Source organism: Capricornis sumatraensis, chromosome 14 (assembly GCF_032405125.1).
Source record: "Capricornis sumatraensis isolate serow.1 chromosome 14, serow.2, whole genome shotgun sequence".
NCBI classification, from domain to species: Eukaryota; Metazoa; Chordata; class Mammalia; order Artiodactyla; family Bovidae; genus Capricornis; species Capricornis sumatraensis.
The window spans coordinates 75,078,264-75,366,621 of NC_091082.1; the positions used below are offsets into that span (position 1 = coordinate 75,078,264).

Below are 288,358 nucleotides of genomic sequence, written 5' to 3' on the forward strand. Positions count from 1 at the left end.
ATTTCTTGTATGAAACTAAGGATAATATCTGAAATACACTTCTAAAAGGGTCGTCAGTTGCCAAATGCAAATCTTGGCAGACAATTTAGTGGAAGAAAGCAAATGGTCCCTCCACTAGGGACTGAACGCAAACCCTCACAGTGGAGGTGCAAAGTCCTCACCAGTGGACTGCCAGGGAATTCCCAGAAGGAATATAAACCTTGACTGTTGTAATAAGCTTTTAAGAAACATAAAAAACAACAATAAAAGAAAAATGGATTGTAAATAAATCGTATGCCAGTTTTTATAAAAAGAAAAAAAAATGGAGCATGGTTTACAGGCAACATCAGCTGGTGGTAACAATTCTGAGGCTAAAACCAGACTGGTTAATTAATTTATAAAAATGGCTATAATAATAGTACCTACTTCAGAGTTTCACAGTTTGTTAAGAGGATTAAATTAGGTAATGGATGAACAGTATTTGGTAATGTGTTTAAGTTCACAGTAAACGCACTGGAAAGGCTGAATGGGTACTGGTATAGAGCCCAGCTCTGCACAGTAAACACTTACGCCCACCGGAAAGGCTGAATGGTATAGAGCTCAGCTCTGGACCCATAACACTAGAGTTCAAATCCCAGCTCTGCCTTTTACCATCTATGCCACCTTCGGCAACTTCCTTAAATTCTCTGTGCTTGAGTTTTCTCATCTATTAGGGATCACAATAGTATCTACCTCATAGAAGTGTTGTATAGAATAAATGAATTAATGCCTGTAAAATGCTTGGTAAAGTTATTATAACTGAAAATTGCTTCTTGTTTGGGGAGATGCTCAAGATATTTTCCAGGGTTGAGTACTCATTACAGGTAAGCCTGACCAGTTTTATTGCTCTTTTCTTTGCAGTTGGCAAGTTGCTATGTGTGTATTTAAATAAACTCCAATGTTTTCAAATAAATTTATCATTTTTATTGTTGACATTTATTAAACTCCAATTAAAGTTATTATTGACCTTACTCTAAGCAAAAAGAAGCTACAGAAAGGAAGCATCAATGACTAAACTAGCATTCCATATAGAGCTACTCACCTACCTACTCAGTAGGAGTGGCTTTTGTTACTAGAAACCAACATTTTCCTATTCTTGAAACTAATATTTTGGTCTGGGGTATCAGACAGGTGCAGGTTGCTGCACCCCAGATTCACTCAAACCACTCCAGACCTGGTGTTTATCTCCTTTTATCACCTTTTATCAGTGTGCTAGGTAGGTGGACAGATGTTTGTTGCCCTGGGGGATTAAATATAAATAGATGGATGGACAGATTTTCAGCTCTGCTATTTTATTTTAATTTTTGCACATGCCGGTTCTTCTCTGCGGTGTGCAGTCTTTCTCTAGTTGCGGTGAGTGGGGCCTACTCCCTTGCTGTGGTGCGTGAGTTTTTCATTGCAACGGCTCCTCTTGCTGCAGAGCACCAGCCCTAGGTGAACAAGGCTGCAGTAGTTGCAGCTCAGGGGGTCTAGAGCCAGGCTCAGTAGTTGTGGCACATGGACTTACCAGCCATGCAGCACGTGCAGTCTTCCTGGACAAAGGATAGAACCTGTGTCTCCTGTATCGCCATGCAGATTCTTATCCACTGTACCACCAGAGAAGTCCTTCAGCTCTGTTACCGAACAAAGTTACTTATGCCAGTTAAATGCATGTCCTCCTTTCCCAAATAGTTTTCCAATCGAAAATATAAATGCAAAATTTTCATTTGAATCTATGTTACACATTTATCTGGAGTACTGAAATATTGTAGTACAGGTCCATTTACAAACAAGTGCTGCTTTGGGGGAAGTAATCCTTCCAGAGATTCAGGTTAATGTAAATTAAGTTTGCAGTTACATAAATCATTTTTGAGATAAGGTCTTCCCTTCTATTGTTCTTCCTCTCTTTCCCCCTTTCTTTTTCCCTGTTTCCTTCCTTCAATCTCCACTCAAGTCACAATAACCTCTTTCCTCTTCCTGGAGCACACTAGACATGCCCACTTAGTTATCTATTTGGTTAACTCCCTCACAACTAAGACCCGGCACATCCAAAGAAATAAACAAAATAAATAAATGTTTTTCAAAATGTATTCTTTTCTTTTCTATCTTTGCATAATCAAAAATAAGGCAGAGACTAGGCAATAAAATTCCCTTTAATGAAAAAGGAGTCCTTGCTAACACATGCAGTTCCTGACTTGGAAAGATAGTGGGAAGTTGGTTGTTTCTTGCTGCTTATGTAAGACTTAAAACTCAGCATTCAAAAAACTGAGATCGTGGCATCTGGTCTCATCACTTCATGGCAAGTAGATGGGGAAAAACTGGAAGCAGTGATAGATTTTATTTTCTTGGGCTCCAAAATCACTGTGGAATGTGACTACAGCCATGAAATTAAAAGACACTCTTTCTTAGAAGGAAAGCTATGACAAAGCTAGACAGCATATTAAAAGGCAGAGACATCACTTTGCTGACACAGGTCTGTATGGTTAAAGGTATGGTTAAAGATATGGTTTTTCCAGTTGTGATGTATGGATGTGAGGGTTGGACCATAAAAAAGGCTAAACACTGAAGAATTGATCCTTTTGAACTGTGGTGCTGGATAAAAGCCTCTTGAGAGTCCTTGGAGTGTAAGGAGATCAAACCAGTCAATCCCAAAGGAAATCAGTCTTGAATATTCATTGGAAGGACTGAAGCTGAAGCTGAAGTTCCAATACTGTGGCCACCTGATGTGAAGAGTCAACTCACTGCAAAAGACCCCAATGCTGGGAATAAGTGAAGGCAGGAGGAAGAGTTGGACATGACTTAGCAACTGAACAACAACAACAGTAGGCTGATCGCAGCCAGACTCTGAGCTGAAGGACTGTATCTTTTCCTATCTTGCTCTCTGGGCTCAGTAGGCAAGCCATCTATCCTGCGGGATCTTAAGAACCACATAAAATAATGAAAACCAGTCAGGACTTTCAGCACAGAGCAAGTACTGTGAGATCTTGCACTCTGAAGCTTGAAAGGAATCTTAGAGTAATTTAGTGAAAGTCTCCATTTTTCTGATAAGGAAACTGAGATCCAGAGAAGGTAATGAGTTGCCCTCGGCCACATGGAAAGTATGTGGGCTGACATGAGCCTAGAGGCCAGTTTTCTTCTCTGGAAGTTAGTCTTCTCCTTGTTTGCCATTTTCGTTTACTCATCTTCTGTAAGAATCTATTGGCTGGTTCCATAATTGTGGAAGACTGAGCTCTGAGATCAGCAATCATCCTTGTATCTATTGGAAATTCAGATCTTTAGCCAGGCTGGCAGAGTGGAAACTATGGATTCTAGAATGAAATTCTAGTGCTTCTGCTTGCTAGCAGTGTGAGTTAGGGTAAATAACTTTATCTCTTTAGGTGCAGTTTCATCATATGTAAAATATAAGCATCAGAGTTATCGTTTCCACCAATCCTGAATATTCAGTGTGATTTGCTTCCTTCCCTTGCTTTGTTCAGAAAAGGCAATGGCACCCCGCTCCAGTACTCTTGCCTGGAAAATCCCCTGGACAGAGGAACCTGGTGGGCTGCAGTCCATGGGGTCGCTGAGAGTTGGACATGACTGAGTGACTGACTTCTCTTTCACTTTTCACTCTCATGCATTGGAGAAGGAAATGGCAACCCACTCCAGTGTTCTTGCTTGGAGAATCCCAGGGATGGGGGAGCCTGGTGGGCTGCTGTCTATGGGGTCGCACAGAGTCGGACACGACTGAAGTGACTTAGCAGCAGCAGCAGCAGAAGCGACTTAGCAGCAGCAGCAGCAGAAGCGACTTAGCAGCAGCAGCAGCAGCTTGCTTTGTTTCCCTCCATGAAGTTCCATGTCTTTTGTCACAACTTCTTGAAACAAAACAAGTTAATGTTATGAATATACTACTTTAAATGGCTGCCCTTGGGTGTAAATCTAAGGGGAACTATACTTATAAATAATCATTTAATAATTAATGCACATTTTCCTTTTAGACAAGGCAGAAAGAAAACATCCTTGCTCTATTTTTCATTTGAGTCTGTAGTATTAGTGACCCCAAGTCTAGTTATAAAAGGCCACTGGAATGGTTTAATAACTCAGGTATAAATGCAAGACATTGTCTGCTGCTGCTGCTGCTAAGTTGCTTCAGTCGTGTCTGACTCTGTGCGACCCCAGAGATGGCAGCCCACCAGGCTCCCCTGTCCCTGGGGTTATCCAGGCAAGAACACTGGAGTGGGTTGCCATTTCCTTTTCCAATGCATGAAAGTGAAAAGTGAAAGTGAAGTCACTTAGTCATGTCCAACCCTTAGTGACCTCATGGACTGCAGCCCCACCAGGCTCCTCAGTCCACGGGATTTGCCAGGCAAGAGTACTGGAGTGGGGTGCCATTGCCTTCTCCAAGACGTAGTCTAGATTTTTCTAATTCCTTTAATAGGCTGCTATGTGTCAGGAATTTGTGTTATTTTTTTCAGAAAAAAATGCCAACATTAAGCAAGTTGAAACTTTAGGCATACCTTTTTTTTTATTACACTTCCCTTTATTGCATTAAAAAAAAAATAAATCAAAGGTTTCTAGCAACCCAGAGTTCAGGATGTCTATCACTACCATTTTTCCCACAGCATTTATTCATTTCATGTCTCTGTCATATTATCGTAATTTTCAAACTATTTCAAACTTTTAAATTATTGCTATATTTGTTATGGTGATTTATGGTTAGTGATATTTGATGTTAATATCATCAAAGGGACATCACATACTACACCCAATTAACTATTCCCCCATCTCTCTCCCTCTCCTCAGGCCTCCCTAGTCTCTGAGACACAACAATATTGAAATTAGGCCCGTTAATAACCCTATGATAGCGTCTAAGTGTTTAAGTGAAGGCAGAAGTCGTATGTCTTCCACTTTAAATCAAAAGCTAGAAATACGATTAAGCTTAGTGAAGAAGCTGTGTCAAAAGCCTAGCTGGCTGAAAGCCAGGCCTCTTGGGCCAAACAGGTAGCCAGGTTTTAAATGCAAAGGAAAAGTTCTTTAAAGGAGATTGAATATGCTGCTCTAGTGAACTCATGCATGATAAGAAAACGAAATCATCTTATTGCTGATATGGAGAAAGTTTCAGTGGTCTGGATGGAAGATCAAACCAGTCACAACATTCCCTTAAGACAAAGCTTAATTCCAAGCAAGGCCTTAAATTTCTTCAATTCTGCAAAGACAGAGAGAGGTGGGAAAGCTGCAGAAGGAAAGTTTGAAGGTGGCAGAGACTGGTTTATGAGGTTTCAAGGAAGAAGCCAATTTCATGACATAAAAGTATGAGGTGAAGCAGCAAGTCCTATTGCAGAAGCTGCAACAAATTATCCAGAAGAGCTGACAAAGATCCTTAATGAAGAGGGTACACTGAACGGATTTTTCCATGTAGATAGAACAGCTTTACTTGGAAGAACATGTTGTCTAGGACTTTCATAGCTAGAGAAGAGAAGTCAGTGCTTGGCTTCAAAAAGTTTCAAAAAATAGGCTGACTGTTGGTTGGGGTAAATCCACCTGGTGACTTGAAGTCAGTCCTCATTTACCATTCTGAAAACCCTAGGGCCCTTAAGAATTATGCTAAATCTACTCTCCTATGCTCTATAAATGTAACAACAAAGCCTGGATGACAGCATACATGTTTACAACATGACTTACTATTTGAAGCTCACTGTTGAGACCTACTACTCAGAAAAAAAGAGGTTCTTATCAAAATACTTCTCATTGACAAGGCACCTGATCACCCAAGAACTCTGACAGAGATGTACAATGAGATTAACATTGTTTTCATGTCTGCTGACACAAAGTCCATTCTGTAACCCAAGACCAAAGAGTTATTTCAATATTCAGGTCTTTTGATTAAAGAAATACACTTTACTAGGCTATCGCTGCCATAGATGGTGATTTCTCTGATGGATCTGGGCAAGTTCAGGGGAAAACCTTCTGGAAAGGATCCACCACTTTAGATGCCATGAAGATTATTTGTGATTCATGGGAAAAGGTCACAATATCAACACTGACAGACATTTATAAGAAGCTGATTCCAACCCTCTTGGATTGGGCTCAAGATTTGAAAGGTTTAAGTTTTCAGTGGAGGAAGTAACTGTAAATGCAGTAGAAATGACAGGAGATCTGGTGGGCTGCAGTCCATGGGGTCACTAAGAGTTGGACACAACTGAGCGACTTCCCTTTCACTTTTCACTTTCATGCGTTGGAGAAGGAAATGGCAACCCACTCCAGTGTTCTTGCCTGGAGAATCCCAGGGACGGGGGAGCCTGGTGGGCTGCCGTCTCTGGGGTCGCACAGAGTCGGACACGACTGAAGTGACTTAGCAGCAGCAGCAGACTTAGAAGTACAGCCTGAGGATGTGACTGAATTGCTGCAATCTCATGATAAAATTTGAATGGATGAGAAGCTCCTCCTTATGGATGAGCAAAGAAAGCAGTTTCTTGAGGTAGAATTTACTCCTGGCAAAGGTGCTATGAAGATTTTTGAAATGATAACAAAAGATTTAGAACATTACATACACTTAAAGCAGAAGCAGTAGTTTGAGAGGCTTGACTCCTATTTTGAAAGTTCTACTGCGGGTAAAATGATCTCAAACAGCCTTGCGTGCTAAAGAGGAATTGCTCATGAAAGAGTCAATCAATGTGGCAAACTTCATTGTTGTCTAATTTTAAGAAACTGTAACAGCCACCCCAACCTTTAGCAAACACCACCCTGATCAGTCAGCAGCTGCCAACATTAAGGCAACACCTTCTACTAGGCAAAAGATTATGACTTGCTAAAAGCTCAGATGATGGTTAGCTTTTTTTTTAATAAAATATGTTGTAATTAGGTATGTACACTGTTTTTTAGATGTAATGCTATTGCATACTTAATAGAATACAATGCAGTTAAACATAAACTTTTACGTGCACGGGAACACTGAAGAGTTCACGTGATTCGCTTCATTGCAGTAACCATTTTAGTGCTCTGACACTGAACCCACAATATCCCCAAGGGATGCCTGAAGGTCTTGCATGCCTCTTTGATTGTAAACATTGGGTACTGATTTATTGTTTCTTGATTTGAAAGGAATGTACAGAATGCAATCCTTGCAGGTTTCCACTCAGTTTCTGTTTCTTAAAAGATACTGTCACTTATGTCTTAAGGCTTTCCTCTGTCTGGCTCCATCAGCTGGCCTTTATGTTTTCATCTTCTTTCTTCCCCTTTGCCAAGGAACAGGTTAACGTTTCTTTTAATCTAAGCAAAAATAAAATTAAGCCTTCTTTTTTCTTTCAGACACCATTCATTCTTTTCATGTCCTTCCCTTGTTTTTCCTACTCTGAAGTCCATTAATACTCTAACCTCAGCCTCAGACCCTCCACTAAACTCTGCTTGTCAGGTATTGAAGACATTGTTATTGGCAATGAGTCTCTCCAGTCCAGTTACAGGTTGGTTTCTCCTTGTTCATTTGACACTCTTCCCTTTCTCTTAATTCTTTTTTTAGAAAGGTTTTCTTTACAACAAAACCCCAAATCTCATTTTAGAAAATATAAAGAAGCAAAAAGAAACAAAGATCACCAACATTCCATTACCTAGGACAAACTACCCAAAGCAGTTCACTATGAGCAAACACACACAGACACACACACCCCACCTCGTACATTCTCCTCCTCCGCCTGTGAGAATATGCTATTTATTATGTTTGGTATTGTTTTTTTCATTAAGGTATCGCAAACTTTGTTCCCTGTCAAAAGACCTAATTATAATGTTATCAAAGGCTTAGAAGTTATTTTAAACTTTTGTTTATTTGTTTAGTTTTGGCTGTGCTGAGTCTTCATTGCTGCTTGAAGGCTTTCTCTAGCTGCGGCAATCAATCAGGTGCTCGGGCTTTTAGTGAACTTTCTGTAAATACTTTATGTAGTTGCGGTATGTGGGCTCGGTTATTACAGCTCTGGGCTATGGAGCACAGGCTCAGTAGTTGTGACGCACACACAGGCTTAGTTGCCCTGTGGTATGTGGGATCCTCCCAGATTCGTGATTGAACCCATGTCTCCTGCATTGGCAGGTGGATTCTTTACCACTGAACCATCAGGGAAGCCTCTAGAAGTTATTTTAAAATGAACCAAATAAATCTAATGAGTAGTTTCTTACACATTTTTTAGCTGATTGCATACAACGATATGCAAACAACCACACAATAAAACAAATATAGCTATATTAATATTACATCAGATAAAATTCTGTGATAAAATAATACTAGAGATTAAAGTTCATTTTATGATTAGAATTAATTTCTTGATTTAATCCATCAGAAAAATGTATTAATATTTAATTTTCATGCTAAGCAAACTGTAACCTCAACAACAGAAAAAGCAAAGTCAAAACGACAAAGAGACAGAAAAATCCACAACCACAGTAAGACATTTTAACACATTTCTCATAGCATTTTGTAAAACAAACAGGCACATACAAAAAATCAGTATGGAGATATAAGATTTGAATAATAAAAGTTTAAAATTACCTACTGAACAAATATGGAACACTGCACACAAGTGCAGAATAATGTATGTTTTGTCAGTATACATAAAGTACAAAAAGTTCACTATATTCTAGGTCATAAAAGAATCTCAAAATTTCAAATACTAAAATATATCCTCTGACCTCATATTAAGCTATTGATATAGTTAATAATAACTATTTTGTAATCCCCACATGTTTGGAAATTAACTTATAAATCAAGCATGAGTCAAAGGCAACTGCAAAATAATCACAGTAAGCCTGCTGCTGCAGCTGCTGCAATGTCGCTTCAGTCCTGTCCGACTCTGTGCAACCCCATATATAGCAGCCCACCAGGCTCCCCCATCCCTGGGATTCTCCAGGCAAGAGTACTGGAGTGGGTTGCCATTTCCTTCTCCAATGCATGAAAGTGAAAAGTGAAAGTGAAGTCACTCAGTCGTGTCCGACTCTTAGCGACCCCATGGACTGCGGCCCACCAGCCTCCTCCTTTATCACTAGACTTCCCAGGTGGCGCTAGTGGTAATGCAGGGGCCCAAGAGATACGGGTTCCATCCCTGGGTCAGGAAGATCCCCTGGAGGAGATCATGGCAACAAGCTCCAGTATTCTTTCCTGGACAGAGGAACCTGGTGGGCTACAGTCCGTAGGGTCGGGTCGCAAAGAGTCGGAGAATTGAAGAAACTTGGCATGCGCAAACACTCATCATCAAGTGAGAGTGAGTGCTAGTCACTCAGTCGTGTCTGACTCTTTGAGACCCTGTGGACTATAGTCCTCCAGGTTCCTCTGTCCGTGGAATTCTCCAGGCAAGGATATGGTTACAATTTTTCTTTTCTCTTGTGATAAAGACTTTTAAGATTTATTCTTCTAGCAACTTTCAAATATGCTGAACAGTATTATTAACTCTGGCCACCATCCCCCTCACCATAAAAATGGGAAGAGGAAGAGGAGGAGGGGGGGCGGAAGAAGGGGTAGGGGAGGAGAAAAGCGGAACTGACAAGATGATTTGATTTCCTACAGTTTCCCAGGCTGGCTCTCCTATTGGACTTCTCAGCTCTATAACTCAGTAAATCCCCTTTTAAAATGAATCCAGTATTTCTTTTCTTTTCATTTTCATTCATTTCTATGCATATTTTGATTTCTTGTAAAGTAATTAGCCTCCAATTAAAATAAATAAATTTAAATTAAAAAAATAAAATGAAGCCAGTTGAGCCAGGTTTCTGTCACTTGCAAACAAAAAGAGCCTTGACCCACTCAAGCGTTAAAGGCACAAAGCAGGAAGTGAATAAGAACTCTCTGCTTTCCAGCCTCATGTTTTATGTCTCTCTTCTGTTTCCTGCATTGGCAGGTGGATTCCCACCACTAGAGCCACCTGGGAAGCTGTATTATTTTTATAGTGATTATTGCAAAAATAAACAAACCTTGGTATACATAGATATGGCAGTGTACTGCCACAAAAGATCCAGTGTCTCAAAGCAACAAAAAGAGCATAGATTCTCTCTTGTCTTTCCAGTCTGATAGAGGGAGGGAAAATGATTCCACACCCATGACATTTATTTTAGAATCACATGATAACTTAATCTTTTTGAAGAACTTATCTATCTTATGAAAAAAATTCCTGTTAATACCTTTTACCCATAGTTTTATTGAGTGCTTGTCTTTATTATTAAATGAATTCTTTATATATTCAGTATTAAAGATAACAATCTTTTATATTGCATGTTGTAAATATTTTAATTGTCATTGATACTTTTGATGTATAATGTTAATTACTCATTTGTTTGTGGGGATTTCTGCAGCGTGTGACAATGCAGCATTTTAGAAGTAGGTTAAAAATATTAAGCAAATATGCCAAAGTTTAGATTGAGATTGGGTATGAAAAGACAGAATATGTAATAGGTAAAGTGCTCTGCCAGTTGAGTGCTTTAGGCATTCCATCAATGATTCTAAAGGAGATACTGCGTGTGTAAGAGCATTGAATTTAGAGTCAGAACTGAGTCTCAGGTCTGCAATATGCTTGCTGTGTAACTTGGCTTGGTCAGTGCCTCTGCCCACTGCCTTGAAAATTGCTACTTACATACAGTTTAGGGGCGTCCCTGGGGCTCCAGTGGTTAAGACTTTGCCTTCCATCCTTGGTGGGGAATCTAACATCCCACATGCCTCCTGGCCTAAAACAGACAAAAAAATCAGAAGCAATATTGTTACAAATTGAATAAAAGACTTTAGAAACGGTCCACTTTTTTAAAAAAACCTTAAAAAAATATAGCTAAAGTCTCTAGTTTATGTGGTCTTTTACCTCTTTAGAAAATAATTTCACTTGAGATCCAATCTGTAGAAAACTTAGAAATGTCAATATTACCAGTTGCAATGCAATCTTAATTTCTCACCTGTGTAAACAATAACTGTCTGGAGCATTCCTTTCCCTAGATGGCAAATTTTTCCTGTATAACTTATCTTTTCCTCAGTATCTACACAACTTACTTTTCAAGAAGATAGCTAAAGCTAAAACAATAACTATTATACCAGCAGAAGTAAGGCATTTCAAAAATTATGGTCTTAATCTATTAATATCTGTCTGCATGTATGTGTGTTCTGGTGCACACACACGTGTGCATTGTTGCTTTTATTTTTTAGATAAAATTAACTTTGTTTCTTTCTTTACTTTTGGCAACTAGACAGGAACCTGAAGCCTGGGCCCTCAAATTAAAAGGCTGGTGCACTACCTGCTGGAGCTAGCCAGGCTATCCTACTCATTTTAGATGTGTGGAAGGATTTAGAATTTCACCTAAATTCGAAACACAGACACACACACACATCTGTCAAATAATAGAGGTTTAAAGAGTTTAAAGAGTCTTTTAAAAAAATGTATACATGCAAGACGTGTTTTCTCTTACAACTCAAAGACCTAACTGCCATAAACCAGAGCTAGAGCTAGAGTTCTTAGGTGCAAAGTTTGAGGGTTTTTTGTAAAGTACTAACTAAAAACAGGAAAGGAGAAAAATACAGAGAAAATAAGAAAAAATATTACTAATATTACACGAACTCTTTCAGATAATAAAAGATAATAGGGTAGTATTTCCTAGCTAATTTTGTGAACTCTGTGTAATTCTGATACCAAAAGTGTTGAAGACATTACAAGAAAAGAAAAATTATGAACATTTCTTATAAATATACAAACAATTCTTAACAGAATATAAGCAAATCAAATATAGCGACAGAGAAAATGCAAAATACATTGTTGGTTTAACATAAAATTTCAACAATGTTATTTTAAATATTAATTACAAAGAAAAGTTATATAATACAACAGATGAAGAAAAAACATTTGTCAAATTTCAGCTCTAAATTACGATAAAAACTCTCTGCAAAATAAGAATAGATAAAAAAATTCTCAGAAAGGCATATATAAAAATTTCTAACATCATTCTTACTGATTAGATACTGGATGCTCTTCCTCAAACATAGGGAAAAGGCATGGGTAGCCACATTTTTAAAAAATAAGGTAGTTTTAGGCTTACAGAAAAATTGAGGAAGATACAGAGACACATACCCCTGGTGCTGACTTATGCACAGCCTCCCCTATTATCAATACCTCCCTCCAGAAAGGTACATCTGTTACAATCCACAGACCTACAAGGACACTCGATATCACCCAAAGCCCATGCTGTACATCAGAGTTCACTCTTGGTGTTGCACATTCTATAGATTTTGATAAAAGTATAATCACATGTATCTGTCACTGTAGCATTGTACAGAATAGTTTCATTGCTAAATATCCTCTGTACTCTGTCTATGCATCCTTCCTCCTTTCCTAAACTCCTGGCAACCACTGGTCCTTTTAATGTTTTGATAGTCTTCCTCTTTCCAGAATGTAATATAGTCTGAAGCATATACTATGTAGCCCTTTCAGATTGTCTTCTTTCATTTACCAATATGCATTTTAGATTCCTCTATGTCTTTTCATAGCTTGAGCATATTTCTTTTTTGCACTGAATAATATTCAATTGCACAATAATATTCAACTGTGATTCAATGTATCACAGTTTATTTATACACTCATCTACTGAAGGACAAGGGCATCTTGGTTTCTTCCAAGTTTGGGCAATTATGAATTAAACTGCTATAAACATTCTTGTGCAGGTTTTCATGTGGACATAATTCTCAGCTCATTTTGGTGAATGCCTCGGAGTGCAATTACTGGATCATATTAGTTTTGTAAGAAACTGCCAAACTGTCTTCCAAAGTGACTGTACCACTTTGTATTCCCACCAGCAGTGAATGTGAGTTTCCATGGCTGCACATCCTCAGCAGTATTTGGATTGTCAGTATTTTGGGTTCTAGTAGGTATAATAGATTATAATAGCTATAATATATATAGGCATATTATTTTAATTTGCAATTCCCTAACGCCATTTGATGTTACATTCATATGCTTATTTTTCATCCATATATCTTCTTTGGTGAGGTGTCAGTTGAGGTTTTCTGTTTATTTTTAAGTGAGGTTTTCTTTTCTTTATTGTTGAGTTTCATGATTTCTTTGTATATTTTGAATAATAGTCCTTTATCATATACATCTTTTTCAAAATTTTCTCCCAGTCTGTAATCTCTCTTCTTAGTCTCTTGCAGGATGTCCACTTTTACGACTTTTATTTAAAGTTATAATAGAGGTCCTATCTAGTACAAGAAAAAGAGATAAAAGACATACAGATACAAAAGGAAACAATAAAGCTGTCTCTCTGGGTGACATGATTGAACTTGTAGAAATTCCTATGTAATCTATACAAAGTCTACTAGAACTTATAGGTAAATTTAGCAATATTTTAGTATCAAAGCCAATATGCAAAACTAAATTCTATTTTTATGTTTCTAACACTGGAGAGTAAAATTTAAGATAACATTTATAATAACTCAAAATTATAAATACTTAGGAATAATGAATTGTAAGACTCAACATGATTAAACATACCTCTGAGCCACCAGGGAAGGTGATTAAATGTACAGTTATCCTCAAATTGTTCTATCGATTTTTTTTTTGCTGTACCAATTTATTTTTAAATATAAATTTATTTAATTGGAGGCTAATTCCTTTATAATATTGTGTTGGTTTTGCCACACATCAGCATGAGTTTTTTTTTTGACAAGCACACACTGCGTTATTTCTCTGTGGTTGCACCGGGTCTTTGTTGCTGCAGTGGGGTTTCTCCAGCGGTGAGAAGGGGTTGCTCTCTAGTTGCAGTGCACGGGCCTCTCATTGTGGTGGCTCCTTTGGTTGTGGTGCATGGGCTCTAGAGCACGGGCTCTGAGGTTGTGGCACACAGGCTCAGCTGCTCTGCGGCATGCAGAATCTTCCAGACCAGAAATCGAACCCGTGTCCCCTGCATTGGCAGGCAGATTCTTATGCACTGTACCACTGGGAAAATCTGGTCTATTGATCTTTGTAATCACATTCTTAGCAGACTTTTTTAAAGTAGCAGTTGAGAAGATAATTGTAAAAATTTGTATAAGTAATTCAAAGAACCTAACAGAAGCAAAAATTATTTTTAAAATAAATGGTGCGAAAACCAGTGGATATCCATGTGGGGGGAAAAAAAAGAACTTGACCTTTACCTCAAGTCATATGCAAACATTAATTTGAAATGAATGATAGTCCTAAATGCAAAAGCCAAAACTATGACGCTCCAAGAAGAAAAAAGGGGAGTATATTTGCAAGTTTGTACTGAGTAAGTATTTTCAGAAATGACACAGAAATAAAGCTAAATTTAAAAGAAATAATGATAAATTGAATGTTAATATTCAAAATTTCTGTTCAGCAGGAGACATCACTAAGAAAATGAATACACACACCATAGACTTCCCTGGTGGTTCAGAGGTTAAAGCATCTGCCTCCAATGCGGGAGACCCGGGTTCGATCCCTGGGTTGGGAAGATCCCCTGGAGAAGGAAATGGCAACCCACTCCAGTATTCTTGCCTGGAGAATCCCATGGACGGAGAAGCCTAGTAGGTTGCAGTTCACGGGGTCGCAAAGAGTTGGACACGACTGAGTGACTTCACCTTAGGCAAGGAGAAAAATACTTGCAACATATATTTGAGAAAAGGACTGGTATTCAGAATATAGAAAGTTAGCTACATTTCAATAATACAAAAATAACCAGCTCAGTATAAAAATGACTAGCAGACTTGCAGATACTTCACAAAGAAGGTATACAAATGATTAATAGGCACATGAAAATATGTTCAGCATCTTTAATCATTAGAAAAATGCCAATTAAAACTATCATGTGAAATAATTACATGTAGCCACTAGAAAGGCTGGGCTTCCCTGGTGGTCCAGACAGTAAAGAATGTGCCTGCAATGCAGTAGACCCAGGTTCAATCCTTGGGTCGGGAAGGTCCCCTGGAGAAGGGAATGACCACCCATTCCAGTATTCTTGCCTGGAGAATTCCATGCACAGAGAAGCCTGGTGGGCTACAGTCCATGGGGTCGCAAAGAGTCAGACTAATACTCACTCACTCAGTCACTAGAAAAGCTAAAATGAAAAGACATAATCAAATGTTGGTGAATGTGTAAAGCAAATAATAGAATATTGTTGGTGGAAGTGTAAAATGAGGTATCTATTTTGGAAAACTGGTAGTTTTTGAAACACTTAAACAAACTTCTGCCCTATAATCCAGCAAGTCCAGTTTTATTCAAGAGAAAGAATAATACGTCTAAGAAAACTTGTACAACAATATTCACAGTAGTTTTATTTCTAATACGTCAAACCAGGAAACAGACTAGATTTCCATTAATGGAAGAATGGATAGACAAATATACAATGGGACACCACTCAGCTATAAAAAGGAATAAATTACAGAGGCACACAGCAGTATTATACAGAATGAAAGAATCCTGACATAAAGAAATATATATTTGCATAAACTGGTAGTACAAAAATATTTTTTGATGGTGATGAAAAATCTGACCAAAGCTATTCCTGCCAAGAAGCGATTGACTAGAAAGAGGCATAAGCAGAATTTTCCAGACCCATAAAAACGTTCTATATCTTGATAGGGTGTAGATTACATGAGCTTATCCATTTGTCAAAACTGTATCTTTGAAGTCTATCTACTTCGCTACAGTAAAATAAATCTCAATAAAAAATGTTTAATAGCACAAACTGAATACTAGTGGCAAACTAACATTCACAATACAAGATAAGTTTTTCTGTAGATATTCTACTAGGCAGGCAAGCTGTCATAAAGAACTTTCCTTGACCTTCCCTAGGTGGCTCAGTGGTAAAGAATCCGCCTGCCTATGCAGGAGATGCCAGTTCAATCCCTGGTTTGGGAATATCCCCTGGAGGAGGAAATGGCAGCCGACTCCAGTATTCTTGCCTGGAGAATCCCATGGACAGAAGAGCCTGGCAGGCTACAGTCCATGGGTTCGAAAAGAGTTGGATACGACTGAGCACCCTGCAAAAATGCTTGACTTTCCCCATTCCAAACTTTTCAGGATTTGTTTTCCTCTCTTCTTGTCCAGTATGAGACCTATGCAGAACAGAGTACAGCTGACATCCCCACTGGGTCAAGGTATAGTCAACTTTAGTGAGTCAGTGGAAATGTGAGGATTACATCATTTGTTCATATTGTTTTCTGATTCTACTAGTCTATCATTACAGGCTAACTTCAACTCTGACTCAGCACACTTCTATTCTATTACAAAGTATAGTTTCCCAATATGAGCCAGGGATTGGTCACTGACTCTGCTAAGACACATTTCTTCCTGGTCCATAGATTCCTATTCTTTCATGATCACAGTGGTCTTTTGACATGACATTTCTTTTGCCGGAAACTTTAAGGTCACAAAACATATAATTTGTGATGCAGGTTTTTGTTAATAGAACAACTTGTTCTTGTTACTTTGATTCAGCGGTATGCAAGGAGAAATGAATGGCAAGCTTTTCATTTCCTGGATTACAATAAAAATTCGACTTTAGTACACTTTCACATTTTTGTATTACATTTTTCATGTTATTATTTACTCATTGTGTGAGATTGATGGAACAGTACTAACAAGTAGCCAATAGCACCTAAAAACTGTGCCCTAGGTTAATGGTATATATGAACTCTGGCTTGGACAGTCTAAAAGGTTTTTGTTTTTTTTCCATTTTGCACAGATTTAGTCTATAGAGAGAAGATTAGGGATTTGATTGCTGTAATTTCTGAGCATATGCATTGATAAAAGAGACCACATTTCCTACTGGATAAGTTTGACTATGGTACCAAAATACTCAGTATTACAGCAGTTTCCAGGAGGCATTTCTTGTCTTTAGCGCGCTACTTAATATTGTTTACGTTTTCAGTATGTGAGCAAACATTTGGAGGCCTGAATTGTTTTGGTTACACAGTTAACAACCAGATAAATGAAGTGAGTTTTAAAGACTACTTGCTCAACTTCCTGTGGGAATGAAATGTTTGAGAGGTTCTTGTCTCCTAGAAATTCTTGTATTTATGAGTCTTTGAGGAGAGAGAGAGAGAGAAAAAAAAAAATCACTGAATAAACTCAGGTGTAGCTGACCTGCTGTGATGACCTCTATTAGAGATCTAGCTGGGGATATTAGATTTGCCCGAAGCTTAACCTCCTGGGAATTATATGCTTGAAAGTTCTGGAACATATTTTCCATTCGACACTAAACACTATGGTTATTATTTTTTTTTAATATATTTATGTGTCTGGGCAGCCAAAGCCTGATGAAACTGACTCCCAAGGTGTCAACAGATAAGGCTGGGTGAAAGACAAGTAATTCAAACTTCACATCATCTATCCCATGAACTCTGTTCCATGCCTTTCCTCAGTCCATGCACCCCTACATTTTGTACATATTATTAGATTTCCACTAGCTAATATGTTGTATTTATTTTTATAACAGTTTTTAGATATAATTCATATACCATAAAATTCACTCCTTTAATGTGCACGCATGGTGGTTTTTCATACATTCTGAGAGATGTGCAACAATTACTAGCACCTAACTTTCAAATGTTTTAAGCATCCCCCCAAGAAACCCCATTACCCATTAAGCAGTCACTCTCCATGTTCCTCTTCCCCTCCGGCCTCTAGAACTACTAATCTAATTTTCGTCTCTATGTATTTGTCTATTCTGGACATTTCATCTAAATGGAATCATATAGTATTTGGTCCTTTGTAATCGATTTCTTTCACTTCATATATTTCTAAGACACATCCATGTTGTAGCATGTATCACTTCATTCACGGTCACTGTTGAATAATATTTCATTGTATACCACATTCTGTTTATCCATTTATCAGGTTGATGGGCATTTGGGCTGTTTCCATGTTCTGACTGTAATGAATAAAACTAAATATGTATGAATTTTATGAATGAATACGTATGGATATTCATGTACAAGTCTTTTGTGAACATCTTAAAAAATTTCTGTTGGTATATAGCTATGAATGAAATTGCTAGGTAATATGAGAACTCCGTGTTTAACATTTTCAGAAACTACCAAATTGTTCTAAAAAGGGACTGCTTCATTTTACATTTTAGCCAGCATTATATGACAGTTCTGATTTCTCCACACCCTTGTCAACACATGCTGTCATATTCAGAATTGGAAAGAAGCCGTAAGTTTGAATGAGGACTGTGAGGAAGAAAATAGCAGTTAAGAAGGCTAGAGCTGAGATGATCTGGACTTAGGTCATTCAGAACTTCCTAGAACATGTCAAGGAGTCTTCTCTTTATTTGAAAAGAAATGTATTACTTTTGACGAGTTTGCCAGAGTGAGATAATGTGATGAGATTTAGATTTTAATGAGCCCCTACAGATGGCTGGATCGACGGGAAGAGACATCTTACCACTCCCCCTCTCCATCTTACCATCTCCCCGCAGATGAGGGGATCAATGGTAAGAAACAGAAACTATATGGAAAACCAGATTAGGCGGCTACTTTGGGAGACCTTGCTTGAGTTACAGGTGGTGACAACAGAAAGCAAGAGAGGTGTACATGGATTTAAGGGATATTTTTGAAGTTCTATCAACAGACCTGATGATGGAGGATCAATGGTGACAACTGTCAAGGATGACAATCGAATGCGTATGTCATTCACTGAGAAAGCCATCACTAATCAGGTATGAGACAAAAGTTGTGGTTTAAAGCGTTGTCACCCTGAGTTCGAGGTGCCTTTGAGAGATCTAAGAGATGTCAACTAAAGTAGGGTGCATAGGTCCAACTATGTATCTAAAATTCCAACTTGGACTTTTAGGTAGCTTGAAAGGTAACCTGGGGGAAAGAATTTTAGTCTATAAAATCTTTTAAAGAGGAAAAAAAAACACCCTGCTTATTACAAAGAGTATCTTATAAAAATTAAGTACAAGACTATAGTCATTGACAAAGTTATAACACGTTTTCTAGGCTTTCATGTGAGGATGTAAGAATAAAAGAAGACTATTACAAATTAATACCTAACTCCTTCAGAGAGCTTGGTCAAACTTTTTGACCAAGTTTGGCTCACTTTCTTTTTTTTTTAACTTTTAAATTTGTATTGGAGTATAGCTGATTAACTATGTTGTGATAGCTTCAGGTGGGCAACAAAGGGACTCAGCCTCATATATACGTGTATCTATTCTCCCCCAAACTCCCCTCTATCCAGGTTTTGGCTTCATCACTTTAATCACCCCTGTAGACAGTTCCTGCAACTTCTCTTCCCAACCTGCTAATCTTTTCCTTGTCTGATGGTCAAGGATTTTTGTGATGCATTCCAGAGCTGTGGGTATTTATGAGTTTGTCCCTGGGTCATGTGTGTTTCTGTTTGTGTTTTTCACACTTTTTCCTTCTATTATAAACTGGAGTTTAGAGTAGCAAAAGTTGTTATTTACTAAAGAAATTATGTAATCATAAATAAGCAAAAGACCCCTGAGCAAAAAAATTAGAATTTCTTGAAGTAAAAGAGGTAAACAGAAAATCCAACAGGTTGTGTATCTCAAGAATCTTTACAGTCATATTACTATTGTACTTAGACTATCTGCTCACCACTGAACTCAGTTACCTTTCTGGTTTCCAAAACATCAGTAAACCCTTACTTACCTTATTCTTTGTTAGGTTCTAAATTCCTTGGGAGGAACAATCCCTTTCAAAAGATTCCTTATCAGCTCAGAGCCTCTGTGGGAGTTTGAATAGGAAGTCATAACTCATTTTAAATTATGTCATTTGGATTTATGAATGGAACTCTTGACAGGGTTCAAGAGTAGGAAATTTCACAGGAAGCCAGCATTTTAATTCAGCCACGAGATGCGAATAGAGTGTTCTGTTAAACTTCAATATTTGCTAATATTGCTGCACACAATAACTCAATTTCTATACTTTAAAAATAAAACAGCTAAAAGGAAGTTGCTGTGGAAATGAAGTAACAAGTAAGTCCATCTGAATCATTCAGATAGGGTGAGAAAATCTAGAACTATATGTCAGATCTTCATTCTTGATCTAAAGCTCTTTCCATAATGCCAGACAGTTTCAATAATTAGTAAGACTGTGGTATAAAGACTAGGGGCTGTGTATAAATGTGTTAGATACATCCCTACACAGTGCATCAGAAGCTACCATTTTGTATTTTTGTCACTGCTTCTACCAGTCCCCAAGCCCTTTCACCCAAACTACGTTTGAAATGTCATTCTATTTCATTTCTTTATACTCAAGTTTGTATTTTTTAAAGGAACCTTCCTACACTGTTGATAAGAATGTCAGCTGACACAGCCACTATGGAGAACAGTGTGGAGGTTCCTTAAAAAACTAAAAATCGAACTATGATATGATCATAGTTCACCTGATTCCACTCCTGGGCATATATCCAGAAAATAATTATTATTTAAAAAGATATATGCACCCCAATGTTCACTGCAGCGCTATTTACAATAGCCAAGACATGGAAGCAACCTAAATGTCCATCAACAGATGAATGGATAAAAAAAAATATGATATATTTGTATGATGTAGTATTACACAGCCATGAAAAGAATGAAATAATGCAATTTACAACAACATGGATGGATCTAGAGGTTATTATACTAAGTGAAGGAAACCAGACAGAGAATCATACAATGTCACTCCTAGGTGGAATCTTATATATGTGTATATGTGTGTATATACATATATGCACACAAATGAACTCATTTACAAAAGAGAAATAGACCCACAGATGGTTACCAAAAGGAAAAGATAGTGGGGAGGAATAAATTAGGAGGTTAGAAGTGACATATATACAACATTACTATATATAAAATAGATAACCAGCAAGAACTTACTGTATCGCACAGGGAGCTATACTCAGTATTCTGTAATAACCTATAATGGAAAATAATCTGGAAAAAAATGAGCATATATCTATATCTATCTATCTATCTATCTATCTATCTATCTATCTATCTATCTATCTATCTATCTATATATATTGTGGAGGGGACTGCAATGGGTCTTCGTTTGTGCTCTAATTGATGTGTATGGGCTTTGTTGCCCTGGTGGATGTGGGATCTTAGTTCCCCAATCAGGGCTCAAACCCACAGTCCCTGCATTGCAAAGCAGATTCTTAACCACTAGTCAACAGGGAAGTCCCCAAAAGTATTTATTTCTTGATGCAAATACTTTCAGGAATGGTAATCATGGCTTGGTAGTCAAAAATCCACCTGCAGTGCAGGAGATACAGGAGACACGGGTACAGTCTCTGGGTTGGGAAGTTCCCTGAAGGAGAAAATGGCCTGAAAAATCCCATGGAAAGAGGAGCCTGGCGGCTACAATCCAAAGAGTCTCAAAGAGTCAGACACGACTGAGCGACTGAGCACACGCAATCCTCCAAATACTTTTATGTGACTCTATGCGCGCCGGAGAACTGATGCGTGTGAACTGTGGGGCTGGAGAAGGCTCCTGAGAGTCCCTTGGACTGCAAGGAGATCCAGCCAGTCCATTCTGAAGGAGATCAGCCTTGGGATTTCTTTGGAAGGAATGATGCTAAAGCTGAAACTCCAGTACTTTGGCCACCTCATGCGAAGAGTTGACTCATTGGAAAAGACTCTGATGCTGGGAGGGATTGGGGGCAGGAGGAGAAGGGGACGACAGAAGTTGTGATGGCTGGATGGCATCACTGACTTGATGGACATGAGTCTGAGTGAACTCCGGGAGTTGGTGATGGACAGGGAGGCCTGGCGTGCTGCGATCCATGAGGTCGCAAAGGATCGGACTCGACTGAGTGACTGAACTGAACCTGAACCTGAATAAATGAGATAATATCCTCATGGAGTTGTTTGGCCACTAGATGGTAAAAGAAAAAAGTGTCTACTGGGGTGGTGAGGAAGCTAGATCAGAGAAAGAGGCACCATGAATGAGGAAAAGTGTAGAGGGGATCAGGCGACTGGAGACAGGCTTCCTAGTAATCTTGCCTGAAACCAAGGCTTTACTTTTCTTATACAGCACATTCCTCACAAATCTTTTAATCTTTTATGGATTTCCATATTCCAGGACCTCCAGTTAAGAGCTGTCTCACAGACAACTCAATTCATAAAAAAAATACAGATAAGCTCTATGCAAATATCTCTCACTATGATCTCATATATCATGTCAGATGAAACATCCTTCCATTTAAGAAATATAGGACATTTTTAGCAGATATTATGAGAGGAAATTGCAGAGAACCAGAGGTCTTACCCTTTGTTTCTGTTCCCATAACAGATTTGGTAATGATGGAAATGTCTTTTAAGCAAATGAGATTTTATACATTCAGACTAATTCTCCAAGCCAGGCTTCAACAGTACATGAACCATGAACTTCCAGGCATTCAAGCTGGATTTAGCAAAGGCAGAGGAATCAGAGATGAAATTGCCAACATTCGTTGGATCACTGAAAAAACAAGAGAGTTCCAGAAAAACATCTACCTCTGCTTTATTGACTATGCCAAAGCCTTTGACCATGTTGACCACAACAAACTATGGAAAATTCTTCAAGAGATGGGAATACCAGACCACCTGACTTGCCTCTTGAGAAATTTGCATGCAGGTCAGGAAGCAACAGTTAGAACTGGACATGGAACAACAAACTGGTTCCAAATTGGGAAAGGAGTATGTCAAGGCTATATATTGTCACCCTGCTTGTTTAACTTATATGCAGAGTACATCATGAGAACTGCTGGGCTGGATGAAGCGTAAGCTGGAAACAAGATTGCCAGGAGAACTATCAATAACCTCAGATATGCAGATGATACCACTCTTATGCAGAAAGCAAAGGAGAACTAAAGGGCCTCTTGATGAAAGTGAAAGAGGAGAGTGAAAAAGTTGTCTTAAAACTCAATATTCAGAAAACTAAGATCATGGCATCTGGTCCCATCACTTCATGGCAAATAGACAACAGTGAGAGACTATTTTTGGGGCTCCAAAATCACTACAGATGGTGATTGCAGCCATGAAATTAAAAGACACTTGCTCCTTGGAAGAAAAGTCATGACCAACCTAGACAGCATATTAAAAAGTAGAGACATTACTTTGCCAACAAAGGTCTGTCTAGTCAAAGCTATGGTTTTTCCAGTAGTCACGTATGGACGTGAGAGTTGGATTATGAAGAAATCTGGGCACTGAAGAATTGATGCTTTTGAACTGTGGTGTTGGAGAAGACTGTTGAGAGTCCCTTGGACTGCAAGGAGATCCAACCAGTCCATCCTAAAGGAAATCAGTCCTGAATATTCATTGGAAGGACTGATACTAAAGCTGAAACTCCAATACTTTGGCCACCTGATATGAAGAACCGACTCATTTAAAAAGACCCTGATGCTGGGAAAGATTGAAGGCAAGAGGAGAAGGGGATGACAGAGGATAAGATGGTTACATGACATCACTGACTCAAGGGACATGAGTTTGAGTAAACTTCGGAAGTTGGTGATGGACAGGGAGGCCTGGCATGCTGCCGTCCATAGGGTCACAAAAAGTCAGACACGACTGAGCGACTGAACTGTGCTGAACTGATCTGATGATTTAACTCTGCATCACTGACGTGTGAAACATGTTCAACTATTAGAAGGATGAAATTAAAGAGAAAGCGGAGTAGATAAAAAATATTCATCTCTCTAAAAAGAAATAATACAAATTAACTTACAAAACAGAAACAGACTCACAGACTTAGAGAAGGAGCTTATGACTGCCAGGGGGAAGGATGGAGGGAAGGGATAGTTAGGGAGTTTGGGATGGACATGTACACACTGCAATATTTAAAATGGATAACCAACCAGGACCTATGGTATAGCACATGTAATTCTACTCAGCGTTATGTGGCAGTCTGGATGGGAGGGGAGTTTGGGAGAGAATGGATACATGCATATGTACGGCTGAGTCCCTTTGCTGTTCACCTAGAACTATCACAACATTGTTAATTTGCTATATCTCAACACAAAATAAAAAGAAAAAAATTTATTCATCTGGAGTCACTGATGGCATTATTGTTAAATAATTTTTTATTTGTTTATTTTTAAATTTTTATTGGAGTACAGTTGATTTACAATGTTGTGTTAATTTCATGGTACAGCAAGTGAATCAGTTATACCCATAGCATATCCTCTCTTTTTCAGATTTGTTTCCCATATAGGCCATTCCAGAGTACTGAGTAGAGTTCCCTGTGCTAAATGGTAAGTTCTAATTAGTTATCTATTTCATATATAGCAGTGTGTATGTGTCAGTCGCAATCTCCCAATTTATCCCTCTCCTCTTCTCCCCACAGTAACCACAAGTTTACTGTTAAATAATTTGAAAATAATTCCAAATGATCAGTAATTACTGAGCTGGAATATTCAGGAGTTGCCTAGTGTCTTTTCACATCTCAAAGTTGACCATAGCCATTGAGTAAATAATACATTAATAATACATTTTTACTTATTCATAGTATTATAAGGTCAATAATACCATATAGTGTTATGAAGTTTCTGCCTTATTTTTTAAAAAGATTCCTGTTGATTGTTTCTGAATTGTCTTATTGCTCTTTTCCTTCCTCCTCTTCCCTTTCTTCTCCTTCCAATTTACTCCCTCTCCATTTCTCCTCCTCTTTTATCTTGAACTGATTTACTCTTACCATCACACTACGTCAAGTTGTCTATTCATAGATACTTGTTTATTTTTTCCCCTTCTTGTGTGTAGAAAATATTCTATGTGAAAGATAGTAACATAAGAAAACATCTTTTATTTTTATTACAGCTTTATAAAAAATCATGAATATTCTTATTTCGTGAGTCTTCATGTTACAGTGCAAGCAAGGGTATTAGTGTCTAATGAGTTTGTAATACTTTAGCACAATCCATAGATATATATTCTATAAGTAGTACATGATAGATCGACAATTTTAATTGCAATGTTATATAATTATTGCATGATATTCAAAGCATAGAAATGTAGATCATAATGCTGGACTTTGGTCAAAGTGAAAGTGAAAGTGAAGTCGCTCAGTCGCTCAGTGACTCTTTGCGACCCGTGGACTGTAGCCCACCAAGCTCCGCCGTCCATGGGATTCTCCAGGCAAGAATACTGGAGTGGGTTGCCATTTCCTTCTCCAGAGGATCTTCCTGACCCAGGGATCGAACCCAGGTCTCCCACATTGCAGGCAGATGCTTTAACCTCTGCACCACCAGGGAAGCCCAACACACCTGCAAATATTGTTGAGTATCAAAGAGTGACAAAGACTAGTTCATTCCAGTCAATTTAACTTGTTACCAGGTTATTGTTTTAAGGACAGTTAGACTGAAGGAAATGTGTAGAGATTTATCATGCATATAAGATGTTATTGCTCTGCTCATTTTTATTCATATTCTCCAGCTCTTCTCCACATTATCTTTAGGACTGTAGATATCCATATCCCCAGATTCACACCAAAGACTCCAAGCTGGCCAGAGTAACTAACGATGCTATCACGTTTACTGAGTTCGATTAAAAAATATTTTAAGACAATATCTTTCATGCTGTTTCTGTGCTTGCCAGGTAAGATTTTATCTGCTTGATGACATTCAATTTGTACAATTTGAACTGATTATATTTTTGGGAAATCTCTAGACACAGCTATAATGTGATAAAATTCCAAGAATTCTCAACTTCCTCTGCATTTCAAATCCCTTTTCTCCTTAACCTTGGCTTATAGCAGACACCATTTCAAGAATATTAGAAACTCTTGAGTCTGTACTCCTAAGAGTCCTATTACGTTGAGTATTATCTTTTAGAGACTTAGAAGGATATTTGATTCTTGAATAGTTACCTAATACTCCAGACCTTGAAGATTATCAACTCAATGTTATTTAATTAGTCTTTTCAAGTATATTAGTTTTGTAAAATGTAGGTGATTTCACTAAACTATACAAAATTACAAATATTTAAATATTACAGTGTATAATAGCCTTTCAGCCTCCTCTGTCCATGGAATTCTCCAGGCAAGAATACTGGAGTGGGTGGCTACTCCATTCTCCAGGGAATCTTCCTGACTCAGGGATTGAACCCTGGTCTCCTGCATTGCAGGTAAATTTTTTACTGTCTGAGCCACCAGGGAAGGCCACATAAATATAAGCATATATATTATGTATGTATTTTACAAATGTATATAATAAATATATACATAATAAATGTATACATATTTCCAGTTTTATTGAGATATCCTCAAAGATGATGCTGTTAAAGTGCTGAACTCAATATGCCAGCAAATTTGGAAAACTCAGCAGTGGCCACAGGATTAGAAAAGGTCAGTTTTCATTCCAATCCCAAAGAAAGGCAATGCCAAAGAAAGTTCAAAGTACTGCACAATGGCACTTTTCTCACATGCTAGCAAAGTAATGCTCAAAATTCTCCCAAGCTAGGTTTCAATACTGTGTAAATCGAGAACTTCCAGATGTTCAAGCTGGATTTAGAAAAGGCAGAGGAACCAGAGATCAAATTGTCAATATTCGTTGGATCATAGAAAAAGCAAGAGAATTCCAGAAAAACATCTATTTCTGCTTCGTTGACTACACTAAAGCCTTTGACTGTGTGGATCACAACAAACTGTGGAAAATTGTTCAAGAGATAGAATACCAGACCACCTGACCCACCTCCTGAGAAATCTGTATGCAGGTCAAGAAACAAGAGTGAGAACTCTACATGGCACAACAGTCTGATTCCAAGTAGTGAAAGGAGTACGTCAAGGCTATATATTGTCACCCTACTTATTTAACTTATATGCAGAGTACTTCATGCAAAATGCCAGGCTGGATGAAGCACAGGCTGGAATCAGGAATGCAGGGAGAAATATCAATAACCTCAGATATGCAGATGACACCATCTTTATGACAGAAAGCAAACAAGAAACTAAAGAACCTCTTGATGAAAGTGAAAGAGGAGAGTGAAAAAGTTGGCTTAAAACTCAGCATTTAGAAAACTAAGATCATGGCATCTGGTCCCATCACTTCATGCCAAATAGATGGGGAAACAATGGAAACACTGAGAGACTTTATTTTTTGGGGGCTTCAAAATCACTACAGATGCTGACTGCAGCCATGAAATTAAAAGATGCTTGCTCCTTGGAAAAAAATCTATGACCAACCTAGAGAGCATATTAAAAAGCTGAGACATTACTTTGCCAACAAAGGTACGTCTAGTCAAAGCTATGGTTTTTCCAGTAGTCCTGTACAGATGTGAGAGTTGGACTATAAAGAATGCTGAGTGCCAAAGAATTGATGCTTTTGAACTGTGGTGTTGAAGACTCTTGAGAGTCCCTTGGACTGCAAGGAGATCCAACCAGTCCATCCTAAAGGAAATCAGTCCTGAATATTCATTGGAAGGACTGATGCTGAAACTGAAACTCCAATATTTTGGCCACTTGATGCGCAGCACTGACTCATTTGAAAAGACCCTGATGCTGGGAAAGATTGAAGGCAGGAGGAGAAGGGGACGACAGAGGATGAGATGGTTGGATGGCATCACCGACTCGATGGATGTGAGTTTGAGTAGGATCCGGGAGTTGATCGTGGACAGGGAAGCCTGGCATGATGCAGTCTATGGGGTCACAAATATTAGGACACGACTGAGCCACTGAAGTGAACTGCACTGAACTGAAATCACTACAGGTGGTGACTGCAGCCATGAAATTAAAAGATGCTTGCTTCTTGGAAGACACACAATGACAAACTTAGACAGCATATTAAAAAGCAGAGACATTACTTTGCTAATAAAGATCCAGATAGTCAAAGCTGTGTTTTTTCCCAGTACTTCTGTATGGATGTGAGAGTTGGACCATAAAGAAAGCTGAGTGTTGAAGAATTGCTGCTTTTGAACTGTATTTTTGGAGAAGATTCCTGGGAATCCCTTGGACTGCAAGGAGATCAAACCAGTCAATCCTAAAGGAAATCACTTCTCAATAGTCATTAGAAGGACTGATTCTGGAGCTAAATCTCCAATACTTTGGTGACCTGATGTGAAGAACTGACTCACTTGAAAAGACCCTGATGCTGGGTAAGATTGAAGGCAGGAGGAGAAGGGGATGGCAAAGGATGAAATGGTTGGATGGCATCACCCACTTGATGGACATGAGTTTGAGTAAGCTCTGGGAGTTGGTGATGGACAGGGAAACCTGGCGTACTTCAGTCCCTGGGGTCACAAAGAGTCGAACACGACTAAACGACTGAACTGAACTAATCGCTTTAAGCTGTACAACATGGTAATTTGGCTACATACATCATGAAATGATTACCACAGTAGGTTTAGTGAGCACTCATCATCTCACATAGAAACAACATCAAAGAAATAGGAAAAAAAATTTTCCCTATGATGAAAATTTTTAGGATTTATTATGTTTTAATATAAAATAAATGTACCATGCAACATTAAAATTATTTATTAAAAATTGTTCTTTGATCGCCTTCTGGAGTCTAAACAAGCCCACCCAGTTGAACAGTGGAATAAAATAAAAAGGAATATAAATAAATGAGAAGAAATTATGAAACATGGCTGGTACATCAAAAGAAGAAGAATTAAATTTAGTTAGTTAAAAACATATTGGAACTTCCCTGATGGTCTAGTGGTTCAGTTCAGTTCAGTTCAGTCGCTCAGTCGTGTCCAACTCTTTGCGACCCCATGAATCACAGCACGCCAGGCCTCCCTGTCCATCACCAACTCCTGGAGTTCACTCAAAATCACGTCCATCGAGTTGGTGATGCCATCCAGCCATCTCATCCTCTGTCATCCCCTTTTCCTCCTGCTCCCAATCCCTCCCAGCATCAGAGTCTTTTCCAATGAGTCAACTCTTCGCATAAGGTGGCCAAAGTACTGGAGTTTCAGCTTTAGCATCATTCCTTCCAATGAACACCCAGGGCTGATCTCCTTTAGGATGGACTGGTTGGATCTCCTTGCAGTCCAAGGGACTCTCAAGAGTCTTCTCCAACACCACAGTTCAAAAGCATCAATTCTTCTGCGCTCAGCTTTCTTCACAGTCCAACTCTCACATCCATACATGACCACAGGAAAAACCATAGCTTTGACTAGAAGGACCTTTGTTGGCAAAGTAATGTCTCTGCTTTTGATTATGCTATCTAGGTTGGTCATAACTTTTCTTCCAAGGAGTAAGCATATTTTGATTTCATGGCTGCAATCACCATCTGCAGTGATTTTGAGTCTAGTGGTTAAGATTCCAAATTTCCTCTGTACCTGGCATGGTTTTGATCCCTGGTCAGAGAACTGAGTTATCCCTCATGCCTCATGGCATGGCTTTAAGAAAAAAAAGAAAGAAAGAACAAAAATCAGTGATCACTGACTAATTAGGTTGGAGTCACCACATAGTCCATCAATTTGTTTCCTTCACTTTATTACACTATTAATATAACAACAAAACTTGAATGGAGAGGAAGTTATTACGGGCAAAACATAGAAACACATACACAAGAAATGCCCCAATAAAGTGCCTACCTGACCTAGATTGCAAAATGCTGGAAGATACTGATGATGTAGTCTCTTTATATTCCTCACTTGCCCTGCAGACCAAAAGAATACTTCACCTGGGATATATCCTTAATCTCCTTTTTGATGGCATATTTGAGGAATGTCAGGAGAGACTCTCTTATCTTTATTGAACTCAAAGGGAACACATTTTGCGTTTTTTTTAAGATATCAAAATATTAAGAATGCTAAGAAAAAGGTATCAGGCAAAAATAGTTTTTACCATTGTTTCTGGTATATTTTATTCAAGATAAAATTAAGAACAATTGTCAAACATCACTCCTACTTCTTCCTTAGCTCTCTGACTATGAGGTTGCTTTCCTTATTGGAAAGATTTTTTGTTTTTTTACCAACCAGTTATAACTTTTCTTTCTCATTTGGGATTCTGAGAGGCAGGCCTCTTCTTTTCTCCCATAGAAATATTAGATCAACCAGTGACATCTTGCTGCTCTCCTCTTCTTCCATGTGAAAGAAGAAACTTGTATAGAAAATGGCCAAGACCATTGCTATAGATGCACTCGATGGAATTTTCTAAGGGTCTTCTGGAATTTCTCCCAATGCAGAGATGTGGAGACCAGATATTCCTGAGTAGCAATGTTGTGAAATAACTTGTTCACTTCCAGCCACTGCTCACATTGCCTTGATCTGTCCTCCATGAGGGAAGTTTTATTCATTCATCCACTCATTTATTTATTTATTTTTAATTTTCACTGAAGCATAGTTGATTTACAATGTTGGGTTAGTTTCTGCTGTATAGCAAAGTGAATTTGTTATGTGTATACATATATCTACTCTTTTCAATGTTTTATATTTTTATTTTTATTCTTTTTCAAATTCTTTTTCCCATTTGGGTTGTTACACAATATTGAGCAGAGTTCCTTATGTTCTACAGTAGATCCTTGTGGGTTATCCATTTTAAATATAGCAGTATGTACGTGACAATCCCAAACTTCCATCCCCCATCCCTTCCCCCAATAACCATAAGTTTGTTCTCTAAATCTGTGTATCCACTCTTTTTTATTATTTTCCCATGTAGATCATTACAGAGTATTGAGAGTTCCCTGTGCTATACAGTAGATACTTATTCAGTGTCTGTTTTATGTATTATTATAGTGTGAATATGTCAGTCTTAATTGAAGTTTTGAAAGTAACATTTCTGTCCCTTTGTACTAACCCTTTGGGACAAGATGCTCTTCTGAGTGTCTGACATACATCAGTTGGGCACCTGCAACATTTTTTCAGTCTTGGGATCATACTGTTAAAGGCAGGTATCTAGTGTGGCTGTGTCTTTATTCCTACTGTTACCACCTGGTCCAGCCCCTTATTTCTCAGATGGAATACTTTAACATTCTATAAATGAAAAAGCATGAGTATTCAAGGACATATAGATCAGGGAGTGCTTTGAAATGAGAGCAGATTTTGGATTCCTTCAGCCTAAAGTCCTTAGGGCAGAAGAAATAGCAGGGTTGAATGGAGAAGAGGGAGGCACTGGCATAGATGAAACTTCAAAAATAAAATTACCTATTTGGCTGCGCCAGATCAAAATCTTTAGTCGTGGCTTTGGAATTCTTAGTTGCAGCATGTGGGATCTAGTCCTCTGACCAGGGATCAAATCTTGGCCCCTTGCAGTGGGAGCTCAGAGTCTTAGCTACTGGAAAACTAGGGAAGTTTCAGCCCAGGTGAAACTTGTGTGTAGTCATTAACATCTTGCATTCTAATTCCTTTGCATTCTACTTTTTATTGCCTACAATGACTTTTCAAAGAAGGGGCCATCTGTGGATTACATTGGTTACTCGTAAAAGTGAAGAGATTGATGAGAATGAATGCATGTTCTTCTTTACTTATCGTCAGGTTTACTCCTCTTTCCTTAATGAGAGATGAGATTAAACTGTGTGGTCCTAGTGGGTATCTGAAAGAATAAATGCTGCTTAAGTTGAAGGGGATAATAATGAATAGGAGTTTGGAGAGCCTTGAAAACAAACATCTAAGCTTTTCATTTGAAAATTTTGCTCATTGCTGTTTGTTGTTAACTTTTGGAGGTAAAAATAATTTTGTCTGGCTCTTCTGAGACAATATCGTTGAAACCATGGTGTGAACTACGAGTATCCGAACTCACTGATGTGAGTATCATAAAATGTGCTGGAAATGAATAAGCCACATTTTTTCCAAAATAGTCTATAAATTAAAGTATTTACGAAAGCGCTCTAGAGACCCCATTCAGAACAAGGGAGCCGCCTGCACAATTATTCTGAGTGAGGTTTTCCTACTCAGTATGTTGTCAGAGGCCTGGGTCCTCATAACAGGATTTTGCAATTTGGTAATTCCCTTGGGAAAAAGGAAATAATAATGTTGTTACTCTTTAACCATGGACAAGTTTTGAAATGACTGAATAGAGCATTCAGAAACATAATCAACTATGCTGTTTCAAGGCTGGACACGGTTATTACGCAGTATTTTTCTGAAGGGCATACAAGGTTATTCACACCATTGCCTCTTGATTACCTACTCTCCCTAGCCCCTGGTTGTTGTATTTTAACCAATATCCACATTGGACACAAATAAGAGTGGAAATTTTTAGTGCGATATCAGTGCTTTGAAATAACTAGTTTCCAGCAACGTGAACATAAATCAGCCAGGATGTGAACTTTCTTTCAAACATATAATGAATCAATTTGTCATTATAATATCACCAGGCTTAAAACAATTTTGTGCCATACTTATAGATTCCTTTTCTTTGGAAATATTCACCTTTGTTCTGTAGAGAAGCAAATTTGCCACCCCAAAATATCCTTTCAGTATGGATAACTTTTGACCTGAAAATAATCAAGGCCAAAAAACAGAAAGAAACTTTGATCTCCCCCCTAACTGCTTAGAAGAATTTAGAAAGAAGGCCTATGCCTCAAATAGAGCTACCACCAGATATATTTGCAAAGAGTTGGGTTAAATGGGTTTCCCTGGGGGCTCAGTGGTAAAGAATCTGTCTGCCAATGCAGGAGATGCAGGTTCCATCCCTGGGTCGGGAAGATCTCCTGCAGAAAGAAATAGCAACTCATTCCAGTATTCTTGCCAGGGAAATCCCATGGACAGAGGAGCATGGTGGGCTGGAGTCTATGGGGTTGCAAAAGAGTTGGATGTGACTTAGTGAACAAGCGCCACCACCACCCACACGGACTAAATACGATGGGGGGAACTTTAGGCAGGGCCTGGAGATCAGAGGCCACTCTGTGTCTCATTGTCTCCCATGGCTCAGCAAGCATTTGTTTACCAAACATTTGTTTGTCCACCTCCATGTAAATTGCCTTCCTCCTACTTGAGGTTCCAAACCACTACTCTCAACCTCCTTTTTTGTATTTAGCTGAAGGTAGTATTTAAGTGACTTGCTTAGCCGTTTTAGTAACTTGCAGTCTTGGGGTATCTTTCCCATAAATACATCTTATTAAACTTCTGTTAGTTAATCTGTCTCATGTCTTTAAAAAAAATTTTTATAGATTGATTGATTTTATTTTTGGCTGTGCTGGGTCTTCATTGCTTTGTGCCGGCTTTTTCTGGTTGTGGTGTGAGGGCTTCTCATTGTGGTGACTTCTCTTGTTGCAGAGCACGGGCCAAGTTGCTCCAAGGCATGTGGGATATGTCTTGGACCAGGGATCAAACCCATGTTCCCTGCATTGGTAGGCAGATTCTTACCCACTGTACCACCAGGGAAGTCCCTATTTCATGTCATTTTAATTTTTAGACCTGTCAAAAGAACCTAGAAAGAAGAATTTCTCCCTTCCTGATTATTTAAAAGTTCATGAATTATACCTATCCACCCCTGGATCCAGATTGCCTGGCCCACTTGAGGAAGAAAATAACCAAGCTGACGAAAACTGCTTCCACAAAGTACATCATGAGAGGGTCAGAGCTGTGTTTATCTACTAACACAAAAGACATTAAGTAATTAACTTACTTTCTACATTCTCTTAAACGCATGAGTTGCTAAAGTTGATTGAGTTGCAGTCATCTGGGGGAATCAGTAGTTAGTGAGGACAATTGTCCAGATCCTAGCTGTGACAACAGAGAAAGCACAGCCCAATGTCCTGGTTTCCATTGATGCACAAAGTGAATAGGAAGCTGCTGCTGCTGCTGCTAAGTCGCTTCAGTCATGTGGAACTCTGTGCGACCCCAGAGACGGCAGCCCACCAGGCTCCCCCGTCCCTGAGATTTTCCAGGCAAGAACGCTGGAGTGGGTCGCCATTTCCTTCTCCAAAGCGTGAAAGTGAAAAGTGAAAGTGAAGTCGCTCAGTCGTGTCCGACTCTTAGGACCCCATGGACTGCAGCCTACCAGGTTCCTCTGTCCATGGGATTTTCCAGGCAAGAGTACCGGAGTGGGATGCCATTGCCTTCTCCCGTGAATAGGAAGAGAGTACGCTTTTCCCTTACTAGCTCCTTCAAATAGCTTTTCCCCCCATGAATTTTTTTAAGACTTAAAAATATTGCAGGGTTTGGAAGAAAGCTGAGTGCTGAAGAATTGATGCTTTTGAACTGTGATGTTGGAGAAGACTCTTGAGTGTCCCTTGGACTATAAGGAGATCCAACCAGTCCATTCTAAAGGAGATCAACCCTGGGATTTCTTTGGAAGGAATGATGCTAAAGCTGAAGCTCCAGAACTTTGGCCACCTCATGCGAAGAGTTGACTCATTGGAAAAGACTCTGATGCTGGGAGGGATTGGGGGCAGGAGGAAAAGGGGAGGACAGAGGACGAGATGGCTGGATAGCATCACTGTCTCGATGGACATGAGTCTGAGTGAACTCCAGGAGTTGGTGATGGACAGGGAGGCCCGGAGTGTTGCAATGTGGATAACTGAATCACTTTGCTGTACAGCAGAAATGAATACCACACTATATATCAACTATACTTTAATAATATTTTAAAAATAAATTTTAAAATAAAGTTAAAAAGAAAAAAATTGTAAGCTGTTTTATATTTGCCTCTAAATAAGCATTTAAAATTTCTTCTTTTTTTAAACAATTAAAGATGGCAAAATCTCCTAAATCCATCTGTTCCTCACTCACTCCTTACCAGACATGATACCCTTGCCCTGACTGTGAATCTTTACCAGCTTCCCATATGATATGTTGTGCCAAGATGCAACTCTATAGCATGAATTGTGTCTCTTAATACTTGACTTAAATTTTATTGAGGAAAACTTTGCTTATTTGTCCAACAACCACTATTCTAAAGTTCTTCTATAGTTACAGTCTGTAATGCTCCATATCACTTGAGGAATTCTATAGTTTTTCCTGGGCTGACTCTGATTTTTTTCTGCTTTTCAAAAAATTTATTTTAAAGAATGAGAAATTTGCTTTAATTCTGTTTTAAAATGAGTTGATTTTTGTGACCGTGATTAAAAAATAAGGACATGTTTGTAAAATATAAGCTGAGAATTTTAAATAATTTTGTTGCAATATTGTGATTTATAAGAAATATTTATATTTGGTTATATATGTGTGTGACTGCTGTGTACTCAGTCACTTCAGTCATGTCTGACTCTGTGATCCCATGGACTGTAGCTTGCCAGGGTCCTCTGTCCATGGGATTCTCCAGGCAAGAATATTGGAATAGATTGCCATTCCCTTCTCCAGGGGCTCTTCCTGACACAGGGATCGAACTCTGGTCATATATATATATATATATTTGGTTAAATATATTTCTCATATATATTTTGTTTTCATCTATAGTTTCTGACTCATAGTTCTCAAAACCTTTGAAATTTCCTGAAAAATAAGAGTATCTTTGGGAGTATCTTTGTTATAATAATTGCTGTCTTATGCTCAGTTTCTGAAAATGCTTCTTTGATGCAAAGGTGAAATGGGTGACATGGGTGTCTGGCTATTCGCAACAGGCTCTAAAGAAGCATTTTAAATTTGTGGGGGTTTTTAACAATTAAAATTAAAAAAAATCTCTGAAAGCCATCTCTTCCTCACTCATTCCTTCTCCAGTCATAACAAGTTCTTATAAGGACACTTCCGTGTGCCACTGTGTCAGGGCCCATGCTCCGCAAGGACAATGCCTCCTTGTGAGGGACCCCCTCCCCACCTCCTTACCGCTCTATGTTTCCCTTTGTCTGGCTGGCTCATATCCTTTGTAATAAATCAGTGATTGAGTGAGTGAACGGACTTTCTTGAATCCTGTGAGCCATTCTAACAAGCTAATGAAACCCAAGGATGGGGTCATAGGAACCTTTGATTATTACCAACTGGTCAGAAGCACAGGTAACCAGTTGGACCTGAGACTGACATCTGAAGTGGAGTGGGGTACGGTGGAACTGAGCTCTTTTCCAGTGGAATCTGACTTAATCTCCAATTAGATAGGGCCAGAAATGAATTGAGTTCTTGGACACCTTGCTGGCATCTGAGAATTGCTCATTAGTTTGGGAGAGCCCCCCATACCCCACCCTGCCCACACACAGGAACTGAGTCCAGGAACAAAATTTATTTATGCAGCAATATAATTTTTGATTTATTTTATTTTAAATTTATTTATGCTGCAATATAATTTTTAATGCAGCAATATAATATATTAATTTTCTACAGAAGTCTAGAAAGATAGTTCTGAAAACCATAAGGAAACAAGAGATCAGTGCTGCTGCTTGCTGCTGCTGCTAAGTCGCTTCAGCCGTGTCCGACCCTGTGCGACCCCATAGATGGCAGCCCACCAGGCTTCTCTGTCCCTGAGAGTCTCCAGGCAAGAACACTGGAGTGGGTTGCCATGTCCTTCTCCTATGTATGCACGCATGCTAAGTCGCTTCAGTTGTGTTCGACTCTGTGCGACCCCATGGACCACAAAGCGTTCCAATGAAATTCATCCAGGACAGCTGTGACTCTTCTCAATTTATTCCCTTCTAAAATGACAACCCACTCCAGTATTCTTGCCTAGAGAATCCCGTGGACAGAGGCAAGAATCCCGTGCCAAGAATACTGGAGTGGGTTGTCATTTTAGAAGGGAATAAATTGAGAAGAGTCACAGCTGTCCTGGATGAATTTCATTGGAACGCTTTGTTCATTCAAAGATCTCTTCTCCAACTGCAGGAGCTTACAGGACGACAAGAAGGCTGGTGAAGTGACACCCCCTGCTGACCTGTGAGAGAATGCTATGTCATTTCCCTATGTTTCGTCTGACAGGCCTTTTTCCTGAATATGATGATGATGGAGGACACATTATGTTCCATCCTCCCAGGTGAGAATGAAACTCAGTAATTGCAGGAAAGTTTAGAGGTTGATTTGGGACTTTTGATCCTTTATTCTGATATTTAGAGTCTATGACACCAAAACTGTCCTATAATTTGACTCGTTATAGCCAGGAATGTGCTGTCTTGGAATTCTACTATACTGACAGCTCTCAGTTCAGTTCAGTTCAGTTCAGTTGCTCAGTCGTGTCCGACTCTTTGCGACCCCATGAATCGCAGCACGCCAGGCCTCCCTGTCCATCACCAACTCCCGGAGTTCACTCAAACTCACGTCCATTGACAGTGATGCCATTCAGCCATCTCATCCTGTGTCGTCCCCTTCTCCTCCTGCCCCCAACCCCTCCCAGCATCAGAATCCTTTCCAATGAGTCAACTCTTTGCACGAGGTGGCCAAAGTACTAGAGTTTCAGCTTTAGCATCATTCCTTCCAAAGAACATCCAGGGCTGATCTCCTTTAGGATGGACTGGTTGGATCTCCTTGCAGTCCAAGGGACTCTCAAGAGTCTTCTCCAACACCACAGTTCAAAAGCATCAATTCTTCTGCACTCAGCTTTCTTCACAGTCCAACTTTCACATCCATACATGACTACTGGAAAAACCATAGCCTTGGCTAGATGGACCTTTGTTGGCAAAGTAATGTCTCTGCTTTTGAATATGCTATCTAGGTTGGTCATAACTTTTCTTCCAAGGAGTAAGCGTCTTTTAATTTCATGGCTGCAGTCACCATCTGCAGTGATTCTGAAGCCCAAAACATAAAGGCAGCCACTGTTTCCACTGTTTGCCCATCTATTTCCCATGAAGTGATGGGACCAGATGCCATGATCTTCGTTTTCTGAATGTTGAGCTTTAAGCCAACTTTTTCACTCTCCTCTTTCACTTTCATCAAGAGGCTTTTTAGTTTCTCTTCACTTTCTGCCATAAGGGTGGTGTGATCTCCATATCTGAGGTTATTGAGATTTCTCCCGGCAATCTTGATTCCAGCTTGTGCTTCTTTCACCCCAGCGTTTCTCATGATGTACTCTGCATATAAGTTAAATAAGCAGGGTGACAATATACAGCCTTGACATACTCCTTTTCCTATTTGGAACCAGTCTGTTGTTCCATGTCCAGTTCTAACTGTTGCTTCCTGACCTGCATATAGGTTTCTTAAGAGGCAGGTCAGGTGGTCTGGTATTCCCATCTCTTTCAGAATTTTCCACAGTTTATTGTGATCCACACAGTCAAAGGCTTTGGCATAGTCAATAAAGCAGAAATAGATGTGTTTCTGGAACTCTCTTGCTTTTTCCATGATCCAGCGGATGTTGGCAATTTGATCTCTGGCTCCTCTGCCTTTGCTAAAACCAGCTTGAACATCAGGAGGTTCACGGTTCACGTATTGCTGAAGCCTGGCTTGGAGAATTTTGAGCATGACTTTACTAGCATGTGAGATGAGTGCAATTGTGTGGTAGTTTGAGCATTCTTTGGCATTGCCTTTCTTTAGGATTGGAATGAAAACTGACCTTTTCCAGTCCTGTGGCCACTGCTGAGTTGTCCAAATTTGCTGGCATATTGAATGCAGCACTTTCACAGTATCATCTTTCAGGATTTGATATAGCTCAACTGGAATTCCATCACTTCCACTAGCTTTGTTCATAGTGATGCTTTCTAAGGCCCACTTAACTTCACATTACAAGATGTCTGGTTCTAGGTGAGTGATCATACCATCGTGATTATCTTGGTCATGAAGATCTTTTTTTAACAGTTCTTCTGTGTATTCTTGCCACTTCTTAATATCTTCTGCTTCTGTTAGGTCCATACAATTTCTGTCCCTTATCGAGCCCATCTTTGCATGAAATGTTCCCTTGGTATCTCTAATTTTCTTGAAGAGATCTCTAGTCTTTCCCATTCTGTTGTTTTCCTCTATTTCTTTGCATTGATCACTGAGGATGGTTTTCTTATCTCTCCTTGCTATTTTTTGGAACTCTGCATTCAGGTGCTTATATCTTTCCTTTCCTCCTTTGCTTTTCACTTCTCTTCTTTTCACAGCTATTTGTAAGGCCTCCCCAGACAGCCATTTTGCTTTTTTGCATTTCTTTTCCGTGGGGATGGTCTTGATCCCTGTCTCCTGTACAATGTCACGAACCTCATTTCATAGTTCATCAGGCATTCTGTCTATCAGATCTAGTCCCTTAAATCTATTTCTCACTTCCACTGTATAATCATAAGGGATTTGATTTAGGTCATACCTGAATGGTCTAGTGGTTTTCCCTACTTTCTTCAATTTCAGTCTGAATTTGGCAATAGGGAGTTCATGATCTGAGCCACAGTCAGCTCCTGGTCTTGTTTTTGTTGACTGTATAGAGTTTCTCCATCTTTGGCTGCAAAGAATATAATCAATCTGATTTCGGTGTTGACCATCTGGTGATATCCATATGTAGAGCCTTCTCTTGTGTTGTTGGAAGAGGGTGTTTGCTATGACCAGTGCGTTCTCTTGGCAGAACTCTATTAGCCTTTGCCCTGCTTCATTCTGCATTCCAAGGCCAAATTTGCCTGTTACTCCAGGTGTTTCTTGACTTCCTACTTTTGCATTCCAGTCCCCTATAATGAAAAGGACATCTTTTTGGGGTGTTAGTTTAAAAGGTCTTGTAGTTCTTCATAGAACCATTCAACTTTAGCTTCTTCAGCATTACTCGTTGGGGCATAGACTTGGATTACCGTGATATCCAATAGTTTGCCTTGGAAACGAACAGAGATCATTCTGTTGTTTTTGAGATTGCATCCAAGTATGCATTGCAGACTTTTTTGTTGACCCATGATGGCTACTCCATTTCTTCTGAGGGATTCCTGCCTGTAGTAGTAGATATAATGGTCATCTGAGTTAAATTCACCCATTCCAGTCCATTTTAGTTCATTGATTCCTAGAATGTGGACGTTCACTCTTGCCATCTCCTGTTTGACCATTTCCAATTTGCCTTGATTCATGGCCCTGACATTCCAGGTTCCTATGCAATATTGCTCTTTACAGCAGCGGACCTTGCTTTTATCACCAGTCAAATCCACAACAGGGTATTGTTTTTGCTTTGGCTCCATCCCTTCATTCTTCCTGGAGTTATTTCTCCACTGATCTCCAGTAGCATACTGGGCACCTACTGACCTGGGGAGTTCCTCTTTTGGTATCCTATCATTTTGCCTTTTCATACTGTTCATGGGGTTCTCAAGGCAAGAATACTGAAGTGGCTTGCTGTTCCTTTCTCCAGTGGACCACATTCTGTCAGACCTCTCCACCATGACCTGCCCGTCTTGGGTGGCCCCATAGGGCATGGCTTGGTTTCATTGAGTTAGAAAAGACTGTGGTCTGTGTGATCAGATTGACTAGTTTTCTGTCATTATGGTTTCAGTGTGTCTGCCCTTTGATGCCCTCTTGCAACACCTACTGTCTTACTTGGGTTTCTCTTACCTTGGACGTGGGGTATCTCTTCACGGCTGCTCCAGCAAAGCACAGCTGCTGCTCCTTAACTTGGATGAGGGGTATCTCCTCACAGCCGCCCCTGCTGACCTTGAATGTGGAGTAGCTCCTCTAGGCCCTCCTGCGCCTGAGCAGCCACCGCTGCTTGGAAGTAGGGTTGCTCCTCTCGGCCACCTCCTAAATCATTTAGGCCAGTATTATTAGATCAGTTTTACAGAACAAGAAACTAACTTTTAGCAAACAAGATAGATAAAATGGTATAGTGCCAAGTCTAAAGAAATGAGTTTTCCATTTGTTGTTTTTTTCTTTGTTACTTAGACTATCTAGATTAGTGTGGTTGTTATTCACTGATGTCTCCATAAGACCTAAAAATCTTCTATTTTCCAATGGCTAAATGCCTATTTTCCAAATGCTCTCTTACTAGCCACTTCCATAGGAGAATGTCTGCTGAACAATCCTTCTTAATAACTCTTGCCTTAGAATTTGAGCAGGTTTGGGGTTTTCTTTTAATGGTTTTACATACTTTAAAATTTTTCCTTTAATACTCCAGCACCCCAAAAGTTAGTGATTTGTATTATGCACCACAAAATAGTACACCTTGGACTAGAGTCTAATTCTGAGCTTAAATAAATTTCTTAAGGATAGGAACTGGGTCTTCCTAAAATTGCTGTAACACCAAGTAGGCATAACTCTCTTTAAAATCCTCTGTTAATTGTTTTGCCAATGGGAGAAATTGGTGCTAAGAACTGGGGAAATTTCATTCTACTTACAGTCCCACAAAAATGTTGATTTATTACAGTTTACCAGTGTGTATCATTTAAAAGTATATACTTTAGATCTCAAGTTACTGAGAGCAATATGACAAAGCTATAGTAATCAAAATAGCATGGTACTGGCACAGAAACAGACATACAGATTAATGGAACAGAATGGAGAGGCAGAAATAAACCCACACAGACCAAGCCAGTTAATCCCCAAAAAAGGAAGCAAGAATATACAGTGGAGAAAAGAAAACCTCTTCAGCAATCAGTTTTGAGAAAATTGTAGAGCAAAATGCAAAAGAATCAAACAAGATCGCTTTCTTATTCCATGCATAAAAATAAACTCAAACTGGACCTAAATGTAAGATCTAAAACCATAAAGCTCCTGGAAGAAAACATAGGCAGCACATTATTTGGTGTTGATCTTAGCAATAGTATTTTGGATATATATTCTCAGGCAAGGGAGATAAAAGCAAAAATTTTAAAAAAACTAAAAAGCTTTCATATAGTGAAGGAAACTATCAACAAAACAAAAAGGCTGCTTATTGAATGAGAGATTTTTGCAAGTGATACATGCAATAAGGGGTTCATATCCAAAATATACAGGAAACTCATATAATTCAACATCAAAATAACAAATAACCTGATTAAATAATGGGTAAAAGGAATGAGTAGACATTTTTCCAAAGAAGACACACAGATGGCCAACAGGTACATGAAAAGATGGTCAGCATCACTAATCATCAAGGAAATGCAAATCAAAACCACAATGAGATATCACCTTACACCTGTCATAATGATTATTATCAAAAAGATAACAAATCACAAGTATTGACGAAGATGTGGAGAAAAGAAAACTCTGGTATGCTGTTGGTGGGAATATTGGTGCAGCCACTATGGAAAACAGTAGGAAAGTTCCTAAAAAAATTAGTTTGCTGTAGTCCCATTTGTTTATTTTTGCTTTTGTTTCCCTTGCCTGGGGAGATATATCCAAAAAAGTATTGCTAAGACTAATGCCAGAGAATCAGTCCAGCCAGTTGATTCCTGGATATTTATACAAAGGGGAAAAAGTTCATTCTAAATGATACATGCCCTGCTAGGTTCACTGCAGCTTTATTTACAGTAGCCAAGATATGGAAAGTAACTAAGTGGCCATCAATAGACAGATGGATGAAGAAGATACAGACTGTATAGTTTCAGCCAGGAAAAAGAGAGTCTTGCCATTTGTGAAAACATGATAGGTAGATCTAGAAGGTATTCTCCTAAGTGAAATAAGTTTAACAGAGAAAGACAAATACTGCATGATCTCACACGTGGAATCTAAAAAACAAGCTAAATGAACAAACATAACTAAACAGAAACAGAATCATAGGTACCAAGACCAAGCCAGTGGTTGCCAGATGGGAGAGGGTTGGGAGACGAGAGAAATAGGTAAGGGAGATTAAGAGGTACAAACTTCCAGTTACAAAATGAATGATGAGACAGCAGAAGAGACACAGATGTATAGAACAGACTTTTGGACTCTGAGAGAGAGGGAGAGGGTGGGATGATTTAGAAGAATGGCATTGAAACATGTATACTATCATGTAAGAAACGAAGTGCCAGTCTATGTTTGATACAGGATACAGGATGCTTGGGGCTGGTGCATGGGGATGATCCAGAGAGATGATATGGGGTGGGAGGTGGGAGGGGGATTCAGGATTGGGAGCTTGTATACACCCGTGGTGGATTCATGTCAATGTATGGCAAAACCAATACAGTATTGTAAAGTAAAATAAAGTAAAAAAAAAAAAAAAACCAACAATGTACATTATGGGAAATATAGCCAATACTTATACAATATCTTTGTATAGTGACAGATGCTAACTAGACTTAACATGGTGACCATTTTGAAATGTACAGAAATATTGAATCACTATGTTGCATACTAGGATCAAATATAGTGTTGTAGGTCAATTGTAAGGCAAAAACAAACAAAACTCATAGATAAATAGATCAGATATATGCCTGTTGATGCAGCAGATACAGAAGGCATGGGCTTAATCCCTGGGTCAGGAAGAACCCTTGGAGGAGGAAATGGAAACCCACTCTAATATTCTTGTCTGGGAAATCCTGTGGATAGAGGAGCCTGGTGGGCTGCAGTCCATGGGGTTGCAAAGAGTTGGACACAACTAAAGATGGACACACATAGTTACCAAAGGTTGGGGGTAGGAGGTGGGAGAATTGGGTGAAGGTGGTCAAAATGTATAAACTTCCAGTTATAAGATAAACAAGTACTATGGGTGTAATGTACAACATGATAAATATTATTAACACTACTGTATGTTATATGATAATTAAGGGAGCAAATCCTAAGAATTCTCATCACAAGGGGAAAAAAATCTGTATTTTTTCTATTTCCTTAATTTTGTAACCACATGAGATGATGAATATTCTCTACGCTTTTCGTGATAATCATTTTAGGATGTGTGTGAGTCAAAACACTATGCCATACACTTCAAACTTACACAGGGCTGTATGTCCATTTTCTCAATGAAACTGTATGGGAAAAAGAGTTACTGAGAGCATTTACTGGATGTGTTTTGTTAAAAAGTATTATATTCTTCCACTTCGACACATTTACAATTCTCATTGAAGTAAAAAATGACGTCACATCCAGATTTAAAATAACTCAGTGCTTAGAATAGGTCCTGGCAAATAGGAAAAGTCCATAAACATCAGCTATTATCAGATGTTCTAAAGCAACAGTATTTAGGGGTCACCCAAATCCCATTAAGAAGTCTATAAGGAGAAACATTTTCATAACAATGCTAGGGGAGTAATTGCCCATTATTCATTTAACCGTTGTGTTTAGTCACTAAGTTGGGCCTGACTCTTTTGCAGCCCCCTGGACTGAAACCTGCCAGGCTCCTCTGTCCATGGGATTTCTCGGGCAAGAAGCCTGAAGTGGGTTGCCATTTCCGTCTCCAGGGGATCATCCTGACCTAGGGATCTAACCAGCATCTAGTGCATGGCTGGTGGATTCTTTACTGCTGAGCCACCAAGGAAGCCCTGTTTAACCATTTTTAGAAGTCACTGTACTCTTCACTGCTAGTACTGCTGCTGCTGCTGAGTCGCTTCAGTCGTGTCCGACTCTGTGCGACCCCATAGACGGCAGCCCACCAGGCTCCCCCGTCCCTGGGATTCTCCAGGCAAGAACACTGGAGTGGGTTGCCATTTCCTTCTCCAATGCATGAAAGTGAAAAGTGAAAGTGAAGTCGCTCAGTCGTGTCCGACTCTTCATGACCCCAATGGACTGCAGCCTACCAGGTTCCTCCGTCCATGGAATTTTCCAGGCAAGACTACTGGAGTGGGGTGCCATTTCCTTCTCCAATGCATGAAAAGGAAAAGTGAAAGTGAAGTCGCTCAGTCGTGTCTGACTCTTAGCGACCCCATGGACTGCAGCCTACCAGGCTCCTCCGTCCATGGGATTTTCCAGGCGAGAGTACTGGAGTGGGGCACCGCTGCTAGTACTAGTACTCATTACAGTCACAGAATCCTTGACTACCATACAATCTCAGTAAAAAAAAAAAGCCAGCATTACTTAAAAATGCCCTTTAAGAAGTAGTAAAATATAGTAATTTTGTTATTAATAAACCTCAACTTTTGAGTATATTCCTTTTTAATATTATGTGTGATACAAACAGAATACATAAAACCATTCTATTTCCTGAATATGATGGTGTCTCAAGGAAAAAGCTTGCATACAGTTGTCTGAGCTTTGAGCTAAAATAGTCACATTTTTAAGGAACTACCATTTTTAATTGAAAGGCCCACTGGTTGACAGATTATGGTTATTTCGGCTTTAATTTTTGGCATTCACTCTCTCAAAAATGAATGAAGTGAGGCTGTCACTTCAAGGAAAACAGCTCACAGTGTTTGTTGACAATAACATTTGAAGTTTCATATGAAAATCAGAATTTTGGAAAGCTTACATCCAGCACTGTGAGCTTGACAGTTTCCAAATACCTAAACACTTTTCTGATGAGATAGGTAGTAATATTAACAAATGTGACCTTTCGTTTTCTATAATGAAGTATGCCAATGTTTTAAAGAGTGTGTGACTCAATCAACCAACATTTTCCAAAGACAAACACATTTGCCACAAAATCATGCATGAGTAAAAAAATCTATTCAAGCCTAAGACAAGCCAATGAATTTGAACATAAAAAAAAGTACAAAAAGTTTATTGATATTTGGTTTCAGAGTCCGCATTTCAACTCACATTTAAGAATATTATAGTGGGGTGCGGTAGCAAAGGTAATTGTTTAATTTCATTGATTTACGTGGTTTTGGCTGTGCTGGGTCTTTGCTGCTGCACATGACATTTCTCTAGTTAAACTGAGCAGGGCTATTCTCTAGTCGCAGTGCGCGGGCTTCTCATTGTGGTGGATTCTCTTCTTGCAAGAGCATGTGCCCTCGAGAGTGGGTTCCGTAGTTGTAGCAGAAGGGCTTAGATTCCATGGCCTGTGGAATCTTTCCAGAGCAGGGATCGACCCATATCCCCTGCATTGGCAAGTGGATTCTTAATCACTGCACCACAAGTGAAAAGTGAAAGTGAAGTCGCTCAGTCGTGTCCAACCCTCAGCGACCCCATGGACTGCAGCCTTCCAGGCTCCTCCGTCCATGGGATTCTCCAGGCAGGAGTACTGGAGTGGGGTGCCATTGCCTTCCCCGATCTTAATCTTACTGCCACTTTATTCTTCAGTTTCACCTTAGAGACAGTTGACTACATCCTGAATTAATCCTTTCAGCACAGGATTTTTCAATAGTCTCAAATGTGTGAGGGATTTACAAATGTGATTAGTAGTAATAGTAGCCAGAATCATAGTGCCCATCACTAAACCATCGCTGTTTTAATAAAAGCCATATATATAAAATACGTCCTTGTCAAGAACACATATCTGTGATTTTATATTATTTGTAACACCCTGTAGGACAGGCTTTTTTTAGCACATAAGCAAAGAACTAGGTTTATACTGTTCTGTAACCTAAACCGGGTCTTCTTCTTGCCAACCCGGCCCAGAGATGGAGAGATTTGCTTCAGGAAAAGGAAACAAACAGCAACTAACATTCATGTGATTACTAACAAAACTAAAAGAAAGGTCTCTTCACAATGATGCACACAAGATATGCACAAGGAAAAGTGAAGTTCAGTGTCATTTAAGCTAATCTCTATTCAAACCTCAGAGATAAAACCATTTGAGCAGTAATTTAGGACTGAATTAACTTGTTTTTTCCCTCCCTATCTTTGAAGCTTTAAGTATTTCTGCAAGAAGCAAAGTCCTCTTCTATTCAGAAGCTGATGGTGTGTAGTAACCTCTGCACAGCTCAGCTTATCCCAAGCTGATAATCAACAAACAGCCAAATACATACCACATCTGACATACAAACTTTTCTCCCAAGACTGTCCCCAAATACTCCATGATAATCAAGTGTTCGTATCACTGAATTCTGTGCTACAAAGCCTTCCAGTAGCAAAAACTGAACTCTGCAGAGGCAGTATACCAGTCGAGGGAAAAAAAATAAGAGAAGAACCGTGGCAGATATTCATATCAGATAAAAGCTTTGCAAAGAATCCTTCAGATAACAAGTTTAGCAGTTAGACTGAGAAAGATTTCATTTTTTTTCTTAAGCCAGTAACAATTCAACCTGGATGTAATCAGTTAAAATGCGATCAGCCTTGATAGAGGGAGAAGCCTGTGTTTAGAAAGGCAGTGCTGCTCCCAAAGTCAACGCTAATGTTAGCTAATACAGACCTGGGCTTCCCTGGTAGCTCAGCTGGTAAAGAATCCGCCTGCAATGCAGGAGACCCCGGTTCAATTTCTGAGTTGGGAAGATCCCTTGGAGAAGGGGTAGGCTACCCACTCCAGTATTTTTGGGTTTCTCTGGTGACTCAGCTGGTAAAGAATTTGCCTGTAATGAGGGGCACCTGGGTTCAATCCCTGGCTTGGGAAGATCCCCTGGAGAAAGTAACTGCTACCCACTCCAGTATTGTGGCCTGGAGAATTCCATGGACTGTATAGTCCATGAGGCTGCAAAGACTTGGTTTTCAGTGCACTTCCTTCTGGCTCCCTGGGGTAGGAACTTCTTATTAATTGACACAGAACCAAAAGCATGAGCACCAGTTGCTCCTCTAAGGCTGCATCTTTTGGAATCTTCAGAGAGGCTGATCTCATGTGGGCCAAGTCAGCAGTTCCAGACGAAGCCCCCTGACTCTGACCCTTCCAAAGTCTTCAACTCCTCAAGGCTTAACATTTTGCCCAAAAACCTTAACTTAGCCAGCTTGTAATTTGTTAATTCAGTTATACTGTTTTCAAGCTATAGTAAATGTCCGTATTCCAACACGCACTGCCAAACAGGCATAATATGCTTTCAGCATTCTAAGGTTTAAATTTTTCATTAAAATATTGGTGATAATATCTACACACTGTGGCTTACTGAAACGAAATAGAGTCATGTCTACACCTGTAAAGCAGAAAAACAAACGTCTGTGTCGGCATACATTTTAGATAAGCACATATTAGTTAAACTGGAAGGTGCAAAGGAAAGAGATTTATTCTCAAGGTGGGCAAGGGGATTCAGCCGTCCTACAATTATAATCCAAAAGAGTTAAGAGAAAAACTGAACAGAGAGCAGATTTATACAAAGGCAACCAGCTGAAGGCTAATCAGTGGAACCACTTTCTTTCTCAGTTTCACTGGAGAATCACCAGTCTTCCAGTCTCATCAGGACTGGGCTGAAAAGTGATAAAAAAACAAGGGCAGTTAGAGAAGGAGTGAAAGAGCAATTGAGGAAGGAACAACCTAAAGACAAAACAGTGTGGATTCTGAATCTGGTGCGAGGAGCAAGAATGTGAGATTAGGCTTGCTGCTAGTGCAGTGTCATGATCCTGTCCAGGAAAAAATTACAGCTGCGGTTGCTGTTGTTTAGTCGCTAAGTCGTGTACAACTCTTTTGCAATCCTGTGGACTGTAGCCCGCCAGGCTCCTCTGTCCATGCGATTTCCCAGGCAAGAATCCTGGAGTAGATTGCCATTTCCTTCTCCAGGGATCTTCCCGACCCAGGGGTTGAAACCATGCCTCCTGATTCTTAACCACTGAGCCACCAGGGAACCCCACAGCTGCGGAAGGTGGACTTAAATTCTGACTCACAGAGGCTGGGAGTAGGGAAATCAGTAGGGAGCTTCTGCTAGTAAAACATGGTTTGGAGAGGACGTCGAGGCGTCCCGAAAATATGGTAGAGAAATAATCAGCCCCGTTTTATCCCATATTGTTTCTGTCCAAGGGTGAAAGCTAAGGAAGAGAAAAAGAAGACTCCAAATTTCAGGGACTTGGAGACCAGGATGACCAAAGGTAATTGTTAAAGAGCTAATAAATATTTCTCTTTTCCCAGTGGCATATCTGAGTGAAGCTGGATTTTCTTTGTACACTTTAACTGAAGCAATATGTTGCAGTGGACAGACCAGGGACAGTATATAGACATCCTCTCTTCAGCGAGACAGTACAAAAATTTGCAAAAATGTCCAATAATGCTACTCTTCCCACTAATTTTTTTTTTTTGCTGGAGAATCTTATTTATCCCTAAAATATATTTATGTTCTTATTAATGAAGCTATTATTCTTATTTTTAGATGAATATATAGATAATTGTCTTAAATGTTTCTGTTTTAGTGGCAAAGGCTTTGGTTTCCTCATATGTAAAATAGGCAGGGTAATATCCATTTCACAGGATTATTGTAGGATCAAATAAGAGAATGTTCCCTAACAATGGTAAATCTCCATAAGAATGTTATTGCTATTGTTATTATTATTCTCATAACTATTATTGTCATTACTTTTTTTAATGCATATATGTATTTTTATAGCCCCAATTAGATTACAAGCTTTTGGAAGGAAAGTATTGAGTCATTCTTTACTTCAATATTCCTCCTTGGTTACTGGTATGTAATAAAGGTTTGAATAAGGCGTATTGAATGCATGAATAAATTTTTACAAAAAGGGAATTAAGAGGGCTGTGGCAATCCCCAAATACATTTTTGTTTTGTTAAGAGAGAAAATACAGGGTGGCAGCCTAGCAAAGTGAAGATTACACTGCTTTCACTGAGAGATTGCCTCATAGTGATGAAAATAGTCTTACTACTGAAATCTTTTGAGCCACAAGAATTTTTAAAAGATTCCAGGATAAATAATTTATAGCTCCTCAAGGGAGACTGAGGTCAAAATTCTACAGGGAAAGAATGAACCCAAAAAGAAGAGATTTGAGCATGAATCAATATGAAAAATAGAAGTATAACAGAAAATGGTGGTTCTGGATTACTTGCTAAGTCATCTTTGACTCTTGCGATCCCATGGACTATAGCCTGCTAGTCTCTGCTGTCATGGGATCTCCAGGCAAGAATACTGGAGTCCTGGAGCCAGGAATCAAACCCGAGTCTCCTGCGTTGCAGGCAGATCCTTTACCGAGTGAACTATGAGATAAGCCCATGATACAAAATAAGTTTAGCTAAATTCCGGGCCAGTAGTTTACCTCTTACACAAAATAATGGAAAAGAGATGAAAGTCATCTATATCAGTGGTGCCCAGCCCTCTAGGCACCAGGGATTGGTTTCACAGAAGACAATTTTTCTACCGACTGGAGAAGGAGGGCAGTGCTCTTGGGATGATTTTCATGTGGAGCACGCATTCTAGATCCCTCACAGGCGCAGTTCACAGCAGGTTCAAGCTCCTGTGGGTAGTCTCTTCTGCACTGGCTGTTGGATTCTTTCCCACTAGTGCCACCTGGGAAGCCTGGTCTATATAGTTAAGCTCTTAATAGTCAATCAACTGAATGATTGGCAGGTTATATGAAGAAAATCTATGACCAACCTAGACAGCATATTAAACAGCAGAAACATTACTTTGCCAACAAAGGTCTGTCTAGTCAAAGCTATGGTTTTTCTGGTAGTCATGTATGGATGTGAGAGTTGGACCATAAAGAAAGCTGAGCGCTGAAGAACTGATGCTTTTGAAATAAGCTGTTGGAGAAGACTCCTGAGAGTCCCTTGGACTGCAAGGAGAGCAAACCAGTTCATCCTGGAGGAAATCATCTCTGAATATTTATTGGAAGGACTGTTGCTGAAGCTGAGGCTCCAATACTTTGGCCATCTGATGCAATGAACCAACTCATTAGAAAAGACCCTGATGCTGGGAAAGACTGAAGGCAGAAGGAGAAGGGGACGGCAGAGGATGAAATGGTTGGATGGCATGAGTTTGAGCAAGCTCTGGGAGATGGTGAAGGATAGGGAAGCCTGGCATGCTGCAGTCCATGGGGTTGCAGAGAGTTGGACACAACTGAGCAGCTGAACAACAGCAACAACAATGAAGGATTATGGTTCTATAAGGAAACCGATGTTAGATGAATAAACTTTCAGTGCTTTCAGAATTACAAGAAATTCTCTTAAATTCCTAATAAGAAAATACCATCTTGAGTTAATATAACTAAAATTAAATTCTGATCCAATGAGGATATTCAAGGTTAATATCAGGCTTATAAGAAAAAGAGTACAGCATCATACATGTGTATGTAAGTGGGAATAGAGAAGGGCAAATGGACCTCATAAACACAGGGATCAAATGAGTATGATCCAACCAGAGGATGCACCCAAGAGGATAATATCTTGCCTGTCTCCTTCTCATTTCCTTTTTCCAAACTTTATAGCTGGGCTTTTTTGACACCTTCGGGCACTTCTTGGCTCTGCTTCAGACTCTGGAACCAAATCAAGGAAAACATAATAAGCACTAAAATAATAGTTTGTTAGCGCAGCCTCCAGCAAAAAATGTTGCTAATCTCTCTCTAACTTTGAGACCTACCTAGTTCTCATCTTCTGCCTCTTACTATGGTTGAAGTGACCCCTCCTTTGTTTTCTCTATAGCTAAGCCCTGGCTGAGTTGGGGTCTTATACAGTAACATGTTACTCTTCACCACTTATCTGTCACAAACATAGCACTGATTCTTCTAAATCTGGGGTCTTTTTGCCTTCTACACAATATGGGAAAATAAATTACAGAACTGTAAACAAGATACATTGAAAAAGCACCTAAAATGTTACAAATTTGCTTTTCTGCCTGTTGAGGAAAGAATGGAGTTTCTGTAATAACAAGTAAGAGAAAGCTAAGAACAGTAGGCCTTTGATATTTTGGGGCTAAAGCAATGAGACCCACAAGCACAGCCATCTGGGTCAATTCCACTGAGCAAGCACAGTCCAACTCTGTGACAATTCCATGGACGCCAAAGCAGTGGATCCAGCACTCCAGTGTCACAGCCTAAGCTGTTGGTAGAGTGAAAGAGCTAAGCTGTGCTCCACAACAACCTTTGGAAACATGATTAATTTATTTTGGTCTTCAGTGACATTGAAAATAAATTCAAATTCTAAAGGTAAGATAGTGACTTGTGTTAAGGGACAAGGATAAACATTAGTAAGTTTGGCTGAATGATGACAACTAAATGTTGTTGGCTAAAGTAGAGGGGTCAACTTGCTGATTTAATAAAGTATGAGTTAAGGATTGAGATGGGTAAAATAATGGATGATCTTCATTATCCATTATGTGGATCTAGGGACTTGTATGGCAACCAGTGGCGTAGATCGTAAGAGAAAACCAGAAGTTAACTGAAAGCAAAGGAATCTTACCGGCCTTGAGAATCTGGAGAGCAGGAATTTATGGTCAGCTGATAGAGATATTCATTCATCCATTCATTAATCTTATATTTACTGATAATTTACTATGTTCCAAAAAATTGTCTGGGCAGTAAGGGTAGGAGGAGAAGGGGACGACAGAGGATGAAATAGCTGGATGGCATCACCAACTCAATGGACATGGGTTTGGGTAGACTCTGGCAGCTGGTGATGGACAGGGAGGCCTGGTGTGCTGTGGTTCATGGGGTCGCAAAGAGTCAGATGTGACTGAGTGACTGAACTGAACTGAACTGTGGATGCAACAGGGAGTAAAACAGACGTGGCTTTAAACCTCATGGAACCTACATCTTAGTGGAAGGAGTCAGAAACACATAGTAAACACATGGGAAAAAATACCAGATAACAATTGCAATGCAGAAATTAAAGTGAATACTATGAAAGAGACTGAGTTTGAGGTTTTCTTTTAAATCTGGAAATGGGGAAGGGAGGTGAATAGGGGAGGGCCCTTTGAAGATGTGATATTTAAGCAAAGACCTGATGTCAAGAAGGATCCACACACATACACTGAGGGATGTGTGGCTGAAATGAACTCAGTCTGGTGGAAAAATTTCAGCAGACAGACTAATTCCAAAACCCTGGGAGGCCAACGTGGCCAAGAAGGAACAGACAAGAAACAAATGGCTAGGCAAGCACGGTAAAGGACCCTGTGAGGAAGGATCTCAGGAACTTAAACCACGATTCTGAATTATACAGAAGCAGAGAAGCGGTTCAGAGAGAACGTGTCCAGAGTTGGGTACGGGGGTAGGTGTGGGATTCAGTCACAGACAAACAGGGCAAAGTTAGAATTCAGTACAGTTTGCTGTAAGTAAGGAGGCAGAAGTTAACTTGGATCTGAGGCAGTGCTTTCTGGTGGAGATCTTTATAATAATAATAACCACACTGACAACCACATTGTCACAGTAATTGACCCATATACCTCTGACAGCATTTTGTTCTCTCTTTGCCTTCATAACATTAACTCATTTTTGCCTATTGATTGAAATCAGGTGTCCCATTCTCTTGACCCAAATTTCAAAATTTTAAGCATGTATTTATTTATTCATTTGGCTGCATTGTGTCTTAGTCATGGCACACAGGATCTTTTGTTGCGATGCGCGGGCGCTAATTGTGTCTCATGGGCTTCAGAGCACACAGGCTCAGTAGTACTGGCATTTGGGCTTAGTTGCTCTGGGTATGTGTGATACGAGTGATCTTAGTTCCCTGACCTAAGGGATCAAGCCTGAGTCCCTGAATTGCAAGGTGAATTCTTAACCACTGCACCACCAGGAAAGACCCTCAACTTTCACATTTTAGCTGAGCTTAAGGTTCTACCCTCAGGGATCCACCAATGCACAGTGTACTGCTATCCTCACACAGGCGCATTGCTTTATATTTATATTTTTACATTTTGATACTATGTGAGTTTTTCCAGGGTGACGGATTACATTTTATTCTTTATATTACAAATAACTGACATAATGTCTGACACAAGGAACTGTTCAATATATTTGGTTAAATACATGAATTTCAAAATGAGTAGATGATGGCTTATCTAAATCCTTTGTGAAATCAGGCAGGGCAGATATATAAGACAGTAGCTATTAAAAGCGGAGAAGGCAATGGCACCCCACTCCAGTACTCTTGCCTGGAAAATCCCATGGACGGAGGAGCCTGGTAGGCTGCAGTCCATGGAGTCGCTAAGAGTCGGACACGACTGAGCGACTTCACTTTCACTTTTTACTTTCATGCGCTGGAGAAGGAAATGGCAACCCACTCCAGTGTTCTTGCCTGGAGAATCCCAGGGATGGGGGAGCCTGGTGGGCTGCCGTCTATGGGGTTGCACAGAGTCGGACACGACTGAAGCTATTTAGCAGCAGCAGCAGCAGCTTTTAAAAGTGTGAGTGTGTTTAATACATGCCACGTGCTATACCTGCGTTGTTGTTGTTCACATGCGACTCTTTGTGACCCCATGGGCTGCAGGTTTCCCCGTCCTTCACTATCTCCTAATGTTTGCTAGAACTAATGTCCATTGATTCAGTGATGCCATCCAAAAATCTCATACTTTCATTATGTCTGTTAATTCTCACAGCAAGTCAATGTGGTGGAGAGTGAAATCATTTACAAACTGCAGCTCAGAGCAAATAAAAAGCAGCAGCAAGGTCATACACCTGATGATGGGCAAGGCTGGGAAATGATGTCTGGGTTCTTTCCACTGCTGCGCTTATCTTATCCAGTTAGCCCAAGATCCCAGCAAGGATGGTGTTGAACTCACAGACATGTGTGCAAGAAGGGGAATTTTCTGTCCAGGTGCAGATAGTTCCTGATTGCTATGAATGTTTTCATTTTACTAGGCAGTGGAGAACTATTTAAGATTTTAAGTGATACAATAACATGTAATATGCTATGATGGAAATGATCTTTGAGATAATCATTTTCATTGCCCTGGCTACTTTGTACAGGCTGACTCAACAGAGAGATCAGTTGGTGCTTATCACAGATCTTCCACATGAGGAATTATGGAGAATTAGAATTGAAGCTGTAGAACTAGAAAAGAAAAGAATAATATAGGAGATATTGAGTAGGGAAAAAAAATGACAGAATCTCATTAAATGTAGGATAACATGGAGAGAGTTCTTACAAATTTAACTCTAGGAATATGAGTCTATGGCTCTTAAGAGCACTAGGGAATTTGGAATAGAATCCAATTTTAGGAATGTGCTAAGGGCTGCTTAAAATTCATTACATTTTTAAGGTATCCTAAGGGTTCACTTGGGCTTCCCCAGTGGCTCAGTGGTAAAGAATTTACCTGCAATGCAGGAGATGCAGGTTTGATCCCTGAGTCAGGAAGATTTCCTGGAGAAGGAAATGGCAACCAGCTCCAATATTCTTGCCTGGAAAATCCCATGGACAGAAGAGCCTGGGTGGGGGTGGGGAAGCTATAGTCCACAGGGTCACATAAGTGCTGGATATGACTTAATGACTAAACAACAAAATGATCTCTTTAAATATCATGGACTGGGTGAATGTAAATTAGAGCAATTCATATCTCAGTTCCTCATATTTGAATTGACGAGAATTTTCTTAGGTGGTTTTGAAGGTCATTGTCCCCTAAATTTGTAAGTTTCTTGTGAATTGAGGCAGTTTCCTTCTTTTACATTCCCCTCCCCTTCCTTCCCTCTTTTTATTTCAAAATGATGGTCCCGAAAGTGACCATTATCTGAATGAACAAATATGTTTAAAAACAAGTATATAATCCGAAATCTTTCCCAGGTTCTACATGCAATAGTGAATTTTTTCAGTTTGCAAGGCCTGGAAATGTTTACGATTGCTTCTTCTCTTCAGTGAGCATTGTTTCACACAACTGCCTACCATTTTTTCTTTTTTAAAATTTAAACAACATTTAAAATTTTTAAATTTATTAATATTTAAATTTAAATGACAACTTAACCATAGTTATGAGATGGTCTTCTATTGTTTCCTTTTCCTCCACAGTAATTATTTGACAAAATGCTTTTTCTGTTTACTTTCAACCATTTCACCATATCACACCCTCAGAAATGACAAAGAAGCCCTACTGCCGTCAATCATCCAGTTGAGGTATGTTGCAGAGTCTTAAGACTTCACTCTAGAACATTAATATGAGAAATAGAAGCATACTAGCTTGTGTTATTACTGGTTGTGTATTCATTGCAGCTTATCTTAAAAAAATTAAACCAGAATTTGGGAAGCATAACACAGAATTTGGTAACACAAAGAAGAAATGTTACAGGAAAACATGTTATTATCATATATTAAATGCAGAGCAAATGAAGATCATAGCATCTGGTCCCATCACTTCATGGGAAATAGATGGGGAAACAGTGGAAACAGTGGCTGTGTTTATTTTTTTTGGCTCCAGAATCACTGCAGATGGTGATGGCAGCCATGAAATTAAAAGACGCTTACTCCTTGGAAGAAAAGTTATGACCAACCTAGACAGCATATTGAAAAGCAGAGACATTACTTTGCCAACAAAGGTCCATCTAGCCAAGGCTATGGTTTTTCCAGTGGTCATGTATGGATGTGAGAGTTGGACTGTGAAGAAAGCTGAGCGCCAAAGAATTGATGCTTTTGAACTGTGGTGCTGGAGAAGACTCTTGAGAGTCCCTTGGATTGCAAGGGGATTCAACCAGTCCATTCTGAAGGAGATCAGCCCTGGGTGTTCTTTGGAAGGAATGATGCTAAAGCTGAAACTCTAGTACTTTGGCCAACTCGAAGAGTTGACTCATTGGAAAAGACTCTGATGCTGGGAGGGATTAGGGGCAGGAGGAGAAGGGGACGACAGAGGATGAGATGGCTGGATGGCATCACGGACTCGATGGACGTGAGTCTGAGTGAACTCCAGGAGTTGGTGATACCTACTAGAAAAACCATAGCCTTGACTAGACAGACATTTGTTGGCAAAGTAATGTCTCTGCTTTTTAATATTGCTATCTAGGTTGGTCATAACTTTTCTTCCAAGGAGTAAGTATCTTTTAATTTCATGGCTGCAGTCACCGTCTGCAGTGATTTTGGAGCCTCCCAAAATAAAGTCTGACACAACACTGTTTCCACTGTTTCCCCATCTATTTGCTGTGAGGTTATGGGACCAGACGCCATGATCTTAGTTTTCTGAATGTTGAGCTTTAAGCCAATTTTTTCACTCTGTTCTTTCACTTTCATCAAGAGGCTCTTTAGTTCTTCTTCACTTTCTGCAATAATGGTGGTGTCATCTGCAAAGCTGAGGTTATTGATATTTCTTCTGGCAATCTTGATTACAGCTTGTGCTTCATCCACCGAGCGCTTCTCATGATGTACTCTGCATAACATACTCCTTTCCCTGTTTGGAACCATTCTAACTGTTGCTTCCTGACCTGCATACAGATTTCTCAAGAGGCAGGTCAGGTGGTCTGGTATACCCATCTCTTGAAGAATTTTCCACAGTTTGTTGTGATCCACACAGTCAAAGACTTTGTCATAGTCAAGAAAGCAAAAGTAGATGTTTTTCTGAAACTCTTGCTTTTCGATGATCTAACAGATGATGTCAATTTGATCTCTGGTTCCTCTGCCTTTTCTAAATCCAGCTTGAATATCTGGAAGTTCACGGTTCACATACCGCTGAAGCCTGGCTTGGAGAATTTTGAGCATTACTTTACTAGTGTGTGAGATGAGTGCAATTGTGTGGTAGTTTGAACATTCTTTGGCGTTGCCTTTCTTTGGGATTGGAATGAAAGTTGACCTTTTCATTGGTTTTACAGCAGAGCACAAAATAGACAGTTCCTTTGCTCCACAAGAGTATAGTCCAGAGCATGAAACTATAGGGAATGTAGGCATTGTGCAATAACGTGACATTTTAAGATGGAGACACCCTGGGGAAATAGAAGGAAAAGGGGAGAAGCCTGGTTTGTCTGGGCAGAAGAAGGGAAGTGTTGACCTGGTTAAATCTTTTTGGAAAAAGTAATGTTTAAATTGAACATTGAAGTTAACTAGATGCCAGCATGGCAGAGATGATGAAAAAGACATGGAATACATGGGATGATAATTAGACAGTCAAGAGTATGAGATATTCTTTGAACTGAAAGAAGTCTACATAGCCATGGGACAAACAAACAAAAGAACCTACAAATAGAACTACCGTGATGACTCAGAAATCCCATTACTGGGCATACACCCTGAGAAAACCACAATTCAGAAAGGCACATGCACCCCAGTGTCCACAGTAGCACTACTTACGATACTCAGGACATAGGAGCAATCTAAGGGCCCGTTGACAGATGCATGGGTAAAGAAGAGGTGGTACATATATACAATGGAATACTACTCAGCCACAAAAAGGAATGAACTTGACTGATTTGTAGAGACAGGGTGAAGGCAGAAAGAGGAGAATAAATATCATATATTCATGCAAATATGAGAAACAGATGATGATTACTGGGTCAAGATATTCTGAGATGGTGTCAAAGAGAATGGGTAGCATCTCAAAGGAAGTGGGGAGCCATTGAAGGAAAGTGACCTTCAATGTTGTGTACCACAGTGATCATGATCTTATTGGATCCTATTGGAGAAAGCTTTGGAAGGAAAAGGAACGCAAGTGGGGAACATATGTGTGTATAGCTATATGTGCCTCCGGGAAAATACATCTACCAGATAATAAGGTAGATTGTGTTAACTGCACAAAAAGCAAGAAGAAGTTTGGTGTGATGATTTATCACATTTATGCAGCCTGGGAAGTCTTCTTTCTTGATGACAACACTCATCATGAGATTGTAAATGTTTGTACTGCTGGAAGCATTTTAAGAAAGCAAGATTTTCTAGTCTTTCTGGAAAGGGTTCAAAAGTTTGGTTCTCAGACCTTTGGATATCAGGGATCAAAAATTACTTCCTTCTCCCCTCCAAAAAAACAAAACAAAGCAATAGCTCCAATAAAAATTTGGATTGCTATTTTTAATGCTGAAATTTTTTAAAATGTATTTTATTAATCATTTTTATATTGAATTATTTTTTGCCACACCCCACAGCATGCAGGATTTCAGTTCCCTAACCAGGGACTGAACCCACACCCCATGCAGCGCAAGCGTGGAGTTCTACACACTGGGTGGCCAGGAAAGTCCTTAACACCAAAATTCAAAGAGCATATAATCCCACAGTAGATGGTAAGGCTTTTCATTCCTGTGAAAGGACAGTTAATAACATTTTTGTGTATATGATTTTTCTAGTTATATAGTTCACAAAGCTATAACATTATGTCTTATTCACAATGGCCCCAAAACTGAATTTGTGTATGCCTCAGCCCTGGGATTTCTTTGGAAGGAATGATGCTAAAGCTGAAACTCCAGTACTTTGGCCACCTCATGCGAAGAGCTGACTCATTGGAAAAGACTGATGCTGGGAGGGATTGGGGGCAGGAGGAGAAGGGGATGACAGAGGATGAGATGGCTGGATGGCATCACGGACTCGATGGACGTGAGTCTGAGTGAACTCTGGGAGCTGGTGATGGACAGGGAGGCCTGGCGTGCTGCGATTCATGGGATTGCAAAGAATCGGACACGACTGAGCGACTGAAATGAACTGAACTGCTCTACCTACCAGAGAGACAGGATAAAAACCAGTGTTGCCTTTAATTGTGAATCAAACATACCCTAAGTCACTTAAGGGTTTGACATATACCTTAGGTCCACAGCTGTGTCTTTGGCTTGGGGTTTCCCTGGTGGCTCAGTGATAGAAAAATCTGCCTGCCAATGCAGGGAATGCAGGTCCGGAAGATCCCCTGCAGAAGGAAAAGACAACGCACTCCAGTATTCTTGTCTGGGAAATCCTATGGACAGAGGGGCCTGGTGGACTACGGGGTCCCAGGCCATGGGGTTGCGAAGAATCAAATATGATTGAGCCACTAACAACATCAACCAGGGGATTAACCTCTCTTACCCAGAAAGCAACACTGGTTGCTTATTCATTGGAAGAGAACAGATGTTTCTGAGTTTTCCTTTGTTTGATAGCCACTAGATTTGTAAATATTCCCCTGGAAGACACAACACAATTCTGATGAGTCATCATGCTTTCATTCAAGAGTGCTGAAAAGTTACCCCAGAATAGGAACAGAAACTTAAAACCTCTTAAGACTTCCGTGACTTGTGGCATTTTTCTAAGGAACAGACACCTAAAATAGCTGCATATATATTAATTTATATTGAAAATATTTAGAAAATAAAGATCCAGTGAGTGAGCATCTCTAAAAATGTTTATCGACATTATATTTTCACTTTCCTTTTATTCTTAACTAAAATAGTTCATCTGGGGGAAAAGAGCTTTGGAAACATAAACATGTAATTTTCGTCTCTATATAAAGCAGGCTTAAAAAGGCCTGTGTGTTTAGTCTTCACCTGGAGAGGAACATGCAAGCATGCCTCTACTAGCCCACCAAGAAGAGTATCTGCAGAAATTTGAACTTCCTGCTTCCTTCATCATTTTTTACATATTTTAGAGCAGAATAAATGCTATTATTATTAGCTAAAATCTTGCCTATGTACAGTGTTGGTCAAACTTGTTTTAAAAGAAAGGGAAAAAAAGCAATTAAAAAAGCCATGGGCTTTGAAATCAGGAAGACTTGAATCTGGATCTCTGCTCTAACACTTACTAAGTTAACCTTGGGCAATTTAGGTAAACTGTGCCATAGTCTTTCATTTATATGGGAATATTATTAATTATTAATTAATGTGGATAATACCTTGTCACAGTGCAGCTGAACATGAATGAAAGAGCATCAGTATGTTTTCTGGACCCTCAATAAATGACTTCCCTGGTGGCTCAGACGCTAAAGCCTCTGTCTACAATGCGGGAGATCCGGGTTCGAGCCCTGGGTTGGGAAGATCCCCTGGGGAAGGAAACGGCAATCCACTCCAGTACTATTGCCTGGAAAATTCCATGGACAGAGGAACCTGGCAGGCTGCAGTCTATGGGGTTAGCAAAGAGTCGGACACGACTGAGAGACTTCACTTCACTTCATTCTCTTCTCAAGTTCATTCTTCCAGTTCTGGTGTACAGCGCTTCCTTTCCACTTAGATCCCTTTGAATATATAGGATGGTGGACATCCATCTGCCTGGTCTAGAGTGTTCTCCACAAGGGAACATGCAAATGTTGAATTTCCCATTGCTTCTTAAATCAAAGCTTGTCTCTTTGATTAATTCTTTATTTCAATTGAGTTTTAGTTACAAAAAATTTATCAAAGCATTGTTTATAACAGTGAAAATTTGGAAACAGCATATCCTAAAATACTTATCCTTTAAAAAAAATTCTAGTGTACCATATATTGTAATACTACACAACTGTTAAAAATTGGCATGTTAAATATTTCCAACACGCTATGAATAGGGAGAAATAGAAATAAAACAATGTATACAGTGTAATGTTATGGAAAATCACATGCATATGCATAGAATAAAAACCCAGAATGATAATACAACAAATGTTAACCATTGTTAACTCTGGGTGTTAGGGTGTATGATTTCTATTTTTTTTCTCCTATATAACTAGGCTATGACTTCTATAAGCCAGGATGTAAGAAATACCATGTTTCTTCTATTTTTCTAGTCAAAGTTAAGCTGTTCCCAGTTGCCATCTGGCTAGGACATTTAATTTCAGATACTGTTGAAACTTATTTCCTCTTAAAATTCTCCAAGTTTGTGCAAATGTCCTGTGGATACTGTAAAGTTCCAAACTTTTAAATAGAATCTTCAGCTTTTGGCATATTCTCATCATCCATGATAAGCCCAGCATGCCTTCAAATCTAAGAATTGTTCTCATGCCTCCGTGCCAAGCTTGAGTCCTGTGAACTCCTGCAGATATGGTCCAATGTTTACCCCGTCATTGTGCATTTTGTAATCCCAAATCTCTTCATGCTTCCTCAAATTGTTTTTCTCATTTCTGTTTTTGGTGGTGCCACATGGCATCTGACATCTTAGTTCCCAGACCAGGGATCGAACCCATGCCCCCTGCGACGGAAGCCCTGGGAGGGTGGAGTCTTAATTACTGGGCCGCCAGGGAAGTCCTGTTTTTCTCTTTTTCACATGGTAAAAGTGGTTCCCACTAAGAATAAACTGGCTTTTTTGTTTAAGAATTAATTCATGATGTGTGTAAATTTAAAGATGAAATCTAAAAATACATGATCAAATGCATGCTATTGTGTATCACTGTGTACTACTTATGTACTACCATGTAATAATATCTATTACTGTGTGTAAGGCGCTAAAGTCCTTAATTCTAAATGGAGTCTCTGAACCAGCAATCCTACACAAATTATCTTCTATCATGTGGCCAGTTAGCCATTCTGCAGAAGTCTTGTTCCCTGCTCCTTATCTGAGGCATGGGGTTACCAATTCTCTGTAAATACACAAATCACCTGGATCCCTTCTACCTTGTCTTCATGTTTGTTCCCTTTCATAATTCCCTACAAGAATTTGTGCATTTCATACATAATTGGGAAAAGACATGGAGGAAAGTGGGGAGTCCACAGTAGTAAAGTCTATGCTTTATGGTGGTTGCTTTTACTTCTTAAAAGATACTTTATTAAGGGAACACAAAATCATGACTTGGAATAAAAAGAAAAAAATACCCACAATCATGAGGGATAAACAAAAAAGGATGACACATACATTTTTCTAAATGTTCAACAGTGGAATTGTTACCTTTCTAATGTGAATTAAAAAAAAAAAGTTATCAGGGAACAAAGCAAGCAGCTGTAGACAAAAACTCAGAAACGTTCCCATTTCCTATTTATTTGGGAGCTTTTCCTTTGACTTCTAAGGCTCAATTAATTTATCTGGGAATTTCTTTTGGTCAGTCTCTAAGTTGTGTCTGACTCTTTTGTGACCCCATGGACTGCAGCATGCCAGGCTCCTCTGTCCTCCACCGTCTCCCAGAGTTTGCTCAACTTCATATCCACTGAGTCAGTGATGGGCTATTTAATCAAATGTGAACAAGCAATGGGAAATGGCTATAGATATGTAATTTGAGGTCAAAGGTTTGGTTAAACTTTGATGTTCAATTTTGGGTAAACTTTGATGTTCAATTTTGGGTAAATCTTCTACTTTACAAGGTTGGGGTAATGCTGCAAAGACCTCCCATAATCTCAGAGTTTACACTCCATCAGAAGACCTCAGGACACTGGGGTATTAAAGAAGAGTTTCTTCTTTAAGCAATCATGTCTGCCCCTCTGAGGACTTAAAAGCAGAGGATACATTTTATAATCCTAAATCTCCCTTTCCTCTAAATTGTTTTTCACAGCTTTCAGATGGCAAAACTGATCCCAACTAAGGATAAACTGACTTAACTTGTTCAGACATAAATATATGAAGTAAGAGGCAATTTGGAGATTATATCTTCAGTCGCTCAGTTGTGTCTGACTCATTGCTTAATTCTTAATAAAACACTATTAAATACATACCACATATAAGTCATTAAGTCTCTAGATTGAGTGTCTGAATCATGCATCTGATACAGATTATCTTCTCATATCAAATGGCCTGGTTTATTCCTGTAGCTGAGTTTTGTCAAATTGCTTCAACCTAGTCTTTCCCATTTTAATAATTCTCCCTTGGGAGTTGACCATTCCTTTTTGACACAGTAATAATTCTGGGTTTCCCTTCCCCACATTACAGTCTCCATTCTTCAATCTCTGCCAGGTTAATAATGTCATTCCCTTACTAGGCCAAGAAACCAACACCCATCTTGGACAATCAACTACCAAATTCAAAACAAAATAGTGTAACTAACTACTTCCATCATTTTTTCTTTTTTCTTTTTTTTGAATTTGCCACATTCATTTATTCTCTTTGTAAAAAATATTTTTTTTGTTGAAGTATAGTTGATTGACAGCTTCTTGGCTAGTTTCAAGGGTACAGGAAAGTGATTTGGTTATACATGTATATATACTCTTTTTCATATTCTTTTCCCTTATAGATTATTGCAAAATATTAAGGATAGTTCCCTGTGCTATATAGTAGGTGCTTGTTGGTTACCTATTTGTATGTGGTAGTATGTACATGTTAATCCCAAACTCCTAAATTATCCCCCTTCTTCCACTTCGGTGATACCAGGGAAGGTTTCTTTCTTACTCTTTTTTTTTTTAAATTAATTCATTTTTGACTGTGCTAGGTCTTCATTGCTTTCATGAGGGCTTTCTCTAGTTGTGGCAAGCAGTGGGGTTGGGGGGAGGCTATTCTTCCTTATGGTGCATGGGCTTCTTACTGAGGTGGCTTCTCTTTTGCCGAGCACAAGCTCTAGGGCGCTTGGACTCAGTGGTCATGGATCGCAGGCCCTCAAGTTGGGGCTTAGTTACTCCTCAGCATGTGGAATTTTCCTGGACCAAGGATCAAAACTTGGTCCCCTGTGTTCCCTGCATTGGCAGGTGGATTCTTATCCACTGCGCCACCTGAGAAGTCCAGGAAGTTTCTTCTTCATCACAGGAAATAGTCTAAATTCCTCCATCTGTTTTTCATGAATTTTTAAAGTCTGACCCTCAGTGTGCATTTCTGAACTGCTCTCTTCACAAGCTCTCCTCCTTTCTTAGAATTGCCTTTATACCTCCTCTCAATTGTTAATTCCTCCCTTTACCTTCGCTGCTTAAATTGATCACAGCTACCCACCAAAATCCAATCCTAGTTTTGGATTTCAGATTTGATTTGGTGCTTTCTTGTCTTTTCCTTACTGTCCTATTTCCTGTTCGAGACACTTGTAATTGCTTTGGTCATATATGTCTTTCATGGTTCATGTGATGATAACAGGTTTCTATGCTTGTACTTGTTGGTTCTGTCTGAAACTTTCCTCTCACACGGTTTCATGGTTGGTTGGCATATTCTCATCTTTCAAGTCAAAATGTACCCTCAGAACAGCCTTTTATGGACATGTTTTTATTTTTTGGTCATTATCATGTTTATCTTGCTCCTTGTCTCCTGCCTGTGGTAGGATGTAACCTCCATGAAAATATGGACATTGTTCGCTCTCTCCAGTGCCTAACCATATGCTAGGCACAGGGTAAGTAGGAAAGACCTCTGGGGACTGGCTGTATGGAGCCCTTGGTAAAGTTGGGTTATGTTTCCAGGAATTCTCAGGCCCAATCTTGGCATAGAGGTAGGGTAAACGAGTCTTATTTTCAAGGGATTAAGTGACTTGGCCACTTCAGTAATAATTCTGTGCTTACTGAGTTTAATTTTTGCTTCCCCAAGTATATTACAAAATTTGTAAAGGATTTCCTCGCACGGACATTTAAAAACTGTTGTGAATGAGGGACCAAATGAATGAATCATATTAATTGGGTGAACTGATGTTGTTTACTAAACACACATTAAATCCAAAGAGAATGATGTATGAGAGTTGGTGGAACATTCCAAAATAATGACGATATATAACGTAAGTCGTGGGTTTATTACAAATAGCAGAATGGCTGTTAAGGAAAGTAAATAGAACCATCTAGAGAGCCAAATGAAAAGAAGAATGTTTTTCTAGAACTATTATTTATAGCGAAATAGTGGTACCTTCTTCTTTCTTCCTATTTTAGTGATAAAGGAAAACATTATCTGATATTTCAATGCTTTCTTTAAATTTAGCAATGTGTAAGTGACAATGGACATACAACTGTTGAGGATATTAGCCTAAAATTTTATTTTTAATTCAATTACTGGACCACTGCTATTTTCAGGAAAGCAAAAATACTTCAGTAGGGTATTAATTAGGGAATTAAATTTAAATTAAGTTTAAATTTGTTGAATCAGCACTGTTTTCTTTAACAGTCCTGTCTATATGTAGAAAACAGTTGGATCATTTTGTTAATTTGGAATGAGTTAGATTAGCGGAAATTTTTTTTTATAACTTCTGGATTTTTGTTACTGTGGTTATAAATGATCAAATTTTACTCTATCTGAAAAAATAAACTTGGGACTAACTGGACTTTAAGGCTAAATCATAAATGTAATGAAATTAAAATTTGTTATGTGACTATTTTTGTTATTTGGGTGAAGATCAAGAGTTGTCTTTGTTGTATTTCCAATCAGAGAAAGACTATATATATATATATATATATTCATTCTTTATATATATGTAAAGAATGGATGAAAACATATTTTTCCAAAGAGAAAATGTTGGTCTTGACAATATATTTAAAAAGTCAAATAGCAAAAGTGCTTTTGAGATGCTTAGTCACTGGTTTTATAAACATAAATATAGAGATGCTATTACCATTCTCTAATGGAAACCCTCTACTGACATCATCAGAGCTCAGTTAATTGAGGAACTCTGGACATTTGCTTAGCAGTAATTCTTCCTAATCAAGATTCCCTTCAAAGCAAAAGACACGGATTCAGCCTCTTGCATGACTGCCAGTACATTTAAATTCCAAAGGCACAAGAATTTTTAAATCCCTATAAAGTGTCTGCGAGTCAGTTTCTGAGCTGTGTGACTGGGTTTGTGCCCATTCTGACAGAAAGGCTGAAATTAGACATAAGTTTACTTTACCAAATTTAGTGGGATCTTGAAGAGAAGAAAATAGTTTGTACATTATTGCCACAAGAAAGTCAAATGAATTAGGACGACTTGGTTTTGTCAAAAGTTCCTGAACATGTTCTACTGTGTATTAAGTCATATTAATCACTGAAAATATGACTCCATTTGTACAACATAAATTTGTAAGTCAGGGGTTTCGCTGACTTGGAATAGGCTGAAAGCATGGTCAAACAATACTTGCTCTAAGAGATGGCATGATACACTGAAATAATAGTCAGACAGACTTGGATTGAAATCCTGGCTTCACTACTGATTAAATAATGCCTAATTTAATACAGTGGTTAATGATACTGCAAGTGTAGTGATGAAACAAAGTACGTGGCCCAGCACCGGCTCTAGATAAGGAGCAACAAGGATATGACTGCTGCTTTATCTGGTGGTGCTGTCATTCAGTTGTTAAGTCGTGCCCGACTCTGCAACCACATGGACTGTAGCATGTCAAGCTTCCCTGTCCTCCCCCAGCTCCCAGAGTTTGCTCAAACTCATGTCTATTGTGTCGGTAATGCAATACTATTATCTGGTATAGTCCTCCGAATATATTTTAAAAAACCATTGAGGAGGACAAGTTTCATAAAGTAGTAATAATCTCCCTAACGTGTTCAATTAAAAAAATAGTAATTGAGAGAAAAATATCACTTCCATTTTTTAGGTCAAAATATTGATGCAAACATGGGTACAGTGAATGTCCATTGAAAATATAGATGATAACCTCTAGTAGGTATTTAGCTATTAAAATAGAGTTCTTATTGTTCATAAATATACTCTCCCTAGATCTGTGCTTTCATCATGACCTTTAATTTTTATGTATTTTTAAAAATACTGATTTATTTTGGCTGCACCATGCAAAGTCTCGGTTCCCTGACCAGGGACTGAACCCAGACCACGGTGGTGAAAGCTCAGAATTCTAACCGCTAGGCAACCAGAGAACTCCCATGATATCTAATTTTTAAATTAATTGTAAATATATTTTAAGTTGGGTTCATTTCATCCTTGTCTCTGATTATCTTCATATTTCCAGGAATTTTATTAGTGTGTGTGTGTGTGTGTGTGTGTGTGTGTGTGTGTGTGGTGGGTGGCGGGAGGGACATAGGGTTTCCCTGGTGGATCAGCAGTAAAGAATCTGCCTGCCAATATAGGAGACACAGGTTTGATCTCTGGATCAGGAAGATCCCCTGGAGAAGGAAATGGCAACCCACTCCAGTACTCTTGCCTGGAAAGTCCCATGGGCAGAGGAGCCTGGCCAGTTACAGTCTGTGGGGTCACAAAGAATCAGACATGGCTTAGCAACTAAACAACAACAACGTAGGGGCATTAAAAAAATTAACATTTTCTTCTTTCATAATGATGAAAATGGCAGTGACAAGTAGGGTGCTAACTGGGTGTTAGGTTTAAGACGTCTTTGAACCTAATACCATCAATAACAAATTCAACAAATATCCTTTGAGCTCCTAATATGTTATAGATTTTGTGTGGAAAAAGGGTTTACTAAAATAAAGGTCTATTTCTTACCATCATGGAGCATAAAATATTTTTTGTTAGACAGCCAAGTGTGATACAAATTTATAGTGCTTTAGTAAGTGTTCATATTGAAATTGAAAGAATAATTCTGCTGGAAAGGGGAGTGGGGAGAGAAACTTTTCAGACGAGGTATAATTGAGGTAAGCCTGGCAGAATAAGTAGGATTATTTTAGTAGAGAAAGTTGTGCTAGGAGATTAGTTTCTGTGGCAGTCTGAATGAAAGATGAGAGTTAATTAGCTGGATGCCAAAAAAATTCACAAGTGAGACTTACTTTCATTTTATTTGATTGGGGTGTCTTATTAACTTGATTTTGTTAATATATAAAGAGAGGAATGACTCATTAATTATATTCATGATCATTTTCATGTGCTTAGAATATAGGAAAGGTGAAGTAGAAGTCGTGAAAAAGAGAATAGAAAGCGACTGCACGTAAAGGAAGAAAAATCAGTCATGAAAACATCAGTCTTCTTTTTGCTTTTAAGCCATGGATTTTGACAAGTAACTACTTTCTTGTAGTTAATTCAGCAAGTTCTTAGGCTGTTCTTTTTGCTTACTTATCTAGTAAATAAATTACCTTATTATCTTCTGTCTAAATTTTTCAAAATTTTCATAACTAATGGTAAAGGATCTGAAACTTAATGACTAGTAATAATGCATAAGGTGGGATTGGACTTAAAGAGGCTGCTACATACAATATTGCTCAGTTTCAGATGGGCCCACCTATATTCCTTCTAACAAATCTTGATGGGCAGGCCCAGTGCATAGGATGAATAACAGTCTTCACACCTAATTCATCCTCTGTATCGAGACAGGCTATGAAAGCAGGGACTGTATTACCTAAGGTGGAGATTCTTGGAACTAGTAGGCTAGCGTTGGAAATATTTTTGGAGGAACTAGGACAAAGCGAGGATAGCCAATTTGAATAGGCATCATTCAGCAAAGAGTCTATGTAAACAATGAGATCATAGGTAGGGAGCCAAACTGAATAGAATGTGGGCAATGGGAAGTGACCTGACATCCATTCCAGAGAGGAAGAGACATACCTGCAGTAGATTGTTCACTATAAGGATGGAGTTAAGTCAGCCTGATTTAGCAAGGGTGGAAAGAGGCAAACATCTGCCCATACATTAAAAAAAATTAATTTGTGTATTTTAATTGGAGGCTAATTACTCTATAATATTGTAGTGGTTTTTGCCCGTTGACATGAATCAGCCATGGTTGTACATGTGTTCCCCATCCTGAAACCCCCTCCCATGTCCCTCCCCATCCCATCCCTCAGGGTCATCTCAGGGCACCAGCCCTGAGCACCCTGTCTCATGCATTGAACCTGGACTGGTGATCTATTTCACATATGGTAATATACATGTTTCAGTGCTATTCTCTCAAATCATCCCACCCTCGCCTTCTCCCACAGAGTCCAAAAGTCTGTTCTTTACATCTGTGTCTCTTTTGCTGTCTCACATATAGGGTCATCATTACCATCTTTCTAAATTCCATATATATGTGTTAATATACTGTATTGGTGTTTTTCTTTCTGACTTACTTCACTCTGTATAATAGGCTCCAGTTTCATCCACCTCATTAGAACTGATTCAAATGCATTCTTTTTAGTAGCTGAGTAATATTCCATTGTGTATATGTACCATAGCTTTCTTATCCATTCGTCTGCCACTGGACATCTAGGTTGCTTCCATGTTCTGGCTATTGTAAACAGTGCTGCAATGAACATTGGGGTACATGTGTCTCTTTCAATTCTGGTTCCTTGGTGTGTATGCCCAGCAGTGGGATTGCTGGGTCATATGGCAGTTCTATTTCCAGTTTTTTAAGGAATCTCCACACTGTTCTCCATAGTGACTGTACTAGTTTGCATTCCCACCAACAATGTAAGAGGGTTCCCTTTTCTCCACACCCTCTCCAGCATTTATTGTTTGTAGACTTTTCGATGGCAGCCATTCTGACTGGTGTGAAATGGTACCTCATTGTGGTTTTGATTTGCATTTCTCTGATAATGAGTGATGTTGAGCATCTTTTCATGTGTTTGTTAGCCATCTATATGTCTTTGGAGAAATGTCTGTTTAGCTCTTTGATTTTTTGATTGGGTTGTTTATTTTTCTGGAATTGAGCTGCATGAGTGCTTGTTTATTTTTGAGATTAATTCTTTGTCAGTTGCTTCACTTGCCATACATTTTGTTTGCTGTTTTGCCATACTGTGTAGTATGTGGAAGCTCCCCAAGAAGGGATCAAAACCATGCTCTCTGCAGTGGAAGCGCAGCATTTCGACCACTGGACCACCAAGGAAGCCCTCCCCATATGTTTTACCCCTAATCATAACATACCCTGAAATTCTCTTTAAAAGCATTTAATCAAAACTTTTTTTGATTAAATGTTTTTAAAGATGTATGGATGTGAGAACTGGACCAGAAAGAAGGCTGAGTGCCAAAGAATTGATGCTTTTGAACTGTGGTGTTGGAGAAGATTCTTGAGAGTCCCTTGGACTGCAAGGAGATCAAAACAGTCCATCCTAAAGGAAACCAGTCCTGAATATTCATTGGAAGGACTGATGCTGAAGCTGAAGCTCTAAAATTTCGGCCACTTGATGCGAAGAGCTGGCTCATTAGAAAAGACCCTGATGCTGGGAAAGATTGAAGGCAGGACGAGAAGGGGAAGACAGAAGACAGGATGGTTGGATGGCATCACCGACTCAGTGGACATGAGTTTGGGTGAACTCCGGGAGATGATGAAGGACAGGGAGGCCTGGCGCACTGGAGTCCGTGGGTCGCAAAGAGCCGGCCACGACTGAGCGACTGAACGACTGAACGACAGAATCAAAACTTTTATCTCTAACAGGTTACACACTGTTGGCTATCCCCTCCAAATACTGAGGTACAATTTTTTATTATCAAACTGATCTGAGCATGGTGAAGCTGTTTTTCAAAGGAGTCTTTCTTCACAAGAGTCTTAGGATGTATGCCATGAAAAACATAGTCTTTTTTTTTTTTTTACCTTGGGCAAAAGGTAAAAAAGAAAAAATAGTAGTGTGCTCTCTGTTCCTCTACTTAGCATACTTAACCTTCAGAAATTCAGAATCTTCTTTGGAAAGAAAAAGCTCTTGACTTTCTGAGACACCACGGACCTTTTTTTTTAGGAAGGATAGATTGATGATATAGCGGTTTGAATTTATGGGAGAAAATCAAGACAAAAAGAAGTTGGATCTTGGGCTACAGAAAGCAAATAATTTTCCAGAATATTTAATGATGGCATCTACAGAAGTTATATTCTTTGAAAATGTTTTAAAAGAGTGTGCTCAATATGAAAGATAAAACCTAGAGCTTGTTATACCGAGTGAAGTTAAGTCAGAGAGAAAAACAAAATTCATATACTAACGCATATATGGAATCTAGAGAAATGATACTGATGAACCTATCTGCGGGGAAGCAGTAGAGACGCAGACATAGAGAACAAGCTTATGGACACAGTGGGGAAGCACAACGTGCGATGAACTGAGAGAATAGCACTGAAACATATATACTACCATACGTAAAATAGATAGCTAATGGCAAATTGCTGTATAACAGAGGGAGCGGGAGAGCAACGTGGTATTCTGTGACAGCCTCCAGGGGTGGGATGCAATAGCCGGTGGGAGCAACTTTCAAGAGGGAGGGGACGTATGTATACTTATGGCTGATTCACACTATTGTACGGCAGAAACCAACACAACATTGTAAAGCAATTATCCTCCAATTAAAAATAAATTTAAAAAAGACCAAATTAGAAGATCCTGTGTTTGAAAAGCAAGATAGACTAAGTGAATAGGTCAGTCTTTAAAGACACTAATTGATTCTTATGGAATTTGGATAAATTTAATCTCTATACCTTCTTTGTGACAGTGACATCAGGTATTTGAATTTACTTTGCATATTTTTGATTTAACCTGATTTGATTTTTTTCCCCCTAAATCTCAACATATGTAGTACATTCTTTGGTATGTCTTTAATCTTAAAGTTACAAACACGTGGTTATAAACTGGCCTTTGGTGTTTGGGGAGGAAATATTTAAATTGATTTCATTTTTAAAGTGGTCTAATAGTTCATCTCCAAAATGTGTAGCCTATACTTTAGGTTCGTTATAAACTTTGCTGTTGTAAAGAGGAAAAAAAATGCTCTGGGTTATTCATCTTTTCAGTTGAGTTCTTGTTGAGAAAAAAAAAGGAGGAAGCAGTAGCTACTTAAGGACAAGAAGTATTTTCAAACACACACATGCATACACAGCATCCATGAAATTTAGAACTGGTTAACTTACATTATACTTGTGCATGTTGGCTGACTTCAGCCTCCTAGTTCTAAACAGTAAACGTTTACATTTAAGATGTTAACTCCTCCAAGAACAGCGCTTTCCCTCCCTTCCTTTTTAATTCCACCTTAACGCATCTGCAAAGACGAAAGGAAACCAGCCCACATTTTAGCCCCTCCTACCAAGGATAAGACTTGAACTTCTCTGTGGTCCCGGGCTAAGAAAGGATCCCGACTGAAAACTAGAGGCGTAAAGGAGCCCGAAGGATCTCACTGTAACTCTGGGAACTGTAAGCAATCTATTTACTCTCCCCGCACCCCCATCCCCGCTCGCTCCAGGTCTCTCTCCCACTCTCGCTAACTTTTAGTTTCTACCTTTCTTGGTAGGAAGAAGGGACGGAGGGAAGGCTAGGAGTCATCGCTCTCTCGAAAGTCTGCATGCCCTCTGTATTTTGCAATAAGACACAGATCAGGGGACCTTAATTTGCTTCTAACAAATGCCAGTTTGCTTTCCGGGGGCTAGAGGCACTGTGGAGTCCGAGATAAGGCGTTTCCTTCTTTTACAGCCCGGAAAGAAAGCTAACGTTCAGAACCGCAGCGAGGTGACTCTAGCTAGAGCTCCACGTGAGGTTGTGGCCAATGCCCATACTCGAGCAACCTGCTGTTTGACAGCCCTGAGGATCTTTAGGGAAGGAATTTATCCACTCATTTAAGGTTTAATTGAAAAATGGTCATTTCGGTTACTTATGCAAAGCATACCTGGGTATTTAATGTGTAGCAGTGTTACGCGAAAAGACGGACAACATTGAAAAACTAATTGTACAGTGACTGGCCTTCTGATTCGTCCTTCTAAGTTATTGGACATGCCAAGAGGGCAGAGCTTGAAACTAGGTGTGGAAAAGATTTGCTCAAATAAGAAAGTTAAGTTTTGAGTGGGAAACTATTTTAGTAATTTCGTATTGAAAGCATTCGTTAAAAAAAATAAAAAAGTCACTTGGATTTGAAATGATAGTGGTTTAATTTATTTAAGTCTGCTATATTGTACTCATAGAAATGACCTCAAAACGTGAAACAAGAAATGGTCTTCAGGTTGGTTGATGACGTAAGCACTTATTCATCTAAGGGAGATGGAGCATACAGGAGGCAGACCATTTGGATGTATGTCAATTTCAATCTATGATATTTGCATGTATAACCTTTTGGATTCAAGGGGAATTTCTGTTTTGTTTTATTTCTGTTTGCTGCACAAATTTGAAATTGTGGCCTAAGAGAGGTTTGCAGGGAAGAATAATGAAACAAATCTTGCTTAAGAGTTTTAAAATTATATTCCAGATATCTCTAAACCTTGCTGATCAAGTTGAATATTGGGATTAAACAACAGGTATTTGGTTCTTTCATTGTGCAAAGAAAGAGTTAAATTTTCATTTAAGCAATAACTGTGAAATGCACAGAGAAGTGTTTAATCTGCATTTGCTCAAAACTGCTTCACAAACTTCCTGTAGGGGAAGCACATTTCATGGGACAAGAAACTAAGAAATGTATTTAATAATTTTCCTTTTCTCAATTAAACATGAATGAAAAATATCTCAAAAGTGACTTGCAATGTTAATTTTTTCTTTTTTTTACATTTTACATTTATCAGCTTCTTGCTAACAGTACCTGATAAAGCTCATCCCACAGAGGTAATTTGCCTGTGGTTTTAACCTATCAGTATCATTCCTAGTGTCTGCTTAGAAAGCAAAGTCATAAAAACCAAATTGTTTACATATTAAAAAAATATGTTCCAGGAATAAAAAAGAGGAAGACAGAATTAGCTGTGGTTCCTTTTCCTCTCTTGTGCTTTTTATTTACCATTAGTTTTTTTCTTCCTCTTGCTTGTAGAGTTAAGCTTTAGTCATTCTCAACTTCTTTTTTATTTTCACAGACCCTTTTACAAATCTTATGAAAGCTGTAGACCCCTTCCCTGAATAATGACATACACTCCTCAAAAATGCACAAATTTTTAAACACCTTTAGGAATTTCAAATTCTCCAAATGATTCATGTCATGTGAAAACATAGTATTTCTTAGAATTTTGGAGTTTTCTGACAGTATAAAATAATTAGCAAATTATTTCCCTTATAAGTAAAGAACTGCCTTATAGTGAATATTGCATTTATTCAGTTAGTGTTTCAGAACTCTAAATAATTGGTGTAATGGAAAAACTACTTGCCTGGAAATCAAATGACCTACATTCTAGACTCCACCCCAATAGTAATTAGCTGTACAATCTTAAGCTTGCCATTTTTCTGTAACATCTGATATTTCTTATCGCCAAATGCAATCAGTAAAACGTAATAGGGAAGTAAGATACATATTATTCTTTTTATTAGATTGTAGGATGTCTATATTTGCTACTTTTGCTCCAAAATTCTTAATGACATTTCCCAGCATAAGTATGTTTTATCTTATTCTTATTTATTACAAAGATAATTCACGCTTATTGGTTAAATCTTGTCAAATATAGAAATTGCAAAGAAGAAAAGGAAAACTGTACATATAGTCCCCCTAAGGGGTAACTACTTTTAAAATGTCATTTATTCAATCAGAAATATTTATTGAGTAACTAGCATGCATCAGCATAGAGACAAGGAATTCAAGTATATACATCTCTTTATATTTTTAGACATTTTTCTATAATACATTTATCTATATGTAGATTTCACAAAATTGTAATTGCACTTGTTAAAAGATAAACTGAGGCATATTAAAAATATTTGAGTTTATTTGGCATGAGGCAGTGCCCAACCAGAAGTGGTTAGGAGTGCTTCACTGACATTATATGGGGAGAGAGATTTTATAGAGGAAAAGCAGAAGCAGAGTAAGGAATTTATTGACTGGCTACAGCTTAAAGCTTAGTTGGCTGTTTCTGAATGACTGTCCTTAGTTTTCGATTTTGTAACTTTGAGGCATTTACTGGCTTAAATTTTGGTTTGCTGATGCAGGTTGTGGTGGCATTAGGGTCACCTTAGTCTAATGACCTCCATGTTTAATTAATTTAATGCACTGTTCTTGCTGTTTTGTAACATGCTTCTCCTCAATCATGAAATTTTCTCACAAGACATTTTTATAGTCTTTAGTTTTTCTTTAATATTCATTCAGATAGTAAACAAATATTAGTGAGCCCTCCTATGGGTCAGGCACTATGCAAGTGATGGCAGTCTAGCCATGAGCCAGAGAGTATGGTTCTAAGATCTAATTTTTTGTCGGTGGAAATTCTGTATTAGCTGATTATAAATTGCTAGATCTTTACATGGATGAAATTTTCCTGCTGTTATTAATAGTGTTTCACTTAGGACCTCTTAAAACAAATGTTTGTTTGTTACATTTGGATAGATTTTTACAACTTTATTTATTTATTTATTTTCGGTTGTGCTGGGTCTTCATTGCTGTGCGCCAGCTTTCTCCAGTTGCAGCGAGCAGGGGCTACTCTTCGTTGCAGGGTTTGGGCTTCTCATTGGCGTGGCTGCTCTTGTGGAGCACAGGCTCTGCAGCACGAGGGCTCAGCAGTCGCTGCACTGGGGCTTCAGCAGTCATGGCGCACCGGCTTAGTTGCTCCGTGGCGTGTGGAATCTCCTGGACAGGGATCAAACCAGTCTCCCCTGCGTTGGTAGGTGGATTCTTATCTCCTGTGCCAACAGGGAAGTCCTGGATAGATTCTTAAAATGTATTTTTTCAAGTTCTATTAAAAGTTCTCCTAAGTATAGGTGAGATTGTTAAGTCAAATGCTTAATCAAAATGTTCTTTTGTCAACTGTAAAAGGTTAATAATAATATGTATTGAGTATCTAGAGGATTTAAAAAATATTCAGCAAAATATTGTGGAGTGCTAGTTATTATTTTTGCCATTTTTCTGTTGATAAATACTGTATCCATGTATAAATAGAATAAGAGTATAATTTCCCTAAGCCAACATGATGTTAATATTCAAACAGAACAAATAACAGCAAATCAAAAAACTGAGACAGTTGTCATATGAAAATGGTATCTTCTTTAAATTTGCATTTCTTTCAGAAATTAAGGTTGAACAGTTTTCATGACAGCCCCTTCTGTCTCTGTGTTTATGAATTGCCTCTTTTAATGTGATTTTTAAATCTTTTTTCAGTTTTAATTTTGAACATGGTAAATATCAGTGGATATAAATTGTATAGTCAAAAGCCCTTGCAGGTCCTTAATAATATTGACAAGTGTTAGGGGTCTTAACATTAAAGGCCAAATTTTGAAATAGAAATTGAAATTCTGTAAACATTGCTTTTTTTGAGTTTAGAGGATTTATTAATATTGTTTCCTGATAACTTTTCTTAAAAAGTGGGTGAGATGCATAGAAAAATGAAAGCAAGTTATTTTTATTCTCATAGACTGTCATTTTCTACAAAATCAGGGAAGTAGAAGAGGTTTCCGAGAAGAGGGCCAAAACTTTTGTAGAATCTCCCACAGCTTTAGAAACGTCCAGACTTGCTTAATGCAGAGAAGATGGAGACAGGACTAAGGGTTACAGATAATTCTTGCTAAAGGCTTTGTAAGAAAAATGGTGTCCATGTTTGTCAAGAACTAACTTAGAGACAATGAATTTAAGCTTTAGCTATTCATCTTCTGCTCCTTGGCCACTAGGGCAATGACAGTTGGGAGAACCAAAGAGTTGGTTCTGGAGTTCTTTCCAAAGAAACCAGTGCAACAGAGCTGACTTTGTTGCTGTCTTTTGATGCTGCTATACACCTGAGAAAAAGAGATGCACCCAATTCCTGGTCCACCCTTAGAACAGTCTTTGAAAATATAATTTATTTATATAATTTATTTCTCCATCATACAAATATAAAATAAGCTTAAATAATTCAGTGCCCTCCATAAGCTGCACCACCAGTTTGATTGCTTATTGAATGAGTTGAAATAGCTTTAGTGAAACTCAGCAATCGTCTATAAGTGATCCCTGTCAGAGTTTAATAACCACTGAGTCAAAGATGAAGGACTGGGACCATGTTGCACTCATTTCCCTTGCTTTCCCTTTTTATAGGGAGGAGAGTGCACTTGTAAATCAACTGCGCCTTTTTCCTTAATATTCCCCATTTGCTTGACTACTGAAGTCTGCAGGGAAGTTTATGCATTTTAGGTAATAGTCTGTTTTGAGTTAGAAAACAAATATCCATAATATGTGTGATTTCAGTCTTCCATAATATGAAAAACTCATTTTTGTAACACTGAGCTTTGTTTTTCATTTTATTTAATTTACAGTCTGTTTTCTGATTACCTAGTTTGAAACAAAATATCAGAGGGACAATAATACCTTTTGTTTACATAGCATTTTGTGGTTTATAAAGAGACTGCTTAAGAACTTTGTTCACATAATAACCATGTAAGTTAGCAGAGCAGATATTCACATTTTACACATGTGAAAGAGGTGTGGTTGGACAGTTAAATACCATAAGTCCCTTATATACAAACCTTCAAGTTGTAAACTTTCAAAGATGTGGACATATGTCGCAGCCCCTGTATGCCAGCGTTATACCATACTACTGTACATTTCAAAGTACTATACTGTAAGATTTAAAATGTTTTCTCTTTTTTGTGTGTTGGCTTTTTATGTGACAAATATTATTAATATAAACCCGTTACAGTACAGTACTATATAGTCGCTTGTGTTAATTGGGTACCTCGGCTAACTTTGTTGGACTTATGAATACGCTCTTGGAATAGAACTGGTTCATATGTTGGGGACTTGCTCTAGCTTATTTAGTGTCCAAGTCTTATGATTTTCATTTTGATGTATTTTGTATGCTTCAATTGACTCATTGATTGGTTTATATTTCCAGTTTTGATGCATGTTATTTAAGACTGTCCACCTCTTCCTGTTTGTGTTAACATCAGAAAAATTATAGGGGAAGAACTAGAAAGTACACATCCCAACAGTTCCCCTATTAACTATTCTGTTCTTATAATGGGATTACTGACTGACATATAGAGGAAGTTGCATAAACATTTAAGAATGATTGAAGAAGTAGTATATGATTTATTTATTTGTTGAATTAGCTCCTTTTTAATGAAAAAAATTTTTTTCTTTTTTTTCCCATTTAATTAATTAATTTGTTTTTGCCTGAGGCACCGCAGGGCGTGTGGAATCTTATTTTCCTTACTAGGGATTGGACTTGCACCACTGGAAGCACAGAGTCTTAACCACTGGGCTGCCAGGGAAGTCTCAAGAAGTATTCTATAGTTTAGAATTTCTTACTTTGTAACTATTCGGCATTGTATAGAGATATATGCTACTTTAAGAAAACAAGGTATATGAAGTTTAATCCAAAAATACAAAATAGACATATTATGAGTTGTACAAAAAACAATAATGCTACTGAAGATTTTACTTTTATTTAGTAGTAGAGCATTCTGTTAGGATATTCTGAGTATAACCTGCAGAGCCTATGGTTCCTTTGGCCTCATTAATATTGGTGGTTAGCTTAAAGCATTTGTATCGAAATAGTTACTCTGACTTTGGATTTATCAGTTGTATGAAATCCTCATCATTATTTAACCTTTCCAAGCAATTCAGTAGCTTACCTAAACTAGATATTGTTTTTTTCTGGAGTAAAATCAACTTTAGTTATAGAATGGCTTATTACACACACATATGTAAAACTCCATCATAAATAACACACAGTAGGTCATGTTTGACTGCTAGATGAAACTTTGCCCCTTGACACATTAGGTCAGCAGGTAGCTTCTGAATTTCGGTCAGTAAACTGACACACTTCCTATTTGCCCCATACTTTGATGTCCACAGCTTCGACAAGATGAGTGCCTTACCTCAGCAGTAAATTGAGATGTTAGACTCTTTATGTATTCTTGCGAGATTCTTGCATCTGTAATTGTAGAAGAGACAGTGTCTGCCTGGGATTGTTTAAGGGGAGATAACTGGTGTCTGTAAGTTTTCTTCAGCCTCTTCTTGGCATGCTGGATCCTAATTCCCCAATCAGGAATCGAACTGATGTCTCCAGCAGTAGAAGCATGGAGTCTTAACCACTGGAATGCCAGAATTGTCCCCAGGCTCTCATTTTTTATTTCTTGAAACAAAAAGGTCGTCCATTTTGTGATCTTTTTATATGTAGTTGATGCAATATGTGAGTAGTAAGAAAAGTGCATGTGTGTACACGTTTTCAGTTGTGTCCAACTCTGCAACCCCATGGACTGTAGCCTTCCAGGCTCCTCTATCCATGGCATTTTCCAGGCAAGAATACTGGAGGGAGTTGCCATTTCCTTCTCCAGGGGTTCTTCCCAACCCAGGGATCAAACTCATGTCTCTTGTGTCTCCTGCATTGGTGGGCAGATTCTTTACCACTAGCGCCATCTGTCCAGTAAGGAAAGTAATTTAGAGCAATTAAGTAAGAATTTCTAGAACAGCATCCTGGGAGAAAGTATCTAAAGATGCATATGGCTTTGAGGACATACTAGATTCCTGCATTTGTAATTAAGATTTCTTAGTATCCATCAATCCCTGTTATTATCTACCTCAAACAGGTATCAACTTCCTTTCCATGCAACTGTCATGAGGAAGTGGCAGACGAGTTTAAAGCTGGTTGAGGTTGTATGAACTTAGATCTCAAAGAGACGATGCTAGGGCATTTCTGTAGTTCATGGAATAGTTTTCAAAATCATTGCTTTCAGTGTGCAATGGGAATTCATGTTCAAATATGACTTCAGATTATCATTATATCATTGATAAGTGTGCCCTTAACATATTTTAGGATGATTTCTCACAGCAAAAATTCTCATTTATAAAGATTGCTTAATTAAAAATTTAGTTGCAAAATATTAAGATGTGTGGTATTTATTTTTTGAGGCAGTGGCAATCAGGGGTTTATATTTAAAATATATAAATGTTCACAATGTTTATATGAGATTTTTTTCTTATTTTTATCACTAATGACCCATCTGTTGTCCGTGAAAAGCAATAAAAGAACCAGTTTTTTGAGACTCATTCTGTGTTTGCAGAAAATTTTACTGTCTGCTTAAATTATGTGTTAAATGGATAAATTGGCTTGGTTGATTAATACCTTATGAGCTATTGTCATAATGAAAAGTGCACTCTTGTAGAAATTATAATTTTCTGTGAAGAAAAGAATTTCTAGATACTGTTCATGAGTATGATTTGATCCCTGGCTTGGGAAAATCCCCTGGGCATTGCAACCCACTCCAGTATTCTTCCCTGGAGAAAGCTGGAGCCTGGTGGGCTACAGCCCATGGGGTGGCAAAGAGTCGGACAGGACTGAAGTGACTTAGCACACACACACATTCATTAATATATGCAACATGCCTAAGAAAAGAGTAGGAAACATATACCTTTTTAAAATTCTTCAAAGAAGAAGAGGTATTAGAGAAAGCATATTAGATAGTCTGTACTCACTTTTTCACTTAAGAATTTTACCTGCTGGGTCAAGGAAATAAAAAGGCAGATGCTAGTATTATCCAGGAATGTTTGATCTCTGGGCTATGCACATTTTTTCCTTCACGAATTCAGTATGTTTTAATTAATACTAACTACATGCTAGGCACGGTGCTACATTTACGACTTACCTGAATAAAGAGTTAATTCCTTCTTGGAGGAGAGAGATAATAATTAAGCAAATAATAAACAAATAATAAGAGGAACAAATGGACTTTATTACTACAGGCTAACCTGGGGAGGTGAAGGAAAGGTTTCCTGGGGAGGTAAAATTTAAACTGGGATGTGAAGGTTGAGAAGCCAGGCATGAAAGGGGAAGGGATTGAGGGTGGTGAAGCTCAGATGGGAGCTTCAGACAGAGAACAGCATTTGCAAATAAGCCTGCAAAGGAACAACCAAGAAATCTGATGGAAAACCAGTAGTTAGGATGATGTCGTGGAACCAAAAAAGCAAAGTGGTTCCAGAGAAACAGGAAAGTTGACAACCACGTTTGAAAACTTGGAAGTCATTAGTGGTGTTAATAAGAGCAGTTCCAGTGGAGTGGTGGGGATTCGATAACATGGCGGAGGGGATGGGAGGTGGGGACTCTGAGGACATGAATAGATACACTGGGAGCAAATGGCCCTTTCAAGAAATGTGTCCAGGAAACACAACATAAAAATGGAGACATACTCTTGGCAGAACTTTGAGGAGTTCAGTTCAGTTCAGTTCAGTCGCTCAGTCGTGTCCGACTCTTTGCGACCCCATGAATCGCAGCACGCCAGGCCTCCCTGTCCATCACCAACTCCCGGGATTCACTCAAACTCATGTCCATCAAGTTGGTGATGCCATCCAGCCATCTCATCCTCTGTTGTCCCCTTCTCCTTCTGCCCCCAATCCCTCCCAGCATCAGGGTCTTTTCCAGTGAGTCAACTCTTCACATGAGGTGGCCGAAGTACTGGAGTTTCAGCTTTAGCATCATTCCTTCCAAAGAAATCCCAAGGCTGATCTCCTTCAGAATGGACCGGTTGGATCTCCTTGCAGTCCAAGGGACTCTCAAGAGTCTTCTCCAACACCACAGTTCAAAAGCATCAATTCTTCAGCACTCAGCTTTCTTTATAGTCCAACTTTCACATCCATACATGACCACAGGAAAAACCATAGCCTTGACTAGACGGACTTTGTTGGCAAAGTAATGTCTCTGCTTTTGAATATGCTCTCTAGGTTGGTCATAACTTTCCTTCCAAGGAGTAAGCGTCTTTTAATGCTGGGCATCTTTGGTACTGATGTGTGAGTGTAGAAGTGGGAGTTTGTCTTTTGAGAGACCCCAGACATGTTCATTGATGGAAGAAGGGGGTGGAAAAACACCCCGGGAGAAGGCAGTCTTCAACACCGGAAAACAGGTTGGAAGGGATTTTTTTTTCAGCTTTATTTGGTATTTACTGATATTTTAATAGTAACCATAATTGTTTTTCTAGTCGTTAAAGCAAGTGGTGTATTCCTACTATTTTTTAAAAAATGGAAACATGAAGGGAAAAGAAATGTGAAGTCAGGGGGAGACTAACACAGTTTGCCAATCAGATGATCTAGTAGAAAGTAAAGTTTGATAACTTAGAAAAGAAAGGCATGGCCGTTAGAGGGAAGTACCTGAGGAAGATAGAGGGATTTTGTGTCTAGAAGCCACCCATGGGTCGCAACAGGAGGGAGAACTCTGCTTCCTTCACGACAGGGAGAAGGAGAACCCGAGTGCCTGGGCAGAGGAGTTTACAGAGTCGCTGGTGGGAAGATGGGGAACTTCTGTCCACTGCCTTCTGTGTTTTCAGTGAAGGGAAATGAGGTCACAGCCAAGAGTGAGGGTGGGGTCAGGTGAGAGACTTGAAGGGGAGAAGAAAGTCTTTCTAGTGTTGGCATACAAGGGCACCAGAACAATTTAGCAAGATGCTGTGTAGTCGTGAGAGCCTCTCTGAGATTTGAGAAAGTGAACCTAAGATTAAAAACCAGTTTTCCAGGTTAGGTGGTTTTTCTCCAGCTATGTTTAAATGCTAGGAGCAAACCTAGAGAAGCCAGAATGGCTTAAGTTTTTCTGGATAGCTTTGTTTTGTTTTGTTTCAGCGGGAGTGAAAGAAATCTAGAGAGAGTGAAATCTTTAAAGAGTGAAAGAAAATCTAGAAATCCTTAAAATAAACCACCGAATACACAAAGCAAACAAAACAAAACAGCTAAAACAAAAATACATGGAAATTCATGAGCATGTAGAATACACATCCTTTTTTCTAGGGTAATTATTAACTAGTAGGGAGTAGTCACAAATTAGCTTGATTTCCAGCATCTGATTGGCAAGGATTGAGTCTTTGTTCTTTTACACTCTTGGCCTCTGGGCTTAGCCAACTGGTAGGCCTGGTTCTATACTTCAGTGGCCCTCAGTGCCTTTACCTATTTCCAGGAGCCATTCTGCTGGGCTCCTTTTCCTTCCTAGTTGATAGATTGTTAAGTTCTAAAAGTTTTAACTGTTGCCATGCCTACCTTTCTTGGCTGTCTAGCTGGGTTCTAGTGTATGGTTTATATCTTACTCCTCAACTCCTGCTAGCTCCTAAGGCCACCTCAGTGCTCCCTAGAAGACAGTGGTTATAGACTTGGAACCATTACAACTGTGCAATGTAAAGAGAGCTGAAACATTGAGTGATTGTAACCCACCACTGCAAAGAAGGGTCTTCTCATGTACACACTGCCATATTTAGAATGGATAACCAACAAGTATCCGCTGGACAGTACAGGGAACTCTGCTCAATGTTATGAGGCAGGGTGGGATGGGAGTTGGAGGGAGAATGGATACAGGTATATATATGGCTGAGTCCCTCCACTGTTCACTGTGAACTATCACAACGTTGTTCATCAGCTATACCCCAAGATGAAATAAAAAGTTTTATAAAGGTTATTTAAAAAAAGAAATACTGACTCTTGTATTTCCTCAAAGTTAAAAAAAATCTTGTTTTAATAAATTTTTGATTCAATAGCCGTTTTTCATAAATACTTTTATTGAAGCACTCTGGTTTTATACTGTTGATGGCCAGGTGCTTCCGTGAATGGAAGCAGTGAATCTGTGTGTGTCAGGCTGGGCAGGGAGGTATGGAGAGGAAGCTCTTTGTGATCAGATGAATTTGAGTGTGCTTCTGGCTCGGATGTTTCTTAGATGCATGGCCTGGCACTCAGGAGATGCCTCTTTGTCCTCCTTTCCTCCCTGTTTCAACGACACATGTCTAACATGTGTTGGAAAGTCATCCTGGACTTTATTCCTGGTGCTGCCCAAATTTCCTTAGGCTGTGGTTTAGTTATCAAACTTCTTCCTGTCCAAAATGAAGAGAAGAGTATAACTTTGCTTTTGGTAATTTTGCATTTTCTCAAACCCATTGAGGCATAATATTTCATGGGTAGAAGCTCAACTGAAACATTCTTATAGGTTTTATTAATGTTCTTGTCTCTGTTCTCTGCTGTTGATCAAAGGTTGAGGAAATGTAAATTTCATAATTTGGAGCAAATGAGTATTTCTAGTTCATTCTAACCTGTGCTTATTATGTGTGTGTGTGTGTTAGTTGCTCAGTCATGTCTGACTCTTCGTGATCCCATGGACAGCAGCCCTCCAGTCTCCTCTGTCCATGGGCTTTTTCAAGCAATAATATTGGAGGGGGTTGCCATTTCTTTCTCCATATGCTTATTATATGTAACCCCTAAATATTCAGGTTGGGTTTACATGTTTATTACAGTGCTAGCAGAGGAAACAAAAGCCATTTAGTTTTCTATTGTTTCACCCCCTACAGTTCTGTAAGTTCTTCTGTCTTCAAAAATTTTACATTGAACTTTAGAATTATCTGGGTGTATTCCACAGAGGTAGCGAGAGAAAATGCAAGCCTTCAAAGCATACATAAATACCATTTAAGAGGTCTACTACACTGCATAGATTCCATGTATTTCAATATAATTGGTTTCCTTTGTAACCCAGTGTTCTCATTTTAAGAATTTTTCAGACCATATCATGGGGTCTGCAGGCTTCGCCAGACTGCCAAAGAGATCCAAGACACAAAACATATTAAGGGTTCCTGAGAATTCCTCCTCAGATGCACACTTCCTATGAACAGAGTTCTTAATCCTGCAAACGACTAAATTTCTGGATTATTTCAAAAGTGAATTGTCATTCACAGTGTCTAGAAGCCCCTTCTAAAACTTCTTATGACCTGAAAACAGAATGGTGAACTTGAACCCATATTAAATGTTACACAATCCAGGATTTGTAGAACGCTCATGTCATGCTTTGTGGTTTAGCTTCCCAGTAACCCATGAGATGGGTGAGTATACTGAGCCTCTGATCTTCCACAGCTCCTGCTATTTTTTCTTTCATTTTTTTTCCACTTCAAGATCATAGTCAGCATCCCACTTTTAATTATGAGATCAACCTCAGTGGCTGCTTTAAATAGTTACAGTGTGAGTTGAAAAGTAAAACTTCTCCAGAATGTTATAACTCATCCAGTAATAAAATGGCTTTCATGAAACACTGAAGCCATCATGACGGTTTTCCTGGGGGGTTTCCCTGGACTGTTTTCTTTAGAAAAAGATATGTCTTTCCCTGCTGTGGCAATCTTGAGTATGTCATAAAAACAGGCAGCAATTAAAGAGGGAGTGGAGCCCTCAACAAAACACAGATACACTCTAGGGGGACATATTTGCAAACCGTCTCGTCTGGAGAGAGAAAATTGTAGAAATAAATGCACTTTTCAAAACCCATTCCTTTTCCTGGCATTTTGTACCACGTTGTTAGGCATAGTTAAGAAGCGTTAATACTGATTCCTCTCCATGATCGGTTTCTTTTAAATAAAAGGTGGAACATTTTCTGAAAATGAGCGTAATATAGTTTGTTCAGTGTCAGTGAGACATCAGTGTCTGTGTGGGGAAGAAAATTTTTAAAAACTTTTTTTTTCATATTTTATTTTTGGAATATAACTGGCTTACAATATGATACTAGTTTCTGTTGTAGATCAAAGTGAATCAGCTGTAGGTACACAGGTGTTTCTTCCCTCTTAAGCTTCCTTCTCACCCTCCACCTCCCCTCATCCCATAACTTAAGATCATTACAGAGCACCGAGTTGAGCTCTCTGTGCTACACAGCAGGTTCCCATCAGCTGTCTGTTTTACCCGCGGTAGTGTATATATATGTCAGTGCTACCCTCAATTCATCCCATCCTCCCCTCCCCTCTCTGTGTCCACACATCCGCTGTCTACCGATCTCTAGGGTTTGCAAATATGTCCCCCTAGAGTGTATCTGTGTTTTGTTGAGGGCTCCACTGCCTCTTTAATTGCTGCCTCTTTTTATGATGTACTCAAGATTGCCACAGCAGGGAAATCTTGAGTCTCTATTCCTCGCCTGCAAATAGATTGATCTGTACAATTTTTCTAGATTCCATATATGTATATATTAATATATGATGTTTTTCTCTTTCTGACTTACTTCACTCTGTATGATAGACTCTAGGTCCATTGTGAGAAGAGGAATTTTTAAAAAACCATCCATGTAGGATTTGTAAGCCAGCGTCTAATAACTATGATTCAAATCTAAAAAAGTATAAAAGGTGAAAATGGCTCTTTTCCAGCTTTATTTAACCAATCACAGAGAGAAACTCAGTTATTCCTTTCCTTCAGATTCATATCTTAAGCCTGCTTCACACCACCAAAAAATAGCTTAGCAACTTAAAATAGTGGTCAAACTAAGTTGTATACAAATGCTCTTCTAATGTTGGCTCTATTATCTTTTTAGCCTGAGTGTTTCAGGGGAGTGGAGGGAAAGGAGAGGAAGGGATGCTGAAGGCGTGTAAAGAAAGGGCCCCAGCTTGAGAGTGCAAGATGAGTTCAGCTGTTTCTGAAACTGGGTGAACTCTAGGTTTGTTTATATCTTTAGACCTCAGCTTACAAATGTGCACAAGGTCTGTCTAGGTGGCGATTATGACTGCTTCTCTTTTGTGATCTTAAAATAGAGCCTGAGTGGCTCCTTATTTTTTGCCACCAAAGTGGTGAAACAATGGAAAAATAACAGCAGACTGTGAGGACACATTATTGCTTTTTTGTAATGCAGCGTGTGAAACTGGGCTAGCCAGTTTTCTGGTCCTTAAAATAGTTTCGTACTTCCCAATCATGAAGGGGTAAAATAAACGACATTATGCATTGTGTCTCACTTAAGTACACTGTGTGTGTGTGTGTGTGTGTGTGTGTGTGTGTGTGTGTGCGCGCACATATGCACATGTGCACGTATGGGGTGTGCTTTTAAAATAACCAGATGAGGGAGGCTGGTCTATCTAAACAGTTCTGTGCTCTCTCTTCTTTATCCCCTCCAGGTCCTAGTTGAGGTGCCCATTTTATGACTTTGGACCTCTCTGCTGGTTACTCCTCCCTTCTCAAATGCCACCCTTTTCCATTAACAGTTGTATGCTTATTTGTTTATCTGTTGCATTTATATTACTGAACTGTGATGTAGACTAATTTGTGCCCCTCCCTGTTCATATGTTAAAGTCCTAACCACCCCCACCCCCACCCAGGCCCTGAGAATGTGACTGCTTTTGGAGATTAGGTCTCTAAAGAGACGACAGAGTTAAACGAGGCCCTCAGGATGGGCCCTCATCAAACTGACTGGTGTTATTATGAGAAGGGTCTTCCCTGGTGGCTGAGACGGTAAAGAATCTGCATGCAATGCAAGAGAGCTGGATTTGACCCCTGCATCAGGAAGATCCCCTGGAGAAGGGTATGGCAACCCACTCCGGTATTCTTGCCTGGAGAATTCCATGGACAGAGGAGCCTGGTGGACTATGGTTCATGGGGTTGCAAAGATTTGGACGCTCAAAGAAACACCAGGGGAACATGGGTACAGAGGAAAGACCATGTGTGGATTCAGGGAGAAGACGGTATCTTCAAACCAAGAAGAAAGGCATCAGAAGAAGCCAAACCTGGGACCTCCCTGGTGGTCCAGTGGCTAAGAATTCACCTTCCATGCAGGGGTCATGGGTTCAATCCGTGGTTAGCGAGCTAAGACCCCACATGCTGTGGGGCAAGTAAATCTGTGTACTGCAAGTATTGATCCCCTGCGGTCTAGAGCCCCTGCGCCACAAGAGAAACCAGAGCTACAACTAGAAACTCTCAGGTACTGCAACTAAGACACAGCAAAGCCATAAAACCCCACACCTGCTGGGCATTTTGATCTCAGTCTTCTGGCCTCTAAAACTGTCAGAACATAAATTTCTGTTGTTTAAGCCATGTAGGTTGTGGTGTTTTATCCCAGTAGCCCTAGCAAGTGAATATAAAGTATCACTTCCACTGTGTCCGCTTTCTCTGCCTGTGCTGTGGGTTCTTCTGTAGAATGGCAGAATGACGTGGAAAGAGAATTTGGTATGAGTTAGAGGGTCAGGATTCTAGGACCAGCTCAACATTTGAAGCCAGACGAGCTGGGAAACATTTCTTAGTCTTTCTGGAAGTCAGTATTCTCTTGTAGAGTATATGAGGGCCCATCTGCCTCAGTTTGAGTTGTCAGTGATTTTTAAACTGATTTGAAACACTCACCCTTTATTTCTAAAATGGCAATAGCAATCCCTCTCTTATTATGAAGGCAAAACAGGATGATATATAAAAATCACTTAGCACAGCATCACTGGCATCTAGCAAATGTTTAATGTGAACTTTGAAGATTAAGTATTTAAATTAGTAATTGCTGAGATATTTTCCAGCTTGTCATTCCAGGTTCTATAATTAGGTTCTACTTCTCCTTAACTGTTACTCAATACAGAACCTCATCTGTGGTTTAATCAGTTTTCCCCTATACTCCGTACAAATCCCCAACTTTGTTCATTTATCCTTTAATAAATATTAGTTGAGTGATCACTTGAGGTCCAACAAGAATACAGGGAGAAGGAGACAGAATTTCCCTCTTGTTGCTCAATACCCTCTAAATCATGGCAGTAGTGTACGTAATGCTGTGGTAAGAGGTATCTAGGAGAAATACAGGGTCCTAACCACATAGATAAAAGAGCCGGTTTACTTCAGAGAGTGAGTTTATGCAGAATCCTGAAGGACAGGCAGAGACTCTGCTGTGCTGAAGGCATGTGGGGGAGGGAGTCCCTGGTAGTCCAGTGGTTAAAACTCTGTGCTTACACTGCCAAGGGCCCCAGGTTTGAGTCCTTGATCCAGGAACTAAGATCGCACAGACCATGCATGGCAAGGCCAAGAAGGTATGTGGGGGGTAGGGTAGGAAGATTTTGGGTGGCATTTTGGGGTGACTGGGTAGCACCGATGAGAGCCTGAGATGGTAAGGGCATCTCCACTGTGGCTGTAGCTTGCTATTCATGACCTTTTCCCACAGCACATGTTTTCATCCTCCCCTTTCTAGACATTTGGGCCCTTTCCTGGTTTCAAATATCAGCTCAGTTTTTTGCCTTCTCCAGCAAGCCTTGTCTGTTTTAAACCACAGAAATCTTTCTCTGTTCTGAAACTCTAGGAGATTTTCTGTATAAACTTGTCCGAATAAATAATGAACTCTCAATAATGAAATTTTGAGAGACAAAGAAGCAGAGTCAGTGGTCTAGGAATAAAAATAAAGAGTGGAAAAAGTCAATTCAAAAGGAATATTGTGGACGAACATCTGTGAGGGAGCAGGTATCTCACTGCAGGCCCCAACAGGCACAAACCATACTCTTGGTTTCCTGGCTTGAGAAATAGACCCAGTTCATTAATCTGTGCCTTTGTATCTGGTGGCATGCTTTTCCATTTCCTTGGAAATGGGAGAGTTATTTTAACAGATTTTGTGTGTGTGTGTGTGTGTGTGTGTGTGTTTATTTATGTAATTTTGGGCTGCATGGTGTCTTTGTTGCTGCACAGGCTTTCTCTTGTGGAGGGGTGCAAGGGACACTCTCTGCTTGTGGTGCGGGGGCTTCTTGCAGTGGCTTCTCTCATTGCAGAGCACAGGCTCTAGGCGTATGGACTTCAGTAGCTGTGGTGCATGGGCTTAGCTGTTCCAGCGCATGTGGAATCTCCCTGGACCAGGAATTGAACCAGTGTTCCCTGCATTGGCAGGCAGACCGTTATCCAACGTACCATCAGGGAAGTCCTTGTATTAAAATTAGGGTTCAGCCTAAGAGACAGGCTTCTCAGGTGGCTCAGTGGTGAGGAATCTGCCTGCCAGTGCAAGCAATATGGGAGACACAGGTTTGATCCCTGGATTGGGAAGACCACTGGAGAGGGAAATGGTAACCCTCTCCAGTATTCTTGTCTGGAAAATCCCACAGACAGAGAAGTCTGGTGGGCTACACTCCATAGGGTTGCAAAGAATTGGACATGACTTAGTGACTTAGCACACACACACAGCCTGAGAGACAGTTCTAATTTAAAGCAGCTCATTTACTTAATTCTTATTGTTTCTTCATTCTTCTGTGCTTGTTGGTGATGTCTAACTCTTTTCTTAGACTAGGTTTTAGGAAAGCAACAGCAAAATAATTTAAGGATTTAAAACTTTACTGATGTCTTAGTAACTGTGTGTGTGTGTGTGTATTTATATTTATGGATGATGATGGAAACAGTAATGAACTACCCTTAGTGCTTTTAGAACATGTTTCTATATCCAGAATAATGGAGAAAGCTTTGAATTTGGAAGCAGATAAATCAGAGTTTTATATATATATATATATATACACACACACACACGTATATGTATGCATACGTTGCTGCTGCTGCTGCTAAGCCGCTTCAGTCGTGTCCGACTCTGTGCGACCCCGCAGATGGCGGCCCACCAGGCTCCCCCGTCCCTGGGATTCTCCAGGCAAGAACACTGGAGTGGGTTGCCATTTCCTTCTCCAGTGAAAGTGCAGTCGCATACACATACATATAATTTGATGGATCAGAAATAGCAGTACTTTTTAATCTCCATAAAAACTCATTGTTGAGTATGACAAATACACAGTCTATAGAAGAGATGTTCATCAAACTTGCCTACTTGAATTTCTTAGAAATCTTCATAGAGCCAAATCAATCTCAGGAATTTGGGAGAAAGCATCAGTTTCATAACTAATAATAACAAATGATACGTTTGTATACTTATGAGCTCCTAGGTTCAGTTCAGTTCAGTTCAGTTCAGTCGCTCAGTCATGTCCGATTCTTTGCGACCCCATGAATCACAGCACGCCAGGCCTCCCTGTCCATCACCATCTCCCAGAGTTCACTCAGACTCACGTCCATCGAGTCAGTGATGCCATCCAGCCATCTCAACTTCTGTCATCCCCTTCTCTTTCTGCCCCCAATCCCTCCCAGCATCAGAGTCGTTTCCAATGAGTCAACTCTTTGCATGAGGTGGCCAAAGTACTGGAGTTTCAGCTTTAGCATCATTCCTTCCAAAGAAATCCCAGGGCTGATCTCCTTCAGAATGGACTGGTTGGATCACCTTGCAGTCCAAGGGACTCTCAAGAGTCTTCTCCAACACCACAGTTCAAACGCATCAATTCTTTGGTGCTTAGCCTTCTTCACAGTCCAACTCTCACATCCATACATGACCACTGGAAAAACCATAGCCTTGACTAGACAGACCTTAGTCAGCAAAGTAATGTCTCTGCTTTTGAATATACTATCTAGGTTGGTCATAACCTCCTAGGTACTGTGCATAATTGTTGACATACATACCTTCAATTCATCCTCCCATTGCCTCTGTGAGGTGTGGGAACCATTTCTCCCATGTTACAGATAAAGAAACTACTATAATTGTGTGGAGGTTCCACAAACTGCACCCATATAGGACAGTAAACTTAGTATTGTGTGTGTTCTGAAGACTCTATCCGCTGTCTGCTCCCCACCTCTGTCCCTCTCATCAGGTCTCTTTAGTCCCTAAGACACAACAATCTTGAAATCATACCAGTTAATAGGCCCTACTATGGTCTTTAAGCGTTCATATGAAAGCAAAAGTCACATGTCTCTCACTTTTAAATAAAACACTAGAAATAAGGTTAAGCTTAGTGAAAAAGGCATGTTGAAAGTTGAGATGGGCCGGAAGCTAGGCCTCTTGTGCCAGAGTTAGCTTAAGTTGTGAAATGCACAGGAAAAGTTCTTGAGGAAATTAAAAATGCTATTCTAGTGAGGACATGAATGTTAAGAAAGCAAAACAGCCAACAGCCTTCCTGCTGATATGGAGAAAGTTTCAGTGGTCTGTATGAAAGATCCAATTAACTACAAAATTTAATTCAGCCAAAGCCTAATGGTGAGCAGGGCTCTAACTCTCTTCTGTTTTATGAGGATTGAGAGAGGTGAGGATACTGCAGAAGAAACATTTGAATCTAACAGAGCTTGGTTCTTGAGGTTTCAGTAAAGAAGACACGTGCAAGGTGAGGCAGCAAGTACTCATGTAGAAGCTACAGTGAATTATCCAAAGGCTCTAGCTAAGGTAATCACTGAAGGTGGCTAAACAATGGATTTTCAATGGAGATGAAACGACCTTCTATTGGAAGAAGATGCTATTTAGGACTTCAATAGCTAGAGAGGAGAAGTCATTGACTGGCTTTAAAGTTTCAAAGGACAGGCTGATTTCACAGTTGCATCTTGTGATTTTAAGTTGAAGCCAGTGCTCATTTACCATTCCAAAAATCCTAGGGCCCTTCAGAATCTACTCTGCTGTGATCTATAAATGGAACAACAAACTTGGATGAAAGCATATCTGTTTACAACATGATTTATTGAATATTTTAAGCCTACAATTGAGACCTACTTCTCGAAACAAAGGCCTTTCAAAGTACTACTACTGTTCATTGACAATGCAATTATTACCCAAGAGGTCAGACAGAGATGAAATTAATGTTGCTTTCATGCCTCTTGACACAACATCCGTTTATTTGACTCAAGTCTTGTTCTTTAAGAAGTAAATTTTATATGGCAATTGCTGACTCGGATTGGTCTGGGCAAAGTCAACTGAAAACCTTATAAAGGATTCTCATTTCTGGGTGCCATGAAGAACATTTGTGATTCATGGAAAGAGGTCACAATATCAACATTCATAGAAGTTTATAAGAAGTTGATTCCAACCCTCAAGGATGACTTTGAGGGGTTCAAGATTTTGGTTGAGTAAATAACTGTGGTGGAAATGCTGAGAAAACTGGAATTAGAAGGGAGCCTGAAGATGTGACTGAATTGCTACAGTCTGATTGATGAAACTTGAAAGGATGAGGAGGTGCTTCTTATGGATGAGCAAACTGCTTCCTTAAGGTTGTATCTACTCCTGGTGAGGATGCTGGGAAGACTGTTGAAATGACAGTGAAACAATTAAGATATTACATAAACTTAGTTGGTAAAGCACTAGCAAGGTTTGAGAGGATTGACTCAAATTTTGAAAGAATTTTACTCTGGGTAAAATGCTCTCAAATAACATTGCATGCTACAGAGAAATTGTGCTTGTGAGGAAGAATTAATTGATGTGGCAACCTCCATTGTTGTCTCATTCTAAGTAATTGCTACACACACACAAAAGAAATTGCCATAGTCAGCCCAGCCTTCAGAAACCACCATCCTGGTCAGTCAGCAGCCATCAACATTGAGGCAGGACTCGCCACCAGCAAAAGATTATGACTCGCAAAGGCAAACTATTCAATATTACAGTAATCAAAATATGTGCCCCCCACTAGTGCTGAAGAAGCTGAAGTTGAATGATTCTGTGATGACCTACAAGACCTTCTAGAGCTAACACCAGAAAAAAATGTCCTTCTAGCTCAGTTGGTAAACATTCCACCTGCAATGCAGGAGACCCTGGTTTGATTCCTGGTTCAGGAGTATCCACTGGAGAAGGGATAGGCTACTCACTCCAGTATTCTTGGACTTCCCTTGTGGCTTAGCTGGGAAAGAATCCACCTGCAATGTGGGAGACCTGGGTTCGATCCCTGGATTGGGAAGATACCCTGGAGTAGGGAAAGACTACACACTCCAGTATTTTGGCCTGGAGAATTCCATGAACTGTATAGTCCACAGGGTCACAAAGAGTTGGACACGACTGAGTGACTTTCACTCTTATCATAGGGGACTGGAATGCAAAAGTAGGAAGTCAAGAGATACCTGGAGTAACAGGCAAGTTTGGCCTTGGAGTACAAAATGAAGCAGGGCAAAGGCTAACAGAGTTCTGCCAAGAGAATGCACTGGCCATAGCAAACACCCTTTTCCAACAATACAAGAGACAACTCTACACATGGACATCACCAGCTGGCCAATACCAAAATCACATTTATTATATTCTTTTCAGACAAAGATGGAGAAGCTCTATACCATCAGCAAAAAAAGACCGGGAGCTGACTGTGGCTCAGATTATGAACTCCTTATTGCCAAATTCAGACTTAAACTGAAGAAAGTAGGGAAAACCACTAGACCATTCAAGTATGATCTAAATCATATCCCTTATCAAAATTCTCCAAGCCAGGCTCCAGCAATATGTGAACCGTGAACTCCCTGATGTTCAAGCTGGTTTTAGAAAAGGCAGAGGAACCAGAGATCAAATTGCCAACATCTGCTGGATCGTGGAAAAAGCAAGAGAGTTCCAGAAACACATCTATTTCTGCTTTATTGACTATGCCAAAGCCTTTGACTGTGTGGATCACAATCAACTGTGGAAAATTCTGAAAGAGATGGGGATACCAGACCACCTGACCTGCCTCTTGAGAAATCTGTATGCAGGTCAGGAAGCAACAGTTAGAACTGGACATGGACCAACAGACTGGTTCCAAATAGGAAAAGGAGTACGTCAAGGCTGTATATTGTCATCCTGCTTATTTAACTTATATGCAAAGTACATCATGAGAAATGCTGGACTGGAAGAAACACAAGCTGGAATCAAGATTTCCGGGAGAAATATCAATAACCTCAGATATGCAGATGACACCACCCTTATGGCAGAAAGTGAAGAGGAGCTAAAAAGCCTCTTGATGAAAGTGAAAGAGGAGAGTGAAAAAGTTGGCTTAAAGATCATGGCATCCAGTCCCATCACTTCATGGGAAATAGATGGAGAAACAGTGGAAATAGTGTCAAACTTTATTTTTTTGGGCTCCAAAATCACTGCAGATGGTGACTGCAGCCATGAAATTAAAAGATGCTTACTCCTTGGGAGAAAAGTTATGACCAACCTAGAGAGCATATTCAAAAGCAGAGACATTACTTTGCCGACTAAGGTCCGTCTGGTCAAGGCTATGGTTTTTCCTGTGGTCATGTTTGGATATGAGAGTTGGACTGTGAAGAAGGTTGAGCACCAAAGAATTGATGCTTTTGAACTGTGGTGTTGGAGAAGACTCTTGAGAGTCCCTTGGATTGCAAGGAGATCCAACCAGTCCATTCTGAAGGAGATCAACCCTGGGATTTCTTTGGAAGGAATAATGCTGAAGCTGAAACTCCAGTACTTTGGCCACCTCATGCGAAGAGTTGACTCATTGGAAAAGACCCTGATGCTGGGAGGAATTGGGGGCAGGAGGAGAAGGGGACGACAGAGGATGAGATGGCTGGATGGCATCACGGACTTGATGGACGTGAGTCTGAGTGAACTCCAGGAGATGGTGATGAACAGGGAGGACTGGCGTGCTGTGATTCATGGGGTCGCAAAGAGTTGTAGACGACTGAGCGACTGAACTGAACTGATGATTATACAGTGGAAGTGACAAATAGATTCAAGGGATTATATCTGATAGAGTGCCTGAAGAACTATGGACAAAGGTTCGTGACATTGTACAGGTGGCAGGGATCAAGACCATCCCCAAGAAAAAGTAATGCAAAAAGGCAAAATGGTTGTCTAAGGAGGCCTTACAAACAGCTGAGAAAAGGAGAGAAGCTGAAGACAAAGGAGAAAAGGAAAGATATATCCATCTGAATGCAGAGTTTCAGAATAGCCAGGAGAGATAAGAAAGCCTTCCTCAGCGATCAATGTAAAGAAATAGAGGAAAACAACAGAATGGGAAAGACTGGAGATCTCTTAAAGAAAATTACAGATACCAAAGGAACATTTCGTGCAAAGACGGGAACAATAAAGGACAGAAATGTTATAGACCTAACAGAAGCAGAAGAAATTAAGAAGAGGTGACCAGAATACACAGAAGAAGTATACAAAAAAACCTTGATGACAAAGATAGCCATGATGGTGTGATCACTCACCTAGAAGCAGACATCCTGGAATGCAGAGTCAAGTGGGCCTTAGGAAGCATCACTACGAACAAAGCTAGTGGAGATGATGGAATTCCAGCTGAGCTATTTCAAATCCTCAGTGATGATGTTGTAAAAGTGCCACACTCAATATGCCAGCAAATTGGGAAAACTCAGCAATGGCCACAGGGCTGGGAAAGGTCAGTTTTTATTCCAATCCCAAAGAAAGGCAATGCCAAAGAATGTTCACCCTACTGCACATTGCACTCGTCTCACACGCTAGCAAAATAATTCTCAAAATTCTCCAAGCCGGGAATCAATAGTACATGAAGAGAGAACTTCCAGATGTTCAAGCTGATTTTAGAAAAGCTAGAGGAACCAAAGATCAAATTGCCAACATCAACTGGATCATAGAAAATGCAAGAGAATTCCAGAAAAAATTCTACCTCTGCTTCACTGACTATGCTAAAGCTTTTGAGTGTGTGGATCACAACAAACTGGAAAATTCTTCAAGAGATGGAAATACCAGGCCACTTTACCTGCCTCCTGAGAAACTTGTATGCAGGTCAAGAAGCAACTGTTAGAACCAGACACAGAACAACAGACTGGTTCCAAATTGGGAAAGGAGTATGTCAAGGCTGTATATTGTCACCCTGTTTATTTAACTTACATGCAGAGTACCTCATGTGAAATGCTGGGCTGGTTATCCAGCACTAGTTGGAATCTAGATTGCCAGGAGAAATATCAATAAACTCAAATATGCAGATGATAAGACCCTAATGGCAGAAATAGAAGAGAAACTGAAGAGCTTGTTGGTGAAGGGGAAACAGGAAAGTAAGAAAGCTGGCTTAAAACTCAACATTCAAAAAACTAAGATCTTGGCATCTGGTCCCATCACTTCATGGCAAACAGACGGGGAAACAATGGAAACAGTGAGACTTTATTTTTTGGGCTCTAAAATCACTGCAGATGGTGACTGAAGCCATGAAATTAAAAGATGTTAGTTCCTTGAAAGAAAAGCTATGACCAACCTAGACAGCATATTAAAAAGCAGATACATTACTTTGCCAACAAAAGTCCATCTAGTCAAAGCTATGGTTTTTCCAGTAGTCATGTATGGATGTGAGAGCTGGACCATAAAGAAGGCTGAGTGCCAAATAATTGATGCTTTTGAACTGTGGTGTTGGAGAAGACTCTTGAGAGTCCCTTGGACTGCAAGGAGATCAAACCGGTCAATCCTAAAGGAAATCAGTCCTGAATATTCACCGGAAGGGCTGATGCTGAAGGTGAACCTCCAATACTTTGGCCCCCTAATGCAAAGATCTGGCTTGTTAGAAAATACCCTGATGCTGGGACTGATTGAAGGCAGAAGGAGAAGGGGATGACACAGGATGAGATGGTTGGATGTCATCATCTACTCGGTAGACATGAATTTGAGCAATTTCCGGAGTTGGTGAAAGACAGGGAAGCCTTGTGTGCTGCAGTCCATGGTGTTGCAAAGAGTCTGACATGACTGAGCAACTGAACTGAATTGAAAGGCTGAGATGCTAGTTAGCAATAAAGTGTTTTAAATTAAGGTTTGTATATTGTTCTTTGGACACAATGCTACTGCACACATAATAGACTACATTACAGTTTAAATATAACTTTACTATGCACTCGGAAACCAAAGCATTTTTTGTGCTTAGTTTTATTGAAATACTGCCTTTGTTGCAGTGGTCTGGAACCAAACCTGCAATATCTCTGAAGTATGTCCATGATTGGGCTTCCCTGGTGCTAAGACAGTAAAGAATCCACCTGCAACGCAGGAGACATGGGTTTGATCCCTGGGTCAGGAAGTTTCCCTGGAGAAGTAAATGGCTACTCACTCCAGTATTCTTGCCTGAAGGATTCCATGGACAGGGGAGCCTGGAGGGCTACAGTCCGTGGGGTCCCAAAGAGTCGGACACGACTGAGTGACTAACACCTTCAGTTCACCTTCACATGTCCATGATAACCCCTTGTTTTCCTGTTTCCCATAATTCTAGGCAGGGAAAAGTGTTAGTCAGTCCTGTGTCTGACTCTTTGCGATCCCATGAACTGTGGCTGGCCGTACTTGTCTGTCCATGAAATCCTCAGGCAATAATACTGGAGTGGGTTGCCATTTCCTTCTCCAGGGGATCTTCCCCACCCAGGGATTGAACCTGGGTCTCCTGCATGGTGCAGATTCTTTTAACCACCAGAGAAGCAGAGAATGACAAAACCTTCTAGTCTGTGGGTTGGTTTTTTTTTTTTCTTTTTCACCTTCCCAAGAGAAGTCCATCTCTCCTGCAAACATGACTAACAGGGCTTTGGACAGACCACACACTATGAAGCATTTGCTGAAAGCCAACAGTTACATCGCACAGGCAAGTGTGTGTTGAAAAGTGTATCTGCATTTCCCCCTCATTAGTGTTCAGGAAGTATCTAATTATGGGGGGAAGGATGGTAAAGAATAAAAGAAACTATGAGCTTCATATTTGTTGCTTCAGACTTAAAAGACTGTACACTCACCAAGATTGGTTATTCAGCATAATTAGTAAAAACAACCCTCCCCTCCACCCTGCTCCCCCATCCCGCTCCAAACTGCTGTTTTATGAGCATTCATGATAGTGGTTATGCAAACTAGTTGCAATAATGTTTCCAGGCTATGCTAGTTGCAAGGGGTGCGGTGGGGGAGGGAATGGGGGGTGGCATTTTCTCAGTGTTTAATGTGGCTGGGTGGACAGAAATGTCATAATTCCACAGAAACTGAAGATATCTATTGCTACTATTAACAGTGTAGGGAAGTAAAATGATGACAGGGTGCCTATTTGTAACTGGAACGGAAAATGTCATCACTGTCTGGCAATAATAACCAATGTTTTTTTTTTCGGAAGAAAGTGAACCTTACCCAACAGTTTTCCCATATGACTGATGTTGCTTCTCTAAGTTTGGAATGAAAATTGTATGTATAAATTGCACCTATTCACATATAGTGGACTTTTAAGATATATTTTTTATTTTGAAATAATCTAAGTTAAGAAACAGCAAAAATTGCCATTGCCATACATTCATTACCCAGATTTCCCCAATATAATATCTTGTATTGTTCAGTTGCTAAGTCGTATCCGACTCTTTATGACCCTGTAGACTGTAGCACACCTGGCTTCTCTGTCCTTCACTGTCTCCCACAGTTTGCTCAAACTTATGTCCATTGAGTCAGTGATGCCATCCAACCATCTCATTCTCTGTCCTCTGTTGTCCCCTTCTCCTCCTGCTTTCAATCTTTCGCAGCATCAGGGTCTTTTCCAATGAGTCAGCTCTTCACATCAGGTGGCCAAAGTATTGAAGCTTCAGCTTCAGCATCGATCCTTCCAGTGAATATTCAGGGTTTATTTTCTTTAGGATTGACTGGTTTGATCTTCTTGCTGATCAATGGACTCTAAAGAGTCTTCTCCAGCACCATAGTTTGAAAGCATCAATTCTTCGGCACTGTCTTCTTTATGGTTGAATTCTACATCTGTACACGACTGCTGGAAAAACCATAGACCTGGCCAGTTAGCTATTGTATGCATGTTGCCTACTTTTGGCTTTCATGTGGAGAGAGCCTCTATCTAGGTCCTGATGCAGGATACAGTATTGACAGAAGTGGTAAAGAGTTAGGTGGTAAGCACAGGGGTTATGAATGGAGTTGCTAGAAATGGAAAGAGGAAATAAAGTTACTGAAACCAAACTTTGGGCACCAGCAACAAATTTCCTCTAAACATTTGGAGTCCTAGCCTCACTCCTTCTCGGATTTCACTGGTTCTGATTTTTTTTCTTTTAAAATTAGAGATGGATATTTAACATCCTTCTACATTAAGAATAGTTAGGAATGAAAAAGAGGGACATCAAAAGAGAGTAGCCAGTACTATTCTGTGAATTTCCTTCATACATAAACCTGAAATTATGTAATATTTATCCATCCATCCACCCATCTATCCAACAAATATTTATCCTCAACCTACTATATTTTAGGCACAGCACCAGGCAATAAAGATGGATAACTCTATGAACAAGATAAATATGGTCACTGACTTTATGCGTTGTTAGTTCTCTCAGGGAAGGCAGACATTGTATAAGTGGAATGAAAGACTTGAAAAAGAAGTACAAGGTACAAGTGAAACCGGGAACAGGCAAACCAAACATACTCTGAACATTGTGAAAGTCTTCTCAGAGGAGGTGACATTTACGCTGAGTCTTGGAGAGTGGCTGAGCTATATTTAGGTGAATAGTTGTTGCTTCCATAGCCTTGCATGATCTGCTCCTCCCCATATTTCCAAACTCATCATGGGCCACTTTTGCTCACCATTCACCAGCCAGTGTTTTCTCTCAGTTCCTCAAACGCCTGCCTGGAACTCTAAATTCTAAATTCACTCCTCCTCACTCTCTATACTTGCTCCTCTCCTGAGATCAAGTTCCCAGTTATTCCCTAGTTTCACTTGCTTGTTTCCATCATTTTGTACAGCACTATTTCTAATCACTTAAACTTTCATTTAATTGCTTTCAAATTAAGCTGGAACTTCAGAATGAACAAATCGTTTATTTTAAATAATCAGCATTAAAAGTTGAAATTTAACATGAATATGTTTTTAAAACTCTTAACGCATAGCTAAAATGAAAAACATTCCTTTTTTAAAATTGTGAATGTGTGTAGTACTGATCCAATTGAGAAAACAAACGGTAGCAGGTGGCGTTTTGATTATAAATAGTACAAAAATAATTTTAATTTTACATAATTGCAATAAATTTCTCATGAAGTACTTGGGAAATGCAAAAAAAAAAATCCTGGAATTTCCTAATAATTACTCACAGAATGAATTTGAACAAATATGGAAAGTAAGCAGTAATAGCAGAATATGTTTATCCTTTTCTAAGTGATGTGTGTATACCCACACGTATAAACAATTAGGGAGCTCAATCTGCACAAGTCCCCTTGGGTAGAATCTTACTTCCTAAGAGTCATATCCATCATCATTTAAATCTTGTAAATGCATCCAAGAAAAGGCTTAACAATAAGGACTGTTTATTTTGTAGGTTTTAAAGAAGCTAGAGTGCCAAAGAAGACTTTTGAAGTGTGAAGAGATTTCTCGTAATTGAAACCAACATGTCATTTATAGATCCTTATCAACACATTATAGTAAGTCATTTACTGCTTATATATTCTTCTGGGAGGGGGTCAGACATATTTTTGTGCGTGAGTATCGCTGATGTTTCTTGTTAAGTGTCAGTTACAAATTGGCACTTGACATCTACCTACCTCTACAAGTATTAAATCATGTGCTTCTGCTGAGACCTTCAACCACCCCCTGAAAGGAGTTCAGGGTAGAGAGTATAAATGAACCAGGTAATGGCACCCCACTCCAGTACTCTTGCCTGGGAAATCCCATGGGTGGAGGAGCCTGGTGGGCTGCAGTCCATGGGGTCGCGAAGAGTTGGACACAACTGAGCAACTTCCTTTTCAATTTTCACTTTCCACTTTCATGCATTGGAGAAGGAAATGGCAACCCACTCCAGTGTTCTTGCCTGGAGAATCCCAGGGACAGGGGAGCCTGGTGGGATACCGTCTATGGGGTCGCACAGAGTTGGACACGACTGAAGTGACTTAGCAGCAGAGAGTCTAAATGTGCTGGAGGTGGGGCGGGGGGAACTGGCAGAATAGGTCTTTAGATAGATATTTTCAGGAGCCCATTTTATGAGCCTGATTCTTATATCTTCCATGTCTAGAAAAGCATTAAAATCCTTCCTGGTGACAACTGCTCCTTGTGACTAACAACACCTTCACAAGACTAGTAGAAACCTTCTGGAAAATATGTGCTAGATTCCATGTATTCACCCTTCACCAAAATCGCATATACACTGACCTCTTTGGAGCAGATTCTTAGAGCTATCTGAGGTTCTGTTTCCTGGGTTGCAATCCTCATTTTGCCCCAAATAAAACTTAACTTGCAGCTTTCTTTTAAGTGGACAAAAATATAAAAATCTATGAAAAGTCTTATTTTTTTAATGAAAATTATGTGAACTTACTGTGGTTCAAATAAGGTAGAATCTGTAATAAAACTAACTCATCTCTTCTTTTTATCACTGTAAGTTTCTGAAAAGAGGGATGCGGAGGGGAAAATGCCAAAATATCTGAAATAGTATTGAATGTTTATGAAACAATAAAAAGTGTAGTTCAGTTCAGTTCAGTTCAGTCTCTCAGTTGTGTCTGACTCTTTGCAACCCCATGAACCACAGCACACCAGGCCTCCCTGTCCATCACCAACTCCCGGAGTCCACCCAAACCCATATCCATCGAGTTGGTGATGCCATCCAACCATCTCATCCTCTGTCATCCCCTTCTTCTCCTGCCCTCAATCCTTCCGAGCATCAGGGTCTTCTCCAATGAGTCAGCTCTTCGCATCAGGTGGCCAAAGTACTGGAGTTTCAGCTTTAGCATCAGTCCATCCAGTGAACACCCAGGACTGATCTCTTTTAGGATGGACTGGTTGGATCTCCTTGCAGTCCAAGGGACTCTCAAGAGTCTTCTCCAACACCACAGTTCAAACGCATCAATTCTTTGCTGCTCAGCTTTCTTTATAGTCCAACTCTCACATCCATACATGACCACTGGAAAAACCATAGCCTTGACTAGATAGACATTTGTTGGCAAAGTAATGTCTCTGCTTTTCAATATGCTGTCTAGGTTGGTCATAACTTTTTTTCCAAGGAGTAAGCGTCTTTTAATTTCATGGCTGCAGTCACCATATGGAGTGATTTTGGAGCCCCCAAAATAAAGTCTGATACTGTGTAGTTCTCACTTATCAATTGTCAACCTGCACTCTTCATATGAAATGACAGAGGGAGAAAGTAATTATTGCATTAAGGACTATACTTTGGTATGCATTTTCAAGGTAATTAATTTTGTAAACTATCCTTTAGTTAGATGATATATTTTGTGTGCTCAATCTCTCAGTCATGTCTGACTCTTTGTGACCTTATGCACTGTAGCCCACCAGGCTCCTCTGTCCATAGGATTTTCCAGGCAAGAGTAATGAAGTGAGTTGCCATTTCCTATTCCAGAAGATCTTCCCAACCCAGGGATTGAGCCTACACCTCCTGTATCTCCTACATTGGCAGGCAGATTTTTTACCACCAGCACCACCTGGGAAGCCCAAGATATATTTAAACAAACTCTTTTATGCTTGGGTAATTTTTAGTAAAATGTTGAGTATTTCAGATTTTAGTATGGAACTTTCCAAATTCCATTAGAATTGTACTTTCTCTTCTGATCATAGAAGCAGAGGAGAAAAAATTTCTTTGCTAAGTTTAACACTTGAGATCCAGTTAGATTTATATGGACTAGAAATAGTTTTTATGGATATTAAGGAATAATACAAAACCTCATTTCTATTTAAATTGAACCATTCTTCTCTTACCCACAGCCTCACAAGCTGCCATCCTCTCTCTCCTGCTTGGATAGCAAGGATTAATGTACTGTAACTTTTTATAGTTCTTTCTTCCATTCACAACTTGAATCATTGAAAACTGTATTCAGCTTTCCTGCTTCCCATAAAGGTCTCATCACCAAGGACCTCTTTGCTGCTGAATTAAATAGATTCTTCAGGTACCCCTCACCCCATCTCTGCTGGTCATTCTCTCTTCTTAAAACTCCTGAAAAAGTTGTTTTTTTTGCAAGCTTGTTTTAATGTTTGATTTTTTTTTAAAAGAACTAAAACATAAGATATATAAAGTGCACAAATTTTAATTGTTCAGCTTGATGGATTTTTGCACATGTATTTCACCCATGAAACCATCATCCAGATAAAGGTGTGCATTAAAAGTACCGTGAAAGAGTTGCTCATGTCCCTTCCAGTCTATAAGCTCCACAAAACTAACCAGCTATTTGTCTTTTATTACCAAAGATCAGTTTTCCTGTTCTTGACCTTCATTAGATGCCTGCATTCCACTCTTTGTCTGTGAGATTCATTCATGCTGTTGTGAGTAGCAGAATTCCACACTTTTACATTGCCGTGTAGTATCTCATTATTTGAATACTGTGCTCATGCGTGCCAAGTCTGACGCTTTCATATCTGACTCTTTGCCACCTTGTGAATGGTAACTCACTAGGCTCATCAGTCCATGGGGATTCTCCAGGCAAGAATACTGGAGTGGGTTGCCATGCCCTCCTCCAGGGGATCTTCCTGACCCAGGGATCGAACTTATGTCTCTTAAGTCTCCTGCGTTGGCAGATCGGTTCTTTACCACTAGCGCCACCTGGAAGCCCTGAATACAGCAAACTTATCTAGTCCACTGATAACCCTCATGCCCTCACTAAATGGCAGTGGTACCTTTGCTAATCAGGCAGTGTATGATTTGGCTTCTTTTCAGTTCTGTTGGTCTTTGTTTGCCCCAATACCAATCCACTTTAATGTCTATGGCTTTGAAATAGTAGTGTAAATCCTCCAACTTTTTCTTCTTTGAGATTTCTTGTCTTTTTTTAGGGTTCTGCATTTCCATATAAGTTTTGAAATCACTTTGTCAACTCACACACACACACACACATACATATGCTTGGATTTTTATTAGAACTTAAATTATTTTTAAGTAATTTAGGGGAGAGATGACATGATAATAATATTGACTCTTCCAATCCATTTCCAATGCATGAAGCGTCAGTCTCTCAGTCATGTCAAACTCTGTGTGACATTATGGACTGTAGCCCACCAGACTCCTCTGTCTGTGGGATTTTCCAGGCAAGAATATTGGAGTGGGTTGCCATTCTCTTTTCTAGGGGGTCTTCCAGATCCAGGGATCGAACCTGGGTCTCCTGCATTGCAGGCAGATTCTTTACTGTCTGAGCCACTAGGGGAGTCTTCAATGCATGAAACTAACGTTAAACTAATGTTCAACTAGAAACTAAAATACTAATGTTGCATTTATATGGAAATTACTTTTGCAGATGCAGTGAACTTACTAAATTTCTTTATTAATTCTAATAGTTTGTAGGTTCTTTTAGATTTTTAACTTGCACATCCCTGCTATTGGTGAATAACTCATTTTATTTCTTCCTTTTTAATTTTTAATGTTCATTTATTTCTCTACTTTACTGATTGCAGACCATCTATTTTAGGTATAGCTTACAAGTTTGAAAATATTTTATTTTCATGATTGTTCATTTAAAAGAATTTTCTAAATTTTATTATGATTTATTTTTTGACATATAGGTTAAACATTTATTTCTTAATTTTCAAACATTTGGTAATTTTTTTGTTTCTCTTTGTCATTAATTTCTAATCTCATTCCTTTCTGTTCAGAGAATATACTCTATAATTTTTGCTGTTTCAGATTTTACATGAGATGCCACTGCACATTGTCTATTCTGGTAAAGGTTCCATATACAACAATGTGTTTCATATTCAACTTTTGCTTTATGAATTTTTAAGATATATTATTAATGCATATAAGTTTTGAATTGTATATCTCTCTGTTTAATTGATATTTTATCATTATAATAGGTCTTTTTTACCTCATTATTAGAGGCTGAATTTTTACTTTGTCTTTTATTAAAATAATCCCTTTTAGTTTCTTTGATAAGTGCATCCTTTCACTTTCAGTTTATATTTTCCTTTTATTTAATGTGTGGTTCTTATAAAAAGCATATAATCAAGGTTTAATTTGAGATAATCTTTGTTTTCTGAAACAATATCCTACATTCCTTCTAGCATTATGGTTTTTTGTAGATGAATTTAAACAATGAAGGTAGGTTCTTTTTAACTGGTTTTTCATAATGATGACATTTCTATATTTTTTGTGGAAATTAGTTTTTTTCCTCACTCTACCATCTCAAGATATATGGATAGTTTCTGTAACTCAGAGAATACAATCAAAGTGTTGACATAAACACTTTGGCACTTGAATCTGAGAAGAAAAATAAGGTTAAAGTATATAACCCTGAGCTTGAGACAAAGACCAATGATAATTCTAAATCTTAACATTTGGACTTTGAATTCACTCTGACTCCAAATCTATTTTAATATATATTTTTTCTGAGTACTTATCATCATTTATTTTATTTTTTAATTTTTATTTTTTTGGTTGCAGCTTGTAGGATCTTAGTTCCCAGACCAGGAATTGAACCTAAGCCCTTGGGAATGAGAGTGTGGGGTTCTAACCGCTGAGCTGCCAGGGAATTTCCTTTATCATAATTTATTGAATGCCCATTGTGTTCTAGTCCTGGTCAGTAGGCACTGGGAATCAAAATAATCCCTGAGTTGAGCTTATAGTGCATATTGGTGCTCAGTCACTTAATCGTGTCCAGATTGAGCTTATATCTGGCAGACAAACAGTCTATAATAATCGCAACGACTCTGATAGGAGATGATGAAGATTACTCTGGAGATATACAACGTGAATAACTAATAACAGGAATCCTTCTGGAATTCCCTGAGAAAGTGACACGTAAGCACAGATCTGGAGGTTAGGAAAAGAGCGAGAAAATGACTGGATTGGAAAGGGCATGTGTGACATAAGTAGTCTGGAGGTAAGAAAGTACATGCCGTTAGGAAATGAAAGAAGTTAGGTATGGTTGGATGTTTTGGAAAATCATTATTACAAATGACCTTCGCTTTTCTACCTCATTTGACCAGGACTTGCTATTAACGCCTGTGCAGTCCCACAGGTCTCATGGCAGTTGACCATATTAACTGGCCATTTAGTTTCTCTCTTTTTTTTTTTAACAAGGGATAACGTATTTAAAATCAAACTGTATCTGGATAGTTTAAGGCTCATTTCTGTCATCTTTCCTTGCAGATTTTGTTAACTATAGCCAAATATGTAGGTCATAATAATTCTTTCTCTCTCTCTCTCACTTAGTTGTGTCTAACTTTGCGACTCTGTGGACTGTAGCCCACCAGGCTCCTCTGTCCATGGAATTCTCCAGGCAAGCATACTGGAGTGGGTTGCCATTTCCTTCTCCAGGGGATCTTCCTGACCTAGGGATCAAACCCAGGTCTCCCATATTGCAGGTGTATTTTTTGCTCTTGGAGCCACCAGGGAAGCCCAATAATTACCTATATGGCACCTTAATGTGATGAAATGTGCCAAAGCCACATATTTGTATCACATTTTTCTTGACCTTCCCCAGCATCAGAATTGGACGCCCCATCAACATTCCAGTGTATAGCCCTTTTCTTTTTAAAAAACTTTTTATTGTATATTGAAATATAGCCAGTTAACAATATTATGATAGTTTCAGGTGGATAGCAAAGGGACTCAGCCATACATATACATGCATCCATTCTCCCCTTAAACTCCCCTCCCATCCAGGCTGCCACATAACATTGAGCAGAGTTCCCTGTGATTGTATAGCCCTTTCAAAACAGAGGATCCTAAGAGCTTTCTGGTATTATTCATGCTTGTTTTTGTTACATGTTTTTAAAAAACAAACAAACAACTATGTACGTTTGTGCCTGTGTGTAAATTGCTTTTGTGACAAAATTTCCTGCTTTAGTTTTCGCAGAAAGATACTTTTCACAATATACAGGTAAGTGCACTCAACACAGAACAATTTTACTAAAAAGGAAAGATGTGGAAAGCCAAGCCAACTTACTTGTAGTGAAGGGTGCCAGATGGGCCAACGCAGTTTCAGCTGCCTCAGGGCAGTGAAGATTGGACTCATCTTCACCATACCTGTGATGCAGGGACATTTTGGAGAATCCTGTGGGCTGATACAGCAAGTTCTCATTTTCAGTGGTGCCAGCTTTTAAGAATGGAGGAGAAAGTGGAGTAACACATCTATGACAGAATGCAATGTCCACAGGTCTAGAGTTGTTCTGAGGTTCTGTCCAACCTGAAGGGTCTTTATGTCTCCACAGTCTATTGAAGTTGTGCTGGATCAGGAAGATATCAGTGTTACAAAGATAGATCAAATATAAAATATTTATTAAAAAATTTCTATCTTTTTACTCTGAAGGGATGAGTCACTTCCCTGGAGTGAAAAAAATCCAGAGCTCTTCCCACCATCTATTAGCAATGGAGGGCCAGGGCCCCACATCCACGGAAAACTGAGGTTGTGTCCACACTGAGGTCAACCACCTGGGTATGCGAGCATGACTGCCTGCTAAAATACAGGGACCTTTGAAAAAGGTCATTGTAGGATGACTGGAAATGTTACCAAAAAAGTACAAAGCTATTATTCTAGATTATTATGGTAACATGGGGGGTGGGGGAAACCACTGAGTAGGTCATCAAAGAACTAGTGTTTTAGAGCCAATTTCAGACTTCAGTTACGTGCTCTTGAGCACTTAAACTTTTAGCTGCTTCACATGTAGTATGAATAGTACCTGTATGTCTGTTCCACAGGGCTTTGTAAATAATAAATTGTACATAAGTGTTCTTTAGAAACTTAATGAGGTAAGATATTTCCAGAGAGCAGCAGGAGGTGAGATACTGCTGCTGGGAAATCATAAATATAAAGGTGACAAAACTATTACAGAAATACAAGTACAGTGCACAGAGGGATAATGAGGTTTATGGCAATAGCATATTTTTAGTGAGCACTAGCCAATTCTAGCAAAGTGAGAAAGAAGACGGTTAATGATAAGCTTCTGCTGTTTTTCTGATACCAGCCGTTCCCTGCCGCAAGCCTTTCATTTGAGGCAAAAGTATGTGCATTTAAAGTAATGTCCCTATTTCTGCTTCTTCACCACAGAGCACAGGCTGGGAATCCCTAGAAAGTCACCAGGCTTACTTCTTAGTTCTTGAATTTTGATTTGGTTCCTTTTCAAAACTTCTGAGCCTTTTATATATATATATATAGTTTAATATAATCCTACTGAAGTTTGACTTCAATTTCCTTAAACATGGTAAGTGTAGTTTCACTGTTTCATGGAGAGGACTATTTCTGTGTCTCTTGATTAACTGTGCTGGTTTGTAGTCTTGGTGTGATACTTCCTCGTGTTCCTAATTACCTTTGATTTTGTTGAACATCATTATAATGAAAAATCATCTCTAGAAATAATTCTTCAGAATTTCATTGGTTTGCATCAGGCTCCTCAGGAAACTAGCCATCTGGGATAAAGGTAATCCCAGTTTCAGGTTACTTGTTCTCTGGGTTTCCTGAAGGACACTAAATCTGGCTGACAGTACGGGGTAGGGGGCATTGTACAAAGTTATTCCTGTGGCGCAGTCTGTGGAGTTTTAGGCTTGAAACAAAGGAGTTGTTTACTAGGTTCTTTATCTCTAGATAAAGGGCTTCCCTGCTGGCTCAGATGGTAAAGCGTCTGCCTGCAATGTTGGAGACCCAAGTTCAATCCCTGGGTCAGGAAGATCCTCTGGAGAAGGAAATGGCAACCCACTCTAGTACTCTTGCCTGGAAAATTCCATGGATGGAGGAGCCTGGTGGGCTACAGTCCATGGGGTCGCAAAGAGCTGGACACGACTGAGCGACTTCACTTCACTTATCACTTATCCCTAGAAGGCTCCTAATCCCTCAGCTTCTCAGCCTCCTCCTCTTTGGATCAGCAAATGTCCTGTGGTCAAACTGCTCATCCCTGTGTTTCTCTGCACTTCTTGATCTCTCTCATGGGAATTAAGGATTCCTATCTTGTTAGTTCTTTGTTACTGTAATAGTCAGGATCTCTGATTAGAAACAGAACCAAAAGGAGATGGATAGTGTCTTAATTTGTTTGGGCTGCTTCCCTGGTGACTCTGATGGTAAAGAATCCGCCTGCAATGCGGGAGACCTGGGTTCGGTCCTAGTGTTCAGAAGATCTCTTGGAGAAGGAAATGGCAACCCACTCCAGTATTCCACTTTAGTCTTCCACTCCAACCCACTCTAGAATTCTAATATTCTTACCTGGAGACTCCCCATGGACAGAGAAGCCTGGCAGGCTACAGTCCATGGGATCGCAAAGAGTTGGACACGACTGAGCAACTAATAACAGGCACTGCACAACGCTACAGACTGGTTGGCTTATAAACAATAGAAACTTATTGCTCACATTTATGGAATCTGAGACGTCCAAGATTGAGACATGAGCATGGTTGTATTTGATGAGGGCCTGGTTTGTAGCTGCAGTGTCCACTTTGTGGACGGGGCAAAGCATCTCTCTCAGTTCTTTCATAAAGGCACTTATCCATTCATTTTTTTTTTTTCCTTCCCAAATGTCCCATCTTCTAATACCATCATCTTTGAGGGTTTAAATGTCAACATGTATTTTGGGGGGGCACAAACATTCAGACTATAACAGATTGATCTACCCATGGAGATATATTGTGAAGAATTGCCTTATGAGGTTATGGAGACTGAAAAGTTCTATATCTACCATCAGCAAACTGGAGATCCAGGACAGACAGCAGTGTAATTCAGTTCAAGACAGGAGATAAAATGAGATGTCTCAGCTCAAGCAGTGAGATAGGAAAAAAAAAAGGCAAATTCTTCCTTTTCTTCTTTTCAGGCTCTCAACAGATTGGATGATGCCAACCCACTGGAGATGGCAATTTCCTTTCCCAGCTCCAGTGATTCAAGTACTCATCTTATCCGCAGACACCCTCAGAGACACACACAGAAATGATGTTTAATCTGGGCACTTTGTGGCCAAGTTGACAAATGAAATTAAACATCACAGTTACTTTTAGGAAAATGCTTACTTACCTCGTAAAACCTCATTCAGTTTTTATTTATTTTCTGTGGGAAGTGGTAACTCAGATTATTTAGTCTCCCACCATCACAAGTGAAATTTAACGTCTTCCTTTTACTCTCAATCCGTGTGCTTCTAGATAATTCCAAGAAGATAATCATCTCGTCTTAAAAGATTTCCACAGATGGTAAAATTATCCCCCAAACTTGACATTCCATATTGCCGTGTGTGAAATTCTAATGTTGGAATCTGGGTTTGTAACAGGGGACCCTTGAGAAATCCCATGTAGTTGGTAATATTATAGTTGCCATTTTACAGATGAGGAAACCGAGGCTGCAAGGGGTTCCTGGACCTAGTTCCAAGATGTGTGTGAAGGCTTCTTCACATCAACAAACAATTCTTGGACACTAGCAGAGTGACCAAGAATTCAACTCAATTCTATGATTATAAAATGCATAATTATATAATTATAAAATTGTTATGATGATATATGTATATTTGATTATCTGCATAACCAAATATATATATATTTCTTATAAATCATAGCACTGCAGGGGTAGCAAATAAAGATGGAAAGGGCAAAACACTATATTGTAAATACCTTTCTGACTTTTGCCTGTGTCTTTTAGCTATTAATCACTTTACAATTAATGCTTAAGGGAAAGAACAAATAAGACAAAGAGGTTTTTAACAAGTCCCTTAAAATAAGGGTATATTGTCCAAAATAGTATCTGTAAATATATTCATAGTTTCAAGTCTGTTGCGTCTACTAGACTTAAAGTTCACCTCTGAAAATCATCAGTGCAAAGACATCTTAGATTTGAATGGACATGACACATCACCTAGGTCAATAATTCTAAACCGAATTAGTATCTGACACCCAAGTTCTTTGAGGACTTATGGGGAGAACTTTTCAAGGGCACATGCTGCTTTCTGTGCTCTAGTGAGGCCCCCCAGGAAGGCAAAGGTATGTCTACACTTCACAGGCCTTAAGTTTGCCGTAATTACTCCTTGGAGAGTGTAGATTTTTTCCAGGATTATTGTTACCTGAAAACTGGGTGAATGTTGAACCAAAAGACACAATCACGCAAAAGATCAAGAGAAGGAAGGATTTACTATTTGCGGCAAGTAAGGAGAATACCAGGCTTCTTTCCCAAAATAGTGTTTCCCAAACTGCAAAATTGGGGAAGTTTTAAACTAAGGGTACATGCATCTTCATGAAGGGGCTTGAGCCTTTAGTTTGGCATAATTGCAGCAAAGATTGACAGAGTCCAAGCTTTTGCTGACTTAAGTCACAAAGGCTAGAAACAATGCTGCTGCTTCTGCTGCTAAGTCGCTTCAGTCGTGTCTGACTCTGTGCATAAGTCATATTTCTGATTATAATTTTCCTTAATGATGTCTGCTAAAGTTAAATTTTGTTGCCAACTTTGGTGTTTTGGACATTAGGGTAATTTGTACATACAGCCAATCCATGACTAGTAATTCTTAAAGCAAGTTTAGATAGAACTGTTGATTTTAAATAAACTGATTGCTCTTTTCTTTAAAAAATGTGGGAGAATAGTGTACAAGGTCTGTGTCTCTTAAATGTATTAGAATGAAATCACACTAGAATGTGACATTGAAAATAAGTATTTTTTCTAAATAACCATCTTGACTCTTGGATGACATCAATGCAGCGATTCTTTTCAAAATTGCTGAGATCTGTTTGAAGTTGCCTGTGGCTGATTATGGTGATCACAATCTCTGTGTTCAATATTGAGATTCTGTAGTCCTGATCATCCTAATAGTCTTTAGTTTTAATTTCAGTTAAAATTAGGCAATGGCAGTTGAACAGGAAAAAAAAAAATGTGTGTGTGCAGAATCTACCTTCTCTTCCATCAGGTTTCTTTCATGATTGTTCTTTGTTTCTTCTTTGTGACTGTAGAACTTTCAAAGATTAGGATAATCATCAAATTGATTTTGTATAAATTGATTAGTTCTTTTTTCCCAATCATCTTAGTTACAGATGTCAATATAATTCTCCAGGATGAATTTAATGCAGTAGCAGTTTTCATGATGACTTGGGAATTGTAGTTGTGGAAAAAAAAAAAGGAGGGCGGCATGATTTTCACTATGAAAAAGATTTTGGATAACAAAAGACACTCAGAGTAAGGTAATCCAAGACCTGAAGGCAAGGCTTAATCTTGGTGACTGAGTCAGGGCATTGAGCTTATATTTGACGTCTCACTTGAAATATGGCCTCTTTTGTCAACTACCAAGTAGCACAGTGCTGAGTCATTAGGTTCCCCACCGCACCGCAGGGAACACTGGTTTTGTATTCAATAACATTATTTCCTCTGTCATTATTCCTGAGACATAACCAAAAGTCTCTTATCCAAGTTAGAAGCTAGCCTAGTCCATACTAGTTTGAAATTATATGTGATACTGGCCCCAGGAAACATGCACTTAAAAAGAGCATAATTTTGACACTCTTGTTTTGAAGGTGATGTACTGGTCATCTGAAGATTTGTGATGCCTCCAAAATTAACTTATAAAAACCAAGAAAGTGGTTGCTCCTTATCTTCTGCGAGCAGTGTGCAAGTTCATATATATAAGTTCTGATTGCAGTTAGTAAGATAGAATTGAGGCTAATGGAAATAAAAACAGATTAAAATGGAGAGTTGAATGATAGAGAAAATTACCCAGTTACTAGAGAGACTTTAGATTAACTTCAGATATAATAGACTAGATTGTAACTATCTGTAAAACTTTAATAAATGGAAGTAACCCTTTTTTACTATCAGGAATCAGTGTTGGTATTATTATTCTCTATAAGTAAAGGAATATAGAAAGAATAAAGACACTGGGGACAGGAAGACTGGTTTCTAATTCAATTTTAGCTTTTATTGTCTGTGAGATACTGGGAATTACTTAATATCTCAGAATCTCACTTACTCATCTGTAAATATATATAGTAGCATCTATTTTGTAGGATTATTGGGAAACAGAATTTGCATCTATTAGAATATTTGACATGGTTCATTCTCAATGAATCCTTATAATAACAATATCATCTCTTTGCACATGTTATTAATAAACATTTGACATGAGTAAATATGTAGCAATTTCAAAAATTGTGTTAAATAATAGGTGAGTATTGATAATCATTTTTATCTTACAGGAAAGGTTTTAGACATTTGAAAAATCTTGTAGTCATTAAAAGTTCTAGGATATGCAGTCTAAGCACAGAGTCCTCACCCATGGACCACCAGGGATTTCCTTTGATTATCTTTCTCTCTCTCTCTCTCTTGTTTTTTGGTGGGAGGAGTGTGTGTGATTTTTGGTAGTAGTAAAAGACAATATGCCTATTTTTAGGCATTCATTTTTTAAGAATGATAATTTCATTTATGTGGAATAACTTTGGCTCTTCAGAGCTCTTCTGAATATGGAAGGTATTTCTCTTTGACAATAATCCTGAATAAGAATTATCTTGAAAGATTTTATATGCTTCTGTCTTTTTAAACAAGATATGCTTATTCATGACTTCATCTCATCTGCCTCCTTGCTTTTAGACTCACTTCTCAGTATTGTCAGTTTCTTAGCTTCTTTTAATTAGTTATGGACTTTTCAACCAGTTTAGCAAGTCTATTAAAATTATGAAAAGTAGGAGTAACTTGGGTTTCCCAGGTGGGTCAGTGGTAAAGAATCTGCCTGCCAATACAGGAGACACGGGTTCAATCCCTGGGTCGGGAATGGCAACCCACTCCAGGATTCTTGTCTGAGAAATCCCATGGACAAAGAAGCCTGGTGAGCTACAGTACATGGAGTCACAAAGAGTTGGCTATACCGAGCATGCATGCATGCACACACGCGCGTGCACACACACACACACACACACACACACAGTTCAGTTCAGTTCCCTCACTCAGTTGTGTCCGACTCTTTGCGACCCCATGAATCGCAGCACGCCAGGCCTCCCTGTCCATCACCAACTCCTGGAGTTCACTCAGACTCATGTCCATCGAGTCAGTGATGCCATCCAGCCATCTCAACTTCTGTCGTCCCCTTCTCCTCCTGCCCTCAATCCCTCCCAGCATCAAAGTCTTTTCCAATGAGTCAACTCTTCACATGAGGTGGCCAAAGTACTGGAGTTTCAGCTTTAGCATCATTCCTTCCAAAGAACACCCAGGACCAATCTCCTTCAGAATGGACTGGTTGGATCGCCTTGCAGTCCAAGGGACTCTCAACAGTCTTCTCCAACACCACAGTTCAAAAGCATCAATTCTTCGGCACTCAGCCTTCTTCACAGTCCGACTCTCACATCCATACATGACCACAGGAAAAACCATAGCCTTGACTAGAAGAACGTTAGTCGGCAAAGTATTGTCTCTGCTTTTGAATATGCTATCTAGGTTGGTCATAACTTTTCTTCCAAGGAGTAAGCATCTTTTAATTTCATGGCTGCAGTCACCATCTGCAGTAATTTTGGAGCCCCCAAAAATAAAGTCTGACACTGTTTCCACTGTTTCCCCATCTATTTCCCATGAAGTGATGGGACCAGATGCCATGATCGTTGTTTTCTGAATGTTGAGCTTTAAGCCAACCTTTTTCACTCTCCACTTTCACTTTCATCAAGAGGCTTTTTAGTTCCTCTTCACTTTCTGCACTAAGGGTGGTGTCATCTGCATATCTGAGGTTATTGATATTTCTCCTGGTAGTAACTTATAAATGTGAGTCTCTCCTAAAACAAAAATGCTTGAACTTTAGATAAAGACTGTAATCTTTTCAGTTGCTCAGAGAATTTTGTGAATTCCTGCTTTCCCATTCTGCTTTGGTGAGTAGAGTTATTTGAGAACTAATTTCCAGTTAGGTATTTAATAAAGTGTTTAATTAAGTCTTCTACCTCTTAATATTTCCTATGTGCATACAAGCTATTAGGCTAATAAAAACTTTTGACATTGTCATGTATGGTTTTAACAGATATGTTAAAATTAAGTAGTTTGCTGGTTATTGTTTTACATCCAGAGAATTCTGAAAACTGCTCTGGAAATGTTATACCAGAAAAAAGAGTTTTATTGAACAGTAACAATAAAAACAAGCAAATTTAGATAATGCAAACATCTTCCTCTGCACTTCACCTTTCCAAGGCAGGTCTTACTTATCACCCAGTACAAAGCCTGATTGTACACCGAGAGAAAGCCTGCAGTCCTTATTTACATTTTTCCTCAGGGCTTGATAAACCCTGTAAAGTAGGGACTGCAAAGCTGTTCTAGCAGTCAAGCTGTAGGGACATTTCAAGCATGATCTAAACATCTCAGTTGTCTGTGCTACAGAGAGGAGAGGATCAAAAAAGGAAGAATCTCAAGATCAGAGAATCAAAGAATGTTTCTGGTATGCATGTTGCTTCCTTTCAACTGGAATATTTTTGATTTGTATCAAGGAAGCATTGAGAACAATCTGCTTGAATCCTATATTTCAGGCTTGTTTGAAATTCATTATTGTTTATTTTCTTCCAGGTGGAGCACCATTATTCCCACAAGTTCACAGTAGTGGTGCTACGTGCCACAAAAGTGACAAAGGGAACCTTTGGTGACATGCGTAAGTTCTCTTATTTGCTCTTCTGTTGAAAATACGTAAATATGATTCACTCTTCAGTGGCTTGAGTTCCTTGACAAGCCAGGGGCTGTCCCTTCTTCAGATGTGATTATCTTTGTCTACAGCTTTGAATGGTAACATTTCGAATGGTTCTCTGATGCTCTTTTATCTGTTGGAGTAGTGTTCCATGTTGACTTTACATCAGTTGCGAGTTCAGTTCAGTTCAGTTCAGTCACTCAGTCATGTCTGACTCTTTGCGACCGCATGAACTGCATCACTAATTCCCTGTCCATCACCAACTCCTGGAGTCCACCCAAACCCATGTCCATTGAGTCGGTGATGCCATCCAACCATCTCATCCTCTGTCGTCCCCTTCTCCTCCTGCCCTCAATCTTTCCCAGCATCAGGGTCTTTTCCAAGGAGTCAGCTCTTCACATCAGGTGGCCAAAGTTGTGAGTACTTGGAGTCAGATAAAATGACTGTCCTATGACATACAGAGTTTCAGATTTCAAAGACATTTGTATTCTCCTTTGGAAAGAGGATTGAGTCGAGAATTTAAGTTACCTGCGTCTGTGAGATATTGTGCCTATAGGATTTTTTTTACAATGCAGTTTATCTAATTCTTACTCCTTTAAGTTGTGTTTTTTATGTGTGAAAATAGCTATAGAAACTGGTGTGGGACAGTTTGAAATGATGTGAACAAAAGTCTCAGGATAATTTTGAATTAACTTGTTGGCAGTATCCTTCTCTATGTTTTAAAATGTAGTTTTCCTGGTTAATCTTACCATTCAAATGACTGGGAGTCATGGATGTGGGAATACAAAGAAAAATGAATAAGTACTGTGATGCTGAATTGGGTAAAGTTAGTTGTAGATTATTGCTAAAATATGGAAATGGCAATCTACCTCTCCGAATGGGTTCTGAGGAAAGATGGAGATTGCCATTAATCAGTCTGGGAAACAGGGAAGTCTTTCCTGCTGAAATGGCATTTGAACTGGTACTCGAAGGAGGAGGATCTAGTGTTGAGAGCAGGGAGAGTCTCAGGCAGAGAAAATAGCATATTCAAGGGTGAGAGAAGGGCAGAGTGCTTGTGAGGTCGTGAGCTGCCGGACACACAGCAAAGGTGAAGGTGAGCGAGATTAATTCAACAAGGCTGCAATTTTATCAGAAATGCAGCAGGAAGAACTTGATGGCATTTGAGTCACAAATCACATGATTCGCCCTTTATTTTAAAAAATATTTGTTCTGCTTATGGTTGCTGAGGGAGGGGGGAAGGATGGCGGGAAAAGATAGTTAAGGAATTTGGGAGGGACATGGGCACACTGCTATATTTAAAATGGATAACAAACAAGGTCCTGCTGCATAACACAGGGAACTCTGCTTAATGTTATGTGGCAGCCAGGATGGGAGAGGGGTTTGAGGGAGAATCGATACATGTATAAGTGTGGCTACCTGAAAGTATCACAACACTGTTGGTCGGCTATACTCCAACAAGCCTTCAGTGATTGAAGAAGAGTGTCCAGGAAGTTAGTAAAAGTTGGAAATAAGGGAATGACCAGGAGGTGGGATCCGATGAACAATGCTTCTCAGGAGACATGATGGAGCAAGGACAATGTCTTTACATTGTCCCTAAACTGGTCAGGGATTTATTTTCTAAATTTTATCTCATACACTGATACACTTCAATTAATCATGCCTCTGCCAATGTTTTGGTTGTTATTCTTCTTTTGCTTTTTATACTACTTTGAATTTTCATCAATTCAATGAGAGTTCACTAGAAGAAAGGTATCTGTGAAAAAGAAGCCAAATCAGATGCCATATTTAAAATCTGGTAACCCTGTGACCTTGGGAAAAGCACATGCCTTACAACTCTAGATGTACTATTAGTTAGAAAAGTCATTTATAATTCGACTAAAGGCTATGTCAGTGACTCATCAGCCATACAAGTTACTGACCTAATTTGACTTTAAAAATTTTAGTTATCTCTTATACAAAGTAGTGTGGGCTTCCCAGGTGGCTCAGTGGTAAAGAGTTCACCTGCCAAAGAAGGAGACGCAAGAGACGTGGGTTTAATCCCTGGGTCGTAGTTCCGTAGGAACTACTTACTTTGGAGTAGGAACTGGCAACCCACTCCCATATTCTTGCCTGGAAAATGCCATGGACAGAGGATCCTGGAGGGCTACAGTCCTTGAGTTTGCAAGAGTCAGACGCAACTGAGCACAGACATATAAAGTAGCAGCATCCTTTTCTGTTATATCAGTTGCAGAACTCTGTCCTAGAGAGACAAGGATCTTTATTATGCTTGAGGTGAGGTCACCGGCAGTTTAAATTCTACTTTGAATCTCTTCAACTGGTATGGATCTGATTTTTTAGCAGTCAGTACTTTCTCCATAATCCTCAGGCACTTTGGCAGTGCTTATTTATTGTAGTTCTGGAGAAGGAAATGGCAACCCACTCCAGTATTCTTGCCTGGAGAATCCCATGGACAGAGGAGCCTGGCAGGCTATGGCCTATGGGGTTGCAAGAGTTGGACCGACTAAGCACACACACACACATTTATTGTAATTAGGACTGGAAAGAGAGTAATGTCACAAATGTCTTTTTAAACCTACTTGAGTTGATATTGCTAACATTATTCAAAAATAAACATGAGACGTTAATTCATCTCACAAAATAGCCAACAGGTATGTTTTGGATCCCCATAGTGTATACAGTACAGGTTGCGTTCCTGAATTCCAGAAAGCTTGTTATTGATTTATTTACTTATTTATTTGCTGGCCATGCCAGGTGCCTTGTGAGATCTTAGTTCCCTGACCAGGGGTTGAACCCAGGCCCACAGCAGTGAAAGCATCGAGTCCTAACCTCTGGACCACCAGGGAATTCCCCAAAGCTTCTTTTTTAAAGTGAAGGACCCATGAAAAGAATAGTCTCCTGACATTAATCACTACTGGAGAAAGGATTGTGTTGTGAGATTCTCTCAACATTTTTAAACAGCATTTGTCATTTGACTTTATCTTACTTGAGTTATCATCTTTTTTTGAGGGGGAGGAATTGTTGCCACCCCTTGATGTCACCTTGATAAGTTTACAGAAAGAGAGTCTTAGGGAGATAAATTCAATAATAAGGTTGGTAAGAAAAAGTAGAGGGACAATACACAGTGCCAAACTATTTTCGAGAAATTGTAGGTGATTATTGTGAGAAAAGGCATGGGCCAGCCTGAGCTGTCACTTAAGAGTTTTGATGGCGTTGATTGGTGAGCTTGATCCATACAATTACCTAGCAAACAGAGTTTGGCATGTTTGTACATAGAAGTTCTTTAAAGATAGCTGAAGATAGAACTATAAAAAATGTCCTAAGATCTGCAAAGGATGACAGGAAACTATGTCCACTTCTGTTGTTGATAGTGTCTACATTTATTTAAAAAGGCAGATTTCCATATAGTTTTGCATGTTGGTAGAGAAGCATGACGGAGAAGGCAATTGCACCCCATTCCAGTACTCTTGCCTGGAAAATCCCACGGACGGAGGAACCTGGCGGGCTGCAGTCCATGGGGTCGCTGAGAGTTGGACACGATTCAGTGACTTCACTTTCACTTTTCACTTTCATGCATTGGAGAAGGAAATGGCAACCCACTCCAGTGTTCTTGCCTGGAGAATCCCAGGGACGGGGGAGCCTGGTGGGCTGCCGTCTATGGGGTCCAGTGTTGGACATGACTGAAGCGGCTTAGCAGCCGAGAAGCATGGCCGATTGCTACTGGGTTTTCCAGTTTTTCCTGTGCATGTGGCAGCTGCACAAATAGCTGACACCTGGCAAAATACCTGTATCTGACTTTTAAAAAAATCTAATACTAAGATTGTATCTATTTTTCATTTTGTCCCTTGTAAAGCCCTCCTATTCTAACTAGCTTCATTTCAGAATACCATCTCGTGTTGCTAAAACATCATCATAGCATCAGGAACACCCCCACGGTCTCTTTTGAGGGAGTAAGAGCTGACGTTTGAATCATAACATCTCACTCATTTCCTTTTTTTAATTTTTTTTTTTAACCTCAGAACACTGGGCCAGCCCCTTCCCAGACATCACTGTTAATCTCGGTTTGTTCAAATGTATCATTAATACCCAGGGCTTCAGGGCCAGCCTTTCCCTGCCTTCTTATGCTCACGCCATATGAAGAAGTAGTTTGAAGTTCAGATACACACCTGACTCACCATGTGTTGCTCAGTTGCTAAGTCGTGTTCGACTCTTTGTGACCATATGGACTGCAGCACGCCAGACTCCTCTGTGCTCCACTGTCTTCTGGAATTTGCTCAAATTCATGTCCATTGAGCCTTTTAAAAAGTAGTTTGCATTAATTTGACCTGACCAGGAGCCAGTCAGTTGTGCCAGTGCCAAGCGTTGATTGGATTAGTTAACATTATATTAAATATTATATTAAACTCTGTATTTTGCATTGCTCCTTTCCTCTTCTAACAGAAGGTATGTATTTGTAGAATGAGCACAGCGACAGTACAGTTTCAGTTGGTTATTTAGTTTCCTTTGTGCATATATGAAACAAAGCACACAGCCCTGGCCACAAATCTCATTTTATAACCAAATAAGACAGCTGGCACAAAGGCTGTAGCTCCTTCAGTGAATTTCTGTTCCTTTAAAGAAGTTGGGGAAAACAGATCATGTACGATAACAGGTGATAATGGAGGCTTGTCTCAGAATTCAGAACTAGGTCGATGAAATCATTGACTAAGATGAAATCCCTAAGGATAATATCAGATAATAAATATCATAGTGTTCTTGAAACAATAAAATGCCTTATCAATGCTCAGTGTTTTTAATATCCTAATTATGCACATGTACTGAGAATTCTTGTCTCCTTGGATGCTGAACTCTTTACAAAATTAGCACCATAAACACTAGGGCTTCTAAGAACAGTTATAGAAATGCAGATAGATCTTCTTTCAGCATTCGGGAGACAACAAAGCTTGATGCCAACATTTAAACTCTATGAAGAAAATAAAAATATTGGGGTGAATTGTGAACTCATTGTATTTAAACCAATTTTTACAAATTCTTCCCGGTTATTTTAAGGAATCTTTTCAAGGTTTTTTTTTTTTTTTAAGTATCCCACACTTTAATTTTTCATAATGTCTTTGTCTATGGGTAAAGTGTATTTTATTTCAGATAAACGCAACAAGATCTGCATAAAATTCTTCATTTTAAAATAGCAGATCTGAGGCTGACCTAATCTCTCCAGATAGTGCTTCTCAAACTTTAATGTGGCTATGAATCAGCACAGGATATTGTCCAAAATGCAGATTCTGATTCAGAAGGTCTGAGGAGTAGATTCTAGCACACAAATGATGCAGACGTTGCCCATCTATAGACTGCATTTGGGGAGGCAAGGTCTAGGCAATTTCTTTTATGTTTGCTTATTCTGAGTCTGGGGCTTCTCAGTGGTTCAGTAGGTAAAGAATATACTTGCAGTGCAGGAGATGTAGGAGACGGGGGTTTGATCCCTGAATCAGGAAGATCCCCTGAAGAGGGGCATGGCAAACCATTCCAGTATTCTTGCCTGGAGAATCCCCACGGTTCATGGGGTTGCAAAGAATCAAACACAACTGAGTGACTAACACACACACATCCCGAGTCCACAGTGCTTATTAAAAGCTCAGAGAAAAGAAAAAAACATCGAAACTTTAAGTATTCTAAAATGGGCAAAGATTCTAATGTTTTGGGGTTTCTGCTGATTTGCCTTTTCTTAAACGAAATAACCATGAACACTTTAATACATTTTATTTTTAAAATTCCTATAAAGGATTAATTACATGGCTCAATATATTATCCTTGAGAAAAATGATAGAAATAAACACAAACATCTTAAACGTCCACCACAATTATATTATGAAATTCTGAAATTTATAATATAATTGCATGATCATTCTAGATGAAAGCAATGAAGAGAGTAAGGCATCTATTTTTACCATTTCAAAGGTCAGTTCAGTTGCTGAGTTGTGTCTGACTCTATGCGACCCCATGAACTGCAGTATGCCAGGCCTCCCTGTCTATCACCAACTCCCGGAGTCCACCCAAACCCGTGTCCATTGTGTCAGGGATGCCATCCAACCATCTCATCCTCTGTTGTCCCCTTCTCCTCCTGCCCTCAATCTTTCTAAGCATCAGGATCTTTTCAAATGAGTCAGCTCTCTACATTAGGTGGCCAAAGTACTAGAGTTTCAGCTTCAACATCAGTCCTTCCAATGAACACCCAGGACTGATCTCCTTTAGAATGGACTGGTTGGATCTCCTTGCAGTCCAAGGGACTCTCAAGAGTCTTCTGCAACACCACACTTCAAAAGCATCAATTCTTCAGCACTCAGCTTTCTTCACAGTCCAACTCTCACATCCATACATGACTACTGGAAAAGCCATAGCCTTGACTAGACAAACTTTTGTTGGCAAAGTAACATCTCTGCTTTTTAATATGCTGTCTAGGTTGGTTATAACTTTCCTTCCAAGGAGCAAGAGTCTTTTAATTTCATGACTGCAATCACCATCTGCAGTGATTTTGGACCCAAAAATATAAAGTTAGACACTGTTTCCACTGTTTCCCCATCTATTTGCCAAGAAGTGATGGGACCAGATGCCATGATCTTAGTTTTCTGAATGTTGAGCTTTAAGCCAACTTTTTCACTCTCTGCTTTCACTTTCATCAAGAGGCTCTTTAGTTCTTCTTCACTTTCTGTCATAAGGGTGATGTCATCTGCATATCTGAGGTTACTGATATTTCTCCTGGCAATCTTGATTCCAGCTTGTGCTTCCACCAGCCCAGCGTTTCTCATGATGTACTCTGCATATAAGTTAAATAAGCAGGGTGACAATATACAGCCTTGACATACTCCTTTTCCTATTTGGAACCAGCCTGTTATCCCATGTCCAGTTCTAACTGTTGCTTCCTGACCTGCATACAGGTTTCTCAAGAAGCAGGTCAGGTGGTCTGGTATTCCCATCTCTCTCAGAATTTTCCACAGTTGATTGTGATCCACACAGTCAAAGGCTTTGGCATAGTCAATAAAGCAGAAATAAAGGTCAGAGTACACACTTTAAGTGAAATGACCAGACGTATGGAAGGTACTGTATACCTGTACAAATATAGTGCACTCTTTCTCTCATGTACATCAATATAGTCTCCCTGTCATATACACAAATATACTTTTCCTCTTATATACACAAATATATTCTCTATAAATATTTTAATATGTTTTAATGCTCCCTCAACTTAGTAATCTGTGATTTTATTTAGGACATTTCTAAGAACTCAGGCAGGGTAAATTTAGGTAGTCTGCTTTTCATTGCTGTAACATTGTGAAATACTATTTCTCTCTCTGCAAAGAGCTTTGATTGAGATGTGTACTCGAAGGGTGTTGACTGCAAAAAGTTTGGATAAAAGCTTATCATTACTGAGAACTTGGCTGTTCTTCACAGAAGAAGTTTCAATTGTCATCTTTCACTTATTGTCAAAGAATATATAAAAACATGGTGATTCAAAAGGAATGGAAGACTTTTAAAGTATTCTGGACCACCTGACTTCTTGTGGGGATTCAGGAAGAGTGCTGGGTTTGTACCCCTTGGTCATCTTGTGGACAGAGGAAGCACACACACTTGGGGCTTTACTTCTACTTTCTGGGTTGGCGTGGAGTTGAGGATCAGCATCAGTACTGATGCAGGGCTTGTGACCTGGGGCGTGCAAGTGGAGCATCTTTAGATGGTTTGAACTAAAGGCAGACGTTTGTTTACACTTATTCATATATAAAATAGGCATCAAGTACAGACGCTTACTCCTTGGAAGAAAAGTTATGAGCAATCTAGATAGTATATTCAAAAGCAGAGACATTACTTTGCCGACTAAGGTCCGTCTAGTCAAGGCTATGGTTTTTTCAGTAGTCATGTACGGATGTGAGAGTTGGACTGTGAAGAAGGCTGAGCGCCGAAGAACTGATGCTTTTGAACTGTGGTGTTGGAGAAGACTCTTGAGAGTCCCTTGGACTGCAAGGAGATCCAGCCTGTCCATTCTGAAGGAGATCAACCCTGGGATTTCTTTGGAAGGAATGATGCTGAAGCTGAAACTCCAGTACTCTGGCCATCTCATGCAAAGAGTTGACTCATTGGAAAAGACTTTGATGCTGGGAGGGATTGAGGGCAGGAGGAGAAGGGGACAACAGAGGATGAGATGGTTGAATGGCATCACTGACTCGATGGACACGAGTCTGAGTGAACTCCGGAAGTTGGTGATGGGACAGGGAGGCCTGGTGTGCTGCGATTCATGGGGTCGCAAAGAGTCGGACACGACTGAGCGACTGAACTGACTAACTGAGCTGACTAATTGTTTGCAAATGTTCAATTCTTTTTGAATCATTCTGTGCTGCTTTTTATGTTTTTCAGTCCTATGGAGTAATTCCTCTGAGAGTTCACACATCTCTGTGTAGTGAAATGACTATTCTCCACGCTAGTGAAGTCCATAAAATTTCATCTTTTATGATTTTTCTAAATCACATTAACTTTGGCTCTGAGCCCCTGGCTTACAGATTAGGTGGGGGATTAAGGGTGATCTTCCCTTCCTCAGGGTCCTTCAGGTATTTTAGTCACTTAGTGCCTAGTTTCTCAGTCGTGTCCGACTCTTTGTGACCCCATGGACTGTAGCTCACCAGGTTCCTCTACTCATGGGATTCTCCAGGCAAGAATCCTGGAGTGGGTAGTCATGCCCTTCTCCAGGGGATCTTCTTGACTCAGAGTTCCGATCCGGTCTCTTGCATTGTAGGTGGATTCTTTACCCTCTGATTCACCAGGGAAGCCCTCAGGCACTTGGAGTTGCCTGTAAATTAGGAGTGGGGACTGCCATAGGCCTTGGTGGCTGCTGTCGTTGGTATCAAACCTTCAGCTAAATGTTGTTTGCATGGATCCGCGCTTTCCCCTAGGACAGGCGCTAGGACGTCTCAGAGTAGTCTTCCTGGTGATCACATGCCACACCAGAGAGAGACTCCACTCCTGTGCTCAGAGCTACAGTGCTTACAGACCAGACTCTGTGACCATCCCATAGTCATCACGCTGTGCTCAGAACAGCAGAAGCATGACTTTTCAACTCTTGTAGAAACTGCAGAAAATCGAAACTCTTTTGAGCTTTAGGACAGGTAGCCCTCTTGTCTCTCCAAAGCAGCGGTCTGAATTCTGTCACCTCTAGACCATCCAGAGGATTAAATTTCTTCAAAGGATATGACTCCCAACACAAAGTGTTAATAATTCCCTGAGAAAGGCAGTCAGAACTCATCCTTCCTATTTGTAAATGTTGGGCCGAGAGGCATGGTGTTGGGTCTGTATGTAAAGAAACATCACCTATTCAGTCTTTTGAGAATCTTCATTAGAAGCGAAGGCAATGTAGAAATTACTATGAAAATACATTATCCTCTCCTATAGCCTTTTTTTTTTTTTTTTTTGCCACACCATAGGGGATCTTAGGTGAGATAAAGTCGCTCAGTCGTGTCCGACTCTTTGCGACCCCGTGGACTGTAACCTACTAGGCTTCTCCGTCCATGGGATTCTCCAGGCAAGAATATTGGAGTGGATTGCCATTTCCTTCTCCAGGGGATCTTCCCGACCCAGGGATCGAACCCAGGTCTCCCGCATTGGAGGCAGACGCTTTAACCTCTGAGCCACCAGGGAAGCCCATAAGGGATCTTAGCTCATGACTATAAGGGATCTTGGTTCCCAAACCAGGGCTTGACCTCAGACCTCCGATAGTGGAAGAATGGATTCTTAACCACTGGACCATCAGGAAAGTCCCTTCCTCTAGCTGTCCTTGAGTTCCACAGTGGTCAGAATCTCCAGGGAGGAGGCAGGATGTATTTATGAAAGAAAATGGTCTTCAGGGGCAAAACGCTACGCAGCAGTCTTGTGTCTTCAGGCAAGTTTCCTGTCTTTTTATTTTTTCCTCATCTTAGAGATGTTGAGAGAATTCAGTGAGCTGATACATGTGATGCACTTACATGCCTCATGCATAGTAATTACTCAATGACTATTATATATTATTGTTAAAATGATTTTGGGTATGAATGTAAGAAGACATTAATTTCTTATATATAATCTTTATATGAATCAAAGAATTTTCTATTTAGGTAGATTGTTCACTTGACATAATTTTCAGTTTTTCATCTTGGAAACAGGAAATTTTCATTCTGAATTTCTGTGTTGAGCAGATGATTGGATCCTTGCCACACAACCACCTACCCCGCCCCCGCCAACACTCTGGTCTTTTTTTTAATTAAATATTTTTTGATTGAAGGAAAATTGCTTTACAGAATTTTTTCTGCTTTTTGTTTCTTTTTCAGCTCAAGGGAAATGGTGGAATGGTGCTTTCACTGTCTTATTGATACTCTTGGGCACAGTTCACTCGTTTGCTGCCTTGACAGCTGTCCAGGCCTCTGTTTAGCACCTATCACATGCAGAAATTCCCTGGTGGTCCAGTGGTTAGGACTCTGTGTTTCCACTGCAGGGGACCAGGGTTCAATCCCTGGTCCAGATTTACAAGTCACATGGCATGGCCCCCCAATGAAACAAAAACAATCCCTTCCCACAAAATACTTGTCACATGTACTTGTAAGGCAGGGGCCTATTTCTTACTTTTTAGAAAATAAGCACTTGAGTCTGGAAGATCTCAGAGAATTTTGGGTGAATGAATAAAATGCATAAATATATATAACTATACCTTTCTTCTTGGATATTGTTTCCTTTTTTGCCTCACTAGAGAGAATTTAAAAAACAATTTCATACTGCATTTTTGTAGATTATAAACACTTCTGCTATTTTTATCCATAGCTATCCAAAATTTTCATAGGTTTCAAACTTGTAATACCTTGGATTGATTTATAACATAATTAATCTTTTCTTGGATTAATTATGGAATTACAAATACTTCTTTTTATAAATGGCACTGCTGTTGTCATCTCTTCTGAATCAAACTTTTCCCTAACATCAGTGGTGATTGAACATGAATTTTGATTTACTAAATATTTTTGTAATATTTTTGAGTATCCACCCATGACTCTAAAAATTCTGAAATATTTCCCAGTGGGCTTTTTATGGAAAATAATTTCAAGATGAGCAAAGTATTCTGGAACACACACATCTGTCTCTTATCTCTTATCTAGTATTTTCTATGTGGTAGGAAAATAGAAATGTATTAGAGAGGATTTGTTGTTTAGAACTTAATTAGAATGTCATGCAATTTATTAAGTTGTCAAATGGTTTTGTGAGTATGGTTAGTCTTTTTCCTCTCTATCTAAATTTCAATGGATTTTTTTGTTTGTTTACAGGTATATATTTGGGTGTTTTAGGTAAATGTAGTGAATGACACTATTTTATGATATTTTGTTAACATCAATGGACCCTTGGTGGATTTCACCACGTTTATTCAATAAGATAAATAGAGCTCTATTCCAGTGGTATATTTGGCAGCCATGCTTCTGTGAGATAATCTATTAGCAGGTTCCTGTCCAGGTGAAGAGTACATTACCAGTAGTAGTAGGGACACAGCCCATGTGTTCTCTTTTTATTTTTTTAAGACCTATCAGTAGTGGATCCTGCTCACCTGGTTTTCCGGGGAATTCCCTCATTTAGTTCTTTATCGTCTATATATCTTATACTTGAGCTTCTTCGTCTTAAAAAAACTTTTTATGTTTTTCATACATGTTATTTAACATCTCAGTGTTCTACAAAGTATCTTTAATTTTCTAAAGTTAAAGGAAAAAAACCCTAATTTTTAAAACCATTTTTACATCTGAGTAATAATAACCTTCTTGTTATGTGCTAAGTAGACACTCTTTGTCCAAAATCATATACCACTTCTATTAATATATTGAACTGCTGTGATTAGTATGTAGTGGAATTAAATTAGAAAACAGGTTAAATGTTTCTTGAATTTCCAAAGAAAAGCATACTGTTAAAGTTTTCATTTCAAAGAGAGTGGCTCTGCTGGTCTAAAATTTATGGGAAGACACTTATCATATATATTATTTTAGTATATTTTATATTTTAACTTTTTTCTTAAGAAGAAAATTGTATGATGCAGAAATTGAAATGACTAGTTAAAGTTCACTGAGATCTGGTATGAGGGGTTTTGTAGATTTTGCTACTTTTTGGAAGCACTTTTACCTTCTCACTCCTCATTTGATGTATCAGTACGTTTTTCATAAAATGTTTTAGATAAAATCCTAGACAAAATTATTTTAAGTTGGTGTTCAAAGCATAATCTAAACTTCCAGATGCAAAATGAAATAACAGTTCTGAAATTTCATCTTTGGAAAAGAAATGCTACACATAACCCAGTGCTTATCCCAGCATTATTAATGTCATCAATGCATGCTGAATCAATTATGTGTGTACACACACACACATATATTATTTTTTCAGATTCTTTTCCCTTATAGGTTATTACAAAGTGTTCCCTGTGCTATATAGGGGGTCCTTGTTGGTTATTTATTTTATATATGTTAATGGTAGTGAGTTTATGTTAACCTTAAACTAATTTATCCTTCCTCCCTCCTAGACTTTTTTTTAATGAGGATTAAGTGAGATTGTGAAATGCTTAGAAAAGTGCTTGATGCATAATGTACACAATGTGTTTGTTAAATGAATAAACAAAAATGCTAAGCAGAGTTCTTAGGATTTTATATTTCATATACCCATTTCTGTAGCACTGTGAGATATGTGATGTTGTTAATTTTACCAATGTAGGGGTTTGTTTAAAGACATTAAATGAATAGCCCCAAATCACACAGCTGTTCTGTTTTGGGGCGAGAGCTCAAGCCTGTCTCGTGCTGATGTCTGTTCGTGCAGCAGCTTTGCCTTTGAGCTATTTATAACCTAGTTGGGAAGATGAAACGAGTGTAAATAGCTCAGAGATTGTGTGTTTAGATTACACAGTATTACTAATTTTGAAAAGTGTTGACATTAAGCTTCTGAGAAGACTTTACAGCTTGAATAGAGGTATAGATGGGTTTTATAACTTAAGTACAGTTTTAATGTCTGGAATGGATATGGATGTGGGATATTTCAATTTGGAAAAAATATAAGAAAATATTTTAAAAATGGGATTGACATAGCCCATTGAATTACACTACTTAGGGAATTTGGCTAATTTCTAAAGATTTATCCCAAGAATAAATATCAGATAGCAAGGATAATGCCCTCTAGAGCAGTGATTAGTTTTGGCCCCAGCCACATGGGGAAATGTCTGGAGATACTTTTATCCTGATTTATTTTTTATTTTATTTTTTAATTTATTTGGCCACCCTGTGAGGCATGTAGGATACTAGTTCCCTGACCAGGGATCAAACCTGCACCCCTTGCATTGGAAGCATGAGGTCTTCACCATCAGACCATCAGGGAAGTCCCTGGAGACGTTTTTACTTGTCACAATTGGGAGATCCTGCTGGCTTCTAGTGGTTAAAGGTCACAGACAGTGCCCCAGAGCAAAGGATTATCTATCCTCAAATGTCAATAATGTCAAAATTAAGAACTCCTGTGCCGTCTATGGGGTCGCACAGAGTCGGACACGACTGAAGCGACTGAGTAGTAGTAGTAGTAGTTTTAATGAAAAAGAATTATTCTTGTGTAGAGTAGAATTATATATACATATAATATATTGATAAATCCACATGGCTAAAATTAATGATATAAATATATTAATATGATTTATAATTCTACAGAAGAATTTCTAGAGATTTACTCTCTCCAACCTAAAGGGATTCCAAGAAACATCCCCAGTTTATGAATCTTTAAAACATTCCGAGCAGAAATACTGATAACAGAAATATTTTTGTTTTCTTCCAAAAAGGCATCATAGAGATTTAATTAAGAGGGCAATGCAGGTAACAACAAAACTTGCTGTTCTGTTTTAGATCTATGTTTAGCTTTCTTTGGGTCATTTTCCATGTATCTTTGTTCTTTCATCAACACCAGCATTCTTCACAATAAGTTGTTTTTGCTATATGCCAGGTGGTAACTTGCTTCCTTACTCTAGTAAGTCAGTTAGTACAAAATGTACCAAGTCAATTGTGAGCAGATATTATTGGGCTTTCTTTCTGACATCCATTTGGCTGATGGTACATTCTGATAGTTTCATGTTCATTTCAAAAGGAAACATGTGACGCTGAGAAGACACCATGCAAGATCAGAGGCTGTGAGAAAAAAGGAAACTGAAAAATAGGAGGTGTTCAAACTGGAGACTCTGCCTGATAAAGGGATCCCTAAACAGTGTTAATTAAATGGCTTCATAATTTCAAATGAAGAAAAAGCATTCTATAATTATTTGAGTTCCAGACAATGCTGCCTTAATTATAAGGGTTTTGCACATCTTTCCCCAATTTATGTAGAATCACTATCAAAGATCTGTTTTACTAAACCACATCAAATTCTTCACTAACTTTTCCAGCTTCTGCATTTCCAGCAATTTACAGGGGTTACCCTTCAGCACCTATAGCCGTAACAATTCTAATTTTGAGCCCATTCTGGAGGGAGTAGGGGCTGCTACTCATAAACCCTTAGCACTTTGCCCTATTTTTTGAGTTATTAAGGAAGGGACTCTGGGATTTGAAGATATGCTTATTTATTCATTTATATTTGGTGTTTACTACTTGGAAATAAAAGTTAAATTCAAATGCACTTGGAAAAAAATAACTGACATTGATATTTGTGTATTAAAATACAAATAAATGGGGTAGGACAAAGTACTAGGAAGTATGAAACATACTAACAAAGAGTAGAAAGAAGTTAGAGAGGAGAGATGGTTGTGCCTATAATAAAGGTCACCACTTCTACAGTATTGCTGAGAGCTAGTTAAAGATTATGTGGAATTATTTTAATTTTATGAAGATGAGGCCACTAGGAGACATGATTGGCAGTGACCAATGTAACCCGAGAGGAAAATAGAAGTTGACTTATGAACTAGATAAGGGCAGCATAGAGAGAACATCTCATTCCATGCATCTTTTAAGTGACCCTTATCTTGGATAGTCGTAGGACAAGGATAAAGACATGAATAACATTTAGTTATGAATGACTAGTGTTTAGTTATCAGCTAAACTGTCCAATGAAAACACAATGATATGCTTAAGTAAAAGAGAAGCAATGTTCTCTTAGATAGAACAGATGCTTCTGCCATCAATGTGACTGTGCAGCGTGTTTGAAATATGTGGATTCCAGATTTGCTCCACGGCCTGAATGTTCTAGTGCCTGTTGGAGGAGGGTCACTGACCAGAAAGAAACCTGAGGTCCAGTTTGGGAGGCCTTGTAGGCCTGTTATCACAATGATTAGGCTTGCACTGAAGGTCAAAAGTGTTTCACAAAGACAAGTATGGCAGCATTATGGAGAGTGGCTTGAATGTGGGAAGATAAACAACAAACAAAATTATGTGACTAGTCCAGGTGACTTAGTTGAACTGGGTAGGTGACTTTTCGAGAGGAACTGAGGAGCCAGCATATTAAACGTTAAATAGGTAAAAGCTGGAAACAGGAGCTATGAGGAAAAGAGAATGACTCTCATGTTTCTGCCTCAAACAGCTAGAAATGATGGTACTATTCAATAAAATAAGAAATTCGGGAAAAATAACACATTTTTATTTCAGTTTTTTTTGGTTTTGTTTTGCTTTGTTTTTTCTTTCCTTTTGCATTTAGGGAAAAAAATTCAAAATGGACTACTTAGCAATAGATGATATATGGGTGTATAATGAAGAATCTTGTATTTGTCATTTCCTTAAGGCTGCAAGGAGGAATGTATGATGACTGCCATTTAAACCTGAAGATGATTGGCTTTAGAGGATCTGAGAATAGTTATCCTATAGGATTAATATGTGCTGTGTGACTTGAAGGGTGCACACTGAGTATTCTTAAGACTGTATAGGCCTTCCCTGGTGGTCCAGTGGTGAGAACTCTGTCCACCCACTGCAGGGGACATGGGTTTGCTTCCTGGTCAGGGAACTAAGACCCCACATGCTGTGTGACAGGGCCACAAAAAAACCCTGAAATTGTATAAGTAGCTGTGACAATTCCTTTTCAAATGTTTTTGACTACGTTAGCACTAAATTTTTTAGAGTTCACTTTCTTCTAAAACATTCTAATGGAGATTTGTAAGACCAATGAAGAGAAAGTCCATAGTTTAGTGGTAAGCTGGGGATAAAAGATTTCAGATACAATGAGGAAACAGAGATGTAGTTAGGGAATCAGGAAAAAAAAATGTTTTGAACACAAAAGAAGATAATTGTGTAAAGGGCATTGCATATATGCCAAATCAAATGAAAATTGAGAAGAAAAACTTACTGAATTTGACATTGAAGTTATGATAGGGGCATGGTGACTGTCAGGAGTTAATGAGAGGAGGTTGATATAGAGAAATGTTTGTTAAAAAGTACACACTTCCAGTTATAAGAAGAATAAGTTCTGGGGCTGTAATGTACAGCATGCTGAGTGTAGCTAATAACATTGTACTTTGTTTCTGGGACTTCCCTGGTAGTCCAGTGGCTAAGACTCTGCACCCCCAGTGCTGGGGACCTGAGTTCCTTCCCTGGTCAGGGAACTAGATCCCACGTGCCACAACTAAGACCTGGCACAGTCAAATAAATAAATAAATCTAAAATTAAAAAAAAAAAAAAACTTGTATTATGTTCCTAAAATTAGGTAGGAAAGTAGATCTTAAACGTTCTTACCATAAAAAAGAAAAGGCAATTATGTTAGGAAATGGAGGTGTTAACTAGCTCAACTGTGGTAATCATTTGGCAGTAGGTATGTGTAGCAAATAATCATACTGTATGCCTCAAACTTACACAGTGTCATTTGTCAATTACATCTCAATAAAATTGTGAAATAAGAGAGAATAGACTGATTATGGTAATAAAATAAGGCAGAGCATAATAGGTTAGGAGTTTATGGGTAATGGGACTTAGAAGCAGTACATATAAGCTATATTATTTTTCCAAAAACTTTGATGGAAGAGAGGAAAGATCTTGAGGAATTGGCAGAATCAATTAAAGTTGTATTTGTTTTTTAGAATAATCAATGTTTGTTTATATTTATAGGTTGAAAGGAAGTAGCCATGCCCACATAAATATATACAAATTATGTTTGGGGTTGGGGATAAATAAATGAGAAATCTCTGAAAGGAGGTGGAATAGTCTGAAATTGAGAAAAGAGTACATGGAAACTTATTCTTCTAAGACATCAGGGAAGAATTTAAGTATGAATAAATACAATTTCATATTATAAATATATTTTTTAAATTGTGAGGGATGCGGAAGAGAAACTAGAAGAGAACATTTAATCCTCTCCTTCTTGTTTTCCTAGTGAAGTGTGAACCTGAGTTGTTTTCTTAAATGATAAATAGTGAGTAGGGTAGGTGACTCGAGAAAAGCAGTAAATGTTTGAACAACCACATGGAGGATGGAAATAAAAAAGAATAGGCATTAGTTATATGTTTGTTCAAGTTAATAGTTAAATGATCATTGGACTATGCTGAAGCAACTAACAGTGGAGCATTCCTTTCTCCTAAGAGCAATTTAGAAAATACAGATTAAATTAATTTTTTAAATGTCTGAAAGATTTAAAAGCCGCTGAGTCAACTAGGATTTGAGGAACTAAGATCTCAGTAGGAAGAGAAGTCATTGAATTAGGTCCAGAATTCTGCTAGCCACTTCCTGCTCAATCCACTGTGCAATCTCAGTGGGTATAGGGGTGATGAGGATGTGAGATGTGGCCAGGTAGTGAAGAATCCACTAGAACTTTGGCAATCTCAAAGGACTTGGGGATATAAAAGCTGGATTTCAGAACCAAGTCAGTGAGAATTTGAGGGGCAAGATCCCTGAGAGAAGAGAAGCATAGAGAAGCCCGGAAGTCAGCACCTGAACCATGTGTAGGAGCCAAATTTGTAATTTATGCAAGACAGCAGGCTAAGAGGCCAACACAAACTATGAGAAAAGAAAAGCAGTGTTGTTGGCAGTGTCATAGTGCCAAGAGGACAAGACAAATGGGTACTAGAGCTGCCAGATAAAAGGGGCCAAGGAAATGCCCCAGGCTCTCAGTTGAGAGTGGATAAGAAGTAGACTGAACTTTAAAAATGCTGGGTTGTAGGCTATACACATCCCCAAATGTTCAAGATAATGCCTTCCTAATGATTGCCAACAAAGGTCCATGTAGTCAAGGCTATGGTTTTTCCAGTGGTCATGTATGGATATGAAAGTTGGACTGTGAAGAAAGCTGAGCACCGAAGAATTGATGCTTTTGAAGTGTGGTGCTGGAGAAGACTCTCTTGAGAGTCCCTTGGACTGCAAGGAGATCCAACCAGTCCACCCTAAAGGAGATCAGTCCTCGGTGTTCTTTGGAATGACTGATGCTAAAGCTGAAACTCCAGTACTTTGGCCACCTCATGTGAAGAGCTGACTCATTGGAAAGGACTCTGATGCTGGGAGGGATTGGGGGCAGGAGGAGAAGGGGACAACATAGGACAAGATGGCTAGATGGCATCACCGACTCGATGGACATGAGTTTGGGTGAACTCCAGGAATTGGTGATGGACAGGGAGGCCTGGTGTGCTGCGATTCATGGGGTCGCAAAGAGTCAGACATGACTGAGCGACTGAACTGAACTGAACTGAACTGAACTCAAGGAATTTGGAGAGAGAGAATTAGTAAACTGAATAGGCTAGTAGAAAGTATCCAGATTAAAATACAGAGAACAAAATGTGAAATAAAATATAGATTAAAGTATAATGAATATCTGGGGTATGATTTAAAAATCTCTGGGGAAGAGAAAGAGAATGGGGCAGAAATAATATTTGAAGATATAATGGCTGAGAATTTTCTGTAACTGATAAAAATGCTGTTATGAACTCAAGGGTAAATACAAAAAAATCAGATATTATGCATATTGCATTAAAACTGTTGAAAACTAAAGGCAAAGAAAAAACATCCTAAAAGCTTATCCAGAGGGGAAAAGACATATTCAGAACAGCAAGAGCTGACTCACTGGAAAAGACCCTGATGCTGGAAAAGACTGACAGCAGGAGAAAGGGGCTACAGAGGATAAGATGGTTAGATGGTATCACGACTCAACAGACATGAGTTTGAACAAATTCTGGGAGATGGTGAAGGACAAGGAAGCCTGGTGTGCTGCAGTCCATGGGGTCGCAAACAGTCACACGCTACTGAGCAACTGAACAAGAGAAAAGCAAAAAACTGAAAGTAAATTCCTCAACAGACCAGATCGAAGCCATGAGGTAACAGAATGACATTTTTTAAGTGCTGAAATAAAATAAGAATAATAATTTACAGTATAATCATTTACTATAAAATGCAATAATAATTATCATAATAATTTATTATAAAACCATTATTTATTATAAACTGTAATAATACTAATTGGAGTTGCTACAAGCTTAAATGAATACAGTAGACAGTCTGTAAGTCCATAAACACTTATACAACCACTTGATTAATGAAATGTTTATACTGTAGTATTAAATGGTTAAAGACAGCATTTCTAATAAATAATGCCAAGTTTATTGGACAAGATTTTGAGTATGTCTTATACTCAACAACATATCCAACAGACCAATAGAAACACATAAAGAATTATTCAACCTCAGATAGTCATGCAAGATGTGTGAATTTAATCTATAATGAGATATTGTTACATATCCACCAGATGTTTAAAATTACAAAACTGACAATATTAAATATTGAGAATGATTTCTTCCATGTGAGTATTAACATCCGGATGTACAAAGGCCTAATAATTTCACATCCAAGTAATTGCATTCTTAGGAATTTCACATCAGAAACATAAAAATGCGTGCACCCAATGTCACGTCTAAGAATGTTCATAGCAGCACCATTAGTAATAGCCCAAAGTAGAAACAATCCAATGTCCACTAACGGTGGAATGGATAAACATTTTAGGAAATACTCAAACAGTAAAACAGTTTACATTAATAATGAATGAATGTGTTATTCTACACATGTCAATATGGATGAGTCTCACAAACTTAATGGTGAGCAGAGTAAGCCAGACTGATACGTACAGGAGTACATACTGTTCTTGATTCTATTTATATAAGGGTAAAAATAAAAGTAAAAATATTCTCTAGTGACAATGTAATGGTCACCCTCCTGGAGGAGATGGGGAAGGCTTTTGGAGTGCTGATATTGTTCTGTATCTCGATCTGGGTGGTGGTATCATGGATGAATTCATTTTATGAAAATTCACCAAACTGTATGATTAAAATAATCTATTAATAATTTTTCTGCATCTATCTTATCCTTCAATAAAAATATTACATTAAGAAAGGGACTAAACTGTTACTGAAATTCATGTGTTTATAGTGGAGCTAACCATCGCTTTCCCAGGGTTTATATTAGTAAATGAGCTGGCATAGTGCAGGGAGCGCTGAAGAAGCCTGAGCCCCAAATTGATGCATTCAAACTGTGGTGTTGGAGAAGACTCTTGAGAGTCCCTTGGACAGCAAGGAGATCAAACCAGTCAATCCTAAAGGAAATCAACCCTGGATATCCATTGAAAGGGTTGTTGCTGAAGCTCCAATACTTTGGCCACTTGATGTGAAGAGCTGACTCTTTGGAAAAGATCCTGGTGTTGGGAAAGATTGAGGGCAGGAGGAGAGGGGTCGGCAGAGGATGAGAAGGTTAGATAGCATCACCGACTCAACGGACATTAATTTGAACAACCTCTGGGAGGTAGTGAAGTACAGAGGAGCCTGGTGTGGTGCAGTCCATGGGGTTGCAAAGAGCCAGACGTGACTTAGCAATTGAACAACAAAAAGTGTGGAAATAGTGAAAAGGTTGGCATCATAAAACATTTATGTTTTTAAACCTTTAAGTTTAAAAGCTTTAAGTTCTTCATCTAATTATTATTCCTAAATCATAAATGTTTAAAGGAGTGACCCCACTGGAGAATAGTATTCAGAGGCATTTTTTCAACAAATTATTATTTAATTTTTGGTCTTACTATGGCATTCATGCTTTGGTGGCAACTGAAGCAGAACACTTGGATATTAGTCCAACACCTTAAATAGATTGCCAGCTCACACACCCTCATGTCTTTATTCTTGGATTTGTTTCCATTTGGTCACTTGAAAATGTATTTAATGGCTAAAAAGAAACAGACATGAATTAATTTATTGTGCTTAATATAGTCTACAGGCAGTATAACTCCATGATGAAGTCTGGTGCGTGTTGACTTCTCAATGCCAAAATGTTTCTACTTTTTTGTGGGTGTTATTAAACCATTGTTCTTTATTTGATTGTCATGTGTGTGCTATCTGCGCAGTCATGTTCGACTCTTTGCAACCCCATAGACTATAGCCCACCAGGCTCCTCTGTCCATGGGATTCTCCAGGCAAGAATACTGGAGTGGGTTGCCATTTCCTTCTCCAGGGGATCTTCCCGACCCAGGAGCCGAACCCGGGTCTCCTGCATTGCAGGTGGATTCTTTACCGTCTGAGCCACCAGGGAAGCTGGTGATACATGATTGTCATGAGGTACTTTAAACCCCACTTTTCAAACTTGTGTGCCTAAGTATCATCTGATAAAGTTGTTGAGATGCAGATTTCCAGGTCCATGCTGAAGACTCTGAAAATGTAAAGTGTCTGCATTTTAACACTCCAGGTGATTCTGTGAAGATACTTTAGTAGACTGTGTTTTGGGAAACACTACTTTAAGCTCATTGTCGGTGGACTGCAGCTATTCAGAATGGGATTTTAATTTTTTAATATATTTGGCTGCCTTGGGTCTTACTTAGATGTAGCACTTGGCCCTTTTGCTGCATCATGCAGGATCTTTCTTTGTGGTATACAGACTCCCAGATGTAACATGTAGGCTCAGTAATTGCAGCTCACGGGCTTAGTTGTTCAGAGGCATGTAGGATCTTAGTTCCTTGGCCAGATATCCAACCTGAGTCCTCTGCACTGAAAAGTGAATTCTTAACCACTGGACCACCAGGGAAGTCGCCAGAATGGGATATTTTACTGTAGATTTGGGGAGGGGGGGCGCTTTTCCTTTGGTTTTTTGTTTGTTTTGCTGCATATATCACATGAATTGTAACATTATGGGGCATCTTTGGGCTTCACCAGTGGCGCAGCAGTAAAGAATCCAGCTACAATGCAGGAGACTCTGGACACATGGGTTTGATCCCTAGATCAGGAAGATCCCCTGGAAGAGGGCCTGGCAGTCAAATCCAGTATTCTTGCCTGGGAAATCCCATGGACAGGGGAGCCTGGCGGACTACAGTCCACGGGATTGCAAAGAGTCGGACACGACTGAAGCAACCATGCACAGCACATGGGGCATCTTTATTTGAAGCAAAGGGTTTAAGGTGCTACTGAGCAAAGTGGATATGAGAAAGCAAATGGAGCATATTTAAAATCAAACTTGGAGTTTGGAAGCTGCCACCAGCTCCTGTGATGAATCATATAATATATGACTCAGACAAAGCTGAAATGACAGATGGCCTTGTTATGACTTTAGGCGGGCACTCCTTCAACTACTGAAGTTTATGAGAAGTTTTACAACCCAGGAATTCTGAAGTTATTTCTGATGCGTGTAGTTTCATGTCATCTTTATGGGAGCAAAAAAGATCTATATCTCACATCCCCAACATTTTTGTTAGTCACGATTCAAACAAAAGGATACGATGTAAGAAAGTCTGTGCCCACACATTGCATCTTTACCACCCGTTTCATTGGAGCTAATCAAGGTGAAGCTGAATCAGTGACTCAACAACACCCTGTTAATCCGATAGGCATTAATTCACAAAGGCATGAAATAAAGTTTTTTTCATGTGTTTGACTTTTTCTCCCCTTAATGCATTTCTAGGAATTACTCTAAAGTATGGGCTAAGTTTTGCTGTCAAAAATGGACTGATGTCCCCTTTCAAAGCTTCCTGCCAATGAAGATTATAGATTATGTTTTTTTTTTTAAGTGAGCTGAGATATGTAATTCTCTTAATCCAATTTTAAAATAGCTTCTTAAAACTTCCTTTCATCCTGTGTTGTCCACCACTGTTACAGCTGTTTCTTAACTTGCAAAGATAAGCAGTGATGCAGATTGCAATATCACGGTTTGCAGCTGTCCGTGGTTTTCCACTGTCTAGCAACCTTTGATGTCTCCTCTTTGATGTGTCTTATTAATGAAGCACAACTAGAAAAAACCACCAGTCTTGACAAAAACTTTTAGAGTATTGACTGTATTAAGAAGTAAAAAGAAGAATCTAAAATAACAGCTTTGCACCAGATTTCAATTTTTCTTTTTCAAAAAATGTCTGTTGGACTTTCCCGGTTGTCTAGTGGTTAAAACTGGACTGCCAATGCAAGGGGCATGGGTCACTTCCTGACTGGGGACTAAATTCCTCATGCCATGTGGCATGGCCAAAAGATTAAAAAAAAAATCTATTGATGTTCTGACATATAAACACAGGGCTGGCATCATGTTGTATGGTATTTTCTTAATTATTTTGCAAGAGTTAGAATCTGGAAAAGCATATGACCCAATGTGAGTCCAAAATGAGAAGATGGTAATATCGCTGGTTGATTCATGCCACTTCAATTTGCTGCTTCCTGCCTCTATCTAGTTCCTCACAAAGAACTTCACTTTCTACTTTCTCTTTCTTGTTTGACTGGAGAAAATCTGCCCCTCCTCTTTTTCAAAGATTCAAATAAAGATCAAACCTCATAAGGCCATTTCTCCACCTATGATTTAACATTATGTATGTGTAACAACCTGGGTGACTGAGTTGCTAGTCACTAGTTTAGCGTATCTGCTTGTCTTCCTTGCCTCTAAAATTAGGCTATTAGCATTTGACTCACTTCCACATTTCAAATTTGGACTTTTGTGTTTGGCTCCCTCAAACTGCTTCTTGATGGGCAGTCCCTGGCATTTAGGAGGCACCCAAATATTTGTTGAATGAGTGAATGATATTTACCATGTTTACTTCCCCTTCCTGGCATACTTTTTGTTTTCCAAGATTAGCTTTTGCTTGGTTTTTTGTTTTCCAATATTTTCTTGTTGTTGTTAAGTCTCTAAGTGGGTCTGATCTTTATGACCCCAGGGACTGTAGCCCGCCAGACTCCTCTGTCCTTGAGATTTCCCAGGCAAGAATACTGGAGTGGGTTGCCATTTCCTTCTTCATTTCTGATATTTCAGGGGGGTGGGGAAAGAGCATTAGTCCCATAAAAAACTAAACTTATGGGATGAGGAAGGGCTATGTTTTTATACATTTAATGTGAAGTGCCATTGCATTTTCTCCCTAAGAGTAGGTATTTACTTCTACTCAGAAAAGGAAAGGTATTTTTCTTTATAATCTTCCACCTCATGCTATTCTAATAATTTTATTTCGTTATTTTTGGCTGCTCTGGGTCTTCTTTGCTGCATGTGGCCTTTCTCTAGTTGCGGCCAGTAGGGACTACCGTCTAATTGCAGTGCCTGGAATTCTCATTGCAGATGCTTCTCTTGTTGTGGGGCACAGGCTCTAGGATCAGGGGCTTCAGTAGTCGTGGCTCTTGGACTCATTGGTTGTGACACCTGGGCTCTAGCACACAGGCTCAGTAGTTGCGGTTCCTGGGCTTATTTGCCCCACGGCATGTGGAATCTTCACAGACCAGTGATCAAACCTGTATTCCCTGCATTGGTAGGTGGATTTTCAACCACTGGACCACTAGGGAAGTCCTCTGCTTGCTATTCTAAATATGTAGTTTTATTTGTGGTTTGCAGCCCTGAGCACTGGTGACATGGCAGAAACATGGTTAAAGAAAAGGAACAGTCATCTCTTGGTCGAGGAGTGAGTTGAATCCCCTTGTAGCGTGTCCTTCTCTTCTTTGGCCCATTTTCTTTTCCATCCTTCCTGCCTAGTCTTCTATTTTCTAATTTGTCTACCATTGACCTGTCGAGAGAGAAAAGCATCAAGTTAGAAATTGCTATGTATAAATGTTCTAAACCAATACATTGTGTACCTTACACAATGTTACACATCAATTATATCTCAATATGAAGACATATATAAATTCAATGAAAATAACTAGCTATTTCCTTCTGTCTAAAAGAAAGATATCAAAAGTGTGAACAGACATGACCTCCTCAGATCAACTGAATAACTGTTTAAAAATGCAGATCCCCAATCTCTCTATAGATCTGATTATGGGTCTTATGGAATGAGGGTCAAAGTTTTGTGTATTTAATCAAAACCCTAGGCATTTATTTTATACTCTCTGTTTTAAGACTCAGCTGCCCTTGACCAATGATATATAAACTTCAAGTGGAAAAATTAACTAAATGACAATCCCAAATGCTTATTCTTTTGTAGATCTTCTAACTTAACAGTAAAAAAAAAAAAAAGCCCACTTAAAAAGTATGATAACCACAGAGAACTGTGATGGGCATCAATTACATTATTTGACCATAACTATTGTAAAAGGACAAAGTATATTTTAAAAAATTATTCATAAAATTATTCTTTGAAAGCCAGTCATTTAAGAACTATTGTTTTTGCTTTTGCTTTTTTTCAATGTTTGCATCTTTTTCTGTGTGAACTTTTGCACCTCTCTCTCTCTTTCCACCCTTACCCTCTCTCCGTTTCCACTTTCCCTCTCTTCCCTTCCTCCTGTCTCCCTTCTTCTTCCCCAAAACTCCTTTCCAGCCCCTCTTGCCTTGGCAAGCCACCCATTATGATCACATCTTTAGCACTCAGGAGCATGATGTCATTGAGAGAATGACCGTCACAGTCGTATCTTGCTCTGATACTTATTAGGTGTATGATATTAACATTTCTCATTTCTTGTTGCCTCAACACTAAAAGTACTTTATAGTGCTGTTTTGTGAGATTAGAATGAGACTCCCGCGTGTGAAGTGCTCAGCAGAAATCCTGTCAGTCATCACTCAATGGCTGGTTTTCGTGGTTATGAGTTATAATGGCCACACAGGAAAGGATGTGTTAAAGAGAAAAGTTGAGTCCTTAAGTTCAGTTCAGTTCAGTCTCTCAGTCGTGTCTGACTCTTTGCGACCCCATGAATCGCAGCACACCAGGCCTCCCTGTCCATCACCATCTCCCGGAGTTTACTCAGACTCACATCCATTGAGTCCGTGATGCCATCTCATCCTCGGTCGTCCCCTTCTCCTCCTGCCCCCAATCCCTCCCAGCATCAGAGTCTTTTCCAATGAGTCAACTCTTCGCATGAGGTGGCCAAAGTACTGGAGCTTCAGCTTTAGCATCATTCCTTCCAAAGAAATCCCAAGGCTGATCTCCTTCAGAATGGACTGGTTGGATCTCCTTGCAGTCCAAGGGACCTTCAAGAGTCTTCTCCAACACCACAGTTCAAACGTATCAATTCTTCGGCGCTCAGCCTTCTTCACAGTCCAACTCTCACATCCATACATGACCACTGGAAAAACCATAGCCTTGACTAGGCGGACCTTAGTCGGCAAAGTAATGTCTCTGCTTTTGAATATGCTATCTAGGTTGGTCATAACTTTTCTTCGGGACCTTAAATATTGTAATAGTTGTTAGACTCTGAAGATACAAAGAGGAGTTCCTAACCTCACGTTGTTCACAGTCTTGTAAGAAAAGTGCAGTAGTGTAAGATGAGGATTCAGAGGAGCCACTCAAGAGACAATGATCAGTATTTCCACACACAGGGTCAGTTCCCTTGCTGTGAAATATATATAGAGAGAGGGAGGAAATTTAAACAGTTCATTCCAGTCATTTCTCTCAGTTTAAAATGGTAACCATATCATGTCCTGACTTAGTGGGTTTTTACATCCAACTGAAAAAGCTGTCACTTCCTTGATATACTCACTTCCATCCGATTGAGTACCATAATAAATACAGAAATATGTATTGACTACTATTGTAAATGCCTCCCCTTAGAGTTTTTCAGTGTACAACTTGTACAACCATCCAAGGCAGCCTTATAACCTTAAACAGTATTTATGTCACATTGGCTTTCATTATTTGGTTTGGCAAATAACATAGTTGGGTAATTTTTCTAATACAAACAATCATGATGATCCTGAGCTCATAATCTTGTCATCATTGTAGTCCTAGGATAGAGGTTATGTTGTGGTTAGCTAAATGAGATTGTTATCATTGTCTGTAGTTGGACTGAAATGTTGATTGCAGTGACCATGCCCTCCAGGCAGAGAGAGGAATTCTGAATAGGTCACCTAATAAATGATTCCCTCTCAAAGGACTGTTAGGAAGTACAGGAGCATAATATGTAGAAAGCATGTAACCTACAATGTCCTTCCATTATATATTATTTGGTCTCAGACATTTCAAATATGTAATTGTAGATTCATTGAAAATAACCTGATAACACATGTCAATAAAAACAAATCAGAATTTAATCACATTTTTGCTTCCTTCTCACTTGTGTTTAATGTCTGCAGTTGACACTCCCGACCCCTATGTGGAACTTTTCATCTCTTCAACCCCTGACAGCAGGAAGAGAACAAGACACTTCAATAATGACATAAACCCTGTGTGGAATGAGACCTTTGAATTTATTTTGGATCCTAATCAGGAAAATGTTTTAGAGGTAAGTGAGTCATCGGGGGATAGTGGGTCAATGGGGGTCAAGTGAGTCACTGGGTGGGGGGGTTATCTTCAAGTTGAGCTTGAACGCATCAAATTTTCCCTCTCACTGCCTTCATTCTTCTCAGTTAGGTGGCTGGAGTACAGCTGTACAGTATATGGTAGATGAGCTTCTAGCTGCCACACATCAAGCTATGTGAGTGTCCAAATGCAGAAGTTACGAGGGGCTAGAGTCTTTCATCCTCACCATGTACTTTGCTACAGTCCATGGAGTCATGAGAGTCAGACATGATTTAGTGACTAAACCATGCCAATCAATTGCACTTTGGAGAAAATATTCTTTCTGTTTTAAAAGGGAGGATCCAAGCACAAAGGATAAAATATTGCCGATTAGGACGTCAAAATAAGTTAATTTTCTTAAATTTGAAATAGTTAGCTTTAAAATAAGTTCACATAAATCTTTTCCAATAGTTACATGAGTTTTCTACATTAACTCCTTTCTCATATTCCAAAATAACATTTCCTCTGAGAGGGGAGAAATTTCATTTTTCAAAATGTGATAATGAATAGGTCAATCACAAGAGTGAAAAAGTGAATGATTATGTTAGAAACTCAGACAAGACAAAGTATTACTAGTAGAATATTTAGGATTTCAAATGACTATTAAATATTGCTTGAAGTTTTTCATTTTTTTTTCAAGTGTGGTGGAGATTTTAGATATAATTTCCAAAGATCCCAGAAAAATTTGATATCTGTGCTCTATTTTTTTCTCTCTACAGATCACATTAATGGATGCCAACTATGTTATGGATGAAACTCTTGGGACGACAACGTTTCCCATATCTTCTATGAAAGTTGGAGAGAAGAAACAGGTTCCTTTTATTTTCAATCAAGTAAGCAACACAACAGAATTATTTTTCAACCTTATGTCGGATAAAATCTAGTTAATCTGGAGAGTTGGAGTTTAATGTTTGGAAATCCTTCCCTTCCTTCCTTTCTTTTTTCCTTAGCTGTGCTGCATTTCTCAGATTTCAATAATTTTTTTAAGAATAATAAACCTTTAGAAAAATTATTTACACTGAGCAAACATTAGAGTCTTTTTACAGGAAAGCAACTGGTAGACCAGGATTCAGAAAGCTTGTCAATGCATTAATTTATTCTTGTTGGGTGCAGCTCGGTGTTTTTGTCCCTTCAAATGATTTTCCAAATCTCTCTCCTTTCACCTAAATGTACATATCCCTTAATCTTACCTCCTTTCCTAACAGTTACCATCCTGAATTATCTCTTTGTTCATGAACCTCCATGATAATTACATGTTGTTCATTGGGACTGAATCTTTTAACCTCTGCAAACTAAAATCCCGTAGTCCAGAAATTTAGAATAGTGGTCATGCATGCCTAAGAAATGACTTAAGCCCTGAGGACTACCTGACCAGTTCATGTAATCAGAGGAACCCTGGTGCCTTATGCACACTGCAGTCACGCACTCCCCAGTTATCCCTTTAGCTGCTACAGGAAGCACATCTTCTATATATTTTCTGTCCAGTGCCAAGAGATACACTGGCCACATTTTAAAGTTATTTCATTCATTCCTCTTTCAAATGTTTACTGGAGTCTACCCATCATTGTGTTATGCTCAAGGCTTCTAAAGAAGAATAAGATATAGGAAGTTTTTCCCTCAATTATCTTCACCTGGGGCAGAGGTGAGGTAGAGGTTGGGAAAGCAAATGGATATAGAGAGATAGATGTGGTGAAAAGAAACCACCACATAGCAAGATTAAGTATCAATGAGGCATATACAGAGTGCAGTGCGAAGACAGAATAAAGAAAGATTGTGTTATGAGAGGAGGCCAGGTGTGGATCCGTATCAGTAGGTGATTTTGAGCAGGTCGAACAGTGAACATAGCTGTTAACACTTTGTCATTTGAAGCCGGGTTGTTTGGTGTTTAAATCCTACCTTTGTTTCTTACCATCTGTTTCATCCTGGCAAGATCACTTAGCTTCTCTGAATCTGGATTTACTCACCTGTGAAGTGGAGATCCTTGAGGAGGAAATGGCAACCCATTCCAGTATTCTTGCCTGGAAAATTCAATGCTCAGAGGAGCGTGGTGGGCTACAGTCCATGGGGTCTCAAAGAGTTGGACATGACTGAATGACTGAGCATGCAAAGTGGAGATAATATCTCATAGGAAAATCACTATGATTAAATGAGTTAATTCTATTTATATTTATCTATATAATTTATATGTAATCAATATTACATTTAAATATATTCTGATATAATTATTCAGTTCAGTTCAGTTCAGTCGCTCAGTCGTGTCTGACTCTTTGCAACCACATGAATCACAGCACGCCAGGCCTCCCTGTCCATCACCAATTCCTGGAGTTCACTCAAACTCATGTCCATTGAATCGATGATGCCATCCAGCCATCTCATCCTCTGTCATTCCCTTCTCCTCCTGCCCCCAATCCCTCCTAGCATCAAAGTCTTTTCCAATGAGTCAATTCTTCACATGAGGTGGCCAAAGTACCGGAGTTTTAGCTTCAGCATGATCTCCTTTAGGATGGACTGGTTGGATCTTGTTGCAGTCCAAGGGAGTCTCAAGAGTCTTCTCCAACACCACAGTTCAAAAGCATCAGTTCTTTGGTGCTCAGCTTTCTTCACCATCCAACTCTCATATCCATACATGACTACCGGAAAAACCATATCCTTAACTAGACGGACCTTTGTTGGCAAAGTAATGTCTCTGCTTTTAAATATGCTATCCAGGTTGGTCATAACTTTCCTTCCAAAGAGTAAGCATCTTTTAATTGGCTGCAATCACCATCTACAGTGATTTTGGATCCCCTCAAAATAAAGTGTGACACTGTTTCCACTGTTTCCCCATCTACTTGCCATGAAGTGATGGCACCAGATGCCATGATCTTCGTTTTCTGAATGTTGAGCTTTAAGCCAACTTTTTCACTCTCCTCCTTCACTTTCATGAAGAGGCTTTTAAGTTCCTCTTCACTTTCTGCCATAAGGATGGTGTCGTCGGCATATCTGAGGTTATTGATATTTCTCCTGGCAATCTTGTTTCCAGCTTATGCTTCTTCCAGCCCAGTGTTTCTCATGATGTACTCTGCATATAAGTTATATAAGCAGGGTGACAATATACACCCTTGACGTATTCCTTTTCCTCTTTGGAACCAGTCTGTTGTTTCATGTCCACTTCTAACTGTTGCTTCCTGACCTGCATGCCGGTTTCTCAAGAGACAGGTCAGATGGTCTGGTATTCCATCTCTTTCAGAATTTTCCACAGCTTATTGTGATCCACACAATCAAAGGCTTTGGCATAGTCAATAAAGCAGAAATAGATATTTTTTTGGAACTCTCTTGCTTTTTCATGATCCAGCGGATGTTGGCAATTTGATCTCTGGTTCCTCTGCCTTTTCTAAAACCTGCTTGAACATCTGGAAGTTCATGGTTCATGTACTGCTGAAGCCTGGCTTGGAGAATTTTGAGAATTACTTACATTTACATAATTTTTTATGAAATATGATTATATATTAGTTTATACATTAAGTATATAACACTACATATAAAATGTGCTCATTCGTGTCCAACTCTTTGAGGCCCCATGGACTGTAGCCCGCCAGGCTCCTTTGCCCATGGAATTTTACAGGCAAGAATATTGGAGTGGGGTACCATTTCTTACTCCAGGGGATCTGCCCAACCCAGGTATTGAACCCATGTTTCTTGTATCTCCTGCATTGTCAGGCAGATTATTTACCACTAGAGCCACCTGGGAAGCCCACATATAAAATATATAACAATAATTGAGTATAGAAATATATATAATACTCAGACAGATTCCCTGGGGCTTAGAGGGTAAAGTGTCCACCTGTAATGCGGGAGACCCAGGTTCAATCTCTGAGTCTGGAAGATCCCCTGGAGAAGGAAATGGCAACCCACTCCAGTACTCTTGTCTGGAAAATCCCATGGATGGAAGAGCCTGGGAGGCTGCAGTCCGTGGGGTCACGAAGGGTCAGACGTGACTGAGCGACTTCACTTTACTTCACATAGATTATCCATCCGTACATATAATACTTAGTGCCTCATACATGTGTGTGTGCCTATTAAGCAGTATATAAATGTTTGTAAAGAGCTGAATTTCAGTAGGCAGAGAAGCAGTTATGAGCGTTCTAGTTTCTAGTAGAAACTGCCAAGGCAGGGAGTCTTGAAAAAAGAAAGCAAGCTGAGGCATGACAAGTTACACAGCTTGGCAAGTACATGCTGGTAGGCAGTGGGTAGAGAGTTAGAGGTGGTTAAAGGCTAACATTACCTAGGCATGTTACTAAGGTCAGTTCTCAGCAGACCCTTGTTGAGGGCTTTGTAAGCATGATGGGCCTTTCTGAAATGGAACGTTTTTTCCTGCTCTTCAGTCTGTGACTCAAAGATTGATTTTAAGAGAGGAAACTGTAGGAAAACATGCATTACCTCTCCTGTCATTTCCTATGCTCAGTTGTGTGGCTGCAGGCTCTGAAAAAGACTTTCTGCATTCCTGAATTTTGAGTAGCTTATATAATTATTTTCTTTAACGTGCTTGAAAAAACAGTTGGCCAAGCAACTTTTTTTTCATTACACCATTCTTGAGTCCTTTGTAGTTTCAATCTGAATGAGAGTTCTTTTTTTGTAAATTAATTAATTTATTTCTTAAAATTTATTTCTTTATTTTTGGCAGTGCTGGGTCTTTGTTGCTGCCAGCTAGCTTTTCTGTAGTTGCAGCGAGCAGGGGCTAGTCTCTAATTCTGATGTGCAGGCTTCTCATTGTCGGGGCTTCTCTTGTTGCTGAGCATGGGCTCTGGGAGCGTGGGCTCTCTAGCATGGCCTCAGGAGTTGTGGCACGTAGGCTTGGTTGCTCTGAGGCATATGGAATCTTCCCAGTCCAGGGCTGGAACCTGCACCTGCTGCACTGGAAGCAACGAGTCTCAACCACTGGACCACCAGGGAAAGTCCCTCCATTAACTTATTTCTAGATGCTTTTTAATTCATGAATTTCTATGCACTAGAAAGAATGTCTTGTTTATCATTTGACTATTTTTACCCAGAAGTTTTCAATGCTTCCCATTTACAGATATGGAGAATGATAATGTAATAATTAAAATCTAATGATAATGTAATAATGATATCTAATGAAAATGATAATGTAATAACTAAAAAAGTCTTTTCTATGCATCTTTAAAGTATTTACCAAGCCATAGCTTATTTTTTAATATGAGAATCTGAGTCTTTACAGTGTACCTAAAACTTTGTTTAATATCAGGAAAGCTATCAAAAGTTTCATTTTCAAGGAACTAACAGTCTGTTTGGAGAAGGAGTAAGCATTCATGATAGGCTGATAAGTAATAGAATAAGTAGTCTCATGACGCATCTATTCATTGATTGACTTATTCAACACTGAATGTGTTCCAGGGAATATTCCAGGTGATGGGCAGACAGCAAAGGACATGGTGGATGATGGTTCCCAGGGAGCTTGCATGTTGATGGGGAAAGTAAATAGGCACCAAGAAGCAAAAGGATAATCAACATAACATCAGCCAGTGATAAATGCTATGGGGAAAATAAAATAGAGGGGTGTGATAGAGAACAGTTGGTGGGCAATGGAGTTTATATAGCCAAAAAAGGCCTTTCAAAGGTATTATTGTTTTCTTCAAATTTTCTTATCAAAATTTTCAAGCATATGCAACGTTGAAATATTTTTACATTGGATACCCATATAAATGCTACCTAGATTCTACAATTAACATTTTATTCTATTTGCTTTTCACATCTCTTTCTATCTGTCCATCCATCAAACCATCTTGATACATACTTACGTATGTATGTGTATATATATATATTTTGTGGCTATAATAAGGCTTGTGAGATCTTATTTCCCTGACTGGGGATCAAATCCAGCCTTTTACAGTGAAACTATGGTGTCCTAACCACTGAGCATACAGGAAAGTCTCCATCTTGATACATTTGAAAACAAACTGCAGGTCAAGAGGGATGGGACATCCTTCAATTGAAAAATAAATAAATTTCTAATTAAAAAATAAAACAGACTGCAGACAACAGCCTGTTTCCTCCCTAAACACACTTCAGCACATCAGCAACTAGAGTTCAGGATTTATGAATTATAATTGCAAGTACCAAATAAATCATGTAGACAATGTAGACAGTGAGAATTATTCATCCATTTATACATTTTGCAAATAACAATGGAGCACCTACTGTGTGAACAGTCTTTAGGCACTACCTATTCAGCAATACACAAACAAACAGGAATCCTTCCCCTCCTGGAACTCATATTCTATTGGATTGGCCAAAAAGTTTGTTTAGGTTAGTCCCGTAACAGTGTACAGAAAACCCAAATGAACTTTTTGCCTAACCCAATACCTAGTAAGATAAATAAGTAAAGGGTACTTATGTTGGATAGAGAGCTAAATAAATCAAGGAAGGAGGAGAGGGGAGTAGGCATATGTCTGTGAAGAGGGTTGCAAAGGCAGTTTCAAAACTGTGACTAAGAACAGCATCTGTGATGCTATCTGAAGGCAGAAGGCGCTCGGGGTGGGAAGGTCTTGAAGCAGAAGTTTGCCTGACTTGTTGAGAACAGCGAGAGGGAGAGCATGGCTGGAGCACAGAGTCGCGGGGAGGGTGGCCGGCCGGAAACGAGGACGGACCTGTGGCCGCAGTGGACCCTTATGGGTCAATGGTGGGGGCTTGCTCTTAAGGGAAGGATGCGGTTGGGTCACTGAAAGGTCAGAAGGCCGTTCTGGTGGAGAGAAGAGCCCTGGGCCTTTGCTCACAGTTCCAGGACTAGAAAGGACAAGCATGTTCAGGAAGTGGCGTCTAGACGAGTGCTGGTGGAGGTCAGGGGGTGGGGTGGGCAGAGCATTCATGTGTGAAGGAAGAATAGGTACGTGGAGATCAAACCTTAGCAGGGCTCAAATTCAAGATGAAATTTGAGTATTATCTTACTGATATCAGTGAGTCATGGAAGGTTTATGACCAAGTCATGGGGGAGTTTAGAGCAAACAGGATTTGGCTTTTTCCTCAGAAGTATTACTAAGTCAAAAGTTGGTAGGTAAAGATATAGAATGTTTGATATTGAGAACCAGAAGGTTCATACAGCTTTAACAGACTAGCTCTGTTGAAAGTGGCAGGTATAGATGTGAGGAATACAGGGTGACATGAGCAAACAATAAGTGTGGCATTAGCTTTAATGTGTCAGGAAACGGAGAATGGAATGGGTCAGTGACAGTGAGAATCAACTGAAGCTGGAAAGCTGGAAGTTTCCCAGCTTTTCCTGAGGCTATGATTTATCATTCAATTCAATTTTAGAACGCTCTCTCTCTCTCTCTTTTTTTTTTTTTTTTTTTGAGGATAAAACCAATTTGAGCCCACAGTTTTGTTTCCCAGCTACCACTCATAAAATCTGGGTTAGGCTGTGTTTGTTGGAATCATAAGTTTGGAGACAGTCAGAGTTGTCTTGCGAGCGAGACTGGTGAGACGTGCAGCTTTTCAGACCCTAGGCTCAGAGTCAGACAGACAGCCGTCTGGGTTGGAATCATGATTTGGCTACTTATTCACTGTGTGATGTTGGATGATTTTTTTTTTTTCTTTTAGCCATGCATTTCTATTTGTGAAACAGAGTTATATGTAGTACCTACCTCTAAAGGTTGTGGTTATGGGTAAATGAGTTAATAGATGGAAAGTTTTAGAGCAGTGCCTGGCTCACTAAGCACCAAATAAATATTAAATATTCTCATTATAATTATACTGGCTGGATTGAAGTATTTGTCAAGTGCTTCATGAACCTGACTTAACTATTACACTTGCTGATTTTACTTACTGACCGAAATGAACTTCTTTATATACAGGTAGAGACTGTACATTTAGTGATCATTGTTTCAACCCAGTTCAGAATCAAAAATGCTCTAGTCACCCATTACTGAATATATCAAGTGTGACATTTGTTGCAGTATCCAATTTTTAAGTGGAAAGATAGGGTTTCTTCTGAGTTTAATATGTTTTGTGTAAGCAAAATCACCCACTTCAAGAAAATCATGAACATGCTAAGGTTTTGAAGTTAAATGGGTAAAAATTACACTTTCTTAATTCTCTAGATGAATTTTTATCTTGTCCAATACTCTGAGGAATGTAGTCTTGGATTTCCCACTGTATGGTGTTTCAATTGGACATATTTATTTAGAAGTTAGTGTTATTGTTTTAAAATAGCCATATCTCATGGTTTCTGTGGTATCTTAACTTTGACTGAATGTTTCCTTTGGTTATTGTGCATTCCTGATTGTGACTTGAAAATGAATGCGAGAGTCCTATAGAAAAGATAGTGACAAAATTAAGAAAAGGTAGTTTTGATGGTGAGTTAGTATCAGAATGATTGCATTGGAAAACTATGTATTGATATGTGAAGGCAAAGACTATGATTTAGCACAGTGAGTGAGACAGAGCAGACTTTGGAGGGAAAGCAAGAGAAATATATAATTTTGTGGGAATTTGGGAGATCTTCAGCTAAGATGTGAATGCCATTGTATTAACACAGGGCAGAGTTCAGACAAAGGTCAAACAATTCCTGACTTTATGAGAGAACGCATTTGTATTTTGGCGTCCTAGCAATGAAAACTTGCATGAATCTATTTTGATACTTCTACAATTTATAACTTTTAAACGTCAGGGCATCTGAGAGTGCCCTTGCATCCTTGGGGTCCTCTTCTGGACCAAAGCTCCATCAAGGACTAGAACACTTTCAGTTACTTATCTGACCTGACAGGCATCAGATACTTTCCTTTTTGAAGGAATGGATAAATGAATGTGGGAAATTCAGGAAACCTGGAAAGTGCTCAGATGAGCATAATGAAAGTAAATGAAGTTTAAAAAAGAGAAAAACTTAAGAGCATGAGAGATTCCCATTTGAAAAAGAGATAGTATTTTGGTTTCATAGTAGTGCTATAAGAAGTCTGATTTATTGTATGATAGCTGATGGTTACACAGTTCTTTCTGAATTTCCAATCTCCATGCTTAAAAAAAAAAGGGACTTTATGGAAAAAGAGACTGTTGTCAAATGTAAACAGGGAAACTGTGATAAAGTGAAACATGGCTACAGAAATAATAGTGTATTTTTTTGTCTTTCAAATTTTTTAAGACTGCCTGAGATATTTTGGGGGGTACAACTGCCCTGAATTCTTGGGTAATAGATTATATGATTCCTGGTAGTGAATGCAAATTTAATTTTATTAAGAAGCTATATTTGTTAGCAAGACTTACTGTGGTGATCCTACTGCAATATATACAGGCACCAAATCATTGTTATGTACCTGAAACTAATATAATGGTATATGGAATTACATCTCAATTAAAAAAATGTTAGTTTGCAGTGATATCAAAAAGTCATATGTATTTAAAAAGATGATTTTAGCAGCATATCATTCAATTTTAAACATGCAAACTTTATTTAGATGTGACTTGTATTGGTGATATTATAATTTCCCCTCTGTACCTGGATTGCCTGCTTTTCTACATCCACATCCGATTCCTTCTTCATAGGATGAAGTTACAGTTTATGTAGACATGATTATTTGTAAAAATGACCCTTATTTGTTGATATAATTTTTTTGTTATCTTGCATAGGTCAGGTAACTGCAGATAAAGTAGAAAATATCATGTAATTCTCCTGAAAGATGTAATGATTATTGAGTCAACATGGTGATAAGCTGCTCTTTGTTTCTAACAAGGTGGGGAATGGGTAGATTGACTTAGGAGGGATCAGAATTCAAAATCAGTTTTATTGAAAGTAAAGTTTGTAAATACTGGAGTGTTATAATAAGTGATGGCATGGCATATTTGAAGAGCTCTTTACTAATACGATAGATTTTCAAGTTACAATTTATTTGACTGTGTGCATCTTTTGGAAATAATTCTAAAGGACTTTCTTAATCCTGGGCACCGTGCTTATTTTATTCACTTTATTATTTCAAAATAACCCTGGGAAGTTTGCAAGAGAATTAGTCGGTTAGATACTTTAAAAGTTATTTTTAAGTCTGAAATGGCTTTAGAAAAGTAGTTTCTCACCTATAGTTCCCCTCCCCTGCTTGCCCCAACTGAACATCTTCCATTATAAGCATCTAAAACTGTTTTACACTGTGAAATTCAAAGAAGAGATTGTTGTTTATCCCTAGAGCATGCAGTGGGTATAGCCTGCTTTTTATATTAGTAATTCCTAGAAGAGGTGGACTTCTCATTGTCCTGGCTAAGTGTATTTTGGGGTTGAGGAGCCCAGGGAGATTTGACCACCTTTCCTTTTAATAGCCTTGATAATGCAAGCAACCAGGAAGAGGGTGATGCGGAACTGCTTCATGCGATGTGTGGGAAGGAGTTTTCAATAGTTGTTTAATGCCTCACAGGAAGTACATATTTTTGTGGCTGTTTTATCTGTAATGATACGTTCCAGGTGAAAGATGCAGAGAGATTGTGAATGTCCATCTTCATAGCATGTCTGAACACAGAGCATCAAGAAGGAGAATTTAAAATTTCCTCCAGGTTGTGGGTGGTCCTCTGGGGCAACAGATGGAAGTAAAGACCCGAATCCACATGACAAGAACCATGGCAGCACCTTCTATAATACTCCAAATTTCAGAAAAATCATGTCTTCTCTTCTCTCCGCCTGCCTTCATTTAAAGAGTCTTATCAGCCTGTCTAGGATCACGAGTGTCTTAGCCAAGAAATGTTGCATTTGGATGTAGAAGGGACATTCTCATGGAGAAAACAAATATGACCCTAAACATAGCAGTTAATTTTCTTTTTATTATTGTTGGGACAAGTAGGCATTAGATATATTCAGGCATCAGATGTTTTTAAATGTAAAATACTTAGAGAGCTACCAGTTGAGAAGCCAGCTTTTTCCCACTTTCTGTCATGAGGTGGCATATTGAAACGGGAAGCCCATTCCAACTTAGAATTTTTCCATGAGTTAGAAAACTCCATATTATAATCTTGTTCTTTTAATTTCCATTCTTTCTTGGGGCTTTTGCCTTTTGTAGATAAAAACAGTAAATCTAATCTCATTTTAATACCAGTTTTCATGTATTTTATTTTTTTAACAAGCAGACCGTGTTTTATCCACTTGTTTTTCTTACTGAATATCCAAAAAAGTAACCTCACTCAATGTAAAATGTTTTCCAAGCCCCTCTTTGGAAATGATTCCATTTGAAATGTGGAAATGGAACTGTGCTGAAATGTGGTCTGAGCAGTGATTTCCTTGATAGAATGTGCAGCAATTACACAAATTGTTTAGAAGCCAATCACCTTTTTGACTTAAAACTGAACTATAATTTATCTAGGCATGAATAATTCCATTTGTACTGGGATTCTTGATTATTTTATCAACTTCAAAGTAATACTGAATATTCATAGAATTCCTAATGAGAACTGCTGTGTGGGTGGGACCAGCCTATGATTTTTTCCTCTAGTAGCAGTGAAATATTTCTTGACAGGAAATGATGCCTTATATCCTCCTCTTCCACGCACACATGCACAGTAATTCAACAGATACTTATTGATTGTGTGTTTATGCCAAACACTGTGCAATGAACTTGTAATAGAGACCTACTTAAGACAGAGCTTACAGTCTAGTGGGAGAGGCAAATTTTTATACAGATAATTTCCATGCCTTTTTCTTACTCATAAAATTCGGTACTGAGAATTATCCATGAGATTATTTTAACATTTGGAAAGCTCCATCTAGTTTGTTTTATTCCATCTCCTGAAACCAAAAAAAGAAAAAGTCAATAATCTGCAGCATTTTACGCTGGCTCAAAAAATATCCTCTTCCCACGTTAAGAGGCATATCCTAGTTCTGTTCTATTTGAAGGTATTCAACACATTCATTCAAACTATTTTCTTAAAATAACTGATGTAATAAAAATAATAGCACCATCTTACAATTGTGCAGCAAACTTTGAAACATGTTCTCATTTGGTTTTTTTAACAATCTAAAGTTACATAGTTTATCACTAATGGCTGGCATAATATTGAGAAGGTCTTTCTATACAATATATTTATAGTCTCTGGAAAGACATTTTTTAATACCCCATTTCTCTGTGGATGTTAGTCATTCATTAAACCCAAATTGGCCTGTTGGAAGGATAGAGTCCTCCCATAAGTTTGGTTGGTTCACACAGTATTGAAAAAATAAAAACTTGAGCCCCACATCCCATTTCAGATGTTTCTTACACTGACCACAGTTGGCTGGCCCCTAGGTCTTGCTGTCCACTTTGGACAGGTATTCTGTTTCTGGTTTACTACAGCGTACATTTGTCACAAATGCGCAAATGTGACTTTTCATCCAGGTTTTCTTTAACTTTGGCCCCTGATTTTGAGGCCTGGGGATAGCCCCTAAATAATGGTACACATCTCTGTAGTTTTAAATCTTAGGAAATTTTTATGATTTTTGAAAAATTATTTTTAAATGCACTGCTTTTTTTTTGATGAAAGAGGATAATAACTCTATCAAGGCAATTCTTATGCTTGTTAAAATCATGTATAAGACTTCTCTGGTGGTCCAGTGGTAAAGACCCTGCCTTTCCACTGTAGGGACGAGGGATCATGCCCTACAGTGGGATCCTGTTCAGGGAACTGTGATCCCACATACCCCATGGCACAGCCAAAAAGTAAGAGAAAAAAATGACTATAAAGTAGGCCTATCTCATGAAAAAAACAGCAAAAAATTATTTATTGAAATATACCTGTAATTTAGGATCTTAATAGTGCTATGGTACTTTTATTTTTACTATAGTTTTAGGTTAAAAGTCATCTGTCACTTAAAAATTATTTTGACTTTGTTTGCATTATAAATAACACACATCCATTTTATGACCTAACTAACTAATTTATCTGTTCTAGGTCACTGAAATGATTCTGGAAATGTCTCTTGAAGTTTGGTAAGTGCATTTATTTCATTGGATAGAAAATATTGTGAGTGATCCACAGATTTTAATTGTTAAAAATTATGCTTTTAATATATGAAGTAATTCTGATAGCTTTGAGTATCAAAAATGCGCACTAAATGTAATTTGCTTTTCTTTAGCTCTCTCCTAATAGCTACAGCATTAAAAAAAAAAAAACACCAAAAACTAATATTCTTTGCTTAAGTTTCCAGTAATTTAGTGGTTAAATCATAATTGTCAGAAGAAGAGCCTTTAGAAAGGGCCCTCCATCAAGTTAAATATATATTCCCATAGAAATAAATACAGCTATTGAAGCTGATTTTTCATGGTTGATTCAGATGGATATTAAAAACCATGAAAGTGAACATACACAGAAAACTGTAAGAGGAAACACTGAAAATTGAGACTGCCTTTGTTCATAAAGATCAGCCGGAAAACAAATGATGAAGTTCCGCGATATGTGTTGTGCTTTCAAAGTGGCCTCCAATAATGAATGTTGGAAATCCAATTTATTCATTTTCAAATGGTGAGCCTTAGGGGAGTCAGGCCTGCCTTGAGAATAAGTTCATCTCTGATCTAAGACTGAGGTCAATGAATGCTGCCTTCTTCAAGCTCTCTGCATCTCTTTGAAGTGGGTTTTTACCAAAGTTACTAATACACACTTTATTTACATGGACACCACAGAATTAGTGTAACATTTTATATCGTATAATTTGCTAAATGAATGAGTATGGATACATTGACATTGGGTTTATATATTTTTCTTATTTTGATCCCTGGATAATGTTGATTCAACTTACAAAACTATTACATAAGTTACTGCTGCCCTTCAGTAAATAATCAGGATGTATCAAAGGACAGCTTTTTTACTTCTGTTATTTTGCATTATATCTATTCTCACTTGTAAGTGATATATTTTGGCATGAGATTAGAAATATTTTTGTTACTTGACTATGAAAGTAATGCTATTCATTTTAATGGGAAATGGTCTCCATTGGTGTAATTAATACACTATTAGCTTTAGCAAAGCAGAATTATCAAAAATAATGTAGGAAAAAAACCGCAGCTAAACAGTATACATAGGTCTAGAAGCAATTTACTATAGCGGACTCGATGGTCGTGAGTCTGAGTGAACTCCGGGAGATGGTGATGGACAGGGAGGCCTGGCGTGCTGCGATTCATGGGGCTGCAAAGAGTCGGACACGACTGAGCGACTGAACTGAACTGAACTGAACTGAAAGTTTAATTAAACTCTAGTTTTACGTGTTAATTTGTCTTGATTCTAAAATGAAATGCTCTTTAAAGAAAAATTCAATTTTTATGGAATGTCTTCAATTAAATAAAAAATAAAATCAGGAAAGAAATGAATTAGAGAGCTTAAAGATGGTACAGAAGATATGAACCATACCTCTGTTACTATATTTGCCAAATTACTACCTTATGACCCAGCAATCCCACTGCTGGGCATACACACCAAGGAAACCAGAATTGAAAGAGACACATGTACCCCAATGTTCATCGCAGCACTGTTTATAATAGCCAGGACATGGAAACAACCTAGATGTCCATCAGCAGATGAATGGATAAGAAAGCTGTGGTACATGTACACAATGGAGTATTACTCAGCCATTAAAAAAAATTCATTTGAATCAGTTCTGATGAGATGGATGAAACTGGAGCCAATTATACAGAGTGAAGTAAGCCAGAAAGAAAAACACCAATACAGTATACTAACACATATATATGGAATTTAGAAAGATAGCAATGACGACCCTGTATGCAAGACAGGAAAAAAGACACAGCGGTGTATAACGGACTTTTGGACTCAGAGGGAGAGGGAGAGGGTGGGATGATTTGGGAGAATGGCATTCTATCATGTATACTATCATGTAAGAATTGAATCGCCAGTCTATGTCTGACGCAGGATACAGCATGCTTGGGGCTGGTGCATGGGGATGACCCACAGAGATGTTATGGGGAGGGAGGTGGGAGGGGGGTTCATGTTTGGGAACACATGTAAGAATTAAAGATTTTAAAATTAAATAAAAAAAAAAGCAAAAAAAAAAACAAAACAAAATGTTTTGAATTTTCTTTTACATATTTTCATACTGATATCTTCTAAACATCTATGTTCATTGGTTTACTTGTAGATCTTTAAAAAATCATGCTTCTTGTGCTTAATGTAAAATAATGATCAGTATAGTATGTTACAAGGAACGTGAGTTGTAGAATGAGAAGTCCTGGATTTAAGTATCTGCTTGCTAATGGTTGAAATATTTCTAATCACTTTTTAACTTATTTGTAAAATAAAAGTACTTTATAAGTATATCTGTTGTGACAATTTAATGAGATATTCTTTCTAAAGAGCATGTCTTACCAGAAACTTTTCCACGTTTGTGGTAATACTGCTTATAGTAGTTAAAAAAATGGACATAACACCAATACTTATGGATACATAAATTGTGTAATAATCACATAATGAAAATGCCTCAGAGTAGTAAAGATATTTGAATTAATTCTACTTATAAACACAAATGAATCCTCAAAAAAAGTTCAATGGAGAAAGTGATTTGCAGAATACATCTGGTTGATAGCATTTACACAAAATATTAAAAACTTATAAAATGACTTTATATTATTTAGACCTAAATGTATAATTTAAAATTATAAATAAGTACATCAGAAAAAGAAAGAGCAAGTTTAAAGTAGTGGTTACCTGTGAGGAACAGAAGAGGAGATAAAACTGAGGACTGTCCCTTGGATGTTTCTGTGATAAGATGCAGTGGCATCGTTTTATAATTTCATTTCAGATCCCCTCCTAGGAAACGGCTTGAGGGAAGAAGTGAGAACGTATCAGTGTAGTTACGCGGGCTTGTGGGAACTGGATGATGTATAACAAGGCTATAGACTTGAGGACATTAGTTCATTATCTCTGTTTTATATGCAGTTCATCCCCAGACCTCCGATTTAGTATGGCTCTGTGTGACCAGGAGAAAGCTTTCAGACAACAGAGAAAGGAAAACATAAAGGAAAACATGAAGAAACTGCTGGGCCCAAAGAATAGTGAAGGCTTGCATTCTACACGTGATGTGAGTTGGAAATTTTTCAAAATGGTTTTGCAATTTAATAACAATTTTGTTTGTGCTTTCTCTCAAATTGCTCTCAAATGTGAAGATATTGAGACTGAGTATTATTTCTCTCTCTTTCTAAGGTAAGGTGAGTGTTTCATAAATGGAAACTCTTTGAGGAAGATCATTACAAGGACTGCCCATATTTGTTAGTATTTATCAGATGTAATTTTTAAAAGAGGCATAGGCATACTGATGCACAAACAAGATGTTCATTTCATTTGTAGGAAAAGTTTAACCTGTAAACGGGTCATTGAATTCATTTTAATACAAACTAAGATTAAATAATTGTCGAAATTATCATTACCGAGCCAGAACAAAATGTTATGAATCTTAATGACAACAACAAACAAAATTTTTTTCTTAAAAGACATGAATAAAGGAGATAAAAGGAAATGTTTCAAATTATTACCGTTTCATATCAGGGAGTGAAAAGATATCCAAAGTTGACCAGGTAGTTAAAACAATGATCTCCACATGTGAATATTTTTCATGATTCTAATTATAAAGAGATGTTAAAATTTAAAAAGTTTGTCAACGAATATTGAAAGTACAATCCTTCAATTGTACTTTAACTCCTTTTTCTTCCCTTAAATTCCAGCAAAGTAAATGGCATTTGTTTTATTCAGTAACGTATTATATAATCCAGTTTTTGTCTGTTTATCGACTTACCCCTCCTCTGATTTATGTATGTATGTATGTATCTACCTGCCTACTCACCTATCTACCTATCCATCCGTCCATCTACCCATCCATCCATCTATTGGTCTATTCTTCTTTCTGAAATCTACAAAATAAATTTCTCCCATGGTTAGTAATTCTGTAATATATACTTTAAAGTAGCTAAGGGTAGATATTAAAAGTTTTTATCACAAGAAAAAAATTTATAACTATGTATAGGGATGAATATTAGCTAGACTTATTATGGTGATAATTTCACAATCTATACAAATAACAAATCATTATGTTGTACACCTAAAGCAGTTATAAGATATGTCAATCATACCTCAATGAAACAACATTTAAAAAAGGGCTGTAGTAATGCTCATCAAATGATAATAATGGAATTTCTTCTTAATGGCATATCAGGTAATACTTTTTACTTATTGCTTTGAGCTTTTCTGTTCATTGAATATTTTAGATGAATATACTTTACTTTTAGAAAGATATTAAATGCATGAAAGTGAAAGTTGCTCAGTTGTGTCTGACTCTTTGAAACCCCATGGACTGTATAGTCCGTGGAATTCTCCATGCCAGAATACTGGAGTGGGTAGCCTTTCCCTTCTCCAGCGGATCTTCCCAACCCAGGGACCCAACCCAGGTCTCCTGCATTGCAGGTGGATTCTTTACCAGCTGAACAACAAGGGAAGCCCAAGAATACTGGAGTAAGTAGCTTTTTCCTTCTCCAGGGGACCTTCCTGACCCAGGTATCGAACTGGGGTCTCCTGCATTGCAGGCGGATTCTTTACCAACTGAGCTATTAGGAAAGCCCCTATTAAATGCATAAATCAATATATATCTATAAGCATGCATATTTATCCCCATGCATGTACTCATAGATCAGATATTCAAGATTATTGTAAATTAAGGACCAAATGCAATTGGAAATGAGAGAGAAATTCTGAATAAGGGGACCAGATGTGTACCTGTTCCATATGTGATGACAGAGTATCTACCTGTGTTTCTAGGTGAGTACCGAGGTCAAAAGCCAGTCTGCTGATGCTGAAATGGCTTTGCTATGTTAGGAGCAAACTGTAAGATAAGATGCTGCTGATTGGCAGTTTTTGCTAAAAGGAAGCTTGGAGGAGGAGCAAAACCTCCACGAATGTTTCTGTTTAAGAAAAAGTGAGAGACTTCTCTTCAGTCCTTCATCTTGTGGTTGACTATTGTCTCAGTTAGTGTGACTTCCCTGGTGGCTCAGACGGTAAAGCATCCATCTACAATGCGGGAGACCTGGGTTCGATCCCTGGGTTGGGCAGATCCCCTCGAGAAGGAAATGGCAACAAAATCCCACAGATGGAGGAGCCTAGTAGGCTACAGTCCATGGGGTTGCAAAGAGTCAGACACAACTGAGTGACTTCACTTTTTTCACTTTTCATTGCCTCAGTTAATAAGTCCTTGAAGACACATCCTTGAGTACTTATTACTCAGGAGTTTCTGGTTTCCTGGGATGTCTTTATGATCTTGTTTTCTACCTTTTTTCAGCAGTTCTACACCTTCTTTTTGTCCCCAGCCTTGTCCGACACTGTTATATCCTTGGAGCAGAGAAATGGTATTTCAAGTTATTTTTCTTTTCTGCCATTTGTCATTCATTGAGACATTGTGCTAGGAACTGAAGGTGAACAAAGCTGAAACGGTTGATACCAGTCACTTTCCTTGGTGAGGTTTAAAGCCTCGCTGGAGAGAAAGACATTTAAGCAGAAAAAAAGTGATGGAAATGGGTATCTCTGTTAATTCATGGCTCTCAGCTTCATTTGGGAGACCCTTTCTGGCTGTCTCAGTGCTTCCTCACCTTGCTGCTTTCCATTTATTTGCAAATGGAATGAGAATGTTTCTTATTCCCAGCCGCTTATCCACCCTCTGGCTCCCTCACAATGGATAGACTTGCCTGCTAATCTGGGAAATTAAAAGTCATGAGATGATAAATCTTTCATTTCTTGCCAGAGGATTGACATATTCCATAGCCCAGGCTTAGCCTTTGCCACTTCCATCTGAGTTCAGTAGAAGAAACCACACCTTTTCTTTCCAATTCAGTCACCTCACAGCACAGATAGGGATTGCAAACCCCGATTAGGAATCCCAACATAGCACCTTTCCAGTCCTCGCAGGACCACTCCCCACCTCTGTTGTTGGCCTCAACCTCTGCGTGAACTTTTCCTATAAAAACATAACCATGCTCTAAACTCTGATACATTTAGGAAAAAAAAAACCAAAACAGAACCATAAAAATCCCCCTGGAACGGACATTCCCTTCTCTTTTCTGCTCTGCTTCTCTCCTTATCTTCACAAAATTTCCCAGTTTCCTACACAACCTCATTCTACTTCCTTGCTTCCCTCAGGCATCTGCCCTCATGACTCTACTGCAGCTGTGCCACTGTCCCCAGTACCAAGGAACACGTGCAAAAGGACCTTCTGGCCCTGCCTTACACCTGATTCGATAGCTGCAAATGACTCATGTTTTCTGCTATTTGAAACACTCACTCTCCTTCACTTACTGTCTTCTCTCTTTTTTAAAAATTAGTTTTTGTCGGAGCATAGACGCTTTACAGTGTCGTGTTAGTGTCTGCTGTACAGCAAAATGAGTCAGCCATACATACACATCTCTTCCCTCCCTTTGGGGCTTCCTTCCCATTCAGGTCATCACAGCGCGTTAAGCAGAGTTCCCTCTGCTCTCTGGGCTTCCCTGCTGGCTCAGATGGTAAAGAATCTGCCTGCCATGCAGGAGACCCTGGTTCCGCTCAGTAGGTTCTCATTCAGTTCAGTTCAGTTCAGTCGCTCAGTCGTGTCCGAGTTACCTATTTTATACATAGTATCAATAGGGTCTCTGTGTCAATGCCAATCTCCCAAGCGTTCTCACCCTTTCTCCCCTTGGCATCACTGTATCTAGTGTCTTCTCTTTATTTTCATCGTGCCTATTTGGTTCCCTTTACCAGATCTTCTTTCTCTGCGCAGTATTTGTGAGTTCTTCAAGACTCAGTCCCAAGCCCCTTTTCTCTTCATTCTGCACTTTTCTCTCTTCCATGTTTCACCCAACACCTTTGGGCTGAGATGGTGTTGTTTCTCAGTGACTTAGAACCTCCCTTGCGATCTTCAGACCTAAAGATCGGTACCTCCTTTCGCTGATTCATTCACTTGTATTCCTCACACCTCACACTCAGCATATCTGAATCCAAACCTCAAATCCTCTCCTCCTTATAGTTCTACTGATGCTTGTCCTCCTTCTTTCCATTTTTTGTTCACACTGAAGTCTGAATGATCTTTCCAAAACACAAATCTGATTTTATCAAACTCAAGCCTAAAATCCTTCCCCTGCTCTTAGGACTGGCCTCAAAGCATCTTTCCAGCTTCACATGTTGCTGTGCCTGCTGTCACTTCAGTCGTGTCCAACTCTTTGCATCCCTGTGAACTGTAGCTCACAGGGCTCCTCTGTCCATGGGATTATCCCAGGCAAGAATCCTGGAGTGGGTTGCTGTGCCTTCCTCCAGGGGATCTTCCCAATCCAGGGATCTAACCTGTGTTTCTTATGTCTCCTGCATTGGCAGGCGGGTTCTTTACCACTAGCACCACTTGGGAAGTAACGTATACAGCGAAGTGTGGACTTCCCTGCTGATCTACGTGATTAAGACACCCACGTGCTGCTAGTTCATCCCCAATCCCCTCCACCCCCTCCACTGAGTACCTCTCGGCTCCAGATCTCGCAGAACCCTTTTCCAGTTTGCATTCTTGTGTGCTCATTGGTGCTTCTGTCTGCCTTTGCCTCCCCCATCCCCCTCCCCCCACCCCACCCCCTCTTCAGGGAACTTACAGCCCCTCATTCTTGAATCAGATCACGTGTTACTCAAGCAGTCTTTGTCATTCGCTTCTCCGTCCTTCTGTCTCTCCCCCTGGGTCCAAGTTAGGTCTCTCAGTCATGTTCTTTTACAGCACAGATATGTACATCATCTTCTCTGGATTTCCCGCAATCAAACTTTTTAAATACTTGTACAAATTTTCATTAAATGTCTGTTTTTTTTTCCATTAGAATATAATTTTCACGAGGAGCAGAGCAGTGTCTGTGTTTTTCGCCTTTATATTCCCAGCGCCAGCTCAGCTCCTAGCTTTCGGTAGACCCTCAGTAAATGTGGTGTTGTAATGAAAACAGGAAGGAATGGGGCAAGGCACAACCTTTAAAGAATGACATAGCCATAAGGTATGACAAAAAAGAACCAACTAGGTTCAAGGTGGTCACACATTCGATTTCCAGTGGACCCTGAGCCTTATTATATGCTCATTGTAATAGTTATCTAAATGATACACCAGCCAACACCATGACAGTTGTGAGGCTAACCATCAGAGGCCAAAAAGTGAACCATGACATCATTCCCGGAAATCTCTGCCCCTTCTCCCAAATAATTGAAATATTCCTCCCACTGATTAGCCTGATTAGTCAGCCCGTTAAAACTAACCACACTATTTTTCAGTGCTCTCTAGCTTTCTGAGATGGTTCATACTCAGTGGAGTGTATTTTTCTCTAAATAAATCCACTTCCGAACTATCACTTTGTGTCTCACTCATTTCTTTCACAGTGAGACATCAAGAACCTCAAATTCATCAGGAACAGTAAGTGTCAGGGCACAAATGTAGGCAGTGGTTTGGCATTTCAGCCAGGGGATGGGTTCACTACAGAGAGAGAGCAGGGACTCATAACAGGAATATTTGATCAGTTTATTGGGAGGAGGGGGTTTCTCAGGTGGTGCTAGAGGTAAAGAACCCGCCTTCTGAGGCAGGAGCTTCAGGAGATGCGGGTTCAATCCCTGGGGTGGGAAGATCCCCTGGAGAAGGGAATGGCAACCCACTCCAGTATTCTTGCCTGGAGAATCCCATGGACAGAGGTACAGTCCGACTCTAACAAAGAGTCAGACGCGACTGAGTGACTAACACAGACTGGGGAGGAGACAGGTTTGGATGAAAAGATTGCAGTTTGAAGGGTTGAATTGAAACTCTATGGGGCATGTTGCCACAAAAGTCCAGTGGCCTTTGGTCATGGGTTTTCCTTTTCAAAAGGAAAGTTGCTGCCTCACCTCCTAGGCACTCCTGTTGTGAAAAAGAGTCTTTCTGGGAAAATGAAATTTGGCCTACTGTTCATACATATTGACTTTTCTGCAGCAGATGGAGAATGAGGTAATTATGCTTTTCTCTGGGCTAGTCTTCAAAAATATTAAACTCATGTTTTTGGTAGTCATTCCTAGAATTAGAACTTTTGATGTTTTAGTTGAGATTTTTTTCTGTTGGCAGAAATCATCCACTTAGATGTATTCAGCACCACCCATTCCCATAACACAAGTATCATTTTCCTATTTTGTATTTCTCCTGGGCCAAGGGCCTCTTAAGCTCCCATTTCCCTTGCTCCCTGCCAAGATCTTCACCTTCGATTCAGTACTGGCTAGGTGGCCTCCTGAAGGTTAAAGGAGCAGACTGCTAAAGCAGTTTGTCTAAGACAGAACAGTCCTACTCAACATTGATGCGGAGATGTTGCCTATCTTGTTCCCAGTTTTCAACAAATATTTTGCAGCATCCAGTTTAGGATACCAATGTTGACTTAAAATGTAGAATGAATTTTGGCCAAAGGAATTTGGGTCCCTTGCTTCTTCTCTGTGTTTCACTTGTAAAATAGAGATAATGTCGCTTATTCAACTAAAAGGATGAGTGTAAAGGCTTGTAAACCAGCCCAAACAATGTGTAAGGCACATCTTGGTTACTTAATACTATAGTAGCACTTAATACAATAGTAGCTATTAAACCAATATGTGGGTATTGCTGTTTCATAACACCCCAGGGCAATGTCAAATTCAATAAAACCTGAGCTTTCCTACTTGGATAATGCTGTGTTTAGTCATGCAGTCGTGTCTGACTCTTTGCGAGTCCATGGACTGTAGCCCGCCAGGCTCGTCTGTCCGTGGAGATTCTCCAGGAAAGAATACTGGAGTGTGTTGCCATGCCCTCCTCCAGGGGATCTTCCCAACCCAGGGATCGAACCTGCATTGCAGGCGGATTCTTTAACATCTGAGCCACTTGAATAAGTCAAATAGTTAACGTTTCGAGTAACCCAAGTTTCTTCTCCTCAGCACTAAGATTTTAAAAAAAATTATTCTTGATAATAAAAAGTTCCAAAATGTATTGACTTTAGTCATTTGGATGAAAAGTTTCTACAAAGCATCCCTCTTTGCCCAGACTGAAGTGGTTTAAATGCTCTCGTGTCTGCAGCCACTGCGATCAGCTGCCATTTCTCCAAGCTCTATGTATTCCCTAAAAGTAATTTCTCCAAATCATCCCTTTCTCTTTCAACTTTGTTTTCATGGAATTAAAATCTGATAAGTGAGCTTGTTGTTGGAACAGTGTCTCTGATGAATATAATTCCTCCATAAATAAAAAGGGCTGAGGTCTTTCCTGTGAGTAAGATCTGTGACACTTTGTGTGTGGGAATTTTTGTCATATTTGGATTATTTAAAGGCCAGTTCTTTTAAATGTTCTTGTTCCAAAATAGCTTTTAATCAGATGAAGTTTCCAGATTAGAGTCTCTTATTTGAAGAGAAATGCTGCTTAACAGTTTTCATGTCCCCACATAACTGACTATAAAGAGGGAAAGAACTGGTTAGGGGACTCAGATTTGAAATTAAAATAGCAGGGAAATGAGAGAAGGAAATTTGTTCCAACTTTCATGGAAGAATAAAGATGGAAATGTTCCTTCTTAAGGCAGAATATAAGGAATACACAGACAGATAGCTTTGTATGGAAATAAGAGTATAAGTAGTCCTTAAGTAATATATTCTGTTATCTAGACTACTACTATGTACTTAAGTTTGTCAGATAAATTAAGTGAAAAACTAGAGAAAGAAGAGACTGTCTAGTGACAGAGGGGGAGAAAAAGCCAAATAGTTTCAAAGAAGGAGGTAATAAAAATCAACCTTGGGTTTTCAGTAAGAATTTTTATTTCTTTGTTTATTCGATTTCCTGCATTAAGAATGTTCTTCCTCTCGTTTCCACCTTCATTATGACAATAGCACTTTCCTGTGTCAATTCCTATTCCTTTTAGTTGTAAACATGGTTGGACAATCAGTTGGAGCTCCCCTTAGCTAGTTTTGAATGGGGTCCAACACAAGAGAAGGCTCTACAATAGGACTCAGTTAAGTTGTGAGCTGCTCTGCCCTGGGGGCCAGATCTGTTGCTGCTTGAAGAGTGTGTGGCAGATAGGAATGCTCTTTGCTGGCTGGGGTAGGTACTTGCAGATGGATTGCAGCACAGGCACCTTGGGTACAAGACCTTGCCATCCTCTTTGATTAACTACTATCCTTCGGAAAAGTAGCTTTTGGCCTGCTTACTGGGCCTTAGTAGAGATTGCATGCTTAACTATAGGTCACCAAGTTATCATGTGACCTCAGCTGACTGTCATGTTATCTGACCCACCAAGCCATAAAGTTGGGTGTGCACAGATGCACTCCATCATACTACAGAAAGAAGTTTTATACATGAAATCAGGCTGACCAGGCCCTGAAGATACACATAAATTCCATTAAGTGGTGGCCCAATTGCCCATGTGTCCCACTTTTGGTACCCTAACCTCTCTTTTCCATCCTGCATCCAGAGCCTCATAAGGGAGTCAGTTGACAAGAGGAAAGAACACTAGTTTCTTGTCACAGGTGATTTTGCAAATGTTTTGGTACCACCTGAAAGAGGACAGCTGCAGGACCCCAGTTCCTTTCTGAGATACCCTTGAAGGAAAGTTGTGAAGGGAAATCTTCCCAGAGGGCAGAGTTATAAAAGGGCACCTACTCTTTCATTTTGCTTGGGTGGGGAAGTGGCCAGACATGAAATTATATACTGATACATGGCCTGTGGCCAATTCTTGGGCTGCTTGGTTAGGGACTTTAAAAGAACACGATTAGAAAGCTGATGACAAAAAAGGAAAAGATTGTACAGGGGGTGTATGAATTGATCTTTCTGAATGGATGGAAAATAGCTGTATCCTAGGTCTATGACCACCAAAGAGTGGCCTTAGCAGAGAAGGATTTTATTAATGAAGTATATAAGATGAACTGTTCTGTGGATACCAGTCAGTTTCTTTCACAAGTCATCTCTGTCATCACCAATAAGATCATGAAAAAAGTGGCCATCATGGCAGGGATGGAGGTTAGGCTTGGATTCAGCAGTGTGGACTTCCATCTGCCAAGGCTGAACTGGCTACAGCAGCCGCTAAGTACTCAGTTGGCCAGCAGCAGAGACCAACACTGAGTCCCCAACATGGCATCATTCCTAAGGGTCGTCAGTGGTAGACTGATTACACCAGACTGCTGCCATCATGGAAAGAGCAATGTTCTGTGTTTACCTGAATAAACACTCTGGATTCAAATTTGCCTTCCCTGTACTCAAGAATTTTGCCAAAACTACCGTCTGTAGACATACAAATTGCCTTATTTACTGTCGTAATATTCCATACAGCATTGCTTCTGATCAAGGAAATCGCTTCTCAGCAAATGAAGTATGGCAATGAGCCATGTCACGGAATTTACCTGCTTTGCCATCTTTTCCACCATCATGAAGTAGCTGCTCTGATGGAATGCTAGAATACCTTTTGAAGACTCAGTTACAGTGCCAGCTCAGTGGCAGTACCTTGCAGACCTGGAATATGGTTTTCTGGGAGGTTTAAATCCTCTGAATCAGCATCCAAAATTTGTGCTATTTATCCCCAGGATTCATGACTCCAAGAGTGGAAGTGGTTCCACTCACTATTACCCCTAGTGACCCACTAGCAAAATATTTGTTTCCTGTCTGCATGACCTTATACTCTTCTGACTTAGAGGTCTTAATTCTGAGGAAGGAATGCTTCCACCGAAAGTGCAACAATGATTCCACTGAAGTATAATTTAAGACTGCTTCCTGACCTTTTTGGCCTCCTCTTTATTCAGCAGGGAAAGAAGGGAACTACTATCCTGATGGGGGTGATTGATTGTTGACTGTTAAAGAAGGATTGAACTCCGGGAGTTAGTGATGGACAGGGAGGCCTGGCATGCTGTGATTCATGGGGTCACAAAGAGTCGGACACGACTGAGCAACTGAACTGAACTGAACTGATGATGTGGTAAGGAAGAGTATATCTGAGATACAAGAGATCCTCTGTGGTGTCTGTCTGTTAGTATTAGCATACCCTGAGTTACATCAGTGGAAAACTCTTAAGAACCCAGTCCAGGAAGGACTGCTAATGACCCAGAACTTTCAGAAATGAAGGTTAGATCACCCACCCGCTGAGGTGCTGGTTGAAGGCAAAGAAAATAGAGAGTGGATAGTGAGGCAATGGCACCCCACTCGAGTACTCTTGCCTGGAAAATCCCATGGGCGGAGGAGCCTGGTAGGCTGCAGTCCATGGAATCACTAAGAGTTGTACATGACTGAGCGACTTCACTTTCACTTTTCACTTTCATGCATTGGAGAAGGAAATGGCAACCCACTCCAGTGTTCTTGCCTTGAGAATCCCAGGGATTGGGGAGCCTGGTGGGCTGCCGTCTATGAGGTCACACAGAGTCCAACATGACTGGGGCGACTTAGCAGCAGGAGGTAGTTATAAATACCAGCTATTACCAGATGACTGAAATGAGATTGTATTTGACATGAATATTTCTTCCTTAATTCATTATGAATGTGTGTGTGTGCATGCACACACAGAATTATAAAAACAGATTCCTATTTAAGTTATGAGGCATCAAGGAGAAGAGTAAGCATATTTAAGGACTTTGCATTCTTTTCTGGGGAAAGGATTAGTGCATTTCCATTTGCACACAGGATATCTATATCATGTGCAGTTCAGTTCAGTCGCTCAGTTGTGTCCGACTCTTTGCGACCCCATGAATCACAGCACGCCAGGCCTCCCTGTTCATCACCATCTCCCGGAGTTCACTCAGACTCACGTCCATCGAGTCCGTGATGCCATCCAGCCATCTCATCCTCGGTCGTCCCCTTCTCCTCCTGCCCCCAATCCCTCCCAGCATCAGAGTCTTTTCCAATGAGTCAACTTTTTGCATGAGGTGGCCAAAGTACTGGAGTTTCAGCTTTAGCATCATTCCTTCCAAAGAAATCCCAGGGTTGATCTCCTTCAGAATGGACTGGTTGGATCTCCTTGCAGTCCAAGCGACCTTCAAGAGTCTTCTCCAACACCACAGTTCAAAAGCATCAATTCTTTGGCGCTCAGCCTTCTTAACAGTCCAACTCTGACATCCATACATGACCACAGGAAAAAACCATAGCCTTGACTAGCCAGACCTTAGTTGGTAAAGTAATGTCTCTGCTTTTGAATATGCTATCTAGGTTAGTCATAACTTTTCTTCCAAGGAGTAAGCGTCTTTTAATTTCCAGGCAATAGTCCTGGAATGGATTGCCATTTCCTTCTCCAGGGGATCTTCCCAACCCAGGGATCGAACTCGGGTCTCCCGCATTGTAGACAGAGGCTTTACCATCTGAGCCACCAGGGAAGTCCTGTATCATGTTAGGTAGGCGTATGACCTTGTTGTCTTTATTTGGAGATTAAGTATGGTTAAAGGGATGCATATAGCTGCTGAGTTGAGAAGGGGTGGACTTGTGATAGTCAATTTTCATCAGCGTGGAGGATGTTTTTTTATTTGATTAGTATTTATTTATTTATTTGGCTCCCCAGGTATTACTTGTAGCACATGGGATCTTTAGTTGCTGTATAAGAATGCTTGGTCTCAGCATGTGGGAACTAGTTCCCTGATCAGGGATCAAACCCGAGCCCCCTGCACTGGGAGCATGAAGTCTTAGCCACTGGACCACCGGGGAAGTCCCTTGATTGATCTTCAAATCAGTGACATTTGAATAATCAAGTTGTCATCTATAATGTGGGTGGGCCCCATCTAATCAGTTGAAGGCCTACATAGAACAAAAGGATCAACCTTACCAAGCAAGAGGATTCTCCAACAGACTCAGGCTTCACCTGAGTCATCCGCTCTCTTGGTTCCTTACCTATTGGCGTTTGGACTGCAACAGCAAACCTGGACTTGTCATTCTTCATAATTGTGTGAGTCACTTTCATACTTAGATAGATTACCTTACTACCTACCTACTTACTTACTGGTTCCATTTCTTTGGAGAACTCTGACTAATACAGGAACCAAGAAGGCAAAAGTCTTATATAATTGTTGGAACTTAAAATCTATTAAAACATAAAAAAAAATCTTTGAGCATCTTCACATTTTATTTTGCAAAGGAGGAAATTAATAATATCCGCAAGCCCATGCATGAGAATAATGTAATCAAAACACAGGGTTTTGGTAAATAAAACTCATTTCCTGTAATCGTATGACAGAAGTATGAGAAATATTCATTGATATCATTTATACACAAATATTGGTGCAAGTAAGTCTAAATATAACCTAAAATCTCACAGCAACTTTTATTTTTTTCATTTTTTTAGACTTAGAGCCAGGACTAACATCTGCACCTTAGAAGTCCCCCATTATTCTTTGGAAGTTATTTCAGAATGACTACCCCTATTAAAACATCCAAAGTTTGTCTTTATTTGTTACCTAAAATTGTGCTGGTGTCTGAAGTGATGCATAAATCTGAAATGTAACTTAGGGAATTCCCTGGTGGACTATGTGCTTTCACTGCTGAGGGTGCAGGTTCGATCCCTGGTCAGAAAGATCCCAGCAGCAATGAGCCATGGCAAAAAAAAAAAAAGAAAAAGGAATTTAGCTAAATACCAAATGGTTTCTCTCAACAAGGATTACTCTAATGGGGAAAAGGAAAGAGCATGAATTATGTGCCCGTGACTCCGCATCTCACATTCTGATTATCAGCAATATGGATGCAGATACGTTATAATGTGTGCACTTAAATACCTCCTCAATTGAGACATGAAAATAATAATCTCCTTTTGAGGAGGTTTCCTAGGTGGTGCAGTTGGTAAAGAATCCGGCTGCCAGTGTAGGAGTTACAAGAGACACAAGTTTGATATTTAAATCAGGGAGGTCTCCTGGAGTAGGAAATGGCAACCCGCTCCAATATTCTCGCCTGGAGAATTTCATGGACAGAGGAGCCTGGTGGGCTACAGTCCATGGGTTGTAAAGAGTCGGACACAACTGAGCACACACACACACACACACACAAGATTAAATGAAATAAATTTTCTTCGTAAGTCTAAATTTCCTATTTATTGTTAATAAAAATTTTAATTTTATATTTTAAAAATGCATATTCTGTATGACTTATAGAATCCAGAATGTTAAGAGTAGCGAAAATTTTATTAATCCTACCCCCAAATTTTTTCAAAAAGGATTTTATTTGCTAAGGAAGTTCAAAGAGGATTTCCTTTGCTAAGGTCCCTGTAGGTATGGGGGAATCTTTCCGCTGGAGCACGGTGAATTTAAAACTTCAGAATCTGACAAACCCAGCTTTAAATCCACAGGACACCACTTTCTGGCTTTATGACTGTGGAAAAGTGATGTTTCTTGTATTTCAATGCCTTTATCTTTAAAATGGCAATAAGATATATCTCATAGAATTGCAAAAATTAAATGATACACAAAAACATAGTAATTCATGTGCCATAAATAAGGTTGTAAATTATAATCTGTACAGTTCAATTATTTCATTATTTAATTTTTATATACAAATAATATGGCATTTTCTTTCAAATGATAGCAATCCAAATTTTTGACCTGAAAACCTCTTTGCTGCTAAGTGACTTCAGTCGTGTCCGACTCTGTGCGATCCCATAGCCAGCAGCCCACCAGGCTCCCCCGTCCCTGGGATTCTCCAGGCAAGATCACTGGAGTGGGTTGAAAACCTCTTTAGGGTTACTGTAAAGCAATGATGAAAACTGAGTTACATGAGTCCCAGTTTAATAAGTGGCTGTTTTCAGAAAATTCCTAACATGAGATTGTCATCCATAATTATGTGCTGGACTCCCGGCATGTGAAGAACGACATCTGGAGAATTGTTTTCTTAGGATTAAAGAGGTCTTACATTCAATTTTCCAACTTCTCTTATGAAATTTCTCTTTGAACAATATTGTAGATTTTGTATTATATGTTGAAATGAAACAGTGTTACCCATTACTTTTACTCTGAACTACCTTATTTGTATTGGGCTTAACGTTATTTTCAATAACACAGTGTTGCAAGTAACCAAATCAACAGAATTAAAAGCCCCCACATAATTCTGAATGTAAATAGTCTTCCTCCTTCTACAGTATCAACCCTGACATTTCCCCCTTTAAAGTCTTGCCTAATCTTTTTTTCCTAGCTCCCTAGTATAGTCCTACTACTAAGGCTGATCTTTTCATCTCAGAATCACATACCTTTTCTTATTTGTGGCTATTTGGGGTCACTAAGGGTTAGACATGACTGAGCGACTTCCCTTTTACTTTTCACTTTCCTGCATTGGAGAAGGAAATGACAACCCACTCCAGTGTTCTTGCCTGGAGAATCCCAGGGATGGGGGAGCCTGGTGGGCTGCCATCTATGGGGTCACACAGAGTCGGACACAACTGAAGTGACTTAGCAGCAGCAGCAGTAGTGAAGTCGCTCAGTCGTGTCCAACTCCTTGCAACCCCATGGACTGTAGCCCACCAGGCTCCTCCATCCATGGGATTTTCCAGGCAAGAGTATGGAGTGGGTTGCCATTTCCTTCTCCAGGGGATCTTCCTGACCCAGGGATTGAACCCAGGTCTCTCGCATTGCAGGTAGATGCTTTACCATCTGAGCCACCAGGGAAGTTACCTAGTGTTTGGCACATAGTAACAGTAAATGGTTTATTATTATCATTATTATTATAGTACCTATAAACTCAGCCCTTCATTCAAGGCCCAACTCAAATCCCTTCTCCTAATTTCTAACCTGGCATCCTTACAACTACTCTTGCTGCTGCTGCTGCTAAGTTGCTTCAGTCATGTCCAACTCTGTGCGACCCCATAGATGGCAGCCCACCAGGCTCCCCCCTCCCTGGGATTCTCCAGGCAAGAATATTGGAGTGGGTTGCCATTTCCTTCTCCAATTCATAAAAGTGAAAAGTGAAAGTGAAATTGCTCAGTAGTGCCGAACTCTTAGCTACCCTATGGGCTGCAGCCTACCAGGCTCCTCCGTCCATGGGATTTTCCCTGCAAGGGTACTGGAGTGGGGTGCCACTACTCTTAAAACTGTATTATCCTCCATTCACCCACTTTAATTTCCTATCTTAGCTTTCATCCCTCTCCATATAAGTTTTTCAGAACTTATATATTTTACTTTATTTACAATTTAAAAACTATGTTTCAGAGCATTCCATTCATCTAAGTATACACAAGTTCAAAGCCATTTCAATTGCTTCATTGCACTGTGTTTTCATGAATGAGGGCTTCAATTGGCTTGAAATTTGATAGCCACCAAGTACTACAGAAGAGCTCTGGATTAAGAAATCAGTTCTGGTTGTCCTGCCATTCACTGTTCTACCTCCAGCAAGACCTAACCCCTATAGACTTCCCTTTCTATATGTAAGAATTCTATACCCTTTTTGGTCCTTTTAGTTCTCAAAAAATGATGTCACGAATGTCTATATTTATCCCACTGGTGAGTGAACACCCAAGCGTTAGGATTTAAGTGCTTGAAACTCAATGCAGGTTATTCTGTGTTTTTAAAGTCAAACTGTTGCTCTATCTAATATCATCTAGTCTCTGGAAAATTTCATTTTACACTCATGAGAAAATGAGAATGAAAGAAGGAAAGGAAGATCTTCTTGTTATTGTGAAAAGACTTTTGACTTTGTGGGCCCCCTGAAAGCTATGCACACATGAGATAAGGTATGCTACCAGGGCCGAGGGTATGATTCTTGACTCAGGTGTGCTAATTATTGATTGCATGGCTCTACACAAGTTTTCCAGATAAACACGCTTGTATCTCAGTCATGTTACAGACAGTCTCTGCCTCTCTGTTTCGCTGCAAGTACTCTTCATTGGCCTGTGCTGCTCCCATTCCCCAGAACAGCCTTCTTCCTTGTCTTTATCCCTCCCTATGGGATAATTTTGCATCTTTATCATCAAGCTCAGGTTCCTTGGTCTGTGAAGCTTTCTCCACCACTCCGATCCTTCTGATTGGAACTGACCACACCTTCTGGACCCGATGTGCTGCTAACCTGTAGCACTTGACTTTAAGGCGTGCTGCCACGCCGAGCGTATGACTCTTCACTCAACTCTGCTACTTTTTGGTTGCATGACTCTGCACAAGTTTTCAAGGCCTGGGTTTCCTCACTTGTAAAATAGAAATCTCATAGAGATTTCGTGAGGATTAAATAAGGCAATGTCTATAAAATATTGAGAACAATTCCAACCAGATAATAAGAGCTCAATGAATGTCATCTATGCCTTTCGTTGTTGTCATGATTACTATTACATTTCTGCCTCAGTTAAATTAACTGTATTCCCCAGATCCACTGTGGGGATGCCTGAAACACAAAGGCCACTTAATTGGATTGATGAATGAATTAAAGATAGAAGAGATAAATTTTATATGTCATTAAGATGATTACATTCTTTTTGATGGCTTGAATAATAGCATATTTTTTGAAGTGAGTCAGCATAAAGGATCGCTAAGAATTCTGGATCAAGAAGGCAAGGTGCTTACTCAACTACAGATTACCAGCTAATAGATTTATATAAGTAATAGCATCCTTTCAGAACTTCCATCTGAAAAATGACCAAATACTGTTTTTGTTCATTTACAGCAATTTTGAAAGGATCAGTTAAAACAAAAAGTACACCCAAAAGCAAGCCCCAGACTGCAAAGAGTCAAGCAAATATAAAGGACTGCTGTTGCTATTATTATTGTTTTCAAATAGGGTTAGTTGGCCATTTTAATAATGTCTGCTTTCTAATAGACATTAATTCTTGATTTTCTTAAACATTATTTTATATTTAACAGATAATATCAAAATATGAATGAACTTATAATCCCTTATTACCAAATGTGGGACATATCAAAATGGAGATGAGCATGACATATTTTATGACTTTATTTGATAAATAATCCTGTGTTTCATCATTCCAGGTGCCTGTGGTGGCCATACTGGGCTCAGGTGGGGGATTTCGAGCCATGGTAGGGTTCTCCGGTGTGATGAAGGCGCTGTATGACTCAGGGATTTTAGACTGTGCTACCTACATTGCTGGTCTTTCTGGATCCACATGGTTAGTATACATTTTACATCTTGGTTTTATCATCCTAAATGCTTAGCATTTATCTACCTGAAACCAGAAAAGAGTATTTTAAAAGTTGACATTAACTTCAAATTACTGAAATATTCCAGCTTGATGCAGACATTTGTTTCTTGAAAATATTTTTAAGGCAAATTCATACCTACTGATGCCTCTCATCATCAGTTTGCTCCCTTTAAAGCCACTTGTGACTTAAAATGTAATAGTTAAACCTAAAACAAAAAATAGATCAATTGAAATAATTCTATAGAAATATCTCATAAGTGGAATAACGTACTCCACCCATAATTAATTTAATCTTCCTATAATTTACTGATTTGTAATCTTGCAGTGATCATGTCTAAGTCTACATGAGTCACTGGCTATTCATTTTCTTCTTTAGGGCAAATAGAGTGAAATGCAAGATACTTTAGTAAACAGAAGAAGGAAGACAACTTTTGAATGAATAAATGCAATAAATGTTAGTGATTTATATCTGACTAATATTGAAATTAATCCTTCAAATATATCTAAGGTCAACTAAATTTGGATGGAGTTAAGGCATAATATTTGTAAATATTTGCATACTGTAGGTCTGCCTTTTCAAAAATATATTTGTAAAACATTTTCAAAGGTGATACTATATACCTTTTGGTGTGCTTACCTCACACAAGCACACTGAAAATAAAGTGTCTTGCTTAGCTGTCTCAAATAAAAGTATCACCTATTACAGAATGGTTTACAAGGCCTTTTAGTCATTCAGCCTGTGGTAAAACTTATCTTTTATAATATTGTATTGTATATAATTATATAACATAAGTATTATATAAGTATATATTATATAATTGTATTATACATTATATATATTTATAATATATTATATAATATTAGTACATATTATATAATTACAACATATATGTAATAATATATATTATATATGTCTGCATTTTAAAATTTCTATATCTTCTCATCCTGTGAGTTGGCTATGAGCTTCTTCATTTTTCAAGCAAAGAAAATATGACTCAGAAGTCAATTGATTTGTCCAAATCATAGCAGAGCCAACATAGAAACTCAGGGTTTCCATCCCCTATTTCTGGATTCTTTCAACTCAACCATAACCTTCTCTTGTACATCTGTCTATTCTACCTAGAGAGTCACATTTAAAAAATCTATAGTTTCTTAAATATTTTAAACCAAATTCTTTAGCTGAAAAACAGGAACCTAAAACTATGATTGCCATCTATTTTTTCTGTCCCCTCAACATGATTTATCTCTTTTGAAAGAAGGGTGTAGCCCATCATTATTCCTTCCCTTGAAGGAAAGAGCAGGCACCTGCCTGTTTAATGAGTAATATGAATATGATGGAAAAACTTGGACCCTTAGATTAACTTCACCTACTCAGGCATTTTATTATTACTCTTCAGATAATTTTCTTTATCTAATCATTATTCTTTTTAGATCCCTTTGGTCCAGTACTGACTAATACTTTGCAAGAAACTTGTCTTAAACTCATCTGATAGAGGAAGACCAGACCTTCAGTGGTATTTGCAGGGTGTAATGGTGTATATTTGGGCTTAATTAGAGCAGCAGTCATTGCTTTGGTTATACATTTAGGGACACATCTAAAATCCTGTCAGGGTTCTGAAAAAAGAATAATCAAGGGGATTTTAAATACTACAGCCCAGTCATTTAAACATTGTAGGTCACTGTTTTATACATACAGCATTTCTGCTCTATCCATTAGTGTCTGATTTCCTCAGATTAGCCTTCTTTTACTTATTCTATTTCCTTAAAGGCCATGTTCTCCTAAGGGCTTCCCAGATGGCTCAATAGGTAAAGACTCTATCTTCAGTGGAGGAGATACAGGAGATGTGGGTTCAGTCCCTAGGTTGGGAAGATTCCCTGGAGAAGGGCATGGCAACCCACTCCAGTATTCTTGCCTGGAGAATCCCATGGCCAGAGGAGCCTGGTGGGGTACAGTCCACAGGGTCACAAAGAGTCAGACATGAATAAAGTAACTGAGCATGCACAGGCATGCACTCCTAATATTCTTACAATCCTTTTTTACCTGGAGACCACATAATTTCCAAATATAATGGTGTTTTTTGAAGGTATTTTCCGTGACTTCTGCAGGGAGTCTGGGAAGATGAGGCTGGGAGTTGAGACATTTCACACATTGAATTGTCCCTCTTTCAGATCCCACCTATCTTGTTCCCCCCCATCCTCTCTGATTGCGCTCTCTTCATTGCTGTCTTTTCTGCTTCTACTACTTTTCCCCTTAAAATGAGCTTTTCTCCAGGACCTCCCTTTTGTTCTATTATATTTACGCATCTTCCCTTAGTAATTTCACCACCTTCTACCACTTCAGTTATTATCATCAGCCATTCCATTTGTAGATCTCCAAAACATCCAAAAAGTTAGTGGGCCAAACAAAGAAGAAGAAGAGGAAAACAAACAATAACAGACAGTGCAAAGTGGCCAAGGATGGGGAGTGCTTCACAAGTAGTGTATATTTTAATAGAGCAAAAATCTGTGAGAAGCTTCCCTTAGAACTGGGTTTAGAGTTTTCATGGTTTCAGCAAAAATTAAAGTAGATAAGGTACATGAAAGGCACCTTTGATCACGAAATTACCAATAAGAAATGAGTAGAATATGAAAGGAAAAAAGGTGGGAATGTGGACCTTAGTAGGAGCCGTTTACTGTTTCAAGAAGGGGAATATAGGACCCAGGAAATGTTTTTGCTTCTTTTTCAGAATATAAGGGACTAGAGTGTTTATGTGGAAGTCTGAGACAAAGGAAATGGTGTAGAGGGATAGATGAAAGATAAAGAAACAGATGGATCATGGGTAGAAAGATTTGGGCAGAGACAGGATAGGGACAAGATAAAAGGCTGTCAACCATGGAGAAGATATACTTCTTGAGACAAAAGAAAAAGTGCTCAGGATGACTCATATTAACAATTTTCTTTTGAAAAGTATAGGCGAGAAGGTAGTTCGAACGAAGGGATTCAGAAAGACTTGGAAAAACAAATTGCATTCTTGTGTAAGTTTTTATATTCTGCTGATACATGACCATTCCCTGGCACAAGTTAGGTAATACGGGAATATCTGGAGAAGGCTGGGACCTCCCATAATGTTTTCTGTGAGAGAACTTTATGTAAGACATATGTAATGTTTTCTAAAGAGAACTTTATGTAAGACAAAAGCTTCTTTGTAATTGCTGCTACCTTTATAGTAATTATTTCTGAAATGACTTTTGGATGATGGCTGTTATTCATTAAATAGGTCTGAGTGAACTAGGGACAGTAAGCCTGTGTTCCTTACTCAGTGAACACAGCACTCTCCCTCAGCGCAGCTGTTCATCTGGAGTATCAAAGGGCTGTTGATTTTTTTCTCCTTTTTTTCTTTAATAAATTAATTTTTATTGGAGCAGAGTTGCTTTACAATGTTGTGTTAGTTTTGCTGTACAGAAGAGTGAGTCCCCTATTCGTATACATAGATCCCCTCTTTTTATTTTTTGGATTTCTTTCCTATTTAGGTCAGCCCTGAGTATTGAGTAGAGTTCCCTGTGCTACACAGTAGGTTCTCATTGGTTATCTATTTTACACATGCTATCAATAATGTATGTACGTTAATCCCAATCTCCCGATTTATCCCAACCTTTCTTTCCCTCCCTTGGTGTCTCTATGTTTACTCTCTACGTCGGTATCTTTATTTCTGGTCTACAAATAAGATCTTCAATACCATTTCTTTAGATTCCACCTATATGCATTAATATACGATACTTGTTTTTCTCTTTTTGACTTACTTCACTCTGTGTGACAGTCACCAGGTGGTCCATCCATGTCTCTACAAATGACCCAATTTCATTCCTTTTTATAGTTTGAATAATATTCCGTTGTATACGTATGCTTTATTTTCTTCACTTATTCCTCTGTTGATGAACATTCAGGTTGCTTCCATGTCCTGGCTATTGTGAATACTGCTTCAGTGAGCCATGTCTTTTGGAATTATGATTTTCTCTGGGCATATGCCCAGTAGTGGAATTGCTAGACTATTGGATATTGACTGCTGTATTTGTATGTCATTATCATTGAAAGAAAAATGAGAACAGTTCTGTATCTATAGACCATAAGACCTGATTTGAAGCTATAAAATGGAATTCAAGAATGAAAACTCTCAGTTTGACAGTCTGAAGAATTTGTGGGACATTGGAAAATAAGCCAGTTTTAATAGAAGTTGGCCCATAAGAAATAGTAGACTAAAAGATAAAGATTATGTTAGAAAAATATGTTGTTTGAGGTGGGGAATATGCTTATTTTGTATCCCTATGAACCTCTCCCACTTGTCACATACTTAATGACTAAATGAAGATTTGCATAAGTAATTGCATTTTGGGGAAAAATTAAGAATTTCTTTAGGGTTTCAGGATATTTGCTTCACAGTGTTGAGGGTCTTGTCAAGACATGTGCAGCATTAGTTGCATATGAGAATTACTTCTGGAACTTTTTTAAGCACAGAAATTCTAGATCTTTATCCCTGAAGATTTTGATTAGGAAGGTCCTGAGGCACCAGGCACTAATATTTTAAAACATCGACTCTGTGATTTGGCATCAGGAATTGAGCTGAGAATTCCTTGCTCTCTGGAATAATTTTGTTTATTTATTTAATTTGTATTTAGCCTAAAAGGCATTCATATGGAGAGAATGAGGTGTCCTATCATATAAATATGTTGAAAAACATAAAAGTGAATACAAAAGTTTTTTAAAAAGTTATTTTAGGAAAATTGACCATTGCCTTCTAATCCATTTTTAGCCATCACCAAAGCAAAAATTCAAGTCATAGATGTCACCGCAATGATGTCATCAAAGGTCTATCCAATTCACACTTGTTAATTCTAAGGGAAATGGGCTTATAAATACTGAACAAGCAGAGAACATTAGCTCCAGTGCAAATGGCTGAGGTGTTGTAGGTCTTTCTGTTTCTCTAAGGGCCTTGTATACTTGAGCCAATCTTCTCATGAGAGAGGAAGAAAGAAAGGGGAAAGAGACTCCCTATGTGAAAGAGGTAACTTCAAACTTTAAATAGCAGAAAATGGACTGCAGCCATTCTACAAGGAGCAAAAACAGAGAATCGAGCTGACATCCATATACATTTGACCTCTTATAAAGACTTACCTCTGAAATTGTGGCACAAAGTCCTAGATTTTGAGCAATTCCTTAACCTAAGAGGAAGGATTTTCAATCTAGATCCAGTGGCTAACACTGGGAGGAAGGAACAAGAAAAGAGGAGGCTCCAGGTTTTTCTGGAGGAAATTTATGAGGCTAAGGTGCTTGTTAAAATCATACATTAATTCACTGAAAGACCAACTAAATATAGAGCAGTCTTAAGTAATGTAAATGAGATTACATCTTTCTGCTGAACTGTTAAAAACAACTTCTAATAGCAGAATTATCATATTGTTTCCTTTTCACCTACCTTTAAAAAAACTATTCTGTGACTGAGTTGATTTCTCTGACATCATGTAGGTTCTTTTCCTTTTCCTTGTTTTTAAATCCTGCTTCATTAAGGAAATGATTTAATGTAGTTTTACAAGTAAAGTAAAACTGGATTTCATACAATAAAGATAGAAGTGGGAAAAAAGTATCAATATATGTGTGTTGTATGTATATATGTATAGAACTATAAATTAAATTAAAAATTCATGCTATAACCTGTAGCTTTGGGAGGCATGAGACATAGGCTTGGGTTTGAGTTTTCTAGAATTCAAGGCTAAATCCAAACAATGCATAGTTATATAATATACATTTCTTATAAGTTAAGGGCAAGCCAGTGGTCCATGGATGTAGAACTTATTCTTGATAATAAGTGAGACCAATAAAGAAGTTCTTAATGTTATCATAAAGGATGAAACACATTCTGAATAGTTCCAGAACTGATCACTTAGAGACTCAAAGAGAATTTTTGTTTTTCCATTTTTGTTGTATCTTTAAATGCAAACCAATATCTTTACACCGATATGTGCATTTATTGAAAAGTATGGTGAGGTCCAGAATTGGATCCTTGTTTATATAGATGAATCATGCAGCAAAACTTGGAGCAGCTATAGAAGTGAATGGACTCTCCATCTTTCTAGCAACTTCAGCTATCTCTTTTGTAGATATGTGTTGATTATACCAGGCTTGAGTTCAGAGTTTGCCTGTTTGACTTAATCTTTGTTGCTGTGTTCAGTCTCTAAGTTGTGTCTGACTCTTTGTGACCCCATGGACTGCAGCATGCCAGGCTCCCATGCCCTTCACTATCTCCTGGATTTTGCTCGGATTCATGTCCATTGAGTCAGTGATACTATTGCATGTTATGAGAAATGTTAAGAATCCTTAACATTAATGTTAACAAATGTTTGTGTAATAAATCTCTTTTAAGAATTTTAAATTTTTTTGCAGAGCATATGTTCCATTTTCAGTCTATAATCACTCTCCATTTGTTAAGTTATGGTTAATCTCAGTTTGTCTCTAAATAACTCTGAATCCATCAAAAAATTCCAATTCAGTGTGTAGTGGGAATCATTTGGTCTCTAAGACTTGAAATCATTTTAAAGATTTTTTTTTTAAGAAATAAAACCTATCCGGGAAGAGGACAAATTTAAATTTGAGTTCTTCTGTTCCTAATTGGGGAACTGTGAAAATATTATAAATTCATCAATCCTCTGCTTATCTTTAAAATAGAAGAATTGAAAGCTATCGCAAGTCTTCAAGACAATACCGTGTGATCAATTAGCCTGCTCAGGCCTAGAACATACCAGAGTTAGTTTTCTCTCCTGTATGAAGGGAAAATAAATCATTGTGGTGGCAATTTGACTTGAATATAAGGAAACAAGAGATTTAAATATACTCACTATGTTCTCTTTGGTTGGATGAAGTAGTGGAATATTTCATTATTTTGTGCTCCCAGTTCAACAGTTCAAAACAAGCATGCTTGTCATATACTAGGTATTGGCTAATCATTGAGATAAAAACAGATATAAATAAGTAAAGCTTTCCCTGATGGTGATCGCAACTAATTAAGGGAGACAGTTAAGAAAACTAATAATTAATATTTAGTATGAGAGCTACAGTAGTAAAGATACTGGTTTCCAGGAAGACTGTAACTTCATTTATCATCTCATTATCAAATACTAAGCTACATGTTGATTTCCAGCATCACCTTAAGTGGCCAAATGGCTGGTGCCAGAATCTTCATAAGAAGACATTTACCTGATAACACTATTCTCTCTAGGATTTCACCATTAGATTTGTATGCTCAGAAATTCTGAGACATACAGTTGGCAAGACTTGGGATTTTTGTCTCGTTGGCCAATGGACAATTAAAACAAAAACCACATGTATCCGGAGAATTAGGCATTCACAATAGTCTGGAGAGCACATTCTCTACCTATAGATAATCACCATAGAAAGTGAAATGATCAGATTGCTTGGCTAGTATTATGTACAGGAAAAAAAAAAAGTTAAGTGTTAATTGCTTAGTCATGACCAACTCTTTGGGAAGCCATAGACTATAGCCCACCAGGCTCCTCTGTCCATGGAATTCTCCAGGCAAGAATACTGGAGTGGGTTGCCATTTCCTTCTCCAGGGGATCTTCCTGACCCAGGGATCAAAGCCAGGTTTCCTGCATTACAAGCGGGTTCTTTACTGTCTGAGCCACCAGGGAAGCCCATTATATCTAGAAAAGTCCCATTTATTCACATGGTTCTCAATGTGTTGTGTCATCAGTGTCTGATGGTCAGATAGGGATGCCCATTCCTGGAGAAGAGAGGGTGGAGAGTGAGCCCAGTAGGCATTCTCTCCTCTGGACTATGCAAGGGAAGTCCAGTGTTTCCTCTGAGACCTCCCCTTTACGTCTGTTGTAGACCAGCTATTTTCTGATTGATGCATTCTTTTCTTAAATGAATTAATATCTTCAGTCAGATGAAGAAGTCAATGGCAACCCACTCCACTACTCTTGCCTGAAAAATCCCATGGACGGAGGAGCCTGGTAGGCTGCAGTCCATGGGGTCGCTAAGAGTTGGACATGACTGAGTGGCTTCACTTTCACTTTTCACTTTCATGCATTGGAGAAGGAAATGGCAACCCACTCCAGTGTTCTTGCCTGGAGAATCCCAGGGAAGGGGGAGCCTGGTGGGCTGCCATCTATGGGGTCACACAGAGTCGGACATGACTGAAGTGACTTAAGAGCAGCAGCAGCTTCAATCAGAAGATCAGTTAATCAACTACTTCCATTATTCTTTCTTTTTCTGATAGCAGAGATGCCTGCTTTCTTTGGAGACTACTTACTATGTGATGCCCTTTCTCCTGACTGATTATCTTTTATTGTCTTTATAGGTATATGTCGACCTTATATTCTCACCCTGATTTTCCAGAGAAAGGGCCAGAGGAGATTAACGAAGAGCTAATGAAAAATGTCAGCCACAACCCTCTTTTACTTCTCACACCACAGAAAATTAAAAGATATGTTGAGTCTTTATGGAGGAAAAAAAGTTCTGGACAACCTGTCACCTTTACTGATATCTTCGGGATGTTGATAGGAGAAACACTAATTCACAGTGTAAGCTCTGTCTCAGTCTACAATCCTTTTAATGCAAGAAGACCATGTATATCATGTTTTTAAATAAAACAAAATGTGGTGCATGTTTGTAAAAGTCAGTTGACTGCCATTATCCTATAAACATGCACTGAGTACATACTCCCTGCCAGATATAACTCTTCTATATTTCACGTTACAATTGTGCCTACTAATTGATTCTGTGTGTGTCAATTATATGTTGTTGTTGTTGGCTGTGCTGCTTGGCTTATGGGATCTTAGTTCCCCGACCAGGGACAGAACCCACACTCTCAGCAGTTTGAGTGAGGAGTCCTAGCCCCTGGACTTCCCGGGAACTCCCCATGTGTCAATTTTGATGTATAGGGAAATACTTTTGTATTCTTTTTCTTTAGAAAGCTATACATTTTAACCCTCAACTGCTCATTCTGCCCAAGTAGCAATAGTTTTTAGATAAAGCGGTGAATACAAGTAATATTTAAGTGGCAGAGGAAGAATGGAGGTTGCCTGGAGAAAGCCAGAAAAAAAGGAATGAATCACATGGAAGAAACACATTTGACATGTGACCATAGGGTGATATTTTATCTGAAGATAAAGTAGGCGTATGGAGCCCGTGCCAGAGAATCTGGGGGTTAAATTCCTTCTGGGCGCCATCGCTGCCAAATCTTTTTCCATTTCAAATGTCAACATAGTCCCCAGAGTTATGGCTGTTTTTTAGAAGGAAGATAATTACTTCCAGTGAGCTTTTTTTTTTTCAAGATCAGAGATTTCTAGATAATAATAAGGCTAATTTTTATCATAAAAGTTTTAAGGGTCTTGATTGGAAGCACTATTTTACATAGATTTTTTTTTTCTTATCTGTAAGAAAGTTTATGTACGTAAAACCTTTTCTTTCTTCTGTGGACAGAGAATGAACACTACCTTGAGTAGTTTGAAGGAAAAGGTCAATACTGGACAGTGTCCTTTGCCTCTTTTCACCTGTCTCCATGTCAAACCCGATGTCTCAGAGCTGATGTTTGCAGGTATGGAATTTCATCTTGCAAAACATTTCCTGGAAACTTGGAACTGTGGTTCTTAATGATTTTCTTTAGAGGAAGATCATAAGCTATTTTAGTTGCTTATTTTAATATATTTTCTGTAACATAAAAACATTTGAAAATCTAAGAATATTTTACACTAGATAATTTTCTGGTTGTAGAGATATCCTGTGAAACTAGTTACTAATATCTTCATTCAAATCAGTGGGAAAGGAGATATAAAAAAGTAAATCATGAATGTAGTCAATATTCAATCTTAATTATCCATTTGTCAAGGATTTTTAACAAAGTAGCTTGCCTGTTTTAGGCAATGCATATCTTTTTGCTTGCTGCATGTCTGTTCATTAAATTGGGTTACATGACATTTATCATTTAAAATTCTATTCTAATTTTTATAATTTAGCACCTTAAAAGTATCAGTCTATATTTGTGACAGATGGTGAATAAAATGCCTCATTCTGTTAAGTCTCAGATATAAACATTTATTTCTTCTGTAGCTCTGCTTCTTGGTGGGTGCTCTCAAAATACATGACTCTCTACTTCTTTCTGGGGGCCACTGACAGTCCTAGTTTGCAGTGTGGCAGCGTCTATGACTGTGGCTGGTAGGGTTCATTATATTTTTAGGAAAAGCACCTCAGTGACATTAGTCATATCATGAGCTTAAAAAAATCATTGTAAATGGCATGAAATTAATTCTAGATTTACATCTAGAATTCTTTTGTATTTTTTCCAAGTCTCACTTTTTCTTCAACTGATTACCCTCAAGCAAGATTTGGAATAGTTTATAAAAGCAGTACACCAGGAAATCATTCATTCAACAAGTGTTTTATCAATTATCTTGACTAAAATGTTTCTCATGCATATGGTTCAGAAAGCACTCATCATATTCATTATCTTATTCAATATTAACTATAACCTAGGGAGGGAGGGAGATATATTTAACATTGCTTCAAAGAAGAAAAAACAAAATTTCAGAAAGATTTGATTGCCACATACAAAGTAAGTAGAAGAGCTAAGAATTGGTCTTGAATTACTTTGTTCCTTTTATGAAAATATTGATTTCTCTGATTGCTGATGATGTAGAATGTGGTGCTCCGGGCATGAAGTATGAATTCTCTTCCCCTCCACAGTATGTTACCCTTTTCCTGTAAGACCTAGTAATCTTTTTGAGAAATTTACAGCAGTTATTAAAGAAGTTAAGGCAAAAAAGAAGAGCAGAATGGTACTATGCACTGTTTCCTTGGCCAAATTATGATATCTTTTAGCTTGTTTCCTCATCTGTTAAAGTGAAGATGAGATTCTCATAGTTTTTGCTAAATAAATGAGATAAAGTATGTAAAGAACTTAATTGTAAGCCCAAATGAAGTTTCACTAAATCTTAGCAATTTGGAATCTCCTGTGAAAACTGTATGAAAAAAGTTAGAGGTCTGGATTTTAAAGATGAATGGAATCTGTATATGAAAACAAATTTAGTTGTCAGATGGAGATTAAGACATTCAGTTTTATTCTAGGATATCCTAGGATTCTCAGATAATCATGGCATACTCAGCAGTAATAAGGAACCACATTTTGTGAAAGAGACCATTGTTGTTGTCAGTTGTTCAGTCATGTCCACCTCTTTGCAATCCCATGGACTGCAGCACACCAGTCTTCCCTGTCCTTCACTGTCTCCCGGAACTTGCTCAAACTCATGCCCATTGAGTCAGTGATGCCATCCAACCATCTCGTCCTCTTTTGTCCCCTTCTCCTCCTGCCTTCACTCTTTCCCAGTATCAGGGTCTTTTCCAGTGAGTTGGCATTTCATATTAGGTAGCCAAAGTATTGGAGCTTCAGTTTCAGCATCAGTCCTTCCAATGAATATTCAGGGTTGATTTCCATTAGGATTGACTGGTTGGATCTCCTTGCAGTCCAAGGGACTCTCAAGAGTCTTCTCCAACACCACAGCTCAAAAGCATCAGTTCTTCGGCACTCAGCCTTATGTATGGTTCAACTCTCACATCCATATGTGACCACTGGAAAAACCATAGCTTTGACTAGATGGACTTTTGTTGGCAAAGTAATGTCTCTGCTTTTTAATATGCTGTCTAGGTTTGTCATAGTTTTTCTTCCAAGGAGCAAGGTTCTTTTAATTTCATGGCTGCAGTCACCATCTGCAGTGATTTTGGAGCCTGAGAAAATAAAGTCTGTCACTGTTTTCATTGTTTCACCATCTATTTACCATGAAGTGATGGGGCCAGATGCCATGATCTTAGTTTTTTGAATATTGAATTTAAGCCAGTGTTTTTACTTCAGTTCCTCTTTGCTTTCTGCCATTAGGGTGATGTCATCTGCATTTTAAGTTTATTGATATTTCTCCTGGAAATCTTGATTCCAGCTTGTGCTTCATCCAGCCCATCATTTTGCATGATGTACTCTGCATAGAAGTTAAATAAGCAGGATGACAATATATAGCCTTGATGTACCCCTTTCCCAATTTGGAACCAGTCTGTTGTTCTCTGTCTGGTTCTAACTTTGCTTCTTGACCTGCATACAAGTTTCTCAGGAGGCAGATAAGGTGGTCTGATATCTTTAAGAATTTTCCATGGTTTTTATGATCCACACAATCCAAAGCTTTAGTGTAGTCAATGAAGCAGAAGTTGATGTTTTTCTATAATTCTCTTGGTTTTTTTTTATGATCCAACGGATGTTGGCAATTTGACCTCCGGTTCCTTTGCCATTTCTAAATCCAGCTTGCGCATCTAGAACTTCTCTTGATTCACGTTCTATCATATATGGAAAGAAAAGGCCGTGACAAATTGGTGGTGTTGTTGTTTTGCTTGTTTGTTTCCCTTTAGCTGGTGTCTTGTAAAGTCTTGGAATGCTTGGAAATTGGTTGGTAAATATACACCTTAAGTGGGTCTGTTACTCTCTCTGATTCTTATTTTCATTATTAAAAAAGATATTAATAAATCAGTTTATCTTACAGAGCTATTAAGACAATTGAATGAGATATGGATAATACTGAATGTGAAAAAGACACATTAAAATATAATACTTTTTTTTATTACTGTTATGATTTTTAGGGCATTTTCACAGTTGACTCTTTTTATTCTATACTTCCAGTCAGTGGCCGTTCTCAAGAGAAAATCTCAGTAAAATAATTAAAGAATGAATAATATTTTAGCGAGTGAATATTTTTGATTTATTTAGAGTAGGAAAAGGCTGCTTTATGTTCAATTAGTAGTCTTTCAACATGAACGTGCCTGATTTGGGCCAGCTGCCTAACTGAGATATCGTTACCGAGACAAGAGAAGCCCCATTAACCTTCATTGTTAAGCTCCTATGATAAGGAGGTTCAAGCGGTTTCTTCCAACAGAGTTGGACAAAACCATGAAGCATTAGTTATGTGGATCTTGTACGCAGATAAGACATTCAAAGGGGCATGTTATGAATGTTCAAAGAGCTTGAGTTGTGGAAGAAAAAAATGAGAGACATGTCTATACTTTATGCCTTTAAAATTTGCTTGGATTAAAATGGGTCAGCTATTCAGGAAAAAAGTTAAAATATTATTCAAATTATATTATGAAAAGTCAAAGATCCCAGTTATCTTAGCTTACAGAAGTTTTATCAACTTTATTTCAATAATACTAGAGAATGTTTTTCTTCCCTCTTAGAAAAGTTTTAAACACGTTCACCTTTTGAAGACTTTAAACAAATAAACGTTAGTTGTTTAAATGGTTACATATTTTTGACTCCTCTACTTCGCTACATTTCTGATAGGATTTCAACCTTTAATTTGTGTTGTCAGTGAATTGCAATTACTGAGCACAATTTACAACTTCACGTCATGTTAAGTCCTTTAACAGACATTACAGAAGAAAAACATAGCACTCTTCCTCAAGAAGATTCCATTCCTATTGGCAAGAAAAATACACATAGAACACTGTTGTCTGTTAGAGTATATAGACTTGACATAATGTGTAAAATAGTAGAGATTTAGCGTAGTTGTAAGAAAGACTTCATAAAGGTGGTAGAAGTCAGGTTCAAGTTGAACTTGGAAAGATCTACCAATTGGGGGTGAAACATCATCTTTGTGTAAAACAGTATAAGAAAATGCTCAGAAGGGAAGCCAAAGGTATGTTTCAGGGAGCAGTAAAAAGACACTAGATTTGGTTAATGTATGAACTGGTGAAGAGCAGATGGTATATTTGGAAGTTAGTGTCAAGCTATAGAAAGATTTGACTTCCAGATAGAAATGTTTCTATTCAATTATGATAAGGGGAAACATTTAATGATTTTTGGTAGGAAGCTGTTTAAGTTGTGTTTTTGAAAAAAAGTATTTTAATAGTTCATATGGGTAGACTGGCACAGAAACAAACTGAAAGCAGTGGTATTACTATATTTTTGTAAATAAGGGCTTAGAACTAGGGAGATACTGATAAGGAAAGAGAGGAGAAGATGGATGTGAAAAGCTTAAATATAACCAGTGAAATGTGTGATGGATGGATGGATTTGATGTGAGTGGGTACGAGAGTTATTTCGGTTAAGAGTTTTTTTCTGGGCTGTGATAGCATGGTTTATAGAAACCGGTGAGCTAGAGCAGGAAGAAAGGTGATGAATTCCTTTCCAGGCAAGTGTAGTGTGATGTGATGGCACCATACCCAAGTGTAAATGCCCAACAGGGAGTTGGAGATGAATAGATGGAGGTTCATGAGAGAAATTCAAGTTTGAAATGTACTAGTTCAGCAGCAGAGAAATAGTAGTCAAAATACCATGGTGACTTCTTCAGTAACGACCAGAGAGCAAATCTGCCTCTCAAAAATGTGTGCACAAAACCACAGCATTAAACAAGAAGAGACTGCTGGAGAAGTAGGAACCAGGAAATCTTTGTTTTAGTACGGCGGATAAGGGTGTGAAACTCACAGATAAGAAATTGCTTGTGGTGATATAGAAAGTTTCCTAATGGTCTCTGATTCATGGTTAGTCATGTCTCACTAACTCCATGTAAATCATTATAAAACATACCACTTTGTCATGAAGGGTATATGTGCCATTTGGCTTTGATCTGAAATGAATTGCATTGTGTTCTCATCACAATTGTGGTTTATAACTTGTTTCACAAAAGTGGAACATTCTATATTATTGAGTAAATAATAAAAACATACATATCCATGATTTTTTTCCCCACAACTTTGAGGACAGGTGTTTTAAAATTCAGAATATTTTAGATTTTGAAGTTATAAAATATACTTACACTATATTATATGTGCTTATACTATATATTACATAATGCCCCACTGGGGTCTTATAATCAGATAGTGATTTCTCCAGTGGGATGTATTGATATTCATATTGAGTGAGATATGTAAAGATTAAGCCTCATGTGAAGATTAAGATTAAGACTGGTTTTCTACTAAATGAATTCAGGGCCAGTTTTAGCATCGAATGAATAGCAAAGGAATTGCAAAATCCAATAGCAAAATCCATGTGAATTTTGGAGTTATTTGGATTTCAGATTGTTGGATAAGGGGTTAAAGATGCAAAAATTTTAGGAAAGGGAAAACTGGGATGAAAAAGGAGGACAGAGGGTTTGGGGTTAGGCAGGGATGCATGGTAGTTGGCTTCCATAGAAAATGGTCAACAAAGACTTTGACCTAAAGGGCAAGGAGGAGCAAGCCTTATGATTACAGAAGGAAATAGGGAGCATAAGGGCTGCAAGGTGGGAATGAGCTTGGTCTCTTGGAGGAAATTAAGAAGGTATGTGGCTGAAGTGGAATAAGCAAGACAAAAATGTGCTAGGAGACTGTTTAGGACATGGGTCAGTCAGGGAGCATGAGCCAGACCATCATGAACACTTCTCGACCATGTTTTTATTTCAGTAAATAAGAAGCCATTGGAAAGTTTTCAACTGGCATCAGTATGCTGTGATTTGTATCTTTAAAAATTCATTCTGGCAACAGGGTATCTAAAAGATAGTAGGGGAATAGAGAAAATGTTTTCAGAGGCTATTGTGAAGATCCAGGAGAGAGTATGGCAGCTTATGCCAGTATGGTCTTGGTGACCAAATGGATCACTAGCCAGTTTCTAATCACATCTGATGATAGAGCCTACAGAACTTGATTTTTTTCTCTTTGAGATATAAGACAAAAAGGACCGTCAAGAATAATCTTTCTCTGGCAGTCCAGTAGTTAAGTGATCACCTTCCAATGCAGGCGGTGTGTTTGCTATCTTGTCAGGGAGCTGAGATCACACATACCTTGTGGCCAAAAAAGCAACATTTAGCAATCTTGTAATGAATTCAATAAAGACTTTAAACTTGTTCCACATCAAAAAAGAAATCTAAACTCTAAAAAAGAGTTATTCTAAAGTGTGGTAAGGATAGTATGGATGGTGGTATGAATATATGAAAAGAAGTACCATTTACGAAGAAGGGGAAGATTGAGAAAATGACAAGGAAGTGGATTCAGAGCTAGGAATTCTGTTTGGATAGATTAAGATTCAGATGGTTTTTAGACATAGTTATAACCACAGGAATATATGAAATATAATAGTGGCTACTATGTACTGAGTGATTAAAATGTACTATGTACTCTTCTAAGTTCCTGAAGTTTCTTAACTCATTGGTTCCTCCTCAAAATCTTGCAAACTATCTACTGATTTTGTTAGCATTTTACAGATTAAGAGACTAAGACACAGAGAATACATGTAATCTATCCAAAGCTGCATAGTTAGTAAACAACACAACAGAATCTGAGCTCAAGTTTCTGGCTGCAAAGCCTCTGCTCTGAGAAAATAAACTCTGTTGGCTATGCATTTCTGAATATATACAATATTAAAGCTTTGCACTGTAATTTTGTGAGTTAGAATAATGGTTAATAAGAAAAATTAAGGAAAGATGAAGAAAAGGCAAATGTTAAACACCACTTTCTTCCATTTTTATAGTCTGCTTCCATTATCAGAAAGAGTTTAATTTCTTTTGTCTCCTCCATGGATTTTAAACAACTGAGTCGGCAGTTGTAAAACTGTGTCTGATTAAGATGGACTTTATAAAAGATGTCTGAGTTTTTAAATGCCAAAGGGTATTCAGTTTGTGCAAAGTAAGGAATCCTTTTGTGTTCTCATTCATCTATGAGCTTCATCCCCAAAATCTATATAACATCATACACATGGTTGTTCCTTGTTGTTCAGTTGCTGAGACGTGTCTGACTCTTTGTGGCCCTATGGATTGCAGCATGCCAGATTTCCCCGTCATTCACTATTTCCTGGAGTTTGTTCAGACTCATGTCCATTATGTCAATGATGCCATCCAATCATCTCATCCTCTGTCACCCCGATCTCCTCCCGTGATGACTCAGACAGTAAAGAATCTGCCTGCAATGTAGGAGACCCAGGCTCAATCCTTGGGTGAGGAAGATCCCCTGGAGAAGGGAATGGCTCCCTACTCCAGTATTCCTGCCTGGAGAATTTCATGGACAGAGGAACCTGGCAGGCTACAGTCCATGGGGTTGCAGAGTCAGACACAATTGAGTGACTATAACACTTTCACTTTCATATACATGATAGATATTTGTTAATGTTTAAAAATATTTTAAATGAATGAGAATAATTATGCCAGTGTTGGAGTAATCGGTGTGTATATCTCTGCAGTATTTTTCTACTAATGGATTGCATTTTAAAAAATCATTTCAGATTGGGTTGAATTTAGTCCTTTTGAGATTGGCATGGCTAAATATGGTACTTTTATGGCACCTGACTTATTTGGAAGCAAATTTTTTATGGGAACAGTTGTAAAGAAATATGAAGAAAACCCCTTGCATTTCTTAATGGGTAAGTGATCCAAATCTACCATGAGTTTGTTTGACTGTTTTAAATCTTGGTACATTCTAAATCATATTCTGTTTTTGCTCTCCTTTAGGTGTCTGGGGTAGTGCCTTTTCTATATTGTTCAACAGAGTCTTGGGAGTTTCTGGATCACAAAGTAAAGGTTCCACAATGGAAGAAGAACTAGGTATTGTAAAAACATGCTTGCATTGGTCATAATTATGCTATATTGATAAACTTCGTTAACACATACATACAAAGTTAAATCTTCATAAAATTGTAATTATTCTAATGCTATCAATATTTTAGATGAATCAACATAATTATTTGCTAAAAATACATGCTTTTACCTCTTAACTATCGTTTTGACATTGAGGTTGTAGAGTTCATAGAAACTACTGATTCCTGAGAATCCTTTTGTTTTTTTGCCCCTTAATTTTTTTAATTGAAGGATATTTGCTTTACAGAATTTTGTGGTTTTCTGTCATACATCAACAAGAATCAGCCATAGGTACACCCATGCCCCCTCCCTCCCGAACCTCTCTTCCATTTCCCTCCCCATCCCACCCTGCTAGATCGTCACAGAGCCCTTGTTTGAGTTCCCTGAGTCATATGGCAAATTCCCATCGGCTATCTGTTTTACATATGGTAACGTAAGTTTCCATGTTACTCTCTCCATAAATCTTACCCTCTCCCTCCTCCCCTCCCCTTCCCCATGTCCTTAGGTCTGTTTTCTATGTCTGTGTCTCCATTGCTGCCCTGAAAAGAAATTCATCAGTAACCTCTTTCTAGTTTCCATATATTTATAGGATCTATGTATATGTATTTATCTTTCTCTTTCTGATTTACTTCACTCTGTATAATAGGCTCTAGGTTTGTCTACCTCATTAGAACTGACTCAAATGCATTCCTTTTTATGGCTCAGTAGTATTCCAGTGTATATATCTACAGTGGAATCAATTTTATGTGAGCATCACTATTCCTTTTAGTTATTATACATCAAAACATACTATTCGTATTAGAGAATACAAGTGGTCCCTGACTTACTATGGTTCAACTGATAAGTTTTTAACTGTACGATAGTGCAAAAGTCATATCACTCAGTAGAAACCATACTTCAGATTTTGAGTTTTGACCTTTTTCAGGCTAGCAATAAGCAGTACGATACTCCCTCCCAATAGCAAGCTGCCACTCCCAGTCATGTCAGCCATGCAATCACAATGGTAAACAACCCATATACTTAAAACCATTATGCACCCTATCAAGCATTCTGTTTTTCACTTCCAGTATAGCATTCTATAAATTATGTGAGTTCTTCAACATTTAATATGAAGTGGACTTTGTGGTAAATGATTTTGCCCAACTGTAGGCTAAATGTAAGTTTCTGAGCATGTTTAAGGTAAGCTAGACTAAGTTGTGGTGTTCAGTAGATCAGATGTATTAAATGCATGCCTGATGCATCTGATAAAATTTTCAGCTTAGAGTAGGCTTATTGGGATGTAACTCCATCATAAGTCGAGGGAGATCTATTCTCCTTTTATGAATAAGGGCAGCTTTTGGATGATTAGATTCATCAACAGTTGAACACAATATGATACTTAAATTCAAGCTTGATAGTTTATTACCTCTTCAATACTACCTCATTAGAATTCTGTTAGCTTGCCAGTCTCCTCTGTCCATGGGATTTGCCAGGCAAGAGTACTGGAGTGGGTTGCCATTGCCTTCTCCTCTTATTGCTAATTCATACCAAAAACATGAAAAAAATATTTCAAATCACAGCTAATAAACTACTGCTTATAATTTTCTTCAAATCTAACTCATGAGCCCATAATAAATTAAAAGTAATTTTTATACAACTTGTAAAAAGTAGAAAAACTCAATTGAGGACCAGTAGTTTTCATTTGTTATAATATTAATGCCATAGAAACATGTTATCTTTAATGAATAAATTTGATTTACACAAAACATACATTCAGGATCTCTCAAGTGCTGTGCCGTCTGCATCGTAGTCAGCACTGAATTTTTGTTATGACTATTTTGACCGGAAGTAGGAAGGGTCAGGGGAATGCTGAATTTGAATTTGGGGCCAGCCCAGCACGGTCTGGGAAGGATCCTGGAGATTATCAACAAAGTACCTCCCTACCTCCTCTTCTGTGCCTCCGAAGTATCCCACATCTATTTCAGAGTTAACAGAACAACAGAAATGACTTTTTCAACAATCTCCTTGAAAAATACTTGCATGTTAACAACTTACTATAGGGTTTTTTTCTAATAAACTGTCCTTAGTTATTGCAGACAATGACAGCTGATTTAATTAAGCTCTATATGCAAACAAAAATACAATTATAACTTTAATTGATGGACCCCAACTTGACTTTTAAAAAGCGTGAAGTCACTTTTCCTGCAAGAGTTGATTTTTGATATGTGATATATATATATTAAGTGCAGCAACTTTCTATAGTCCTTAATATTTTGGGTGTAATTCTTAATAAATAATGTGAAACTGATCTTATGATTTCCCTAGAGTCAAAGACTTTAGAATAAAAATAAAAACAACCAAAGAGGCACTTTGTCCTTTAACTTGCTCCTGTCTTCTGAGCATCATCCAGGGAACAAGCAGCCAAGGTTGGAACTTTGGAGCGTTCTCTGACCTTAATCACAGGGCCACATGCTCCTAAGGGTAACTGCAAGGCAAAGTGTTTAATGCTGAAATGCTCTGACATGACTTATTTTAATGAACATTGTATCCCAGATGAATATCCTGTTCTCACCTTTAATTTTGTGGGTATAATAAACTCTTCTCTAAGTTATGTGAAGTTTTCAGGCAAGAAAAAAAAGGGGACAAAAAGAACAGAATTACTGCCTTTTGTGAGGCTTGCTTCTCTTGCTCTTCTCTCTTGAATAATCCAGATAAACCCACGGTTTGTTGCTTTTTCCTCCTAAGATAGGAAGAGAATAGGACTGAAACAACACATCTGAGGGTGGGTGAGACAATAGCTGAAGGCTGATGAAAAGCAGAATGTTTATATTCAACATTCTTGGGGATACTCTTTGTTGTTAGATGTCCCCTTTGAGACCAGTGGTTGGCAGCTTCTTTACTTTCAGTATGTGTCAGAATTAAGGGGAATATTGTGTCCTGAGAACCCCCGGCTGGCAGGATGCATGTTACCTCAGATTAGGGAAGGGTTTCCAGGAATGAGACTGGAGAGGTGAGTAACTGAGGGGAATCTCAGGACTCCTGGTGACCCTTTCATCCATTGGCCAGCTAAACTCTGCCTCTTAAAGGGATGCTCAGAGGTGGTTTTAGTTTCATTTTTCTCTTTCAAAGAAAGATTTTAAGGTCAATTGGAGTGTAATATGAACAAACCACGGAGAAGGCAATGGCACCCCACTCTAGGACTCTTGCCTGGAAATTCCCATGGACGGAGGAGCCTGGTGGGCTGCAGTCTATGGGGTCGCGAAGAGTCGGACACGACTGAGCGCCTTCCCTTTCATTTTCCTGCATTGGAGAAGGAAATGGCAACCCACTCCAGTGTTCTTGCCTGGAGAATCCCAGGGACGGGGGAGCCTGGTGGGCTGCCGTCTATGGGGTCACACAGAGTCGGACACGACTGAAGTGACTTAGCAGCAGCAGCATGAGCAAACCAAATATTATACCTATATTTTTCTGAGTTTAAAAGCCCAAATGGTTCTATCACTGAAAACTATAAATTTGAAGTCAGTCAAAAAATAAAAATTCTATTGACTGACAGAAGGGGAAAAAAGTCACTCTACAGAAAAGGATTTCATGTAAATGTCCCTTCAAAGTTTAATTTTTCTATAAATGATGATTATAAAATGGTCTGTGTGTTCCATAATTTGGGTACTTTTTTACTTGAAAAAAGAGAGCTAGGTATAATGATAAATTTCACTCTTATCTTTAAGGCTTTATGGTTTCTATTTTAGTTTTTATAACTGTTCTCTTAATACATTCTGAGGAAGCACAAATTGAAACCAAAACACACATTTCAATAGATAATATTCATTATTATTAAAAAAAGTCCCCTCATATTAGTAACTTCATTCATCTTAGTAAAACTATTGTAGCGCATTGTAGATTTTGGCTTTACCCTATATTGACTTTCATAAACGTCATTTCAGCATATTTAATTAAAGAAAATGTATCTTTTGGGTAATAAGAATTCTATAATCAAGCTGTTCTTCCTGTAAGAATTAATATAAACAAGAATTCTCCCCTTTAAATCACACATGAATAAATTCTAAACGAATTTTTCGTGCTCTGGGAAATTTTGTTTTCCAATGAGAAATTTGAAAAATGCTAGTAAATCGAATACATTTAAATTTACTAAATTGATCTAGATTTACACTGATAAATCTAGTAGCGCTCGCTGGGGTTTTGCTGAGAGTACTTCCTTACAGTAAATTTCACTGTGAGTCTTGACACCTGAGATTCTTTCATTGTTTTGTTTTCTTTCCACAGAAAGTATTACAGCAAAGCATATTGTGAGTAATGATAGCTCAGACAGTGATGACGAGTCACAAGGACCCAAAGGTAAGAGAGCTGGGAACTCCTCCAGCAGAACTGCATTAGGAAAGACTGAATGTTTTGTCTGATTTTCTCACTCAAGATACGAATGGTAGTCTCTGCTTAAGGCACGGAGTAATAGAATTGTAGCTTTCAATTCAGAGAGAGAATCAATGCCATGTATGCAATAAAATATGCAACATATAAGTATGCCTTGTTCCATTTATTTCATATACCTCAAAAATTTAATCAGTTGAACAGAGAACAAACTGAGATGGTATAACAGAAATACCAAATTCTGTGTTAAATCTGATTAGAGCACTAGGTTTCTAAGCATAGAAATGGTGATGTCAGAACATTTTTATGTAGCTTTAATAATTAAAGTTTCATCCTTTAAAATCTTATTATTAAGTAACATTTGAAAAATTAAGTTCTCACTCCATTCCTGAGCTTTATCCCATTGCCAAAATTGTCTCTCTGAAAGGGGATCAGTGATGGAGTAGATTGAGAACTTTTTCTTTCATGTATCACTTTGTTGTATAAACGAGTTCTTGTACACCTTGACAAGGCAGTTTTCACCTTGTGTGGATCACAATAGTCCATGTGGAGTCAGGGGAGAGCTCTGGAAAAGATCTGGCATATTTGTTGCAATTATTATGTGGTAAAATGGAATGATTTTACATTTGGACAGAGCCATTTGGGCAAATGTTCCCAATAGCTCAGAAACCAAAAAAAAAAAAAAAGGGAGAATATTTTACAACAACTAGATGATCATGTCCTATTATAGCTTAAATAAAATCATCTGGATTTTAAAAGAGATTAAATACTTTTTTGTCCAAAACTTAATTATTTCATCAGCTAAGGTAAGGCTATTAGAAGAGGCTGTTTTACCTTTGCTGAATCAACACTGAAATTAAAGTTCTCTTTTCATAGCCAGGCTGTTATTTTTCAGTTGTTCAGGTCTTTTTTCTTCTATTTTGAATTTCCTTTTAATGAAGAGGGATAGAAAAAATGATGGACAGCATATGCCTACCACTCATAGAATTAATTTTGTATTGATGTTGGGACCATCAAGTAGATTAATAATGGTTTATTGATTATTAAGTAAATTGCCAAAATCATCAGTACATTTGATCACCTCTACCAGTACTGGCAGATTATCTTAAAGCTGAGAAGCTCAAGGACCCTCTGAATATGGCTGCTTTGGTTTCAATTACAGCCAACATTGGAGAATGGTATTTAGGGTGTTTCTGAGGATTTCTTATTAGCTCTTAATGTTCTGTTTTCTTTTTAAATAACCTTTATTTATTAGAGTAGTTTTAGACTCACAGCAAAATTGAGCAAAAAGTAGAGAGAATTCCCATATATTCCCTGTATCCACACATATTGCTTCCACCACTTTCAACATCCTGTACTAGAGAGGTACATTTATTACAGTCAATGAACCTATACTGATATGTCATTATCACCCGAAGTCTAAGCTTTAGGGTTCACTCTTGATATTGTGTGTTTTACAGGTTTTCACAAATGTATAATGACATATATCTAACATTATAGTGTCATAAGAGGAATTTCACTACCTTTAAAATTCTCTGTGCTCTAAATATCCCTGTGTTTCCCACTCCGCACCCCCTTGGCAACCCCATATTTTTACTGTCTCCATCATTTTGCATTTCTGGAATGTCATCTAGTTGGAATCATTCAATGGATAAACTTTTCAGATTGGCTCCCTTTGCTTAGTAATATCCATTTGAGTTACCTCCATGTCTTTTCATGGCTTCATTTCTCTTTAGTATTGAATAGTATTTCATTGTCTGGGTATTATTACACAGTTTATCCATTCACCTACTGAAGAACATCTTGGTGGCTTTCAAATTTGGGCAGTTATGAATGGCTCTGTCATAAAACTCCATGTTCAGATTTTTATGTGCATATGTTTTCAACTCCTTTGGGTAAAAATGAAGGAGAATGATTACAGTATCATGTGATACAAGTATAATTAAGTTTTGCAAGAAACTTCCAAAGAGGTTGTACCACTTTGCTTTTCCACCATCAGTGTTTGAGTATCCTGTTGTTTCAAATTCTAACCAGCAATTGGTGTTGTCTGTTTTGGATTTTGACATTTCTAATAGGTGTGTAGTGTCATCTTGGTTTTATTTGCATCTCCCTGATGACGTGTGATGAAACATCTTTCCATAAATGTGCTTGTCATCTATATGTCTTTTTTTTTTCAAGATTTTTTTTTTTAATGTGGTCCGGTTTTAAAATCTTTATTGAATTTGTTACAATATTGCTTTGTTTCCTGTTTGGTTTTCTGACCTGGAGGTATGTGGTATCTTAGTTACCCACCCAGGGATTGAACCTGCGCTCCCTGCATTGGAGGGTGAAGTCCTGACCGTTGAATTGCAAGGGAAGTCCCCTTTTTCGGCACGGTGTATGTTAAGGTCTTTTGCCCATTTTTAAATCAGGATGTTTGTTTTCTTATTTGTTGAGTTTTAAAAAGTTCTTTGTACATTTTGGGTAATACCCCATTATCAGATGAGTCTTTTGCAAATATTTTCTCCCAGTCTGTAGCTTGTCTTCTTCTCTTGAGGCTTCTTTGTATTTAGTCAAGTGATTTTGAACATGATTTTAAGACATTTTCAGGTTCAGTTTTTTCAAATCTCTATTGGCATCATTTTGCCTCCTCTTACAGAATTGCTGTAATCATAAAACTAGCAAATGTATACTCTTTGCGGCCCCATGGACTGTAGCCTGCTACGCTCATCCATCCATGGGATTTTCCAGGCAAGAGTATTGGAGTGGGTTGCTATTTCCTTCTCCACAGGATCTTCTGACCCAGGGATCTAACCCAGGGTTCCCGCTGTTGTAGGCAGATGCTTTACCGTCTGAGCCACCAGGGAAGTCAAATGCATACAAAGGGCTTTACACTGTGAAAGGCTAATAAATAGGAATTTACTATTAGTATTAAAGCTAAATAAGCAAGATATATCATTTGTGTTATCTTGTTGCCATTTCCAAATATGTCATATGGAAGGTAGACCCATTGCTGGTATAGAAGTGAGATAAATTCAATAACAATAGTGATGACAAAAAAGGAAAAGAAGAGGAAGCACCAAATCTTTGGGAAATAATTGAGTATCTTATTCATATCCTGTGTAACTGAAGATATAAATCATTTATTTTAAAGCTTGATTTGTTCTAGTGAAAGATTTTCTTTGTCATATTTGGCATTAGAAAAGCGTGGGAGTAGAAAAGAGTGTATATTTGTTTTTTCATGACCATGCAGTCATCTGGATTGGTGATGGAGAGAAAGAGCCCTTCACCTACTGAGCTCAGTTAAGCTAATCTTTTGAAGATACTATGGTTTTATGTATGTTTAGTTAGCATTTATTGAAAATTATGAAGTTTGAATATAGATTCTCTCTTTCCTCTCTCAATACATACACACACACATATAGATTTATATATGCATGTATATTTATATTCAAAGTTCCCAGAAATCTGAACAGAAGTGTTCTAGGTAAGGGATTATCCTCTACCATACAGCGTTCTTAGATTTGACTATGAATGAAGAATATTGATGATGACAATTACGATGCTGCTGCTACTACAGCTACTTCTACTAACCAACTAGTGTTTACTGAGAATTTAACATAGGCCAGGCACTTTTCTAAGAAATTTGCATGAATGCATTAACTTAGTTTATCCTCATAACAACCCAATGAGGTTTACTGATGAGGAAATGAATACTGAAAATAGTAAACAGGGAGAAAGGATTGGAATCTGGGCAGTCTGATTCTGGAACCAGTGCTCTAAATAATGACACAATATGGCTTCCCAGGAGTAGTGACGAGTGCATCGATTTTAAGGAAAATGTCATTGAAAACTGCTTCTTATGGAAGATTGTCAAATTTTAAAACCATTTTAAAACATAAATTTAAATTACAGACTTTTAAACCCCAAACTTTATAAGCAAGAATGCAATGACATTTCAGAGGGTGTTTATAGAGAAGCAAATATATGTTGAGTCCTTCCATTGTCTGCTCTCAGTTTGCATGATTTCTGGATGTTTCTCTAACATGACAGGGAAGGAAACTTGGGAACGGAGGGGGATTAGCTACTATGGATATTCCCTCTTATGCATAGCCATAGCCAAGAAAAGAGAAGAAAAGAATTGGGGAAAGGGAAAAAAAATGGAAAAATAGAAGTTTCTCTAAAGATCAAAGAATAAGCCAAGTAACACCGTCAAGAATATAGCCTTTAGACTGACTATAGGTAAAGGGTAGAAAGAAAAGTGAAGTCCGATTCTTTGTGACCCCATGGATTGTAGCCTACTAGGCTTCTCCATCCGTGGGATTTTCCAGGCAAGAGTACTGCAGTGGGTTGCCATTTCCTTCTCCAGAGGATCTTCCCGATCCAGGGGTCAAACCTGGGTCTCCCACATGGTAGGCAGATGCTTTTACTGTCTGAGCCACCAGGGAAGTTGGTAAAGGTAAGAACAATTTAAGAACAAAAATGGTTAACTGAAATATTGACTTTATTAATTTACATGAATAAACATTTGTTGAATAAAAAACTGGAGGGGTTTCCTTGGCAGTTCTGTGGTTAAGACTCTGTGCTTTCCACTGCCAGGGGGCATGGGTTCGATCCCTGGTCGGGGAACTGAGAACCTGCATTCCCCTAATGTTAACACTCTATAGACCAAAGATCTTTTTTCATTTTTATGGATTTTGGACAATGTATAATGATCTTTTTCCATAGGCACTGAAAATGAAGAAGCAGAAAGGGAATATCAAAATGATAATCAAGCAAGTTGGGTCCAACGTATGCTCATGGCCTTGGTGGGTGACTCAGCTTTGTTCAATACCAGAGAAGGACGTGCCGGAAAGGTGCATAACTTCATGCTGGGCTTGAATCTCAATACTTCCTATCCAATGTCTCCTTTGAGAGACTTTACCACGCAAGAGTCCCTGGATGAAGACGAATTGGATGCCGCTGTCGCAGGTAGGTACACAAAGTGTAACCCACGAAAGCTAATTCAAGAGATTGTTCTTCCTTCTCTGGAGAGGAGCATTTTAATTATTGTTACTAGTAACTCATTTATAATCCAGTTTTAAAACATGCATTTAATGGGGGGGGAGGGAATTCTCCAGTGGCTCAGATGGTAAGGAGTTTGCCTGCAATGTGGGAGACCCGGGTTCCATCCCTGGATCCAGATGAGCCACTGGAGAATGAAATGGCAACCCACTCCAGTATTCTTGCCTGGAGAATTCCATGGATGAAGGAGCCTGGCCAGCTACAGTCCATGGGGTTGCAAAGAGTCAGACACAACAGAACGACTTCGCTTTCTTTTCTTTTTAATGGGGGAAGGGCCATGATTTATTGGTTTTTTGGAAGAAAAAATACACTGGACAGGAAACAGCATCGTTGTGTCAACATAAACAATTTTCATTGAAATATTGAGAGGGACTTTGCTTCTCTGTGTTGGTCAAGGCTCACTCACTGGAAACAGGAAACCCTCTCGCTTGTTTAAGTGAAAGGGGTTTAAAGAAGGGAATTGAGTGCTTACAAAACTGTTCTGAGGTGTGGAGGAGCAAGCTCCAGGCTAAGCATCTAGGAATGATTCCAAAACACTTCAAAATCACCCCCACAAACGCCCCCACAACAGTGCTTGGCAGTAGAAATAGCACAAATGCAGTCTCTGTCTCATTTCCTCCTTCAGATCTCATGTGGGTGTTTCTCCTTGGCAAAGGAAGTAAGTCTCAGCAGACCCAGAGCTGGGAGGGAATCTTATGTATGAAGTCCTCCCCGACCCCTGCCCCCTGCTCCTAGGAGTGCAGAGCAGTAATGCCTGCCCCTAGGGGTGAGAGTCAGCTGTGTTTACCTATTTGCAGCGTCCCTCTGCCTATCGAATTTTTTTAAATTTATTTTTAATTGGAAGACAATTGCTTTACAATATTGTGTTAGTTCCTGCCAAACTGTCAACATGCATCAGCCATAGGTATACTTATGTCCCCTCCCTCTTGAACCTCCCTCCCACCCCCCACCACATCTCACCCCTCTAGCTTGTCAGGGAGCACCAGGTTTGAGTTCCCGGCTTCATGCATCAAACTCCCACTGGCTATCCATTTTACATACGGTAATACATGTTTCAATGTGAACTCTTTCCATTCACCCCTCTCCTTCCTTCACCCCCAGTGTCTACAAGCCTGTTCTCTCTGCGTCTCCTCTTGCCTTGCAAGTAGGTTCATCAGTACTATCTTTCTGGACCCCGTAGAGTTCCTATTATACAGAGTGAAGTAAAGGCAGAGAAAAAGAAATACCGTATATTAACAGGCTATTGAATTTGTCCCTCCAGTTCTCTGAAAGATTAGGTAACTTTCTTAAGGCCCCTTAAGAATCCCACTAAGAACCCACTCACTTTCAGGACTGTCAGTTAGCCAAACTAAAGAATACTTCCAATTCTTCATTTTCATGGGTGTTCCAAATTAAAAGTTAAGTTTGCCTTGGTGACTAATCACTACATACTCATCTTTCTTATAATGCTCCTGTCATCATAAACTTTTTCTACTTCATCATGCCATGCTGTTTCCCTTAATTGCCCAAATGTCATTTTGCAATCATTTCTGCCTAAGAACATTGACAGGAGGCTATGAAAATGTAAATGGAAAATTTTCCGAAAATCTTCCTGCTACTCTTTGTTGAAGGATTCTACCTATATTTGTCAAAATTAGGACATGGCTTTAGATCTTTTTGTTTAGGTAATGCTGTTTGTTTGTTGCTTGAGTTTAAGGGAAATTGCAGAAGCAAAATTTACCCCTGTTTTTAAACAAAAGAAGTGGAAACTCACTATATTTTGCATTATGTTTGTGGCATCAAAGTCTAAGATATGAGATATATCTGATTATAAACCTGCCATGCAAACCCTTTCATATGAACTATAATAAAAGTCTATGAATATTTGTGATAAAGTCAGTATCTTTTTAAAAATTCATCCAAAATAAAAACCCTTGACTGTACAATCAGTGATGGTATTTGTGTGTGTGTTACTTATGATTTTACTTACTGCTATTGCAATACCAGTTAAATGCATCTTCTTTAGAAACTTAGGCTTTATAGATGAGTGATGATGGGTTTTAAAAAAAACAAAAAACTTAGCCTCACAGAGCATTTAGAACCAGAAAGAATCATTAGTATTTTACTCCATAGAAAAGGAAGATCAAAGGAGTCAGCATCATGTTTGCCTAGAATTGCTCAACTGAACTGGAATTGGGACACTTGAATAGGCCTCTTGACATTGCTCAGAAGCCTTTCCCTTCTGCTCACTCCCTTCCTCATAGCCTTTGGTTTTATTAGTCATTGTCTTGCTGATGTAAAAATGGAAGTTTCCTTGTGTGTACTTATTACATTTGTTTTATGTTACTACTTTGATCTTTCTGTGGTTTACACAGCACGGGCTCCACACTCAACATTTTAACAACTTCCTGATGATTTCACAGTAGATTTTGAAGTGTTAGGGTTGCCAGGTAAAGCACAGTGCTCAGTTAAATTTGAATTTCAATTCATATATATATATAGAGAGAGAAAATAAGTACGCTCCTTTGTAACGTTTGGGACATTCTCATATAAAAATCATTTGCTATTTATCTGAAATTCAAATCTAACTGGACATCCTACATTTTTATTAGATAAATTTGGTACCCTTAGGAAGTGTGCCTCTTTCATTATGCTCACCTTATTTCAGAGTGTTCTTCATTTTCCTCTTTCCTCTTTTCATCCTAAAATATGATATTACATATTTTAATATTGCAGTTAAAATATGATATTAAATAGACTAAATATTTCTATTGTTGGGAAATTTTGATTTGTTCTAACCTAGAATTATTAAAGTATTAGTAGCTCAGCTGTGTCTGACTCTGCAGCTTCATGGACTATAGCCCACTGTAGGGCTATTCTCCAGGCAAGAATACTGGAGTGGGTAACCATTCCCTTCTCTAGGATATCTTCCCGACCTAGGAATCAAACCTGGGTCTCCTGCATGGCAGGCAGAATCTTTACTGTCTGAGTCACCAGGGAAGCCCAAAGTTATTTTAAAGTAATGAACTTTGGAAGGAACTTTAAATATTGTCAGTGAACATCTCATCAAATTATACTTGTTATTTTGTATTTTTCTGATTGGAAAAATGTATACAGAATGTTGACTAGTGAAAAATCTAGTCAGATGAGTGACAAGTTCATTCAAATTTATTGTTTATAAACCAACATTATTAAAAATGACTACATTTTAGACTAAATGTACTAAATTGATTAGTGCTTTTTCAGATAAAACTTTTACCAGGATGGACTCCACTTATCTCCTTCTGGTTATTTCCAAGTTTTAGAATGACTGTAAGTTTGGAATGAAAAGTTTCAAGGTTTAGCATAAATAAATGGTAGTCAACTTGGTTCATAAAGTCTCCATTAAAAATTTTATTTATTATACAATTAAAATACCACAATTTAATTAAAACATTAAGGTTATTCCTCTTTTATCTTAAATATAGAGTTTTTTATCTTATCTATATATTATGTTGGAAAAATTTCACATTTGCTTTACTATTTTGTTTAAACAGATTAAAATTTGAGCATCTTAAAACAATCAACCTAAAATAAGAAAAAGATAGTGTGCTATTTTTGTGCTTATTACTTCACCTTGCAGTCCCTCTTTTGAAAACAAGAGAAATCAGATGATAAAATTCCCTTCATTTGTTTACTTCAAAATAGTTGTATACCTGTGGAAACTAATTTTGGATAAGCTGGTCATTAGTTACGTGACTTCTTTCCTGTTTACTTTTGTGTTTATGTTATTTTCTGCAACACACGCCATCTGGAATAAGAAATCAAGACATGACTTCATCTAGGGAAGAGTTCAAAACAAAAACATCCAAATATTTGTGCATTATAAATGGAATCAGTATTTGTAAAATGACCATCATAAAATTTCCACAGCAGAATCGCTTTAAGGAAATGGTTCATAATTATAAAGCAGAGCACGTTTCCATACCTATCAAAGAACCTGGTTCACTCATTCACAGGTTTGGAAACCATGTATGCTTTAATTTATGGGAGGATGTTCTTTCATAGGGGCACGTATCAAACTTTCTGTAACATTTTAGTGGATGGTAATAAATAGGGATCAAGTTCAAATAAGTTTGGTAAAACTAACAACTCCACATCCCACTTCACAATGAAATGGGATGCTCTAATGAGTTTGAGAGGTCCTACTTAAAGACTGCTCAAGTATAGTACTTTAAAAGCAGACTAGCTGTATCTGTGGAGAAGGAAATGGCAACCCACTCCAGTGTTCTTGCCTGGAGAATCCCAGGGATGGGGGAGCCTGGTGGGCTGCCATCTATGGGGTCTCACAGAGTCAGACATGACTGAAGCGACTTAGCTGCAGCAGTAGCAGTTATATTTGAATCCCAGTTGTGTCATTTATTAGCTGGACAGTCCTGTGCCATTACTAGCATAACCTCAGTAAACAACAAGAGAAAAGTAGAGTGAAACTAAAAACCAGCACCCTGATCCTGATGAACCTGTAGGTTAGTGAGTATGCAGTAGTCCTTACTGTTTACCCCAAAGGCTGACTTTAAAATAGAAAGTTGTTAACTGTCTTATAGAGTTATTGTCAGGATTAAGTAGCATCTCCTCTTAAAAGTGCTGTTAGTCCAAGGCATAGTAAGGAATATCGGGAACACACATTATAATTTGCTGTTACTTTAAGTTGTTGAATCTTGTGTTTCTCAAACCTATTTAATCATGCAACTCTTATTTTTTACATAGAATATCTGGTAATATCTTGCAAAACTGTATTTTTTTCCAACACAGTTAAGAAATGTTGTTTCCTGTCAGTTTAGGTGGATAGTTGGAATCATGGTGGTTAGCTACATGCCAGAGCTGTGAGGTGGTCTCCATAAAGACTTTTCTCTCAAATGTAATCTTGGATTTAAAAGAGGAAAAAGGAGACTGTCAGTTTCATGATGAGAGGGAGCAAATCAAATAGAATAAGAGAGAAATAGTCTGTTACTAGTTAACCTTTTAGCTGAAATTTAAAGCATCAGTTTATGAAACCAAAAAAATTATTTGTGAATTATCATTGTAGTTTGTTAGGGAAAATCTCTGCATTGTAAACAAACATTCCCATTAATGTTTTTAATTTTTTATGCTTATTGTGAAATATGCATATCAATGTGGTTTTCATGATTGATAGATGCATGTGCAGATTACCTCTGTGCGTTTTTAAATTACCCATTTCAAAATTCTTGAGTCTTATGGCTGTGCCACTCACTTTCTGAAGTGACAATGTGACACTGTGTTTAGGGTTTAGACTTCGTGGACCAGGCTTTGAGTCTTCATTCTTACTATGTTAAACTGGACCTATTAGGGCCTCATATCCTTATCTTTAAAATGATATAAATGATATTTCCTTTGTCTTCTGGTAAATCTTATATGTGAAATTACTAATATATGGGCTTCCCAGGTGGCTCAGTGGTAAAGAATCTGTCTGCAATGCAGGAGACATGGATTCGATCCCTGGCTCAGGAAGATCCCATGAAGAAGGAAATGGCAACCCACTCCAGTATTCTTGCCTGGGAAATCGCGTGGACAGAGAAGCCTGGAGGGCTACACTCCATGAAGTTGCAAAGAGTCAGACATAGCTAAGCGACAGAGCACTGCTACTATACAATATATTATATACACACAAATAAAGCTGCTTTTAGGAGGAATAAAAATACCCAAATAAAAATTTTCCAGCTTCTTAGTGAAATATTTTAAAACTTACACAGACTCACAATTTTTTGCCTTATAAAATTGTCAAACAATAAAAATTTCAGAGGGATAGATGTTAAAGTTGGGTTTGATAACATATATGTAATATAACAAAGGGGCTTCCCAGGTGGCGCTAGTGGTAAAGAACCCACCTGACAGTGCATGAGATGCAGGCTTTGTTGCCCCATGGCTTGTGGGATCTTAGTTCCCAGACCAGGGATTGAACCCATGTCCCCTGCATTGGAAGGCAGATTCTTAACTGCTGGACTAGCAGGGAAGTCCCTGAATCTGGTCTTAGAGTCTCCGTCTCAGAGAGGTCTCTCCTGACCATCTGCCTGAACTTCTTCCCTATCCTACAGTTGTTGTTGTTGTTATTGAGTGGCTAAGTTGTATCCACGGTTTTGCAGCACATGGCCTATAGCCCACCAGGCTCTGCTGTCCATGGGATTTCCTAGGCAAGAATACTGGAGTGCGTAGCCATTTCCTTCTTCAGGGGATCTTCCCTGGATCAGGGATCAAACCCATGTCTCCTGCATTGGCAGGTGGATTCTGTACCATTGAGTCACCAGAGAAGCAACCCCCCCCCCGCCCCCACATTCCTATTACCCTCTATTATTTTTTTCATTCCTTTTAGCAGTGCCTGAACCATCTTTTAATATATTTGTTTACTGACTTACCAGCAGTGTGCTCTATTGGAGCAGAGTTTGCATCATCTCTTGTTCAGCACTTAAGTAGTACCTAGATAGTAGCAGACGATGTGTGTTGGCTCAATCGCCTAGACTATTCTCTGGGACTTCCATCACCTAGAGAGATGCTTGTGGGACCCTTCAGACTCTGCCACTCCCTAGTTATGCCACTTTAGAGATGCATTTTGTGTATTTCATTCTCCATTTATAGTATCCTCTATCTCACATGTCTGTTCTAAGTCTTTAAAAAGATAATGCCTGAGGAAGTGTTTTTAAACCTGTAAGGACCTATGTAATGTAAGTAATCCTAGGACAGGGCTCACTGTACACATGGTAAACTTACTCCTAAAGCCTGAGCCTTGCTTGCGTTTTCAATATTTTGTCCTACTTAATTCTCACAGCAGCGACTTCCCTGGCAGTCGAGTGGTTAAGACTCAGGATGTGTGGGTTTGATCCATGGTCCAGGAATTAAGATCCCACATGTCTCATGGCCAAAAACCCAAAACTTAAAACAGAAACAATATTGTAACAAATTCAATACAGATTTTTTAAATGGTGCACATTAAAAAAAAAAATCTTAAAGAAATTCCTCACAGCACTCTTACTGATAGAACCTTTTACTCTGATGTTACAGATGAAGAGTCTCCAAGGCCTGAGGGTCTAACCGTATGGAATTCTTCTCACATATATATACATAACAAATAGTTTTAAATTCTAAATAATGTTAAGTGATCATTTAACCCATTCTGATTGTTTCTTTCCTTTTCAAAGATCCTGATGAATTTGAGCAGATATATGAACCTTTGGATGTCAAAAGTAAAAAAATTCATGTGGTGGACAGTGGCCTCACATTTAACCTTCCATACCCTTTGATCCTGAGACCTCAGAGGGGAGTTGATCTCATCATCTCCTTTGACTTTTCTGCAAGACCAAGTGACTCCAGTCCTCCGTTCAAGGTAAGGAGAATTTATATAGAATTCCATCACCTGCCACATTCTTGTGCATGTCTTATAGCTATCTTTGTCTTCTGGATCCTGATTTCTTATCCCTTTAGCCTATTTTCTACTTTATTATGAGTAATATTTCTAAAACACAGATGTGATTCAATCACTTTTCCACTTAACAAAGCCTTTAATTGATTTCCCAAGCCTCATTCAAGTTCACAGTCCTGAGCAGGACAAGAACAATGCAATATGTCTGAAGTTCAGGAAGCAAATTAGCCTGAAATTTGAGAGTTAGCAGGTAAAAGATAAGTAAAGCCAAGTAAAGCCATGCATGGGCTTCCCTTGTAGCTCAGTTGGTAAACAATATGCCTGCAATGCAGGAGACCCCAGTTCCATCCCTGGGTTGGGAAGATCCCTTGGAGAAGGGATAGGCTGCCTACTCCAGTATTCTTGGGCTTCCCTGGTGGCTCAGCTGATAAAGAATCTGCCTGTAATGTGGGAGACCTGGGTTCGATCCCTGGGTTAGGAAGACCCCCTGGAGAAGGGAAAGGCTACCCACTCCAGTATTCTGGCCTGGAGAATTCCATAGACCGTTTAGTCCATGGGATCGCAAAGAGTCAAACATGACTGAACAACTTTTACTTGACTTTTCAAAGCCATGCATGGGGAATGTATACCATGAGGAGAGAAGAGGACATGAAATAGTATCCTGATGATTCAACAGCAGTATCTGGGGAAAAGGACAAAAATGAAGGAAGTATGCAGTATTATAAAACTAACTGAAGATATTTAACAACAAAATGTCTTTGGTTAAGTGGATGAGAACAGTTTCAATAGGACCGAAAGAGCAGATGTCATACTGCAGTGATTTGAAGGTTCAGTGGAAGCTAAGAACATGGAGACAATCCTATAAACCATTCCAGGAAGAAGGAAATGGACTATATCTGCAGGAGGATGTGGGGAATAGGAAAATTGCGTGTATGTGGAGGGGTGGGTTGGAAATACTTGAGTGTGTTTAAATGTTTTGATGTCTAGGACTTGTGAATGAAGCAATGTTGTGGAAGATGGAGAGATGATGTATACAACAGAATCACATCCCTGGGAGATTGTAGGGGTGGGGAGTGGAGGGGAGATACAAAAATACAGATGGACAGGAGTCTAGATACATCCATATTGGGACAAGAGAGAAGGGGGATGTTGTGGCTGTGGATTGAAGGCACAGAGTTGTAGGTATAGAGATGGGAAGATGGGAAAGTGCTCATGCGATGACTTCTAACTTTTAGAGGAATTCGGAGTCAGCACTATCTTTTGAGTAGAGAGGAGGTTGAGCCAGGGGTACAAGGATAACAAGTCTGCCTGTCTGAAGACACAAGGAAAATTTCTAACTAGGGTCATGTGGAAAGATTGCTGGGCAGCATCTAAGTGAGACATGAATGTTGTTTGTCCCCTTGACTTCAAACTTCCTTTCAATATAGCTCAAATATTACCTTTCTTGACCTCCACAAGTATAGTTTTAGTATGAAAGGCTTAGTAAATTCTCCTAACACAGCAATTTTCATGTTGTCCTGTCTATATTTGTTTACTTCCACTCTCTGTGAACTCTCTGTGAACTCGTTGGAGACTAGAACATTAACTTGTGTGTGTGTGTATATTTCTGTTTTGTTTTAATCATTTGGTTCTAATTGCTATGTAAGTGCTAGCCCAAATTATGGTATGTAGGATATGTTTTATGGGTGAATGAATGAAATATTATAATAGAGATGAAGTTACTATCTCCATTTCATAGATTAAGAAACAGGTACTCACAGAGATCAAGTGAAACAGTTCACCATCTCCCAACCAGGAAGAGTTAGTGATGACCCAGGTCCTTGGACATGTTTTCATTTCTGTTGTACTCTTAAGATGTTCTCGAGACCCAATAATGATTATAATAACTCTTTAACATATATAAATCTCATATTTTAAAAGCACTTTCATATTTCACCTTTTTTGAGGCAGTTAGTAGTATTCAGAGAAGGAAACAAGGATTGATGAGATAAGAAATCTCATCACGCCAAGAAATTAAATAAGATAATGGGTGAAAGGTCTTCCCATTAAGCCATTACGAATCTGCTTGCAATGCAGGAGACATGGGTTCACTCCCTGGGTTGGGAAGATCCCCCTGGGGTAGGAAATGGCAACCCACTCCAGTATTCTTGCTTGGAAAATCCCATGGACACAGGACAGACTACAGTCTGTGGTGGTCACAGAAGAGTCGGATATGACTGAGTGACTAAACAACAACAATGGGTGAAAAGAACATAGCCCGGGGACTTCCCCGGTGGTCCAGTGATTAAGACTTCGCCTTCTAATGCATGGGGCATGGGTTCCATCCCTGGTTGGGGAACTAAGATCCCTCATGCCTCAGTCCAAAAACCAAACATAAAACAGAAGCAATATTGTAACAAGTTCGATTAAGACTTTAAAAATAGTCTACCTAAAAAAAAAAAGAACATAGCCCAGGATCTGGCTGGGGCAATACTAGGTAAGTAATGGTCAGGGTGGACTAGATTCCAAGGATCCAGGATGAGAATCTAACACTCTTTTCACTTCACTAGCTGCCTGGCTTTATCTATACGATGTATATTCTTTTTGTGTATGCTGTGTGCAGCAGTTAGTGGTAAAACATGGTTCTTGATGTCTAAAACATTTTAGCTTTTGGCAGGAGGGGAGACTTCAAAACACCAGTCATTTGGGAGGAAATTGAGAGATTTTCTTGTTAAATAGTTATTTGGGTTTATATAACTATGTATATTATGTGAACGTATACAAGTATGTGTGTTGGGCTTCCTTGGTGGCTCAGTGCTAAGGAATCCGCCTGCCAATGGTTCAGGAAGAATCTGATTCAGTAAGATCCCCTGGAGAAGGAAATGGCAACCCACTCTAGTGTTCTTGCCTGGAAAATCCCATGGACAGAGGGGCCTGGTGGGCTATAGTCCATGACATTGCAAAAGAGTTGCACTGACTTAGCAACTAAACAACAACAACAACTGTGAGTGTTACAGGAGATCCATTCAAAAATAGATTGGTGTGTTCTGGAGTACACAAGCAGGGAAATAAGTGAAATTGGATAAAAATGGCCCAGAAATGGCAATGAGCACATCTGAGGAGTGATCTGATTAAAATGATAGATATTGCACTCCCATGAGGAGGGCTTTAAAGAAGAATTTATGGTTGGATGATAGCAAATGGAAAATCAGTGAAGGATTTCCAGCAGACAAATGACTTCATGAAATTGGAATTTTAGAATGATTAATCTGATAACGGAAAATTGGATGAATTTGGGGATGGAGAGCAAAAGGTTAAAATTAAGGGGGATTTACTGTAATATAAGTATAGGACAGTGAAGTATGCACCAGGGAGGGTGACTGTGAAAACCAAGAGCAGGATTTGATGATGGATGAGCAGCAATGGGGAGGTGAGTTTCAACGCATGACTCCACTGTGATAATTTAGGAGCTCATTCTGGAGGTGGAAGAACCTGATTATTCATTTCACCAATGGAAGTGTAAAATGTCAAAGTCATCATTTTATACATGAATCAGAACTCCACCACCTTAATGAACTGATATTAGAAGGTTTTAGAATATTATGTTGTACCTCTGAAAAGAACCATTGTACTTTGTTGTAGTTTTTAAACATACTTTGATTCACTATTTCTAATTAAAAAGAATACTCATAAAAATACATCAAGTGCTTCTGCTATTCATAGATAATAGCTGCTGATATTTTGTTTCTATTTTTTCTCTCTTCACTGCATGTGTGCATACATATGTGCAAATGTATGTATCAACACCAGGGTTACATGTTTTTGCAATCTGCTTCTTTCTTCTAAAAGTTACATTGTAAGCATTTCCCCATGCCATTCAATATTTTTAGAACATAATTTTAAACACAGAATGATATATTATATATGATACATTTTCCTCCAAAAATGGACTTCAGAAAATACAGAGTGAGTGAAATGAACTTTTCAGTCTCACTTGGAATATTTAAAATGATTTTTTAAATTTATGAGTATTGTTATATAGATTGTCATTATAATAATATGCATTTCAATATGGACTTAAAAGATTACTCAAATATAATTTTTAAGTTAATAAAAAATATTGTTCAGTTCAGTTCAATTCAGTCACTCAGTCATGTCCGACTCTTTGTGACCCCATGAATCGCAGCACGCCAGGCCTCCCTGTCCATCACCAACCCCCAGAGCTCACTAGACTCATGTCCATCAAGTCAGTGATGCCATCCAGCTATCTCATCCTCTGTCGTCCCCTTCTCCTCCTGCCGCCAATCCCTCCCAGCATCAGAGTCTTTTCCAATGAGTCAACTCTTTGCATGAGGTGGCCAAAGTACTGGAGTTTCAGCTTCAGCGTCATTCCCTCCAAAGAAATCCCAGGGCTGATCTCCTTCAGAATGGACTGGTTGGATCTCCTTGCAGTCCAAGGGATTCTCAAGAGTCTTCTCCAACACCACAGTTCAAAAGCATCAATTCTTTGGCACTCAGCCTTCTTCACAGTCCAACTCTCACATCCATACCTGACCACTGGAAAAACCATAGCATTGACTAGATGGACCTTAGTCGGCAAAGTAATGTCTCTGCTTTTGAATATGCTGTCTAGGTTGGTCATAACTTTTCTTCCAAGGAGTAAGCATCTTTTAATTTCATGGCTGCAATCACCATCTGCAGTGATTTTGGAGCCCCCAAAAATGAAGTCTGCCACTGTTTCCACTGTTTCCCCATCTATTTCCCATGAAGTGATGGGACCAGATGCCATGATCTTTGTTTTCTGAATGTTGAGCTTTAAGCCAACTTTTTCACTCTCCACTTTCACTTTCATCAAGAAGCTTTCTAGTTCCTCTTCACTTTCTGCCATTAGGGTGGTGTCATCTACATATCTGAGGTTATTGATATTTCTCCCGGCAATCTTGATTCCAGCTTGTGCTTCTTCCAGCCCAGTGTTTCTCATGATGTACTCTGCATATAAGTATAAAAATATAGTACTATTAATACTAAAGTGGAATACTTATTATAGGTATGATATGTACTAAGTTGCTTCAGTCATATCTGACTCTTTGTGACTCTATGAACTAGCCTTCCAGACTCCTCTGTTCATGGGAGTCTCCAGGCAAGAATATTGGAGTGGGTTGCCATGCCCTCCTCCAGGGATCTTCCCAACCCGAGGACTGAACTCGGGTATTTTGTGTCTTCTGCACTGCAGGCAGATTCTTTGCTCCTGAGCCATAAAAATTGAGTTGTACATAAAAGTTTTTGATAGCAGAGAAGTTTCAACGCAATACCTGAATATATGCAATATGAGTTTTTAAGGTGATTAAATAATGAATAATTTTCTATTTGGGTGGCTTGTCTGGTGGCTCGGTGGTAAAGAATCTACCTGCCAATGAAGGAGATAGGAGTTCAGTCCCTGGGTCAGGAAGATCCCTTGAAGAAGGAAATGGCAACTTACTCCAGTGTTCTTTCCTGGAAAATCTGATGGACAAAGGAGCCTGGTGGGCTACAGTCCATGGGGCTGCAAAGAGTCAGACACAACTTAATGACTAAACAGCAATGGCAACAACAAGTGTCCTATTTCTTAGACTGAAATTGGATACCATTTGAAGTTAAGGAGTAGAGCATAAATCCTGAGCAAAAATTTAGAGCCAGTAACTATGTTTCTTAGGCATTTCATAAATATAGTTAAATCTCAGATTTCGTCAGGGAGATATAAAATGATGGATATCATGCCTTTTGATAAAGGCAACACATTTCATATTATATCTACTTTATAACCAGCCTAGAAAGTTCATGACGTCAATGTCGGTGATAATGAAGGATTTTGTTTTTTGTAGATTAGTGGCTACACACTCTAATAATAGTCCAAATATACAGAACCTCATAACTCTAAATAGTGTTATTAATTGATTTAAGAAAAATAATTTTGGGTTTCAGTTTATCAAGTTCTTTTTGTTAATCATTTAATAACAGATATATGCCATGCAAATTTAGTTTTCCCGTAGGGTTTACGCAAGATAAATTTTAATAAGGTTTGTTCTTCACATTGGTCACAAAATAATCCAGTACCTTCATAGTCAAGTCTTCAAAATAAATAGGTTGAATTTAAAGGAGGGGGGAAAATGCTTTGGATGTTTTGAAGAATAAGCAAGGAATACAGGGAAGTTTAGAGTTTACCATTCTAGATTTTTTTCTTTAGCTTATAAAGTTTTATGTAGAGTAATGGATTTGGATTGTTATTCCATAAATTATGTTACTTTATGCTGCCGTATGTTGGGCATGAATCTAGCTGTATTTCAGTGCCCTTTTAAATGCTTAGTGGCTGGAAGTCAGAACAATGAGTTTATCCTCTCAAAAATAAAAGGAAAGAGAGAAAGAAGGAGAAAAGGAGAGAAGGAAGCAATGAGGGAAGGGGAAAAGGACAAGAGAATTAAAAGGAAATTTGAAAGTAGCTAGTCTTTACAAATTATAGAAGTAATGTATCGAAATTAACTTTATCAAGGTCAAAATCTCATTTACCCACAAAAAAGGGCTTCCTTTATTCCAAAAGAATCCATCTGCAATGCAGGAGACCTGGATTTTTCAAACCCTGGTTTGGGAAGATCCACTGAAGAAGGGAACAGCAACCCATTCCAGTATTCTTGCATCCCATTGACAGAAGAGCCTTTCGGGCAACAGTCCATGAGTCAGACACAATTTAGCGATTAAACTACCACCACAAATAATGCAAAAAAGAATCTGTATTTTTCAATGCTAACCTGATTTATTTGTTGACATTATGGCATGCTCCTTGGTTTAGAACCTCAATGGCCCCCCACTCCAGCACTCTCGCCTGGAGAATCCCATGGACGGAAGAGCCGGGTAGGCTACAGTCCACGGGGTCGCTAAGAGTCAGACACAACTGAGCGACTTCACTTTCACTTTCACTTTCACGCACTGGAGAAGGAAATGGCAACCCACTCCAGTGTTCTTGCCTGGAGAATCCCAGGGATGGGGGAGCCTGGTGGGCTGCCGTCTCTGGGGTCGCACAGAGTCAGACACAGCTGAAGTGATTTAGCAGCATACGTTGTACTTAGATTGTTCAGTTGGGTCAAACCATCATGGCCAGACCAGTCCAGGTGTTAGCTCTGTGGGCATCAGTCCAACCTGGCTGATGAAGGGAAGTGCATGTTATCGAGTGTAGCCTTTATAGGCTTACGGCTTAAGTTCATTTCTGCGGTTATAGAGTCGGACATGATTGAAGCAACTTAGCAGCAGCAGAGCAGCAAGTTGCCACAAACAACAGAAATGTATTCTTCTCTCACAGTTCTGGAGACCAGAAGTCAAGATCAAGGTGTCCTCAGGGCCACACTCCCTCCAAAAGCTCTACGGGAGAACTCTTCTTTGTCTTTTCCAGTTTCCAGTAGTTCCAGGCTTTCCTTGGTTTGTGGCTACATAACTCTAATCTCAGCCTCCGTCTTCCTATGGCCTTCTCCTCTGTGTGTGTGTGTTTTCATAAGAATATTCATCGTTGGATTTTATGGCCCACCCAGCTAATCCACAATTACCTCAAATTCAGATCCTTAATTTAATTATACTTGCAAAAACCTCTTCTCCTAATGAGGTTGCATTCACAGGTCCTGGGGGTTAGAGCATAGACTTTTCTTTTGGAGGGCCACCATTCAACCCACTACACCTGTTTGGTCATGGAGGATTAGAGGCCTTGTCATGAGGAAATATACTCAACATTAATTTCTCCTTACATATTTTTGTGAATGTATAGTAACCTCTCAGTGAAGAAGAACTAAGGAGAAATGTAAAGTGCTCTGTACACTATCAGATATAGAAAATTATTTTTGTGCATATTGCATTGTAAAGCTCTTGGGACCTAACACTTTTTTTGGAAGTGAGAATGATCATAACCACAAAATAATGAATTCTAAATTGTTGTTTCTACCTATTGTATTTTACATTAGTTTCTTCAAAAATTTCCTAGAATTCTGTAAATTTATTTACACAGTTATACTCCTCTATCCAATCTAAAAATAGATTTTAAATAATGAGGAAACACATGCCCTAGGTATATAGAGAAAAAAACTTCATTTCCTCTGGAGAAAAGCTAATATAATATAATAATTTAAAATATATATCTACATGTATAAATAAATAAAATGGCATATATATGCCATTCATACTATAGTTTGTACATATTTTTATATTATTCAGATTGTTTTTCCTATCTTTCAAAGTGTTTTCAGTTCAGTTCAGTTCAGTCGCTCAGTCGTGTCCGACTCTTTGCGACCGCATGAATCGCAGCACGCCAGGCCTCCCTGTCCATCACCAACTTCCGGAGTTCACTCAGACTCACGTCCATCGAGTCAGTGATGCCATCCAGCCATCTCAAAGTGTTTTAGTACTCTTAAATGAGTATAAGCATCCTACAAACTATAACTTTGAAGGATACTTTCAAATTTTTATCTTCACAGAACATCATTTTAGTTAATACTATGTAAGTGAAGTGAAGTGAAGTCGCTCAATCGTGTCCGACTCTTTGCGACCCCATAGACTGAATCCTGCCAGGCTCCTCTGTCCATGGGATTTTCCAGGCAACAGTACTGGAGTGGATTGCCATTTCCTTCTTGAGGGACTCTTCCCAACCCAGGGCTCGAACCTGGATTTCCCGCATTGTAGACAGAGGCTTTACCGTCTGAGCCACCAGGGAAGTAATTTACCATGAATTAGTCTGTGAAAATCTGAGGTGTCAAGCAGTAACCCAAATGGATGGTTAGAACTCAGTTCTGCTGTAATTTGTGGAATAGCAATTATTTTTGCTCACTGCATTCTTTTAAAATATTCTTTTCAAACTCGTCTGTCCCACTCATAGTTGTGTCATTGTTTCTCAGCCTTTACAAACGAGACATGGGAGGAGAGGAGACGGTTTTTCCATCCTGTAATCACTGCCTTTATAGTCATCAGGTTTTAATCCTTTCCACATCAGGCTCATATAAGGAAAGGGAAAGTTTCCATCACTTCCTGATTCCTGCATAAAATATCTATCTAAAAATAGCTTGGTCTTTTACCTCAGGCGATTCCCTTCTCTTTCTCCGCGCACTCACATCTTGGTCACACCCTTGAGTCACGTTTGTAAACACTGGAGAGCCCTTCCTTTCCCTTGTTCCCATGCAATTCCACAGTGTGAACTTTTGGTTTTATTTTGATGTTGAATAATTGTTAATGAATAACTGTGAACAGTGCTAGACAAGAAATAACAGCCTGAATAATTCAGCTGAACAGGAAGATAAAGGATTTAGAGATAATTCTCAAGTTTCAAACACGCAATTGTCCCTGTGTACATATGGAATTTTAAGTGAAATATAATCACATTTAGCTTGACAGTTTATGGAACAAATGTTTTAATATAAATCTGTTTTCCCAGATTTTTATTCCTCAGTAAATGACATTGAGAGAGTCGATCAGCTTAATGTTCACACTCCAGAAGCATCAGGAACAGTGAATGCTCAATGAAAAGCGTTTTTTTTCCCTAAACTTAAGGTGCTATTTTAAAGTGACTATTTTCTTCACTAGGTTAACACAACTTTGTAAAGCAGTTTTCATCCAATTAAAAAAATAATTTATGGGGGAAAACTCACATATAAATAAATACCTTTCTTAAATATAAATTACTGAGTTTTAAAAAATATATGATCTCGCTTAATCCTCACAGCAATGCTCAGGAAGATAATAGTATCAACTTTATTTTACAGCTCATTTATTTACAAATAAATTGGTGGGAAATAAGAAACAGCTGAAATGCAGATTAACTGGGATTGTGTGTGTGCTCAGTCACTAAGTCATGTCTGACTCTGTGATCTGATGGACTACAGCCCTCCAGGCTCCTCTGTCCATGGGATTTTCCAGGAAAGAATACTGGAGTGGGTTGCCATTTCCTTCTCAGGGGATCATCCTGATCCAGGGATTGAACCCTTGTCTCCTGCAGCTCCCTCATTGGCAAGCAGATTCTTTACCGCTGAGCCGCCTGGGAAGCCCCAGAATGGGATTGGGAGTCTGCTACTTCAAAGACAGTACACAGCCTGGTCCATGTGTGTTGCTTGTTACTTATGATCCCTATGGTGCATTAGAGGAGCATCACTGCATTTTTTTTTTTCTTTTTGTACACAAAACCATTTCTTCCATGTGGAGCTATTGTGCTAAGCAGTTTGTCTCAGATCACCCAGCTTGCAAGTCAAGATAGGCTGGGCCTTTCAGGCTGCACAGCCCAGGTATGAAGCCATCCGTCATGTTCCCTCTCTCTTTCATACTGCACTATCATGTCTGTTCTTTATCTTCCCCCTTAATTTATGATCCCTAGGTATTCAAGGATAGCTCCTCTCTTATGCCTGGAACATAGGTGCTTCATCATAATGTTGAGTGAATTAATATGCACTGTGAGGAAATAGTCCAGGTATGTTGCAAAATCTCACAGCAACTAAATACTTTACTCATAGCATTTGCCAGTTTTAAACCTAGAGGGTTGTTTGATTACTGTCTCTCTATGTCCATTCTGTAAGAATAAGTTTTACTCACCATTACGTCCCCACCTCCTAGCATAGAGCTTAGACTGACGACTAATGATTATCATTGAAGGAATCAATGTGATGACAAAGTAGTTAAAAAAAAAAACTTAAGATGGTAATGATCATTTCTCCAAAACTTCTGCTCTTTAGGAATTTCCCTAATAGTGTTGCTCTCTCTCTTCTTTCTTCTTCTTTTCTTTCTTCACTTTTCCCCCTTCCACATCTTTTCCTCTCTTTACTGACTTTCATTTGGCAAACGTGTATAAAAAGTGATGTGACAGGCATGCTACTGACTATTGCAACCATGCTAATTGATTTAATTGTAATAGCAGTCTTATGTGATATGGATTATCTTGACCGTCTTTATTTTATATTTGAGGGTATTGAGTGTAGAGGCCTCAGGGAATATGCCCAAGGTCCCCGAGCGTGCACTTTAACTCGGGCAGTGTGGCCCCAGAGTCTGCGCTTTCCCACTACCACAGTCTGTTTCTTACTTGTCCCCTGTGCCTTTAAGCTGCATTTTAGTAGAAATAAGCTCTATTCACTGCACCTCTCTGTACTGATTTATGTTCTCCAGTTTGAATTAATTAATTTTTGTGCTTATCCTCTGTGTTAGTCTTCCTTGACACGAAAATAAGCCTAAAACCTCAGTGAAGTGAAGTCGCTCGGTCATGTCCGACTCTTTGTGACCTCATGGACTGTAGCCTACTGGGCTCCTCCGTCCATGGGATTTTCCAGGCAAGAGTACTGGAGTGGGGTGCCATTTCCTTCTCCAGGGGAACTTCCCTACCCAGGGATCAAACCCGGGTCTCCTGCATTGTAGGCAGACACTTTACCGTCTGAGCCAAGGCAAGCCCAAAACCTCAGTTCAGTTCAGTTCAGTCACTCACTCGTGTCTGACTCTTTGCGACCCCATGAATCGCAGCATGCCAGGCCTCCCTATCCATCACCACCTCCTGGAGTTCACTCTGATTCATGTCCATCGAGTCAGTGATGCCATCCAGCCATCTCATCCTCTGTCGTCTCCATCTCCTCCTGCCCTCAATCCTTCCCAGCATCAAAGTCTTTTCCAATGAGTCAATTCTTTGTATGAGGTGGCCAAAGTACTGGAGTTTCAGCTTTAGCATCATTCCTTCCAAAGAAATCCCAGGGCTGATCTCCTTCAGAATGGACTGGTTGGATCTCCTTGCAGTCCAAGGGACTGTCAAGAGTCTTCTCCAAAACCACAGTTCAAAAGCATCAATTCTTCGACACTCAGCCTTCTTCACAGTCCAACTCTCACATCCATACATGACCACAGGAAAAACCATAACCTTGACTAGATGGACCTTAGTCAGCAAAATGATGTCTCTGGTTTTGAATATGCCATCTAGGTTGGTCATCACTTTTCTTCCAAGGAGTAGGCATCTTTTAATTTCATGGCTGCAGTCACCATCTGCAGTGATTTTGGAGCCCCCAAAATAAAGTCTGACCCTGTTTCCACTGTTTCCCCATCTACTTCCCATGAAGTGATGGGACCAGATGCCATAATCTTCATTTTCTGAATGTTGAGCTTTAGGCCAACTTGTTCACTCTCCTCTTTCACTTTCACCAAGAGGCTTTTTATTTCCTCTTCACTTTCTGCACTAAGGGTGGTGTCATCTGCATGTCTGAGGTTATTGATATTTCTCCCAGCAATCTTGATTCTAGCTTGTGTTTCTTCCAGTCCAGCGTTTCTCATGATGTACTCTGCATATAAGTTAAATAAGCAAGGTGACAATATGCAGCCTTGACATACTCCTTTTCCTATTTGGAACCAGTCTGTTGGTCCATGTCCAGTTCTAACTGTTGCCTCCTGACCTGCATACAGATTTCTCAAGAGGCAGGTTAGGTGGTCTGGTATTCCCACCTCTTTCAGAATTTTCCATAGTTTATTGTGATCCACACAGTCAAAGGCTTTGGCATAGTCAATAAAGCAGAAATAGATGTGTTTCTGGAACTCTCTTGCTTTTTCCATGATCCAGCGGATGTTGGCAATTTGATCTCTGGTTCCTCTGCCTTTTCTAAAACCTCAGTAGTCAACAGCAAACATGTACTTCTTGGTCATGTTACATGTCAACAAAATAGCTTCTTTTCCTAAAGAGAAGCAAAAAAAGAAGCTAATTCAGAGCAGCTCAACTGTTTTTGCATTCATAAGATGTATTCATTTTTAATCAGTTTTATGGAGAAAATGCAGGTAAAAATTCAGTAACAGAGTGCTCCTCTTTGAAGGGTTAAAAAACATTCACATGACTTGTAAATGCCCAGAACCCATTGTTGTTGTTGTTGTTGTTTAGTCACTCAGTTGTGTCCAACTCTTGCGATACATGGGATTTTCCAGGCAGGAATACTGGAGTGAGTTGCCATTTCTCACTCTGGCTATCTTCCCTGAACCTCCTGCCTTGCAGGCAGAGTCTTTACCACTGAGCCACCAGGAAAGCCTACCCAGAATCTCTAGCAATTGCATCAGTGTAATTTCAGTCAGTTCAGTTCATTAATAATTTTTCCAATGTCTCCTATGGAACTAGCCTTATATAAAGAAGTAAAAAATGATCGTGAGTTTGTTCATGGAGTAATTTTGTATTTCTTGAGATTGATAAGTTTCTTAAGAAGATCGTTACTCATCTTCAGCAAGGAACATACTAACACATGGTAGACAGCTAATGAATAGTGAATGGTGAGCAGACCAGCTGAACAAATTACCTTTCCCTCTCTTCCATAGGAACTTCTACTTGCAGAAAAGTGGGCTAAAATGAACAAGCTCCCGTTTCCAAAGATTGATCCTTACGTGTTCGATCGAGAAGGACTGAAGGAATGCTACGTTTTTAAACCCAAGAATCCTGATGTTGAGAAAGATTGCCCAACTATCATTCACTTTGTTCTGGCCAACATCAACTTCAGAAAGTACAAGGCTCCAGGTACATCAGGAATTATGGTCTGTAAGGCAGAAAGCTGATAAAGCATAAGAATGACATTAAGGTGCTTCATGCTGGCACTGCCATACCAGCCGTTACAACATTGAACACTTCCTTTACGTTGATAAATGGCTACCATCCTGAGACCCCAAGCACTTCCCCCCTTTCTCACCCTAGAGTCTCCTGAGTTCCTCATAATCCAGAAACTGAAGGGTAATTAACTAGCTTGATAAAACCTCTGGGGCTTTATTCTGCAATCTCAGGTTATATTTGTTCTGATGGATTGGAACAAATGTCCTTGTCATAGGCATTGTTAAATATTTTGATTGCTACCTTTGTAAGGGAGGCCTTGTTTCAGAAAAAATCGTGCAAAAAATTGTGGGAATGTTAACTGACCATAAAAATTCATGAAATTGTGGGATGATTTGGGAGAATGGCATTCTATCATGTATACTATCATGTAAGAATTGAATTGCCAGTCTATGTCTGACACAGGATACAGCATGCTTGGGGCTGGTGCATGGGGATGACCCACAGAGATGTTATGGAGAGGGAGGTGGGAGGGGGGTTCATGTTTGGGAACACATGTAAGAATTAAAGATTTTAAAATTAAAAAAAAAATTCATGAAATCTAGCAGTACAATATGGATGGTAATTTCAGGTCCACCATGTTACATTCCTTTAGAAAAAGAGAATCAAGTTCAAGGCACCAGCATTTTGTTTTGCCACATCCAAAGGAGTCTATGGACTCTTCTATATCCTGGAAGATACTGATTAACAAAAGGAGAGCTAGAGATTGACTGGCAAGATACTAAATGTCTCAACGTTATATTATTTTCAGACCAGAAAATGTAGCTGTTAAAGAAAAGATGAAAAAATAGCCATGGAAGGTTTGAGACTATGGGGAGGAAAGTAATCTTCTTCTACATAGTGGACGAAGTCAGAGAAAAGGTCAATAGAGGTGGAGATTCTCCTGAGTCATGCTTCAACACAAAAGAAGGAAGTATTAGCTGGAATTTTTAGTTATTGAACAGTGAAATACCTAAAGCATAAGAAATGTTGAATTTTCTGTCACTATTAATTCTCAAAAACAGGCTGTGGAGGGGATTCTTGTGACATGAAGACAATTAATTAATGTCTGGCTTTGGGTTCTACCAGAAGTAAATTCCAAGCAAAGGGTTCAAGTGCAAAGAGTTTGTTTGGGTGAAGTAGGAAACTTTAGTAAAAGAGCTGAGAACTGATAAAAGGAAGAAAGGCAGACAACAAAAGATGTGTTAGTAAGCCTGCTACCACAGGAGAACCTGATCCTAGGAGATGAAATAAAATGTAGTCAGATCATGTTTCCACTTACACAGCAAGTGGCAAGGGAAACAAGGAATTTATATACCAATACCATAGAGTCTTTGGTTGACTGCTTCCTGGGACAGAGTATTATTGACTGGAACTTCCAGCCTGCTGCTAATCAGCAAAGCAGCCTTGAGCAGTTACAGGGAAGAGTAGAAAGCCTTCGGGGCTTCCCAGGTGGCTCAGTGGTAAAGAGTCCACCTGCCAAGCAGGAGACACAGGTTTAATCCCTGAGTTGGGAAGATCCCCTGGAGAAGGAAATGGCAATCCACTCCAGTACTATTGCCTGGAAAATGCCATGGACAGAGGAGCCTGGTAGGCTACAATCTATGGGGTCGCAAAGAGTTGGACACGACTGAGCGACTTCACTTTCACGTTCTTTCCTGGAGAAGGAAATGGAAACCCATTCCAGTATGCTTGCCTGGGAAATCCCATGGACAGAGGAGACTGGTGGGCCGCAGTCTGTAGGGTTGCAAAAGAGTCAGACACGACTTAGTCAGACTAAACAGTAGCAGCAGAAAGCCCTTAGCACAGAGATGCAGGTGCTGGCAACTGGAAGGTGCCCAGTCAGAGTACACAGAAATGGTCAAGTCCAGGGTATATGAGCAGAGGCCTCATAGTGTGCACTGAGGATTATATGACTCCTGAAGGGTCTCCCAAGGTTGTGTTTATGGCTATTTGAATGTTTTATGCCCTGGACTTTAGAGATAATTTGTGGTTTTTGAAATAACATCATTTGAAACTCTTCCTATATTTAGGTGTTCCAAGAGAAACTAATGAAGAGAAAGAAATAGCTGATTTTGATATTTTTGATGACCCTGAATCACCGTTTTCGACCTTCAACTTTCAATACCCAAATCAAGCATTTAAAAGGCTGCATGATCTTATGTACTTCAATACCTTGAACAACATTGATGTAAGTATCTCCTATGATCATTGAAAATGTCCAATATTTCCATATCAATGAACATAGCAATACCTCATTTTAATTCATAAAAAATAACTTTTATGAATGATACCACCCCAAAATTTACCATTTTCATTTTTGTAAATTCTACTAATCTCCAGAAGAACCCCATAAAATTCACAAATAAGGAACCCAGTGCCTCCAAATTGGCAGAGCCCACATTTTATGCTATTGTGTGAAGGATTAGTTAATCCTCAGCTTCTTTCCCAAAGTATCTAGTAGGTTTATCCTATGATAAAGTAAACTATAAGTTGGAAGAAAAGTCTTACAATGGAAATATGAGTAGAGAAGTGAATGCTACCAGAAGTGCAATTAATCGGCAAAAATAGCATGAATTTTAATGAACAGACTCATGCCTTTAAATGTCTTTTTATTTTTGTGGATCTTGGAACTGTCTCCAGAAGTAGCAGTTTCTCCAAGTTTAGCCCCGGAGATATCAAGTGTGCCTTGCTTCACAAACATTAAAACAAGTCATGCTCTTCAGTGTTATTCCTAGCACTAGTATATCTGCTGCTAAGATTCTGTATCTGTGTAAAATTCTTTAGCTGCTGACTCACCATTTAGACCGCTGTTGTGTAATTGGATTCATGTTGGCTTGTGGTTCCACAGCATAGTGTCTGACACATGATGATCAGTGGTAAAAGCCCAAGTTCATGAGTCTACTTGGATTTTGTACGTTAGAAAAAAAGCATAAAAGGAAAAGAAAGAAAAATTAAATGGAGAGGAAAAGGCATCACACCCGATTTGCCAGTCCTTTTGGAGATTGTATGAATGGAGTAAAAGAATGGACCACGTGTGAATGAGTCTTCTGTGCATATGAGATTTCATTCGATTTTTGTGATCTAATAGAATTCTGGCACGTCTAGTTTGTTTGTTTGTTTGTTTAGTTTGGTCTGAAACTAGTAATGATCAATTGTGTGCAGTTGTGACAGTTACACCATAATATATTTATTAATCAATATCTTTGATTTTTTTAAACATATGAAAATTTCCCAATAACCTTCAGCTTCTGCAACTCCAAAGTGTTTCTTGTCAGTGTTCATTTGTGAACAACATGTGATAGTTCAGGTAAAACATGGATAGCAACATTCATAGTACATATCATTTTCTAAATGGATTTATTTCTTTTCTTTAACCTTATTAGTCAGTGAAAATCTGAAATCTGCATGCTACATTGTTTCTGTGGTGATGGCGAAAATTTAAAGAATAATAGAAGAAAATCAACATTTTAATCCATGATTTTAGGGAACAAACAGATATTCTCAGAATAGAGTTGTATTTTATAAAACCTCATGCTGTTAAAAACAAAAAAGCACTAAGGGTTACTAAAGCAATAATCCTATGGTTCCAGTATGAAGCCAGTAAAAAAAAAAAATTATATTGTCTTCTCATGGGGGTGAAATGTATTAGACTTGATCAGTTGTCCTCAAATGGATTAAAAAAAATAGATTATAGGAATGTATAAATACCCATTGGACTTGGGAAAATTAAAGGATACATACAAAAACATACAAGTATATCTGTATACTGACATATATGTATATATTCATGTTTATGTATATGACATATATATACATATAGGTGTATATAATTTACACAACTTCATTTTTCTCATTGTTTTCAGTTCTGGTTTTATAAAACTCACTAAGCTATTTAGGGAATGATATAGTTCTGTTTATATATTTTACAAACATTCTTCATAGTATGAATAATTCATCTTTGTTTGACACATAGATGAAAAAGTTAATGCCTAAACAAAACCAGACTGAATCCCAAAATAACTGTCCTGACTTAGAGCTCATCAAACACAGATTTTTCACAAGCCATTCAATTAAACAGGTTTTAATTACTCCTAAGAACTTACTTGACACAGTATGTAGAAGCAAGGTCATGGACTGTATATCATGTTTAGCTCTTAGATGGGCTTATTTTTATGACTTTGAATAAGCTACTTAAACTTTTTGAGCCTCAATTTCCTCATCTCTGAAACAAGTGTAACAGTACCTACCACGGTGGCAGTAGTGAATTTTCAGTCAGGTGTTCAGTTCAGTTCAGTCGCTCAGTCGTGTCCAACTCTTTGTGACCCTATGAACTGCAGCACGCCAAGCCTCCCTGTCCATCACCAACTCCCAGAGTCCACCTAAACCCATGTCCATTGAGTCGGTGATGTCATCCAACCATCTCATCCTCTGTCGTCCCCTTCTCCTCCTGCCTTTAATCCTTCCGAGTATCAGGGTCTTTTCAAAGGAGTCAGTTCTTCGCATCACGTGGCCAAAGTATTAGAGTTTCAGCTTCAGCATCAGTCCTTCCAATGAATATTCAGGACTGATTTCCTTTAGGATGGACTGGTTGGATTTCCTTGCAGTCCAAGGGACTCTCAAGAGTCTTCTCCAACACCACAGTTCAAAAGCATCAATTCTTCTGTGCTCTGCCTTCTTTATAGTCCAACTCTCAGATCCATACATGACCACTAGAAAAACCATAGCCTTGACTAGATGGACCTTTGTTGACAAAGTAATGTCTCTGCTTTTCAATACGCTGTCTAGGTTGGTCATAACTTTTCTTCCAAGGAGCAAGTGTCTTTTAATTTAATGGCTGCAGTCACCATCTGCAGTGATTTTAGAGCCCAGAAAAATAAAGTCAGCCACTGGTTCCAGTGTTTCCCCATCTATTTGCCATGAAATGATGGGACCAGATGCCATGATCTTCGTTTTCTGAATGTTGAGCTTTAAGCCAACTTTTCCACTCTCCTCTTTCACTTTCATCAAGAGGCTTTTTAGTTCTTCTTCACTTTCTGCCATAAGGGTGGTGTCATCTGCATATCTGAGGCTATTGATATTATTGATCTTAGCTCTCCAACCCAGGACTGAACCCATGCCCTTGGCCTTGGAAGGCAGTGTCTTAACCACTGGTCCACCAAGGAAGTCCCTCAGTCAGGTGATGGATGAACAAACAGTTCCCTACAAGCAGAAGCTGCTTAATAAGTGGGAACTATACATCATGAGAAACACTGGGATGGAAGAAGCACAAGCTGGAATCAAGATTGCCAGGAGAAATATCAATAAGCTCAGATATGCAGATGACACCACCCTTATGGCAGAAAGTGAAGAGGAACTAAAAAGTCTCTTGATGAAAGTGAAAGTGGAGAGTGAAAAAGTTGGCTTAAAGCTCCACATTCAGAAAACGAAGATCATGGCATCTGGTCCCATCACTTCATGGGAAATAGATGGGGAAACAGTGGAAACAGTGTCAGACTTTATTTTTCGGGGCTTCAAAATCACTGCAGATGGTGACTGCAGCCATGAAATTAAAAGATGCTTACTCCTTGTAAGAAAAATTATGACCAACCTAGATAGCATATTTAAAAGCAGAGACGTTACTTTGCCAACAAAGGTCCGTCTAGTCAAGGCTATGGTTTTTCCAGTGGTCATGTATGGATGTGAGAGTTGGACTGTGAAGAAGGCTGAGTGCCAAAGAATTGATGCTTTTGAACTGAGGTGTTGGAGAAGACTCTTGAGAGTCTCTTGGACTGCAAGGAGATCCAACCAGTCCATTCTGAGGGAGATCAGTCCTGGGATTTCTTTGGAAGGAATGATGCTAAAGCTGAAACTCCAATACTTTGGCCACCTCATGGGAAGAATTGATTCATTTGAAAAGACTCTGATGCTGGGAGGGATTGGGGGCAGGAGGAGAAGGGGACGACAGAGGATGAGATGGCTGGATGGCATCACTGACTCGATGGGCATGAGTTTGGGTGAACTCCAGGAGTTGGTGGTGGACAGGGAGCCCTGGAGTGCTGCGATTCATGGGGTCGCAAAGAGTCAGACACGACTGAGCGACTGAACTGTCTGAACTGATACCTATGTATGTCTATATCCTGCACCATGATGGATATATGTCAAGACCTTCGCAAATGGTGAGAAGTAAGAATAGAAATAAATGAGTGCAGGTAATAGCAGCCTAGGCAGTAAATGCATGTATTTTTGAGGGAATGAATTTAGGCTTCCCGCTTAAATTATATAACCACTGAGGTTTCTCGTGGGTGTGTATATGTGTGTATGCGCCTCATACCCAGGTACGACTTCTAGTTTTCACGGACATCTATCTCTCCTTTGATGACGCCCACTCCTTGTTTTTAACCAGGAAAGCATATTTTATCAGAATCAAAGCTTCTTGATAAGTGATGAGAAATAAAGATCAGCCGAACTCTGAGGTGGGCGGTTAGGTCATTAGGCTCAGTCATGAGCTAAGTCACTCGCTCCCACACCATTTGACGAGAGTCAGTGACTAACGCACACAGCAGCAACACAGCACATGCTTCCTTGCCATAGACTGTCAGAGTTGCTCACCAGTTGTGGACACTGTGTATACAAACTCTCCTCATGCACAGACATCTGAGTGCCCGTCCCACGGAGGCAGTTTTCAACTTTCTGGCCACGACCACTATGACTTCAGGGGAATTTTCATCTTCAATTCACATTCCGACTTAAACCTTGACTCTGAAAAGACCAACCTGTCTCTGACAGCTATGTGCTTCTGTTGCTTCATTTTCCAGAGATCTCAGGGAGCCAGCCTCACTGAAGCTAAATTCCCGTTCAGCTTAAGTGGCTTCTGTTTCTTTTCACTTTGTGACAGCAGGCTGGGCTTCTCATTAGCGTCAGGTTTCTGCACTTACTCAGTCCTCCCAAATTCTTTTTCGCTGAACATTGCTCAAGTGCTTTTACGGCGGCAGCATATCAATTTGGGGGGTCTTTTTTTTTTTTAAGGAAAACTAACATATAGTGACTTACACTGGTAAACAAGTGGTATGTGGAAAATGCAGAGACTTTGGAGTCAGGCCAAATTTGGTGCTCAGATTTTTGCTGTGTGACCTTGGGCATGTTGGTTAACTTTTCCAAATTTTACTTTCCTCATTTGTAAATGGAAATAGTGATATATATTTTACAAGATCGGGATGACGATTAAGGAAAAGAATATAATTTAAGAGCTCAGCATGCATGAGACACTCAATAAACTGAAATGGGTAATATGATAAGGTTGTTAATTTTTATCCGTGTTCATATTTATCTTCTGCTTTTAATTATAAATGTAAACCATTTAAAAGCAATGGCTTGCTTTTTTTTACCCTGTATCCTCCAGAGATACTGATCACAGTGGCCAGTACCAAAGTAAATATGTAATAAAATGTCCACAATTCGTTTAGAACATGTCATCGACTTACTGGCTGAAACTGTTGAAGAGTTTTAATATGCAGGATAAGGGGGTAGCGAGTGTCAGGATATAGGACTCTGGAGGCAGATGCCTGACCGTGGAGTAACTCCATGAAATGCATGCTGACCAGGTAATGTGGTTACACGCTCTACCCATAAACTGCCACCTTGATCTGGAGGTAACACACCTTCTGAGGTTTCTTTTCCAAGACCTTGATGATTCAGTTATCCCAGGAAAATTACTGTTACACAGTTTCACTCATTCAATGTATTAATTTAGCAGGTATACTATAAAAACAGTGACAGTTTATTCAATATACACCAGTGGTGCGTAATCATGAGCTTTTAAAATTCTTTCTCCAATGATCCTATAAAATATTAAATATTAGGTGTTAACTAAAATGAAGAAAGGGCTTCCCTGGTGACTCAGCTGGTAAAGAATCCACCTGCAATGCAGGAGACCTGGGTTCAGTCCCTGGGTTAGGAAGATCCCCTGGAGAAGGGAAAGGCTACCCACTCCAGTATGCTTGCCTGGAGAATTCCACGGACTGTATAGTCCATGGGGTCACAAAGAGTTGGACACAACTGAGCAACTTTCACTTTTCACTCAAAATGAGGAAAAACATATAGCCATAAGTATTGGTATCTACTTCTTTATTTGTTGATATTTCATCATCATGTTAAGAGTATTTAGGTACAAGTTAAAGTTTTTATCTTCTACAAAATAATTTAGAAGTTTATTATATATCATAGCCTTTTAAAAGTGTGATATCTCTAGGCATTTCTTTGTTTTTAAATTGAAGTATAGCTGATTTCCCTGGAGAAAGGAATGGCTACGCACTCTAGTATTCTTGCTGGAGAATTCCATGGACAGAGGAGCCTGGTGGGCTACAGTCCAAGAGACCGAACAGAGTCAGACGTAACTGAAACGATTTAGCAAGCATGCACGCATAGCTGATTTACAATGTTAAAGTTCAAGTTAGTTTCAAGTATATAGCACTCTGATTCAGTTCTCTCTCTCTCTCTCTCTCTCTCTATATATATATATATATATATCCCTTTTCATGTTCTTTTTACTTTTAGGTTACTACAAAATATTGAGTGTAGTGTCCTGTGCAGTATACTAGGTCCTTGTTGGTTATCATGGCCTTGAATATTACGCCCAAATTCATTTACTTTTAATGCTACTTATAATCTTTTTTACATCTTATTTATTTATTAATTCAACACGTATTTATTGAGTATCTACTGTGCCGGGCACTGTTTTAGGAACTAAGGATAAATAATGCACAACATGAAAAGAACAAGGAAAAGTTTTGAGTGCTTGATATAAACCAGATACATCCTTTTCAAATATTGAGCACTCAGAGCTGGCCTATGAGGTAGGTACTTTTTTTTTTTTCTATGTGAGGCAGCTGAGTCGTGGATTATTGTGGCTGACTCCTGGAAGACACACAGTTTTGTTGAGGGGCTGAGATGGGGCCATAGGTTGGTTTGTTTTCTTCCTCATTCTTTCCTCACTTTTGAACCATCTGTCTCGCAGGCAGCCTTATTTCCTGGTTACTCCATACACAGCCTCCTTCCCAGCCAGCCTACTTCCCAGGTGTTTCCTGTACATGCCCTCAGCCTCTTTATGAAACTGTCCTTTTCCTGACAAGACCCGGTCTTTCCACTCCATGTATCAAATCCTGCTTGTCCTTCACCTCAGCTCAAGTCTCATTGTCCCCAGGCATTGAACTTTATCCTGTTTAATTTGACCTCCAGTGAGCACCTTCTGGACAGTCATTAATCTTACAAATATTTATTTTTCCCTTCCGTGTTCTAAGTGCTGGAATCAAAAATGAGAAGACTAATAAGACCTTTGCTTTCATAACACCAGTTTCGATTCAGAAGGCAGGCATTAACCAGCAAATCCACAGTAATTTAGGCCAGACTATCCTCTTGCCTTTTGTTATATTTAGAAGTCTTATTTCTATTGCAGAATACACTGTAACTTTCTTCTAAGGCTGATTTTAAATTTTCTGTTCTGAGAATTCAGTGCTTACTTGTGGAATGCTTCCCATCTCATGCTTCCAAATTTGTTCCTTTTGGGGAGTGATGACATTTTGCATGTTTTCTTACTTTTTGCCTTTATTGCCAAATATTTAAAGTATCTGGCAGATTGGGAGACCATTAAATAGTACCAGAAAGATGACCCATGTCTTATTTGGGAATAGGTGATGGGGATGGAGGAGGTTGATTATGAGGATCTGTGCTAGAATGACACTGATGGGAAAACTTTGGAGTTCAATGACTTTCAGAGGGGAATGAAAAAAAAAAAAAGATATGAATACTATTTACAGCAGGGGCTTTCCTGGTGACTCAGGCGGTAAAGAATCTGCCTGCAATGCAGGAGACCCGGGTTTGATCCCTGGGTCGGGAAGATCCCCTAGAGAAGGAAATGGCAACCCACTCCAGTATTCTTGCCTGGAGAATTCCATGGACAGAGGAGCCTGGCGAGTTACAGTCCATGGGACTGCAAAGAGTTGGACATGACTGAGTGACTATACTACTATTTATAATTACTTAGTCTAATAAGAAAATAGAAAGGCTCAAATATAACTTAATGTTTCTGTGAACATGTCTAATTGTACCACGTATCCTGCCAAAAGGTTTGAATTTAGCCACTGATGTAGTATTAAGCTCAGCCATTCCTGTTGATACATCACAACCAATGAATATTTTCTGCAATAGTCTGAAAATCTGGTTAATGGTTTCATAGTGTTAATGTGCCACCTAGTGGTTCAGATCGCACATTCTAATTGCATATGATTTCGGTTTTTCAGGACTTCCCTGGTGGCTCAGACCGTAAACCGTCTGTCTATAATGTGAGAGACCCGGGTTTGATCCCTGGGTTGGGAAGATTCCCTGGAGAAGGAAATGGCAACCCACTCCAGTATTCTTGCCTTGAAACTCCCATGGACGGAGGAGCTTGGTGCAGGCTACTATCCATGGGGTCGCAAAGAGTCGAGCACGACTGAGTGACTTCACTTTCTTTCTTTCTAGGTTTTTCAGAGTTATAAATGTGGATATCCATTTTCCTTGATAATCATGATCCTTTATTAAAAGTATCTGCCAGATTCCAACTATGATAAACTCACTAATTTGTGATATTCATATTGTTGTTTTTGCTCAAACATTGATATGTTTTTTTGTAAAGGGGTTGACTGCAGTCATTATCAGTGTGATGTCCCCAGTGATCTTTTATATATTTTAAAGGTTTTTAGTTATTTGGGAAGTAAACAGTTGATTTTTAATTTTACTTGGGTTCTCTGCAATGAGAGTTGCTGTGTCTCATGTTGCTTTGGTGCTCTTTTCAGAAGGAGAGACTAACTCAAAACTTGCTGACATGATTTCTAGAATGACAGTGAGATTAATTAAAAGGAGACATAGTAGGGCACATTTGATAGTGTAATGGATTTGCTGACTTTTATCATAAAAAATCTGCTATTGGCTATATATGGTGGGTTTATTTCTAGTAAATATTACACCCTCCCATCTAAGGTAAAGCTCCTAAATTTTCTCATGTATGGTTAGTGAAAATACCAATAATAAATAGATGCTAGTTGTGAAATGTTTCCTATGTGCTAGGCATTAATAAATGATCTCCAGTTCCCACAGAAGCTCAGATTAATGTTATTATTTCCATTTTAAAGAAGAAGAAATGGCTGGGGGATATAAGTTAATTCCCCTTGATATCCACAGCCAAGAAATCCCTGTGCCTGTAGGCCCTCTAGCATGGTCTCCATCATAGACCTGAAACCCCCTCTTCTATTTCTGTAGAATTATGTTTCCCTCACTCATGGGAAAGATGAGGTCAATGGATACCTGCTTTTAAAAGACTCAGTAACATTTGAACTCATCTTTTTCAGTAGACAATTATATATCGATTGTAAAATTATAATTAAATTGTAATTTTTAATTATAATTATAAAATTATAATTAAATTGGAAAATTATAAAATAAAGCTAAAATTAAATTAAAATTATATATATAATTGTCTTCTGGGAAAAACATATAAAATTAAAAATCACAAAGCAAATAAAGGTGTCACATTCCCATGATAAATCCCTCTTCCTAGAATATGACAGTTTGTTTAAAGTTACCATTAGAGAACAGAGGGCCCTGCCCCAGTGGGTCTCACATAAATCACAGAAGATTAATGTAGGTTAGCATCACCCAAGTCACACATTTCTCTTCTCCCAGCTTGCCCATGGAGATTGGATGAGGAAATGGGAAAACCCTACTGTGTACACATCTCCAAGGCCAAGTGGGCCACACCAGCTCTGGGTGGGAGGAGCTCTGATGTTGTAAACTTCTCAGACTTGCCTCATTTATAGATATATAGATAGATGACTGGAGAAGGCAATGGCACCCCACTCCAGTACTCTTGCCTGGAAAATCCCATGGACGGAGGAGCCTGGTAAGCTGCAGTCCTTGGGGTTGCTAGGAGTCGAGCATGACTGAGCGACTTCAGTTTCACTTTTCACTTTCATGCATTGGAGAAAGAAATGGCAGCCTACTCCAGTGTTCTTGCCTGGAGAATCCCAGGAATGGGGGAGCCTGGTGGGCTGCTGCCTATGGGGTCGCACAGAGTCGAACACAACTGAAGCGACTTAGCAGCAGCAGCAGATGGATAAGTGATAGATGGATGATGTATAGAGACAGATAGATAGAGATACGTATGTCTTGCCCAAACAACTGTTTCACTGAGTTCTGAGTAACACTAATTACACATCTTTTGCCTCTATTTGCAGGTAATAAAGAATGCTATAGTTGAAAGCATCGAATATAGAAGGCAGAATCCGTCTCGTTGCTCTGTTTCCCTCAGTAGTGTTGAGGCAAGAAGATTCTTCAACAAGGAGTTTCTAAGCAAACCCACAGCATAATGTGTGTACCGGAAAGGGTAGCAATTTCTGATGCGGAGGCCGTTTGAAATTCCGTGACAACTGGATTTAAAAGCCCAGGACAGGTATTAGCACTGATCTTAAGAGACTGGTTGATACTCAAAGTTGCAGTTACTTAGCTGCATGAGAACAATACTTGCAAAACTTTGCTAGATTGACAGATGATGTCAATTTTGTAAAAATATAGCTTAGCTACATTTTCTATCGATATGAATTTCCTGATGCAAATGTAGGGACATATACTGTATTTTTTAGACATTCCTCACCAACTAGCTATGTGTCCTCTTTTTTTAAAAGGTGGTTCCTTTTTTAGAATATTTAACAGTTCAATCTTTAAAAGACTTTGTATTGTGTGTGAGTGTAATTCACTGACTGGATTTATTCATGCCATGAGACAACACTATTTTTTATTTATATATGCATATATGAAATAAATACATCTGTATACAAATGAGCAAGAGGTAACTGAGTGTTTTTTTGGTTATCTTTAATGAACTATTGTGCTGTGGCTATGACAGATGTTCAGAGTCATGGTTTTCAGACACAAAAATTGTTAACCCTACACTCAAATGTGAAACAACATTTTAAATCATGGTGATTTTTCTTAGAAGAGAAAGTATGTGTTTTTTGAGCAAATGGTTTATATTTATTCAGAATATAGGAAAAAAAATGTTACCCCTTCTAGTTTACTTTGCTGATACTATCCTATTTGTGAGACAGAGAGCAGTTACTTCAGAGAAAAATCCAGAAGAGTGACAAGTGCTGTATCTGTAAGACTTGTCTTAGGGACAGTCTGTATTTCATGACTGTGGCTTGTTACTACTGAACCACTAAGGTTCAGAGTTAGTATCCCAAATAGAAGGGCTTCCTTTTCTTGCTCTGAGTCTACCATTCTTTAATCTCTCTGTTCATGTGTCTTTTTCCCTCTCACCTTTCATTCACATTTCTACTACCTGTGAGGAAAGACAAGGTGACAAGTTCATTTATTGGTTGATCCATGCACATGGCAAATGAGTGCCCTCTACAGGCCATCAGGCGTATTGCAGGGTCTGGGGACACAGCATTGGGCAACAATGACGAAAATGCCTACCTTCAAGGACCGTGGGCTTCCCTGGTGACTCAGGTGGCAAAGAATCTGGCTGCAATGCAGGAGACCCAGCTTCAATCACTTTCACACTTTTAAGAACCTTACTTTCTAATGGAGAAGACCAACAATAATCTGTACCAATACGTTCCTAGAATGTTAGCCCTGGGGAAGATCACAATGAGATGGTTGTTGCTGCTGTTTAGTCGCTAAGTTGTGTCCAGCTCTTTTGCAGCCTCATTGACTGTAGCCCGCCAGCCTCCTCTGTCCATGGGGTTTCCCAGACAAGAATACTGGAGCTGAGTGGGCAGGACCTGTGGATATTTAAGGGAAGAACATAGCCGGCAGAGGGGATAGCAGATACATACGCTCTCAGGTAGAGCGCCAAGCATGTTCCAGGAATAAGAAAAAGACCAATGTGCCCAGAACAGAGTGGGAAATGTAAAAAATTAATTTTCACTTAATTTTTTTCAAGATGCGGCAATACTGTTTATATTTCATTTGTCTTTCAAAATACACCCTGGGAAGTAACAAGACCAGAAAGCTTCCCTTGTAGCTCAGTCAGTAAAGAATCTGCCTGCAATGCAGGAGAGGTGAATTCAGTTCCTGGGTCTGGAAGATTCCCTGGAGAAGGAAATGGCTAACTTACTCCAGTATTCTTGCCTGGAGAATCCCATGGACAGAGGAGCCTGGCGGGCTACAGTCCATGGGGTCACAAGAGTTGGACACAACTTAGCTACCAAACCGCCACCAGAGAGCTTAAGAGACTTGTCCAAGGTTACTAATGTCTGAGCTGGTGTCCTATGCCCTTGACTTCATGGCATCTATATCATAACTGATGGTGCTTCCAAGAAATTAATTAGATGGAAACTTTAAAGACTAGTGAATTATAAAACTGGAATGATCTAGGTTCCTTGCTTTCTCTTCGTTCACAGGCTTTCATTTTCTTAAATGCCATTACAGAGGCTCCTAACTAGTTCAGTGTTAACAATTTGTTCATTTATACATTTGCTAGAGTTCTGATTTTATAAAAACACACTTTGACAGCAAATTAAATCTATAAATGTGTGTTTTTTTATCCTATCTCTGACTCAATGAATGACTGATAAATGAGATGTCCTCTGTCTTCCTGCAAACTGTCCACATGCACCATAATTTTGGCTTAGTTCTTTGCTCTTTGACATAAGCATTTGCTTGTTGTTCATGTTCTTGACTGGGATCCTACTTTACTTCACCCAGTACAGGCTGACAAATTTCAGGTAACTTTCTTTGTTGTTAAGTAATAAAAACACTAAGATAAAGTTTAGTGTGTGTGCATGTATATGTGTGTGTGTGTGTGTGTGTGTGTGTGTATACCTAGACACATTTCATTTCTCTGAAAGCGATAATTTTAGACACAAGTGCTTCATTCTGATATTGAAAACCTTCATAAAAAATTTTGGCGATCGTTCCTCTTTCTTTTCTTTTCCTCCTCCTCTCTTTTTAATTCTTAAACTATTTCATCCTAAAGCCATCAAGTGGGGCAGAGACAGGTAGGCAGAGATGGTGATGGTCACAGAGCCACCGTGAATCAAAGTAAGACATCAGAATAAGCACAGTGTCCGAAGACATCCAGATAGAGAAAGAGCACTGCTGGTGTGAATGGGTTACACACCTGGAGATTAATTAAATGTGCTCGGTGTAACGGAAGCCAGGTTTCTCATCTCAGAGGAAGCATGAAATTCTCAACAAATATGAACATGAAAACCAGAATGTGTTCGGTAGTGTTGGGTCTAAATGGCAAGTATCAGCATTCTTATCTATATCAACTTATTGCTGACAGATCTCCTCCAGGCTCCTTGGGATCATCTGCAGGAAAAGTCTCTGAGTAACACTGACTTCTCATGGTTCACTGATGGTTTTTTTTTTAACTCAATTTTATTTTTTTAAATATAAATTTATTTCTTTTAATTGGAGGTTAATTGGGAGCCTGGTGGGCTGCCGTCTATGGGGTCGCACAGGGTCAGACACGACTGAAGCGACTTAGCAGCAGCAGCAGGAGGTTAATTTTACTTTACAATATTGTATTGGTTTTGCCATACATCAACATGAATCCGCTACAGGTATACACGTGTTCCCCAACCTGAACCCCCCTCCCTCCTCCCTCACCCTGTTTGCGAGACAGCAAAAGAGACACAGATGTATAGAACAGTCTTTTGGACTCTGTGATGGTTTTATTTAAAGGGTTACAATGGTAAATATTGTGCTGGATATGCTATTGCAATCCTGTTGATATTGTTGAGGCAACATACTTACCTATGACCATGTTGACCCAACAGGATGAATTATATACTCTTACATGAGTTTGTACTTTAACCAAGGGCAAAATTGCCAATATTTTCACTGACAGTGGACATATTTTGAAGTCATTCATGATTTTGGAATGTCGTGGAAGTAACATGCCTCCCTTCCTTCTAGCAGAAATAAAATTTAAAATGGCCTTTGTGCCCAGGAATTATTGAATATGATGCTGTTACCTGCCATTTTAGCTCTTAGTAAGATTCTGGGGCATTCTACGCTTGACTTTCCGGAAGCTAGAGGAAACCACCTTGCTAACCTTTCTACAGGATTGCTGCCTTTCAAGGAACCATCAGCGGCCAGATCTCTGTCATGGTCTGAAGGGCTATGTCCTCAAATGGTAGCTTAAGAAAAATTAGCTAGAAAAGCCCAGTTATTGGTCTCAGAAAAGGAAAAATGAGATTGTAAATTCAAAAAATACTGGTTTGAAAGAAGAGAAAGAAAGAAATATTGGTTTAGATCAAATAATAACCTACCCCTACTAGAGGCGCTAAAACCCACCCCTCCCCCACTGTGAATGCATTAAAACCTTGATGTGTTGAGAAAATGAGAGACTTCTGAATCGGTGCTGGGGCGGCAGCGTGGGGGATCATTAACAAGGCCAAAAGCGTGCCTGCCTCACTTGTTCTGCCTGTCTGAAACACAACCCAAGGAAGCCTGATCATCTGCTTCCTGACGTTTCAAATTTGCCCATTTCAAATGGACCATCCAAACTCATACAACTTCCGCATTCAGTGGGCAGAATTTGTGTTAGTCATGGTCTGTGTGTTTTCGTGGGCTTCTCAGGTGGCTCAGTCAGGAAGAATCCATCTGCCAATGCAGGAGACCCAGGTTCAATCCTTGGGTTGGGAAGATCCTCTGGAGGAGGAAATGGCAACCCATTCCAGTATTCTTGCCTGGAGAATCCCATGGACAGAGGAGCCTGGTGGGCTGTAGTCCATGGGGTCACAAAAGAGTTGGACAGGACTCAGCAACTAAACAACAACAACTATAATGATCAGAAATATTTAAAGGCTACTAATTTTTAAAACAGTAATCACACCACTTATTTTGTCTGGTGATTCTATACCTGGGAAAGCACATTTTAGGGATTGGCACAGTATTTTTTTGCTGATGGGATAATGCATGGTAAACAAAATAAGTTCATTTTGAAGGACACATATGAAATGAAGACCCCTGTCATTAAGGAATTTATGATACTTTAGTTGAGTGAAAAAAGAAACAAATATGAAATACCTTTAGGATTTCTGAATTATGTGCTAGTTATCATGTACGTTTTGGGAAGGGCAAGGAATTATGGACTTCAGCATTTACAGGTGGGTTCATGAAGCCATGAGAAGTTAGGAGAAATTTGTAAGTCTGAGTCACTGCATGAACTGAGGTGCAGAGATGAAACTGAGCTTGGCCCATTTGTCAGCTATGAGGTAACTCACTCCTGGCTTAGGGAGTGTGTGTTGATCAGCAGGTGGGTGGAGTGGGGACCACACAACTAGATGTAACTTACTGCCAAAGTCTGAAATTTCATATTCGCTGTTATGTCCAGAGGTGCTTATTACATTATTAAATACACACATGCAGGCATATATACATATTAGAAGAAAGCTATACATGGACCAGGCTTCCCAGGTGGCACTAGTGGTAGCCACCTGCTAATGCAGGAAGCATAAGAGATGTGGGTTTGATCCCTGGGTAGGAAAGATTCCCTGGAGGAGGGCAAGGCAACCCACTCCAGTATTCTTGCCTGGAGACTCCCATGGACAGAGGAGCATGGCAGGTTAGAGTCCAGGGAGTCACAGAGTTGGACATGATTGAAGTGACTTAGCACACATACATGTATACACGGACCAATCATAAAAATGCCATGAGCTAAGGATTAAGATGAAAACAATTCTGTGATCTTGAAGTCCTTTATGGGAACAACAACAACAACAACAAAAACAGAAATAAAAGCAAAAACGCACCAAAGCTTCCATAAGCCTTACTTTATATACCCATTAATAAATGAGAAAATGGAGTATAGCTCCTGCGGTAGAAAGTAATCCTCCTCAAACTGGTAATTTGCTCCCATTCATTTCCCTGATGAATTGCAAGCAGATGTGATGTAAGTTATTGCTGAATCAAGATGAGAAGTACTACTTTCTTGTGTGAAATTCCTGAGATCTAGGAGTCATTACGCTGGCATTAAGTAGCCTATGCCGACTAATACGTTACATTATGAAAACCTTCACATCTTCCAAATTCCAGACTTACAAAATTGATATGATTCATATCACATAAAGGATTCATAGCTTTACCAAGAGAGTTAATGATGAAACAAGTCTGTAATGCATCGAGAAAATGAAACATTCAAACTGAACTGTCCTGATATTAGTCAGTTTTTGCATGACGCCCTTGGGGTAAATTTCTTACTCTGTTATGTTTTTGTTTGCTCACCTATAAAAGGGGGAATAAGATTAAATACTTTTACATCCTCATAAGATGACTATAAGTATCAAATGATAAAGGGTGTATAAAACTTTAAGTAATCTCCAAAATGTACAAGCAACACATGCAGCTCAATTCCAGAAAAAAGAACAACCCAATCAAAAAGTGGGCAAAAGACCTAAACAGACATTTCTCCAAAGAAGACATACAGATGTGTAATAAACACATGAAAAGATGCTCAACATCACTCATTATTAGAGAAATGCAAATCAAAACCACAATGAGATACCATCTCACACTGGTCACTTCAAAAACTACAAGCAATAAATGCTGGAGGGGGTGTGGAGAAAAGGGAACCTTCTTACATTGTTGGTAGGAATGCAAACCGGTACAGCCACTATGGAGAACAGTGTGGAGATTGCTTTAAAAACTGGGAATAGAACTGCCTTATGACCCAGCAATCCCACTGCTGGGCATACACCCCGAAGAAACCAGAATTGAAAGAGGCACATGTATCCCAACTTTCATTGCAACAGTATTTACAATAGCTGTCCTATTTACAATAGGACATGGAAGCAACCTAGATGTCCATCAGCAGATGAATAGATAAGGAAGTTGTGGTACATTACACAATGGAATATTACTCAGCTATAAAAAGGAACACATTTGAGTCCGTTCTAATGAGGTGGATGAACCTAGAGCCTATTATACAGAGTGAAGTAAGTCAGAAAGAGAAGGACAAATACTGCATATTAACGCATATATATGGAATTTAGAAAAATCGTTCCGACGGTCCTACATTCGTGGCAGCAAGGGAGACACAGATATAAAGATTTGGACTCATTGGAGAAGGCAAGAATGGATGATTTGAAAGAACAGCACTGAAATGTGTACATTACTGTATGTAAATAGATGACCAGTGCAATTTCGATGAATGAAGCAGAGCACCCAAAGCCAGTGCTCTGGGACAACCCAGAGGGATGGGTGGGGAGGGCAGTGGGAGGGGGCTTCAGGATGGAGGGGACACATGTGTACCTCTTGCGGATTCATGCTGATGTATAGCAAAAACCATCACAATATTGTAAAGCAATTATCCTCCAATTAAAATGAATTAATTAAGAATTGCCAACAACAAAACTTTAACAAATAAAAGGTCTTTCTTGGATGACTTATTTTTTCTTTATAGAGGCTATTTCCTCAAGAATCAAGAGACCAGGTGCAAGACTTAATTGTTAGCACCCCCAACAACTGAAAATAAATAAAAAGATCATTAAATATTAATGAATAACAAGATATTTAATCAGTATATAAAACTCATAAGAAACACTGAGAAATATGTTTGCATGTAAGTGATCAATTCATAGCAAATAGATGGGGAAACAGCGGAAACCATGACAGACTTTATTTTGCTGCTGCTGCTAAGTCGCGTCAGTCATGTCCGACTCTGTGCGACCCCATAGACGGCAGCCCAACAGGCTCCTCTGTCCCTGGGATTCTCCAGGCAAGAATACTGGAGTGGGTTGCCATTTCCTTCTCCAATGCATGAAAGTAAAAAGTGAAAGTGAAGTCACTCAGTTGTGTCTGACTCTTAGCGATCCCATGGACCGCAGCCTGCCAGGCTCCTCCGTCCATGGGATTCTCCAGGCAAGAGTACTGGAGTGGGTGCCATTGCCTTCTCCAGACTTTATTTTGGGGGGCTCCAAAATCACTGCAGATGGTGACTGAAGCCTTGAAATTAAAAGATGCTTACTCCTTGGAAGAAAAGCTATGATCAACCTAGACAGCTTAACAAGCAGAGACATTACTTTGCCAACAAAGGTCCGTCTAGTCAAAGCTAGTTTTTCCAATAGTCATGAATGGATGTGAGAGTTTGATTTCTAAAGAAAATTGAAAGCTGAAGAATTGATGCTTTTGAACTGTGGTGTTGGAGAAGACTCTTGAGAGTCCCTTGGACTGCAAGGAGAGCAAACCAGTCCGTCCTAAAGGAGATCAGTCCTGAATATTCATTGGAAGGACTGATGCTGAAGCTGAAACTGCAATACTTTGGCCACCTGATGTCAAGAACTGACTCATTGGAAAAGACCCTGATGCTGGGAAAGATTGAAGGCAGAAGGAGAAGGGGACGACAGAGGTAAGATGATTGGATGGCATCACCGACTCAATGGACATGAGTTTGAGCAAGCTCTGGGAGTTGGTGATGGACAGGGAGGCCCTGCGTCCTGCAGTCCATGGGGTCTCAAAGAGTCCGACACGACTCAGCGACTGAACTGATTGAAATTCTCAGTTTGACCACTAGATGGAAGCATTCTTCCAAAAATTGTTCTACATTAGTACGTCTTCATTGGAGAAGGCAATGGCACTCTACTCCAGTACTCTTGCCTGGAAAATCCCATGGACAGAGGAGCCTGGTGGACTGCCGTCTGTGGGGTCGCACAGAGTAGGACACGACTAAAGCGACTTAGCAGCAGCAGCAGCAGCAGCAGCAGTACGTCTTCATACTATAAAGGGAGAAGGCAATGGTAACCCACTTCATTGCTCTTGCCTGGAAAATCTCATGGATGGAGGAGCCTGGTGGGCTGCAGTCCATGCGGTTGCTAACAGTCGGACACAACTGAGCGACTTCACTTTCACGCATTGGAGAAGGATATTGCAACCCACTCCAGTATTCTTGCCTGGAGAACCCCAGGGACGACGGAGGCTGGTGGGCTGCCGTCTATGGGGTCACAGAGTGGGACACGACTGAAGCGACTTAGCAGCATACTATAAAGAATCCGCCTGCAATGCAGAAGACCAGGGTTGGATCTTTGGATAGGGAAGGTCCCCTGGAGGAGGGCCTGGCAAGCCAGTCCAGTATTCCCTGGAGAGTCCCAGGGACAGAGGAGCCTGGTGGGCTACAGTCTGTGGGGTTGCAAAGAGTCTGACGCAGTTGAGTGACTAACACTGGCACGTCAATAGGTCTGTTAATGCAAATATAGTTACATTTCTCTAATGAGAAATAGAACTTCAGAGCATATCCTGCACTTAGAAAACATGTATAATATTATGTAATTGGATTATAACAGTGTAACACATGTTTTAAAAAATGATTCTACCATCTTTTTGTAAATGTTGTTTGCTACTGTAAATAATTTAAAGATACCCAGGAGTAAAATGGAGTAATGAGAAAGACATAATGAAAACCTGTAAGTGGATGATCTACCCAACTCAGAGAATCACCTTCCCATTTTTAACACATTCTCAACCATGCCTTTATACATATTGTCCCTGGGCTTGGAATTTCTGCAAAATCCTAGCTTTTCCAGGTGCTAATTGCTCTCAGCTTTTTTCCTGACCTTCATCCTAAGGGCAAAAAAGACCCATTTCTCTCTACGTGTCTTCCCTTCACCTGCACCCCGTGTGCTTATCTGCACTGTAGCACTCCCCTATAGATGACTGTCCTTTAGACGACTCAGTGACTTTACCACAACAGAGTTGCAAAAGCCCAGAATTTCTTACATTGTTTTGTGAATGTGGAAATGTTCTTTAAAGCTGTTAATTTTATAACAACGTTGTAATATAAAAGGATGTATGTAACCTTATTTCAGAACTTGCTTGAACTCATTGTATGACTAATCACTAATGATATGAATAAAAAACAGATAACCTGGAGTTAGGGAATTTGAACAGATCTGAACCACATATAGGAAATATACCCCTGACTCCTTGGCAACACGTTCAAGAAACTTTTATGAAATTACTGCTGCTACCCCCTGCTCAAGGAGATGGTCTTCTAGCCAATTTTAAAGAGCAAACGTGTAAATTTATTACCATGTTAGCTCCTGTGAGAAGTGAGTTAGCTTAATCTCCTTTGTGTGCAGTGTTTGGATTTTTTGAAGGTTTATCTAATATCAGAATTACTGTCACATTATCTTCAAAGCTCACCTTCTGTAACTCCAGATCTGTTTTACTATATGGAATACGTATGTTGTACTTAGTGGAGACTCTTTACTAAGCCAATAACATTGCATCCCTAAATGATAAGATATCAGTAAGAATTGGATGATTATGCATTTTTCCAGACTGGCATAAAACTCCTAATTTTGAATGAGTAATTTAAAATGGACATTTTAGCTTAGGTTACAGTTATCACTTTATTGCATTTTGAAAAACCATGATTAAACTTCACCACATTATCAAAGTGTTCTTATGTTGTGGTGGTAGAAAGAAAATAATAAAACAGCGAACATGTATAGTACTTCACAGTCTGTAAAAAAGTATTTAATATACTATTTCATTTGATTGATAGGAGAGAGTCTCTAAAGACAAGCAAGGGGAGTAGGATTAATTTATTTACAAAAAAAGAACTAGAAACTCATGGATTTAAGTGACCTGCTTACCACTATACAACTAATCAGACAGAGATTAGCTTGCAGTCCTGGTCTCCTGACCTCTGACCCCACATGTTCTCATAATCATCCAAATGTACCGACTGCAACCCAGAAACCCCAGTCAGATTTCTGTCACTTAAGTGCTATATAAACATTAGTACCTAAATAGTTTGAATTTTATTCTCCTTGGCTGAAAAAAAAATGAATATTACTACCTATCTCTTCTGTTTGACAAGATTACTGTAAAGTCCCTCCAACCTGGTAAGTCCTGTTTGCGGTATTAATGTGATTTCTGAAAAATATGTGTAGTAATTGACCCTTTTGGCCTGGGAAGCCAAGATCATTAGTTATTGCAGTGGTGGCGGAGTGAGAAGGAGGGTATCTTTTAGGTTATTCAGGCGTTTGCTTACATCATAGATTATTGAAACCATAGAACCTGAAATCAGATAAAAGTAAAATTTAGTACTGCTCATCCATTTACCAGTAGTGTGACTTTTGGCCTTTAAATAATAATAACAAATCATCACATATGTCTATTTTAAGAGAATCTTTAAGCTAAACAACTGATAGATTAAATTTTTTTATTTTAATGTGCAGTTATGGAAGAAATTTTAATAGCAATAAAATAATCCTATTTTCGGAGAAGGCGATGGCACCCCACTCCAGTACTCTTGCCTGGAAAATCCCATGGATGGAGGAGTCTGGTAGGCTGCCGTCCATGGGGTCACTAAGAGTTGGACACAAATGAGTGACTTCACTTTCACTTTTCACTTTCATGCATTGGAGAAGGAAATGGCAACCCACTCCAGTGTTCTTGCCTGGAGAATCCCAGGGACGGGGGAGCCTGGTGGGCTGCCGTCTATGGAGTCACACAGAGTCAGACACGACTGAAATGACTTAGCAGCAGCAATCTTATTTTAACTTTTTGGTCAAGCTTATATGAAGTTAGGTACTATAACCACACTGTGGCACTCTTTACTTACTTATGACTTTTCAATTTACATTTTGTCAGTAAATTGTGCTGGTCAATGCAGTGCCATATTATTCCTGGGGAATTCATTGTCTTTTCTTACATATTCTTTAGTATTGTAATCATTTATCGCAAGGTTTCATAAAGATTAATATAGTAATCCCAGACCATTGAAAAGCAAAAAAATATATATATATAATCTTCACATTGTAGCATCAAATTCTCAAAACGCTATAGGTTCTTGGTTTTGATTGTGTAACGCAATTGTGCACCCACACGAAACAACTTAGTAATGAAAGAACAGACTCAGTGACATTTCAACAAACTACTTGCTTGACCATCTGAGCCACCAGGAAAGTCACTTCATTAACACTCCCCACAAAACCTTGCATATCAAACAGAAGACTGCCGGGGGCCAGCATGAGGAACTCCACCCATGGCAAAGGTCATGAGGAAGGAGGCTTGGCATATGCAAAGGCGTGATCAAGCCTCAGGAAACCCCCTGTTCCCGAGCATCTAACCCCAAAACCAGAGTCTGTTTTATGCTCTCACCTACACCTCTGAATTTACAGGGGGCTCTCCCCCATAACCATTTATCTCGGAGAAGGAGGAAACGTGCAGCTCCAAGGCAATAAAAATTCCTGGGTGTGACAAGAGTGTTTCAGCTTATGGACTCCTCTGAAGGTTATCTAGCCCGCCTGTATAGGTTCGTCCGGCCACACGTGATTGTTTACAGCCTCCCAACCTGAGAGGCACGAGATGTTTTAGACTTACTAAAGGCAAATTCTTTTGGGGAGTTGGAAATTATTAGTATAGTGGGTTGGTTAGGAATTATATTGGTGAAGGGTTTTTCATTTGTTGTGTCAATAATTGCTGCTAATTCCCTGCGCTGGGTGGGACAAGGATGTCTCAGGTCAAACCTCTCTGCTGACAGTCTAGCTTGTGTGACAGGATTATCCATACTCCTGCCACTACACACATGATTGTTTACTACCTCTTAACCATAAAGAGCACAGAAAGTTTTCAGTATTTTGAGAGTCTTAATTAGCATAGGGCTTTCTCTTCTTGTTGAGTCAATGATTGCCGCCAGGCCTCCATATCCTTAGGCACCTGGGAATATATTAATCAATGTATTTGGAATATAGAAAAGGAAATATAGTAGTTTTTAAGGTTAGCAATACTAGACTTTTTGAGTTAATGGATTTTCTCTTTTGTAATAGATCACTGTGCCTTGTTATAAATCATTGTGCCCTTGCTATGTAAAAATGTAACTTTATCACTATCTTAAGACTAAATAGATCTTAAGGGGAACATTGGTGAAAGGATTTTCATTTATTGGGCTGATGTTTGCTGCTAAATCTCCATATTCCCTGCCCTTATAATGAATATAACTAACATGTAGGAGAAATAAGTATTAACCTTTAAGCATATAGGAGAAATAAGTATTAACCTTTAAAATTAATCATGTTAACCTTGGGTTAAATAAATTCCTTTCCTGATTGTAACTCACTACACCCTCACCCTATAAGAATGTAACTTTATTTGGAGGGTGGTGCCTGGTTTAAGAAAAAACACCCTTGGAAGAAATATGTTTTTTGGTTATCAGAAAGAAAGGATCATAAAATGTCAGCAGGTCTCATGGCCAGATGATGTAAAATCCCTAAGATCTTTTTATGTGAAGCACCTGATTTTGATAAAGGTCAGGACTGCGGATCCCCGTGTGACTCTGTATTCATCCCTATATGTAACAAAAGGTATATAAGCAAACCCAAAAACAAAGACATCGGATCAGTTTCCGGAAAGACTGATTCCCCCATGTCGCTTCTTTCTTGCTCCCTGTTTTTCTGGCTGAATTCCCATCTGGAGCATGGATGCTATTCCACGTAATCCAAGTTATTCAGCCTCTTTTTCTCCACTAATCTTCCTACTACACTATCCGTTTCTAATCTCTCTATATATCTGTAATTAAATATGTATTTTTCCAAGGACACCGACGCCGTCCCCACCTTTGAATTCCCTGGATCCACCGGGGCTGGACCCCAGCAGACTTAGTTCCCAGGTGACTTCTTTCCCAGAGGTGTGTTGCCATAATGTGCTATAACTTGAGATGACTTATCAGGCAGAGAAACAAATGGTAGCCTTAGCTGAGAGAAAATAAACCCAAGCAACAAATATTAACTGAGGATCTTATTATAGTTAAACCATTGGAATCCATTACATCCGGATGTGACCCACATGTCCCCAACAATAAGATGTTCAAAATTTTTTCCCACCAGAGACTCTCCATGAATTATTTGGAAGAAGAATAGGCAGTGGTACTGGGAAAAATCACGAAAAATCTGGACAGGAAGACATACTGGCTTGCTAGAGGGTGAAGCAGCTAGAAGAATGACCTCCTTAGGAAATCTAACCAAGAGATACCCCGGTGGGGTAGAAAAGGTCAGTGTGTCCCAATTTGCTCTATCAGGCACCGGAGAGATACTTCTCCAATGGCTTCTATTGCGTTTGGAACAATACCTGATGGCTAAAAGCCACCGCATGACTGGGCTACTTTTTTAATCTCATTTCCTATGATTTTTTTTTTTTTCTCCTGTAAATGTTCTCCTTCAGCCATGCAGTCTGGAAACTTACCAGGTCCTCTCTGATATCAGGACCTTTGCTCATCCTTTTCTTTGACTGGATTTTTTCTCACTCAGATACTTGCTTAGTCTTCCCCACTTGAGGATACCATCACAGTATGCAAAGTGGCAACCGTGGGCTACCGCCTGCTCCTCTTTGATTATTTTTCTCCATAGGACTCATCACCATTTGACATAATGTACTATATAGTGTGGACTTTCCAAGTGGCTCAGTGGTGAAGAATCTGCCTGCCAATGCAGGAGAAGCTGGAGACGCGGGTTTGATCCCTGGATCAGGAAGATCCCTTGGAGGAGGAAATGGCAACCTACTCCAGTATTCATGCCAGGATAATCTCATAGACAAAGGCTCCTGGTGGGGCTACAGTCTATGGGGTCACAGAGTCGGACATGACTGAACATGCATACAGACACAGACGATACAGTGTAAACAGTATGTATTTGGTTGATTTTCAGTACATTTCAAGATGGCAGCTTGCCTTGTCCCCTTTCATAACCTCAGTGACCAGAATAGTAAATATTTATGGATGGAATTGTTGTGATTATTTTGCTAAAAGTATGGACAGTTTTTTCCTTCCCATTGTCATTGAAGGACCATGATGTATTCAAATGAATAAGTTTTGCACACAGACCGTATATGCTAGACACAGTAGCAGGTGTACAATAACAGTGATCAAGACAAAGTCCCTTTGAAGACTTTGGGCAAATAAACAGTTAATTACATACAGAGTAATAAGATGATTCATTTCCAAGGTGCTCTAGGTGAACATAATATGAGCACCTAGCCCAGGTCTAAAAAGTCAGAATATATATCCAAGAGGAGATGGCATCAAAGAGGGGCATGAAGGACAAGTAGAAGTTAGCCAGACAAAGAGAAGAGGGAAGAATATTACAAACGTGCAAAAGGCAAGTTGTGCCAAATGGAAATCACAGGAAAAAAATGTCTTAAAATTATCTTTTGTTTTTCCTACTAACCAAGGATCTTGAGTTGCAAATATCTTAACAGACTCCCACTATGCATTTTAGTGGAATGTCTCCTCAATTTCCTGTTGCTTAAAAAGAGTCACTTCCTGGCCTAAGAGGAGAGTCAAGTGTTGTGAACAACAGACCTGGATTTGGAATCTTGTTTACTTAACAGTTGAGTGTATGAGCCAAGTGTTCTAAGGCTGAATTTCCAATTGTAAAACAAGAATGCCATTACCCACTGCATTAGGTGGCTGTGAGCATTCACTTGTTCAAGCCAAAGATCCCACTGGAGGCCAGAAACAAATTTAGAACTGAAGCTGCAGTTGCAAAGATGGGTAAGAACACTACTATGCGGGCTAGGCGGAGAAGCAGACATTTAACAAATAAATTTAAACGGAAGCAAGTGACATAGAAACACGAACGTGAGGACAAGATGAAATAGAGAAGTGGAGTGGGGGTTATTTTGGATCACGTGACCATGGATATTTTCTCAGAGGAAATATAATTTCACTGAAAACCTAAAGAGTAGGAAGAAGCAATTGCAGGAATTTGTGGGGGATGAAATTCTAAGCAGAATCAACAACCAGTATTAAGGCCTGGGGCTGAAATGACTTCAGGGTGTTTGAGGCAAAGAATGTAAAGTGTATATTGGATGGAGGCGATGGATGCCCCAGGCAGCTCATACCTAGGATGAGATATCAGGTCAGGAGGGCAGGTGAGGATTAGATTAGGATCTTCCTACCAGCTTTATGGAGGCATAATTGACAATTAAAATTGTAATATATTTAAAGGGTACAATGGCATGATTTGATATACATTGGGAAATGACTGCAAGCAAGTTAATTAACACATCTTTCATTTCACATACTAACCTTTTAATTTTTTTTGTTTGCTTGCTTTTTAAAACATCATATCTCTTCCCACTTCATTTTTTAAATGATTTTATTTATTTATGTATTTTTGGCTGTCCTGGGTCTTTGTTGCTGCACACAGGCTTTCTCTAGATGCGGTGAGCATGGGCTTCTCACTGTGATGATTTCTCTTGTTGCAGAGAAGGGATCTAGAGCACAGGGCTTTACTAGTTTTGGCTCCCAGGCTCTAGAGTACAGGTTCAGTAGTTGTTGTACAGGGGCTTAGTTGCCAGGGGACAAGTGGGATCTTCCCGGACCGGGGATCAAACTGTTGTCTCCTGCATTAGCAGGCAGATTCTTTACCACTGAAGCCCTGTTTGCTTGTATTCAGTGAGAACACTTACAATCTACCCTGTTAGCAAATTTCAAGTACACTATAATAGCCCCTAGTGACTATTCTGTACATTAGATACTCAGAATACTCACAAAAATTAATATTCTTAATTACAGTGTCAATTCCATCTAAATTTTTAGATGCCAGTAAGAGTTTATATTCCTTCTGCAAAAGATTCTTATTTGGTTTACTTACCAAAACATCAAGGGATTGCAATTAGTCGTATTACCAGGAATTAAACAGTCATGTTTGTAGATTCACAGTCAATGATAAACACATCACAATTTCAACATCACTGACAGTGACGCCAAGACACCAGTGATTAGAAGATGTCAATTTTGAAGATGTTAAAATTTGAAAAAAGTGCACTTTATGAATGATGAAATATAGAAAGTGAAAAGATAATCTAACTTTTGAAACTGAACATTTCTTGAAAGTGAGGGTCGCTCAGTCGTGTCTGAATCTTTGCAACCTCATGGACTATACAGACCATGGAATTCTCCAGGCCAGAATACAGGAGTGGGTAGCATTTCCCTCCTCCAGGAGATCTTCCCAACCCAGGGATCGAACCCAGGTCTCCCACATTGCAGGTGGATTCTTTACCAGCTGAGCCACAAGGGAAGCCCAAGGATAGTGGAGTGGGTAGCTTATCCCTTCTCCAGCGGATCTTCCTGACCCAGGAATTGAACCCGGGTCTCCTGCATTGCAGGTGGATTCTTTAACAACTGAGCTATCAGGGATATAGGTATATAATTTACTTTTCTTAGAAAAATAAGTAGCTCCAAATTACAAAGCTACCAAGCAGCAGAAATTCAAACTCAAATCAGGGCTTCTGGCTCTTGAATCTTATATTTAAGTCTTTAAGCCATTTTTTGAGTTTATTTCTATATATGGTATGAGGGAAGGTTCTAATTTCTTTGATTTACATGAGACTATCCTGGTGTCCCAACACCATTTGTTGAAGAGATTGTCTTTTTTCCATGGTATATTCCTCCTTTGCTGAAGATTAATTGACCATAGGCCTATGGGTTTATTTCTGGGCTCGCTCTTCTGTTTTTCTCATCTATATGTTTGTTTTTTTCATGTCAGCTTTCTTTGGTTAGCACTTGTATATATTTTTATGTTAGAAATTTACTGAAAACTTTATCTTGATGTTTCAGGTGCATTTCTTTTAAATAGAGTATATCTTGAGTTTTTAAAAGTCTAGTTTCACAATTTTTTTTTTTTCCTGGAGAAGTTAGTCTATTCAAATTGGTTATGTTTATTGAGGTCTTAGGTTTTATTTCTTCCATTTATTTAGCGCATTCTATTTGCTCCTTTCTGTGTTTTTAAAATTCCTTTTTCTCCAATTTTGTTCTTTCCGCTAATTTGAGAGTTACACTTTTGTAATTTTATTCTTTTAATATTTGCTGATATAGTTAGCAAATTTCTATAGTCAACTAATATTTTTCACCATCCTGTCAATCAATAAAAAGAACTTAAAATTCTGTATCCCAAATTATGCTTCTCTCAATTCATGACATTATTATCTAAAAATTTGTCCCACATATTAACCATTTTTATTATTGTTTTATATAGCCTACTTGTTCAATTTACTCAAGTTTAGCAGTTCTTTTTTTGGCTCATAATATGAGTGGAATATTTGAACTTCTTTGATCGTTCTTCATTCCTTCATCCTTTGAAGATTCTTAGTGGAGCATCTTTGTAGTAATCTTGTTCAGTTTTTATTTACCAATTTTTGGAAAAACCTCTTTATTTCAGGCCTGAGATTGCAAGACACTTTCTTTGGATACAAATTTTTACATTGAACGTTATTTTATCTTAGCATTTCAGATATTCTATCTATCTACAATAGTAGATCTTAAAAATTTCAACAAATATAGAAGAAACATAAGCTCACAATGTGTAAATTCGCTAAACACATGAGAAACAAGTCACCATAAGTGAGATTAGCAGAAATTCAAACTGAAAAATCAGATAAAAGTATTAAAATTCTTAGACACAGGATATACTTGATATATTTAAAGAAAGAAAAAAGAATTTCAAGTATGGTGAAATTACAAGAGACTATAAAAATTAACAAAGCAAATATCAAGAAAGTACTTTTATAAATAAATAATTGTTGGAAAAAATGAAAAAATTTGTTAAGCATGATAAATTTAAGATTAGGCAAAACCAGGAGAAAATTAGTGAATTGAAATATAATCTTAAGATATCACACAAAATCTAACATAGAAAGATAAAACAAATCAAAGAGAGAGTAAGAGAAATAAAAAATAGAAGAAAAAGAATATTCTGAACAAAAGTAAAGAATAAGTGGGCGAAAGCAACATGGGAAGAAAGAATGGCTGAGATTTTTCTCAGAATTTAAAAAAGAAAGGCATCACAATTTATATTCAAGAACCCAAATGAACTCAAGTAGAATAAGAAAAAAAAATCTATATATAGATTTTCTGCAGTGAAATTTAGAACCATTGCTATATGAGAAACAAGCATATAAGAAGTACCAAAGAAACTGTAACGTAGAAAAGAAATTTTGAGGGGTGCCAAGTACATTTATGCAAGATGTATACTCTACACTTGTGGTTTGCAGCCATGAAATTAAAAGATGCTTACTCCTTGGAAGAAAAGTTATGATCAACCTAGATAGCATATTCAAAAGCAGAGACATTACTTTGCTGACTAAGTTCTGTCTAGTCAAGGCTATGGTTTTTCCTGTGGTCATGTATGGATGTGAGAGTTGGACTGTGAAGAAAGCTGAGCGCTGAAGAATTGATGCTTTTGAACTGTGGTGTTGGAGAAGACTCTTGAGAGTCCCTTGGACTGCAAGGAGATCCAACCAGTCCATTCTAAAGGAGATCAGCCCTGGGATTTCTTTGAAGGGAATGATGCTAAAGCTGAAACTCCAGTACTTTGGCCACCTCATGCAAAGAGTTGACTCATTGGAAAAGACTCTGATGCTGGGAGGGATTGGGAGCAGGAGGAGAAGGGGACGACAGAGGATGAGATGGCTGAATGGCATCACTGACTCGATGGACATGAGTCTGAGTGAACTCCGGGAGTTGGTGACAGACAGGGAGGCCTGGCGTGCTGCGATTCATGGGGTCGCAAAGAGTCGGACACGACTGAGTGACTGAACTGAACTGAACTGATGAACTGTTTCCTTGGGAACTGAACAGTGCTTATTCTGATCAGTCTTGTGCTGCATCCCAGTGTCTGCAAAAAGTGGTGACTAACTTGACAGCCGACTTGTCACTGGCAACAATAAAAATTATAGCTGGCAAGCTATTTAATAGCAACCTGGGAGGATTGTCAACCTGAATCTACTCCAGGCTAAACTTTTGACTTGCAGTTTTTTGGGCCACATTCATAAAATTTGTGTCACATGAATATCACCCAGTGGTTTATGACTTTTAAGGAAGACATTTTTCTTTTCAACTCCAGTCTACCCAGAGCCAAATCTGAGACTAGAAGTCACTTTCTTTGTGGCTGCAATTTACCTGGATCTTACATTGACTGTGGAATATCTTTGGGTATACCAGCTTCATGTAGCTGTCTGATTTTAATTTCTATCTAGTCATACCTCTATATTTTTTTGGTCATTGAGTTGCAGACTCTAGACTACCTGGGATTATCAGAAATCTTTAATCAAGTAAGTGATTTATTTTTTATCCTTATGAGACATCACTTCTTGTTTATTTTCACTAATTGTTCCCTTGTTGCCATAAACCACTACCGACTGGTCAGACACTTTCTTATGAAGTTTTTAAAACTCTATAAACTTGCCTCTGTAACCGGATATTTCTGCCTGGTTGTCCTTATTATATATATATATATTTTTTTTATGGTATCTCTAATTATTTGTGACTCTTACTTGCTTCCCTGTATTCTCCCAATTGATGACAAAGCCTTTAAGCCTTTTTTCTTTTTTTTTTTTTATATTCATTTCTGTGTCTCTAGGACCTCAGACAGTGTCTGGCTCATAATAACTTGGTGAATGAGTGAATGGATAATGAATGAGTCCCGTTCTTTTCTCGTTCTATGCCTTTGCTCATACTGTCCCTGTGTTTGAGATATTCGTTTTCTTTGAATAGCTTCCATGTTGATTATCTGCCTCAGACGCTACTTCTTGCTCACAGCCTTATTTGAAAGGAATCTGTTCTGCATTGCCATGGTAATGAATTACTTTCACATGGCCCTTGCCCCTTTATGCTTTGTTTTATAGTGACTGTTTCATCCATTTCTATGTTCCCCACAGTACCTGACATAATGCTAAACTTCAGGAAGATGCTTAATAAATGCTGCTTGATTTAACAGAAAAAATTGTGTCTAGATAGCAGCTTATTTCAGGGTCAAATTTTAAACCACATTATCCTGACCGTTTGTTTAGTCTCTTGTTCCAGATATCTTTTTCCCGTCCCCAAATGTTCTCATATTGTTAAAAGCTCAAACTCTGGCATTAATATTATGAATAGTAACAGTTTGTGGTATTTGCTGAGTGCCTATCTTTGTCAGGCACTGTTCCAAGTGTCCCACATGTATTAAGTAGTGTTAATCTTCCCTCCAAATGCAGTGGGCGATTTATCACTTTTAAAAATACAAATGCTCTAGAAAGCTTAAGGAACTGTGAGTATTCCAAAAATAATGGAGCAGAAAAGCAGCTTTATATTTGGATTTGATGAATGACTTTAAGTAACAAACTCTTTGTATTTTGGTACCCAAATCTGTAGAATTAGAATACGCTATTCTAGCTTTATGGTACTTTTGCTCCCTCAAATAATATTTTTGTAACCTGCTTCTTTATCTGAGAAATGAGATTAACACTAACAATATTCTTCTGAAAGTTAAGGTAATGCATTTGAGAGATGCTAAAATGGTGCTTGACACACAAAAAGTACCAAAATAATTCTCGTCAGGTTTGATATGATGCAATAATCTCTTCATTTCTGGAATCTAAATTCATCTTCCAATTTTTGTTGTCACCAAACACAGATATTTCTTAAAATGTGAAAGTTGTTAAGAAGGTTGTTCATTACCACCTTTCTCAGTGACAAGATACTTCTCAACTTCTCTTTAAGGAGGAATTTTGAGGCGTTAAAATTATGTGAGTGGATTGCTTTATTTACTCTTTGCTAGAGGTCTAATGTTAGGGACACCAACTAAGCCAAAAAATTGAAGATAAAGAAGAATTGGCAAAGAAATTATAACAACATGGCCTAAGTCTGTGCAATTACAGACCCCTCTGCCCTAAATAGAGTATTTGAGAAACTGTGAAAGTTGTTTTGACGTCCCGCTTAAATTCAACCTTTAATAAGATGGAGAGCTTAAAGCAAAATCAGTTTACCAAACACTCCGAAGAATAATTTTTATCCTTTGGATACTGGGTAGTGTACCAAGTTTAATGGAGCCCTACAAAAAATTTAGTACCCGTGTTTCTGTTCTCTTGACTATGTCCCCTGGGACCTCCCCCTCCTGCCAAAATGTTTATCAACAACAACAAAAAAAATGTTTATCAACACAGTTTTTAAAGAATACATTCAGTATTTTCTTAAAAGAATTTCCAGAACTAATTGCCGAGAAAAGAAATCTGTTTCCATTTCTTACACGTGTTTCTGGCTTTGGAATAAATGCTATCTATTCCTGTGGTTCCTTTTGATTCTAGTTTATGCCAAATGATTTTTGGTGTCTATTGCCTTTTCAGCCCATTGATTAAGGAAATACAAGCAGAATCAGCACTGACTCTAGGTTTATCTCATTAATGATATATTTTATGCCTTATTTTTTTGTCCCAAACAGAGTCTAGATAAAATTATATCTGGTATAGGGGAGGCACTTAATAAGTATTTGTTAAATGAGTCAATAACGGGTCATTTGTCAGTTGGAGATGTCATTCTCCTGCCATCTCCTTTCTCATACCCATTCAGATTCCTGACACTTGGTCTATTGTTCTGTCCTGCTCTTGACCTCAACTCACACATCCCTCATCAAGAGGTGATAAAATTCCCCTCTCTTGCTTCTTATCATGGACTCTACTAAAAATTCCACGTCCTGTATAATGTAACTCCAGGACCTGTACTATTAATTAATTAATCAAATCCATTCTCCTTCATAATCTGCTATTGATTTTTTAGCTATCTGATCACTCCAAATGCACCTTTTCTGTTTAGCCCATTGATAATAACGAAGACCACCACAAGCTGGCAGTGGAGGTTGGGGGTGATGTTGTTGGTATATGGATGTTTTTACATATGTTTTTATACTTCCTCTCAAATCTCACCTATTTCACTTTCAAATAAGACCACCTGCCTCACTAGTTTTTTATCATGAGGCTAGAGGTCTGGTACTAATATTAAGACTGTTTTGCCTGTTCAAACATGTATGATCATGAAATCGTTTATCACATGAAAGTCTCCTCTGAAGCCCTTTTCTAGCACCTGGAGGAGAGAGCCAGTATGCTAACTATGATTGACTGTTTTTACCTCTGAATACAGCTCAAAATTGTGAATCATGATTGGGTTTTTTGCTGCTGTTGTTGTTTTTTAAACATGTATATAGTGCTCTTTATATACCAGTGAAAAGTAAAGTAAAAGTGTTAGCCACTCAGTCGTGTTTGACTATTTGCATCCCCATGGACTGTAGCCCACCAGGCTGCTCTGTCCATGAGATTTCCCAGGCAAGAATACTGGAATGGGTTGCTATTTTCTTCTCCAGGGCATCTTCTCAACCCAGGAATTGAACCAGGATCTCCTGCATTGCAGGCAGCTCTTTACCACTTGAGTCATCAGGGAAGCCCCATTACATACAAGTACCTGTTCTAAATATTAACCATTTGAAATTTAAGACAATTCTATAAGATAGAAACCATTCCTGTGCTCATTTTACAGGTGTGGAAACAAACTTTTCTGAACCACAGAGAAAATAAGCAATGTGCTCAATGGTCCTTAGGTAGTAAGTGGTAGAGTTGGGCTGTGGACCCAGAGGCCATTGCTCCAGCACCCACATTCTAACACTGCTCTGTTGCTCTTGGGAGTGAAGATTCTACTGTCTTCAAGAGAATGACTGGAAATGTATTGTGTTTGAAGGCTTAAATTCTTCTTTTTCCTCCCTCCACAAATCACTCTCTTGTGCTTCCCTGATGGCTCAGCTGGTAAAGAATCCACCTGCAATGCAGGTTTGATCCCTAGGTTGGGAAGATCCCCTGGAGAAGGGAAAGGTTACGCACTCCAGTATTCTGGCCTGGAGAATTCCATGGGGACTATACAGTCCATGGGGTCACAAACAGTCAGCCATGACTGAATGAATGACTTTCACTTTTTATATAAGAACAAAAGTGATTCTGGACTATTTCAGCAGAAAAGGAATTTGTTGAAAGGATGTTCAGTTTGGTTCAGTTCAGTTGCTCAGTCATGTCCCACTCTTTGCGACCCCATGGACTGTAGCACACCAGGCCTCCCTGTCCATCACCAACCCCTGGAGTTTGCTCAAACTCATGTCCATCAAGTCTGTGATGCCATCCAACCATCTCATTCATTGTTGTCCCCTTCTTCTCCTGCCTTCAATCTTTCCCAGCATCAGGGTCTTTTCCAACAAGTCAGTTCTCTGCATCAGGTGGCCAAAGTATTGGAGATTCAGCTTCAGCATCAACATAAGTCCTTCCAATGAACACCCGGGGTTGATTTCCTTTAGGATTGACTGGTTTGATCTCTTTTCAGCCCAAGGGACACTCAAGAGTCTTCTCCAACACCACAGTTCAAAAACATCAATTCTTCAGCACTCAGCTTTCTTTATAGTCCAACTCTCACATCCATACATGACTACTGGAAAAACCATAGCTTTGACTAGACAGACCTTGTTGGCAAAGTAATGTCTCTGCTTTCCAATATGCTGTCTAGGTTTGAAAGGATGTTTGGTAGGTCAAATAATCATTAAGAATTCCAAAGAACTGAACTTGGTAATGTTTTGGAAGAAGAGAAGCTAAGGAGCCAAACCACACCGAGATACTGTTGTTTCTACCGCTGCTACTGGACACAGTATGCCAAAGCTTTCATTGCTGGGTACCACTGCATCACAAGTGTCCTCGTTACCATGGAAACTTGATGCTGCTGCTGTGGCTTCCACCAGGCCAGTGACTAAATGGAGTCCCCGCTGTGCCTGCTTCTTCTGATTCAAGATCTGGTCAGTCTAGTGCATCTAACTGATTACTCTTAGGTCACAGGACCATTCTGTGTCATATCCTCACTCCATAGGAGACTGGGAAAGCAAGATCTTGTCTTCTAGGATAGCAGAATTTGGAGGCTATCCTTATTGAGCATATTTTACTGAAAATTTATTTTCTGTTTATGTGAAATCTAAATTCAGTTGGGCATCCTGTGTTTTTATTTGTTAAATCTGACAACCTAATTGCCTTCTTAATTTCTATATTCAAGAGAAAACAAAGATTCAAAAGTGGACAATTTTAAAAACATAGGGTAAGTTCTCTATTGAGAAGAAACAAAAAGACTAATATTTATGATACTCCTTTCTAATATTTTTCCTTATAGTCACAGCACAATAATGCTGCAGTAGGGGAAAAAATACTCTCTGGCATCAAAACAACACTCAAACTGTAATCAGATTTTTTTTTAACCAGTTTTTTCCCTAATGTTGTATCACAACCAATTTAATTCTCTATAATTTGAGGTGATCATTTGGGCAGCATGCTTTTATTACTAACATAAGTTTCCTTTTTTGACAATAAATGGAACCCTCATTCTCAATCCCAAGGAAGTTTCATTGTTGCAACCTGGTCAAGCTGTATAAACATACAAACACATTATATTGCAAAATGCATTAGCAAGAAATCTACGTCATTAAATTTCACTATATATCATTTACTGCTCTGTACTTTAGTGTCTCATCTTCATTTTCTGAAGGAAATATCTATATTTATGAAGATAATATTCAATAAAAATATTTTAGAAGCTCTTCTATAGATAAAAGTGATTTTGAATGTAAAAAATATTAACAGCTTAGAGCAAAATAATTTACCCCATAATTCTCTTTAAATAAAACTTTCTGACAAGTTCACCCCAGAGTCTAAAAGAATAAAGTAACTGACAAAATATTTCATTTTGTTTATAATTTTTATGAATTTTTGCTTTATATGTCACATCTGTTGAATTTTAAGCCCTTCAGAAGGAGAGTTGGAAGTAAGGAAATAATCTAATAATTAAACAGAACTCCAACTAAAGCTATAATCATAAAGAGAAATTTTTATTATAATATTACCATAATTATTTAGACTTCCTATATTGATTTGCTATGAAAATACAGATTTTTACCAATATCAATGCATTCCATAACATTGCTGGAAGAATTACCAGTTTGATAAGTGATGAAAAGGGACTTTAGCAGGAGAAAACAGTCTCTTTAAAAATTTATTTTAAAATAAATAATAACATATTAGAGAATTCACATATGCAATTATCTGCTTACAGACACTATTTAAATTTTTGTCTTTATCTATTCTCCAGAGCAAAACAGTAGATTAGATTTTGCCAACAATGGTTGCATAACAGGAGGAAATGATAGATGGCTAAGTAGTGGAGGAGTGTCACCTAGAGCCAGACATCCTGGAATGAGATGTCAAGTGGGCCTTAGGAAGCATCACTATGAACAAAGCTAGTGGAGGTGATGGAATTTCAATTGAACTGTTTCAAATCCTAAAAGATGATGTTGTGAAAGTGCTGCACTCAATATGCCAGCAAATTTGGAAAACTCAGCAGTGGTCACGGGACTGGAAAAAGTCAGTTTTCATTCAAGTCCCAAAGAAAGGCAATGCCAAAGAATGCTCAAACTACCACACAATTGCACTCATCTCACCTGCTAGCAAAGTAATGTTCAAAATTCTCCAAGCCAGACTTCACCTATATGTGAATCATGAACTTCCAGATGTTCAAGCTGAATTTAGAAAAGGCAAAGGAACCAGAGATCAAATTACCAATTTCCATTGAATCATCAAAAAAGCAAGAGAATACCAGAAAAACACCTACTTCTGCTTTATTGATTACACCAAAGCCTTTGACTGTGTAAATCACAACAAATCGTGGAAGATTCTTTAAGAGATGGGACTATCAGACTGCCTTATCTGTCTCCTGAGAAATCTGTAGGCAGGTGAAGAAGCAACAGAACCTGAGATGGAACAATAGACTGGTTCTAAACTGGGAAAGGAGTACATCAGGCTATATACTGTCACCTTGCTTATTTTACTTCTATGCAGAGTACATCATGCAAAATGCCAGGCTGGATGAAGCACAAGTTGGAGTCAAGATTTCCAGAAGAAATATCAATAACCTCAGATATGCAGATGACACCAGTCTTGTGGCAGAAAGCGAAGAAGAACTAAACAGCCTCTTGATGAACATGAAAAAGGAGAGTGAAAAAGTTGGTTTAAAACTCAGCCTTCAAAAAATGAAGATCATAGCATCTGGGCCTATAACTTCATGGCAAATATATGGGGAAACAATGGAAACCATGAGAGAATTTACTTTTTTGTGCGTCAAAATCACTGCAGATGGTGACTGCAGCCATGAAATTAAATTACACTTGCTCCTTGGACGAAAAGCTATGACAAACCTAGATAGCATATTAAAAAGCAGAGACATTACTTTACCAACAAAGGTTCATCTAGTCAAAGCTATGGTTTTTCCAGTGGTGTGAAAAGTGGACTATGGATGTGAGAGTTGGACTATAAAGAAAGCTGAGCACCAAAGAACTGATGCTTTTGAACTATGATGTTGGAGAAGACTCTTGAGAGTTGCTTGGACTGCAAGAAGATCAAACCAGTCAATCCTAAAGGATATCAGTCCTGAATATTCATTGGAAGGACTGATGCTAAAGCTGAAACTCCAATACTTTGGCCACTTGATGAGAAGAACTGACACCTTGGAAAAGACCCTGATGCTGGGAAATATTGAAGGAAGGAGAAGCAGATGACAGAGGATGAGACGGTTGAGTGGCATCACCAACTCGATGGACATGAGTAAGCTCCGGGAGTTGGTAGTATACAGGGAAGCCTGGTGTGCTACAGTCCAAGGGGTCACAAAGAGTCAGACATGACCGAGTGACTGAACTGAACTGAAATGAACTGAAATAGTGGGGTGGCATATAAGTATTCTAGTTCGTTTGGTCTCTAGATTGTAGCAAAGATCCAGATAATGTTCTTGACAGTTAATAAGCATGAATTCTGATTCTCAGTTATACAAGTTTTATTATATTCCTCTGAATCTTGCATATAACTTTATTTCCCACATACAAGTATTTCATTTTCCTTTATTATATTCACAGAAAAAACATCAAGCTAATGATATTTCAAGATCTTGAAAAAGAGCTCTTTGCCTGATTTAAAATAGTTTTTTAAAAGCTGCTTTTTAAAATATCCTTTAAAATATTTGATTATTTGCAGTTTATTGTTTTCTTTCATACTAAATAAAATAAATATGTAATTATTAAAAATCCAGATAATAGAAAAGCTATATGTTAAACAATTACAATCTTCTGTTTGTCAATCTCAATAGATAACCATTGATAACAGTTTGATATGTAACCTTGTACAATTCTCTCTAAGGATACACAAATAGCACCGATAATAGTTGAATTTTAATCATTCATTTAAAAAGTGAGATTCTACTATAATTTGTAGCTTTTTTAAATTTAAAAATGTTATCTCATAAATGTTTCCCATGTACGTGCATACATATCCACCTTACTCTTTTCAGCAGCTACATCACACATAATAGTTTTTATATAATTTGACGTTAAAATTTTCTAATTATGAAACTGAACATTTAAGCAACACAAAAATGTACTTATTATGCTGTAATTAATGTAATCATTCCATATTAATGGGCATTTAGATTGCTTTTTAGTGTCACGTAATTCATGGAAAACATCTTTGTCTGGATAGGTTGATACACTTGGGTAAGTAGGTCATTAATTTTAAAGTCTTGAGTAATTCTTGCTACTGTTCAAATACAGACAGACCATACCTTCGATGGGCTTCCCAGGTAGCACGCATAACCCGCTCCAGTATTCTTGCCTGGAGAATCCCATGGACAGAGGAGCCTGGCAGGCCATAGTTAACGGGGCCACAGAGATGGGCATGACTGAGCACAAAGGTGGTTATACCTTGGATATTTTATGCATAGACTTCCCTCAAATATTTTAATCATATTACAAATCTTGATAGTGTCTATGAATCAGGAGGACTCTTTGTGACCCCATAGACTGTAGCTCTCCAGGCTCCTTCGTCCATGGGATTCTCCAGGCAAGAATACTGGAGTGGGTTGCCATTTCCTTCTCCAGGGGATCTTCCCGACCCAGGGATCGAACCCAGGTCTCCGGCATTGCAGGCAGACCCTTTAACCTCTGAGCCACCAGGAGGAGGTGAGGTGGACTGTATTTTTTTTTTTCCCTCCTTTTTTTATACTAGGGCACAACAGGAGACGAGGTTTGAAGTCAGTAATGAGATGGAACATATATTATTCAGTCAGCCGTGTTTTGGCACTTAACACATGTATGTGTAAACACCTCCTCTTCCCTGCAGGAGACAGCACCACGGCTAACCAGGGAAACTGTTCATTTCCATTATTTTAAAGAAATAGGATCCCTTTATCATGAAAATCAATTTACTCCTCTACCACTAGACATAACAAAGCCTTTGAAAACCTCCACAGGCTCCTCAATCTTTTCTCAACTTTGCTTCCACTTCTCTGTCCTTGTCTTATGTTGCTTTTAAACCAGTGATGTTGTCAAAGAATACATAAACCAGCTATGAGCTGGGGCTTTTCTTGGCCCAAGCTTAGGGCAGGATACACATTAAAACAATTTTTGTTGCCTTATCTCTTTGATTTGTAAAAGACCAATTTATAAACTACTCTAACCCTATTGAAAATCTTTTCCATTCTTAATCTTTTTTCCCCATTCCTCATAGGCCTCAGACCTTGAAACTTCATTCTCCCTCCAAAATTCTCTTTGACATCAGCCTGTTTAGGATCTTGGATTTTTCTCCAGCTTGGGCTTCCCCAGTGGCTCAAATGGTAAAGAATCTGCCTGCAATGCAAGAGATGCAGGTACGATCCCTGGGTCAGGGAGATCCTCTGGAGAAGGAAATGGCTACCTATTCCAGTATCCTTGCCTAGAGAATTCCATGGACAGAAGAGTCTGGCTGGCTACAGTCCACAGATTGCAGAGTTGACCACAACTGAGGACTAACGCTTACAATTTCTTTCATTTTGCTTTCCATATGCCACTGTTTGATTTTTCTAAATATAAATTTTCACTTTTTCTGCTGCAATTCCTTTCTCCACTTCTCCTACTCGCCTTACCTTTCTCAGATTATCCCGATCTGACAAATAGCACCGAGATCATTCTAAGAGTTTGATTCCTCTATCTTCATAACAGAGTTATGAGATGGGAATTATTATTATTCTCACTGTACCTATGAAAGTATGGAGATGTTAAGTAACTTGCCCAAAGTTACACATCGAATGAGCAGCAAATCTGGAATTTAGATACAGGCAATCTGCTTTTAAGAATGTAATTTACTAGACTCTTTTCTGATCTTTTTTTTGTATGTAGAAGAAACATATACATTTTATTTAGGTCTGGCTCCATGTACCTTCTTTATTATGTATGGTCTATCGGTTCTTTCCAGTTGCGGGTAATGGAAAAATGCAATCCAAATCTCTTGAGAATAAAAATGGAAACTTAACGGTTCATGAACTTGGAAACTTATCCAGGAGTAGAGCTGGTTTCAGGTGCAGACTGATTTCAGCCTCTAACAGTTCCCTTAGAGATCTGATTTCCTGTCTTTGCTACTTTATGCTGCCTTTGACAGGTTGGTTTCACTCTCAAACTGTACATGATGGTCAGATGTCTGCAGGAGCTCAAGCTCAAGTTCAGTTCTAAAGAGACAGTCTCTTTTTTTGGTGGCTCTTGCCAAAATTCTCTTATTCACTGTATTTGGGCCAACTTCAGACACAGAGAGGTGGAACTGTGAATTCCCAAAGGAAAATCAAGATTGTTGTCAAAAGGAGAAGAAAAGTGATAGTTCTTATTTTCACCAATACTTCAACTGCAACACTGAACCTCCTAACTGCCCCCTTTTTTATTTGCTAATAAAATAGAACTTTAGACAAAGGACGCACTGGTTTTTCTTCTCTCCCAAAGTTCTGCCTGTTGTCTAGGAGACCTCAATTTTCACATAGACAGCCATCCAACAGTACTTTTTATTTCCTGGATTTAAATGGACTTTTATCTATATTCACTGAATGCAAACTGTTTAAATAACATTTATTATGCTTAACTATTTGCATGCCATTTTCCTCCAGATTATGTGTTCTTTGAGGTTGGGTTGTATATCTTTATCGTATCATATTGGCTTCCATGTCTGTTAAATATGCACAAAATTAGTTAATACTCCTTTCAGCAACACCCTGGGTCTGGAGTGAAAAAGAGGATAGCTGGCAAACTTGTGGCAAGGCAAGGAAGGAAACCACTGAAAATAGAGTTGGATTATTCCACCAGTGGAATTCAGCATGACAAAGAGCGGAGTTGCAGAGTAATTGAGAAAACAGGGAGTTATCTAGAAATTAAAAGCTGTGGTGAGCTTGAAAAGGAGGGTTTAGTCAGAAAGAGTGAGACATGGAATGCAAGAAGTTGGGAGTTATTACTGGAGGTTTCATAGTTCAGTATTTCAAAAGTGAAGCAAATTGATGCAATTCATGCTAAAAGAACTTAGAATTGAGGAAAGAAACCCGAATCAAGATGAGGATCATTAGGAGGCAGCAGAACTCAGTTGCCAAAAACTCAGCTTTTGAGATCAGACAGAGCTGGATGTATATTTAATTCTCTTACTTAGCTCCTGTAGAAATGAAAAAAAAAAAATAACCTTTATCTGTTTTCTCATCTATAGACGGGACTAATATTTGTATTGGGCTATAAAATTAGATACAAATTATTACTATCATTATAGTAGAGTGGATTGCAGAGCTATGATACAGAGATCTTGAGCCGGTCAGATCTCTTTGGATGACAGAAGAAGCCAGTCTAGAGAGGAAAACAGTGAACTTGGTGCTAATATCCTTGTTAAACAGAAACAGCCTAGAAACGTGGGCAGTTAAACTAAGCTGGTGTCAGCTAGAGGGATGAGGTTCAAAGATGGAGCTTCTGTGAAATGAGGACGGTCACCAGAGGCCTGGAAACTGCAGTGAGGAGCCAGGAGAAAGTGAATCTTCCCTGATGGCCTCCAGGCCAGGTAGAATGCTACCAGCAGAAATACAGCCAGTTTTTGGTGTAATCAAACGTCATGAACACTAAAGGAGGGAGGAGGGTTCAAATGAAGGTGAAAATGAAGTGAAATGAGAGCAGCAATGAGTGTGGGCCGCCAGATAAACTACCAGGGTGTTCACCGTGCATTTGGACACTGCAGTGTCTGGGCACAAGTGAGTAAAGAATTTCACATTAAGGGAATTGCAGAAAAAGCAATATCCTCAAAGGATCCAGATTCAGTTAAGGAAAGGAAATGGAGGGATCAATAGGTAAAAATCAAACATTCATTCCATTGCAAACTCATACATTCCAACCTTTAAAATATTGTCTAGTGACCATTTGCTGTCTTTATGTCCCTTTTCTCCTGTTCATCCTGTGTCCTCTTTTACATTTATATAGCTCCAAGTGGATTTTTTTTTTTCTTGGAAGAAGCAGAAGGAACATTTTGGTATCTTTGGTGTTCTACTTCAAATCTTGAACCAACCCTAATCCAAACAAATTGACATTCTTTGCCACAGGCTAAATATGTTCCAGAAATCTAACCCTAATGTACTTGGAAAAATTGATACACTAAATTATTGATGGACAGTTCTTCATATTATTCTAAATCAATTCATGACTTCCATCTATTATGTTGAATGAAAAGGTCTATCAGTCATTGTATCAGAGTAGAAAGAGATTAGCTTCAATTGCCTCTGAACAACCAGCAGCTACTCACAGGAAAGTAGAATCAAACACCTCGATCATTTCCTCTGCCCCTCTTGAATATTATCTGAGCAAAGAGTAACTAAAATAACTCATTTTTTTTCCTTTATGGAAAGTCTAGGAATCACAGGTATCGCATATTAAATAGACTTCTTTAAAAGAAGTCCTTTCTTTTCACGTTTGAATCTTCCTTTCTTCCTTCTCTAAAAAGGAAGGTTATCTTTAGAACAAAGGACTAGTCATTTTCTGAGAGCATTTTGAGTGATTAGAGTTCAGGAGTTAAACATTTGGTATGAAAAAATATCTGTGGGTATAGTCGCTGATAGTGATTAAGTGAGTGATAGTCGCTCAGTTGTGTCCTGATAGGGAAATGGTTAACAGAGCTTTGGGTTTACAGATTTATCAGAAATAACAATTCCTGTGGCTTCTGCTTGTCACTGCAAGAACAAACCAGTCTGGATTTTATGGGTAGAATATGATTGCTTTTGATTCGGATGTGATCTGTGGTAAGATCCCACATGAATGTGCTGTGGTGTGCTTAGTCACTCAGTCATGTCTGACCCTTTGCGACCCCATGGACTGTAGCCCATCAGGCTCCTCTGTCCATGGGATTCTCCAGGTAAGAATACTGGAGTGGGTTGCCATGCCCTCCTCCAGGGCATCTTTCCAGCCTAGGGATCAAACCTAGGTCTCCCTCATTGCAGGCGGGTTCTTTACCATCTAAGCCACCAGGGAACCCCTCCCACATGAATATCTAGTATTAATAGTTACCATTTTGAAAACTACTATACACTATACTATCCTGTTTTTATAGGTGAACAAATGGAAACTCAGAAAAGTTAAAGAATTTATCCAAAGTAACACATTTCATAGGTTGTAGATTCAGAATTCTAACCCTCACTTTTTCTCTTAGTTGTTGTGCTCTTGTTTAGTCTATAAGTGGTGTCCGAATCTTTTGCAACTGTATGGACTGTAGCCCTCGAAGCTTCTCTGTCCGTGGAATTTCCCAAACAAGAATACTGGAGTGGCTTGCATTTGTTTCTCCAGGAAACTGTCCTGTCTGGGGATCAAATCCCCATCTCCTGCCTTGACAAGTGGATCCTTCATCCCTGAGGCACCTGGGAAGCTCTTTCCACCAGCACTATACTGCTCACAGGGCTTCCCAGGTAGTTTAGTGGGTAAAGAGTCCACTTGCAATGCAGAAGGCATAGGAAATGCGGGTTCAATCCCTTGGCATGCCACTCCAGGATTCTTGCCTGCAGAACCCCACGGAAAGAGGAGCTTGGCGGGCTCTGGTCCATCGGGTGGCAAAGAGCTGGACATGACTGGATTGAGTGAGCATGCATGCACACGCACGTACTGCTTATAATTAAAACATGAGTGATTTATTCCAGAAAGAAAATTGCAAACATTATTATACTGAAAACAGTAACAGAAGACCAAACAAATTTTACAGGCATTTATTTAAATTAATGCTGATAGAGTGGAAAGATATCTAACCAGGTATTTACATTTAGATGATGATCTTTCCATTATTTTGAAATAGTTAAAGAAAAATGCACTATGACTTAATTTCCAAATAGTTTCTTTCCGAGCTTATGGTGAAAGGGAATGCTGCATTGGAAAATTCATAACATCAGTGAACAATTTGAATCAAATTAGACAGAATTTAGGAAGCAGAACAATTGGCTTCAAGACAAAATTTTTCTAACTATTTTCATATATCCTCAAAGAGTGGGACAGAATTACTGTGGGTTTACAGACCAGACATTTCCAGGCATGTTTTCTCATTCAGCCCTGTGGGTCTTAGGGGTCCATGATTTCCAGCCTGTTCTCTCTGCTCTGAGCCTCTCTGACCTGAGACATCAAAGTAGCTGTTTTAATGTGATGTCTCAAGCCATTTCCCCAGCTTTGTCACTGTTATCACCATCTCTATCAACTGTGTCTTCCCCTTGTCACTCTGACCTTGAACTTAAGTTTTAGTATGGTACATAGAATGAGTGTTTTACATAAATGCTTTTGGAAGATCACGATTCTAAGTTATTCTTTGAAAATTAACCTCTGATGACTACAAGTGCAGTTTCAATAACACTAATTACTGAGAAAGGGATCAATTTTAACACATTTAAGGATGCTCTTCTGCACCCCAAAGAGTTAAATGGCTAAACAAGTTCTTGTAAGACCTAGAGTTCATTGTCATAATCAAAGGTTACCTTAGAGCAGACCAAAATGAGTTCCAGCTCTCATGTGTTACTGTTTCTGTGAGTTTTCCTGAGCAAGATGAACTCTATCACCTTCAGGAATCTCTCTCTTTTTCAAGAACACCTTTATGTTTTCCTTTTTAACTTTTTATTTTGTATTTATTCTGTATTTATCTTGTATTGTTAATGGCTGTGAGGGGTTCCGGCTGACAAGCCCATCTGAAGTCCTGATTAATAGTCAGCAATGACTACCTGTCATGTCAAGAGGGAAGCCTCCGAGATGAAACTAGTACCAGACACCATTTGACTGCAACTTCAAGAAAGTCCATGGAACAAGAACTACTTCATGCCCAGTCAACTACCAGAGTTGGAAGAGATAAGAAATGATTGCTTCTGCTTTATGCTACTCTGTTCAGGGAGGCTATTAAGCAAGATGTTAGAACTGGAGCCATCTAAATCAAAACCCTTAAAATAAAAGCAAATATCTTTATTGTACAAAAGATAGACATCACTGAAATTAAATTTTAATAATCTGCATCTTGTAAAAATAGTGAAGAGGTTAGAGTGCATAAGAAAAGTGATAGATACCCTTGTTCGATGTCTTCCCACTTAGCAGTCTTGCTTTTCAGTAAATAACTAGGAGTGATAAACTTTTCTAACATTGTGCCTCAGATAGGACAGCATTCTTGTTTGTTAGTGCTCGGATTCAGAGCAGGGCAGCCACATTTCCCAGGTTTCCTAGGATGGTTCCCATCTACATATGTGTGGTCCCAGGGTTGTTACTGATGACTCCCCCATTCTTTGCTTTGCTTTCAAAAGTGTCCTAAATTGGACAGTAGATTATATGGTCATGCTTATCTAACTGACCAAATACACAGTCAGGTAGGTCATCATTCTCGAAATTTTTCTCACCCACATTAAAATAATGGTTAATGTGTGAAATTGCTTTATGTTAATTAACCTAGTGAGACCAGATCCATAGATCATGTTTGTGTAGAGAGCACAATGGCTAGGCTTCACCACATCATGATCAGTGAACCCAAGAACATTTGGGTTACATGGCTGTCCATCACAGTCATACTGAATTTATGAGGATTATCAATGTCATGCTCTGATGAAGCAGGATTTGATATGTGAGCAACAGTCAAGGGAGTACCAAGGACAGCATGCAAGATTCATTTGTTCCAAAAATACCATAGAAAGCTCACAGCTTCCTTCTATGAGGCATTGCTACGTATTTTACAGCAAACAAGTAGGAGAAAATCTTGAAGTACTAAAGCTCGAAGCCATCATCTACTACCCAGATTGGATTCTTCCTTGCTAAAGAAAATGGAAATAAAAGTCCAAAGTCAAGAAAGCTTGCAGAATGCCAATATTAATCCTGTAGCTTTAGAAAATTTTATAAAATGGCAAAATGAAAAGGACCCTAAAAGGTTGTGCAGGAAGGAGGCCAGACAACTCTTTATTCTGCATCAACAGTATCCAGGGAAGAAAATTCCACTCTTTTTATCTTAGCAGCCTGTTCCAAAGTCTAAAATTTTTTACAATTAGCAAAGTTCTGTTTAGTCACAGGCATACAGTTTTTCAAAGTGCTTTTGTATAAATCGTCTCTGGCATTGGGTAGAAAAAACACACACACCTGACTGATTTTTTTTTTTTTAACTGAAACTGCATAGCTAAAACCTGATAGTTCTAGGTAGTTTTAAATTTCTTTCATGACATTCAAGTCTCTCACATTCCTCCTGCTTTTTAACATTTAAATCATTTTAGCTGAATTTTCAAATCACATACTTTCTTCAGCTCTCTGGTTCCTTCTGGCAAAATGCTCAGAGGCCATGGTATCCATGCTTTTATCAAATGTTTTAATTCATTATTTTAATTTAATATAAGTTCCCATTATTATTGGTGTGTAAGTGCAATCTTGAGAGTCCCTTGGACTGCAAGAAGATCAAACCAGTCAATCCTAAAGGAAATCAATCCTGAATATTTATTTATTGGAAGGACTGATAGTGAAGCTAAAACTCCAATACTTTGGCCACCTGATGAGAACTGACTCATTGGAAAAGACCTTGATGCTTGGAAAGATTGAAGGTGGGAGGAGAAGGGGACGACAGAAGATGAGATGGTTGGATGCCATCACCGACTCTAAGGACATGAGTTTGAGTAAACTCTGGGAGTTGGTGATGGTCAGGGAAGCCTGGCATGCTGCAGTCCATGGGGTCGCAAAGAGTGACTGAGCGACTGAACTGAATTGAAGTGCCATCTGTGTGTGTATTTAGTCTCTAAGTCATGTCTGACTCTGTCATGATTCCATGGACTGTAGCCTGGCAGTCTCCTCTGTCCACTGGATCCTCCAGGCAAGAATCTTGGAGAAGGTTTCTATTTCCTTCTCTAGGGCATCTTCCTGAACCAGGGATCAAACCCACGTCTCCTGCAGGCAAATTCTTTACCATTGAAACTATTGGGGAAGCCCAAGTGCAGTCTAGAGTATATTATGTCCCATATGAATATGCTTATTAACGGAATGTTATGCTGATAGGGAATGATCAAATTCAAAATAATTGAAATGCTCTTAGCTTTTTGCTGTTTTCAAAGACCACTTCCTTCAGTTCAAATTTTAAATAACATTTTTGTGGTTTTCAATGTAGTTTTAAACTGTCTTAAGCATTCACATTTCTGGAAGTCTTCTAAAAATAACAAATACCTTAAAATAATGTATGTAAAGTTGATATATACAACTAGATATAAATAAACAGTTAAAAGTGAGACACACGTGTTTATTTAGTATATCCACAGAGAATATATTGGGGCTTCCCTGGTGGCTCAGTGGTGAAGAATTTGCCTGCAATGGAAGAGATGCAGGAGACATGGGTTTTATCCCTGGGTTGGGAAGCTCCCCTGAGGGCATGACTGGGGAGGCCACAAGTCCATGAGGTCACAAAGAGTTGGACACAACTGAAGTGACCAAAACCTGAGCACATACAACATATTAAATTGGAGGAACCTGGATATTACAACAAAAGAAGTAAAATTTGACCTGTTCACTATATTTGTGTTTTCTGAAAAATGACAAAATATATGGCATAGAAAAGTCTCTATTTATAAACATTGGTCCATATCTGCCAGGATTTGTAACTACAAAATATAGACTCAGAAGCATCTGCTTCAAACCTTTTTCTTTTAGAAAGGCATTTTCTTATCCTTAGCGTTTTGCTCTATTTTTCAACGATATTGAGTAAGCTACACTTTTTCTAATGTAGTTCACAGGCCAACACTATATGAATTCACTCTTGGTTCCTTATGTATATTAGGAGATGATAATAAATAATAGAGCTAAGAAAGTGAAGAGCAGGAGCTGTCAACAGCACAGTGTTGGTAGGGAAGAGTGATTTATTTCTCTTTGTTAAACATCACTGTTGAAATCTGTCAAGCAGCTTGACGGTCAACTATAAAACTGTCAATAAATATGAGACCCAGGCTTCTTGCTGGAGAACAACAGAGGAGAGTCAGGAAACACTCTTTTCCTTGGCGGAGATAATGAGGCACTCAGAGAGACATAATAGTTCCACCTGATTTTCTTCTTTGCAGCTCCAAGTTCAAGGATAGCACTCTGCTCACTGTGGGAATAATACAAGCTTTGTAATAACTTTAGCCTAGGACTGAGTAATAGGATTAAAATGGTATCAAGTTTGTTTAGTTGAACAGCATGTACCAAGCTTGCACTGTGAATAGAGATCCTTACACCATGTTAGAGGAATTTCCTTAAGAACAAAGTGGGGAAAATGCAGAAAGAGGGAAGGGAATCAACTAGGAGCCAGTGGAGACCAGGGGAGGTCGTGAGGGAGGAAGGGAACTCAGAGCCAGAGGGTTCAGAGGAATTCTTGCTCATCTAGTGTAGCCACGCCCGCATCCCTTTCCCAGACCTCCCTCTCGTCCTGCTCTTTATTCCGCTGTTTTTTTTCAATCTAAACTTCAGGGAAATCTCAACTTCCTGAATTTTTGCTCTTTCTTCTTAACCTTTATAGAATATTGAAATTGGAATCAGGCACATGATGATAATTTGAGGCTCTAAGTATGCAAAATTCATAATTTCTCATTTTTACCTGTGAACCATAAGACACACACATACCAAAGGTAGAATTTAATATGGTTTTCCTGTAGAGTTTTATGTGGTTTTAGAGTAATAAATTTGGGGATCAAAAATTTTGGCTTTGTGTCCCAAATGTCGGGTTTTTAGAATTTATGATCACCACAAATCCATTCTTAAGTAAAGAGGATTTGCTATTATATTTTTATGACAATATGAGACTTTCTATATAAATGCAAGTCAGACAAATATTTATAGGCTCTAGGCACTAATTAGTTGTTTAGAAAGTATACATAGTAGTGTAATTAGTTATATGAAACAATAGGAAATGTGGTTGCCATAAATTAAACCTACTCCCACTGCTGGAAATTCACAACATGTGGATTGTGCTGAGGCACTTATGGTGGCCTCATCTTGATAAAAAAAAGACAGAAGGGCAGGGCTTCCTATTACATTATTAGCAGCTCTGGAGGTGCCCTATATCACAGGTTTCTATATTCCATCAGGCTCCCCTCTGGTTCAATACAATTTTTAGCTTCTTTCTAAGAAGAGCAATTTCAATCTCATGAGTAGATGTTGAGTTTTAAAGACTGATGCAATTGATGTGTAAACATACTAACATTATAAGAGCTATAAGTATTTTGAGGTCAAATGTTAGAGTTGAAAAGTCTTTAGAGGTCATCTAGTCCTACTTGCTGCACAACACAGATCTCTTTCTTCCAGCTGTGGATCATAACTCATTTCACAGACCATTTAGAGAATTTGGTGAGAAGTATGGACCCTTGACCCCAAACATGGGTACACGCAACCTAAAACTTTGCATTCAAACAAGATATATGAATCCATACGGCCATTTATTAAACAAATATGATTATGTATCTACCGTGTATGTGTCAGGTATTCTCCTAGACATCTGGAAGATGTCGATGAATCCCTGCCTCCCTTGAATTTAGGCTTTCTTGTTTACATTGCTGGATTTCCCCTGGTCTACATTGAATGTTTTGAACATTGGTGCTTAAATTGATACATTTCTGAAAAAGTCAAGAAAATAACTGACTGCTGAAACACGCTGTCCTTGCTAAGGTGTGAACCGTGAAAATAAGAGCTATACCATTGTCTAGTGAGGGCTCCTCGCTGGATACAAGAGGCCATCTGCTCAGTCTAACATGCTTTGTCATGCTTTGTCACACTCACTAATCATGCTCTTGAGGTCAAGTGTGTTTTCACTGAATAACCCATCTGACAGGACTGATACAGTGATGTCTTACAGGGTTATTATGAGGATTAATTGAGATGCTCTAGATAAAGCCTTTAGCACTACTAATTTGGTATGACCTTAACTTTCTAAGATTGCAGATAGTGAATGAATCGCTCATTCATGTCAGACTCTTTTTGACCCCATGGACTGTAGCCTACCAGGCTCCTCAGTCCATGGAATTTTCCAGGCAAGAGTACTGGAGTGGGTTGCCATTTCCTTCTCCAGGTGATCTTCCCGACCCCGGTATTGAACCCGGGTCTCCCGCAATGCAGGCAGACAATTTACTGCCTGAGCCACCAGGGAAGCCTCCCTGGTAGGCTATAGTCCATGGGGTTGCAATGAGTCAGACACGACTGAGTGACTTCACTTAACCTTCTAGGGTTGTGAAGTCACTTTAAATATGGACTGCTGCTACTGCTAAGTCACTTCAGTCATGAGACAATGGCACCCCACTCCAGTACTCTTGCCTGGAAAATCCCAAGAATGGAGGAGCCTGGTGGGCTGCAGTCCATGGGGTCGCTAAGAATCGGACACGACTGAGCGACTTCACTTTCACTTCTGTTTCATGCATTGGAGAAGGAAATGGCAACCCACTCCAGTGTTCTTGCCTGGAGAACCCCAGGGACGGGGGAGCCTGGTGGGCTGCCGTCTATGGGGTTGCATAGAGTCTAGCATTAATTAAATTAAGAAAAATGATTCAAGCCAATGGATAGAATGAAGAAACATAAAGTGGTTTGATGTGTATGTGTGTTTGTATGTTTAAAATTTACTTTACCATCTTTGCCAGAAAACAAAATGCTGGTTTAGCAGTGTATTTTCTCAACTTCTATATTTAACTGATTCCATCCTGTAGGACTTAATCACACTAGACTTTATTTACAGATTTTCACAATTCCAAGGTCCTCAATGAATGAAAAAAATCCATGTTGAAATAAATTGATCAGACATGTCTTAATGATCAATTAATTCTCCAGGTGCGATTATATCTTGGCTTTGGCAATCAGAGGTGTTCTATAATTGATCACTCAAACATGTCCCATCTTGTTTATTTCAGATGCTCAAGTTCTCTAAATTTGAAGGGAAATTTTAGTGTTTTAAAAGCACTAATTTATTTGGTTCTCTTAAGTTTTACAAGTTGTCAGTAACTGATGAAATGATCTGTCCTGTGCCCCCATCTTTCTCTATTTTCCCATCCACTTCAGGGCTTTCCAATGCTCGGCTAATTTATAGAAACTCCATAATTTCAAGCACGATGTTCAGGTCTATAATACACTGCATTTAATGGTGGATTGCCTTAGTGATAACTTTTGTTCACCATTCAGTATGATATGGCTATGAAATTTGATAGAGGGATACAATCTGAAATTGGCAATTATCTTACAGTTTCATATTATATTAGCTTGGTCCTTATTCTGTTCATCTCTTCATTCATCTTCAGTTCGGTATCTTTATTATATTCTAATCTATACTGTTCTAGTTTTTTAAAATGCAATTATCTCAACTTCCATTTAGAATATAAATGACAAGTCAGAACCTATTAAAATGTTTAAATCACTACAGTCACCCTATGATTAGAAACACTTTTTTTTTCTCACTTTGTTCTTTATGTAGCACAGAGCCTGGCTCTTTAAATTTAATAATGTGATTGTCATGTATAAATTGCCTCATAGCTTCTGCCTTATACAGTATGGAACTACTTTCAACAACGGATAATCCACAGCAAACATGAAACACCTGACATGTGTTTCATGACTGCTCTAGTCTGAATGAGCTCAGACAACCTTCCCAAGAAGCCCAGGAGTCTGTGATACTGAATAGGAAGAAACCAAGGAGAAGGGTCAAGACAGTTTATCAGTCCTGGAAAGTAGATACAGAATCAGACAGGCAAAAGCTTCTCTAGTATGAACATATGCAAGTTTTGCGATCACATTATTAAATTTTTCATTAGCAGATTGCTTGAGGTATAGTTGCTTGATCAGCATATGTCAGATATATTGGCAGCCACCTGCATTTCTTTGAAAATGCAGCCCATAAAAATATGAGATCTAAGCCCAAGGCAAAACTGACACAGAGGTCTTCTCAAGCCAAATGATGGCAGAGAATATTAAGACAGGTTTTTTATGATTCAGAACAAGACTCCCCATCATAAAATTGCTTGGTGAGTAAGGCTAACTTGTTTCTTCTACTTTAAATGTAATATTTTCATACCACGCAGTGTCTTATAGCATTGAGAACTGAATGCCTATTATGTGTGTGACCAAGACATATGAAATGGAATAAACGTGTGTGTTTGCTTGGGCATCGAGAAAGGGCATTTTTGTATCATTGTCTTTTTAGAAGAAGCTGCTGTTTGTTTGGTCATCTGTGTCTTTTCTCACTGAACATGTGTTAGGTACATCTGTTGATGAACAACTGTGGCTCCTGTCTAAGGCTGCTGAGACTACTGAAGAATTTTGCCTTTTGGCTGGCCTGAAAATTTTTCTCTAACAGAACAATTCTACCTCTCATGGCTGGCACCAAGCACCCTGTCACCATGGTGCACACATGCGAAGTCACTTCAGTTGTGTCTGACTCTTCTGAAACCATATAGACTGTAGCTCTGCAGGTCCTCTGTCCATGGGATTCTCCAGGCAAGAATACTGGAGTGGGTTACCATGCCCTCCTCATTCTCTGTTCTATTTGCAGCTCCTAGAACTACGCCTGACTAGTAGGTGTTCAAAATATACATATTGATTAAACGAATAAATGAGACTAATTATTCATGGACCCACACTTTAACCTGGAGCCTTTCACCATAGTGTCCCTTTTGGTTCATTCTCTTTTTTGAGGATAAATGTCTCTGGGAACAGAGGGTTGCTTAAGTAACAGAATTTAATGTGAGTTTCTCAATCTGTAGTCTTGATAGAAATTAAGTTGGGATATTCCATTACTGGAGAAATGTGATATATAAAGGATATCTGCTTCAGATTTATTATCTAATCCAACATAATTGTTTGTTCTAGTCCATTCCACCAATAAGTGGATTAGACTGACTTTATGGATTAAATGACTTCTTGCCTAATTAGCATAATTAAGTAGGTGTCATGGTATGCTGTCTAGGACTGCAGAGATTTAAGCAAGAAGAAATTGGCTTAAAAGAAGTGGATGGATTTTATTAGTCATAGCAATACATTTTCCTGATATCACTGTGATTTAAAAAATACAAATCAAACAGGAACATTTGTTGTCTACTGAATCCTTAGTATGTGCTAACATAGTGTAAAAAGGCTTCTATCTCACTCAGTACTCATGACAGTAAAGTGAAGGAGGTATTCCCCCCATTGAACAGATGAGGAAACAAGATCTTAAAGCATTGTATGAAAACTAACCTGGGGAAGAAGCTGAACTGGCAGAGATGTAATTCAAAATCTGATTCTCTCGATTTCAGATTCCATCTTGATCTGCTTATGCTGAGGCTATTGAAAAAGAACAAAATCACATCTACTTGAGGGAGCTCCATAAAATGATTAAATTGAATTGTCTTGAAAATAGAAAATAATATGACCTGTTCCAATTTAAAAAAATTCTTCCTTGGTGTTTGGTTCATACAGACTGCTACTGTGTGTTCAATCATCCTCATAACCTGCCCCTTTTCACACTGTGTTCAGCACAATTTTGCTTGAGAGATTGTCAGCAGAGCAACTTTCTCAAGAACCATAAGACACTGTCAGTTGAAAAGATGACATTAATAGCAGAAGTGGAAAGGAGGGCAATTTGTCTTATGTTTCAATTTCAAGATAATAGACTAATCCCATCAATGGGAAAGTTTATCTTAAACTTCTCTCCTCATCCCACTCCTCTCCCCAAAATAGCATCTCTCACTCTAGACTTTCCAAAGTCTTCTCTAAAAAGTAGTCTTTTTGAAATTCTTGGACTTGGAGATACTGTTTTTTATTTTTATTTTTTAAAGAGGTAGACTATAAACTTGTCAAGGGCTTTCATCCATGAACTTGTTCTGGAGAGGGTCATTGATATTTTAAGTGCTTTTTGACACTGAAAAATAAATCAGGAGACAACTTTATGGAAAAATGCTGTCAGTGGAAAATGCAATTGGTGAGTGAGTTTGATCAGTGTGATTTTAACAGAAGGGAAAATCAAACAGGAATTTAAAAATACTCTTCGTTAGTCTTTTTTAAAAAAATTTTACTCAGCAAAACTGTGGAGACAGTAAAAAGATCAGTGGTTGCCAGGGGCTCGAGTGGAAGGAGGAATAAGTAAGTAGAGCCTATAGGATTTTTAAAGGAGTGAAAATACTATAATGATGGGTATATGGCATTCTCCATCTGCCAAAATCCTTAGGATATGCACCACCAATAGTGAACCCCAGTGTAACCTGTGGACTTTGGGAAATAATGATGTGTCAGTGTAGGTTTATCAGTTGTAGCAAATGCACCACTCTGATGGGGGATTTTCTTTTTCATTTCTTAAAATTGAAGTGCAGTTGATGTACAATATTATGTAAATTACAGGTGTACAACATAGAGATTCATAATTTTTAAATGCTATATTCCACCTATAGCTACTACAAAATACTGCCTATATTCCCTGCATTGTGCAATACAGCTTTGTAGCTTATTTATTTTGTACATAATCGTTTGTACCTTCTAACTCCTGTCCCAATCTTGCACTCCCCTCTTCCCTCCCCACTGGTAGCCACTAGTTTGTTCTCTGTATCTGTGAGTCTGTTTCTTCTTTGTTATAGTCACTAGTTTGTGGTGGGGGATGTTGATACTGAGGGAGGCTGTGCCTGTGTGGAGACAGAGAGTATATGAGAAATCTCTGTACCTTCCTCTCAATTTTGCTGTGAATCTTAAACTACTCTAAAAATACATTTTACAAAAACGTAGGTTTTTTTTCGGTGACCTGAAGTTGAAGGAAGAGTCCAAAAGGGAGGGGATATATGTATATGTATAGCTGATTGTTTTCTTTTTTGCTATAGAAACTAACACAACATTGTAAAGCAACTATGCTCCAATAAAAATTAATTTAAAAATGTATGTTTTCCTTCTGTTATTTAAGAAGATAAAGCAGCTTAGAGTGACCTGCAAAGTTTGCTGACGAAAAACTCCCTCTCTGCTATCGATGCATTCTGATGGTCCCAGCCTGTCTATAAGGCTGGTTTCTGCCTGCGGAAGAGCTATAAAACCTTTGCTCTGTATCTCAGGTAAGACCAATATCTGATTAAAAAGATGAACGGGCTGGTAAGTAAGATATATATTTGTTGAAACTGAGAACTTATTCATAAACAGTACTAAAAATATCTCCACAACTTGACCCAGAAGCAAGATAACATCACTAAAAATGTCCTGGACAGGAATAAAAAAGTGATAAACAGGATTTTTAATAAAAAACAGTCACTGGTGTTAATAATTTATATTTAATCTTTTATCTGTATTTTGATATACTATCTCTGTATTTAGGAACTTTTATTAAACATATCCTGAAATTAAAACTTTTTTTGTATGAGACTGATGCGATGGACATGAACTTGGGCAAATTTCTGGAGATGATGATGGACAGAGAGGCCTGGCCTGCTGCAGCCCATGGGGTCGCAAAGAGTTGGACATAACTGGGCATCTGACAACAACAATAAAGTAGAAGCTATTTAGCAATCAAGGTCGCCTGCCTTATCTATTTACTGACTCATAAATTATTGTTATAACTAGTCTTGTTGGTTTCCTATCGCTATAGTAACAAATTGCCACACACTCAAAGGTTTATTCGGAGTGTTCTTGCCTGGAGAATCCCAGGATGGGGGAGTCTGGTGGGTTGCTGTCTATGGGGTCTCACAGAGTCAGACACAACTGAAGTGACTTAGCAGCAGCAGCAGCAGCAGCAAAGGTTTGTTACATTCCAATCTGGAAGTCAGAAGTTCAAAATGGATCAGCAGGGCTGCGTTCCTCCTGGAGATTCTGAGGGAGAATCTGGTTGCTTTTCTTTTCTGGCTTTTGGATTGTCACTAAGGCGTGTCCAACTCTTACGACCGCATAGCCTGTAGCCCACCAGGCTCAGCCACCTGCAATCCTTGGCTTGTGGGCCCTTCCTCCATCTTCAAAGCCTGCAGTCAGTGTGGCATCATCCAAACTCTCTTTCTCTCCTTCCATTGTCACATCAGCGTTTGATTGACCCTGCTGCCTCCCTCTCATAGGGACCCTTGTGACGACATTGAATCTGCGCAGATATTCCAGGATACTTTCACAACTCAAGGTCTTTAACACATTGGTAAAGTCTCCATTTCAATGTGAGGTAACATATGTTCCAAGGATTAGGACATGCATATTTTGGGGGGGACCATTATTCTGTCTGCCGCACTAAGCTACTGGATATAGATAACTCCTGACACCCATTCCAGCAGAGTCTAAACATACCAAAATATTTTTAAGTTTTATTATATTACACAATTAATAATGAATACATAAACGTATTCTCATTGTCATATATGCAAAAATATTATGCTAACACCAAGTCTTACTTCACCATCACATTTAATGTCCAGGCCCTTCCCTTCTAGTGACCATTATTATTTATTTGGCTGCGTCAGGGCTTTGTTGTCATGCAGGATCATTCGTGTGGGGCACAGACTCTCTAGCGGTGGCACCTGGGTTCTGGAGCGTGGGCTCAGCAGTTGCCACCCACAGGCTTAGCTGCTGCACAGCTTGTGGGATCTTAGTTCCTTGGCTAGGGATTGAATCCAGACCCCTGCCTTGCATGGTGGATTCTTAACCACTAGACCACCAGGGAAGTGACCAAGTAGCCATTACTATCAATGAATACCTTATATGCTATGAGGCCTTTCTATATATTTGCATAAACAAATGTCTCTATACAAAAATGGTACATAGTATTTTTTTAAAGATATACATGATAATGTATATTCCCATATCCAAATAACGTTTTCCCATAAGATACTAAAAATTCAGAAAAGGGATATAATATGTTGGAGTATAATCATTTTGTTGATATATATGCTTATCTCTCTTTTTTTAAACAAGCAATTTTAACTACTTAAAAAATTGCCACAATACCTCATGCATATCTCTCTAGGCACACTACTAGAATGGTTCTCTAGAGATCTCTAAAGCTGTAAGTGGCAAGGCGTAGGAGATGTGCTTCAAGAAGTTCTGGTACATATATATATGCACGTGTCTGGTACATATATATATATATCAGTTCAGTTCAGTTCAGTCGCTCAGTCGTGTCTGACTCTTTGCGACCCCATGAATTGCAGCACGCCAGGCCTCCCTGTCCATCACCAACTAACGGAGTTCACTCAAACTCACGTCCATCGAGTCAGTGATGCCATCCAGCCATCTCATCCTCTGTTGTCCCCTTCTCCTCCTGCCCCCAACCCCTCCCAGCATCAGAGTCTTTTCCAATGAGTCAACTCTTCTCATGAGGTGGCCAAAGTACTGGAGTTTTAGCTTTAGCATCATTCCTTCCAATGAACACCCAGGGCTGATCTCCTTTAGAATGGACTGGTTGGATCTCCTTGCAGTCCAAGGGACTCTCAAGAGTCTTATCCATCATCACAGCTCAGAAGCATCAATTCTTTGGTGCTCAGCTTTCTTCACAGTCCAACTCTCACATCCATACATGACCACAGGAAAACCATAGCCTTGACTAGACGGACCTTTGTTGGCAAAGTAATGTCTCTGCTTTTGAATATTTATTTATATATATGAATATTGGTCAAAAAAAGGAATGAAATTGGGTCATTTTCAGTGATGTGGATGAACCCAGAATCTGTCATATAGAATGAAGTGAGTCAGAAAGTGAAGCACAAATATTGGAGGCAGACGCTTTAACCTCTGAGCCACCAGGGAAGCCCATTGTATATTAATGCATATATATGGAATCTGGAAAAATGGTGCCGATGAATCTATTTGCAGGGGAGGAATAGAGACATGGACATAGAGAATGGACTTGGGGACACATCAGAGAAGAAGATGGTGGGACAAACTGAAAGAATAGCACTGGCTTGTATACTCTACCATGTGTGGAATAGCTAGCCTGTGGGAAGCTGCCGTATAGCACAGGCAGCTCAGCCTGGTGCTCTGTGATGACCTGGAGGAGTGGGAGGAGGTTGGAAATGTAAGGGAGGTTCAAGAGGGAGGGGACATATGTATACATATAGCCAATTCTTGTTATACAGCAGAAACAAACACAACATTGTAAAGCAATTATCCTCCAATTAAAAAAAAATCTAACAAATACCACAGAATTGCTTTCCAAAGGGACTGCACTAATTTACTACTAGCAGCTTTGGAGAGTTATTTTTACCTTTAAGGTCAATAAATAGCTTTTGTTATTATAGCATTTTCCCCTTAATTAGATCTTTTTTTAAAAAATGGCATCACATGGTTGCTTTAATTCCCATTTCCTCCCTGACCCGTGAGGCTGCGTGTCCTGTTTACTGGCTGTTTAGTCTTCCGCTTTGGAATCGCCAATTTATATTCTTTCCTTATTTTTGTAGAGCATTAAAATTTTAATTTGTAAGAGTTGTGTTTTTATATGCTGGACATGAACTATTATCTTGTGATAGAGATTTCAAATATATTCCCCTTTTCTATTGTTTGGTGTAAAAACTTCTATGGTTACATATAAGGCCTTTTAATTTTGATGTAGTCAAATTTATTACTCCTTTAATATTTTGTTCTTCATCTGCTCCAACCCCATTTATTGAATAATGTATCATTTCCTTAGTGGTTTAAAAACACCAGCTTTATTTATTTACAAAATCTACATTTATTAATGTGTCTGTTTCTTGATTCTTTGTTTTGATTGATTGACATGCTATTCTTATTGTGATCCTTTTTTTTTTCTTCTTTTTTTATTAAGTTGCTCAGTTGTCCCATGGGCTATACAGTCCATGGAATTTTCCAGGCAAGAATACTGGAGTGGGTAGCCTTTCCTTTCTTCAGGGGATCTTCCCAATCCCAGGGATCGAACCCAGGTCTCCCACATTGCAGGCAGATTCTTTACCAGCTGAGCCACAAAGGAAGCCCAAGAATACTGGAGTGGGTAGCCTATCCCTTCTCCAGGGAATCTTCCCAACCCAGGGATCTAACCCAGGTCTCACACACTGCAGGTAGATTCTTTACCAACTGAGCTATCAGGGAAGCCCTATTGTGATCCTAGCCAGCTTAATTTCTGTATGTTGTTTAGCTATGTTTTCATAATACACTTTTTTCTTCTTTGTCAAAAATGTCTCAGATATTCTTATAGTTAAGACCTCCTACATGATATTGTGAATCAGCGTGTCAAATTCCTTCAAAAACCTTGTTGGAATTTGGATTTGGACTATTTTTTTGAGAACTATAATGAATTTCATTTATTCAGATTATTATTTCTGTCATTCTGGATAATTTTATAGTTTCCTTAAAGTCTTGCATATTTTAATTTCTCTTTTACAGGATTTTAAAAATATTTTTCATTTATTGTCTTAGTGCTCTGGCAAAATGCCCCATTACAGTGTTTTAATTAAATGATAGTAGAGAAAAATATTTCTGGTTTTCATCAAATGTTAAATGTGATGCTTACTTTTGAAATTTTGTAAATATCTTTTATTAGTTAGCGAAGCTCACTTTTAGTACATAAAAAAACTTCTCTCTTTTCTTTTCATGGTGAAAAGAGGACTAGCAACACAGACTCAGTTTGTTCTTGAATAAGAACACAGAGTTCTGGAGAACCATGAGGGTTCTTCCACTTTTACCTTTTGAGTGTGTGCACAGCACATGCTGTAAAATAGACCACCTGGCAAATGGCTAATGACCCTCTAGGACAATTCCTAAGCATCTTTGTTTTTGTCAAAATCACACCAACATCATTTTTGTTGTCATTCTACTAGCTAAAACACAGTCATTTGTGATAATGATTAATTGTGAGAGAAGCTGAGAAATGCAACCTCACTGGGTGTCCAGGAAAAAAGAGATAACATTTTGGTGAAGAGCCAGCAGCTTTGGTCATAATCTGTAGATAGAAGACCCAGAATTAGAACTTTCTTACTGAGTAACCACAAAAAATGAGATAAGTGAAACATCCCTAAAACGGGTTTTCATTTCTTCATTGTTATCGTAAAGACACTCTTATTGAATAAATTGAAACAGGTAACAAAAATTGACCTAAATTATCATCTCACATACTATGAGTCTGGAAATATAAAATAGAAACTAAGATTATAAACATATGAGTTACTTTGCAACATTGTTTCAACATCTTAACAGTTCATAAGAGCAATTTAGGATAACAAAAGTCTGGATCTCTAGGAGCCATTGCAAATCAATATTCAGAGCTATGAGCAACATGGTGCAAAACGGTTAAAAGGATCTCCAGTAAGCAATTGCTTATAAGAAAGCCCCTTGTTGGGGATGATTTAAGGTCAATATTTTACATTTTTCGACTCCCATTTAGACACTCGTGTGATGCAGCATTGCACGTATTTTCAATCTAACCATGCCTGTGCTACTATTAATATCAGTGGCTACTGCCCTAGTTCTTGCCTGATGAATTGGTAATACTTCTTTGTCCTCTGGATGCTTACTGTGAGCCAAGTGGCATTTTTTTTTTCTGCTGCCATATGCTCCATCAATCTGTAAGCACTTGTTCTATATTTAAGTGATACTTAGTTCAGCTCATTTATGAAATTGGCTTTGGTGTCATGTATTAAAGACATAGTTGGCTTTGCTGTTCCCTAAAAAAAAAAAAAAAAAAAAAAAACCTGACAACTGGTCAGACATTATAATGTAAATGTGCTAACAAAGACAAATATATCTACTGAATTAAAAACATTATCTCAGAACCACAGCTTTCTGTATTTTTCTGGAGACACAAATGATCTTATTCAGAAATTCCTTCCCCTGATGGTATTGGAAGAAATTTACAATACAGCCAATATATGCTTAATTAAAATATTCCACATATGATATCAAAGCATTTTATTTTTTCTCACTGCAACAGAAATAGGACTACCCAGTAGTAATAAAAAGAAGACTGAAGAAGTATCATGGAGCCTCCACAGCTCCACAACATTTAGACACAAAAGTCATCTGATGCTGTGAAAGTGTAAGTTAGCGTTAAACTGGTTTTATATTGAGTCTCTATGACTTGAGAGAAATCCCACAATACTAGCAATTTTAACTATAGGAAGATAAAACTGAATCAAAGTGATTATATCAAGTGGCTGTGATGATAATAAATATATGTACATATTGCCAAGGTATATAATTGTAGTTAGAACTATTGATTTAAAATATACTTGGTATTGAAAAAGCATCAGCAACCTGCTCTGCTAAAGGTAGTTTCCTCAGCTTTTCTTTCCGCTGTGTCTCTGGGGAGGTTTCTCCTGGGAGAACTGCCATCAGTTGTATTCAGGACCAGAAGCCCTGAGGGAGGGATCAACATTCATCTTTGGGTGAAGACAAATCAAAACCACTCATTTATTATGATTGATGTTTGAAATGCTTGTTCATTTTATTCCTCAGAACTCAGCTAAATAGACCATATTCTGAGTTCTATGCCATTATATGAGCTTCCCTGGTGGCTCAGATGGGGAAGAACCTACCTGCAATGTGGGAGACCCAAGTGTGATTCCTGGGTTGGGAAAATCCTTTAGCGGGAGGGAATGACACCTCATTCCAGTATTTTTACCTCCTTCATTTTTTTAATTTTATGCCATTTTATTGGTGGAGAAAATATATTTTATTTTTTAAAATATAGTTTATACTGGCTACTAAGCAGTTTAGAAATTGTAAACATTTGCTTTGTTGTTGTTCCGTAGCTAAGTCATGCCTGACTCTGCAACCCCATGGACTGCAGCACCCCAGACTCCTCTGTCCTCCATTATTAATTAACACCAAATATTAAACAAGTGAAAACTCTGATAGTCTTTGATTCTCTGTTATAAATAGTATATGAAAAATATATGTCTTCTTTTATTACCTTGATTATTTCTTTTTATCATTCAGTTTTATTGAGGCTAATTTACATGCAGCAAATGATGCTGTTAAATAGGCCAGCAAATCTGGAAAACTCAGCAGTGGCCACAGGACTGGAAAGGGCACTTTTCATTCCATCTTCAAAGAAGGCAACACCAAAGAATATTCAAACTATCATATAACTGTGCTCATTTCACATGCTAGCAGGGTAATGCTCAAAATCCTTCAAGCTAGGCGTCAATACTAAGTGAACCAAGAACTTCCAAATGTAAAAACTGGATTCAGAAAAGGCAGAGGAAGCAGAGATCAAATTGTCAACATCTGTTGGATCATAGAAAAAGCAAGGG

The 288,358-nt window shown here is 38.8% G+C and overlaps 1 protein-coding gene across 1 annotated transcript; it reads left to right on the forward strand.

Moving 5' to 3' along the window:
• The first annotated feature begins 71,741 nt into the window (after window positions 1–71,741).
• Window positions 71,742–236,834, forward strand: PLA2G4A (phospholipase A2 group IVA). Its single transcript, XM_068985973.1, has 18 exons — window positions 71,742–71,822; window positions 100,222–100,324; window positions 115,301–115,382; window positions 142,859–143,007; window positions 143,783–143,896; window positions 155,949–155,986; window positions 158,940–159,081; window positions 175,905–176,041; window positions 184,426–184,648; window positions 185,550–185,664; window positions 193,348–193,485; window positions 193,574–193,666; window positions 197,960–198,031; window positions 202,769–203,011; window positions 210,274–210,458; window positions 223,791–223,986; window positions 226,086–226,243; window positions 236,301–236,834. The coding sequence occupies exons 2-18, from the start codon at window positions 100,292–100,294 to the stop codon at window positions 236,430–236,432; spliced, it is 2,250 nt and encodes a 749-aa protein (XP_068842074.1). The 5' UTR covers window positions 71,742–71,822; window positions 100,222–100,291; the 3' UTR covers window positions 236,433–236,834.
• The last annotated feature ends 51,524 nt before the right edge of the window (window positions 236,835–288,358 follow it).

Coding starts and splice junctions, on each gene's coding strand:
- PLA2G4A (XM_068985973.1), top strand. CDS start 100,292: ATGTCATTTATAGATCCTTATCAACACATTATA. Junction 184,649..185,549: donor GAGAAACACTAATTCACAGT/GTAAGCTCTGTC, acceptor TTCTGTGGACAG/AGAATGAACACTACCTTGAG. Junction 223,987..226,085: donor CAGAAAGTACAAGGCTCCAG/GTACATCAGGAA, acceptor TCCTATATTTAG/GTGTTCCAAGAGAAACTAAT.